Source organism: Blennius ocellaris (genome assembly GCF_963422515.1).
Source record: "Blennius ocellaris genome assembly, chromosome: 21".
NCBI classification, from domain to species: Eukaryota; Metazoa; Chordata; class Actinopteri; order Blenniiformes; family Blenniidae; genus Blennius; species Blennius ocellaris.
Genome location: NC_137670.1, coordinates 13,933,479 through 14,221,836, shown reverse-complemented (window position 1 = coordinate 14,221,836; position 288,358 = coordinate 13,933,479). Strand labels below are relative to the sequence as shown.

At 43.1% G+C, this 288,358-nt stretch overlaps 12 protein-coding genes across 25 annotated transcripts; 7 read left to right on the top strand and 5 right to left on the bottom strand.

Moving 5' to 3' along the window:
- Nucleotides 1-39,397: 39,397 nt before the first annotated feature.
- Nucleotides 39,398-41,905, top strand: LOC308145846 (zinc finger protein 503-like). The gene is made up of 2 exons (XM_080517426.1): nucleotides 39,398-39,815; nucleotides 40,350-41,905. The coding sequence occupies exons 1-2, from the start codon at nucleotides 39,561-39,563 to the stop codon at nucleotides 41,781-41,783; spliced, it is 1,689 nt and encodes a 562-aa protein (XP_080373552.1). The 5' UTR covers nucleotides 39,398-39,560; the 3' UTR covers nucleotides 41,784-41,905.
- A 28,294-nt stretch (nucleotides 41,906-70,199) lies between these two features.
- LOC308145707 (catechol O-methyltransferase domain-containing protein 1-like) lies at nucleotides 70,200-74,422 on the top strand. Of its 2 annotated transcripts, none has more exons than XM_080517225.1 (7): nucleotides 70,200-70,337; nucleotides 71,817-71,941; nucleotides 72,027-72,132; nucleotides 73,472-73,590; nucleotides 73,679-73,733; nucleotides 73,815-73,948; nucleotides 74,043-74,422. In XM_080517225.1, the coding sequence occupies exons 1-7, from the start codon at nucleotides 70,235-70,237 to the stop codon at nucleotides 74,193-74,195; spliced, it is 795 nt and encodes a 264-aa protein (XP_080373351.1). In that variant the 5' UTR covers nucleotides 70,200-70,234; the 3' UTR covers nucleotides 74,196-74,422. The 2 variants fall into 2 exon arrangements, with proteins under 2 accessions (XP_080373351.1, XP_080373352.1); XM_080517226.1 differs by lacking the exon at nucleotides 70,200-70,337 and adding an exon at nucleotides 70,355-70,663.
- Nucleotides 74,423-74,424: 2 nt separating this feature from the next.
- LOC308145706 (non-selective voltage-gated ion channel VDAC2-like) lies at nucleotides 74,425-78,156 on the bottom strand. Its single transcript, XM_080517224.1, has 9 exons — nucleotides 78,025-78,156; nucleotides 77,276-77,347; nucleotides 77,103-77,152; nucleotides 76,692-76,844; nucleotides 76,548-76,600; nucleotides 76,234-76,461; nucleotides 75,970-76,120; nucleotides 75,492-75,549; nucleotides 74,425-75,386 (listed from the first exon to the last, which is right to left on the bottom strand). The coding sequence occupies exons 2-9, from the start codon at nucleotides 77,340-77,342 to the stop codon at nucleotides 75,295-75,297; spliced, it is 852 nt and encodes a 283-aa protein (XP_080373350.1). The 5' UTR covers nucleotides 77,343-77,347; nucleotides 78,025-78,156; the 3' UTR covers nucleotides 74,425-75,294.
- Nucleotides 78,157-78,990: 834 nt separating this feature from the next.
- Nucleotides 78,991-90,254, bottom strand: samd8 (sterile alpha motif domain containing 8). 3 transcript variants are annotated; one of them, XM_080517221.1, is made up of 6 exons: nucleotides 90,194-90,254; nucleotides 83,091-83,666; nucleotides 81,669-81,764; nucleotides 81,468-81,585; nucleotides 81,245-81,395; nucleotides 78,991-80,567 (listed from the first exon to the last, which is right to left on the bottom strand). In XM_080517221.1, exons 2-6 carry the CDS (start codon nucleotides 83,645-83,647, stop codon nucleotides 80,263-80,265), a joined length of 1,227 nt encoding a protein of 408 aa, XP_080373347.1. In that variant the 5' UTR covers nucleotides 83,648-83,666; nucleotides 90,194-90,254; the 3' UTR covers nucleotides 78,991-80,262. The 3 variants fall into 3 exon arrangements, with proteins under 3 accessions (XP_080373347.1, XP_080373348.1, XP_080373349.1); XM_080517222.1 differs by lacking the exon at nucleotides 90,194-90,254 and adding an exon at nucleotides 85,379-85,510; XM_080517223.1 differs by lacking the exon at nucleotides 90,194-90,254 and adding an exon at nucleotides 83,751-83,931.
- On the top strand, nucleotides 85,959-87,482 carry LOC308145879 (dual specificity protein phosphatase 13A-like; the record flags this gene model as incomplete). The annotated part of the gene is made up of 3 exons (XM_080517470.1): nucleotides 85,959-86,092; nucleotides 86,185-86,402; nucleotides 86,476-87,482. 3 exons carry the CDS (start codon nucleotides 85,959-85,961, stop codon nucleotides 86,679-86,681), a joined length of 558 nt encoding a protein of 185 aa, XP_080373596.1. The 3' UTR covers nucleotides 86,682-87,482.
- On the top strand, nucleotides 89,333-92,462 carry LOC308145709 (dual specificity protein phosphatase 13A-like). Of its 3 annotated transcripts, none has more exons than XM_080517231.1 (4): nucleotides 89,333-89,584; nucleotides 89,787-89,824; nucleotides 89,924-90,004; nucleotides 90,483-92,462. In XM_080517231.1, exons 1-4 carry the CDS (start codon nucleotides 89,457-89,459, stop codon nucleotides 90,698-90,700), a joined length of 465 nt encoding a protein of 154 aa, XP_080373357.1. In that variant the 5' UTR covers nucleotides 89,333-89,456; the 3' UTR covers nucleotides 90,701-92,462. The 3 variants fall into 3 exon arrangements, with proteins under 3 accessions (XP_080373357.1, XP_080373356.1, XP_080373355.1); XM_080517230.1 differs by having other exon boundaries at nucleotides 89,921-90,004; XM_080517229.1 differs by having other exon boundaries at nucleotides 89,787-90,004.
- Nucleotides 90,718-98,644, top strand: LOC308145708 (dual specificity phosphatase 29). 2 transcript variants are annotated; one of them, XM_080517228.1, is made up of 4 exons: nucleotides 90,718-90,779; nucleotides 94,608-94,793; nucleotides 95,602-95,822; nucleotides 96,577-98,644. In XM_080517228.1, the coding sequence occupies exons 2-4, from the start codon at nucleotides 94,639-94,641 to the stop codon at nucleotides 96,801-96,803; spliced, it is 603 nt and encodes a 200-aa protein (XP_080373354.1). In that variant the 5' UTR covers nucleotides 90,718-90,779; nucleotides 94,608-94,638; the 3' UTR covers nucleotides 96,804-98,644. The 2 variants fall into 2 exon arrangements, with proteins under 2 accessions (XP_080373354.1, XP_080373353.1); XM_080517227.1 differs by lacking the exon at nucleotides 90,718-90,779 and adding an exon at nucleotides 92,891-93,010.
- A 248-nt stretch (nucleotides 98,645-98,892) lies between these two features.
- LOC308145710 (dual specificity phosphatase 29-like) lies at nucleotides 98,893-100,456 on the top strand (the record flags this gene model as incomplete). Its single annotated transcript, XM_080517232.1, has 3 exons — nucleotides 98,893-99,088; nucleotides 99,358-99,575; nucleotides 100,257-100,456. The coding sequence occupies exons 1-3, from the start codon at nucleotides 98,961-98,963 to the stop codon at nucleotides 100,454-100,456; spliced, it is 546 nt and encodes a 181-aa protein (XP_080373358.1). The 5' UTR covers nucleotides 98,893-98,960.
- Nucleotides 100,457-102,873: 2,417 nt separating this feature from the next.
- dusp29 (dual specificity phosphatase 29) lies at nucleotides 102,874-104,677 on the top strand. Of its 2 annotated transcripts, none has more exons than XM_080517669.1 (4): nucleotides 102,874-102,983; nucleotides 103,141-103,360; nucleotides 103,444-103,667; nucleotides 103,748-104,677. In XM_080517669.1, exons 2-4 carry the CDS (start codon nucleotides 103,179-103,181, stop codon nucleotides 103,960-103,962), a joined length of 621 nt encoding a protein of 206 aa, XP_080373795.1. In that variant the 5' UTR covers nucleotides 102,874-102,983; nucleotides 103,141-103,178; the 3' UTR covers nucleotides 103,963-104,677. The 2 variants fall into 2 exon arrangements, with proteins under 2 accessions (XP_080373795.1, XP_080373796.1); XM_080517670.1 differs by having other exon boundaries at nucleotides 102,948-102,983; nucleotides 103,162-103,360.
- Nucleotides 104,678-104,910: 233 nt separating this feature from the next.
- On the bottom strand, nucleotides 104,911-129,935 carry kat6b (K(lysine) acetyltransferase 6B). 6 transcript variants are annotated; one of them, XM_080517431.1, is made up of 17 exons: nucleotides 129,859-129,935; nucleotides 126,834-127,697; nucleotides 123,004-123,112; nucleotides 120,423-120,538; nucleotides 120,115-120,196; nucleotides 119,469-119,598; nucleotides 116,907-117,868; nucleotides 115,611-115,732; nucleotides 114,377-114,489; nucleotides 114,106-114,247; nucleotides 113,790-113,951; nucleotides 113,215-113,308; nucleotides 111,431-111,662; nucleotides 110,984-111,143; nucleotides 110,257-110,559; nucleotides 109,159-109,447; nucleotides 104,911-109,037 (listed from the first exon to the last, which is right to left on the bottom strand). In XM_080517431.1, exons 2-17 carry the CDS (start codon nucleotides 127,449-127,451, stop codon nucleotides 106,213-106,215), a joined length of 6,459 nt encoding a protein of 2,152 aa, XP_080373557.1. In that variant the 5' UTR covers nucleotides 127,452-127,697; nucleotides 129,859-129,935; the 3' UTR covers nucleotides 104,911-106,212. The 6 variants fall into 6 exon arrangements, with proteins under 6 accessions (XP_080373557.1, XP_080373556.1, XP_080373559.1 ...); XM_080517430.1 differs by lacking the exon at nucleotides 129,859-129,935 and adding an exon at nucleotides 128,329-128,494; XM_080517433.1 differs by lacking the exon at nucleotides 129,859-129,935 and adding an exon at nucleotides 128,329-128,492 and having other exon boundaries at nucleotides 117,813-117,868.
- A 3,688-nt stretch (nucleotides 129,936-133,623) lies between these two features.
- On the bottom strand, nucleotides 133,624-254,320 carry adkb (adenosine kinase b). Its single transcript, XM_080517864.1, has 11 exons — nucleotides 254,209-254,320; nucleotides 253,479-253,553; nucleotides 253,334-253,387; nucleotides 238,944-239,022; nucleotides 204,314-204,486; nucleotides 200,804-200,912; nucleotides 168,993-169,163; nucleotides 150,619-150,654; nucleotides 145,188-145,302; nucleotides 134,975-135,061; nucleotides 133,624-134,650 (listed from the first exon to the last, which is right to left on the bottom strand). The coding sequence occupies exons 1-11, from the start codon at nucleotides 254,220-254,222 to the stop codon at nucleotides 134,526-134,528; spliced, it is 1,038 nt and encodes a 345-aa protein (XP_080373990.1). The 5' UTR covers nucleotides 254,223-254,320; the 3' UTR covers nucleotides 133,624-134,525.
- Nucleotides 254,321-257,095: 2,775 nt separating this feature from the next.
- LOC308146139 (vinculin) lies at nucleotides 257,096-283,093 on the bottom strand. Of its 2 annotated transcripts, none has more exons than XM_080517810.1 (21): nucleotides 282,756-283,093; nucleotides 271,550-271,620; nucleotides 269,550-269,700; nucleotides 268,636-268,744; nucleotides 268,403-268,525; nucleotides 267,941-268,101; nucleotides 264,950-265,043; nucleotides 264,717-264,864; nucleotides 263,993-264,146; nucleotides 263,710-263,885; nucleotides 262,921-263,111; nucleotides 262,169-262,368; nucleotides 261,500-261,628; nucleotides 261,255-261,404; nucleotides 261,007-261,115; nucleotides 260,614-260,916; nucleotides 260,406-260,530; nucleotides 260,124-260,309; nucleotides 258,880-259,083; nucleotides 258,688-258,792; nucleotides 257,096-258,576 (listed from the first exon to the last, which is right to left on the bottom strand). In XM_080517810.1, the coding sequence occupies exons 1-21, from the start codon at nucleotides 282,921-282,923 to the stop codon at nucleotides 258,430-258,432; spliced, it is 3,204 nt and encodes a 1,067-aa protein (XP_080373936.1). In that variant the 5' UTR covers nucleotides 282,924-283,093; the 3' UTR covers nucleotides 257,096-258,429. The 2 variants fall into 2 exon arrangements, with proteins under 2 accessions (XP_080373936.1, XP_080373935.1); XM_080517809.1 differs by having other exon boundaries at nucleotides 264,950-265,040.
- Nucleotides 283,094-288,358: the final 5,265 nt, after the last annotated feature.

Below are 288,358 nucleotides of genomic sequence, written 5' to 3'. Positions count from 1 at the left end.
ATAATATTAATCAAGACTTTGCTGGAAGTAAACACTGAACACAGTTGGACCAATGCAAAGAACACACTTACTCTACAAAGTTACTGTTCATTACTGTTGTGAACAGCAGTAATAGTCCCACACCTCTAAGCTCACACCTCGAGCTACATGTGGAATATGTTTGCTCCTCTTTACTTCTATTTATATAGTATACATTTTCAAAATGACAATGGATTGTAATGCGCTTAAATACGTTTGGACCAGGTGGAATGTTTTGGTTTTTTTTTAACATGAACTGGAAAACCTTCAATTGAGAAGCTCGTACTGTCTTCCCAAACTTATCGCTCAATAGTTATTCCTTTTTCATGACGATGTCTTGTACAAGCTCAGGAAATATGACATGCAGAGAAATAAAAAAAAAAAACAGAAAACATGCATAAAACTCACCCACGCAGTGTATTTTTTGGAAAAGCGAGATTTGAACCAAACAATGAGTCAAAAATCTAGGTTGCGGGAAAAAAAAGTCTCATTTATTACAAGACGATTGAAATGTGAAATTGAGACTTATCAAGGCTCGTACAAACTTAAAATAAATGTGATACAAGTCTTAATTGGCAAAATCTGATGATTTGTCTGTGATCACATTAATTAGAAATGAGGATATAAAGGGTGCCTGGCCTTCACATGCCCTTGGCGTCATAATAAAAAGAAAGCAAACGCGAGTGCATCGCCCCTTCTCGGTGACGGGGTGTTGCCCTGCCCCTTGCTCGGAGTGGACCGGGCCTTTAAATTGCTTCCATCTCTGAGACTCTGATTAATGAGAATAGTTCTAATCGGAGTTCCTGAGGCCAACAGCATTAGTCTTAATCTTCCAGGCCCCATCCAGCAGCAACACTGACATTTAATGTAGTGCTAGTGCAATGGTAATGAGAATTCATTCCCCAACAAGGGAGCAAACTCCTCTACCCCCCACGCAGGTCTTGGATTTGGGAAGGTTATTGGCCCTGAGTTTCAGGGGTTATTAGTTCTCTTCAGGCCATGAGGTACCTAAAATATCTTGTGTTTTACAGTCCACTTTGATGCAGGACAAATTAAACTGTGCTTGAGCACACAGATGATTTAAAGCTCCTGTACACAACCTCCATGCAGTCTGGGACAGTGCTGAAATGAAGAAATCCACAATAGTTTTGATAATTGATTGATGTGAATCATTTTCAAATTTGCGTTAAGCTTCAAAAAGCTGATTTTTCTCTGTTTTGTTGGGGGGGGGGGGGGGGGGGGGGGAGTCCAACACAAAAGATCAAATCATCCTCTGACCATTTGTTACAATTTTCAAAATGTTGACACACATTGATTAATGATAAAATTGAAAAGGAATAGTGACTTTGTGGCCTCGTGCATGCGTATTTGAGTTTGGGCATTCACATATGTGCCCACTGGCAGTGGAGAAATGTGTGCTTGCACTCACTGTGTGCATAAATTTGACTATATGTGAAAAGCAGGCAATCATAAAACAATAGTGTGAAACCAGGCAACCTCTATCAGCTGAATAAAAGCCATTCCCACTGCCGGCGGTACTTGTACCGATGCAAACAGTCCTCCTGTGCTCAGTTAGCAGTAAGTAAATTGCTCTGGGATTTGTGTTGCCGGAATGCTTTAGCAGGTAATTCCTCTCTGTCTTTCATTTTGTTTGTCTGTGTTAAGTTCCCACTCTGGCCCCATCCATTCTCACATCCAGTTCCCGGCTTTGTCCATCCATCAATGGGCGCACTTTGTCAGTGCTGACTTCATCCTGGCGGCTGCAATCACATCCGAGCAGAGCCCGACTGCCACCGGGGAGCTTTTTCACCTCCCATCTGCATCTCCCCGATCTGCTGACGGGGCCCCTGACGTGCAGTGTTTTCTATTGCACAGGCAAGCAAAAAAACACTAATGCTGCACCTCATTTCTCCAGACCACTCTTGGCCTCGCATGGTAAGGAGAGAGAGAGAGAGAGAGAGAGAGAGAGAGAGAGAGAGAGAGAGAGAGAGAGAGAGAGAGAATGAGGTGAGATTGAGAGAGGCAGGGAGGTAAAGAAGGGGTTGATTTCATGAAGGATTGGGTCTCAGGTCAGGCTACAGCTTAATTTACCTCCTCTTCTAAAATACATCAATAAACATCAGGAGGAGAAAATGTATCACTAATTGAGGCTTGATAAGCTGCAAGTCAACTGTACTTTGGAGCGGTGGAGATCGGAGAGGGAAACGGGGAGAGAAAGTCCTCGGCTCCTCCCTGGTTTCTGAACTGTGGACATTCATTATAGCTGGACACTGAGCTGAACTGTGATTTATGTTATCTGGATGAAGTAAAAATCCTGTGACTTTTAGCAATTTAAAAACATATATATATGTGTAATATTTTCAATATTACATATTCTCCTGGTTTTAGTGGGATCTTTAATGTAGTTATTTCAACAATGATGTGAAGGAGAACAAAGTCGAAGCAGAGGCACCGTGGCTCAAAAGGATGTGCTTTAACTATTAATAGGTGTTGAAAATGCAGCAGCATGGTTATTAAACAGGGCTTGCACTGATTAACGGTGATCCATAAAAATGTGGGTAATAGGTCTGTGACTTCTAATGTAACATGAAAACACTGCACATACTGCAGAGCAGAGGAGGGTTTAGTAATACTGGAAAAGATTCAATGCCATTCAGAAGGAGAATTATTGAAATAACCAGTCGTGCTCTACATCCAGATTTGGTCTAACTACGTCACACACACATTCAAGTAAGTCGAAACGCTATTGAACAAGGAACAGATGCCCTCTTCATCTATAAACTTAAATTCAGGCTTGGGAACGCATTAAATGCATGTTACTACATTCCTGGTCGAGCACCGTTGATGTACAAGATCCCGCTGACAGATTTTGAGGAAGCAAAATAAACATGGCAAATGAAAGACATGGAACCACTGCCAGAGTGAAAGAGGAAGGAAAACTTCTCAATAAAGGTGAAGGATAAAATGTTAGCATCGTTATAGCAAAAAACATAATATCCATTAATTATCCTACTGAGCAATGGTGATTAGATGTCACAACCACATTTCAAGTGTGTCTGGCTGATTTGAGATGAACAGAATTGAAATTGCAAAGTTTTCTTGACATTGTGTGTGTTTCATATTAAACCGTTATCAATACAAGATAACTAACTGCATCGCTGTGCCCGCAATTGTGTGCTCTTGAATTACCGGTAAAGGACCACACTATTTTGTCAGTCTCGTTTGTTATTCCATCTATGTGTCTTCTATAGGGTTTTACCAAACTGTCCATACCTGGGCAGGTCACCATCACCATCACATCACACTCCCAAGACTCCCAAAGCCAGACTGGGACCCGAGACATGAGACAAGAGTGCTAACCATTGTTGATTTATGTTAACTTCACCACAATGCACTAAAAAAAAATTTAGATTTTTTTTTTTTAGGGGGGGGGGGGGGCAGTCCAAATCATAATGTTTTCTTGTGAAGTTTCAAGTGTAGCAAAATGGAAGACACCAACAATGGTCTTCTTTACTGGGAAAATTCACACACTCCATGATTCAGGCTCGTTTACACGAGAGCCCCCTAATTAGACCGCAATGGAGGGTTATTAATAGGCTGGACTTTCCAGAATGATCTTGTTATAAATGGGCCCTGTCAAGACTTTCCTCAACCTCCAAATGAGTATTCTCACTTCAGTGCCCCCATCCCGAGCACCAGCACCAGCGCCGAATAACAAATGATTGCTATTAACTGCATTGTCAGTAATGATGCCCGAGAACAAACAAAAGTCCATAAATAACAATTTGCCGAGGAAAAGCGAGTGCCTAAATAAGACAGATATGAAGTTGAGTCGAGGCAAATGACGTCTGAGCGTCTGGAGAGACAAAGTCGTGGATGTAGTTTGGAAAGAAGAAACAAAATCCAGGGAATATTTATTTGACCGTTCGGGCCTGCCAGGTGCTTCCCATGCAGGGTTGTAATGTTATTCACAGATTATAGCTTACACACACACACACACACACACACACACACACACACACACACACACACACACACACACACACACACACACACACACACACACACACACACACACGCACTAACATAGACCAAAAGAAAAATCCCCCAACAAACACTCAGCTGAGTGAGCTTAAACAACAAAGCGGCTCCTGCTCAAGTCGTTTACCCGGACACAAAGGCAATTCCTCATATTAATTAAGCCCTGTCACCGACATGCTCGCTCCCTCTCGCCAAGCACATGTCCGCAGCTCTGATATGTGGGCTAAGTGTTTTCCCTGATGCCTCACTCTCAGCCTGCTTTTCACATAAAGCCTCTAGTGGGAGCCGCTGTTTACAGAGTCAGTTCCACTTACGCAAATCCCTCTGCCGTGTAAACAATATCCACGGCGACTAAACAGAACGCTGCGCCGAGTGTTTACGCCATGAAAAATGTTTATCCAATTAAGTGACATTTCAATAACATAATCCTAAAACCATGAAGGCTTTTAACAAGATTACATGACCTACAGAGAGGCAAAAGAGTCACCCGCTCTGTGACACGTGGCTCAATAACATTAAAAGCAGCAGCAGAATATGACCATAATCACTCGGAGTACGACCCTTCCAGTGGCTGGTGTCAACACGCGCTGCCTGCATAGCTGAAACTAACACATGTGAGTCATTGCAAAGTTCATTATTGAGACAAAAGTAGGCATATTTCTGAAATCGAGAATATTTTGACGTGATAAACACTTCAATTGTATTGCTCCGAATGTAAAAACAACTCTGAAATGTGAACAGAAACAGCTTTGACTGTGTTTATGTTGAAGTCAATGAAAATGTCAATGGTTTCCCAATAACTCCAAGGTGCAGCGCTCAAGCTACTGCATCAAAATAATGGGACACATAAAACCGAGGCCCCCTACGCTACTCGCAGAAAACAAATAGGGAGAAGAAGGTATCAAAATAATGAAAGATTGTTTATGTATTGTGGCATGAAATGGGAGGGTGTGTGAGAGAGGCTGCGGCGGGGAGCTGTGATGGTGACGGATGGACAGAACTGACAGTGCGGTATTCATCCTGCACGCTAGAGCGCACGTCCTGCTAGCGGCGGTCGACAGAGCAATAAATCACGGGCCCTCCATCCTGTATCTACAGCTTATTACATCCACCATGACAAATAAATAATAATCCCTGTCAGCACAGCCCTTTGCTCAAGGATTGAGTCTGAAAGCGTTTGCTCATCACTCCTATCGCTGAGTGAAAAACACCAAAGCAGGGGAATTGAAAGGCATGGTTTACTGGCCCCCTCCGAAACTATGAAAGACACATGGTTTCCCATAAAATCGAGGCAAACAACAGTCAAAAATCTAAGAAATATGAGAGGATGCAATGCAGCGCAGAAATCACAATGATTCGAATGATTAGCTGGATTTATTGTTCCTTCATCATGAATATCAGATCCACTTCTTAAGGGGAAAATATCATCACCGCATAGACTTCCAGGACAAGTACAAATGATCAGCCAAACATACATGCGTAATCACTAAAATACTTGTGTTTTTGGAATCTAACTAATTAAAATGCAGAGTGGCCTCTTTCATAAAGCTGTATTTTTGCTTAATTATGTTGATAGATGAGTGGACATGTAGACTCAATAATTTAACTGCATTATACAACTGAAATGACTCATTCATCACCAAAACTAAGGTTTATGTTTCCAACCAAACAAAAAAATCCTGTTGTGTGTGTCTCAAAATTGTTTTTTTTAGATTGGATGACTGTTTTCGGGATCAGTTAATAAAATAATAAATTGAAAAGAGAGAGGGGATTTTTCTCTGCAGCTGCAGTGACGGCAATAAAAACAAGTAATTTGGACATCTGCATGTGTAACTTGGCTTTTACCCCTGGAAGCCTGGTGGAATCAACTTTAAAAGGGACCCAGGGGCAAATGTTGGCCACGTTTGACCCACAAACACAGATTTGTTTAGGAAATCTGACATCATAGCACAAATATAGAAAACGTTTGAATACAGATCTCTAAAGCCCCCCCCCCCCCCCCCCCAAACAAAACAGAGAAGTAGTCTCAGCTTTGACTTGTTGTCAGTAGCACACAGTTGCCGTCAGCAGATCATACAGTGGAGTGAAAAGCGCAACAAGAAAATAGCCCACAATGCAAATTTTCTTGGCTCTGCACAATATGAGCATAAATAAATAATGATCGGATGGACAGATTGGTGAAATGCAAATGTACAAAGTACAATTACCTCAAAGCTGTACCTGTAAATATAACGTGTTACACCCCACCACTACGAACGTCATGAATGACAAATAATCCTTAAATCTCATCAAAAGGTTTAAGGGCAAAAAGACATCAAAGTATGAACACACACGACTGTCAGGTTTTAGCAACATCAAATATAATTTTCCATTTGGATGGATCCAGCAGCTATCTAATTGTTTAATCAATGAATGTGCAGAGCTGCTGGCTGTATTGTTGGGATCAATACAAATTGATTTACATGTGTCTGCAGAGAAACACATCCTCCCCACCGCTCGCCTCCCTCTGCGCCTGCTCCTCCCTTCACATTATTTAGAGGACATGTGCTGTAAAGCTTGTCTCGGGCCTTTGTCCCTCATGCCCTCGTGTTTCTGTAAATTGTATAAGACCATTTAATCTTCCTTAGATGAGGAACCATTTACTTTGCACCGTCCTTCAATAAAAATTAAAGGCTCTCATAAAAACAGGAACGCGAGTGGAGCTCCAGCATCTAAATCACACGCTGTTGTTCGCTGAGGAGACAAGCCCGAACACTACACGGGCCTGTTTTATTCTGACATTTGAAGATGACTTGAAGTGTTAAAACGAAAATAAAATGCAGATGAGTGCATGCCGTCATAAAGGTTAGTGAACTGTAAATGGAGCCCTCCATCTTCCGTTGTAATAGGTGCGAAAATTGTAAACATGCTGAGATGTGAGTCCTGCAGCTTCTTTAGGGATTGCATAAACATTAATCATATAATCATTCAGCCATGATTAATCATGAGCACTTGATCACACTGATCTTTGAGAGGAAATGAGGAAGTCATTATTGCTGTCTCATAACACTGGAAATCCCAGAGCAACACAGCTGACAAGCGCACACACAATTTTATTCTGAAGACATGAGGACTTAAGAGTTTAAAGTTACTCTACCAGAAAAAATATGGTAAATCACTTTTGCACAGAGACCAAACCAATATACGAAAACAAGACCATTCCCACTCGTTTCCACTCATTTACAAACCGTAGTTGCCTAAATCGATCACACCAAAGTCGATATGTTTACAAACAAACAGGAATCAAACTGGAGTTTTTGTTTCACTAACTGACTTCGGAAACCTGCCGCCAGGATTTCTCGGATATCCAAGATGGCATCGCAGCAGCTCCAGTGAAAATACGAACATTTGACCGATTTAGCCCGAAGAAAACATTTTTTTTTATTAATTGTTGATGGCAACACATTTTTTTTCCTCTGTTGACTAAAATAAAACGTAATCATTTGGCAAAAAGAATGAAATTGCACAGTGAACAATCATCATTCCGCACAATTTACATTTAAGTAATTTAGGCACTGCATGTAAATACATGGAAATAATTTATATATTTAAAAGTCCTTTGAACACTTACAATCTTCCTCATATTTGAAACGACCAACAAGGTGTCATTTACATCCAGGAAGGTCTTACATGCCATGCAATATCATTGTAACGAATAGCACAATCTTCTCAGAATGGGCAGGAAACCAACAACAGCAGATTTCATCAACTTGGCAACAGTGTGGCGAACACCACTTGTACCAACAGTCAGTGTTCCATGCAGGTTAATATCCAAATACTTAATTTAAATATGATTATACATTCCTCCATCTGTAATTATATGCCACTTTATCCTGAGACAAGCGATGTTGTATTCATGGAGTCACACATGAGTTGTAGTGGAAATCCCCAATAGAAATGATGCTTAAGGATCCCAGGAAAACGGCCATGGGCTTTGAATGCTGGAAATGTAAATAAAACATTAAATTATAAGTCTGGCATTCTTTGGGATTTCTTCAACCTTGCCTCTTCTGAAAGCGGTCTTGTTACTTTACAGCATGTTATTCACAATAATGCTCTGCTATCTATTATTTGTGTCACTCCGAACAGCTGTTTGGACTATTTCATTGTTCTCATGTCATTAAAAAAGGACGGCTTTTCGATTCAAGTGAGTGATTAGTTCAAGCAGAAACTTTTGTTTTTCTGACGATCTTCTTCTCCGTAGTGACAAACGCCCCTGCTAAGTTGTGTTTACTGTCAAAGTGAACTAAACCCTGAACAACAGTGACGACCTGACGACCCTCGAATGTGTGACAGTATATCAGCCAGAAAAAGACAGGAGCCCAATTAACACGTTTTTGGGAAGCAGTAAATCTTTGCCGGGCAAACACTGAATCTGAACTCACGGGAAAGGCCCAAATTCCACACAGCCCGAGAGTGAACGCTTAAACCAGTAAACCACAGGTCGAGCCTTTAGCTCACACTCGACAGCTGCTGTCAGTTCATCATATTACTCAAATCAGAGGGGATTACGAACTCCTAAATCATCAGGTACCTCCATGGTAATTTGCCAGAATAACAGGATTTCCATTCATTTTTCCTGTCATGCGATGAACAGAGCCGAGAGGCACTTGGGTGGGAGACGCCTGATAAGACCTGGTTTTACACTGTCAGCCCTGTTACATTAAGAAGGTCGGGAGTTCATGCCCCTCTCTTCAACTCTTCAGGCTGGGCTGTGAACTCCTGACCCAGTGGGAAAGGGGGGGGGGGGGGGGGGGGGGGGACCCTCCATGCACAGTAGCTGCATTTACAAATGCTTGCTGACTCTCTGCCAGCAAAGTGGAATGGAGAGGAATCTGATAACATCTCGCCTTGGAAGGCGCTACTCAGCCAACCCTTTGTATTTATGGGCAAGTCTCATGCTTACCCCCCCCCCCCCCCCCCCCAACCATAAATCATGTTAATTGGCTTACTGATAAAACGTCTGTCAAATCCCATTCACATAGTGCAGTGGCAACCCCAGTTACTGTTTAATCTCTGTCCTGCAATAGTTCATCTGTTTAACCAACTGGAGGTGAAGAGGAGTGGAAAAGGGAGTCGTCCTCCATGTCGCAGTTCAGTGTGATGCAAATGCCTGCTGCAGCTGTTTGGACGACTCCAATGATGACAAGACTTTCACCTTTGCAGGTCGTCACGTGTGGTATTGCAAATAAAATTCAACTTTCGAAACGGCAACCTGCTCATTTCTATTTGTCATTCAAGCCTCCTGAGCTGAAGCGCTGATCTGTTCAAAGATGGCAATATCTCATTCTTCAGACTGGTGGTAATAAGTACAAAAAATGTCTTAAAAGATGTCTGGTGTAAGACTTCTCGGTAAATGGTATTGACTTTCTGGCAAGGACACTGAAGCCCACAGGACTCGACTGTCCCTCGTCAACAGATAGACCACACACAGGCGTTCATTTACCTGTCAGATTAACATTAGGAGTGACTCTGCTCCAGGGCATATGGCACCAAACCAGGAACAGCACTTGGAAAAAGAACTATTTGTCTTCGAAATGTCAGCGATCATCAATTCACAAAACACGAGACGCATTAAAAGGGAAGGCTTACAAAGACAACTCCGGTTTATTTTACAGAGCGGTAAACAGTAAACAATTTACTTTATGCGGTGAAACTTTTCTCAACTTCACTATTTTAAATGCGAGTTGCAAAAAGGAAAAACCAGCTGTGCTGATACTTCGTTGTTGCAGATAATTACACATAAGTTTCTTTCTAAGTGGACCATGTGCTTCCATGAGTAGCTGAGGCAATGCGATGCAATCTACTCCTATTTGGCTGGCGTTGATCTTTGCATGATTAATGGTTTGAAAGGATCCAGAAAAAAGGTCAAACACTGAGTTGGGGATGGAGCAGCTATACGGGGTAATTAAGACAAACATGATTAATAACCCCAAGCTGCCACTGTGTTCTGTAAACAAGATGCAGCCAGATGGGATGCATATTTTGAATATCGTACGTTAGTTTTCCAAAGCATAAGGGCTCAAAGCTATTGGATGCATTTTTAAATACGCTTAATATTAATGTTGTTAAAACATAGCGCCAACTTTACAACTCATTGAAGCTTCCCAGTCATTTTAAAAGTAGCGTCACATCACAACTGGAATGGAAAAGAAATTTCATTTGACATAATTACTCTTTGGATATTGTGTCCAGAAATGAGAAGCAGATAACGTTGGTACAGTATAATCGTTCCATCACGGACACTTTTAAGACAAGTTGTGATTACAGCGCAGACTGAAGGAGGGGGGGGGGGGTCTGGCACTCTTATTTAATCCATTATCTCGTGTTCTCTTGTCTCCCTCTGCCCACCAGTGTGACTGGCAGTATAGAGGGATCAGGTCCAGCTTCCAGGCAAAGCAGGGAGACAGGTGTCAAAATGGTCCAGCAAGCAAATCTAACCCTCACTAATCAGCCCTGTTGTTCCTCTACAATCCATGTCTAGTCCGCAGCTCTCATTCCGTATGAAAAACAATTACGCTGGTTTGAAGTTGAGCGCACACTAACTCACCTGTCTCTTCTGATAAGTGCAAAGATTGAGGAAGGGCGGGGAGAAGGGGATGGGGAGAGAAAACTACAGAGAGGGAGAGGTAAGCGAAGCAGGATAGGGGTGCACGTGATGAGTGTGACGTAAAATGTGTTTGGATTTATCGTTTCTCAGGCATCCCAAAACAGCAGGGCCACATCTGAAGATATGTCAGACACATGATTAACAGCTCAAGTGAAGAAAGTCGACTGGAAGACACAACAGCCTGCGACGATACACCAGAGAGGAGAGGAAATGAACAACATCAGAGGGATGTTCTGATGAGGATTTATTTTTCATTGTATGCTTAGATATGTATTTATTATATATTTATATTCATGCCATGGTGATCTGCTCATGCTCAACACCATGTGACCCCGAATTAGATACAGGGATATCAAATATGGGTTTTAACCAAACATTAAGCCATATCAATTTAGTTGAGGCTGACAGCTTACCATTTGTAAAAATGTGAATGAGTACATTTGGAGTAGTTCAGGAGACTTACACAGAACAGTGTTTAAGCATTCTGTAAGTTTAACATGGATTTCCTAAAAAAGCAAATTTTTCAACATAGATTCAAACTAATTTATACCTCCATGTCTCTGGTATCCTTTCATCTAGAAACCCTGACATCAGTTCCCATCTGGCTGATTATGTAGCTCCTTGTATTATAATGCAGACATAGATCAGTTATCTATTATTAAACAGTATTGAGGGAGTCGTGCGCCCGGCAAGAAAACAAACACCGTAAAACCTCCCCATGTTGGTAAAAGTGAACAAGGTGAGCTTAATTAACTATCAATATCCATGAGATTATTCACTTACTTCAAAGTGAAATCGGTCCAATTGGAGGAGAAGGATGTGAGAACGTCAAAGAAACTGGGATGGACAAGGCACCACACACTCATGTATTGAAATAATAGCTGACAAAGATCCTCAGCCCTTGTGTCAGTGTAATGCTCAGTGGCACCAAAAGCAGCGCCACTACCGGAGCCTCCGGTTTAATTCGTGGTGATGGGCCTGGGACACTCTGCGGGCCGAGGAGGCCCACTGATGCGGTCGGCAGTCGGCCCTAATGCACAGGCTTGATGGGAGATGAGTGGGGGGGCGGCGGTAGCAGCCAATGGGCACTTGCTGAAGTAAGACCACAGTGACAGTAAGCAGCTGTGAGAACTTTCATTCTCACTCAACAAGAGTCAGAGCTAAGTAGGAGCGTTTGAGAGGTTTGACAGAAGAGTGTTGCGGCGCTGTGATTAAATGGCAACTATGTGGAAAACCTCTGCACGCGGCTGCAGGTGGACGGCAGAGGTGAAACAGTCAGGAGGACGGTGAAGTCATTCACGAGGCACTTTGATCCAACATCCATACCAACTGGTTTCTATCAGCGAGGACTTTTCCGACTGATTTCGATGGTTCAAGATAATAAAAAAATGTGACCCATTACTGAGGTAAATCTTCCATTAACAATAATTTTCATGGCTGACTTTGTCTATTATAGCTGAGTAAATTAAGCTGTAGGTTTGCATGCACTACCTCATCAACTACGAATCGCACAATATTCAAGGGCATTAAAGTGAGAACATTTAAAAGATGATCACATCTGAAAAGTTGGATCCAGAAAATTTTTGTTTTTTTATTTATTAAATTTTTTGCAGGAAGACCACAAAGGAGTGAGTCATATAAACATGACCGCACCAGCGAAAGTGGACTGGCTTCAATATAAAAGCAATTATTACAAACAAGAAAATGTACTATGACAAAAAAAAAAAAACAAGTTTGAAAATGGCAGAAACAATGAAAACGATCTAGTTTCCATGCTGGGCCACTGGTTGCTGCTGCTGTTTATATTTGTAATGAAACCATACCCACATGCGCAGAGAACAATACATATAAAACTACCAAGTTCTAGGAGAATATGGAATGAGACCCATGATACCGCCATTGTTGTTATGGTTCATCTCTTCGCACATGTGCCGAAAAACCATTTACTACAGTACATGAGCAGTAGCAGCATTTCCACCATCGAGAGCAGAGGTGTCAAACTCAGGAGATGAAGCCTGAGGGTTCTCAAAAAGTTGCATTTTCTGTGGCTCTGACCGTCGTCGTCGTGTAAACAGTCGACCAAAATGCTTAAAAAGTTTTCTGTTTTCACTTGAAAACGTAGCCTCAGTGCAACACTCCCTTTGTCAATGCTAAATTGAATGATGAAGTAATTGACTAAAAAAAAAGAATAAAGAATAAAAGTGGTTTGTGATTCATCATATATCATGCAATTCTTCATCTATGCTGAAGAAAACCTTTTGTGATCCATTTGAATTCTACATTTTAACACATAAAATCGTAGGACTGCCTGCAGAAAGTCTATAGAAACTTAATTCAGTTTTACCAACTTCAAACTATTACAGCTTTGGAACAAAGTTGCAGTTGTCTACAATTCAATGTGTGTAAACGACCCCCCCCCCCCCCCAAAAAAAAAGAGCAAGTGCAGTAAAAAGAGCCACAGCTCCCTGCGTGGGATGGCTTCACTTTCAGGGTCAGTAGACTTTCCGAAGTAACAAGCCGAGCATATGCCGCAGTGGTTCCCCTTATGTCCCAAGAAAGACCCAATTAATTCATCAATCTGCACACCTCTGTCACTGCCGAGTGCATTATAACCCCTTGCCAGCAGAGCTCCATCCATTACCGGCCAGGTTGTTCAGTCCCCCCCCCCCCCCCCACCCCCCAGCCTGCCTGCCAAACAGCCAGCCAGGGTGGCTGCTGGGTAATTACACATTGCCTTGACAACGCGCATGATTGTTTTCCTAGCAGTATATTACTTCATTAGCACTTCCCAATACGTTGGTTTTTTTTTTTTAAATGTCACATTTTTTTCAACCAACTCAGTCCAATCCTCGACTCGTCTGTATATCATAACTATCATTAATAACTGTCAGTTGGCGGCATCAGTTCAGCACGCGGGCTGCCTCATTAGCATGGCCCAGCATTTGTTCTGCGGAGAGGCTGATTATTTTCTACAACAGGCCAGGCCAATTACTTTAGTAAAATGGTATCACATAAATCAAAACTTAACAAGGTGGCAAATTTCAAGTTATCAGATTCCAGGAGACACTGTAACTAATATGTCACTGTCACAAGTGCTCTCTGCAGGTATGCCTCCGCCACACCAAATATATCATCCCACAGGATCTCCGAGGCTTTCTGGAGGAAATTACCATATTCACAAAAGCAGGAGTAAGAGTTGTATGAAAATGTAAAATGGGCTAGTTCAAGCAGGCTGGCTTTAGACGGCGATGGAGGTGAAGTGGAAGGAAAGAGACGGATCCTGTTGTAATGTCGTTTTAGGCCGTCCTGGGCAATATAACATGTCGGCTTCCTGCTGCAGCTCAGACCTCTCCTTTTACTCTCCACATGATGATATTCATCCATCACATCATGACAGCTACTTCAAACCAACAACCAACATGCAAACCCAGCAATCTAAAATATGCTGACACCACGTGCAGACACATAAATACAGAGCACTTTAGCTCCGCTCTGAGAGGCTTTTTTTTGTCCTTTTAAACTAGATTTTCCATCTACAGGGACTCCCCACGACCCAGGATGTGTGATAAAGTACACTTCCGTCTGTTAGCCGCTGACACCGGAGTGATTGCAGGAGTTGTGTGAATGGGTTTCTGTTTGTTTGCCCTTGTTTCTTCTGCCGGCACTCACAGAAGCTGCAATATGTGCTGCACAATGACTCGTCTTCACTCGCTGTTAGTTAAAGAGGGATTACCTCTCACTAAAACATTCACCTCATCTTGATGTCATTTGCCCCATTTGTTTTCCACTGTCTGCAGCACTGCCTCCGCTCATTTCTCATTTTTAAGTGAGGATTGAGGACAGATGGATGCGAACTCAAAGTTTCTGATCTTTAGCAGAAGTTATGGAGGGTTATCTTTGGCTGTATATCTCTGCTCTGGCAGCGCTCCCCTGGTGATGAAGGATTAACCACCGCAGCTGTCTCTTCCCCGGGATGATGCAGTGCACTGCTCTCCGACACGACAGCATCACTTAATCTTAATGTCCGCTTCTCTAGAGCGGCCGCACAGGACAAAGCCAATCAGCATCACATGCCATGGGGATGGACCTACAGCTTGGCCCTGGAGTTTCTCACCCTTGCAGGCCTATTCATCAACTTCAGCCACACCAATCCCAGAGTTCTCCCCTCGCAAACCACAGCTGAGCCGGCCAGTGATGTATAGGACGACAAAGGGGCGGGTGGGTGACGGTAGGCTTGGGGCTTGGGGGGGGGGTGGGTTGTTGAGGTGGCTGGCGCGCGCTGGAGAACACTTATCAGATTGCACATTATGCACTGCTTTGTGTTCCCCAAGAAAAAAAAAAAGAGGGAAGAGAAGTAATGAATGTACTCAGCCTTCCTTCAGCCCGGACCACCTATTTGGTGTGTTTAAAGAGATATCTGCTCAATAGCGCTCCGGCATTAAGGATGGGGTAGATCTAGAATAATGATCACTGTTCATTTAGATAAATTGCACTGAGGGAATCCATTTGTAAAGATCTGAATTCAGCTGGAAGCTGAGAGAACTGAGATACTTTGTTTGCTCAGCATCGTCTCAGTAAGCAGTAGTGGGATGCGTAGCTATATGGGGGGAGAGCGATCTCATAATCCCCTGCAGACTGCAGCTTTTATGATATGATAACACACACAAAGGCCATACGCAGGACACATGTTACTCATTGACTTGAAAGCAAGAACATGCTCTTTTTCTGGCCATATGATGTTTAACATGTGGGGGGTGGGGGGGGGGGGAGTGGGTGGGTAGGTGTAATGGGTGCATGCAAAGTGAAGCAGATGTAAACCATTCAGAGCCAGTCAATGACACGACGAGCTGCATTCATGTAATATCAAAGAACAAAGTGAGGATAGATACAGCTAATCCCTTAAAGTCAAAGAAGTTTGATGAGGGGAAGATATTAAAGAAAATATCTCTGCCATATCGTGACCCAACCTTGTAATGTGAAATTATGCTAAACAATACCATGATGATAGCCTTCCCGTAGCAATGCGAGTACTTTGCCAACACCAGCCATCAACCCCCATTGTGAACCTGATAATAAAGAGATGACACTTTTATGATACCATAATTAACAGTGCTCCAGGATGAAATTAAATCAATATGCCCATCTAATATCATTTTCTCTAGTTATGCAAATCAAACATTCAAAGCCCTTGGAAAGTGATATGAATTGCTTTCACATTTCACTTCACACATATTATCATATCAGACCTCTTGGGTTTGATGACATGGAGGATGAGGGGGGGGGGGGGGTACTTAACGATGTGAATACTGTGCTGGAGAGAAGAGAGCGACTCTGACTGCTGATTAGCTCGCAGAGACAACAGGACGATAATGTGAGTGCTCAGATTAAAACAAATCGACTTATTTCTAAGATAAAACGGCGAACCACACCAGAAAGAAATCTGGAGAATGCTAAACCGCCAGAATTAAGCACCTCTGCGGCGGAGCAGCAAAACGCCGACCATGCCATAATGAGATAAATTATAACTTTTAATTCCCTGGAACACGTGTTAGCACCCCCCTTTTTTTTTCTTTCAGCAACCCCTATACCCCTGCAACGGGAAGTGAGGTGAAAGTATATGGCCTTTCCCTTTATGGATATGAGACAAAAGGGAGGCTGCGATGGCTGGGCGCAGACAACGCGAGCGGCGGTGGAGGGGGAGCCTAATGGCCGTGATTAATGACAATGGGCCAGAGGAGAGCTGGGACACGGGCGCTACATATATCATCCCTTCTCATCAGTCTCTGCACCTCTGTGGCCTCTTCCCTGCAAACCAGCAAACTACAGTAAGGAAGAAAAAAAAACAGAAAAAAAAAAAAAAACACCTCATCTGCTCCCAGTCAGCACACCACGGAGAAGCTCCTCACACGGTTCTTTATGGGCCTCGTAGATGATAGCTAAGCAGGGAAATGACATGTAGAATAAGATATAATGAGTAAAGGGGCGATGGCTGTGTGTGTGATCACTCATGTTTTTCATGAACTGAATACTTCCTGTGCTTCAGTCACATTTCCAAGGTCTAATCTTCCATATGGAGAGAGATGAGTTATTGGCTATTTATGAATAGAAGTGATGATGAATGGTGCTGCATTTATCTGCATAAGTAACTCCAAGGGCTGGCACAGAGGTTCAGGCAGCTATAATAAACATAGTTTGCACTCAGGGGCAGCTCTTTATTTATGAGGCCCTGCGAATAGATATTATGTGGCCATCATCAGTTCCTCTCGTTCCCTTGAGGAGAGGACAGGAAATAGCTCCTATATATGCAATAGTTTTGGAGTTTAAACTGCTCAGACCAGGCTCGCTGCCATCACTGTAATCAACTCTGCTCGGGGTTTAGTTATGACCAATTAATGAACTACATTCTTATGGGAATTATAACGCACTCAGGGACTTGCGGTTTTAATTAGGAGGCACCTTGTTGGCTCCAAGTTAATGCCTCCAACTTGCTGAAAACATGGCAAATTAATCCCCAATTAATACTACAGGCAGATTTAGTCATTACGAAAGCACTTTCCGCATAAAGGGATGAAAATATTCCATACGTTAATGGTTTAATCTTCATTATGTGATTTTTCAAAGCCTGTATTCCACCACTGAAAACAAGTTGAGCTCACCCTGACCTCCACTTCTCTCCTTAGTTAGAGGAAGTTTAAAGAAAACTAATCCGTTTTTACCCTACAATCTGCACTCTAGCTTTACCACCTGCAAATCGGAGAAACTTTTTTGTACAAATGGAAAATAGCTAAGTCCAAAGAAAGAGTTTATGAGCATTTATACTGCTGCTTAACTTCTACCATATTTCATAGTAAGAAATTGCACTATTTATCACAAAAAAAATTATTACTTTATAATAATAATAATAATAGTTTACTTTATATGACACACAAGTATTGTCAAGTTCAGGAATAAACATTTCATTAAGCTTGCACTCTTCAGTCGTCTCTGTTTAATTCGTTTAAAAAATTGTCTTTATGAATTTAAATTGAAAAAACCCATTTAATCCAGTGAGATTATGAGATAAAGAAATTCATTGTAAGATTAGGCATGTGTGCATATTAAGTGTATTAAACCACATAGCAGATAAAAGGTTTATATTTCGGCAAAGATTGTTCTGGTATCTGTTAATGTATTTTATTGGTTTGTCAAATAGGATGAGTTCAACCTCAGCAGATGGATGGATGGATGGATGGATGGATGGATGGATTTTTTTTTACAAAACAAAATAAATGTTTTGGTGCACAACGATATGTATAATTAAAAACAAAACATGGTGTATAGTGTTAGTAACACGTTTTCATCCAGCATTCATTCTGTAGGTCTAAAAGTTTAGGAAGATAATGATCAAACATCAGCTTGTTTTCTAAAGTCTTCCGGGACACATTTGTCTATCCAGCTCCTCTATTTCCCGAGGTCAAACTGTTTATAAGGAGAAGAAGAAAAGAAAAAAAAAACCTGCCGTTGAACACTCCCTTCAGGAATCTTTTCTCAATCTCAAAGCAAATTCTTGTTTAGTTTTAGAAAACAAGCAGATAGGTAATTAGTCATTACTCCAGTCAGCCGTGTTTCCAAACTGTTTGCTACTGGCAGCAGTAAGAATTTAGCTCTTCCCTCCCTCCTGTTTATTGCTTATTAAACGCACAAACAAGGCATGTTGTGAGAAAACAAGGCGTCTTTTGTCTTACCAACTGTTTTCGCCTATTTTCCATGGGTGCTGCGCATAATTAATATCTCAGCAGTGCCGGGGGTTGTCATTTTTCAAATGGTTTCCCTGGAAATGTTCTACACCTCTTAATGGCCCTGCTAATGCTGTAGCTGTCATGTCTTGGACAGCTGCACTTTTACAAGACAAACTCAGCTGTGCCACGGGCTTCTCTGTGGACTTACTCACTCAGAGGCTTAGAGGCTGGTGCTGCCAGCTGGTGATACGACACATAACATTTGATTAATCTTTAGCTTGCGCTCACGACTGGCGAGTCACCTTCCAAAAGTGTCCCCGCTGTGCTGGATATTTTTTTGCTCTTTTCTGATGCGTGACAGATTGGACAAATAGCCACAACTACAATGGGAGCAATTACAGATCACAAGATCTGGTCTACATCATTCAGGCCTTTTCCGACGAGAAACAACATAACTAAACCATATCTGGGGGTTTTAACATTGCATTTTTGAAAATTAGGCAGCTATAGATGGAAAGGTAATTGATTTTCACTTAGACATGAGTACAACAAAAATATTGTAAATTTTTTATGGTTGAATTTTGTCTTCGTCAGGTAATGATAATATTTCCGAAGGTAAGAGAGAAAAAGCAACGATACAAAATTGTATAATGTATTACATTTCATTATCAAAGTGTTGGGTTGTTGTACCAAAAATGTTGTGTTGTTTCTGCATTTAGGAGTTACTTTCACTCTTTTAAACATCAACTCAACCAATGGAAATTGAGTCTCCACAATGGCTGTCCTTCATTGTCCTGACCGGTGACACTTAAATGGTAAATGGTACATGAATTAACCTGCAGAGATGGATTGAAACCGTGAATATTGGGATTAGAGGATGATGGTAAATCATTTCATCTAGGTTTTGGTTTTGTTTGTCTTTTAAACTAATTCCTTATTGCTTTGTTTTAAAAGCCAATCTCTATGTGGATGACGCTGCAGACCAGTTGGTGACAGTAATGCACAACCTTTGTTTTTTGTTGGTGACCACTAATACATCACAGAGAGGAAGCGGGTGGCGGGTGTGCTTTTGATACTGATATAGAAAGTGCGATTTCCTTGGGGGAGAAACCCCCCCCCCCCCCCCCACACACACACACACACACCCTAGTCTATATAAACTTCTGAATAATGTTTTACAGCTTTAGAATAAACTTTTCTATAGTGATTTAGGATACTCCACACGAAGACCAGACTGAAGGTCATTCATTTACTGTCAAGCAGCATGGTCACCTCTCACACACTGAGTTAAAGTCACACTCACATTCATCTCCATAACAAGTACTGCATGATGGTTAGAAAGTCTATATCGTTTATTAAGGGTTGACCCATAAATTACATTTGTTGATGGGTGACAATGGAGAAAGTCAAGTAAATAATGAAATATTAAAATATTAAATAAGCAATCATTTAAAAAGCAAATATTATTACATCCAAGTCTTAACAGTGAATAAATGTGATACAATATGAACAACTCTCTTTAAAAGAGGAGATATGAAGTCTGTATTAAAGTAAACTTGTCTTTCAATAAAATATTTTTGTCACTATTTTATGCTTTCATTACAAAAGGTAATCTGTTAATGTGCAAATACAAATACATCTAATTTATCTTAAATATGAAGGGCTTTCGTTGTTTTTTTTTACATTAAAACATGCCAACAGAAGCACAATTATGACCAAAGAGTCAGCAAACTGCAGAAATATGACCAGTTTGCAGCAGCAAAAGGAGGAGCATCAGTTAAAAACAAAAATAAAATGGTTCATTCTGTGGACAAAAGTATTTCAGTGGCATTTTGGTTTTTGTTTGGCCTCCAAAACAGATTTAAATTTGAATATCATGGTCCAAACACATGTAGAATACAGAAATAATAAGTAATAATAAATAACAATATAGTACGACTTGTGATAATTGGCATTTTCTTTGTCTAATATGCGTAAACTGCAGTACAAAGCCAGATTGTTGCTGTGCTTCCTCTGGGGTGGTAACTGCTTGGTTGTGATGTTACTCGCCAAAAGCATTTGTTAAAGTAAGACAGACACTGCTGCATGCGGTCCATATCCTGTAGCTATAGCTTATTGTTCAAAGAAGACACATTGGAATCCACTGAGCTCCTTGAAAGTCTTCACACAATCTGAAAGAACTGGGAGGATCAGTTTCGAATTACAATTCTCAATCTTTGTTTGCCTCAGTGTGGGTCCGAACAACATATCCTCAGCTTACGAGAAACAGACCCAATAAATGTCAATGCATAGCGAAACACTCACAACAACTCCACGTACACGCAGCACAAGCAGGAAAACAACAAGGAGTTTAACATTGATTCATGATCATAACATCCTTTGTGAGACTGTTTGCTTTGTAGCGGTCCACTTTGAAATCTGTTTTAACTGATATACTTGGCCTTTCCGCATGAAACCTCAAGACAAGAAAAAAAAAAATCAACTGAAAGCTCAGTTAACATTTTTCCATCACAAAACCAAAAAACAAAAGATCCACTGAAGTCAAGATATGCCATTCGTGATAAGTAAATCACCATGATGTGTGATATAATCACTGGGTAAGCACAAGTGCTGCTGTTTTCTTCATTTCAAACACTATCTCTCTCTATTCCTTTCCTGAAAGCAGATATTGTTGACTGTGAGATGGTTATCATAATTCCTGAGAGTTCAGCGCGAGTTCAGGACAAACACTTCATATGCTTGTTAGCTCTTAATAAGATGACACAACGCAGATAAAAACCGCCGTTTGGACATGTGGATCACGCATCAGTTTAGGGTTAATGGAAAATAAAGAATGCATTGTGACGTTCTGTACTCGCCTGAGGTCAGAGGACCGTGTAATAGAGTTTATCATAAAGCAGGGAGAGTGTGGTCACGGGACATAAGACACTGAACTCGAAAACAAGTTTGCATAAAGGCCAAAATAGAAAAACAGAGAATGTCCCTCTTGACGTTGGAACGATTACAAACTGCGAGCCGGAGCTGGTTTACATCTCTATCTTTGTTTGAAGCACAGCATGATGGTGGCCCTTCAACCCCCATTTTCCAGAAGCTTAGACCTGGTTGTTTGATGAGGGCTTATCCCTCAGCTGACATATTATCGTTGGACAGGCCTCTGGCTGCGCCAAAAGAACAAGCTACGCAAAGGATTAGCCTCCACACTCGTGCTAATGCAGTCAAACTGTCAGGGAGATCAAAGCCACTCACTCCAGATAAAGACCAATTAAAGTAGGTGGCCCTACACAAATTAATAGCTGGAGCGCTCACCTGTTAAAAGCAGGAAAAACAGCGAGAGGCTTTGTTCTCCCAGCTGAAGTGAGAAAGTGCCAAGCCTTCCTGTTGTCAGTCTGATGCGTGTTATGGCAGGCAGTCGGTAAACAAAATCATTTGTTTCATGGATTTATGAAAGTCCGTGTGTGTTTGTTACATTGCATTCGCGCCCAAATGAACAGAAAACCGCACAGAGGTGTGCGGCTACGTCGCAATGCTAACATGACAGTTGTGATTGCTGCTTTTAATGGAGCAATTTAAAATAATTGGCACTTTGCTGGAAGGCCACCTTCTCTTTATCCGACTTTGATTTGGGCTTTTTACAGGACTGTATGTTCTGTGACTGCTGCTGGAGCTGTTAATCCTGCCTTCTTGTATTCTCTTTAAAGGGTCTGTTCACTTAAAGTCCCACATATGACACCTTGTCACTTGTCTAAAATGATATGCCGCCCTTATTGGACCAAAAAATGTGAGAAGAGAGGTTTGTTTTTGGTTCGTTATTGAGAATAAATGTAAAGGTCAAGCCTAGAGGTGAAATATTGACAACCATGCCAAAATGTTGGTACCGGTAAATTTTTTTGAAGGATAGTTGTATCTTGGAGGTTTCTACTTTGTTTGTAATATTTTGCAACAAGTTTGTGAGAAGTTTTGTATTGTATATACACGCACACTTTTCATACAAGTGTTTAATATAGCTGATCAGCCTCTTAAGTTTCAGACACTGCAAAAATACAAATTAATTTAAGTTTCTAATTCAAGTGATACTAGTTCAAAAATAAAGAGCTAAAAACCCAAAAGCCACATCTTTTTTCCAAAACACTGAACAAGACAACTCAAAGCACATTGAAAAAATAAAACACTAAAGTGCAGCAACAGGCAAAATATAATGGTCATGGGGACGCCATGTGTTCAGGTGAAGATGTGTGTTTTTATTGTTTCTAGAGCAATACAGCCATTCATAATAATAATAATAATAATAATAATAATAATAATAATAATAATATCTTGTATCATCAAAAAATAGGTAGTCTGGCATTCAACAGTAAATCACCACTTGAACTGAGATAAAGCATGTGCGACATGAAAGTCTGAGAAGGAGACTCATCTTCCCTTTGATAACATCTGATCCTGATGATCTAATTTAACCCGCCTCGTAACAGTAACATTAGCTCCATAAGTTCCGTGTAGGCCTCCAGGTATGACACAATATCCAAAGGATCATTCCAGAGATCTGAATCTGAAAGGCATTTCCTGAAGTGAAACAGTCACACCGAGTTGAATTCTTGCCAGGGCTTTTCCCGCACCAACAGGGTTAATGGTCTCAGTTATTACAGAAATGTGAACATCTGAGACTGAGGCATCTGAACCACAGCTGGTCAGATAGGCTGCGGGTCATCCGAGGGCCACTGGAGGCTCTGCTGATCAAGGCCTCTGCTCCTGACAGGGGGATGAATGATGACCGCGGAGCAAATGCCAAAACTATAAATTTCATCCCACACTGACCCAAAGCTCCTCTAAAGTTTATTTACATTTTCACATAGTGTCTACCCTCGAACGTCAGTGTCAAAGGATCTCGAGGCGGGATGAATTAGTGATCGCGGTGCACGCGCTGTAAAGCACACATTGCGGGGAAAGTTCATTTCGCTTCGACGTGTCCGTTGCGAGCGCCGCTGAGGAGCAGACTGAAAGAATCTTTCATTAACTTGTCTTTTCTCGTTACTCGCTCTGAGCTCGTGCTTTTTTCGACTCGATCCAGCCAAGCCGGAGTAAAGACGGGTGCCGCGTCAAAACTGCTCTTGAAGTACAGCTTTGTCCCGTCAATTACAAACACTAATGAGTGAATTTTGCCTCCCCCCCCACAAATAACTGAAAAGAATCTGTAGCCAGACACATTTTTATATGTGGAAAATAAATAAATAAGCCCAGCGCCCCGTGGTCAACTTTCCAATGGGCTTCGCAGAGAGCTCTGTTTGATGTGGATGCCTAGAGTCGACTGTGTTTGGACAGTCATGGGGTGGAGCTGCCAGGCTTTTAACTGCTCCAGAGAACACAGCCCACCACAGAGCAGCACATAGGAGTCCCTCTGTCCTGAGGCTGGACACAAACTATCAACTGAGAGAATGAGAGAGAGAGAGAGAGAGAGAGAGAGAGAGAGAGAGAGAGAGAGAGAGAGCCACAGTGAGATTTATTCCTGCACTGGGCCCGCAGGCTAACACAGCAGAGCGGCTACAACAGCAAAAACACCCCGAAGAGATGTGGAGCGTGATTCTGGCGAAGCATTTCATTAGGTCGACGCGGTAAACCTAAAGGAGATTAATATTGCAGATTTTATTCAGAGCGTTTCTTCTCCCAACACTTGTCAAACGCAAGTGAGGCGAAGGAGCCAACAAAAGCAGATTTTATGAATCAAAAACTGATTTCAACTCAGATCTGTCAAAGCAAGAAAATATATAATGCGATGCATAACCAGAGGAGGTGGAAAGAAGTCATTGCTCCTGTTCTGTGGCGTGGGAGGCATGCAATGCCTAATTTGAGAGAACGAACGTGCTTAAGTTATTACTCCGGGAAGGCAATCTGTCAAAGGAAGGCTGTTTTGGCATGTTGCATACCGCTGCTGAGATCATAGTCAGATTCTGCTTGCAATTACTGCTGAAGGACCTTGGATGTATGCAGGCGAGCCATTAATCCTGCTTCTGGCCCTGCAGACTCCGACATATCAAAATTCCTAGTGTCCTTTGCGCCACATCGCAAGGAAAATATGCACCGGCGAAGCCAAACCACACCAGCAGAGTAATTGATGCCATCATTAATGTAATTAGGTTCACTTAAGTCAAGCAGTATGTTACGACTTACCTTGTACTGTAAAGGATGGTCATTTACTAGGCAGGGGAGACCACTGAAATGTACCAGTCAGTAAGTTACCCGAGGTGAGGATGAAAAATGACTTGCAATTTCCAACAGTGGGATCATCCAGTATCCGTGCAGAAGTAGCATTCACTGCCCACCATGAGAAAGACAAAACCGACAAACACAATCTTCATTTTGACCAATTTAAAGGTTGTTTTCTCAGGTATTTGGTGACTTGAAGTCATTTAAAGCCACATCAAAAGGTACAGAAGGGGGTAATCACAACAATTTTACTGAAAATTATCATTAGGTCCTGTAATACCACTTTCTACCACAAGTTTATGTATTTACTGTACCTACTTTACCAGACAATCTGTTCCATTTCAAAAGGAGAAGAAGAGGCAGCGACGCCTGAATTTACTGAAAAAAACTCTTAAGAGTTGCAGTGATCGATCCACAATAGTGACATTACTGAAACCTACATACTGAACATTGAGGTATACGTAATAAAACCAAAGAGTTTAAATAATTGAATATTAGTTAAGGTAAATATTTACAGCTTAACTTGAGTCAAAATACAGAGTATTTATCAATAGAATGTATTGGTGTATACATCATATATATTAATTCAAAGTTATTCACTTAGACCTTATTCATCTAGGTTGTTGTAGAATCATCTGTTCCCTGCCGAAATGTATTTGTTGAATGAATTGTGTAAATTGTGTATTCATAAGCTAAATCTACAAAGAGACTAAAATGTCAAAATAAACATGTTTGAGGTCACTTCAAAGCTGTCTGAAAACACAGTAATTGCAGTCCTGAGTTGAATGTGAAGTCGCAGTCGAAGCACAAAATACTTAAGTGGAATATACATTATGTTTTGTTTTTTTCCTGCAGTAAACCAGATTACACAAGTATGTAAGAACATGAGACCGCTGTGTATATTCCATATGTAAGCTAACAATAGGCTTCCTTAAAAACCGCTGCTGACTCTTTGTTCCCGTCACAAAAAAACTGTCCTGTTTGTTACACAAAGAATGCGGTTTCATCCGAGTGAAAGCAACACAGGCACGCCGAGAAGAAAAGGGCTTCAAAGGAAGAGATTCATCATGGTGTGTCCGCCCCCCCACCCCCCACTACACCTACACATCGCTGTGATCAGGTCATTTAGCTGTTTAATGTGGTATGACATTTTATCCCCACCTTAAGCATCTTAAGGCAGTGTGTTATGCATGGAGTAATTTGAGCATCAGCAAATGCCTGAGTTTCCTTAACCCTCTGATAGGTTTAGCGGAAGAAGAAAAAAAGGGGGAGGGGGGAGGAGGGAGGGGGGAGGAGGGGGGCGGGAGTAAATGTCCTCATCACAAGAAAATGTTGACACTGCCAGAACCTATAGCTGCAGATGGCTTAAAAATCAAGAAGTCTGCCGAGGATGGAGTTAATTTAACTGAAGATGGAAACCCTGCGAGTGCACACTGACAAATTTAAAGTTGTAAAAAGAGGATAAAGTGAATTTCGCAAAAAGAGGAGCTTACATTGAAAGAGAAAAGAAAGAGTCTTCAGTGAAGAAATCAAACAAACCAGAAAACGCCGGCATGTCATAATCAGGTTGACATCCCGTGAACCGTGGCACTAAACACTTTGTCACGCATCCAAATATCTGCATAGAGTGTCATGTTATGCCCGAGCATCTGCGTGCGATCTGAATAACTAGCATGACTCCAGTGCAGATGGTCACAGGATGTGACCACCTCGTATCGCCTGTTCCCATCCATCTACCGCTAAATAGCTCCTTTGACATCCCGTGCACGCTTCCCCGTCCCAGGCGCCTTCACATGATCGCCACCATTTTGGAAAAATAAACACAAAGAAAGAGACGTCTGCCGAGACGCCGCCACGCCGCTCGGTACGCTCCGCGGCAACTTTCGACCGGTTTGTGGCCGACTGCAAGTCACAAGTTAGTCCTCTTGATATCACTCCTTTGAAATCTTAATGTCCGACTGCCCTTCTTCATGGCCCCTGCTCAACAGCTAAATCAGATTTATAACCACTGTCAGAGGCGGAGATGACAGACAAATTAATCTTCCCTTCACGAGTTTACATCTTGGGCATCTGCACTGCTGATCTTGCCCTAACAAGCGCAGAGGTCTTGGTGAGCTGTCTTTTAATGTTGATGTGTTCATGGCTGGAGATGAATGGCTCTGTCACAGGAATCTATTTATACAGCAGTTATATGGCAGTGCCACCAGATCCAGGACATTGCACTTCCCCGAGACGAGCACCAGCATCTGTTAGAGGAAGTCAGCAAATGACACTTTGCTCTGCTCAGTGTTACAGGTCTCTGTGGCTGTCCGCTTAAAAATCTGAGGAAAAACTTGATTAACAAATCTTGAATAAGAAATTGATGAAAATGATTGGTTTACTTCTGAGTCGATTAAAAAAAAAAACACCCCAAATTTTGGGATACAAAACTACAATAATATATAACTATAAAACCATAAAACTCAGCGCATCATGTTTTTAAAAAAATGCAAGTTATTGAGAGTCACATTAGCATTTCTTTACATATACAGTACCATTTTGTAAAGTGCAATGTTTGTCATGCAGTACTTGCATGTATGCATGACATGCAATCAGTTTTGTCTTTGTGTTTTTGTGTGTTGTCATATTGATAACTTCCTGTTCACAACTTCTCATCTGCATTAGACTGCTGATACACAGTGGATGATTTATTCAGGTCAACTCAAAGATGATATTGGCAGCAGAGCAAAATAGTCCAGTTGTCCAGTTAATTTATGAACCATAATTGATAAAGTTTGTTTAATGTTAATATTAACAAATGTCCCAGGAAAAAAATATTATGGAAATTCTGTTTTTGTTCTCACATTTAAAGATTCGGATTCAGAACAATTAAATCTGACATTATTCATGAGTAACAACAAATTCCACATTAACTTTTAGATGGCTTGAGCTTTGATTACAGAAAATACATTTTAGTTGATTAATTTACTTAAAAACACATGTGTACACATTTGTACATTTGATGTGATCATTCTATATCTTTGCTTCACCCCATTTATAGTTTTGTTCATTTATTCTTTCTGTATTATTCTTTAACATGTTGTACCAACTACTACTAGAGTAATTGTATGCTTTAGTCTCGATAATAGCATTCACACCACTTCATTTGGTTCATTCTTATTTATCTTGCCTTAACTTTCGGTACAAAATTTATTCAGATACAAACTATTTTGGTACAAAATCACAGTGATCTGGATAGGAATTAAACAGCAACAATTTGTTAAAATGAAAAGAACTACCAAATAAACTAAAGAACTACTTGAAATTTATTTTGAGGGCTAAAACAAAAAGCTATTTCTTTCCCAATTCATGCAGCGCAATATGTGTTTTATTCACGCCAAACACTTTAGTCTCGAAGACGCCAACAGTTCAATCAAGTGACCAAAGTAAAATCACCGGTGCCGTCCACGCTCTGCTGCAGAGCCACATGGAAACAAGGAAAACTGGAGTCTGGAAACGCGGTGGTAAAACAAGGAAAATTAATGAAATGCCAAACAGGCGCCGTGGCTGATTTGGCGTTCGGGACAGCTTAAAAGCAGATATCCAACACATTCCCGTCCTAAAAATACACGTAGAAACGGCTCACTGGACCCCAGATGAACATGTTGCGACCAAACACTTTGCAATGTGAAGTTATTACAAGAACAGCTGAAAGACAGGACCACCAGGACTGCAGAACTCAGGCCTGTCATTGTCAGCCCACCCTCCCCAGTACCTACCACACCTCCTCACCCCATCACATGAATCCCAGTCACCACCCTCCACTGCCTCGGCAACAAAAGATGCTTTGAGGTCATGCTCCTCTTCTTTGTGCCCACCGCAGCGCGTGAACAGGCCCACTTGAGACAAGGACGACTTAAGAGGAGCTTCATAAATGAAAGGATGTCCATCGTGAAAGAAAAGACGCGCCGATATTGAAGGCCCGTTAAAGTGATGTCCAAATAAATCAGCTTTTGAAGCGTGTAATATTGTTTGTAGCTCTCCCAGGTCTTAAACCGTTAACTTGTTTGACTTTTTATTTTTCTCATCAAAGTGCGTAACCGACTTCATTGATGATAATGTGGCTGAGCTTTAAGCTGCACCCCTTTTTTATATTCATCGCCGCAAGAATCCTCTGTGGGGGTTTAAAACTTCAAACAGTTCCTCATGAAAAAGTCAGAAGGTGTCAGACATGTGTTCCCCCTCCTCGCCCCCTACCCCCGCCGGCTTTCCAACACCAAAGGCCAGAATTGATTTTGTGTGAAGCAGGACCAGCTCCACCCCCACCGGGGATCACCTGCCTCGCCCCCGACTGTGCCTCCTACAGAACGCTCACAATTAGTGGGAAAACAGGCCGACGTTGGAAATGCGTCCGTGCCGTTCTGTGGGTAAACGCTGCTAATCGGGTGCGCTATCGCGTACAGCAGATCGTGTTTTTGTATGATGTGATTTCCTGTCAGAACATCTGAAGGAAGTTAAATTGTCACGGTTAATTTCTTTTCACTCTAATTCCACGTGGATGATCCTCGTGTATGAGCTAATAAAGAGAGGTTTACGGAAGACTCAGGACAGATTACGTGAGGTAAAAAGACTGTCCTGCGACTCAAGGGGGGCTTTAACGTTAGTCTGGCTGTAAATAAAAAATACAGTATAAAAGGTCAGACAAGAGCCAACAGAGATAAAAGTCTGAGGTGGCTTTCTTGTACCGTGATCTGTTTACGATCCTCTTTAAATTAAACATTCCTTCCTGTTTGTCTGCATGTGCCCGTCTTGCCAAGCAGCAGCAGCATCGAATGAAGTCGAGTTCTGATATTTATCTTCTAACTTGGTGGTTCTTTACTTTTGGAACGATCTATAATTTGCTGTGATCGATAGGCAGTGTGATCTTTGCTGTGATCTCTTAAAAGGGAAAGCAAAAACTGGGCTAATATAATTTGCTCAATACTGAAGAGTATCAATAAAGGAATTATTCCCTTAAATGTACCAGAAAGTCATGTCAACAAGGCAACACAAGTTGCAAACTACTGCTCCTTAACAGAATGAATCGTTCAACCACTTACACCTCCACTGAGGAAAGAAGGCCTACAATGTTGTGCACTGTATATAAACTACACACACATTTTCAGAAAGGGAATAATACAAAACTATACCAGGGCTCCTGTCATGCTAAAAGTGAACCAGCATGGCAAACTATCACACGCTATCCAAGCAGAATGTCAAAATCATTTTCATGACTTTTCATGCATTACTCCGCAACAACTACTACTTCCTAGTTTATGTGTAGTTTTGGAAGCTGATCCGCATCGCTCATGCATTTCATTGTGTACCAGTTGTACAAAGAGTCCATGAAAGAAAACAGCTATTTGAGCACTTTGTGAGATGGGTAATGAAAGACTGATCCAATGATGCAGGTTTTTTTCTGAATCTGTACAGCATCCAATAGTCATTTGACAGACTGCAAATTTTGCATTTGTCTTTTGGTAAAGCAATGCAGTTTTATTTTGTATGTTTAAAGAGGTCTATCTTAAAAACTGTACTGCTTAATGTACAGAGGCACTTGTTATTTCGCTGCAAATACTCTTCAGATGAGCTTATTTGGAGTCTAGGAGCAAAAAAATACATCCACACGAGGTACTTAAGTAGTTAACATTAACAGAGTTTAGCCACATTATCAATCTACATTATCCTCCATTCCACATGAATATGGACTGATGACAAAAAAAACAAAAAAATCAGTCAGAGTTGAGCAACAAGGTTGTTTTTTAAACTGCAGTAGATGTTGAAAATGGATTCTTTGGACTTACTTAACTCAGCTATATAGCTTTTTTGTTGGCTAATTAGGGAAATTGCCAAAATCTGATCACGAACCAGTCTGGTGGTCCTGCGGTTACACTGACCGTGTCATTTCATGTGTCCATCAGTGAAAACCTGCAGGGGAACTCTGTTGCATGTCATCCACGTCTCCGTTCCTCCGTCAGCCTCGTTTCAGCTCCATGACTAATAAAACTCTAAATCAAATATATTTGTTGGAAAGGCATTTTTATTACATATGATTCAAACATCGGCCAAAACTATAAAACTTGAAACAAACCAGTGTGCTGGCCAAATTCAGCAACGCCAGCAACAGTAATCTTGGACTATGAATGGATGAGTCATACGATACTTTAATAAAAGGATACCACCCAATCCATAAACACAGCATGGAAATCAAAGCTGAGAGTCAAATCCAAATAGCAAACTAATATTTAATGATGTGTCTAAGTACTAGGACAACAAGTTTATGTCCTATTATAAAAAAATCCATAAAAACAGTTTAATGCAGCTGATTTCACACATTAAGTGTTAATGCATGTTAATGGATTTGACAGACTTTTATTTTCTTGCTGCAGACGTGTGTCACTTATGTCACTTAATGACTTAATAAAAGCATCTGCAAAGCAAGGGGGGGGGGGGGGGGGGCATACGAAAACTCAAAAACACGTCGGAACATAAGAAGCTGTGAAATGCGCTGTGGAGATTTTAGCAGGCTGCCATCGATGAGTGAGACTCCGCTTCCTTGCTTTTAACAATGGGCACACCAACCACTGGCGAGATGTCAACCTCCCGTTCTTAATGGACAGCCACAAAGCTGACAGGCTGTAAATCAGACGAACTATAGAAAGCCATTAGTCCAGGGATACACAATAAAAAGCGGTAATGGTCTCATAAAGCCTGCAACACCACGGCACACATTCTGATTCTGTCTATTAGAGGCTGCACAGAGCCTCCGATGAGTGAAAATAAGGGAGCCATTTTTCTTTTGTGCATTGTTGCCTGGGGTCTCGTGCTTGTGATCAATGTACAGTACGATGCACTGTGCCGAGAGCTATTTATTTACACTGTACTGCAGCTGAGTGAATATTAGCAGAGAACATTGTGATTATGAAGTGGTTCTATCGAGCTCGGCGTTACAGACATCTCATTGATTTACTGGGAGCCGGTTATAAATGCCAGATGTGCTCAGAGTGCTGGTTATAGTATCAAGAACAATTGTTTACACTGGCTGTTGTGACACGTGCAATCTGGCCCTTAAATTACAGACAAAAACTCACTTACATCCAGCAGCATGTAGGAAGATAATTCAACAAATCGGATTTAAAGATCGTCGCTTTCTACTTCCACTTCTTTATAATTGACGAGAGTGAAACTGAAATTACAGAAATCAAATGTTCACAGTGACCCTGCAAGTGCCAACGATAGAGTTCACAAAGGCAAGTAAATACTTTGAACTTCAACAAAACTAAGTACCAAAATTACACTGACAAGCCACTTTTAAGCTGTTGTAACATTTACCACATTTTGCTTTTGGCTTTAGCATATCAGCAAACTCTGTTTTCATCATGATTACACAACACAATTTACAACTAATAAAATGAGGAACTTTTTTTCCTGCAAACATTATATGCATGATGATGTTTTGGATGTTCATCCAGTAACGTTGCTTTCAGCTTTGTTCCCATTAAAAAAAAGGTTTCAAGTGAAACTAGTATTTTAATTGATAAACAGAAGTTCTACCAGTCCATTTATGTTTTAAAAGGGTCATATTATACAGCTTTTCAACACTTTCCCATGGTCTCGTTGATTCAAAAACATTGTATTCAAAATTTGAATTCTTGATTTCCCTCCATTTGAACATTGGATCATAGGAGCTGCATTCAGAATCTGCTGTCTGTGTGAGCTGGACTGGCTCCGCCCACACATGCCCATCTTGGGAAGAGGAGGAAGTACTTCTTCTCGTGGTGCCATGTGCCAGAGCAGAGCTGCCTAATTGTGGGAGGAGACATAGGGAGGGCCTCCCTTGATTGTGATTGGCTTAACCCCCAATGACACTATATAGGGTTTGATTTCTGATTGGCTGCTTGGAGCAACACACTTTTTAAAAACTGAAACAAGCCAGGTAGAGAGAGGACACACTTTCTTCACTTCTGGGGTGTAATTTCAAGTGTGGGGACACATATTTGTGTTGGACAACCTTTAGAAAGGGATTTTTGAATAATATCACCCATTTAAGATGTTTGTGATAAAAAAAAATTAATGAATAAACACAAGCGATCAGCATTGTCGCTTCTATTATTGTAGCGTAACTTCTTTTCCAAAACAATTGGTTGATGTGCATGTATGATGTGTGCATGTTAAGAAAAATCCACCTTGTTCCCGAAGAAAAGTAAATTACATATCGCCAATCAGTTTTTTGAAAAACGTTACAATGTATCTTCTGGGGACTGTTGTAGAGTTGGAGACGATTGGCAGCAGCAGCCATTAGTGAAGAAAACCTAACATACAAGGCAAAACTGTAACTCCAACAATCTTATTTATGCTGCATTCATGTTGCTGATCACTGGAAAATATCCCAATTTTAATAATCTCAATTCCCAGTTTGGACATCGAGCTAACGGCAACACTCAAAATGTCAGCTGTTCCGCTCACACATCAGCTTCTTTAACGTCTCTGAAAACAGGGGAGTTATTGCTTTCTCAGTTATTCATGTAGCATCCCTAACAATGACATTTTATTCTTTATTGAATAGATTTGACTGGGAATACTCTCAAATAAGGACAAATATATCTGCTCAGCTTGGACGTCACAATGGTGCCACCTCATCAGTAACTTCAGGTCAGGTCCTCATAATTGTGATAATTATATCATTTGTCTATATTTTCTCACGTTTCTCAAGTTTTTAAACACCAAAAAGCCTTTAAAAGCGCACTGCTTACAAGCAGAATCACACGAATGAGTCCTTGGGCTGCATATTTCTTTACAGCATTTATTTCTACCTAATGCTATAATCATCTTTCAGTGAATTTTCAGATAAATACAATGTTAAATAAACAACGCAGCAAATTTGGGTCTCCAGATCTTGAATATGCTGCATATGAATGCTGGGGGCTGATGATAGCGTTCTATGTTCCACTAAACAAATCTAATTTACCAGCAAGAATATTCTTGAACACATGCCAACCTCTTTTTGGTTTTCACAAACCAGATGCCAGACGTCTAAATAATTTCTCCAGATCAACCCAAATTTCTCTCTGAAAAGATAAGAAAGTGTGCTGAGTGACATTTCAACAGGCTGTTCCGAACTTACAGAGAGATTGAACTCGCCTGAGGACAATGACAAGCTCCTCTCTGTCTGATGTCACTTCCCATTTCCAGGCGGACTGCTATCTGCTACTGGCTTCTGCCAATAATAGCTCATCAAAACAACACAACCCTTCTTGGCACCAAAATAAAGGCTGCGGTCCACGTCTGTGCCACTCAGTTGTCAATTAAGACTCCTCTTCACACTGACACTTGTGACTTAAAAGAAACAGTCGAGAATGTGATGAATTTGAGCCGACAGATGAGAAGGCAGTACGCTGCGTTGCACTACCATAATGCGCTTGAGATATGGATAACAACTGACACCACTGGCAGGTCTTATGAAGTTTGATTTCATTTGTCAGGCCTCTTCTACTTTGTCTTTTAGCTCGCTTGCTCTCTCACTTTTCAATCATCACGGTAATAGCTCTTTCTGATAGCCCGAAGACACTCATACTCTCTCCCATTTAAAATGCAGATATAAAAATAGTAGGTGCCGCTACGGGCTGCACATCAAGATGGTATTTGTAGCATCTGATATACTGCGAATTCAAATGTATAATTGCATGTAATATGAGTGTAAAAAGAAGGGAAATGAACCTGGTTGTGGATGCCCACAGGGTGTCCCGATACTCCATATTCACACAATCTCACAACATGGAAATATACACACAGATGAGCACATATCACATAAACCACGAATGACAGAGAAATAACCATCAGCTTCAGTATTTGATCACTAAGTAGACAAATGGAGCAGTAAGTGTCCAAGCCTGTCTCGGCGAATACCTTGCATGCTTGTCTCCAGCCGACCACATGACGCTAATTCCTGACTGAAGCGCTCCTCCTGTGTATCCCTAATCCTGCCTGTGAAATGTGACAAGATCATTCTTTAGGCCTACTTTAGTCTGAATAATCTGCCCATCACAGACATTCATCCCCACCTGCACAGTGCTTCCAGCATCATAACACGCTACCTGTGTACGTTTTTTGCCCGACTTAGGCCCCATAAATTAAATCTCGACGAATAAATGTGAGGTTTCAGTGTCGCGTGCCGGATGCGTGTCCATGAAGAGAATGGCGATTTTACACCGACTGCTGCACAAACAAATGCAGTGTGGGACACACTAAACACAGTAAAACAGCAGCTTAATTATTAAATGAGAATATAAATGTTCGGTTTTTAAGGTTTTTTTGTGTTTTTCATGTATTAATATGAATATCTTAAGGTTTGGCGTTTCAAGTGATTAGGCAGAGATGAACTCAAATGGAGCTTTGTGGACAGTTGCCACTATTTCATGGCGACTAATCAATTAATTGCAGGAATAATCAACAGATTCATCAACATAATTGCAGTTTGCAACCCTGATGGTAATTGAAATGAGCAAAATCAAGTCACAAACTAATTCCGCTCCTTCTTTTGCTCACGCTCGGAGACGAGTGCAACACCGCAGCGTCCTGAAGTTCTCACAAAGTTGTGCGCCGGTAATATGGCAGCTGTCAGCTTGAATTGAGCGACTGGTTCCAGTGCTAACAGGGAGGTTAGGTGAAGTTAACTCTTCTCTACAGCATGACTACAACCCGCCAGGATCCTCACCTACCTGATGGCAAATGGACGACAGCACATAATCTCCATGGGCTTTACTTTCTACTCCTGACCAGCTTTAACTAATTGAGGAGACAAAGTGAAAAAGACCCTTCACCGCTCGCGATCTTGGCTGCACCTCAACTTTTCTAACTCCCTCCGTCATGCTGCACTCCCGTCGTCTGACTTCCGGCGAGATAGTGTAAGTTCTTGGTGTCGGCTCCGACTTGAGCTCTTGCAAATGAAGTCAACGCTCCAGTATTTGACACAGATGTGGGGGGGGAGGAAAATATCTTGGGTGTAGTCAAGGGGAATGGGTATGACTTCTAAGTATCTGAAATGTCCTGTCTTAAACACATAATATCCGTAATACTTCCTGACACATTCGCCTATAACCTCTTATTCTGTGCCAGCTTCTGTGGGGCCTTTTTTTTCCCTCTCTGGGCGTAGAAGAAAAGCAGTCTATTTTCTTGTCATATTTGGTTGAAAGGGGACTCTCAACTTGGAGTCTAATTTCCTGCACTTTAAAGACAGTCCACATGCAAGGTGCATTACCATGCTATCAAGGTGATGGGAGCAATTTTAAACTGTCAGTCAGTCATGGAAATATCCGACAGACTTAATGTCTAGTGCAACCTGTCAAAGGCTCCTGTGAAGTGCTGCAGAGCATAATCTGAGTTTTATTCACTCAGCACCACTTACTTGTCAGTGCAGCTCTCTGTTTCACTCTGGATGGTAGTTCATAATGAGATGGGGTTATAATATAGCCATATATTTATGTACTGCTACCTAAATGAAGAGGTCAAACTGTGACATGCTTCTGAAATGTATAGGAGGAAAGAAAAACCCAATGCACAGTCCAGCCACCACACATAAAAAGAAAGCTCTTGTATTAAAAAAATACCACAGTTTCATTATTAAAAACAAGAACTGCTGCATCTCATATGATCCTGTAGTCCCGGCCTCATAGACATCAGTTAGTTAAGGCTGTTAATTTCCCGATAGACACACCACTCTGGGTGACACACTGGGCCTGTACTTAACCATTATTAATGTGACAGGCCTCAGTGCAAGGCAAATCAATTAAACAGGAGCAATCACCATAGTCTGGATAACGGCCTTTTAAGACTGTTTTCATGTGACAAGGAGGTCCTCGATCCAGGCCTCTGAGTCGGGACCTGACAGGTCAAGAAAGTGGCACGAAACAATAGCACCTTCTAACCATCATCTCCCCTTTTTACCTGTCAGATCCAGTCGGCCTGTCTGGCTGCTGACGTGGCGCGCCCTGTGCCTGCTGCCACAAGGTGAATTTTCATGTCATGTTGAGGGAATTTCTTATTCCATTTGCTCGACATTATAATTCTGCATTTATCAACTATACCTTTTTTTCCCCCTGAAAGCTATATGTCAAGAGCTTTGGTGACTGACTTTTTGTCATTTTCTATTAATTTAAGTTACAGGTGCCTTTGTGATGCCTTCAATGTACATTGCAGGTATAACAACGGTACAATATTAAGGCTGGGGGAGGCGCTTACCTTGCTGTTATATGACTTGTGCCCTCAAATGTATCTGGAAGAGTGAACGAAAAGCACATTTTACTGAAATATCATTTCAAACTTCATCCTGATGTAAGTTATCATTCCATAAAACAAATGCATGGAATATTTAATACAGAGACACTTTGAAATACAATATCATATGCATATATCTGTCTAATCAACCCTGAAGTGCGCACAAACCACTGCCCTGAAGAGCTGAATTATACAATGCACATTATAGTTATGCATTATACAGTACAGTCATAATAGAATCTCCTTTCACATTGACTTTAATTGCCATTTATTTCAATATTTAATCAACACCAATGATACTTTGTGGGGTTGTCTCTAATACACTCTTAAGACACACCCTCAGCAGAGAGAGCCAGCATCACGATCAAGCATAAAAGGTAAAGTAAGTCAGGCACAACTGAGAAGAAAATCTCACCAGCACTTCAATTAATTTTGCTTTAACTCAAAGAAAACTTGTGAAAGCAAGAAAATATGACTTTGTCCTTTCAAGAAGTAAATTAAAATTCTGGAAATGATTTATAGGGTTTTGCTAGCCTACATGGAGTTCACTGTTTCGCCAGGGTCTTATTTATCACTTTGTATTTCCCCCGGCCAAGGACAAAGGTAGAGATAAGGACATATAGAGGCAAAAAGTAAAACTGAGCAAATAAAGTTTTTAAGGATCATTACTGGGGGGGGGGACAGTTTGGGGGATTTTTTTTTAAATTATCATCTGGCTACAGATCATGAATATATTCCATTTTTGTAATAGATTATGTAGGTACTCTAATATAGAAATCTTATAACCTGCAATATTTTATATTTGTCAAAGTTGGAGTGAGTACAGAAAGTCGTTTTTTGTAGGAAAAAATACATCAATCCTTTAAATCATTAATATTTGATCGGAATGCGCAGAAAGATGCCTTCTTTTTTTTTTTTTACAGCCATTTATGTTCACCGACTTTCGTGCTGCTTGTTAACGCGTGTTATTTGCATGGACGTGGGTGATCCATAAACGTGTCCTTGTATGAAACACTAGCGGGAGATTTCAAGCTCACTGTTTAAAAGTAATGAATTGCGGCGATGGGGAGTTAAAAAAAAAAAAGTGCAGCCATTTAAGGATAAAGCCGAGAATTTGGTGTCTGCCGCTGCGAGCCATCCATCACGTCCACAATAAAGGAGTTTTTGCCTGACGGTCGAAATTTATGGTCGCCCTTCTCTGCCCTAATAACTCAAAGCGCTGTGTCAGAGCCTGACAGCCGTTGCCGAAAACAGCACCCCTGTTATCAATCAAAAAACACTTGCATATGTTTAACTTTCGCCTGATCAGCAAGACATTTATAGGCTATTGAGTAATAAGATAAGTGGGTCTATTTCGATGGGAAGAAATGTGGAAGCTTTAATGATTAATGGCAGCCAAAAAAGCGCTCTTGGAATAAAAAAAGAAACAGTTTTGGCATGAATGTGGCGGAAATGTGGAGGTATATTTTTAATTTTCATGAAAAAAAAAAAGAAGCCCAGGACTAAATCTTTTTTTATTTTCTGAAGCCCAGTGCAAAAATACGTAAGAAAAGCTTATCAAAGCAAATGGCTTGTTTAGAGATTTTTGACAGACCATTAAGAGGAGAGGGGGGGGGGGGGGGGGAGGCCTGAAGTGTGATGGAAGGAGAGAGAAACATCCACCTTTTCTTACTCAGTCCTCGTGGATTCACTTTACAGTACAGCTGACCTGAATCTGACTGAGAAGAGGCACGAAAAAAAGTGCAGACAGCTGACAGATAGCTGGCGTGCAGGACAGGGAACTGACAGATGACAGGCTGCGTGACTGAGGGGGGAAAGTTGCAGAAAATGTGAAACATGGCAATAGATATCCATGCACCCTGGAGGGAATGTGACCACTGAAGCCCACCACACGTTTACTTTCTTTTTATTTTTTCTCTTTTTTTTTTTTTTTTTCAAAATCAACACTTATTTACGTGTGAAGTTCTTTCTAAAACTGTCAGATAGGGAGGTCAGATTTAAGTTGTCTTTTTCATAATGCAAAAATATTTTTGAAGGAAAATGAACGCAAAACGCACAAATTCACCTTCTCGTGAAGCAATCATTCGAGACAAACGTATTCATAAGTCCGACTAATGAAATGTATTTTGCATGTATTTTGTTGTGGTCATGTGTTCCACTATCCCAAAACTGAACTGCACCCAAACGCAGCGCATGCGTCAAAGCGCAAATGACAGAAAGAGGCATGGTATTAAAAACTGTGATATTTAAAACATCGGGGGTGCGTAAAATATGAAACGTGGGAAACGTCACATTACCCGGACTCATATCAAGACCTCTTTTTGATTGCGAGGCTGCAAAGGCAGCGATCTGCGGACTAGTTGAGATGCCGGCGGAGAGGAGGCGGAGTGATCCCTCCTGCCCACCATCCACGTAAACCGAGTCCGCTCTCGGACCTAGAGCCACACTGTCACAGCGACGCCGGGGATGAAGCAACGCGGCTGCGAAGCGCACGGATTTTGCTCTCACACTCTGCGTCTTTAAGGATTTAACACTGTTTTTTTCCCCCCTTTCATTTCTGGCTTTTATCGTCTTTTGTTGCAGCGACTGCTGGCTCTATTTACCTTCCACATGTATTTTCCGACCATTTATACGAGAATTGGGTCATGATCACATCGCCCACGAGCTCTGTCCTGAGAAATAGCACGAATCCAGCGTGGGAGAGCGGCTCATCGTGGGAGAAGGGAGCAGTGAAGATCAGCCGACTGTCCGTCCACAACTCCGTCTCGCCCGCAGACCCTTCTCGCCAAGCCAGTCGTCTCCCCATAAAGGTTTTGAAAATGCTCACGGCACGGGCAGGACACATTTTACACCCGGAGTACCTCCAACCTCTGCCGTCCACCCCTGTCAGTCCGATCGAGGTGAGTGGATTTAGTCAAAACGTTTGCGCACACTGCTACGGGCTTTGGAGGAACACATCCAGCCCGTTTGCGCGCACGGACTGGATCTGTTACTACAAAGTCTGTTTGAAATGAGCGGACAGCAAATCTTTGACTTCTGTGGACAAATTGTGGTCTAGATCTTATTGAAATCAGGAAGTAAATATTCGACAAAGTGCAGGACAGCAATGAATGCTCTTCTGCTGATATTTTAATCCTTATTAGTGAGTTCATTATTATTTCCTCACATTGGAGCCAACCGTTTTTTCAGCAAATTGACGTCAATGTTTCGTGGTTGCAATCTTGTCGTTTTCCCTCTTGTTTAAATCAGGTGCTTGTGTGTTCATGCCGTATTCATTTGAGTTATTTTGAGTTTCATCCTACGAGAACTTTATGCGCAGTGCGTAAAATACGCGCAAGGTTCATATGTGCGTATCTTCGACTGCATCTTTGTGTCCATGCGAGTGCGTTTGATCGTTTCATTAACTTTGTGTTTTTTGTTTTGTATTTCCTCAGCTGGATGCCAAAAAGAGTCCGCTGGCCCTTCTGGCCCAAACGTGTTCTCAGATCGGCAAACCGGACCCGCCGTCCTCCTCAAAGCTGTCCTCCGTGACCTCCAATGGATCTAGTGACAAGGAGGCCAAGTCCGGGCCGCTGAAAATGAGCGACATCGGAGCTGACGACAAATCGAGCTTCAAACCTTACTCCAAATCTGAGAAGAAGGACTCGAGCAGCAGCCTCAGTGGAGATAAAAACAGTTTCCGAGTGCCTAGCGCCACCTGCCAGCCGTTCACGCCCAGGACAGGCAGCCCCAGCTCCATCACCTCTGTGTCTCCACTGCCGTCTGATGGCAAAGCGGGGGACAAGGAGGAGAAGAAGGAGTCCGACAGCAATAAGAGCAGCACGACAGAGAGCAACGGCAGCCATAGGATAAGTGGAATTACCTCTGACGGCAACCAGCACCAAGACAACACATCTGGATCCAAGACTGTTACATCAGACTCAACATCTGTGACCTCCTCCTCCTCCGTCCTCGGCTCTGGACTCGTGGCCCCCGTCTCTCCCTATAAGCCCGGCCATACAGTTTTTCCTTTGCCCCCAGCAGGTATTTCCTATCCTGGAAGTTTAGCGGGTGCTTATGCCGGTTACCCGCAGCCCTTCCTCCCGCACGGAATGACCCTTGACCCCACCAAGTCCAGCAGCCAGCTCCTGAGCGCGCAGTTCGCTGCTGCCAACTCGCTGGGCTGCAGTAAAGCGGGCAGTAGCCCGCTGGCCGGCGCGTCCCCGCCGACTCTAATGTCCGCCAGTCTGTGTCGAGACCCGTACTGCCTGAGCTACCACTGCTCGAGCCACTTGTCCGGCGCGTCCAGCGCGAACTGCGCGCACGACTCCGCGGCGGCGGCCGCGGCCGCCTCCGCGCTCAAGTCCGGATACCCGCTCATGTACCCGACGCACCCGCTGCACGGCGTGCACCCCTCGGCCCCGTCGTTCAGCGGACACCCCCTGTACCCTTACGGCTTTATGCTTCCCAACGACCCGCTGCCGCACGTGTGCAACTGGGTCTCCGCGAACGGACCGTGCGACAAGCGCTTCTCCTCCTCCGAGGAGCTGCTGGGCCACCTGCGGACTCACACGGCCTTCGCCAGCACGGAGAAGTTGATATCCGGGTACCCGGGCTCGACGTCTCTCGCGAACGCCGCCGCGGCCGCTGCCATGGCGTGTCACATGCACATGCCTCCGAACGGCAGCCCCGGCGGCACGGGCACGCTGACCCTCCGGGGCCCGCACCACCCGCTCGGACTCAGCAGCCGCTACCACCCGTATTCAAAGAGCCCGCTCCCCGCGCCCGGGGCCCCGGTGCCTGTGCCCGCGGCCACCGGGCCGTATTACTCCCCGTACGCCTTGTATGGACAGAGACTGACGACAGCCTCAGCCTTAGGATACCAGTAGACACAAAGAATTATACATTTATAAAGGATATTTAGGCCCAATGAGTTTTATAATGTACTTCATGCAGGGACTGGGTCCGAGTGGGGATCAGTGTATTTATTTGCGATAGCTTCAAGCGTGACTGAAATAAAAAATAATTATAATATAAAATGCCAACAGCCTCGATGTGCATTATTTTGTTTGTTGTTTTAAACAGAACATGAAATATGGGTTGTGTTGACTGGCTGCATCAAAAACCGAAAAAAGAAAAAGAAAAAAAAAGATGGGATTTTTCTTCAGTGGATTTAATTCTTTTTAAATGTTGAATCCATTTTGGGTTTCTGACTGTAAACTGAAGCTTATTGTAATTCTCAGAGGGATGAAGGGGCCTTATGTGATGAGTGTTTTGACAGGGTTGGACTTGAAAAATCAATTGGAGTGATTCCTTCAGAACTGGCAGTGATTTATTTTTTATTAGGAGTTTAATGTTTGTACTTGCATGGTGTTTTGAAAAGCTTTAGGCAGCTCAGCAGCAGAGCAATGAAGAATGATTCAAATGTAGGTGTTTACTTGAGCTACATAAATAGCTGTGTTGAATCACTTCATTTGTATAACTTGAAGTTGTCACCTGCATTTTTTTTCCCACTTTGTTTTATGATATATGTCTGGGTACAAGAAATGGGGGGATTCAAATTATGTTTTCCAAAGAAATATTCAATAGAAAATTATTAAATTGCTACATATTTTGCTCTGGCAAGCATAAATGCAAATAGTAAAATATGTTATATTACTTTGAGTAATTGTGATGAATTCAAGCTTCATTCATTTATCTTTCATAACAATGGTTCTCTGTTTTGTTGGCGTTTTGACTGTGAAAATGGGATTAGAAAGGCCTACGGAAGGATAGCTAATAAGCGTAACCTTTTCACCAGGGCTTCTGTGAGCGTGCATGCTTTTGTTTTTATTGAGTTATGGTGACAAGAGGATATAAGCTTCGGTGCTGTGTGCAGTGTGTGTGTCTACATGTCATCAAAACACCGTGCGTCCCCTCAATCACCAGGTCAGGGATTATTGTATCATTAACAAAGACAAACGAGCCACTGATATCAGCAAGGGGCTCGCGAAACACAGATTTACGATGACACCAGATGTGGGACGTTTCCACAGCTTTTGTGATCGCTGTAATGAAGCCACGACGCAGAGAGCATGAAATAAAGCGAGGCCTAACTAGTTAATCAGCCCCTTAAAACAAATCAACTAAATCAAGCCAACAGTGTCATTATCCGTCCTCAGTAAATCAGGCTGTTCTCCAGCAATAAAATCACCATCATTAATGGTCAGATGTCATATCCATCACATCCAGGCATCCCTCATGTAGATGAGTCCTAAACATAGCTCAGTGATAGATGGTAATAAAGCTGCTAACCCACAATTCAGCACAGCGACCAGTCGTCCATGAAGCCGGCGTGGATCATATGTGAAGCATCTCTTTTCATTTACAAACAGCACATTAATAGGAAGTGAACAAATGGGAACAACATCTCTGAACGCTTTTCTCACGTGTTGAACTGATGTGTGACGCGGCAGTTGAAATTCACACATCCCCACATGTAAGGGCAGAGAAACCAGCCAATTAATTACTCAGCACATTCTCTCTTTCTCAATCAGTTAATGGCTTGATTGTAAGTGTGTGTGTGTGTGTGTGTGTGTGTGTGTGTGTGTGTGTGTGTGTGTGTGTGTGTGTGTGTGTAAATGCATGAAAATATGGATATTAACTCGGTATAATTTACTGAGATACTTAAACTACTCCAGGAACTTTTAACACTTTTTTACTCTAACTGTTAAAAGCATATTTCAATTTAATTTTAAAAGGTTGTTATGAGTGTTTATTTTGACATTTAAAACCCTAAATTTACAATTTAGCCAAATAAACAATTTTGCAACTACTACAAATGAATTGTAGAAATTACATTTCTGGAACATGTCAAGATTATAGCATTTGCCATCAATATTAATAAACTTTTTGAAACACACTGCAACTACTACAAAGATGAAAATGTCAATAAATATATTTCCAGATGACAAGGCAGTGTGAAAATACGTGCTCAGAAGACAAATAATAGTAGACAAATCTTGTAAATTGGCATGCAATATAGAAGTTCTTTTAAGAAAACACAATAACTTCTTGAGTTTAATCCATTTATTGCTATTTGAGGCTGTAAAAAATCAACAGGCTGAATGGGGCGTTAAAGGGAAGCTGCTTCAGAGGGTAAGATGTGGTCATACTCCTCTTTCTTTAGCAAAATTACAAATTAGTTTCTAGAAAGGTCATGGACTTCATTTGAATTTCACTTTTAAAATGTAACTTTTTATGTATTTGTTTAACAGAAAGTCCTTCAATGCTTGAAAACTAACACAAATGGCCTCAGATGACGACCAAGCTCTAAAAATAATTTTATTTAATATAAACTATACAAACATCTTTTGTGTTTCAAGAAGAAACATAGATTTTCATCAGATTATTTTCTGCTTTCCTCCAAGGGTTTCCATTTCCACCCGACATTTTCCCCTTAAGTTCAGAACGCTTTAATTCAAAGGAGCTGTTGAGGTCACTGAGGGCAGAAGCAGCATCATATGGACAAAGGTAATTCATGCATCTCTGTTTATTACATCAACCGGCTCAGTGGGTTTCACATATATCTGTCTTACCATGATAAAGCCTATCCGTCTTCCTCCCTGTGACACGGGATCTCTTTCCCACATGTTTGAATGTGAAAGCGCTGTCATGAGATGAGACACCGCAGGTTCGCGAGTCCATGCTGAATCACAGGCGCGGCCCCACTTGCTCGGCTTTGAACCGACCCGCAGCCTTCCACCTGAGGAGGAACACGTCAGCGCGGCGCCGCTCGATGCCGACACATGTTGATGTAGAAAACGCCCGCTGCCGCACAGCTGCGCGCCATGTGCCTCGCTGTTTCACGGTCGGTTCTGGTTGAAGGCCGTGGACATCATCACCGCCAGGCTGAAATGATGTTTTTATTCCTGAAAGAACGCCCACAGCCATATATGAAAAATGGACTTTTCCAGAACGAGTTCATGCGTTAGACACATACATCAAACAGGTTCCAAACACTTGTTACACGTGTTGGAGTCTTGTAATGAATTTAACACCCTTTTGTCGACCACGTTCGCGCTCCAATCAGGGGATTTCCTTCGCCGTTACATAAACATTTGCTGCTTTGAATAAACCTTCGTCAATGCTTGTGTGTTCAGGAAAAGCCAAGCCGATCTGTGTTTATAGACACAAAAGGAAAAGCCGACGACCTCTTGCGTGTTCAATCAGCTGAGAAGCGTGTCTTCCATCATCCAACGAAACACAGTGGTTTATTTTTGCAGGAGAAAGGCATTGGCTTCTTCAAACAAGCTCCATATTTATCATCACTCCATCATTTCCTTCCTTTGACAAGCAAAGTAAACGGTAGGAATACAAAGTTAGCGCAGGGTTTTACTGAGCCGCTGACCTTTGGAGCTTGTCTTCTTCTATTAGCCCCGGCACGGCATCGTAAAATGAAGGAAATAAGCTTGGTACACTGCGATTTTCTTTATGTGGAAGACTTGGTGCGCGCTTGTATGAAGTGCGTCTTTTTGAGTTATAAGCCAGCTGATGGGTAACGGGGAAAAGGGGGGAATTTTCTCTTGAGGAGAGCCTGTCAACACACAAAGCAAAGCAAAGAGCAACAGAGAGTTAAACAGTGGGCCCTTGTCTTTCAGCACTCAACATGCCCTATAATTTACACACCACTGACAGGGGCCATTTTGAAGTCTGTCATACCACGGAAAAGTTTTTGTCTCCAAACGTCTTGCTCACAGCGAGTCGACTTCTGCTCGGGTCCGGGTGATTAATGACTTATGGCCTTATTGTGTGGAGGTGGCTAATTAACTACAGGCTGACTGAGGAGACACGCTATAAAAACCAGCTCTGATAACCCCAACTTTTTCTCCCCTCCTCATCTTGGCATGTGGAAGCTCTTACTGACAAATTTGCAAGAAGCCGAACAACGTTGAGTAAGATGAATGGCCCCTGCGAACAGTAAACAGCCTTTAATTTAACTGTGTTTAAATGTATGACACACTGGCATTGTGCTTCCTTTGCTGTTCGTGCTCTCCGGTTGGGGAAAGCAGCCAAATTCCCCCACTGTTGGTTTAAAATTAGGCTTGGCATATTCATGGAAGGAGTTTCTGGGTGCACAAGCTGGCAAACATGTGTTTGTTGCCTATTTAAGAGTTCAGCAGGATCCTGAACGCTGACATCCCGAGACAAAGACAATCAGTTTCTTAAAGGAAAGAGGCCTGAAGAGACGGATCAGGAAGCCATTATGAGGGAGATTTGGTCCAGGAGCACCATTCTTCCAGCTAAGAAAGAAGACAAAGAGATGCTATACTTTGACACTTGCACATTAACAAAAAAAAAAACCCAAAACACAGAAGCTTGTCCTTCAGGTCACCATATCAGACACGTCCCCTGCACTCTGCCTCCCCCTTTCCTATTATTAGGTTTGTTAACATACTGTATTGCCGTGTTTGCAGTCATGTCGACAGGCTAACTTAATCAACTTACTATCGAACTGGTGTGCTTCGCCCAGCTTGACAGTTTTAGTGCCAGAATTATTGCCTTGACCTATGAGAGGAAATTAGCTGTGGACACAAGTTAGAGACTTTTCTTCCTGGTGAAAGAAAATTATATATATATATATATATATATATATATATATATATATATATATTTACCACAGCAGTGACAATGATGGAAAATCGGGAACAAAAATGCTCCTTCAATAACGCTGGAAATGAAAAATGCCAAGTGGACCCAAAGTGTTGCAAAATGCATAATGCCAGCTGGCAGACTATTACAGGTGATGGACATTTCACTTACCTAAGTCAAATATAACAGACTGCTGTTCATTAATATACAGGAGGGCCTGCAGAATCGAGCCTGCCATCTGGTTAAATCGACAGAGTAATCTACAGCTCGTAATTAGGGCTGAGGAGCGGAGTTTCTCTTTAATCTTTTTTCAGCTTTCAAAAAAATTTCCATCTGCACCATGTGGCACATCATTTTTCTTTAAGACGAATGGCTTGTTTTTGTATGATCCAAAATTAGATCAGCAGAAAACAATCAATCTTGTAAAGGGTTGTGGGGAGAAGAATTCAGATTTGGATTGTGTTGTTTTTTGTGGGTTTTTTTCCCTCGTCTTGTCTTGAGCAGCTCACCTCTCACTTTTTCTTTGCATGACTGGCTTTGCAGCCATCAGCATTCCTCCCATGATGCTCTCTGCCCGGCGCCGTCACATGGCGTACACTGGGCCCTGGACTAATGATGAATATGAAAATGTGCCCTAATATAGTGATCTGTCCGCGGCGTTGTTCCCCGTGGCGTTCCACAACAGATGGTGACCTGTAAGAGTCTGTGACACCAGAACCAAAACCCACACTGAAGACAAAATACTTTGTGTCATCCTGTCAGCAAATTAGTGAGATGACACAACTGTCAGTTGCCAGCCTCCTGTGGCAATCACCCCCCCCCCCCCCCCCCCCCCCAATCCCCCCTCCATTACAGAAGCAGTGATGCTTTCACTGCACGACAAAAGGGAAATGGGTGCATGTTTTTTTATAGGAGACCTGTCTGTCAGCTGGCTCTCAAGTCATAACAAATCACCAGCACTCAGCTGAGGCTGAACATTCGGGGCGTCAGGAGGAAGACGGATGACCTGCAGGCCTTTGAAGTGCTCTGGCAGTTCAGATGGCTCAGCGGCGCTGACAGAGAAATATACACAACAGAGCAACCAATAATGAGAACATTAAACATTCCAGCCACCTGACAGACTGACAAAAACAGCCTGGCCCCGCATCAATCATCCACCGAGTCATAACCTTGACAATTAGTCCCCTCTGATACTGCCTGTAACCCCTGGGCCCGCACGGCAGAGTGCGACTCCACTTAAGAAGGAGAAAACCAAAGGGCTCGGTCTAATTCCTTAATTCTGATTGATAAAGACACGGTAGTGACAGAGACTGCAATACATCGGTTCAGCAAGTGATGGATTCGGAATCAGTTGGCACAAGCTCTTTCTGAAGTAATGACTCTCCCAGGATGGATGTGAGAATAGAAAAATGCACATGCTGTAGTTCAATTATTTTCCTGGCTGCCTCTGAAGATGTTTCGGCGAGGAAACACAAAAATGTATCCAGCATATGTTTATGGCCCTGCCTGCTCAAATATGTGTTTTAATGACACCCTGCAGGCATTTGGAAACGATACAAATACTTGAACAGAGCCAGCGCTTATGCTTCAATATATCTGAAGGCATAGATCGGCGACATAAGAAGTTCTTTAATGTGTGTCTAACGAGGTCACATATCCTACATCTGTATCTGTGCCAACACATGCCAAACGTCAAGTCTGCTCTTAAAAAAAGCCCCATAAATTTGTTTCAGTATGAGACTTAATATCATTAACGTTCTAAAAAAAAAAATAAAAAAAAAAGACAGTCTGCCATTTCTGCTTGTGAGCACAACCCCCATTAGTCATTTAAGTCTTCAGACTTAAGTCTACACTGTGAATGTGAGGTTGTTGACCCTCTGAAAAAAGCAGGGGGTGCATGTTGTCATCACTCTATTCACCGCAGCTATGTAGTTACCATATGACAAATGAGCCGTGTGAAACGACGTTTCCCTTTTGCCTTCGCACCTGTAGAGGATAAGCAACGGCCGCGACAGAGGGATTGACGGGCAGGACTTCGTAAACTACTGTATCGCCTCCTCATTCGCTGAAATGTAAGAGAGCCGGGGCCAACGAGTTGTTTACCAAAAAAAAAAAGCTACCTGAGACGGCGCTGCAGAGCTCCAAGTCCCAAGGATGATAAATGGCTTCGCTAACCCTGTGGGACTGCAGACCCAAATGAGGACGGAGCTAATTGCCGTGCGAAATACTTTGGCATGAATGGAAAGTAAATGCAGGCGAGCCGCAGCCAAAAAGGGCCCAGTCGCTGCTCTGAACTCCGAGCCGGCTTTTGCTTACAAGAGTTCACTCGGTGTCCATAAATCATGGAGTGCTTACAGCTGAAACTGCCCTGAGTCATCAACATGCAATAGACTGAGTGACAGATTCCATCCTGACTACATTAGCCCCCAGTTCAAACGAGGCTCCTTTTTTTCTTTTTCTTTTGTTTTTTTTTTAAATATCCTACCATCTTGAACCTCACAGGAAATGAAAACCAGATGACTGAGGATCACTGTGTATAACATAAAGCTGAACTCATACAGTATGAGAGCAAAAGACACGAAAGCCAAAAAAAAAGTTGAAGAAAAAAAAAAACTAAGCGTATACATCGTTGAGGAAATGACAGGGGTCAATTTGAGGTGTCCTGGGTTTTTTGATATCCTTCAAGCAGTGCTTTAGATATGCCTTTATCCCGAGGCTGTGATCTGCAGCACATTACTCATTTTTCCACTGACAGCAGAATTGAAATGTGGTTTCAGTCTGTGTTACACCCACACAGGTGAGCCCCAGTGCAGACTGCACAGCCATTCTCAGCTATGTTTATGATTTCTTAACCTTACTGTGAGCTTGACAGAAGTTACAGAGGGTCCAAAAAAAGTAATATTTCAATGAATAATAATAAGGATTTTGACTGGTAAAATCACTGTGACAAGTAATAATGAGATACATGTGCTAGATTTATGTTTCAAGTGTGTGCTGTAGGTAAGGGGGAAAGTTTAGATTTTCATAAATAAACCTCAACTACGACCATAGAAACTCACCTTGACTACCCGAGGGCCAAAATGTGACAGGACACTTATAGCGCAGACATTACAGTAAATGATTTAATACGAAGAACGAACTTTATATATTTGAATAAAACGTCTTTGTAATTGTTCAATGCCGTACAGCAATAACAAGAGTATTTGCAGATTATATCAGCTTCACATGTCGTTAAAAAGAGCCTATGAAAGCAGTTGTTTATGCATTTTCTTATAAATTGGCTTGGAGTGCTGTATGTGGCTCTTGTTTGCCTTTTAGTTATTATGACTGAATCGTGACCAAACTTGACATGAATTTGGCTAAAGTCAGTGGTGTGTTCTTTCACGTTTGAGGGGTAATCGTTATTTTATTAATAAAACCCTGAAGCATATAGCTGGTGACAGTCTTTTTTTTCTTATTATTATTATTATTGGCCATAAATATTTGGGAAAGTCCAAAACTAACATTGAGTTATTCACTCAAAGGTTGCTTGTCGGTGGTGATCATGATCAAGACCCAAAAACTCAAAATGTAAATGCAACAAATACAACTTAAAGAAGTGAGCATAGTGCCTTTGGAAAGTATTTTTAGCCTGAGCTATGAGATTTAGGGCACTATTGGGGTTTTTTTTGGCAGAGAGACTTTATGTGTGGGGTTTTACTCAAATCACACGACAATGTGTTCAAAATAATGTAGGAACGTTTACCCAATGCTACAGTTGGGATCAAAATTGGCTTGTTAAAAGTCTGAGGGCGTCAATGGAGGTCTAAGAAATGACCCAAAACAATGATCCATCACAGACTGGGGTTGCATATGAAACACTTTTAGTTTTTACGAGGAAAAATATCAGAAATACCCTTCCAATGGCCAAATACCAAAACCAAGCAAACAAAAGTCTCTATTTCGTCCGGTGTAAAAAAAAAGTGCTGTTGGTCACTCATGACTGGAAAGTGTGTTTTTGTTTAACCCAAAACACACGTTGTTGTTATTTTAACAAGTAATCAGCCAGTATTAAAACTGTTTCTGGTGCAAATGTGTTCAATCTAAAATGATCTTGCTCTGTACTCGGTTCACCACTGTCACCTCGTGATTATTCATTTCGACTTTTCAATGAAACAAAAAACAACCTCCTCAAGCATATTACTCTGGTTTCAAGCTGAAATATCTTGCCACACATAGTAATAAGATTTTAGTGAATTTGTAGGACCTTGTTTTTTGATCTTTCAGCAACAAACATGTAAACAGGGATTTTTATTATTAGCAAACTTTTGTTTACAAGTTACAAGCAAATCATAACTAATACAACGAGGGATTTTTCCAACCTCAGGTAGGCTGGACCAGTAAATAATAACTTTATCGCCTATGAATGACTAAAACTGGAAATCCATGTCTTTGTTTAGTGCAAAAAAGTATTCATACATTATTAAGTTACAACACATGACAAACCTGAAAATTGAATAAAATAACTGCAAATGCAACAATATTGTGCCACTAATGAGTCAGTTATTTACAGACTTCCAGATCACAGTGGATTTTTTATTACATTATTTACATCTTTCAAGGCACGAAACATTTGGCCACATGTAGCGGGAACTCAGAAATACAGAAGGCTATTTCATATTATGATCAGAGCAACTTGTCAAAAATGTTAGTAGCCATATATCTTTATATCTATATCTTTTATATTAGTTTCAGAGCCTGTAGCCCAAAGTTAAAGCACAACAGATTCCAGAAGCCAAGAATGTCAGAAGACATCTTGGACAGATGACCAATTTGAAGTTTCGACACTGCAAACCACTGAATCCAGAGGTTGTGCAATGCTTGATTGTTGTGTTAACAGACTTGCCGCAAAATACCTGCTATCCCTAATCTAAGCCATCAAAATGGAAAGCTGATTAACAGACTTGCCTGTATTATGCACTGATATAATATATTTGATTAACGCAACCATGAGCTTTACCGCCCAGTCTAAATAATCTAAATATAATTGTGACAATCATCAGAATGAAAACCAGAAAAGCAAACTTAAGATTTCCATGAGATTGAAACACAACTACAGGCTATATGAATATACAACATGAAGGAAATGATGGAATATGACCAATAACAAGCACACATCATATTCAATAATAGAAGACGGATAATGTTTGTGCAATGATCAAACTATTCTCTCAGAGGATTCCTCTACAGCCCCCAGCTCAGTGTTTAAGCCTTAATCAGCAGACTGATTCTCAACATCGCAGCACTTATTCATCACATGTTTCGTAATCACCTCGGTTAAAGTTCCCTCCTTGGGTAGCCTTTCAATAAATTTTTAATGCCTTTGAGTTGATAATAGGTGCACCTTAAAGCTCTAAATATTTGCTGATAAGTGTCTGCCTGTAATCCTGAGCAACAGCAGGATTGGACCTGTGCAGTGTGTTGTTTGTAAATAATCAGCAATGCAACGGCCACGGAGCCCATCACGCTCAGACGGTTAACTAAACATCAAAGCAGCGGCTCAAAGAGCCTCATGTGGACACCGAAAGCTGCACAGCAGGAACAAATGGCTGCAATATACTGTGCAGCAATTCGTAGTGTAAAATAGGCCTTTGTTTTTAATAACAGTGATTTATATATTTATCAGAGGGATCTTTACCCCATAATGGTTTCCTCATGCCAGCTGCAGTCCATTATATTTCCCAGCTTTCCTGCCACCATCCAGCAGACCTATGAAATATTCCCACCTGCACTCCATGCCACAACATTATTTGTGTTTTCACTTTATGGGAAGAGCTGGTTGTGACTCATTTTAATTCAACTGCGTGAACCGGAGGCACAATCTGGTTTCCATGTTCCCTGGCTGAAAACACCTGCCCTGTTCTAACAGCTAATATATTAAGTAGTAAGTGCCTGAGCAGATGTTGTGAGGTCAGCGGGGAGTCCGGGGCACACAGAGCACTCAGTATTTATTGGACTGGATCAGAAGGCAATGACATGATCCGCCGTTCCTCTTGATAAATCATGTTTTGCATACAGGTAGAAGCCACGGCGCTCTCTGGCTTCCTGGAAACACCGTTCCCAATTTGTCTGACGTTAAATTGTTGCAGAGGCTCGTTGAGGTCTGGTTGAGAAACCTCTTGGAAAAAACATTTGAGAAAAAAAAAAAAACAGTGAAAGTTTCTCGGTGGAAACTGAAACGCACTGGAATCTTTTATTTGTGTTTGCTTTACGATCAGTCATAGAGATCAAAGCCGGTGCTTAGGGCCTCAGTGTCAGCTCAAGACATCAATGACATATCCCATTCACACCGCATCTTCTCCTCACATCTCACATGCACTCAGTCGTCACATCCCACAACAAAGAGAGACGCCCCGAGTTATCATCCATCAAGCACAAGCCTTTTATGGCCCATCAAAAGACAATGAACTGCCAGAGTGAAAGGAGTGTTTGCAACATGAAGTGACAGCGAATACTCCAGACACAGATTAAACAGTGTTGAAAATGAGAGAACTACATAATGTTTGGGTAATTTGCGCGAATTAGACATTATGATTCATCTTTATGAAGAGAGGGGAGGCTGAGATATAAGCACAACACGGGGCCTCGTTCTGATAGTTCAGGCGTCTCAGTTTACTTTGGTTTTGAAGTGTGGGCTTCGTACGGCTGCAGAGCGCTGCACTTTGTTCTCAAACGTCGTCACGTCTTTAACGCCTTGCATGTAAGGTATGAGCTACATGTTCCGATATAAAACAGACCTTCCAGGCTTATTTCTCCCTCAAAGACGTGCTTTTACTCCGTCGACTATCAGGCCAAGGGAGGTTGAGGGATAAAGGGAGCTACTGGCAGCGCAATACGTCACTGTGTGCAATAAAAGACTTGCAACGTAAACCATCAACAGCTCTTTGTATGTTATCTCCCGTGGATTATTCCTCTCCAGTCAACCATCAAGCACTGCGGGCATGTGCATAGCTGTGGTGTAACGTGCACTGTAGAGTTTGCCGAAGTGCTCGAGAGAGAGAGAGAGAGAGAGAGAGAGAGAGAGAGAGAGAGAGAGAGAGAGAGAGAGAGAGAGAGAGAGAGAGGCCAAGTGAAACGGGACACCGGCGTGATTATACTGTATCCTGTCTGTATCTGATTTATTGTGACAGCAGTAACTCCCTGCAGAACCATGTCGTCAGGTGCTCGGACTGGTGCTGCCCAGGATACTTGATAGGCTTCGGGCTTTCAGTAAAGACCTTGTGAGAAGGTCTCCAGAGGCGCTACTGAGAACACTCAAAATCTGCACTGCTAAATATATATAACTGTGCATCGGCTCACGTTGAACGGCAACAAGCCGCTCACCTTCGGCTTGCAAAGTAACAGCTGCGGTCTAATGCGTGAGACTCTAATTTTGTTATTTAATGAGATATTCCACCAACTGAGCAGCAAGTTTCATTAAAATCTGCTGAAAATATTTGAGTGGCTGTTGCTCCAGTGTGTTTGCTCAACTTATCTTTTGTCTTGACACTGCTGGTGGAGACACAGAGGGTCTTTCGGTCTATCTACCCCCTTCAAAACGTACAAGTTGAAGTTTGAGCCCAAGAAACTGAATCCTGTTGAATGTGGTGCCGAGGCATCTGATAATGACATTACAGTGAAATCGGGAAATGGTAGACAGCTACAAGCTACCCATCCAGGAAATGTACATATTTCAATTTAATATGTCAGTTTGTTTTTAGTCTATCACCAAAAGATACCTTCAAGTTATAGAAAAATCATTCTGTGCTAAAAAACTATATATACTCTTTTCCAGTCATTCTTCTATTTAGAGGTTGTTTTTTTTGTTGTTGTTTTTTTTTCAAAACAAAATGACTGACAGATATCGGTAGAGCGCTCAGCTTCGCCAAGGCCACGTTTGTGTGCAGAGCCAAGTTAGCATCGCCAGTATGTTTGCCATTAGCCTGCCTGCATGCCTACATAACATCCCTCTCTGCCAACTTCGTTGGTAAAAATAACAGGTGAATAGGTTTTACTGAGTTAATGTATAATCATTATCACTGCTGCAGCACATTCAACGTGTCCTACATGATCAGTTACATTTCCTTATTCTCAAAGAGAGTAAGGTGTTGCTTGACCACGGTTGTGAGCCACATTCCCCAAGGACACTTCCACACATTGACAGGAAGAGACGAGAATACGACCGACGACTCTCCAGCCGCCCATTGAAATGCCGCTGCTAATTAAAGCGCACAATGTTAAAGATTTCTTTCAATAATTCCTTTGTAAATTCCCAGGACTGTTTCATGACCACCCGTGTGTCACCAGTACGTCGCCTCCCCGTTAATAATCCATATTGCATGACTGAAAGAATGATGAACACAGCAGCCAGCATGTATAGCAAACACAGGCCAGAAAACAGACTCTTCATATCCACAGAGAAGTTCATGCATGACTGTCAGCAGCTCTACTGCTCAGTGTTTCAGTCAGTCCCCCCCCCCCCTCAGTCAGATACTGGGATGTTACTGACGGGGCCTCCTGTACGACTCGGCGCGTGTGGACACTGACCAGGAGCTTCCCGGGGTGGAGGGGCGGCGAGGTCAGGTGGGGTCGGGGCCACTCTGGGTCCCGGCATTTCCGATCATATCTCAAGAGGCTCTTTAGCTCCCCGAGGTGCAGGTGCACGGCTGACAGAGCCACTTCAGGAGTCTGGACCGGGGGGGGATTATGTTCCACAGCGACTGCATGTGATCCTCCCTCGTGTTATACACTGGAACATCTTAATCACTGCTTATCGCTCCATTGTCTCACATCGCATGACATCATGCGCAGGCCTGTAAACTATTCCAGAGACACCAGGAGACCTTCCTGCATGTGTTGTGCCTCTTGTTTAGAAGTTCTCTGCTCTCCGATGTAAGCATTGCATGGAAAAAAAAAACCCTAATTAGACACTGCAGTAAATTATTCACGATAATATCTTGTTTTATGATCCCCTTAAGAAATAATTGAAAATATACTTAATTAACACTTTCATTAAAGGCTTTCGTGAATAATATGCAATTGTTACTGTTCTTCTGTCAGCCCTCATGTATAATTGTGTGATATATGTTTGTCTCGAGGGGGGAAAAGACTAAAAAAGATTGTGAATGCCGTTTATAGCGGTATCACCTGAACGCAGCACTTTGAGCATGAAGGGAGGCATTATTCAGAATAAATGGATTATCGGGGAAACCAGCATAAATGACTCAATAAAACTGTTAAGCAGCCAGCCAGCAGTGGCCAACATGATTAATCGCAGGCGTTCCAAGATTGGATTTATTTTGTCTTTTATTTCTCCTTTAATGACTAGCTGCGAACACCACTCTTAATATATCGCCCATGTTTCCAGATTACCGGTGACTAATGAGGATTCAGAATGGCTGTTATCTACATTAATGTCTTTTTATTTGAAAAGTCAATACTGCCCATGTGTGTGTGAGGAATATTTTAGCGCGGGCGACTTGCACCGATTCGCTATAAGCCTCCCAATTAGAGGGATTTTTTTTGAAGGCGTTAAAAGGTACACTGGCATTTATATGTGTGCACAGGTGCATCATTACATTTACAGTTTTCTACTGGTCTTGATATACTCGTTCAAATAACAAGATTGTGCTCGTTCACTTATAAGTATATTTACAACGTCTTGTATGCATGTGAATTATTAAAAGGCTCCTTGAGAATGTTGTCAGCGACTTTCTCGACTGAGGATCAATGGCGGGCATTGGTGGGATAAATGAAGCTATACGTTACATTTTGCTGTTTTTCAATGCCCATAGAGGTACGCTACATCTTTAGCAGACTGCTCTTAGAAACCCTTGTGTTTAAGCAGGAGGCATAGCTCAATTTAATGAAAGAGTCCAGCTCAGTAATGACCTTCAGTGATTCATATATTCATAAAAGAAATCAATCCCACATCAGCTAAGTGCACAAACAGGATCTTCAGGAGCCTTAAATCTCGGCATTGTGCAACACGCAGTAAACTGCGACTCTAAAGCGGAGCATTTCATTGATGTGCGGGATAAGACGAATGAAGTTCATTACAGAGCTGAAAACAGGTATGAAGACAAAACACTGACTCCAATAACAGGCTTTGAAGAGAATGTAAAACGCAGGCCCAGGGCGGTGCTTTGTCAGGCCGGACCGCTGTGCCACCAGACTGTTGTTCTTTCCATCTATGATTTAACGCAGCTGAGCACAGCTCGATGGCACCCGGGAGAGGACTTGATTTTCATGTTTGCCAATCTTCCTTTATACCTGCCCGTGGTGACCATAAATACACTTTTATGCCTCCCGGAGAAATGCTTAAAGAAGCAGTTTGTCCAAGTCCTGTATGGACTCGCATGGTAATATCAGTGATTGATGAGAGCAGCAAAGTTTAGAAGACACCCCGGAGACTCTCCCAATCTCATTTGTTTGGGAGTTTTAAATTTGAGCTGAATTCCTGCCTGGTAATATTGTTGTAGACTTTGAAATCTTTTTGTTTTCACTGTTGACTGATAGGTGAGAGCATGGTCGTCTTCAACTGTGGAACTGTATGTGGTACGCTGCCATGTACAACGTTTTGAATATCATTTGATTTACAGTCTTTGTTCAATTATAGGAAGTTGAAATGAAAAAAACAACTAGCTGTAAATAATTTGTTGCGTTTGCATGGCAATAATGTACAAAGACTTTCAATATTGTTTGGCATTAAAATTCTAACTTTGGTAAATTATGTGGTCAGCTTAACACAAATATTCCAGCTGTCTCAATATGGTATTATTTATTTTAAAAAAACAACCTCCAACTATATTAAACAACAACATACGGTACTTCTATAACAGGAATGAGCTGTCAAAATTAACCAATATGATTTTATTAACCAGAAACTTCTGGTAATGGAATCTAAAAACACCCTAAAGTGATGTTTACAGATACTTTTTTATTCATGCTCGTTAATTCAGGAGTGTCAAACTCATTTTCTTTACTCTCAGAGGGTCGGGCGTAACAGAAAGACCGCATATCGAAAACTACTCATTATCAAGCTGTTAAATATCTGTCACTGGATCTGATAATTATTTTTTCAAGCGCATGTGATGATTATATATTCATACATTGTAATACATGTAATACATGTAGACATGCGGCTGTAATCACAATTACCATTTTATCTTCTTTTCAAAGTTTTTACATCAATTTGGGGTGTTTTACCTTCTATGGCAACAACATGCAACACTGACTGGCAGGTCTCCCTTCATGTCTCTCACTGTATCTGCGCTTTGATCTGCAGATCATTTATAAGTGAGGAAACGGTGCATTTCTTCAGTTAGCTGTACCGTTGGATGATCTGCTTCTTCACTCTGAGTAACATGGTGTTCTTTCATAAGCTGACGTTGTTAAAAAGTTTGCAACCTGCTGATAAACATAGAGCATTGTTAAGATTAGCATAGTATGTGTTTACCATGATAAATAAAAGTTTTACTGCGGTTTAAACTCAGTGAGACTGTGTGACAGCTGTTTCAAGGAATATTTTAATGACAGAGCAAAGTTCACTGTGAGTGCTGCTGCCATGTTGCCACCTGTTATGGACTCCGGATGCTATATCGGACGGACAAACTGGGAGGTCTGTGCACAAAATGAACCAAAATAAAACCTGACCAGGCTAAACATAGGGAAGTGGTCTTTTAGGTTTGCCTGGAGGTGATATATGACAGCAGTATGACACCCACCCGGCAGCTCCAAACCATCATAAATAACTTCCATCACACATGTCAGTGTGGGACTGCGTGGTGTCAGTTTTAAACCAAAAGGTTTTATCTGATCGCAGCGAAAAAATTGTTTTTCAAAGTTTATTTCTATTGCCAATGAAATACTTGACAAGGGTAGATTTCAACTCTACTCTCAACACTTTTCTGACGTTGAGGCAAAAATAATGAAACTTAAGAACATCTGTCCATCCATTTCATATACACTTTATTCACCTCGTGCAGCAACCAAGCCGATCCCAGCTGATTATGGGTGAAGGCAAAACAAAGTTCATTCTGAACAGTCCATCACCAGCAACCAAGGAGAGACACACACACTCATATTCACACTGATGGGGCAATTTAGATGCCTTAATTAACCTCAAATAAAATTATCTGGAACATAATCCAGTGAAAAACACTCAAGCCCAACTCAACCTCGAAGCGGGGGACATTCTCACAATCAGATGAGCGCTAACAACTGCATCACTGTGTCAAGCAATAAGGACAAGGCAGTGCGACTGAATGCAAATTGAGATGAATATAGGAGAGCATGCTCTTCGTTAAAATATAATCCAACTAGTACTTGATGATTAGTAAAGAAGGGATGGGATTGTCTTGCTCACATTTCAAGAATGTAAGTCATTGAAAACAGGATGTGCACTATGTGCAATAATGTGCAAAAGTTTAAAATGAAAAAAGTCTGCAACTAATATGACATTTTATTTAATATTCTTCCACATACTGTATGTTTTGAGTTCAGTTTTTTTAGTGTTCCTCCTTTTTCATATCTGCCTAAAACAGAATAATCATGCATTAACCCATCTTTGACATTCCTGCTTTCTTAATAATGTCTGTTTCCTGTCTCATGTGATTAAATTTAAGAATTGTGATGATCAGTCTATTTTCTTATTGATTCTGCCTTTTATATGGATAAGAACAACATTGGGACTGTATAATATAAATATAGAATACACATTTTTTTTTTTTTTATTATGTTCATTTCTGATGTGTGTTGTTGTATATCACGTATGTCCAAGGACTTAATTATCTTAATGTATATCAATAAAAACCTGCCAGAACATCTAATGTAAAGCTGAACAGTCCATTGAAGTCTATATTGCTGGACTGGATCACATTAAACTGTACAAAAAGCCATAATTAAGTTGTAGATGAGTGTATAATAATAAGGTTGAGCCCATCTGTTAATCTATTTTAATGCTTTATCCATTTCGGGGTCATGGGGCGGGAGGGTGTTTGGAGACTGTCCCATCCGACAATGAGCAAACTTACACCCTGGAGAGGTGGCCAGTCCGTCACAGTTCATGTAGAGTTCATAGAGAGACACTAACACTCAACATTTATGAACAATTTACAGTCACCAATGACTCTAAAGGCATGTTTTTGGACTGTAAGTGGAAACCGAAGTACCTAAATAAAACCTTCACAAACACAGGAGAACATGAAAACTCCACAGAAAAAGGCCAAATCAAGCTGGAACCGTGAGGCAAGAGCACTGAGCACAACACCAGCACGTCCGGTTCACACCATAAATGAGACATATATGAATATGTGCAGCCAATAATGGGAAACCTCCAGTGTAACATATAGAATCAGACATAAAAAGGCTGAAAATGCCCTCTATAGCCTGAGCTTCACAACTCAATTGAGCTGTTCCCTCCACAGTGACATTTGTATGATTAATAGCAGTATTGACACACAGTCAGATAAGTGCCTTAAGTGCCTGTTGTGTGATCTGGAGTAGAAACACACGGCGCCCTGAGCAAAATGAACCCGACTGAATCACACCGAGCAACTGGCGCACATGGTTACACAGATAAATACGCCGTAACGTAGCATTTAGAGTCACATTACAGCTTGTCCAGTCAATAACAAGATGATTGGTTGGCAGTGGCATGTCTAGTTAGCGGGATATTGTTGCGCTTGACATTTATCATCGCTCCGGGGTCGCGAACTTGAAGCGAAACAGCAACTGAATCATTAAATGTGAGTGGCTGTAGCTTTGCCGTCTCGGAGGCACTGACATAAGTGTTTTCATGCTGAAATGAGTGACTAACTTCCGCTAAGCTAAACACGTCTTTGTTCAAACTGGGACATTATGCGCTAAGAGGGACATATACTCCAGGCTTAGGGAAACAATGGGCTCTTTAACAAGCAGATTATTTGCTGCATTTGATATTAATACCAATTACTGTTGAAGATGGACGTCTTCCTGTAAATCCAACCATGTGCTTTGTCTGGGGCAGCTGGAAACAAACGATCATTTCGGGTTAGTAGAAGAATGTAAAAGAGCACGATAATCATAGCTTACGTAAAACAAAAACAAATGGCAAGAGAAACAAACTGGCCCTGACAATACATAACGATTGCTTTCAATGGCCTTCCGAGGAGCTCATTTATCGCTGCCCGGCCTCAACCACGCAATGGTTTGTGACTCTATACATTTAAGAACGACAACACGAAGGCTCAGTTATTAGATGAATTAATTCGGTGCAGATCCTGTAGTTCAATAAAACAAAGCAAATAGCTCCATTTCCACTCCTAAGCTAAAAGCAAATAGGATGCTCAATAAAAACATTGCACCGGCCCTCTCGGTTAAAAAAAAAAATCAATAGCTAGAGGACAAAGAACCTATAGCCATCACTTAATTCTCTTATCAGGGTGATTTAGGGGACATGGATGATGTTAAATAACTGTAAATCCTTATCTTTGACTTTGTGGGTGGTTTATGGCAGTTTCAACAGCAGTTCAGAGACAGAATGTCCATACGTTCTGCTGGATACACGATTTATAGCTTTATTACTCTTTGTCTAAAAGAGCAGAGAAACATATAATTGAAACGAAGAGATAGCGGCGAGCGAGTGGAGGAGGCAGAGAGGGGGCATGCAGGAACTGAGGATCATCACTGCTCGAGACATATCACAGCGACAGTTTTATGGCTGAGGAGCCGCTCCCTCCTTCCGTATTTTTTTTGTTTTTTTGGTGGGGGGGGGCTCGTTTTTATGAAAAGAACAAGATCCAATTTTCTGATTCAACTGAAAGGGGGTCAAAATTAAGTTTGGTATTCTGATGCCGAGCCTCCGACTGGCCTACAAGAGCGCGGAGGTCACCGGGAGGACTCGGGGAGTTGAAGTCATGAGTTTGCACTCACACTGTCACAGGCCCGCTCATATTTTTTGCCCTCAGTGACAACGAGCCTATTGTTCTCCCTGATAAGGCTTCAGTGTGCACAGTAATGGGAATTAAGCAGGGCATAAGTCACGGAGAAATTGGGTGACAGTAGATCAATAGATAGTGGCGAGGCCTCAGGGACCATTAGTGAAGAGGACCCCTTTGTTTGTTGAGTGGTGGGGAGAGTTGGTGCGTGCTTGCTGGTTGCAGATGTAAATACACTGAGCTTATGATCGAAGATTAAAAAGTTCACTCGCCTGACCGCTGTGTTGTTGTTTTTAAATAAGGGGTCGTTGTTAAGTCATGCAAATGTCTTTTTTTTGAAGTGTAAATAGAAGAAATGCCCAACTGACACCGGTGGGAATGCTGCTCAGCTATTCTGAGCTGTAACTATATTTATTCCGTTAATCGATTAATCTCAAGTCATAATTTCACATATTTACCCCGCTTTGAAGATTCCTTCCGCCATCCCAATTTGGAGATTGACATTTAGTTTGAGAAAAGCCAACAGCAACAACACTTTCTAGAAAACAGACTTCTAGTTACTAAGTGAGTCCCAAGAAAATAATTAGCTCCGTGCTATATGGATCACTCAGTGACAAAGACAACTGCTGTGAGTACAAGTGCAGGGATGATGAAGCGGAACTGGGACGGAAACTCTCGAGCGAGGCATTACTGGTAATGCCATTTTTCAATAATCAGGCAACTCTGAATAAAGCTACTATAAATTAACTGTGTTGTTATCAGAGGCAGAAGCCTATAGATTCATTTCACAAAATCTGGACACGTTTCCTGTAAGAAGAGGTAAACTAAACTCTAAATGTGGAGACAATCTGAACCTGGATGTTCACGCGGCTTGAATTAAAGATGTAATATCTTCTCCCTGTGTTGCGTCATTAACATCGTCTCCTGCATGGACCAGTTCTACTCTCATCAGCCATTTTCCTCAAAGCAGCGTGTGTGATGTTCTGATCGGATCACAAGCAGGGATCCACTGCCTCCTCCGATCCAGTCAAATTTAATCTGATAGAGGCGTTTACATGGCTTGAATTGGATTACTTATGGACCATGTAACCGCAGCTGTTGGCCGCACCCACACGACTCATGGGAAGATTTCGAACAACCTAATGATATCTGTGAATGTAGATCCTGATATGCAGTCATGGATTGAGAATCGATTATTAACAGTTTCATCACCATGTGTGGGCACCCTCCAGAAGACAATTCATTCCAACAGAACATTTCAGCATTAAAAACCAATTCATTACATTAAATAATCACAAAATAGCCATCAGCGATGTGGCTTTTCGGTTGTGTGTATTTACGGCATGAAGTATAATACTGAGAGTGTGCACGGGGTCCAGTAAGAGAGTGTGCACTGTGGTGAAAATGTCTGTACTGCCCGGTTAAAGGCGCCGTGCAGTCGTACTGTGGTGGGGGCTGGGGGATGAAAAGCATTCGCTGTGATCTTTACAGTGTTGGAAATGATGAGGCAGAACATGTGACAACTCTGATCAAACTGATTCCCCTTTAAGTTCTTAAGGCAAATGCATATTGTGGCCATCACTCCGGGACATTCGCACTTAAATGCACAGATAATTTGTTGTTGCAGTGCATTATTCCTGCCCCGTAACCAGACGCCAGCCCAGTGAGCAATGTGTCAACGATAAGTAAAGATATTAATTAGTATATCGCGATCGCGGCACATGCACTTTCACTATTAATAAATTCCAAGCCATCGGGTCGTGATTTAATTATAAATTATGTAAATGGTTGCCATGAATCATTTAGGTCTATGCATTTTATTAGCTAAATGGGAGAGCAGAATGTAGGCATATCACAATAATGAGGATTTACACACTCCAGTGGTGACGGCACAAGTACAAGAATATTTATGGTGACGAGATCACAACTTCACGAAGGACCCCTGCTAATGGGGGGAAAACATTGCAGATAGATAAATAATTGACTCAAAAATGTCCTTTAGTGGCTATTAAAGGGTCATGTTTACCCATAGGTCTTTGGGTTTAAAAGTTTGTGTGAACATTAGGATACGAGCGCTACATTAGCAATCACCTTAACAAAATCACTCGCATCACTTGTTCTATGGGGTTAAATTCTATGCGGTTGAATTGAACACTGTTTCAGAGAATAAGAAGTTGTGTTGCACAATATTCCATTATAGCACTGCTCCAATCCTGAGATAACTTCTAGGGTTGGACTAATGCGCAAACACCTCTAATGAGTTATTTTGGTATATCACTGGGGGATTGTTGGGAAATAAAGTATGTCTCTATCATTCCTGACCAAAACTAAAGACAAAAATACCCATTTGAAGCAAAACAGGTTTGCTATGTTTGCTATTTTAATCACACGTTTTAATATTTATAGCTTAAAATGTTTCTGAATGAGACAAACTCAACATGGATACATACAATCCAATAAAATGTGACACAGTCCTGTTGATAAATGCAGACACTGAAAAGAAAAAGAAAAAAAATAACTGAGGCTTACTGGGTAGATTCGCCATGTATTTCAAAATGAACTCACACTACATGCAGTAACATATTACAATATGGGGGGATTATTAATCTAATTCTTTCAAACTGCTTCTGCCAAAACTTTAGATATTCTGATATCCTCACAACCTATGGAAGTCGCCGCTCTAATTTGCTGAAATTATGAACATTTTTTTTTCAAAAAAGATTGAAATATTCTGGATTTTGTGGAAGTTACGTTGATTGAGATCTTTTTTTTTTATTGTATTCAGTTTTTGGGAGATTCGCCTCTATAGTCAGGTTCTTGTTTCGAGAGAAAAACTGGAGAACCTCTTCTTCTCTGAGAATAATTAGAAATAAGAACGTACAGCCAGAGTAAGAACCGAGATCATAAAACTGATCAATCTGTGCAGTTGAATGGATTGACAGCAGTTGTTGACATATTTTGTCATGAGATTGCATGAAGTTAACGGGTCCTGTGGGATCACCTCCACTGCTTCTGTGTTGACCGAGAACGACGGCGGGAGAACTGATATGATACCAGTTATTGATTGGCCGGGGCAGAGCAAACTGACCTCCTCTCCCACACCATCCAGACACGATATCCGGCTGTATGAAGCAAAGCTGAAATGGCATTTCATTCTGACGGCCTTTTATTTTCTATATTTCTATAAATCTCTCGTCTCGCTGGCCCATGTAACGACAGGATAGGAGCTTAATGGGAACATAATATTAATACTTTTCCACCGTTTTTACTTTGAAAATTATATCAGAGCATGGATAGCTCAATCTTTTTTCTTTTCTTTTTTTTTTTTTTTTAGCCACTCTTCATCTTGTCAAGTTGATGTAGTGCCAGGAACAAGGAGTATATTTGGTCTGAAGAGGGCTGTCAAATCAGACTGTCAGCCAGCACTTTTTGATGGAGTTGTATGGCTCGCTCATCTGTCAGTCAAACAGAAAGACTGCTGCCAAAGTCAAATTCTGGAGTCGAGACGGGTGGACTTACATGACATTTCATTGTCTGGGAGGGAAGAGGAATCTGAGGAGCAGAGTTCGGCGCTCTGGTTTGAAATTTGTGAGCCGTATTTGCCCGGGTGATGAAGTGTGGAGGCGAGTAACGAGGTGGACGGTTGGTACAGGATGTCATTTAAATCTTGAAGAGCCATGAAATGCTATGTAGAGAAAAGATAATTGACTCATAAAGTTTCCCAGTAATCGGTGATAAAAGGAAAAAGAAAAAAAAACCCAGAGCATTGCCTCATCACAGTGACAAAGAAGGCCCACATATTTCAGAGAGCATCATTCATCCCGGCATGTGACACCATAAAAACACTTCTTCTCAAAGGCAAGACTCCAGTCGTGGCCGGACAATAAAATTCAATCATCCCAACAGTGTGGCTCGTTGTTCTGGCACGGCAGAAAAAAATCCCCCCGACCCGGGAAGCGTGTCGTCCTGCCTGATTGTTATGGTGTTTATTCACACAAGAGGCCTGACCCCGGGCGAGCTCCTCACCTCAGCAGCCCGGCTGGAAGTCTCCTCCTGCTCCTCCTGCTCCTCCTCCTCCTCCTCCTCCGTCCAGACGACAGGCTGGAGAGCCGCCAAGATGCTGCAGAGCAGAGAGAGCATCAGATAACTCATCAGGTGGATCAATGGGACAAAAGCCATCTTTTTTTTCTTTTTTTTTAATTGAACGGCCACTGCACACTGTCACCAAGCAGGACTGTGAGTTTATATTTCATCCAGCTTCTCTGTCAGAATAATGTGACTGTGTGGAGGAAAGCATGACCCAGAAAACACAAAACCCCTCTAGTGGACACATCACTATCTGCTATTCCCTTTGTTTCTTAAAAAAAAAGAAAGAAAAAAAACAAGTGAACATGGCAGAGCCATAACTATGTGTACTGGGTGTTATCAAAGTATTTAACCCACACCGCAGAATTAAACAAACTAGATGATTACGTCTCCAAGTTGATTTTAATTTAGTTTTGGGTATCTTTAAGAGGACAGATTGTTAATTGTGAAGTATTGTGTAGTTATAGGAAATTAATTAAAAACAATCAAACACAAGTTTATCTAAATGAAAGTTTCTATCTCGTATACGTGAAATCAATTATTGTGAGCAACAGATGATTCTGTTTGTCATTTGTTTAATGAGGAGCTCTTTTATTCGTGTTCTCGAAAGATGACATTTCTCAAACTGAAAAACTTAAGTTTCAAATTGTTCAAAAGGAAACAAACTTCCGTCACTTCTTATCAGTGTAATTGTTGGTGTGTGTGTCACTGGTAAAACAGTTAAAAGAGCTGACCTCCTTCAGGACAACTTTAAAAGCACAGAAACGATCCCTGGCTTCAGACAAAGATGTGAATCTTTACATCTCAGGGCGATTCGGTGGAGTAGTGGTTCGAGCTCCAGCATCACAGGTAGATAATCCCCAGTTTGAGTCCAGGCTTGTTTATCTCTCTCTGCATGTCTGAGGTTTATCAGTGTGTGTTTCTGATGAATTGCTGACTTGTCCAGGATGTATCAATAAATCATCTGCACTTAAATACCAAACATTTCAATTAAAAAAGACTTGGGTTGAGGGTTACTGCTGGATTTCACAGTCAAGAGAACACTGCCCCTTTGTGGTGCAAGGCCTGTATTACATATTCTCACTTTATACAGGAAGTCAAACATATAATTATATCTAAACATGTAACTTTGGCAAAAAAAAATATTTGACTGTGTTATTTCATCCTTTTCCTGTACGAAGTTCTCAATTCAATAAAGGAGATAAAATAAATACACATACTTTCAACAGTTTCAAGTGAAAAGAAAAATGATGCTTTCCTAAGAAGTATCATTTTTCCTCTTTGACATTTATTTGAAAGAAAGGTTTTCAATTTACAAGAAATCTATGAAGAGGCAATGGAGAACAGTTTCACTTTCCTTGAAGAGCTTGAACTTAACTGCTCTCCACTCACCTTCCCATCACATCAATCTTCATGTTTCCATCCATCTTCTGTACAGCTTCGTCCAGCCTGGCATCACAGGGCTGAAGGCAGAGAACACACATTCACACTTAATGGCAACGTAGCATCTCAAATGCATGTTGTGGTTTGTTTTATTACATTCATCACAAATGCAATAGCCACTCTAAACAAAATGACATAAGAAACTGGACTGTACATATATTCATCTTTTTTTTTTTAATTGGCTACTGTTTCCTGTTTCCGTTTAACATTTCCTTTATGATGGTACTTGTGTCTTATTTGTGTTTTAAATATGTATATTTTATTGTTTGGGGCCTTAAAGATACATTTCTGTCACTGCTTGGGGCCGACAATAAAGTCTATCTATCTATCTATCTAACATTTAACTGTATCCACAGTTCCAAATATCTCTGAGGACAAAGGTTATGAAAACTTTCCTTCTGTCAACATGTTGGTCGTTTTTTCAGCTGCTCATTGGGAAATGTTTTCTGTTGTTACCAGTCAAATGCATTTTTTTTTTCAAGAGAAAGACTGTTTGCCTTCCACCACAGGTTTCAGGAACACCAGTGATTAGCCAGTGATTCATTGATTGACAGGGTGAGCTGAGGTCAGTGTTTAACACTGAGCAGCTCAGCCTGGTGGTTTTAGTACGATTTAGCCACATTTAGCATTCAGTGAATCATCATTTTGTTAACTGTTTAGAAAATAAAACAATCAGTCACCTACTCATAGAGAGGAGTGAACAATAATAGTAAAGCTTAACATAAATAGATGTATTTTCACTGAGGATACTTTAATGATCAAAGTCGTTGTAGTTCTGAGGAAAATGTGGCTGGATCAATAAATTATCATTCCTAAATAGTCAGACTTTTTTTTTTTTCAGGGCAAAAAAAAATTCAGCTACATCCTGGAAATGTTCAGATGTTTTTGTTCCAATTTCGTTATAAAACATGAAACATTTGCTGCTTCTCAGAACACAGGATTTCTGAGAAATTCTCATTGATATTTTAACACAATGCGCAATATTTTTGTCGGTTTATTCACCCACTTGCAGGCCAGACTTGTCCCACCAGCCACATGTTTGGTACCCCTGATTGTTTTACCGACAGTCATAACTTCACATAGTCAGACTTAAACCCCATGTGGTAACCACAACCAGTCTGCCTTGGTATTCGAACCAGCAAACTTTTTAGGCACAAAGTCACATCTCTAACCTCTGAGCCTGTCAAACTTAGTTTAGTCAGTAAGAATGACGAGTAGTTTGTTAAGAAAAAATTATATTTAAGGCTACACAACTTCCTTTTATGTCTAAAAGCTATTTAAATTAATAAATTTAAAACTGGACACTTTCTTTTTTTTAAATGACAAGAAAATGTAAACAAACACTCATGTTTTCAACTGTTTCCATCCATCAACATAACATGCAATTATCAAATATAACAGCTGATACATTTCCTAGTACAGTTTATGTAATATTTACCAATAATGTGGTTTGGGTTGTAATTGAAGGCCAACTTGTTAAAATAGGTTAACAAAAATAGATAAAAGCTCATGTTAATCAGACATTCAAGATAAGAGCCACTTTGACAGACGGTTGGCTAACAAACAAGTTAAATATAACTTTTAATTATGTGTCAAGAGGTTGGGGAGCTGCATGACGCTGCAGACCGCTGACTGTCAAAGGTTGGCTAAACCTGGACAGGTCACCAGTTCATCACAGGAAAAAAACTCAAATGTTTCTTTATTCAAGCTCTGTGGACAGATCTAAAGTACATGTTAATTACTCATTAAGGCCAATACAAACAGTGTTACTGTAAATAAATGGATTGACATAATCTAGACCACAGTTTAGTCTGTTGAGGCAGTTTAACAAACGATGACATGTATATTTATAATAAATACAGTGATGACAGTGGGGCACTACACAGTGGTGTAGTGGTTGGCACATTAGCCTCACAGTGAGAAGGAACTGTGTTTGAAACTGGAGTTTATGTGTTCACTCTAATGTGTGGTTTACTCTGGCTTTTTCCTACAATTGGAAGGATAAATGAGGCTAATTGGTGGTTTGGTTACCAATGAACCTCAAATAAATGCTTTGGACTGTTGGAGGAAACCAAGCGCATGTAGGAAAAGGGTGTCAAATATATTTTAGTTCAACGGCCAGAAACAGCCCGATAAGAACTTTCAAATTTAAACTTTAAAGTTTTCTTTGTTGTGGCGCAGAGTATATGTGATGAAAACCAAACAACTGGGACCAAAGCCAATCTTAGTAAAACCTTCTGGGCAAAACAGTGAAAATACATCATGTGCATTATTTCAAACTCACCCTGACAGCAGGACATTGAGGTTAGTTTGATAGCAACAAGGTCGCTGGATTTCATGCTGTCATCACTGATATCTCAGCTCAGTTCTCAGGGTTGTGTTGTGTCTGCATACTCTTCAAGGGGTCATATTATGCTAAATCCACTTTCTAATGGTTTTCCAAAAGTAATATGTGTTCCCAAACCTAGGAATGACACCCCAGAAGTTAATCTCTTTTAATAATTGCTTATTTAATTATTTAAAAGGCGTGTTAACGAATCAGAACTCAAACCCTACAAAGTGTCATTGGGTTCAGCCAATCCCAATCAAGGTAGGCCTTCCTTATGACCCCTCCCACTATTAGGCTGCTCTGCTCTGGCGCATGGCACCACGAGAGGAAGTACTTCCTCCTCTTCCCAAGATGGGCATGTGTGGGCGGAGCCAGTCCACCTCACACAGACACAGCAGAGTCTGAATGCAGCTCCTATGATCCAATATTCAAATGGATGAAAAATTGTATAATATGGCTTCTTTAAGAATTTTTTTTAAAGAACTCAGACCCTCTTAAAAAAATGAAGAAAATCCATTTAAATCTACATGTGAGACTATTTTAAATACATGCAATGAATCCATTCAAGCTGAACATTTTCCAAAAGAGGCACTTCCGAGTGTAAAACTTTAAAACTTTGTGATGTTTTGGGTTGTTGTTTTTTTACTTTAACTTGTGGAGAATATTAAGAATATTGCTTATCTTTTGTATGGATGTTCAGTTACATTGTTGTTGTTCTTCCCTGCTGATACATTTAAGTGTGTGTGTGTGTGTGTGTGTGTGTGTGTGTGTGTGTGTGTGTGTGTGTGTGTGTGTGTGTGTGTGTGTGTGTGTGTGTGTGTGTGTGTGTGTGTGTGTGTGTGTGTGTGTGTGTGTGTGTGTGTCACAGTCCTATCGTGGGAGGGCAGCTGGTCAGATGACTGTTACTTAAGTCTACATGACTGCGCACCTTTTGATAGCTCGGCTCGCGCAGGGCTCGAGTCTCTTCCTCCTCGTGCGGGTCTGCAGAGCTCGGAGCTCCAGGACGCTCATTGGCGGCGGTGAGTGAAGTACCGTACTTCCCTGCAGGCGGGCGGCACGGACATCCTCCTCGTCCCCACCTGTTTTCTCCTCCTGGTGTCCGGGTTTACCGGATCCTCGGATTAGTCGCGTCTTGTAAAGCCGTTTCCCTCCGCGTGAGGTTCTCCTCTCTTCGCGGCATTACGGTAACGGTCATGGGCGACGCGGAAGCGCCACAAATGCGCTCAATTTAATCGCTTTGTAGTCTGATGACTCCACAAACCGATGTCTTATCGTCACGTTTCCCGGGAGCTCCTGGCAGGCACCGTCAGTATCGGGGTGGTTTTTGTCGTGGGATACTGGTTCGGTAAGATCGAAAGTGTTTAATGTCTCTGATTTTCTGGGATTGATGCTTCCTGCAGGCATGTGTGCATGTGTGTGTGTGTGTAGCGTTTTGTTTTCAACTGTGTAAATGTCCAGTGTTTTGTTTTTAAATGTTGATCTGGATCTGCACAAAAACATGACAAGCATGTGACAGGAGTAGAATAAAAGTTGCCGTTTTGAAATTAAATGTGAATCTGGTTTGAATGTGGCTCAATGTGAACTAAACAGAAAGAAAAACCTGTGTTTTGATCTAATTCCTGTCAGTCTGGCCATTGTGCACGGATGATCATGAATAAATGACCCAGATTGGGTTTTATTATGACCCAATAATATGCGAGACTATTATAGAAACAAAGCACAACATATCTTTAGAAAATATTGGTATTTTATAAGCCTATTCAGTGTGTGAGTCCTATATTAAGTTTGTATATTAAGACAAAGATCGATCAAACCAATTTGTTTACTCAGGGTATGTGCACACATTCAAAGTCCAGGGGAGTACAAATAAATACATGTACAAGGAGAACAAGGAGAAAAGTACATACAGGAATGCTTCAAATCCACTGAACTTGAAGCAAGGAGATTATCAGATTGTAATCATTGTGAAAATATAGGTTTGACATATATAGAATTAATCTGTGTTGTGGAATTATTGATTTAAGAAAGGGATAAAAAAAATACACATTATTACAATTGAACATGTGCTTAATAATCAATTCTCAAACTATGAAGTGGCTTATGAATCGATTATTACACGATCTCAGCAATCACAATGGTTTTCTACACTTGGAATAAATATGTAATGTGCTAGTTGGTAGAAAGATCTAAAGACAAGAGTACCTGAAGTGACCTCTTCTGAGGTGAAACCATCTGCTGCACAAGGTCACGTTAATATGTTGTGTAAATCATTATCTTGGGACACCAGCCTTTGTTGCCTTTACGATTTCCAGCATGCACGTCGTCATCTGCTGCTGCTGGATCTATGATCCCATTACCCCACTGATATTGGTTAAGTTTGATGTGCTTTAAATCTAATAACTCCTGAACAGTAAGTCCAGCTTCCCGAGAGATGGTTGGTCGTCCCACTGACATCACTGTGCTCTTAATATTATCTCATGGTTCGTGTTTTTCCTCAGGAAAAAGGAAAGCTTCCAGAATGAGCATCTCCAAAAGTCACTGCGGTGGGAAGGACAACCCCCTGATGCAATATGTCCTCAGCCACTCCATGAGGGAACACCCGGCACTGAAAAAACTCAGACTGGTGAGGCGGTGGCGTCTGGAGCGTCTCATCACTCCGTGTCCGTTTGTGGATTTTGGAAAAGTAATGCAGCTGCTTTCTCTTTCAGAGGACGATGGAGGACTCCTGGAACGTGATGATGGTCGCACAGGAACAGTCGCAGTTGATGGCCAATCTCGCAAAACTCATTCAGGCCAAGAAGGCCATAGAGATCGGTAAGGGCGGCGCGTTACAGGAATAAATGAATCCAGCTGCACGTCGAACATCACGTACATCTCCAGGTAGAAAATAAACCCAAGTCACTGGGATGGGTCATGTTGGACAGGCAGAGGCGTCGACAAAATCAATGCTGTTAAGACTTGAAGCAATTTTTCAATTTTTCATCAAGACAGGCTTCAGTAATGAGTTTGTTTGTACTTGTCAATCAAATCTGCCACTTTGTTGGAGTTTTTACTCAAGAATACACCCATACGCAGTGTCAAAACATCACTGACATTGCTTTCACAGTGCCTTTAAGGGCTTTGGCGCAAGTTGATGTTGCTCTTTTATATGATAAATATGTTTAAGTGCCTGCTGTATTAAAAAAAAAAAATATATATGTATAATGTATATTCTTTTTTTAAAAGCATTGGATACATAAAAAAACAGTAATAAATTAGGTTTTTCTCTGGAACCATTTCTCCTCCAGAAGAGATCGTGTAGTGGAAAGACGACCAGCGTTGATAAATGAACAATTATTGATGTGTTTAAACTTCATGTGCACTCAGCATGCTGGTGGTCGTCGTCATGTGATTATCATCCGATTTCTTCAAAGTAACACGTTTCCATTGAGCCTGTGTTTACCATGTCTGCCGAGGACATGCATGATTCATTACAAATGTTTTTACAGAGATGGTAATGTTTATTTTCTTTTCCTGTCATTATCGGAGAGCTTTGAACGTAACCTAATGGTGAATTGATTTGAGACTATAACATTCATCCATTCATCCATTCATGCACACAACTCCCAAGCAAACTGCTCGACTTCTACTGGGGGCAGCAGTGTTACGAAAGGTTGTAGTATTACAAGAACAGAAAATGTTATTAAAAATAAAGGTAATATGTTTACTTATTTAATATGTTATCGGCTGAAACAATACCTTTGTATTCTGACCTGGTATATGAATTAAAGTGTCCTTGAATAAGACACTTAATTAAAAATGGCGGTCGCGCTTCTTGCATGTGTGTTTGAATTACAATGAAGTTAAATGCATTTACCATTTAACTTTTGTATATAACGAATTGAAGCAGTCTAGAATCACTTTAGGCTGTACATGTTTACTTAATATATTGGATGCTGGGCATTTGATCTTTTTGACACGTCACTGAGGATGCATCCCGCTGCGGCACTATACGATAGTATATTGAGGAGAAATGTTTTCTCTTGGACGTTAAAAGCGGCCCGTCGAAGTGGCGCTTTATTCAAATGAGTGCAGAACATGTCGTCTCTTTAATGACAAACTACAAAACTCGAGTGGTATTTTATGAAGTCTTTCAATCTCTCTGCCTTTGCAGGAGTCTACACGGGCTACAACACCCTGAGCATGGCTCTGGCTCTACCTGACGACGGAGTTATCGTGGCATGTGATATTCGGGAAGAGTACCCCAAAATTGGCGTGCCGTTCTGGAAGGAGGTGCGGCTCACATGGGTTTATTCAGCTGGACCCTGAACTGCACTCTTTAAAATGTCCTTGTGGGTTTTGGGGGTTTTTTTGTTCGCAGGCTGGAGTCGAGAGCAAAATCGATCTCCGCATACAACCGGCGCTGCAAACTCTCGGTAGAGGAAGACCTGTTATTAACTCTCGTTACTTCCCGCAGTGCAAAAACATGGACTTGAAGTTTATGAATTGAATTTCAGACGATCTCCTGTCTTCGGGTCAAGCCGAGACGTTCGACTTCGTGTTCATCGACGCCGACAAAACCAGCTACGACAGCTACTACGAAAAGTCTCTGCAGCTGCTGAGGAAAGGAGGCGTCATTGCCATCGACAACGTAAGGACCCCCCCCACACACACACACACACACACTGAAGTGCAGATTTGTACCCTTCGAGCTGTTGCACTGAATCCTGGAAATGATGCTGCAGGTGCTGTGGGGCGGGAAGGTGCTGAACCCCTCGCCTGACGACGCCGACACCGTGGCCATCGACAAGCTGAACAAGAAGCTGCACCGAGACGTGAGAATCAACCTGAGCATGATGACCGTGGGAGACGGCCTGACGCTGGCCATCAAAATATGAAACTTTGTTTTTGTCACTCCTACAGATGGTTTAAAGCGAAAGCAGGAGATATGTGACACTAGTTATTCACTGAACTGAAGTCTGTACACAAAATGTCGAGATTAATATGTAAAGGAGATTTTTTTCCCCCTACTTTTTGGTGCCAGTTTTCTACACTGAAACACATAAGGAACTTATATTTATTTTACAGTAACTATGCATTCACTGAATAAAATTATTTATCTCCACGGGTAGTTTGTATTTTATTAAATGATATTTTCAGATCGCGAAAAGCACATTGAGATGGCAGTTTGGGCAAAATTACAAGTGCGATAGAAGGGTTTTGTTTTCATTCCAGGGCTTTATTGTAAAGGTAGACAGACGCCAACACACAAACTGCTCCCTGATTAGTGTCACAGTCCATGACGGGGAAGAAAGGTGGACGAGTCACTCGGTCATTCACTCAAGTCACGTAGAGGGGGAAAAAGAAAAAAAAAAATACAAATTGCATTTAGCATCGTCTTGCAGTTCAAAAGCAGGTGCTCGATGTCGCGGTGCTCTAAAACTCATCACACAGTACGATTAAGCTTCTAGGGAAGAAAAGAAGAAGTGAAGAGCAGCCAAGTGATTGGCTTTAATCCTAACACATCCTTGCAGGAGGAACTCCCAACAGGCAGTACAACACTAAATAAAAGAGTAAATGTGCAAATGAAACAAAAGGAGCTTTAAATAAAGGTTTTCTACTGTGCAAAAAGAAGCTCAAAGTGAACAGTCTACATCATCACACTTCAGCAAAAGATATCATCACTTTCCTTTTGGGGACAAACTCCTGACGGGTCAAACTAAAGAAGCCCACTTTTCAACACCGAGCAGGAGCGTTTCTTATATCATTACTGAGGAGAAATTGGCAAAAGGAGGAATACGTGCGATTGTAACGCGACTGGGTGTTGTAACCACGATGGAAGGAAGTCGGTGGGAAGGTCGTCCCTCTCGTCTGGTGCCTGTCGACGTGGACTCTTGCCTCGGGTTTTGGCTTCGTCACTGAAATATCTGTTGCGGGTCCACGCGCCACATTCTGCCCGCATTCCTCCTGTTTTCCTAAACATCGGCGAGGAGAAGCTCACGCCTCCAGCTCCAGGCCTAGACCAAGTTTATGACCGCCGGCGTTGATATTCTTCCCGTCCACTAATGCCGAGAGGATGAGTTTCATACCTGAAATCAAGTTAGGGCCCATGCATTACGTTTCTGGTTGGGTTTTTTTTTTTTTTTTTAATCGTGTCTTATATTCATGCTTAGTACTGTAGATGTTACTCTTACCAGGTCGCAGAGTCTGCGTGTATCCAACTCCTACCAAGCTTGAATTATTCACTTTAGCCTGCAGAAAAAGCAATAAGGAGTAAGACCTCCTGCTGTGCTGCTTCATTTCACATCCTTTGAAATTGAGGAATCATGTGAATACATTTCAGTGACTTCAGACCAAAGTTGAGAAGCTGCCTGTTAAAATTTGAGAGCTCTGAATAATTAAACTGTTCCTCACACAAGAATTAATATTAAAAATACAATATTTTTCATTTGATTCTCAAGATATCATTTGTAACTTTCAAATTTTTAAGGTGAAGTTTTATACTATTTTGATCATCTTTCAAGACTCATTGAAAACGATATCAGACTTTCTTCCATGTACTACTGGTGGTTCTCCTTCCACAGTTTGAGAATCGATGATGTACAAGAAGCAGGTTTTTTGGGGGGGGGGGAATGACAACCTTCTTAAGCCGTTTGTTCGTCATGTGCTTACCGATATGGAGGCGCTGGAGTCCAGCTGGTATTTAGCAGCGATCCCAAAGCGAGTGCCGTTGCTGCCTGCAGACCAGGCCAGGTTCACGGCCGTCTCAAGTTGGTCGTTCACTTTCTGATAAATGGATCCACCGAACTCTGAGCCGTCGTTTCTGGGGGGGTGGGGGGGGGGACGAAGGGACAAAACATCAAGAAATGCCCGTTTCCCCGACAACAGTTCTCACCTGGTTCATTTGAAACACTTGTCATCGTGCTGAATACGTACATGTTGGTGTGGAGCTGGAAGTCACCGGTCTTGTAACCGACAGAAAAGTTGCTCTGGCTCATTTTGGATTTGGCCGAGTCAAACGTCATCTGGTAGCCGGCCAGCCAGCCTTCGTAGCCCGCCACCGCGGCACCATGGATAGTCGGACCGGCAAAGTCTAAATCGACGTCGACGCCGACGTTAAGGTACTCCCTCTTATAGGCCGTCTTCACCTTTCCACTCTTTTTGCTGTGAAATGAGAAAAGAATGTACAAAAAATATGACATCAATGACAGAAAATGGGGACATTTGGTGAGTTGGAGTTTGGTTCTTACCCAGTGTTTGGTGAAAACGTGGTGTCAAAGGTGAGTTTCAGTCCTTTGGTGATCTTAAAAACAAAATCCCCCCCATCAGTCAGATCAAGCAGTTTCATTCACAGAACGATGGGAGGGCGTAGAAAGAATTTTCTGGGAATCTACCTGATCCTCGATGCAAACGTTTGTGCCCAGCGTGTTTTCTGTGGTCCACTTCTCAGTGAACGTCAGCCCGTATTCGGCCCATTTGTACTTGGTTTCCAGAGCACCGGTGACTTTGCTGGTGTCTACGTTGGACGAGCCGGAGGTTTTAAATTCCTGATGGGAATGAAGCGACGGCAAGCAAAGTCTTTCACAACACGCAAAACGCACTTTTTTATTGCTCATAAATACATAGTAACGATATGTCCAAGCTTATTTTTGACATAAACAGATGAGGAAGTTGTGTACCATGTTTACTATTTGAAAAAAGTATATTACATTACATATTATCATTGGTAATGGTTTGACATTCAGGTACAGCATGTACGTACTAGTACAACAAGCAGACCACAACGGTGTGTACACAAAACTCACCACTCCACTGGAAGACTTTGTCGTTACGTCAAGCTTCACCAGCCCAAAGCCTGTGGTGAAAAACACCTCAATGGGTTTCAGAATTCATTACAAGCTGCAGATCTGTCCTCTGCAGGTCACCAAGTACACACTTATTTTAAAAAAAGGCTTTTTTTTTATCTTGATTCAGTTACCGTATCCCTTATTGAAGATGTCCTTCGCTGATTTTCCCAGGTCTGCATATGGTGGAGGGACTGCCATTGTGCCTAACAGGAAACATGGAGGAGAGGCTGGTTAATGTTGTGACAAAAAACAACAGTAAATAGCAGGATATAGCAAGAAAGCACTTCATGAAACTACCTGCTACTCATTGCCGACTGTTTGTATACATCGAGGACCGATCAAGACGATTTTGTATAATAAATATAATGCATTATTATTATAAATAAAGGCAGTTATCTATCCAAAGCTACAAACAAAAAAAGTGTCTGAGTATATCAGATCACATGCAGAATAAACTTAAACAGATTAAACATCTCGTCTCATCAGATGTCGTGTTTTCGAGGTTATTGTAAAGACATTTTTACATGGATAAGTCCATATCCTCAGTATCTCTGTGTGTCCAGGGTCAGGTGGTGCACTGTGCGTGCAGAGAGTAGTCACGCCTTCTCGTGGTCAAGGTTAAACCGGAGGCTGAGAGGCTTCAGTGTCCGCCTCCATCTGTCCTTTATGCCAAAGCTAAGAAGCACCTGACGCAAACACTGAAGAAACATTCAGCCAGGAGAGTAAATATCTCAGTGTGGTCTGAAAGAGTTGACGCGCACGAGCGTGGTTGTGGGTGGCGGCGTTTATCAGCTAGCAAAAAAGCTAAATTACAAAACTCTTAATTTCCAACAGAAATACAGCTAAAGCAACCTGAGTTTTGATAAAGCCGCAGACTCACCGACAGTTACTGCTTTTGGTTCACACTTTAGTGAATTGTGAGGCCTGAAAAGCAGTAGGTTAAGGCGCCGTGCCGGTGTAGGACGAGGAGGAGATCTGGAGGAGAGCGACACCGCAACAACGCCGTCCTGACCTCGGCTCGGCAGGACCCCGTCCGCCCTGCCTGACCGAAAAGCGACACATACTTTAGAGATTTAAGACACCAACATGTCATCGAGCCAAGTTTATTCAATTTTCATTATAAAAAATGTTTTTGTCGTCAAAAACGTGTATTTATTTGACAATTTCATCCTCACTCGGATACAGGCAACACGAAAGACCGCTAAATCACCATGGAAACCAATACGCTAATGTAGTGACGTACATGCGTTCTTTCTTGACTGCTTGCGTTTTGTTTGTTTAAAACTCGTTTTTTGTCTTCATGTATTTAAAAAGAATGACTTTTAATTATTTTCCTTTTTAATGTAAATCCAATTTTTTCTATTTGTCTCATTGTACTTTGTTTTTATATTTATCTTTATCTTTTGTTCTGCTGTGTGCTTAAATATAATTGTATTAAAGTTAAGCCTCACTCATTAAAATGGTTTACTTCGTTTTATACACTAAATACCTCAGTGTGTGTAAAAATGAACTATCTCTATTTATTCTTATGAGTAAAGGATATATTGAACTATGCAATATGTATGATTTAAATGAGATTACAAGTTAGATCATTATTGATAACTACTTACAATCAACTATTTCTAAACATATTACTAAATAAAAAGCATAATTATTTCACAACATACAATAAAGCTGTCATTTCATTGCAAAACCTCATCTAAACCCCTATTTAGAGATGAAAGGTACAGCAAATAATTCCTTTCAGTAATATAAAAAAGTATATTCTATTTGTGAAACAAGTGGGTTGGAAAAAAATCAGAAATCAGCCTGCTTTCAGTTCTTTATTAACATAAATGATCAGCAGAACAAGAAACAATTATTGTGGCTTTGCGGTAGCACATGAACACATCGTCCCCTCCTTAGAACGGGTCAGGCAGTTAACACAAGTTAGAGTAATCATGATTCTGACATGATGCATCGATCCAGTCAACAATCCCTTCCTCCTGTGGCAGCTTTCAGTCAATGAAATGTACAGGACAATCTGAAATCAACGTTACACTTAAATAGCACATTGTGTTTCAAACAAGTACATAGTTCAAAGCAACTGTAAACATATTTCCTTCTGTGCATGTTGCTGTAACTTCGTATACAGAATATAAAAATACCTGTTGACATTTATAAAATGAAATAAATTAATATAAACAAATACATAAAAAGGGCTCTGTTACTACAGAATAATGTCAAAGGGTTTTTATCAGGGAAATGTCATAGTACTTGGTCTTTAATTTACATTTTATATATATAAAAAAACAAAACAAGTATCATCCATATTTTCAATGGTAAACAAACGTTTCGGGACATTTCCACACAAATGAACCGATAACACTCAAGGTAATTGGCAAATGGAATTATATTTAAGACAGCTGGAAAAGTCCTTTTGGCTAATGTGACATTTTCTTCAATCAAATAACGAACTCTGAAATTTGGTGTTAGTGTTAAGTAGTAGAAGTGTGAAACTTGAGGAATGCAGAAGGTTTTCATGATATCTGTTCTTGAGAAGTTACATCGGCTCCACAGTGAGCTCAACATATTGCTTTAACGGTAATGTGGGGTTTTTTTGTGTATTTTTTGATAAATTACTAAATCCAGAATTGAATCTGGGACCAAATCTCTAAAACGATCGGGTATTTTAATTGCACAGAAATTGGCAGGCTGCTTTAAAGAGTTTGGTGTGGCACCACCTGAGAGGCTTTCTAAAACTGTGAGGAATCCGCATACTTGACGATGATTGTGACTCAAGTTGAAAGGTACTAAAAATTAAATAAACGCTACATAACACGGTCTTTACTCAGAGTAATAATTAAGCAACCACAGACTGTGTTCACTGGACAATAATCGGAGGCTAAACAAACTAAATGGTTTCGTGGTTTTCCTATAATCAGCCTGATAGCGGACAAGGGTTAGCGGCTGCGTCCCAAACTATTTGAGACTGTGGCTCTGTGTTTCCTGACAGGGTCACAGCGGGCGTCTTTGTGGCTTGAGGCTGTCACACAACTCCTCAGTTGGCAACTTGACGGAACAGGACGAAACGGCACAGGCTAAACACACGTCTGTCTCTACCGCTACCGCAGGGCGTTTAGCCAATCAGCCTCCTCATCACGGCGGGTCTCGAGAAGGGCCAGCAGTACTCGTTTGGGACGGGCCCGTTGACGTTGCACTCGAAGAAGGAGAACATGGGGAACCAGATGCGGGCCCGCCGGCTCTGCTGGTAAGCCCGGGTGTTGGCCAGCGTGTGGTAGTACAGGAAGAGTCTGGTGGTGATGTAGAAGGCGATGAACACGTCGATGGAGTAGTGTTCGTGAGCGGCCAGGATGAAGAAGATGCCGAAGAGATTCAGGACCCAGGACAAGGTGTGAATGAAGTTCCAGCTTCGAGGAGTGTCTGAAGGAAAGGAGGGGGAAAAAACAAGGATGAAATGATGATGAGTGGATATTTGTCTCTCTGATGGGACTGGTGACCCGCCATAGTGGGATGGATCAAAGCTCCATCCAGCAATGTGGCACATTTATCAAGGACAGACTCCTCTCCAGCCAGAGAAACATTTCCTTGCAGTACCAGTGAAGGACACTGGGTGGCAATATAGGGACAATGTCTTGAAGTGTCTCCACCATCTCCCTTCTGATTTACAGCTTTACCCTCTGATGTCATACTTTTTAATAACAGCTCATAATTTCTTTTCATGATGTTAACACAGACGAAATCTGGCAGCCACTTCAACATTTTAAAAGGTTATTCCAGCTTTTATAAGGCTCATATTTAATCTTTAGTATCCATTTAGGGGCGTATAGCTTTAAGTTGACCAGAAATTATTATTGAAATATTTCAACCATGAGACACTGCAAAGTACACAGCAGTAAACTTTTGCACAAAATAATGAATTCTGACTAGTGAGCACATCAACTCTTCCAATGACATACACTGTTTCCCCCCCCCCCCTTATATTTATCAGCATAAATAAAGTTTTTGATTTTTAAGTTATTCCAAAAGTTATTTACCCTCAGCTTATGATGCAATAAGATGCTTTGTATGATAGAAAGTTAAACTGAGGAGCAACTTACACTCTGTGACGAAGAAGTTGAGCATGGTCAGGACCACCGTGTGGCCGCTGAACATGTAGTCACCACACGTGTGCACTCCCGTCAGCGTCATCCCGAAGCCGCTCCAGATGGCCACGGCTCGCTGCAGTTTGGCCCACATGTCACCGTAAATCTACCAAGAACAGAAACGGTTAAAAAAAAAACACCTTTTCGTCAAAATTTGGAAAAGCTGGTCGCGCATCACCTTTCCTGAGCACTGCAGGTGCTGCCCCGGCACGGACAGCGACGTGACGAACATGGTGATGCAGCGCAGCATGAACACCGTCCCCATGAGGCTGCACAAGCGCCGCAGCAGGATGGACCTGCGCCGCGTGGACGGAAAGTGCCGTTTGAGTGAAAACCTCGACACGGGGATGCGTGGAAGAAGAAAAGCCGGGCCAAATACCTGTGTCTGTGCAGCAGCAGAACCAGCACCCATATGTTACAGAGGATCACTCCGCAGGCCTCGGCCATGGCGAAGGCCCACGGTATTCTAGGCACGCTGCGGAAAAGGAAGACAGCCGTGCTCAAAACAACAAAGAAATACTCAAAAACACTATTAAGTGCATTTTTCATCATGTAGTCGTCAATAATCTAACACACCAACTTCCACAATGGGAGCATTCAATGCTTTACCTTCTGACTTCAATAGCAAAATCTAACATAAATATACGTTTACAATTATTAACCAATTAACTGATCTTAAAAAATTTTCATATTCATGTGGGAGACCCCCTGCTGGCCTCAGGGCACGGGTCATCACGCCTCTAAAAAGACCCAATGCAACCTACATGACAAAGCACACAAATTAGAATTAACCCAAAAAATTGAACATTGATGTTTCAGGTCTACTTAGTAGCTCTGTTATTGATTGCATCAACACACAGGGAGGGTGAATGTTGTCAAAACACACATACGGAAAGCTGAAGTTGTCAGGCTTTTACCAACGTTAACCCTTCGAGAGACACTGTTGCAGAGATGATTTCACACGTTTTTCCAGGTGAAGTAGTCAGAAATGAGAAACTGATCCATTTTAGTTTCGACTAAAATTAAAAAGAAAATAGAAAAAGCTCTGCAAAATAGAAGACATCCTTTTTTGTCATTTCTCTGTATTTTGCAGCAGGTGTCACTGTTACAGAGGGAATAAGACTGAAACTTTCAAGTCAACTTTCCAATATTTGGAGTTGTGGCTATTTAAAGATTATTATGCTGACATTTTACTGGTCCAGTCTGTTCCAGATCAAATTAGGTTCTGAACTAAAATTAGTTTGAGACTCCTTGTCTGTGCAGCAGAACTCAAGTGTGTTGGATCTCTCCACTGTCAGCCACAAACAAGAGAAACTTCCTGAATTATTGATTGTGTGTGGTAAGAGATTAACCTGAGCTGTGCGCCATGCCATTAGATTGAGCAGAAATGACGATTAGTGACTCGCCTAAACAGCCTGGCTCAGCATATCCCACCACTCCAAATACACAAAGGCATTTCACTGAAATCAGCTCCCCCAACAAGCCGAGGCATTCCGTACAAAGCTCAACACTGCACACAAACAAACCGGTCTCACTTCAAAGTAGGTCAGTGAAAAAAAAACCTCTCAAGGATCTCTTTGAATCACAGCGAGCCCATCAGGGGTACGTGAGGACAATTATAGAAACACGCAAGGAGGAAGTAGGCCAGTTATAATGTCCACCATCTGGTGTTATAGTCTGACAGTCCATAAAAAAAATATCTCACTTTGTTTCCCTAAGTCTGAGGCATTTCACTGCTGATCGACGCCGTCACTGTGGCGGGACGGGACTTAACAAATGTCCCTCGAGTGTCCACACCCACCTGTCGAGGAAGATGTCTGGCAGTGGGGGGTATGTACGCATGTCAGGGACCCTCTCGTGGACGATGACCATCACGAAGGACGTGAACCCGAACACGAACACCACGTAGACGGAGCTCAGCACGGTTTTCCAGTACTCGGGATCGAGGCGCCTCATCTGCTGCTTGAATTTCCCGTTGGTGTACTGGTGGTAATCCTCGCCCACCGGGGCCGTGTCCGTGCTGTCGCAGTCTCTGCCCGGGTCTCCGTTGCAAAGCCAGTCCAGAGTGCCTCCGGAGCCGGTGGGAGAGAGGCCGTCGAACGGGAGGCCGAGCTCCTCCAGCACGTCAATGTTCTGCTTCTGGAGCTTGCGGATGGACACCATCAGCCGCTTGATGTCCCCGAGCACCTTGAGCTCCAGAGGGGGCGAGCGGAGGTCGTACTCGCTGAGGGCGAGCAGGCTGGTGCCGTCCAGCCGGTGCTTGTTGCACAGCAGGTCCACATAGTCGCAGAAGCCCTCTTCCCGCAGCCACTTGGCGACGTGTTTGGGCGTCCAGCGGCGGACACTCAGCTGGGTCATTTCGTCCTCACTCTGAAGGCTGGGGAGAGGAAAATCTTCATTTTTAAGTGTAATTTAAACTAAGCGAGCTTTACGATTACTGACAACATAACGACTTCCTCACCAGCAGTAATCTTAAAGAGAAGTGGGTACTTCATTTCTACCGAGTCAGCACTCCAAATAATCCTAGCAAGACTGCAACGTAGTCAGAAAAGGAACTCACTTTGTGGCAAATTATAGGCGATTGAGATAATGCCTGAGCAAACGGGGAAAGCTGAACATGTTGAGCAATTGGATGAGGCAAGAATGTTGATAAGTCAAGTTTGCACAATGAACACCACAATGAACACCACACCCTTAATCTGTGAACATTCATTCTCATTCAAGAAAAATTTTAATTCAATAATTTTATATATATGTATGTATATGTATATATGCGTTTGTTAATTTGAGGCAGTTATCTCATGATAGCTAAGTACAAACAACCCATTATTAAAGTTAATCTTTTTTGGCCCAAGCTACGGGGAAAATGGACATGCAGATTTGGGAAAAACCAAGCTTTCTGGGTCATCATTAACTTACAACATCAAAACATTGTGATAATACTGAACTTCATTCATGGCGCAATTTGAACAGACCAGGATTGCAAAACACATGTACTGAGCTTCATAAGCACATTTGAATGAAATGACTCCCTAAATGAAGAATACTCTCATGACATCCATGAACTTTGAACATGACAAAGCATTAACCTGCTGTTTATTCTACAATATTGATAACTCAGTTTATTTGGAGAACTGCTGCATATATTCTAACATATTTTTCTCGACATATGACTTTTTAATACTGGTTGAAATGAAGTATTGAGAACAAAGTTGACTTTGTTATCGAATAGAAGGATGAGCGAGTTGGATTGCAGTTTGTTTTCTATAGACCATGAAGAAAACTTTGAAACCACAAATTAATATGTGATTTCAATTAGGAAACAAAAGCCAGCATTCAAACGTGTAATAAATCAGGATTTTATTGTCTTGTGTATTTGAAAACGTGGTTATATTTTTGAGACGAACTTAAATGTTTGCTTTGTTTTCGTGTAGGCACATTAGTTTAGAAATTCCATAACATTTAAACATATTTAAGATATTAGACTGACAATCCAGCAACATTTTGCATGACTAAAACGACATCCCCACACTGGATTGCTTATACGCTTTATTATACTCAATAAGGTTAAACGTTGCTTTGTTAATTACAGGTCAGTGTCACAAGATAAATTCTTGTTTAGGTTTACAGGGACAGGAGGAATGGGTCATTTAACATGTTTAACTCTCGTTTACATCGCCACACAAATGTTTAACGGATATAAACCCTGACTTTGTCTGCCTCGGGAGGTTTAAGCGATTCAGAGAAGCGCTCCAGATCTACAGTAAAACCTGCACCTGAAGCAAATCCTCCAGAACTGGCTGACTAGCAAACGTGTAGGGGTCAAGAGCTGCTAATTCAACGACTCAGCCAATAAGCCCAACTTTTTTGTTGAGATCAGGTCTATTTTTATTTAAAAGTAAAAAGAAACAAACAAACAAATAAAAAAAAAAACCGCCTCGAGCCCCTGACAAACGTAATAGCAAAACAAATGCATCGATTACAACAGACCCCAGCAGGCTAATTCAGTCTGAGCGCTAGTTAGCCTGTTAGCAAGCTGTTAGCCCGCTGTGCGAGCTCCGTCTCTGCGCGTGCTCTGCGCTCACTTACCGCGCACCGAGAGGCAACAGGATGGTTGTTTTACTCGGCTAACTTACGAAGTGACATATCGCAAGAAGGAGCGGGGACCGCAAAGGCGTTATCTGCATTAGTAAGGCGGGCTCGCAGGCAGGCTCCGTGTTGGTTAGCATGACTGTTGACAACACGGAGCGGTAACGCTCAGAGAAGCGGCGCACGAGGAATAAAGAAATCCAGTTACAGAGGCGCCAGCCAACAGCGGCACCCGCTGGTGGAACACGGGTGCTGCAACATGTTTATTGCTATTTGGAGTCTTATGCCTGAAAACAATTTTATTTCTAGGTTATACAAATGTAAGGCCACACTGCCACAAAATGAGCGCAGAGATAAAAATAAATTAAAAAAAAAGCATTTGCGCTATAGATGTTAAAGGGGTTTAACTGGCCGACATTTTAAATATGGGTCACACAGTTTTAATTTTAGACCAGGAACACCTGCCCCTGTCAATTCCATCACGGTTGTATTAAAACCTCAACAGAGGTTGAAAATAAGTGTTGAGACTCGAAATTCGAAAGATTTCTTTTTAACATAGCATTTTGTGGTTAAAAAAAAAATGAGTATTTTGCAGGAAAGCGGCGCTGTCTCGAAGCTCACTCCGATAAAAGAGCTGGTGAAGGTTTTGTATGGAGGGAAACGGTTTGGTAATCATGTGGATGAAGTTTGGCCTAACCTGTACATTGGGGACATGTAAGTCTGCACCAATGCTCTCGATAGCAGCAAGATCATCAGCTCATTTTGTTTCCTTTCTTCCGAGAGTGGCTGTTTTCTTCTGTCCACAGGTCAGTGGCGAATGATCGCTACAGCCTGTGGAAGCTGGGAATCACTCATGTTGTGAATGCAGCTCATGGGAGGATGTACTGTCAGGGGAGTCATGACTTCTATGGATCCACAGTGGATCATTATGGAGTGCCTGCTGATGACTCACCGTCTTTTGACCTGTCTCGCTATTTCTTTCCCTCTGCTGAGTACATCCAGAAGGCACTCGACTCAACTGCTGGTAAATACACATCATGATGTTTGAATGTCCCAGCATATCCCTCAGCGCTGTGTGTGATTGCTTGCTTTTTCAGCCCGTGTGTTAGTCCACTGTGCAGTAGGAGTGAGCAGGTCGGCCTCCCTCGTCCTGGCCTACCTAATGATCCACCATCATTACGCCCTGCTGGACGCCATCAATAAGGTCAAAGAGCACAGGTGGATTTTCCCAAACAGAGGATTCCTTAAACAACTTTGTTCCTTGGAGATTAAACTGCACAACACAACACAACCTCACAGGTAATTTTGTGTCGTAATTTGGAGGGCGAGAAACCTATTTTCGCCACAAAGTGCTTTGACTTTAATCAGCTTGCTTCAGAAATGGTATTTGACTCAGGCGCTCTGTTTGATGTGAGTCAGCCCGCCTGTTCACACGATATTGATCCTCATTTTAATAAGCGATCAGTATAGTCGACTCGGCCGCAGGCAGGATCGATTTTTAGAGACTGAATATAAGACAGAATTACCTATTTAAGCCTTTGTGTTATGATGAGGAAGGAACCCCATTCATTATGTTGTGGGTTGAATTAATGTGCCAGTCAGCCAGCTCTCCCAGTCTCAGGAATAATGAGCTCCCTCTGTTCATGTTCGTGTGGTCCAAGCCTACACTGTAAAAAATATCCTTAAATACCAATCTGTCAACTGGCAATGGTACAACACAGTTGTGTCTCTCTGTGTTTGTCCTGTGAGGGAGTGCTGTCCTGTCCAGAGTGATCCATCACCCGTGATTCTGAGCTGAATGAAGCTGTGCAGAAGATGAATGGTGGATTTACTAGGAAGCAAATCCTGTAAACTGCATCGCTCTGTTTGCATTACTGAGTTTCCTGATGTGTGCTTTGGAATTTATTACTTCACAAGCTTACATATTTTTTCCTTTTGTGGACAAAAAGGTTGGATTATTGAAGAATGTTAATTTCGAAAAAAAAAGTTTCTTGTTTTTTTTGTCAAACATGATTCACCGTCACTTAATATAACGTATCTGTCCCTTTACCCTGTTAATATCTCAGTAGTTCTCTTGTGTTTGCAAGAAAAGTCCAACTTCTCAAACAAGCACACCTATTTTTTGTTTTTGACAAAAGCTCAGACAAATTGATATGAGACTATTTTCACTAGTAGAACACTAATGTTCTGTTCAGAAGAAAATAACGAGGTAACTTCAATTTCTACAGAAATGCCTTTTAAAACACATTACAATTTTCCCATAAAAATGTTTACAAAGGCAAGTTTTGTTTGTATTTGACGTCACTGAGAAATAATGACACGAGCAAGTAATTGTGTTGTATACAATTGTGTTTCTACAGTAACAGGACATTAAAATATAATACAACTGATATGAAGTTTTAATAGTTTTAACCTGAGTAATATTGATATTCCATCATACATTCTTAGTTTTTGGGGTGTTTGTTGCAAAGTCAGTTCCTGATATTTTACACGAGGTTGTGTGTTTTATTGTCTACTTATTTTTAACAGTGCAGTCTGCTCCAGATCTTTTAAGATACAAAAAAAGTACTTTCATTTCTGCTGGAATAATATTTAAATATATAATTGTAATTTTCCTGAGAAAAAAAAAGAACAAATTGTAAACTTTTCTTGAAGTTAGAGCAGAACGTTATAAGCTTGTATTTCCAATAAATAAAATAGTATTTCCAGAGAAATTGGATGTTAAAAAAAACATGGAATCAGTTTGCTGAATAATAAAAATTGATTTCAAGGTTAAAAAGCAAATGTGTCTAAATATAATTACACTGCTGTTGCTCTGTGATTGTATTTTGGATGTTTTTGAGGAGCCTGCCGTGGATGTTTTTCATCTCTTCTGTTTGGTAAATCAAACTCACATTAATAAATATTCTCCATTTTTTACCTTGACTTTTTATTAAGTGTAAAGCATCTCTCCAATAACTGCCCCTCTCCTGCACAACATCCAGCTCTTATTGCAGATGAATTGCATGTCCTTGCCTTTAAGAGAAACACTTTTTAAAAAATGTTTAAAAGGCGGTTTTATTAACTTGAAAGGTTTTTTTGTTTGTTTGATTTCTTTTTTAAAAACACTCTTTCACCCACATAAAAACTTCAGCAGCAGTTATGGATCGTGAACTCATCAGTTTCATGAACACATCAGGGAGGCTGTTGTCCCGTTTCACACACATGTTCACACACACACACACACGCACGCACACACACACACACACACACACACACACACACACACACTCTGGGGTTGTAGAATCATCGATAAACAGAATCTGCACTTTAAATAATCAATCAATAACTGTCTCCAGGTCAAAAACCACCCGGAGACATGTATTGAGCGGTTTTGTATGCAACAACAGTACTCACACTTCACAACACATCGTTGCACTCGCATTTTACATACACAATCATGACCCTGAATGAAGAGAAGTCATTACATTTCATGGCATAAAAGAGAAGTTAATTGGGTTTTCTTCTCCCATTTAAAAGCTAAAATGGGTGAAATTGACCTGCAACATAATAGGAGAGTTAAAAGAGACATTTGCTCAGTGTGAGGGCTGTTTAACATCATGTGCAGCCAACAGCACAGCTTCATATTTCCAATTTCTTTTTTCTTTTTTTTAACACATCCTCTCACAGGATATTCATGTCAGAGCAGTAAACTAACCGCATGCAACTATTAGAGTATAAAATGCTGAATTACAGTGGACTTCCTGTCATCCAGTGTAAGCAACACACTTAAACATTTTGTCCGTAATTACGTCCAATTATCACTGCTTTATGGAATGATTCGTCACTGTTTGAGGCTTATTAAATTAGAGTCCTGCAGCGGTGTGAAAAGCAGAGCTCGGGCTGCACTGCTTGTTGTTCTGCCCTCTGCTCCAGTAAGACTACACGCTAGGTTAAGCACTAAATTGGGTAACTGTCCGGTGACACAGATAAACACCTGCTTGTACGGATCATCTTGAGCAGGAGGAAGACGGGAACAGCTTTAATACTACAAACATTTGGAGCGGCGATCGATCCAAGGCGGGGATTTGGACTCAAAATGTCAGCCCTGAAAGCCAAGAGAAAAGAGTATCTGACGGTGAAGGATCTGCAGAAGCTTTTGGACTCGTGCAAGCTGCACTTAAATCAAATTGATGAAGTGTGGCCAAACATATTCATAGGCAACGTGTAAGTATTCATTCTAATTCGAGCTTAAAGCAGACCTGATGACGGTTCTTTGCAAAGAAACCGAGATGCTTTAAGTGCTTTTTCCCCCCCCTGAACTCATTCTGTTCTCATAACTTCTGCCACATATTGTGTCAATGTCATGTTACCTCTCCGTGCTGTGCTGCTTAGGCTTGAACCTTTTTCTGTCTCTTTGTCTTGCTAGGGCAGTAGCCCAAAACAAGGCTGCCTTGCTGAAATTAGGTATAACTCATGTATTAAACGCTGCTCACTCCAAGCGAGGCAGCGTAGGGAACCAAAGCTTTTATGGCAACGACTTTGTGTATTGTGGCATTCCAGCAGATGACTCCACACACTTTGATCTGGATGTTTACTTCAAGCCCGCAGCCGATTTCATCCGCAAAGCGCTGAAGTCACCTGATGGTAAGACTCCTGAAGGATTCCAACAGAAATGAAATGTCTCTTTATTCCTGCATGTGATGCCCTTGACAAAGCAAACCTGTTCCCCCCCAATCATGTCGTCCTTTCAAAGTCACCCGTCTCCACAGTGTAACACAGCTTGTAATGGTATGTCAGTGGACTTTCAGCCAGTAGTAATTATAGGAGTCTTACCTTGCAGAATGTGAGCCTATAACGTGGCCATGGCTCCTTTCAAAGAGGCGATCAAGCGGAGGACCAGTTGGGATTAAAGAGACAGTCGGGGCCCGCTCTGCAAAGGGACCTTAAATGAACAAAGACAATGAATTGTAGGAGCTATTTTTAGCACGCAGCAGGGAAAAAGACAGGCCGCAGTGTGAGACAGGCAGTCATGTATGATATTAATAAGACTGAGGCCCCCCTCACTAATCCTGCCTTCACTTCCCTCTCCTGCCTTCATCTTCTCTTTTATTTTTACTTTCAGGGAAAGTCCTGGTGCACTGCATTATGGGAATGAGCCGGTCGTCGACCTTGGTGCTGGCGTACCTCATGATCCACCGCCACCTCCCGCTCAAACACGCTCTGCAGAAGCTGATCCAGAAGAGAGCGATCTACCCCAACAGGAATTTCCTGGCTCTGCTGTTGGATCTGGACCTTCAGCTGATGAAGATGAAGAAAAAGAAAACGTGTCAGATCCTGTAAATCATGACGGGATTACTCCGGAGCATCCCCGTCCGACTGCCGGTGCAGCAGCACAGACTGAAACATTAATGGGATAACGGTATGAAAACTGCATGAAGCGGTATAGAAGAAGGATGGTTATCAACGTTGGCAGTGGAGGGCTCCAGCCTCCTGCGACCCTGGGCCGGGTGAACAATTAGAAGATTAATAAATGAATTGAGAGTGTTTGACACGAAAATCACGATAGGCCCACAAGCAGGTGAAGTGTCGTCACCTCATCATGACACGTACAAGGTTTTCAAGTACGCAGAAACGCTGCTACGCAATACTGTGATCGGCCAAACGTGACCTCTAATTGAATGGTGCTTCTTTTTCCTGGTTGGTTATGTTAATGTAGAACTCCACTATGGTGAAGCTGTGACTGGGAGTCATTACATTCATTGCTCAGGACCGTGGTCGGCTCATTAAAGAGCTTGAGTAATGATCATTGGTTGGGGTTATTGAAGGAATTGGGATATGGCGTCTCTTGTACACATGCATGGAACAACTCGGCTTTCAATACTGAGTTTTGCCCTTCTTTACCTCTGATTGGCTGGTGCTTCTAGTTGTTTTTGTCACCTTAAATAAACAAACAAACAAACAAAAGAAGCTGTAAAGCAAGTTTAACCTCGAAATGAGGAAATAAAGTCATATAGAAGTTATGCTATTCGCGCAAAAAAATACAATGGGATGCTTTTTTAAGGATTCATAATTATAGATGAGAATGTTTGACATTGTTTTAGCTTCATTTACTTGTTTTAACATGTTTAGCCTTTATTTGTTATTTCTTGTTGTTTCTTTCCATTTACCTCTCATACTTTAAACACTTTTTGATGTTTTATAGCTTTTGAGCAAATTGAGCTTTCTTAATCATTTTAGTTTAGCTTTTTATTTTTTTTTAAAGTTCCACCTTGGGAGACATTTTTAAAAAGTTGAATTTTTGGGGGCTCAGACCACCGTTGCCATATAAACAGAGCCTTCGTTGTTTCGATCTTTTTTATCTGTTTTAACTCTTTCAGTCCTGTCGTCATTTTTTGATTTGGTTTCGCGACACCCTGACGCGAAACCAGATATTTTTTCACCCCTCATATGTAGGAACAGATTCATTTGTTAACATTTCATTGCTTGTCATCAACAAAGAGTTTGATGTTTTCATTTTTAAGACAGTAAGAAATGTCTTCAAACAGTTTGGGAGCAGAACAAATCCACACTGAATCCATAAGAGCTGAGCAATGAAAACTAATCATACTGATTTTATGATAGTTTCTCTCTTTTTTTCCTTTTAGCCGCTCACTTTTTATTGCTTCACGATGGACCAAAAATGTCTAATGGAACATTTTATTTTTTTTCTTTTCAAAATTCCATATTTTAATAAACTCCTGAGATGCCCCAGAAATAAATGGGACTCAATCGACAGCAGCTGTCCGACACATCGCAGATCACAGTGAGAAACTCTTTTCCTCGTATTTGTCCAAACAGTGGAATCAATCACTGCTGTGCATTGCAGGGTTTCACGTCTTTTCACTGTCAAAGAGCTCGTTTGTGGAAACAATTAGAAGTGTCAGTCACGCACACGCATCTGCTCGGCAGAATGGCTCGCCAGCAACAGCTTCTACTGTTTCATTATCCTGCCTGGGAATGTCTGTGTCATACCAACCAACTGCACAGTTTATTGTGAGTCTCTTCTGAAACACGATGAGTCAGCAGTATGTGAAAGATGAGCTGCGTGAATGTAATATTTTGAGAAAATAAAATGAAAGATACAAAACATTTTGTACATTATGCAGAAATCTTTTTTCTTTGTATGCATTTTTTACTTTTATGGAATGCTGTTATGTCAATGTGTCAACGTCAATGCCTATCATCGTCTTTACTTCTTATAAAACTGAGGCATCATCATTTAAAATACACACAGAACATAAAAAGATGAAAAGCAAATCTTGACCAAAAGACTGAGGTGTTGATTTATGCAGCTTTTATTAAAGGGAAAACTCTTAATGAAAGAGTGTGTTAGATTCAAACTCAACTACAGCAGCACTGATCTCATTTTCTCGCTATTGAAAAAAGAAAAGAAAAAAAAACCTGCCTCCTATCCTCCCCTCCTGTGTTGGCAGCTCGGGTAACCTTTAAGGAATGCAGAAGATGATGCCAGAATTATTTTGGGCTGAGATTCAGATGTTAAAATAGCAAAAAAGGTTGCAGGGTAGATTACCAAGGAGAAGGCAGACAGTTGTGCTGTCGACCTACATGTGAGCTCTTGTACTGAGAGAGCATGAAAAGCAACGTTTCCAGGCAAGTGTCTACTAACACTGTGTTCTTACAAATATATAACACATTTTCCATGTTGGGAATATCTAACCGTATGTACAGTGCAAATATTCTTGGACGTGTGGATTTATTGTGCCGCGTGACGTTACTTGCAAGGTGAACATGTTTGCAAAGCACTTTGTTTTAATTGAGTCTGTGTTTTGTGATGAGACTGCAGCGCCTGATTGATTACGTTGCTTTCTTCTTTTATTAATTTGCCCACAAATCCAGATGAACCGCGATGTGAAAACTTAAAGAGGGAGGTGTAAATCATAAAACCACCAAGAAGAGGCCCCGAGGAGGTTAAAAAAAAAGAAAAGAAAAAAAAAGAAGCCATTTTTATTTGCCCTCCATGTTAACCGTGGGCACTTTCCCATACATAGCATCTTTAATTACACAGAAGTGGAGCAGGAAGGACAGGTTAGCCTGAGGGGGGGAGGCTATGAAAGCGGCGCTGCAGCTCAACATGTGCACCAGGGAAATCAGTTCTCTGCCCCTCACTGTGGGAGGGAGGGAAGGGTTGTACTTATAGATCAATGAGGAGAAAGAAGAGCCTCCAGGTACTCCGGGCACATGTTGTACTGCTGCGAAGAAGACTTTACTCTACCTCGAAGATGCACACACTCACATATGCATGTAGCACATGCAGTGGGTCAGGTGCAGAATTCTTGTTGTTTTTTGTTGAATTCACTTGCTCCGAGTGGGGGGCGCGTGTACCAACGCTCATGCAGAGATGGATAAAGCCATCAGGATGTTTGAGTGCATCTCCATATGCCACGGCAGCTTAACAAAAGGTCACTGAAACAGATTTGGTCTCAATGAATCATCCCAGCGGACACAACAGTGAGTCTTCAAACCCTCAGAGCCACATTGTGCCTCTGCAACATGAAGAATGCAAATAAAAAACTGAGCTGCCACCGGTTTCTTTACTATAACAGTGCACACACACACACACACACATGGTCCATAACATCCTCAGCCTGCAGCACAATCACACACCTGTCTAAATGGATGCTAATGTATACAGGACGCATAGAATAGGTCTCTCTCTAAAGCCCAGTGTGTAAATTGTAAATGCACAGGTTAGACTTGCCTGCCGGAAATGAAAAGCTGTTTATAGCTGTTTACAGTCCTTGAATATCAATTTTGTGCATCTCTGGAGATAAACACATCCAGCAAGAGCTACAGAGCTGGAAATAAAATAATGAGAGCATCAAAAGGTCAGCTTACAATTATGTGATCTTGTGGCTCTTCACCACCGCAGAGTGCATTTATTGGCATAATTACGGTCTATATATAAAGGCTAGAGTCCGTATACTGGATGTTCTAATTGGCGATCCTCCCTGTAATCCCACTCTGCATTTATCTCTCGGCATTACCAAAGACCAATTATGTTTATTAGTCCTTCTCACATGCGTTATTTAGCATGCGACACGAAAAACAGATGGTGACAGAAACTGCATGTCCTTTCCGAAACAGGAAGTGGGCGACGTAAAGATGTCGCGCGTCCCCGAGAAGGACTTCCCGGGAATCGCTGCGGTCCAAACTTCTCCACAATGACCAATGCTAATCTTGGCCACAGGTTGTGAAAAGCAAACGTGGAGGATCCAGACATGCCCAGAGGCCTCGGCTGCCTGGCGTCGCCTGAGGGGGCAGACGGCAGGTATGAGACCCCTCCAGCTTCAGAGCTCCAGAGGCTGACGTGGACAAAGAAAGGGACCAGTAACCATCTGGATGAAGTTCAGCCCAGGATCTACATCGGAGACATGTGAGGCTGGAACTTCCTCTTTTTAATTTAACTGTTCGCGGCGGCACGAACAGTACCGAGTATAATTTAACCCCACTGGACTGCGCTAGTGTTTCCAGGTTGTCGAACTTCACAGCCGTAGCTTCCTCTCAATCTCGCATTAAGTCTCAGGCTGGAATTTGACACCAGCCTCATCCCTCATCCATCTAATCACTCGGTTGATATTGTAGCCTGGATTTTGCCTCGGAGGAGTTAACGCATCATCATATGAATCTAGAAAACTACTCCACCTCTTTTAAACTTTGAATTACTGACTTGTGAATTCACATTTAAGTGAGATATCCTTCTAGGCTGTTCTTCTTATCTAACTAATGTGGTTCTGGTGTCGATACCCACTAAAGATGACTACAGAGTCCACTGTGACTCACTGTCTGACTCTCACAGCTTTTCGCCGAGCACACTGTTTTATCTCTTCAGACGACAGTGTGAAGGTAAATATTTTTATGTTTGCGGAGTAAAGCCTTTACATTAACTTTTTGCTTCAACAGCAGCTTATCTGTGCAGTCCTTTTACTCTCAGGTTTTTTTTTTTTAATTCACTGGGGACAAGTTGTTCCAGAGAAATAACAAATACCTGTCGTTGTTGTTTTTTTGCAAGGTCATACGAGAATTGGCTGATAAGCAGTTCCAATTAGTTTTACTCATCAAGTTAAGAAAAGACAAACGAAGTACTTGAAAACTGGTTAAATGTGTATTGTTGAAGTCATAATTTCTCAATACCATTTGAGACATTAATCCGCCAAATGACATTGTCTATTTTGTTCCTTCAGGTATGCAGCCAAAGACAAGAGGACGCTCCAGGCTCACCACATCACCCATGTGCTCAACGCCGCTGACGGAAAGTTCAACGTGAACACGGGGCCCAGCTTCTACCGAGACACCAAAATCACTTATCACGGAGTGGAAGCTTTTGACATGCCATCCTTTAACTTGAGTCCCTTCTTTTACCCGGCGGCCAATTTCATCAAGACGGCTCTGAGCTCGCCCACAGGTAACACCCCACCCCCCACCCCACCCACCCCACCCCCTTGCTCATCACTTCTACACACTGACTTGTGGAAGACAAGGCGAGCTACAGGAACATTTGTCAGTCAATTCCCATTACAGCAGCCCCCAGTTGTATTAGTCATTAAAATGCAAATCAAACACTAAACATAATATCAAGCTAATATCTCTCCCTACGGTAATCTTCTCATAAGCTCAGACCTCAGCCAGGAAAATTGGTTTTAAATGGATTGCCCTGGTAATTTGTAAGCAACACTTTTATTGGACATGGAAATTACACAATTATGTTTGTGGCCTGTGCCTGCCTGGCCTGTTATGCAAAGTGAAGTCGGTATCTGACATGACAGTAATAAGATGAGGCCCCCTTCTTCACATGCCGGCTGATCGGGGGCTCCAGTGTGTGGCGGGGCCTACAGTAATCCTCAGCAGAAATACACAGAAGCCAAGACAGTTCAATTACGCGCTCCTCTGCGCCCTAATCCTCGGCCCCGATAAGGAACCAGGGATTACCGTGTGTAGAAACATTTGTTGCAATATTGTTGAAAACTTTTAGTCGGAAGTCAGAAGAACAGCCCTCTGTGATGTGCACGGGTTTTAATCCACACAAGAGTAACAAATTAGACGTTTGGAAGAAAGTTTACCGCGATTATCCGTTGATTGCGTGGTTGTGAATGCAGACGTTGGAGGCGACCGAGCTCCGAAATGAAAGTGAGGAGTTTGTGTCTCTCTTGGCTCTGCAGGTAAAGTGTTTGTCCACTGCGCGATGGGCCTCAGCCGCTCGTCCACCCTGGTGCTGGCCTACCTGATGATCCATGAGAACATGACACTGGTGGACGCCATCAAAGCGGTCGGCGCCAACAGGAACATTTCGCCAAACAACGGCTTCTTGGAGCAGCTCAGGGAGCTCGACAAAAAGCTGCATTACCAGGGATCATCAGTGAGCCGGAGCGTCAACGGACGGACTTAAAGAATAAAATCCATCAGCCCATATGTTTTCATTACAGTGTGACTCCGAGTCACTTCCTGCAGTGAACAAGGCCAATATGTGACTTATTTCTTGGCCTGAAGCTGCGACTGCCTCTGGACAGAGCCTGGGTAGCTCACTTAACTGCACTCAGTGTTTAGGAAAATCTAATTGCCCCCCCAGCTGCAGTTAAAACGCAAATATTAACTCTGTGAGAGTGTTTCTCCATGAACCACTCCTCAGCTACAACTGCAGCTTCACACTTGTTTTCCTTGGTCTTGAATTATACTGTTGAGACGTGTATGAAAGCTTATACAACTGTATGACATTATAACAGTCACTAAAATCGAGATCACTACACATTTTGACAACATAAATCTGACAAGATCATGTGCATTAACAATAGCATGCAGATATAAACTCCTTTCCCCAGGAATATAAGGCAACTTTGCAGAAAAGATGACCTTCAGTCCTCAAAATTAAAATGTAAGTGCACCATGTGATTAAGGAAATTATACAATGGACAAAGTGTAAAAACAGATATTAATAAATAGAGGCTACTAGGAGTAAGTGAACATTTTGGGGGCTTTAAAATCAATTTTTCTTATTTTCCTATTCCTATTTTCATATATTAAAGTATTCTACTCGACTTTGAGCTGCACAGCTGAAAAGGGGGACCTGGTGGCAGAGTGGTCAAGTCAATGGACTGTGAACTGGCGGTTCAAATCGACGAAACGACAACACTCATTATTCTTGCATTGCATAGATTTGCTTTGCATTAAAGAGTTTACTGAAGGAAACTGGAGCTACGCTACAATAGGAACGCAACGCAGTCCTTCACCCACAATGACTTCCAGAATGCTCAGTCGTTATTTCATACAGAAAAGAGCATCCATTTCTTCAGCAATATACCATCGAACAAATATAAGTAGCCACACTGTTATTGAAACACTGTTTATCAGTTTGTACCTTCGAGCCACTTGTGATATAAACATTATTACAAGGCCACCACTTTGTAAAATGTGGCCATGACTTTTTTTAATTGTGCGATTGCGTGTTGTGGCCACGAGTTACTAAGGCAACGGGATACTTGCGTTATGAAAACATCTCCACGAGTCCCGGCCATCAGTGAGTAATGCATGGATTCATGATCAGTGAGTCTGTGGCTTAATACACCGTGGGAATCAGATAATAAGTCACAGCCACACTTTTATTATTGCTTTGGCCACAATTTCCACAGCTGGAGACGGCATGAGGAGAGAAAGTGTTCACATTTTAATTGATTGGTTTGATATTTATGGCCAAAAGTTAATGCAGCACATTGTTATTGAAAAAAGAAATAATACAATTTAAAATGTTACATAATGGAAACTTGTGAAATAACAACTAATCCCTTTATCTGAAACATGAAGCTTGTTGCATGACAGCATTTTAAATAGTGTCCTCAAATGAAAGTCTTTTAACATTTCATATTGCTTCAGTTAGATCATCTGTCCTTTATTATCTGACTTTTTTATTTTTATTTTCTGACAACGCAGATTTAGATCAATGGTTTTATTTTAAGTCATTTGACAGTGTCGTTATTAATCATTGCTTTTCTATATTTTGCTAATTGCTGTCCATCATTATCTCATTTGTGGTTGTGAATTATAAAGTTTTTTTTTCTGAAAGTGAGCCCATGAAACAGCATCAATCCTTATTGTGTACAAATTGACCCGATTGAACTCACAGTGCTTCTCCATGTTTTCAATCGCTTGTGCTCTCGCAACCGCTAAAACTGTGGCGACTCCGTGGTTTGGTTTGTCACAACACAAGCAGCCTGGCTTCTATCACAGTCATCTGAGCAATAAATAGTCCACATTGCTTCTGCCCAGTCTCTGGTATGTTCAGCTGTCTCGTTCCAGAGGGGTTCAGCCTCCCACCAACACTCATATCCAGCTCAGATGGAAAACAGAGGGAGCTGCACCACCAAGGTTAGGGTTTACTGTCCTCTCCATACGCTTGCCGGCTCGAAAACTAGCCGAGGATAGACGCTCGGATTTTACCCCCCCCCTCCTTTGTGCAATATAAAGTGTTGGGGGAAGTTAGCCGTCCGTGACATGTCGAGATGAATATAAATGGTGTTAATTATACAAAAACAGTGAGGTGAGAGCTGCAGCTATGAGCTCAGAGGAGGAGCCGACGTATCAGACACCGCCCACCTGCGATCTGCTCGGCCTTCTGCTGAGGAACAGACGCCCCACTGGAGCTGTCAATGAGGTTTGGCCCAACCTCTACATCGGAGACGCGTAAGTGGCATTCTCACTTTGGGGCCCCGCTGCAATATGGTGATCTGATTGTGAAACTGTTGCTGCAAACAAGTCGTGTATTTGGCCAACTGACGGGACATTATATATTTATAAAAAAAAACCAATAAAAAAAAAAAAAAAACAACAAATCTGTACATTTGAGTCACCACTGATGCATTTGCAAGCATATGCCTCCCCAGAGCGGTCCGCAGGCGAGATAAATCGCTGAAGAGCACACTCCTTGTCATCTCCTCTCGTGTCATTTGCAGGGCTACAGCTCGGGATAAAGCCCTGCTACTGAGTCTGGAAATAACACATGTGGTGAATGCCGCAGATGGCCCCCAGCATATTGACACCGGGCCATGTTTCTACAAAGACACTGACATACTGTATCGCGGAGTCGAGGCAGCAGACTGCAAAGACTTTGACTTGAGCCCGTTCTTCACCGAGACAGCCGACTTCATCCAAGGCGCTCTGAGTCGGGAAGGTACGAGTCCATCCGAGGGCGCGGATAATGAAAGAAACACATCATGAGTCGAGGCGTGGAGCAACATCACTGTCCAAGACATCATGGCAAAGAAGCCCTGAAGCTGTCGAGAGGCAGGGAAATTGAAAACACAGTCAAATAAATCAAAACATCACAACCCCAGTAGAGAGATTTTCTGTTCCGTCTGCATGAATCTAGTGCAAAAGAGAGAATATATTATCCACTGAAACTAAACTGTCAAGTGGCCTCTGCTGACGGCTGCTGTTTGGAGGCTTCAAGTACATTCATACTGCAAATTAAGCATTTTCAGTTTTTACTGCACTTTTAAGCATATTAAAGCTGTGTTTAATTTCATATTTGGCCCCTCTTTATATCAAAGAAAATATAAAGAAATAAATACAGCCCTAATGATGGACAAATTACATTTAGCTGCTTTGCTTGTAATAGTTCTGGGAGTGTGTACACCGACTTCCTGTCACACTGTTATGGATCACACACATTCAGCATTTTTACTTTTGCAATAACAATCCATGTGTCCTGCAGTGAAAAGGGCCTGATGACCTGAAGTCAAACTATTCACAATTATTACCATTCATGCTACAATTTTACATAATGAGCGCTGATATTCACAACCTTTTCAAGCTACTTTTGTTGGGTTTTTTGTGTGTGTTGTTTTTGCAGGTAAGGTTCTGGTTCACTGCGCTCGAGGCATCAGCCGCTCGGCCACGCTCGTCCTGGCCTTCCTCATGATTAAAGAGGGACTCACCCTGGTGGAGGCTCTGCAGGCGGTTCGCAGGCACAGAAACATCCTGCCAAACGCTGGATTCCTCAATCAGCTCTGTCATTTGGACTCAAACTTAATCCTGCAGAGGAGGACATGAATCCAAGAAGGGAGGGACATTATGGGGACACATTTCTTCTGAATGGATGCTTTCGTATACATATAACAATGGTTTGGGTTTTTTTTTTTAACCTTGCCAGTAACTCAATGATAGGTGTGTATTAATACACATATGACACTATAATGTACTGACACAGAATGAGAATGGGGATACATTTATTAATTCAGGGTCTTTTTTTTTTTTAAATAAAAAAGCTACTGTCTGTAATTTTAATTGACATGTATTTGAATTTTTTTCCATTTCAAAGTAAAGGGAAACAACTAACAAGTACTTTCTACTGATAGATACCCAGTTTTCGAGTGTTGAAAATGACCATCATTCATCCAACCATTACCTGTGGAACAAATCATTTAGAGACAAAATGAAAACACAGATATGTGGTTTCAATAGTCAGTGGCCAGTCGATGTAGATATAGAGCTGCTAGAAAGGCCCGCCTCCCTCCACGAGTCAGGTTCATTTTTTGACCACAAATATACTTATCAAATGATTTAAACAACTTACTACTTGTCTGTTGGCAGCATATCTCCTCCATCTGTCACAGTAACATGAAGTACTGCAATATAAGTGCAGAGAGGAACTGTATTATTATCACCATTAACATGTGATACAGCAGTAAACTTTGCACTTCTGCCTCTTTATAGTCCTTCTATACTAATTTACGTGGCCACCTGTCATTAAATCTTCCTCTTCTGTGCTATTAGGTATTTGTTTTCCATAAATAACTGATGAAGTCAACAATGGGCAGCATGGTCAGAGGGCAGGACTGGTGTCCGATGGTGAAAAGGTTGCTGACGGGAGGTTTTCCTCTGTATAGTTTGCATGTTCTCTGGGTCTGCATTGCTATATTGGTTGTAGATGTGACTGTTTAGCTGAGCTACTGAGCAATCAGAGAAGCAAACTGCATTGGTTTCGAACAAATTCCAGATTCTCATCACCCAAGGCTGTAAAGCACGAAAGCAGGTATAAATTGTGTTTACCTATTTAAATTGGTGCATTATTGAAATGCACAAAAACTAACATGAAAAATTTGACTAACAAAGAAATTGTCCCAATCTTAAGAACATTTGCACAGTTGTTTTTTTTCCGCCAGTGAAATCGTGAAGAGGGTAAACAAACCTGAGGCAGTTAAAACATCCACACAGCTTGATCGTGTACTCATTCTTGAAAAGAGTCTGACTCGTGTGCATTAAACATCTTCAGACCTGATTTAGACTTTGCTGCTTGACAATCTATGTACCAAAAACATTTCAAACAGTCAGCAGAAAATAAAAAAATAAAAAAATAAAAAATACAAGTGTTACGTATGCAAAGAGCTACAACATCCGAAAACACCGCATTTGTCCTCTAAATTCGGATATACAACACATCCCAATCTGTATCAACTGCCAGGACCCCTGCTGCACTCGAACAACACAAAGACTCGTATGCCTATAAATAAACAATGCTCCACTTACGTATTCACATTTCTCAAAATACTCTGTCTTAACTGCTGCAATCCAGACGCGAAGAGTTAAAACTGTGATGTGTCTAAAGAGGCTTGATACAAGATGACAAAAATATGCCGGCGTGGTTCTGAGAGTGTATACAGATTCAGGTCAGACTTTGAAAAGAGATGAAACACTGAAGCCATCTTAATAAGAGATGCTCTCCAGAGCTCACTGGGAGAGAGAGATGCTGTCAAAATAAAAGGAATTGGATATCACAGGTTTAATGATTTCACTGTCAGAATGAATGATGGCAGAGTATGAAGATATGAGGGAAAAATAAAGGAGGCTGATGGTGTGAAAACTCCATCTGACATGTTAGCAGCTTCATCCAGCCATTCCGCAATACAGTCATCATCACACTCTCACTTTGGGGCCTTGCTTTTAGATCACTGAATGGACCGTGCATATCATATAATGGCGAATCAAAGACACGCGCCATACTGTGAAAAACCTCATCTGTCTAACAGTCTGACACATTTCACTTCTCTTTTGGCCTCGAGAGGCTCCAGAAGATGCAGAACATCTTTAACGGGTGTTGCGAGGCTGCGCTTACACGAGTCCTCCCCGCGTCTGAAGATATGCAGAAAGGCTAAGAGAGACTGACACAATTTCAAGGAGTCGCTCATATGGCTGAGCAAAAGCTCAGAGTGCCCCGTTCACTCCAGTGAATGTGGGTATCCTTTGGCAAGTGCAAAGTTTGGATAAGCATAGTTTCCTGGCAGCAGCGGAGATTAAAGTTGCGCGTTTAGAAGTGGATGGCGGGGACTGGCTGGGCGGAAGTTTTCCCCACAGGCACCGAACATGGCAGCTAAGGTCAGGGGCCCGCCACATCACAGCCCTAAAAATATCCTCCGCATTTGATGCCCGTCACAGAGCAGTTATACAATCTGTGCCCTGACTTCAGCCTGCCAGAACTAAACCTTACCACGTTCTGCCTTGAAGTGCCGCTTGACAACAAGCTGCCAGAGCGATGAGAACCCAAATCTCGAGTAGGAAAAGGAAGGACTTCAATCTCTCGGTGAGCGCTGCTGCTGGAGGTGCATGTAAAGAAACAGAACAAACAAAAAAAACCAACCTAAAACAGTACCCTTTTCATGGCTACAGAGGGAAAAATGGAAGAGAGGGGGTAAAAAAAAAAAAAAAAGGCAAGTGTGGTTTTTCTTTTTCTCCTTAAGCAAATAAATCATGTGTGAAAGGAAGCCACAGTGAGAAAATGGCTTCTCGCAAGTCGAAGACTGGCAACAAGATAAATGTTCCAAAGGCAGCGGAGGAATCCGGTCCAGTGGATGATTATGTCACACCTGGGGGCTATGAGCTGGAGAAAATCCTCAACCGTGGGAGTGTAGCTTACACTCACGTCAACGAGGTCTGGCCTAATGTCTACGTTGGGGACGAGTAAGTAAAAAAAAAAAGCATCAAATTACTAAACAGAGTGAAAAAAAATAGGGGATTACGGTGATATTCTGGTTTCTGTTCAGGGAGACTGCAAAGGACCGGTACAAACTGAAGAGGATGGGGATTACGCACATCTTGAATGCAGCAGAGGGGACGTGGAACAATGTGGACACTGGAGCCGATTACTACGGCGACATGGACGTGGTGTACTACGGCGTGGTCGCAGAAGACGTCCCAAGTTTTGACCTCAGCCAGTATTTCTACTCTGCTGCCGAATTCATTCGGACGACGCTGAGCAACCCTCAGAGTGAGACGATTGGAGGACAGCGAGAGCTCAGCGGCGCTCTGCTTCAAAACGATCTTGACGTGTTCCTTTTACGTTTCCAGATATACTGCTGGTGCACTGCGTGATGGGGAGGAGCAGGTCCGCCACGCTCTTCCTCGCGTACCTCATGATCTACGAGGACATGACGGTGGTCGACGCCATCGAGCGAGTCAAGACGCGCAGGCGGATCATCCCCAACTGGGGCTTCCTGAAACAGCTGCGAGAGCTGGACCAGGACCTCCAGGGGAAAAGGAAGGGCTGTGCAGACGGGAGATGACGGGACCATTGTGTCACGAGAAGCAACTTCACGCAGAGTCCAGAAAACCACGAGGCAAGATTGAAGCCCTTTGACGTCAGCCCAAGTCATTTGGGTGAAGTTCGAGTGTTTAGACAAGACTCGGTTCTCACGTAAGGCAGGAAAAAAAAAACGCGAGGCAAAAAACGTCAAATTGTTCAAAAGTGAATGAGTCAATTCATCGGAGTGACGGCGTAACAAGCCCCCCCCGAGTCAATAAACACCAGTCTATCCCAACACCAGGTGTTGAGTCAAGCTTTCCCTCTGCCAACGCAGGTCTCAAGGCAAGTAGGTGATGAATGGACTTTACTAATGCCACACATTTTCATCGCTTCAACGGTCTCCGAGTGCTTGACAGGAGCAGACACACACACACACACACTCATTCAGTGGCGAAGGCTTCCAAACAAGGTGCTCTTATTGGGTCCAGTGGTTTGACCCTCGGCCCGGTGAGAGATTGAGCTTGAGCCACCAAACGTCTGATCGAAAGACACAAAGACCCACCCCTTGTCACCGAAAACTTCACGTTGACTCATTTGTTCTTGTGACAGTTTGGGTTTTAAGTCAAAACACAAGTTTCCAAGAAGATGCAGCAACATTTGAACACCACAAAGGCGAAAAACGATTAACTATTGACTGCTGACCTGTTGGATCGAGTCGAGTTTCCGGTGGGTGAAAAATCTCATCGTAGTTTCAGAACAACCAACTTGAATTAAAGTTTCTTTTTGATGAACTGTTTTTTAATTTTTTTTATTATTATTATTATTTGAAAATATAATATATTTATTTTCATCTGCAGACAAAATGCAGACAGTTCACCACAAGCTCTCGTCATCAAGTGCAGCGTCCTGCCGCGGGCTGGCGAAGGTTTCGAATTAAAAGGAGAACAATCAAGTACATGGTCAATCATAATTTATTCTTATGCTAAAATGTACAGCATTTTAAGTGACTGACAAAAGGAGAAAAGTCATAAATACAAGAATGTCATTCTGTCCCGATTTGTGTGCACATAGCCAGGTATTTCCCCCCCCCTGTTCTTACCAGCAACTCTGTACAAGTACAAAGGCTACAAAAGAGCAATATAAACAAAAACACAAGTACAAGTTGCGTTTTACATGCAATCCATTAGCTTAGTTTGGTCTATTCACAGGCTCTATTCTTCTACACTTCGGTAAAATATAAATCCAACATTTTATAAAGATAGAAAACAAATCTACAGATGGAATGAAAACGTAGCTTTAAAGGCATTATGTAAAATATCAACTTTGGACTAAATTTATATTCTTCTTTATTGTTATTTATCATTATAATCATTTAAATTCTTCCACACTTCTGGACATTTTTGAAATGTTTTAGAATTTCTTCAGGGTACAAACACTGAGATATGCTTTGTTATTTTTGACAGAAATCAGTCTGCTTTATTAAACAGAAAGCTGCCTCAAGGAGATCTGTTACAAAAGACTTCAGAATTATACATACATAGCAATAAAACCTCTCAAACCAAACAGAAAACAGGACTAAGTTTACATTTTTTTTTTTTTTTTTTTTTTTTTTTACATTATTAGAATTAACAAAATATAGTTTCATCTTTCTCCCCCGGTAAGGGAAACCTAATAAAGGCCAGATACTTTTAAAATGGCTTGCTATTAAGCACAACACTTGTACAGTACTACTCAATGCACTGTCACTAACAGAGACTGAAGCATGCTAGTTGTCACTTTACAAAATAAGTACAATAATTTAAATATACAAAGGCATGAGTATAGTACAAACTAATCGTCAGCACTGTTAGACAGGTACACTGAACAGGTTCATACAGCCACTATTTTCCACTTGTAGCAGGCACATTAAATGGCTTCATTTGAGGCTGCTACACGACTGCAAGACCACCGATGAAATCTCTACCTCTGAGCTCTGAACCCCCCCGGCCTAAAGACACGTCAGAGACACTAACACTAATTAAATAGATTTTCATCGTAACGATGTAAGGCTTCCCATCTGGAGGAACAAAAATACTTCTTCTTTTTTTTTTTTTTTTTTTTTTTTTTTTTTTTAACATTAGCTTTAAAGTTTAGTCACTGATGAAAATTTTTGCATTCTTTCCAAGTGCTGCTGCTGGTTTTTAGGTAATAAAACAATAAAAAAATAAAATAAAAGGAAAACAAGGCCCGATCAGTGCATCTTTGAACAGCAAAATGCACGTGAGAAGAACCAGCTCAGTCCTACGGAGAGTTACCGTCTGATAAAAGGCCCCTTCAGGGACTGCTTGGACATGCCTGTGTTCATGTAACCATGGTGACCAGCTGGAGTGTACACCATGTTGCCATGTGGTGGAGCCTGCATGGGCTGCTGGGGGTATGGCTGTGTTCCCATCATGCCCATCTGCATAGAGTACTGGGGTGACTGGTTCATATAGGCATGGTTGCCATGGTAGCTGCTGTTCATCATGGGCTGGCTCATGCTGTAGCCGTTCATGGCGTTGAGGGAGGACATGTTCATGGAGTTGACGTTGTAGGCTGGTGCCGGCATGATGTTCATGCTCATGTTCATGCGCGGCATGGCGGCCAGCGTCCTGGACGGCGCCTGCATGGTGACAGTCTGCGGCGGCCGGGCGTACATCTGCTGCTGGTGGTGCGACAGCGGGGCCGATTTGGAGCGCGCCGAGATGTGATTCTTGGAGGCCATTTGGGGCTGGATCCGCTGCGAGGGCGGGATGCCCATGTTGCGCTGCAGCATCATGGCGGGTGGCGAGCTGAGGTTCGGGGGCGGGGTCATGGTGGCCTGCACCTGTGGGTTGGGGACCCGGTGAGACGTCTGGGCCAGGGACACCAGGCTGGAGTGCTGCGACGACAGAGACGGGGTGTTTGCATATGACGTGATGGGGTGCGAGGCCGAGTGGTTGAAAGGCAGCGAGTGAGGGTGGTCGATGAACGTGTTGGTGAACTGCTGTAATTTGGCCAGACTGAGGCCCGACGACTGGGAGTAATGTCCGCTGCCGTACTCCCCCTGGTGGTTGATCCTCTCGTAGAGGGCGAAGTTGGGGTTGCCCGACTCGGGGATGTCGGCCAGCTGCATGGTGGTGGTGAAGTTGGTGGGGATGGCGCACTGGGCCATGGGCTGCTGCTGGCCGTGCTGACTGTGTTGATTGTGAAGGCTATGCTGGGCGTGCTGATTGTGCTGGCTGAGCTGATTGTGCTGCAGGTGGTGATTGTGATGGTGACTATGCTGGTTGTGGGGATTGTGTTGACTGTGCTGGGTAAGCTGATTGTGAGGGCCGTGCTGATTGTGTTGGCCGTGCTGATTGTGGGGCCCGTGCCTGCTGTGGGAGCTGTGTTGACTATGTTGGCTGTGCTGGCTGCGCTGGCTGTGTTGACTGTGCTGGTTGTGCTGGCTGTTGCTGGGGGGCCGCTCCACCACCACGCAGCCCTGCGGCGACTTGACGTTGCAGTGCGGCGGGGAGCTCAGGCTGTTCTGCTGAATCATCCCGCAGCTGCCGGGGTTCACGGCAGCCATTTGTTGGCTCACGGCACAGCTGCTCTGGGGCAAACCGCTGGAGGGGAGGCTGCCATAGGAGCAGCTGTTCTGGGAAGGGCCCGCCCCGCAGATGCTGCCCCCCATGGTCGAGTCGTAGCTGCTCGGGTTCTCGTAGTTCTCGGTGGTGCTCTCGATGCTGCCGAGGTCGCTGAAGCCACTGTCCACCACCTGCTGGGAGTGATCGGACACCGACGGCACGTCCATCATGGGGCTCGTCTCCATGTTGTGGAGCGAGGGCACCGAGATGGCGCTGTGGTCGGGGCTGATCTGAGTGTAGCCGCTGTCCAGGATGGAGACGGCCGGGCTGCTGACGGACCGCACCGACTGGCTGGGATGGGACTGCGCCGAGGAGAGGGGACTGCTGTGGTCCGACTGGGGGCAGTCGTCCAGCGAGGTGAGCTGGGGACTCTGGGCCACGTGGGTGTAGGTCTGCAGGCTCCTGCAGGGCTCCTGGCTCTCTACACAGTCCTGGTAAACATTCTCCCGCTCCGTCTCCTGTGTGAGCGACTGAACAGCTTGGGCTGTCTCTGAGTCAATCTCTGCACAGACTGGGGGATCCTCCCTCAGCAGGGGACTGAGCGCCCGCCTCTCCGCAGGTGGAGGCGGCGGTTGATCTGGACGAGGGCTGCTGGGGTTTTCTTCTTCCGAGTCGGAGTCTGCAGGGTTATCAGAGTCTGCAGCTGCTATTGAAGCGACGGCCGCTTCCTCAGGTTGAGACGTAATCACTGTTGTTTTCGTAGCGGCCTCCTCGGTGCTCTCTGTCGCAGGAGGTTCTTCTTCGCGATCCAACTCTGTGGAAACCTGCTGACTCAACTCGGAGTCATTGTCTTCTTGAGGCTCTAAAAAAGGTGGCGGGGCTTTGGGCGCGTCTTTGCAGCCCTGCTCCAACTGCTCCGTGCTGCTTTCAGGACCCACTGGCTTACTGTGACTGTCGTCTTCGTCGTCCGCATCCTGATCCTCCAACTGTGCCCTTTGCTCGTCCTCGTCCTCCTCGTTGTCGTTATCGTTCTCCAGCGACACGGCCCCCTCCGTGCTGTGCTCGGCCTCTTTCTCCGGGGAGTCCTCCTCGTGGTCGCTCTCCTGCACGTCGTCCTCGGGTGGTTCTGGGGAGTCCTCTCGCTCAGCGGGCTGAGGGGACACGGCAGCAGGAGAGGCGGCGGGCGAGCACACCGGCGAGGCCTCGGGAGAGCTGGACTTCTGCGAGCCGGCGTCGGCGGGACTCGGAGGCTCCGAGGGGAGCCTCGCCGGCGTGGCTGGACTCACCGAGCCCCTGTCCGCCTTGCAGCCCTCGTCCGCGCTGACAATGTCCTCGTCCGGCTCGTCTTTCGCTTCCTCAGTTTGAATGTGATGCTGCTCCGCCTCCATGGGAGTCTCAGGGGGCGTGTAGAGGTTCAGCTTGAAGCCCATCTTTCGCTCGTTCTTTAGCCTCCATTTAGGCGGGCCACGCTTCACGCCCTTGGGCCAGCCTTTCTTCCGTTTTACCGGGCGAGGTTTGCTCGGCCTCTTTGAGAGAACGTCAGCTCCTGCATTTCAAAAGAAAAGAAACGTTTTGCGGTTTTCAGATGCATATAGAACAACACCGTCAATGATCTGGTGAGAGAAAACGCGTGTTGCAGAGAGTAAAAGAGTTCAAGCAGCAAATACCTTCATCCCAGTGTTCAAGATTGTCTTTGTGTGCATTTTTCTCCAGCCTTGGGCGACCTCGCCGCCGCTTTACTGGTGTAGTAGGTGTTTTGTCCTTGTGTGCCTCCTCCTCTTCTTCCTCAAGCTCACCCACTCTGCAGGTGCGCTCGAGTAGGGGCATCGGACGCTCATCCTCCGAGTGGTCGAACGGCTCGTTCAGCACCTCCGTTGTCTCCGAGATGGTTTCTGTTGTGACGCTGCTGTTGATTCGTTTTCTTTTGCGGCCTCTCTTCTTGAGAATGATATTTCTCTGAAAACCAATAAAAACAGGCTTTAATGTCTTCGGAGAGGAGCAGTTTTGTTCCGAGCCTGAAAACTAGGCCACTCGGTGAATGACCTCCGTGAAGCTTCTGTGCCGAACAAAAAAAAATTGTTCAAACCGCACTGGAAGACTAAATGTTTGAGCAATGCAGCCTAGTGTGGAAAACCACAAATGTGAAAGGCAGAGTAAGCATACACCACAGTCTATATTTTACATTCTCCAGTTGTTTCCCACTGGCTGCCGACGACTTAACTGCTCTCCTCTCCCAAATCCTTCATAAGAAGAATGTGAAATCAATACTACAACGAATGCACTAAATAAACTGCGGCGGCCACTGTCATTCTTTTTCTGGGTTCCAGGCGGTTTTCGCTGAAGAAGGTCTCCATAACGTGATGTTGCCAGCTGTAATATTATCTCCAGCACAAGGGGGCAGTGCCATATAGACAGAACAGATGTGGGAGGCACAGAGAAGGGCAGTAAATTAACCATGACCATTGACAATAGTACAAGGTTTAGCCTGCACTGTCTCAACACCAACAGAGAAGACACAATCTATTATCTCCAGCTGCAGGCACACAGGGAGGCTCCGGATGACAGGAGAAAACCACCGAAACCTACAACTCAACTTCATGAATATTTATCAAACCTCTCCCATCTCATCCGAGTACACAACATGGTCCTTAACGAAGGAAAACATCTCGATATAGATTCAACTCCACTCGGTTCTAAAATAAAACTGCACACAAGAGACGTACGGCGAGGGAACATGATTCACATTAACCAACACGAAAAGTCACCTTTCTCTTGGCCGCGAGCATCGCATGGGCTTTTGTCAGGATTGGTGGTGAGCCGTCGGAGCCGTCAGAGGCGTCGGAGTCCTCGTCGTCGTCGTCGTCGTCATCATCATCGGCCTCGTCATCACTCGCCTCCTCCAACTGCTGGATGCGCCTGGTCCAGGAAGGTGCGTGGCGGCGCTCGTACGTCCTGTAGGGCACTTTGCAGTGGACCTTCGTGAGAGGTTGCCGGCTGCCGTGAGTCATCATGTAGCCCTCTCTCTCCTCCTTCTCCCAGCAACTGGCCTGCTCCTTCAGCCGCTCAGCCTGGTAATTAAACAGACAAGACGCATTATCTCTGGGAAAGGCGCGCGCTCGGATTCAGCGTCTGAGCAATGAGGCTAATGGGAAAACAAGAGATTGGAATTAACATCATGACAAATGAATCACCGCAGGTTTCTCCCGATAATAAAAGCGCCATCCTGATTGGATGTCTGCCCGTCATGAAGAAAACATTTCTGTTAAGCAACCGTGGAAAGATTGCATTTCATGGAATATTCAGCACTATCAATTATGTAGTGAACTGATTTAGGGCAATTTTGCACAACATTAGATGCCTGCTGACAGGGAGAATGCAGTTCCCATTAACGGCATCTATTTGAACTCCCCGGCTAATCAAACAAATATTCACTAACAGCATTGCAGGCAAGTGTAAACAAACAGCCGGTGTCTCTTCAACAAAGAAACCTACATCCATCTCCGCCTCTCTCTCCTCCTCAGACAGGACGGCGTTCAGGGTCGTGGAGGGCGTCCAGCGCAGTGCATCTGGGTCCACCTCGTTGTGACGAGGGTTCGTCCTCAGCCTCTCCATGTGCCTCTGAATCAATCGCTCTCTTCTGATCAGCACAATCCTGGGTCAAAGCAGGGGGGGAAAAAAAGAAAAGAAGCACAGCACTTGAGAGGGAAGCAGCACACTATGCAGACGGGAGGTGACGGGTGGTTAAATATGAGCACAAAGACGAGCTCTTTGGGACAGCAGGTGCTCCATGTCCTTGGGGGTGCTTAACCTGACTTACTTCTGTCAATATTCAGCGGCATTAATGGATATGCTGTTAAAAATACCCGCTGGCCTGGATAAGTCAGACAGCACACCGAAGCGACGGCACGGGCTGAAGGAGACCGCGGCTCTGAAACTGACCTGCCATCCTGTCTGTCAATCATGCCGAGCTGCTGGAGAGTAGCGGCGATGTCGTGCGGACACATCCCAGTGGCCCTGCTTATTCCTTTAACACTGATGTGTTTATCTGGGTGCTTATAAAGGTGCTCCAGTATGACACTTTTCCAATATGCCAGGTAGGATAAGCGACCCAGATCTGACAGAGGCTTCTCCGGGGAGCCGGCTTGTCCTTCTTGCCTGGTGAGAAGGTAACCTAAAAAGACACAATTCAAACACAAAAACAAAATACGTTAGTCAAGCCGGAGGCTGCCGCTGGGTTATTTTAGATTTCAATTCAATGCCCTCCCTTATGGATTATATATTCATGTAAGGATGTGACACCGAACCGTGGCTGGGATTCACCTTCAAATAGCATAAAGGGAGGAAAAAGGCAATCAGCTTTCCACTCCTTCAACCTCTGTCAGAAGCTATGATACATGCTGGCAAGGGCAACAGAGGAGGTTGAAAGAGGGGAGTAAAGACGAAACAAAGCGACAGAGCGAAACAAGAGAAGCAGCTGGATGTCATTGCTCACAGGAGACTGCACTTAGGAGAGATAACGCACACAAAAAAGAAAAAAGAAAAAAGGAAAAAAAAATACTAATATGTATCTGTGTATAATTAGTTTTATAGCAGCCCTGTCAAGGGTCATCCATTATGAGCGGCATGAAATTAATTAATGTCTTTTAATGTGCACCCACTACCGAGAACCAAACAAGCAAATCTAATCACCAAACAGTGAACGCATAATATTCCAGTAATCATGACAATATTCATTACTAAAGCTAAGAAAAGGGGCCTGTGATAACAAACACTCAGGGATAAATATTCAAACAAATTAATTGAAAATGTAATTTTTCACTCTGTGTCACTATACAAGTATATTATCATTAATAAAAACAAAACAAAGCAGCGACAATGAGAGCTTTGAATCGTGATGCTCACACAGAGACACAAACGCTCTGCTCTTAGAGCTACCTGAGACAAAGTGTTCCTCTAATACAATCCAATATAACAGAAAATCTTAATCTAAACAACTTCCAGCTCCAAAGCTACATTTTCCAATAAAGCCTTCAAAGAGCTTCCAACTCAGCTGTGTTCAATCTCCCTTAATCCCTGTCTTTGTTATCAGCACACTCTCAATATCACAGATCCTCTCGCATCTCTGTGTCTCAATGGTTCCCAAAGTGAACAGGAAATCAAATGCTCCATTACCGCCCGCCTCCCTGCACTCACTTCTCCTCCTTCTCTTCCTCGCACACAAAGTCGGCAAAGAGACAACTCTTGAAAATAATAAAAACGCATATAATGACTAAAAAACTGGCTGCCTAAACACAGAAATCCACTCTAGGCAGCAACTGTTTTCATAAGTGGACCACAAGGCTTTAAATATTGTATGTGGTGCATTTACAAGACAAAAACATGAAAGCAGCATCAATGCCTCTCTCAAGTCGAGAACAGAGAGTACTGAGGTATTTTCAATGGAAAAAGCTCCTTAGCGAGTGCCTGGGTGAAATACCAGTGGCCATCTAGTAATGTATGCCGCCACAATGGTATGTGTCTCACTCCTAATCTTCTGTGATTGCCTAAGCACTGTACATGAATGCTCTTGATTAGGCTCCTTCAAAGTCCTAACAAAATAACAGCACCTTGCCACGAGCAGCAAATTCACCCTTTAATCTGAAATTGCATGTAATGACCGATAGGAAAAGAAAAAAGAAAAAAAAACTGAGTTAGGTGGTCTGGAAAGGCATTAAGGAACTTACTGAAATCAATAAGGAACCTTCCAAATCCTTGCCTTTGGTACTGAGGCATGATCATTATGCAGGAGACATTGTACTTCTGCTGGCAAAGCTTTTCCTGAGGGAAGGAGAAACAGATCAAGTATGTCAGAGCTCTGCTGAAGCTGGCAATTTACTGCACCTGCCATTGTCCTTGTCTAAAGCGGCGCACGTGCACACGCACGCCACATACACATGGGCTAATAGCTCGCAATACAAAGTATCACTGTGAAAATTAGACGCTGCAAAATAGGATTACTTCTATTACCCGTTAATATCTCAGTTATTGCTTTTGATAATTCCATTTGTTGTTTCGTTTGTCACAAAATCATGTTTGTCAAATCCCAAAGATGATCAGTTTTGAAGAGGAAAACACATATTTGGCATTCTTGTGACTAATGAGAACAATCAGATCATCATTTCAGCACTACTGTGAATAAGCTAATATGTCACGACAAAAATGGACAAATTACAGCATGAACTTTCTGTATCAGTATCGCCATTCAGAAATGATTTGTGGTATTCTTTCATTTCCCATAAAATCACTCTGTAATTCTTACCTTGGAGAAATAGCCCACAAGATGACAGCCTTTCTCATCATTCTTTGTAAGTATGTAGAAGAGGAAAGGCTCCACATCATAATACAAGGTCTTGTGATCCAGGAAAAGCTTGGCTAACAGGCAGAGGTTTTGGCAGAATAGTTTGCTGACATTTCCATCAACCTAAACACGGAATAAAAAGAGCAAGAGGACACTGTTCAAACAGTTCTCATTTTTCTCTCTCTCTCTCTCTCTCTCTCTCCTCCCACCCAGGCCCATTCAGTGGGATCTCATGCAGCATAGAGTTATTGCTTTATTGCTGTAAAGGGAAGCTGACCTCAAATACGGAAAGGTTGTCCTTTCTGTAGATTTCATTGGCTGGCGGGTGGAACCAGCCACACTTCTTTGTGTGTCTCTGGAGAATGTTTTTGCTTCTCATGTACTTCAGACAGAACTCGCACAGATAAAGCTTTTGTAATCTGATGAAGACAAAAGGGAGAGTGGCGGTTTGTACCTCGGCATGAAAGGCTTCATAATAGGACGCTGAAATAAATGCAACTCCGCTAACAAAGAAGCGAGCGTTACTAGTCACAATAAATCAGCATTACCTTGAATATTCAGGCGGGTAAGGTGACGAGTACCAGGTTTGAATCTCGTACTTCCCAAATTCAATGACAGCGGGGCACCGCATGGAGTCTGTGTTCATCAGAGATCCAGTTCTCTGTGAAAAGATTTCACAAAGGCAAATTGATAAATATAGTGACCCAGATAATTCAATGTGACTCATTGAGTCTCTCAACAAAAGTCTGAATAGTTCTATTTGCACAATTCAGAAGAGAATTGAGCTTCACTGGTCTCCCATTAAAAAACAAACAAACAAAAAAAACAAAAAAAAAATCGATCACATAAGTAACAATCCAGTTCCTTGCAACATGTGGGTAACTGTCTGGCTTTCAGTATTCTAGGACTTTGCATCTCTTTGAGAAAATATCTAGTCGTATTGTAGCCGTTTTAAATATTGAACTGTTAAAAAAGTCACAATGTGACATGGGAAATTATATCAATAGTTTTGTAATTCGTTTTTTCTTATACACTGGTAAAGAAACATCCATTTACATGAATAAAACCCAAATACAACTGTTAATTAATGATATAGTAATACTAGAGGTATTTCAAAGATCAATGTCGGTTTGAATATTGATAAAAGAAATCCCATGTGGGGAAATATCAAATCTGAAACTATTAAAACACAAGACATTTTGAAGAATAGGAAGATTTAACCTAGATGAATAATTTCTTAACTTGCTCGGTCATTCTAAAAAAATGACACGGATGTCTACTCGTGGAAACGGGAGAGCAAATCGGGCCTGGAGAGAAGTGAAGATAACAGACGATAAGGAGAGACTGGAATAATATCTTGGAATGTCAGACTGAAACAACAAATGCGTGGCCCTGCTGGTGAGCGTTGTGCTGGAAGGAAGGACATAGTATGGTAATGTGAGGCTCTCGAGATTAAACTTTTATTATAAAGTCCTCAGGAAAATAAATAAATGCTGGAGACCGTGTGATTTATTTAGTATAAACAAAGCTGGGTTTTTTTTTTTTTTCCTATTTACCGGACTCGCTCTTTAATTTTTTATTAAGTCAAGTAATTAGATATTGAGGATATTTGGACTCGAAGCTGTCTGAAACTGCAACATGGTACATGTTGAGATAACCTGCTGAAGTCACAGCACATGCACTTACACTGTTTGTCTATGGTTCTTGTGGTCATCGTGTCAATCTGAGAGCTTATCACGTATCTATATATAAGCGTCTGTTTTTGTCCCCATTGTTTTTCACCTGAGTTGCGATTTCCTGAACGCGTGCGAACGTGTCAAAGTCCTCCTCCGTGACGTGGTCTCGAGACATGGCCACAAAGTTGGTTTGGGCCTCCTGCTTCACATGCAGCTCGCCGCTGTTGTCTGTTACAGGCACAATAACACAACATCAACACATCAGACAAGGCCATCAACACCGGCCTGTTTCACTCAGCCGTGGCTGAATAATCTCATAAATGCATTCTATGCAAATGTGCTTATACTGTGAGTACTGCTGCTGAGCCTGTTTGAGGCTGTGTCTCTGAGGAATTTCATAATGTATCATCTTTGCATGTTTATATGAAAATCCCTAATGTAATGAAGTGAAACTAAATCACTCTAATTGCGTAACCGCTTTCATGTGCTTAGTCATCCACCAAGACAGTTTCCCATGAATTAAGAAGCAGATGCAGTGAAGGGAGCGAGTGTCGACATGAAAAGCAACTGATGTTGGAAAGCAGGCAGTAATTTTATGAAAGACATCAACACCATGACTTAACCACCAATACAAAAACCCATTACAAGTGGAAGTGATGTGTCATTAACATATTTATGGAAATGTGCTGCTGGAGAGAGTGGTGTTTGTGCAGGATATTGTTTGGAACTTCTCGAAACATATATCCGTTTGTTTGTACATGTTGTTTTTTGTTTGTTTGTTTTTTTTTTAAACTGCGACTTCACTCCTGAAGACAGTGAAATGTAAGGGTTACTGCACTTCTGGCTATAATCATCATGTCAGCTCTGAGTCAACTTGGGTGGGTGAATCACTGGGTTGTATGTGTCTAATGACCGCTGGAAGTGAGGCTGAGTGGAGACAGTGGTTTCAAGGGTGAGGGTGGGATGAGGAAGAGGCGCAATGTGACTACAGTTTCTACGAGGTAGCGATCACAACGTGTACACTACTGCAAAGGGGTCAAGGACAGAGCAAAAGGAGCAACATGAGGGAGTTAGTGGGCCATGCACTATGACAAAAGCCGACGGGCGAGAGGATGGAAGCCACGTGAAACTTCGCAGCCAAGTCAAAAAAAAAAACGCAACCAAACTGTGTTAATAAAACACAAAAGAATTCAAATTAGGAAGGAGATTAGCAGTCTGTTAGGATGCTGAAGCTGTTGTCTCAAAGAAAAGATTAGCTCTAGTCTGGAAAATACAACAACAACAACAACAACAAAAAAAAGCTAAGTTAAGCTTTAAAAAAAAAACAACAAAAACAAAGAAGAAGAAGAAGCTTATAGGTGTGGAGACGCAGGTCTTGGCTGGAATTTCGAGCCTTGCTTACCATGATTATTCTCAGGCTTAATTCTTCCGTCTGTCAAGTCTCCCTTGCCTGGTGAAGGGGCTCCCTTCTGAGGGCTCACTTTATACCTCAGCCTGCCTAGTGTCCTGTGCTTTTTAAGGAAAGGGTTACGTTTGAAATGGCTGACCATCTTAAACGGGTGTCCCCAGGGTCGGCCCGGCCCGGCAGATGTGGAGTGTAACCTATTTTTATTAAACTCGTTCTTTCCCAGTCGCTGAGGTCCCCATTTGGACACGTGGGGAGAATCCTGCTTATGGGGCATGCGCGTGGGCGGAGCGTAGCAAGGTAGTCTCTTTTTCCGCGACTGTCCCTGAGTAGTAAAAATGTGAGAGAGTCCGTCAAAAAGTCCCTTAAGTTGGCTGCTATTGCAGAGGCTACTCAGGGAGGGCACACTAGACTGGCTGGATGAGCTCTGGGGCGAGTTAGCGGAGGTGGAGCTGGTGGACACCTGCAGGGGGGGGCTAAGTCCCGGCAAAGTGGAAGCGGGAGGAAGTGCAGAGGGCGAGGGGGTTATCGTTTGTGAAGTGTCAGCAGCGAAGGCAAACGGCTCTGGTGGCTTGGAAATTTGGGGCGGACCCTTGTCCCTAGAGCTTAACGGTTTGGCGGGCGAGTCTACGGATACGGCTCGCGAGCGGCGGCCCACAGGGGAGGGAGTAAAGAATTTGGAAAGCCCGTCGATAAGCCCTTTGGTTTTCTTGTTAACAGTGAGTGTGGCTGGGGTGGGGGTGGGCGTGGGAGGGGGAGGGGTGGTGGGAGTGGAAGTGGTGAATTGGGTGGCGTCGGCCGCACAACAAGGGCCTGCAACGGCCAATCTGTCTCTGGAGTCCTTCACAGATGCAGCATGACCAGATGAAGGTGTGGAACAGACGGTAATCTTTTGACCCCTACCAGGTGACCCCCTTCCTGCAAGTGCTACCATGGAGCCGTCACCACTGGTTACAGACCTGCCGGGGCGAGAACAGCAGAGTTAAGCACAGCACGTCGGCGTTCTCCCGACGCCACGACGACGAGACGATCACATCCAGCAGCAATTATCATCAGGGATTTTATGTTGTGCAGGGATGACAAGCTCAATTCTCAGATATAACAGGTTTAGCACAGTGAGTAATCTTCACAAATTCACGCAAGTTGTTGATTTTTTTTTTTTTTAGGTCAAATCCAAGGCGTGCGTTCAAAAAAAACAACTCACTGAATTCAACAAGGCTTCAATCAATATTAGCATCCACCGAATAATTTGATTTTCTCTGCAATCTTTCTCAACAAAGTTTTTTTCTCTTAACATGACCTTGATGAATCTACACGGGTGTTACTTCGGGCGTGTAATAAAATGAAGTAAAATATTGACATGAGCACATTAACATCAGGATCACAGAACCAGAAGATGCAAACTTATGTTTCAGTTTTAAGATGAATTTATCTGGCATCTATTCTTTCTAACAATTCAGAAAGATATTCCCAGTATAGATAGAATAACATATCCAAAGGCAAATATACATTATATATTGTGTTACTTTAGCAAACTATAAAGCTTAAGAGCAATATATATATATATATATAAAGAATATGAATCCACAAAAACATAAAACTTTCTTACATTTATTCAGTTTTTGTTCAAAGTTGGGTTTTTTTCTTTCTGGAAAGTCTACTTCCATTACTTTTATAACCGCTGTATTTTGCAGACTATAAATCACACTTTTTTTTCAGTTGTTTGGTCAGTCATGTGGCTGCGCCTCCGTTGGGGGTTTGATCCCCGATTTCACACTGTCGATATGCTGAAGTCCTTGAGCAAGACACTGAACTCTAAATTGCTCCCAATGGAGGCTGAGCTCCTGCGACTGCAGCCGTACTGAGTGTGTGTGTGTGTCTTAACGGAGTAAAATGCTTTGAGGCTCCTCAAACTATGGACAAAAAGAACGACATAAGCAAAGTCCACATGAGTAGAATGCGGGTCATGTGACTTTCCAGGAAGTCGTCAATGAAATATGGACTTCGGTGACGACAATTGTGTTGGAATTCAGAAAAAAACTACTTTGTAAAAAGGTGTTGCTTCGCAGGAAAAGATATTTAAACAGTGTCCTCGAGGGTAATGTGGAGTCTTTCCAGATTAAGAAAAAAAGCCAGTGGATGAGATTGTACTGAGATTGAGAACTTTTTAAAAGAGTCTTGTTATCTATCCCAGGCGGGTTTTTTAACAGGTTAGTCTTTTCACAGATTACAAAACGAAGTGGACCCTGCACACGTGTGATTTTTATAAATGTTTTCATGACATATAAATATGGGACTAATGCTTATATAGTCTGAAACAACAAAGTCATTGTTGAGTCAGACAACCGGCTTCTGTTAGCTGTGATGTACATTTGCATTGACCAACAAAGCTACAAACATTTTACTGTTCAGATAAAAGTGCAAACAAGTGTGTCAGCATCGCTCCTGTGTTCTCAAGTCTTTACAGCTAACCCAATAAATTATCTCAAATAGACGCTCCACTTTAATAAAAAAAAAAAAAAAAGGCGAATGCCGATATTCAGCTAAAAGTGCACTTACATTCTTTGTTTGAGCTTATTTCTGGGCCTTCCGATTGGCTTTGCATATCGACGTTTGATCTGATCGGCTTTCTTGTGCAGCAGTTTCTTCCCATTCTCCTTTGGCCTGCAGACTTGGCAGATCCAGGTTCCTGGAGGGTGTCCAAAAACACAGAGAGAGTAGCGTTTGGGTGGGTTCATCAATTCAGAGGACATACAGTACATTCATTTGAAACATTTCCTTTAATACCGAGAGCTGGCAAGATTCCCTCCAGCTCACAATGACAATCAATTACTCAGCACAAAAGCGAAAATCCATAAGAAAAACATTGGGTCAATTCTCAGCCCAGCGAAATAGACTTCGTGTCAGCTTGTTGAGCTAAGCTATGTGACTTGTATGAATTGCCTGCCAAATATCCTACTACAGTACGTGCACCATCATTACAAGCCTTGCTGTAGGGTCAGTACTGTAATCCAGAGATAGCAAATCTCCCCGGGGATGCTGGGATAATTTGATATGCATGCAAAGCTCCTAATAAGCCACCGCTGCTTCTCAGTGTGCTGAGTGACAGCCCCAAACGGCCGTATGTGAGGAAAAGGCTTTGAATTGACAGCAGAAGGGGGGGGGGGGGGGGGAACGGAGACACCAGACACTGTAAACACCTCACCTTTTGGCATTCTTGAAAGCGGCGGATCGCAGCATTCCATGTGAAAACCCCGATCACATGAATCACAGAATAGCATCTCATCCTGAAAGGGAACAGCAGGCATGAGTGAGGGATGTCCCAGTTGCATACATGTAACCCCCCCATCAATGAAAGTCTTTAAGAAAGAAAAAAAAAGAAAATAAGCCCAATTATGCCCAAGAGAGGCTTTACAAATCTTGACTAATCCCCTGGGATGTACAAAATGGGATCTACCTTCAAGCCAACAACACTCAAAATGGTGTGTGTTAAGATGTATGCATTATACTCACAGCATTTTTCCCCTGTATTCGACAGGAGCTGCAGGTTTTGCATTCAATACACTGCCACCGTAATCTCTTCACATTTGAGGTTAATTCGGGGGAAAACTTCAGACATGATGGATGGCCTTCAAAAATAATCAAAAATGCAAATTAGCATTGCGCTTTGTTTTTCCCGACTGTTGACTTTGTCACTGAGCTACAGACAAGGTTTGCTATTATTTGAGACAGCCAAGTTAAACATTAACATATTACATCATTAAAAACAATGGCGGGCCTTGTATGTCCACAACACTCCCCCCCCCCCCCTCCCAGCCGCCACAAGTCATGTCTAAAAACAGTATGATCAAACATCTGAGCCGCTAATTACAGATAATTTGATCTTAATGAGGCAGAAACAGAAGCAGCACTCATTCTAATGGAGGCCGATCCATGAAAGTCATGTAAAAGCTCGCCGTCGCTCTCACCAGCCACCCTCTCATGGTTGTAAAACAGCTGTTTTACAGTGAGAGCACAATTTGTGTACACTATGAGTGGTTAATGAAAACCACCTCGACGCTACTTAGTCAAATTTAAGCTATAAAAATGTCACCAGGAGAACAATTCCTTACGGCATTTAAAATAATTGTTCGAACATAAATGACTCCTTGGCAGGGGTAATTTTATAGGAGGGGGGGGGGGGGGGGGGTTAGCAGTTTTCTGTGGAACAAAAGAACACTAAAAGAAATGCCAACAATCTGCAGCCGGAAAAGGGTTTTGATCTGCCATCAAGTGAGAGTGCTCTATAAACCAAACCCGGGAGAGCAGAAATAACTTGCTTTCAGATTCTAATGGTCACTCGACGCATCTGCACCTCCGAAGGTTGTCCGCAATTTGGACCGCCTCATTCACTCAATCTGAACAATTGTACTTTCAAATAGGTCACTAAAAGGGAAGTGAAAATATAAATGGCAGGATGTGACATCTGCCTAACCAACGTGGAGAACTGCTGGTTCCCAGGCTGGACGATTGGATAATATATTGTAAAACAGAAGGTTGCTTTTCTTTTCCCACCAACATTCCTTTAACTCTTATTCTGTTGCAGCATTTCCTACCATGAAACAGATTAAACACCAGACAGCTTTTTTCGTAATCTCACCATTAAGATTAGCCTGCTAATCAGCATGTGCCGTGTTTTAATTCTACTGCAGCAAGGTAAAGGCAGACGCTACTCAAAACACTCTTCTCAAGTTATTTTTCCTGCGATGTAACGTTATCCTCTGATCCGGTGGGAAGATTTTTTGAAATTTGTATGTAACGGACGTGCGACTTCAGCCCAAACTGTTTATGACAAAGCTTCCTCTGATCGGAGTATACCCCCACACACACACTCCCACAGCCTATTTATATCTCTGTACTCCCGGTACAGAAATTCTAGCGCATGAGTACCACCCAGACTTTTGTGACCCTGCACCAGTTGTTGTATATCAGGTAAAACCAGTGAGCAGGGTGAACCTTTATAAGGACTGAGAGAACATGTTTTGACCAAGACGTCCTCCACAGCCAGAGGTTACAAATCAGACTAAGGGGGGTAAATCAACAAGCCGCAATAATTAACTTGAGCTAAACTACACAATCAGCCCAATCGGTGGCACTTCAGGTCAGTGTCTTCAGAAAGAGTCAACCTTACATTCAGATTATACCATTTACAATTGAGTGAATTCACTGCTGCGCTAACAATCTCACCAGACAGACACAGCTGAATGTTTACATGTTATGCTTTGGCAGTTTCGATTGTGTTCTCTGCTGCACAGAAGACAAACTGGCCTGTGATTCAAGAAGCAAGGCACCAAAAGAACTACGAGTTGTGCTCGTTATTGTACAAATTACAAACATATTTTAAAATATCATGATTACGTTTTGATCATTTATGAGAATCTTAATATTATTACAGTCAACACGGTGTTTCCTATTTTGGATAATATTGAATACCATAGAAAAAGACGCATGATGGCATAATGCTGCAGTGGTTCACCACGTTTCACTTCTGAAAGATCTCGCTATCCCAGTGATGTTTACATGTTCGACCTGCTCCTGTGTGGGATTTCAGTAGTAACTGTAACTTTTTGATACAATACGAAGCCAAGCTCAATGAATACATTGATGACTCCCACTTGACAAACAGATCTGAAAATGTTTGAAGGTGATTGTTTGTGTGCGGCTGGGCTCGGGAACCTTACTACATGGGGTTTGTGGGTTCTCTCTGTGGATGCCTGGGTTTTCTTCAGAAACTCCAGCTTCCTCAAACAGTCCAAAAACACCCGTTTGCGGCTAATCAAATTGTGTGAATGTTAGCGTCGGTGACCTGTCAGCTAGGATAAGCTCACATTGTTTTTAGAATGAGGTATACAGGTATGAATAGCTGGCGAGTCATAAAAAATAGATAACCGTTCCAACGCTTCAATAGTTTTAGGAATATATGCAACCAAATATTCTCCATGTATGTTGATGTTTCTGAGCTTTTGCGTGACATTGTAACGGTGCAGTCTTGTTTGCAGAATGTTATGGCCTGTGGAAATGTCCAACAACTCAAATGCTACACGGGGTGACTTACCACTGCTCCCACAGTCTGCACAGGACAGAAGCTGCTCTGGCCGTTTGTCCCGATTTGACTCTTTCGTTCCAAGACAGAAACTGCATATTGGGATGGGGTCGACCCGGAGCTGGGTGGGAAAACAGAGACAAACTGTTTAAAAAACAGAAATGGGCACAGGCTGCGTATGTTAGTGGCTGAAAGCCTGTTTGTTTTTGGTCATTTAATCTTGTCGGGATTTCTTGAGATCACTGGAGCCGTACTGCCGGTTGAGGCGAGGACATGAAAACCAGCGTGTGGATTTAATGAAACAGCCACAAAAAATATCAGCTGGAAGTAAAAGCACAGAGAATGAGTTCGCACAGACTAGAAATGAATAATAAATGAATCTCATGCTCAGAGATATGCTGCATTTGAGATCCACCTCCTTTATCCATTACATCTGAATGAGTAAGTGATCTTAGTAATCGTAGTTTAAGGGCTTAATCCAATTCTTGAAGCTTGCACTCCAGTCTGAAAGGATTAACCAGCATGTAATCAAATTACCAGAATAATAAAACATCCTCTCATTGTTACTGCTATGATCCACTGTAAATGTTGCAAGTCTCAGAACAAACACTCATTTAAAGGCTTACGGTTAAGTTCAGAAGAAGTAAAATATGAGCTCAAGGTTTAAGAGGATTTCCACATTGATCACTCAGAATGAAGAGAGGCTGACTTCACAGACAGAGCAGAAGAGGAAGAGTCTGCGTCATCATTTATGTGCAGCAACTAGTCAAAAAGCTACAAAATCTGAGCCCGCAATCAAGTCCAGACCAAACTCAGACAGTCGCAGTATGGCTTCAATAAACGTGTCCCATTTAAACATGAGATCATATTCAAAAGCCAGTGGAGGAGCAACCAAAAAAGCCTCAGCTTCCTCTTCTGCTTCATCGGTTCTTAATAGGGAAAAAAACAAAGAAACATGAGGGGTCTCATGACAAGTGACCCACCTCATCATCGGTTTACACAACTAAAGCCTCGCCGATCGACTCGGGAACGCGAGCATGTAGTTCCTGTTTCCTGTGAAACGCGTCGGCATCGCAACCTCGAACAAAATTTGCATCTTCCAAATCTCACCCCCAGTTCTCACATCACCCCGACCTGTATCTCAATCCAACGAGACTCAATTTTCTATATTTATTTTTCTTAAAAGGGTTTTTCAGTCATCAACCCACACGAGACGGGAGCATCCTTTCCAACCTGTCGCATCATCCAAAACTGAGCCCCGGGGAGAAGAGCGGCAAGGATTTAGTAGCAGTTTGGTCTTTGTCTGTGGCTGTTCGGGGCTGTATCAATTAGTTGTTACGGTGAGGGGAGGTGGTTTACTGCCACATCAATGATTACTCTATTTTCCAACCTGCCAGGTCAATATTTGAAAGTGGGCACTGGCATTAGAAGCCGACTGCTGCTTACAATGATGTGATTATGGACATAAAAACACGGGAAACGCTAGTAAATGGCGAGGTGACACTTGTAGGATTTGCCAGTGGCTCAAAGGTAATCTATATCATGTCTCTGGTCTGGGTTTTTTTTACAACTTTAACTTGAATATCTTTGGATGTCTGAGCTGCACATTGCTGATCTGCGAGAAATGAGCATTATGAGACATTCTGTGATCATTTAGTCTCTTAATTTGATCTGAAAATGTTCCGTCTCGCATATAAACTCACTAGTTTTCTTCCCAGTCTGCACCAAGTTGGTGAGGTAAAATCTTTTAATACAAGAAAAAAAGTGTTGATTAAAAGCTGTGTGACTTTATCACCACTAAAAGATGCAGCTGACAAAAACGCCCAAGTGCTGTGAACATTTCAGTTATTACTTCCTGTTTATGCAGAAGGGTTTGTTTTACTGCTCAAGAAAAAAAAAAATTTAGTTCTTGAGAACTATATATGTATCTGAAGTGAATGTAAAGCCTGAAACTGTTCATCAGTGCTAATGTGCAGTTTGTGTATCCTCCTGAGTAATGCAGATTTATTTTTTTTTCTATGTAAAAGTCTTAATAAGACTTCATGATGCATTCTCCACTGACTGAGCAATAAAGTCTGATTCAGGAAGTGGATTAATTTCCATTAGGAATATTCTTAGGTCTGGTGATTAAAACCAACAGTAATCTGCAATCTGTGCGGCACAAAGAAATGTGAAAATAGAGAAACAAACACAGCTGAAGAGACGCTGATGATTTACTTGGGGATTCTAAATTAAGTACATTACAGGAAATTATGCTGCTTCAAAAGAGCAGGCTGTCCTGAGTGAGGGGGTGGGGTCCTATTAGAACACTGCTGAGAGAGAGAGGGAGAGAGAGAGAGAGAGAGAGAGCTCAAGTGGTTGCATAACACAGCAGGGAAAAAAAACTCTCATTCCTTGCCTTTGTTCCTGCCAGAGTCTCTTCAGAATCTAATAAACTCTAAACCAAGACTGCTCTTTTTTACCTCAAAGTATCTCTTTCTCTCAACACACACATGCATGCACGCACGCACGCACACACACTCCTTCTCGTTGTGCTTCAACAACACAGCAGACAGAGATGTCTCATCCTTTGAAGTGAACGGTAAACCTGGACTTGGCGAGGTGATGTCATCAGGCCGGGAGCAATAGGTTGAAATGTTCCAAATGGAAAACAGCAGGCCTTCCTTGGCTATGAGAACCGTCGCAGGACACTGTGTCTCTAAACAGTTCTCAGTTTCACTCTTGGCCTGACCACAGACACAGTCACAGTTGTGGCTGCAGTATCAAGGTGTCGTTTCCTGATTATTCACTGTGAAACTGGTGGGGAGAGCGGTGACGTCTCTATAGCCCGATTGCCGCTCGCCGCTTCGGCTGCACATTTTGTGCAGACCGCACTTTTTGTCTTCAGGAGCCTCGGCAAACCGTATCCAAAGAAGTCGTTCACAACAAACTCTTTCGATGACTGCATGCTGCACTTTGGGCTACACAATGAAAACTATTTTCCATCGGGCTCTCCGCTGCACTTGACAGTGTCTTAAAATCGCAAAGCAAGTGCAAAATTGCTGTCATTTTATAGACGTTTGTCTGCAGCATGCATTAGTGCTAAGCACCAGTAAAAGTGCAAAATCTCCACAAACTATAACCCGCACCCGGAGGTGCCAGAAGCAGTGGGAACAATGCAACCTGGAAGTTTGTTTATATGCTTTTATTTCCTCTCTGGATATTCCCAGTTGGCACAAAGGTCACGACAGCGGCACGCATTCTTCTCCACTTGGTGAAATTTTCTCAACCCCGTTGCAAATCACCAATAAAATATCACAATTCTCCCCACTAATGCTTTGAAACTCACAAGACAGCCAGCCACATCCTTTAAGGTCATTAGGCTCGAGTTACATAACCTGTGGGAAGCCTACAGCAGACTGCCTACCACACACTGTCAGCATGACTTTCTGATTATCCCAGCTCTCTTATTATGGAGACCAACAGAAACACAACCCCCAAAGGGACACACTCTAGATGGCGGTGTTTCTGACCTGCCAAGCCCGAGTCTCAAAGATTAAGACCGCAAATCGTAAAATTTCTATTGAGCAAATTCCCCTCAGTGGAGGCCAAACTTTCACCCTTCCTCCGCGGTGAGATCATATAAATGCTATCATTAAAGTTCCAAGAGGCTCCAACTTCACCCAAAACAAAGCTGTGGTAGGAGTTAGAGCTCGGGTTACACATCACCGGCACTGTCAACGCAAATATTTCTGAACACATGGGTCACAGGGATGTTGGGTGGCAACAGGCAGGAAAGCTACATGGGATGGAGGTGAAGGTGTGAGAGTGCGGGGGGGGGGGGGGGGCAGAGTTGAGGATACCTGGTCTCGCTCATGAGGGAGGAGAGTCACCGACGACAGGACCAAGGGGGAAGCACTTGGGCACCTGGAGCTCCGTCCCTCCACGCCGCCGTGGCTGAGCTTGTAGCGCGGGCCGTTTTTTAACAGCCTGCCGTTGTTAACCGACCGCTTGGCGGCCAGCCGCAACCTCTGCCGGAAGGCGGGGTTGACGATAATGTTTGCGAGGTCATTCTGGTTCCTCAGATACCTCTCGATGTTCTTCAGCGAGGAGCCGTGGGTATCATCCAGGCCTTCGATGGCCCTCTTAAGTATTTTATTCCAATCGATATGGCGCAGATCGGTTGAATTCCATATAGATTCCTTTGATGGCACAGATGTGTTTGCAGGCAAGATTGATCCAACTCTTCCGAGATTTCCTGGGTCCTTGTAGGAAGCGCTCCCCTTATTAGTAACCTTGAGGATAGAGCCATCGTGAACACTTAATTCCAACTGCTCAAGGACTGTTTTCTTGTCCAGTCCATGTGACGTGGCCACCGCATGACAGATTCTCTCCTCGGAGGGCCTCTGCTTCTGCCTTTTGATTTTCTGTATTGCTTCAAGAATCCACTCCGTGTACAGAGGGTTTGCAAGTTTTACCATGGTTGAACAATTAGCCTCACAAAAATGTGATCCATACAGATTCCCCTTTTCTGCTGCTGAAAAATCGGTACATCCACATCCTTAACAAGGTCAAAAAAAAAGTTAAGTTCCCCGACAGCATCCACACATTTCCTCAATCCTGGGTGTCTTGACGGTGAACTTGAGGAAAAGTTGGCACTAGTAAATCCCACAATGGTTGTTTACCAGCTGACCTTGAGCTGGATTTATTGAGATCCCAGAGTAAATCTAAAAGGGAAGCATACAGACACACACACACACACAAAAAATACAAATTGGTCAAGATCATTTGCTGGTTGCAAAGTTGCATGCAACTTTCATCTTTTTTTTTTTTTTTCCACATCATATAAACATGTCATGGGCACATTGGATATAAAAGGGTGAGCCAAAGGAATGCAGGACTTTTAAGATGTGCTAAAACATGAGAAACAGATGGATCAAAACAGATGTAGGCGCTGTCATGGCTGCTAAAGAAATCAGAGTGACTTAATCCATAGTCTGACACCATAATCCACACAGCAGAGCAGATGTCCGTTTTCAGAAGGGACTGGGGAGTTTTCAGGCCATGACAGGTAGCTCGAAACTTCTGGAGGGGGAAGTAGAAACAATCTCTGCAAACCTTTTCGACATTAAAACAATATGTACACACACACATATATATATATATACATATATTTTTTTTTCTTCTAAAGAATATATCACAAGTTGGCATGTATTCCCGCGGCACGTCGTGTTCCCGAAACACCTCCGTGAACGTTTCGTTATCTAACGCAGGAGCACGAAAGAGAGAAGGAAAACAACAGAGAGAGGAAAAAGGGGGCTCACACGTAAAGTTTTAACCGTTAGTTGTCACACGTACAGTCGAACGTTCACTTCCTGACAGCTGCCGTTAACGTCCGAGCCGCGTCCGCCGCCGCCGCCGCCGCCGAGCCGCGAGGAGCGGAGCCGGTGACGAGCGCGTAACGAACCTGGAAGCGTCGCTCCGCCGGAGTTGAGCGGATAAATGACAGCGCTGCCAGCATTACTGATGTCACCTAAACAGTCGCCATTTTGTTACAATGTTGTAGTTTACATGAATCCGACATGACGCTGATTACAATCCAATGGAGTCTCATTAAACCTCACCTACACTAATGTGCCCTCCCCAGCAACTTCAATATTGGCTGCGGAGACGAGATCCGATTTCTGGTTTGATAAAGCACATGTCAATCTCTATGTATGAGCGGAGCGCGAGCGGCGCGGCACTGGCTGTGTGATCTGTCACTTCCCTCCATTGACCCGCCTCTTAAGGTGCCTCCGCCGATCAACCGATATCATTCACCCGCAACACTCCCAATAACTCCGCTTACAGCCCGAAACCGGGCGACGGGACACTATCGAGTGATAAACGCACGATCACGCGCGTGAAAGTGGCCGTGGGACGGTTGAACGGGATGAATATTTAACCCCGCTCGCGGGCGTTTAGCGCCGGCCCACCTTTACTCGGATTCCTCCTTGAAACAGTTGGTTACACTTGAAAGTGATTTGGATCGTTTTAGACTTTAATTGGCTGTTTGTTAAATCTATCATTTGTTTGCATAAAACCCGCAAAGTCTCACTCGCTCATTTAAAGTGGAACACGTTGCATTATCATTACATATCATGTATTTATTATTATTATATTAATAATTCCAGGTAGCATATTCAAGACTCCTGCAAGGCAAAAAAAAAAGAAAAAAAGAAAAGAGAGAGCTGTCGCCTTTTTCCTCTCCCTCTTTATCTGTCTCCTTTTCATTATTTTCCCCGAGAGAGGAGTCGCAATCCTCCTGATATTTAACATCCAAACTCCGTGAAACACACAGCGATAAATACACGTTATGTTAAGATGTTTAAGGAATAAAAAAAGTGTGGGTTTTCTCCCCCCCCCCCAGAGTCCGCGAGAGGAATTATGAACGTCCCGTGTTGCGCCGCACAATGATGGCATGACCTCTTTTATCACCATTAACTATCAAATATCTCCAATGAAGACAAATAGTGAGCCCTGGAGGGGTAAAAAAGAGAAGAGACGTCCAGGAGGGGGGGGGGGGGATACAAGTTAAACACGGCAGCTGGGAGAGAGGAGCCCCCTTCATCATGTATCGCTCCGCTCTCGTTTTCTACATTATATTAGGAAATGATACACAGCCTCCTCGCGGTTTTTTCGTATCTCTTTGCACCGTTTTGTCAGATGTTAAACACAACGATCGCAACGCAGAACAAATTAACTTCCATGCAAGGATGAACATATAACTAGTAGGTAAAAAAGAGAGGTTAAAAAGAAAAAACAGAGAGGGGGGGGGGGGCACACAGGCTACCGTAAATATTTGCTGGTAGTTTTTTTTTTCTTTTCTATTTTTTTTTTTTTTTTTACCTCTTCAAGTTTTCCCCCCCTCGGATATTCCTCTTCATTAGCGGGGAGACGTCGATGGATAAAGCGACATATCCGAGCGATTTGGTGGGATTTGATCTCTTAAAACGAAGGCTGAAAAGCTCGCGCCGAGACATGGAGAGGACCTGATAACAACTAATTGAAAGGTTAATCTACATAGCAGCCTGTGACAAAGTGGTACCCTCCCCCTTCTTCTTCCTCCAGTGTAGACATCCTACTTCAGTGTAGTGGAGCGGACCGTCGCCCCTTTAGTGCGCTCCTACAATGATATTGTCAATTTCACTTTTCCCCCCTCCATCAACACATCCAGTGATGAGCCTGGAGGAACTGTTTTCTTTCCCTTTTTTCTTTTTTTCTTCCTCCCCACACTTCATGTTTTCAGTGGAACAGCCTCGGCAGGCTACATAACATTTTTATGTCGTAACACCCTATTAACATCAATACCCTATGGGCATTTTAAACTTCATTCATATGACGCGCTATCCTCAAATATGATTGATTCTGACTGAGTGTCATGAATCAACACTTATACGTTATATTATATATGTTATTTCATTTTAAATGAGCTTCTTTGGTCAATATTCCCCACAGCCATAAGGGATATTATACACCAAGACCCTAATCTGTTAATTAACTTCCCCCAAGCCCAAGGAAAAGCAATAGTTGTTAGCAATAATGTAGATCATTAAATTTTCAGTTTTTAGATTTGCACTCCCCTCGCTCATTCACCAACTCTTTAGCAGCATTAGAAATGCCAGAAAGCTCATTTTTCATGCAGTAACACGGATGTAATTAGAGAGATAATTGGTAACTTCCCATCAGATTATAAACACATACAGTACAGTGCAAAAGGCTTTTTAAAAGATCTGAAATGAAAACATTTAACCCTTGTAAAAAGACACGTTGAATGAGTAATTTGATTTGGATTCATTTATTAATCGTCTTGTCACTTTGCCATTATGCTGCTTCTTCATCAAACACTTCTCATTACCTTGATGACCTTGATGTTTTCTATTGACCTGCATGCGTTTGCCCCATTTGTAGGATTAATATCATTCAGCATCTTCCTGCCTTTTCAGCCCTCGCCATTTATTCTAATCTACTTACTGATGATTAGTGCTAAATATGTGAAAGCAAAATGATATTCAAGTGCGGATGAAAGGGGGAAAAAAAACAAAACAAAAAAACCAGCCTGCTAAAGCAGGTGAGACGTGAATAAAGGGCATTGAGATTTGACGGCTGTCGTCGGACTGGTGTCGGGATGAAGGCACTGACCAAAACCTGTCTGTGTCTGGTTGTAATGAATGCCACCCTGGGCCCCAGCAGGTCCTCCACTGCTGCATGGGTCCAGGGATAATTTGAATTGGAGCATGTGCCATTGCAATCTGCCCATCCCCCTCCTCAATCCCTGCCAACTGCCACACTGGTGTTCACAAACACTGCTGCCCATCTGCGGGGCAAAACACTGGCCAGGGCCCCAGTTACTCCTTTGGCTGGATTAAAAACAAAAAATAAACAAAACAAAAAGAAAAAGATTATATCCATGAACCCACTTTTTAGAGGCAAAATGTCGCAAAGTCAAGTTTCCCCTCTTGGTGTCTGCAAAGTTGTTTACAGTGTATTTAACTCAAACCTGCAGAGGAAAAAGACGTTTTGTTGATTGCTGCCACACATCGAAAAACCGGCATTAAACGGCTTTTTAAAAATGCAAACGACTCAGTCGCTCACAACACAGACGACATCGTATTGTAAAATGTAAATTAAATGCAAAGCTTTTATGTTTGTTTTCCACCTTTTCGCATCCATTGAGCAAGGCAAAAGTTTACAGAGAAAAGTGAGAAAAGTATGTTTAGTAGTTTCCTTATTGTGGCAGGCTTTCTCATTACTTAATCATGGCTCCCTCTTTTTGTGTTTGTGTTTTGCCATCTGTCATCTTGAGAAGCAAATGAACCAGCTGCCATGGAGTGTGATCTTGCCCAATCAGAAATGTGGTCCTTTTCAAAGCGCATCTGTGTGAAACCTTAAAAAATGCTGATGAAAAAAAAAAAAAGTGTCTCAAAGTTGTTAATAACATTTTGGCTGGAGAATGTTTTCACCTAGATGGCCCCAATTAGCATAAATGCATAAACTCTGCCTCATTACAGGAAACAGAGCTCTTGTGTTGGATGTGTAAATACTGGATCCCTACTGATACGCTCAAAGAGAAATAAAAGACAATATGATGTAACAGGTTGTCAGAAGAGAACAATGAAAATGTTATTCCTAATCACACTTCCTTGCAGAACACACGAGTGCTGTATTATTTTCCACTAAACACTTGAGACACCGTCCAACATATCTGCTGGCCCCACAGTGGGTGGGAGAGGATGGGAGGGGCTTTTTCTTCTCATCCACCCCTCCCTCTCCTCCTCCTCCTCTCCAACCCTCAGCGACAGCACAGCTGGGTACGAAGGATCAGCCTAATTTTCAAGTCCTTCTAATGATCGCAGCGAAGAGCAACCACTAATCCCTTAAACTGAGAAAAATGATCTCCTGTAACCCCGCAGCGCAGCTCTGCACCCCGAGAGTCCAGTTAGAGGCCGGGCTGGTGGGCCGGTGGGCGGGTGGGGGGGCAAGGGGTGGGGGCCTAAGTGGAGCCAGGACACCAGGCCCATAATGGAGAACGCTGAGCTGTCCAAAACTAATTAGCACGAGGGAGCCTCTGGCTCATTCAGTAATTGGGGAAGTTCACAAACTCTCTTTTGGGGATGCACCTCAAATAAACGTCACCTGTTGAATTAACAACAGTCTAATAAAGTAACCGGGGGTCCAACTTCCAAGGAGGGGAAAAATACATCAAACTCTTAATGCTGCTCGCCTCAGGAGCTGGGAAATCTGAGCCGTTTTTGTTGTTGCGGAGCTGAAGTAATGAAAAGACTCGCTCCCTTCAGGTCGGTATCTGAGGGTGAGCTCAGGACTGCGTTGAGGACCCAGTTTGTTTGTGTGCGATACGTTAGCATAAATACACGTGAACTGTAAGTGATTAAAAACAAACAGATCCAATTAATGTCGCATGTAAACGTGACCACCTGACTACATTGCTTCCCACCGTCATGACTCAACACGTGATGCTGCACACGCAGTTAAAACAGAATGTTTACAGTCTAAAATTACAGTATCTAAAGCAATGCAATGAGTTGGACCCGGAGCCACAGTGCAAAGCATTATGGGATTGATCCACTGACCGAGATGACATTCCTGGTGCGCATAAACCTGTAAATCAATGTGACCACTTGTGATCTGGCACAAGACGAGCTCAAGAACACGTTTGTGCTGCAACGTTGTGAGTTATGGAACGCTGAAACAGAGTTTTTCCAAATGTGCAATTTAAAGTTAGGGATTCGAAAACCCGAGGAAAATGAAAAGTGGCATAACACCAGGAAGGGATTAGGTGTTGTTCACCTCAAAGAAGTTTGTGCGTCTACATTAGAAATGGGATTTCTCAGGCACTTTGTAAAAAAAACAAAAACAAAAAAAAAATAGAACCTGAAAAAAAACCACAACCTTGCTATTGTTAAAGAAAAAGAAAATAAAAAGGGTCAACTTGAGAAGTCCAGCTTGCATGGATACAACCCTGCAAGAAACTCAAATTGTGTGTTGTGTAGCAGCATCATAATAGGAAGGGTTTGATATTTGTTTATTTGCATACCAATGACAAAAAAAACAATGTCTTTTCTCTGAATCTTTAGGAAAACAAAAGGCCTTTTTTTTTCACAACTCCTCATGCAGGATGTCTCGTATCACAAAACTCACTCCCTGCAGGCTGGAAAGACGGCTCCACATGGCTCGTAGCTCGTTGGCTTCCACTTCTAGTTTTACAGAGTTTGACTTGTGAGTTGTTGTTGTTGTGTTATGACTAAGGAGCTCCACAAGAAGAAGTGCAATAAGTAATTTACTGAACTGAGTATTTGGAGCGCAGCGATCAACAATATAGAGAAGTGGGACTACGCAGCAGGAACGGTCTGAGAACTTTCTGCAGACATTTAAAAGTATATATATATTTATATATTTGGAGAAGACTCCGGGTCACCACCAGAATCGATTTCAACTCTTCCATGAATCAAACTTTTCAGAGCCACATGTATCCGGAGAAAACTTTTCACACCAGTCCTGCAGGATAATGCACTTCTCGACCATTGATCAGTTTCTGTGGTATTTTCCAAATAAATCACTAAATGGACGACCTCCAGCGATGCAGTGAGGAGGTGAAACTGGGACATACACACACACACACACACACACACACTTCAGCGTTGAAGCTTTGCGGCGGAGAAAACTGATCGTTTTCACGTGGGAGACAATATGAATTGGAGAGAAGTTCAGATTCGGAGAGGGTATTCACATGTGTTGAGACTTTCCCACCATCTTTTCAGCGCATTAGGCAGCGAGTTTGTGATACTAAAAAGATTTCTGCGAATTACTTAACATTAGTTCTTTGTTTAAACTGTAGTAAAACATCTGTGTTGCTTGAAACAGGCTTGCTCTCGTAGTCAAGCTGCAGCAATTAGTCCCATGCAGTCTGTCAACTGTAAATAAAAAACAAAAAACAAACAAAAAATGTACATAACATCCTGAAGGAGACATATACAGGTATCTTGTGCTCGGTTGCATCAGTGGTAGTCCGGCTTCTCCGGGAAGGTGCATCCGACCCGTCTGATGATGACGTTGGCGGCGTAGTGGCCGGCCCGGATGCACTCCTCCAACGCCTGCTCCTGGACCAAGGCCGACAGGAACCCTGGGTGGACAAAAAATGGGCAGAGGTCAACCTCCATCCAGTAAGCGTGGGGAGCGGTTGAGATGAAAATGAGTCGGGTACTGATTGCGGGGGGGGGGGGGGGGGGGGGGGGGGGGGGAAAGAAAAGTGGATTCACCCTCAACAGGGTCCAAATGACGGCTGTTTTATGTGGTGCTCTGATCAGGCCGTACAGAGTAAAAACAGCGGGGTAAATGTCACGCTCATATAATCTGGAGACATGACTACCCGGCGTAGTCGGCCGGTATCAAAGGTTAATTGGGAATGTACACAGAAAGCAAGCTGTGTCGATGGTAATGGCCTCACCTCCGACAAAGGCGTCTCCCGCTCCGTTCGTGTCCACAATATCGTTCTGGTCGATGTCCAAAACAGGAAACATGGTCACCCTCTCACCTGTGGCCGGGACACAAGAAGACTGTTAATTAAAGTTTACCACCAGTATTTGCGGTCCTCCCTTTTGTGTTCCAAGTTGTAGCTTATTATTTCTTTGACTCCGACTTGATATTACATTATTCAAGGGTCATTTCACACCACAGGGTTTTGTTATAATTGAAGATAATTGGCCCTTTGAAATAAGCACTTGAGCATGGATGCTTTTTGGCTAATTATTAGTATACATAAGATTATGTACAGTGAAATGTTCTGCAGTAATAAGGCAGGGAATTTCACCTAACATAATTATGGTTAACAAGACACTTGAAGTTTGGGGATTTCTGAACCAGGGATGTTAAACATCCCGGCCACGAGGCGAACAGCGGTCCGCCAGAGGCTTCAATCTGACTCGTGGGACGACATTCCAATGAGTAAACATGACAAGAAGGCTTTAGGCACAATTTCTCAATTAAAAAAAAAGAAGTCCCCCTTCTCTGATTTGTCTACTGGGATTGCACTGAAAAAACAATTGTAGCAAGATGCTGCAATGAAAGGTAAAATAAGTTGGTCACAGATAAAAGTTTTCATTTTCTATTGGTACATAATGCCAAGTCTTTACTAATATGGCCAAGTTGAGATCTAATATGACTGTATATTTCTGACTCAGTCAAGACAAAAAATAAATAAATACTACTACTACTGTTAATAATAATAATCTGTTGGGAGCATTTTTATCTTAACTGTATTATAAAATAGCTACATTGAGGAAATGTGGGTATTTTTGTTTGAAAATTGTTTTGGTTTATATTTATTTATGTTTTCATCATATTTAATGTGTGGTGGTTGTTTTTTAAATGTAGTATTTCCTTCAATGCCCAGAGGGAATTTTCCCATTGAGCCGAGAGAGTAAAATATATTGTATCGTTTCATGTGTCAGCATCAGAAAATATTGAATCACATCTCTGCGCATTGCACTGATCATACTGACATTTCCTTATTTGCAGCTTCACCTGCAAGTTTATACAACTTAAAATCTCAATATTGACTTTATATATTGTGGCGCGGAAACTTGATCCAGACATTCCCGTCCCTCCCAGGATGAATTTTAAAGCAGTAGTTTTATTTCTGTTGTCAACTGTTGCAATCTTACTCATTTTGTATGTGGAAGCAGGCGTTTACCACCTCCCTGTGTGCGCTTTTTATATTCATGCTTTGCATGTTTCAATTACGGTCTCATAACACAGTGCAGTGTTTTATTTACTCCACATTTCTTTGAATATTTGTATTTACCTAATTGCTCTAAACTTCATATATTATGTACTTCTGTATCGTTTCTTTGAAAAGAGCCAGAGAACATGCTAAAACAGTGTCTTGTATAATATGCTTGCTGCTATTATTAGTTATTTTTTCTAGTGTAGCAATACAGACTCATTAAATATCTACATTTCTGCAAGTATAAGTTAGTTCTTGTGAATAATAGTAAAAGCAAGCACCAAAACATGGTGAATCTTAATTGATGAAGATAGTGATGCTTCTCATCACTTCAAACCAGATGCCTTTATGTACATTTTCTTCTCAAAATCGATGAAAAATAAACATTTCAACGAGATAAATTACACTATTATGAAAAAATGATCACATCTGTAAGCGAGCAAATCAAATATTCTGCCTGTGCTTCATTGTTAATCAGATAATTATATAATTTAAGAAGCTACGCTGAAGCGATCATCTGCCGTCGCTGTGAATAAAGGCTCCCAGAGGTAATAGAACCCAATAAAACCTTCCCTACCAGCTTTGGGTGGGTGCTCAGATAAAACAAAAACAATGCACGAATGGTTAGTGTCAGTGGTTCCAGTTCAAAACGGAATCCATTCAAATGAGGGCCTCTTTATTATCTTCAGCGGATTATATTGGTTCAATTATCAGTAGCATGTGTGCTTCAAAGAGCGCTCCAGTTTAAAGGAGAAGGAGGGGAAGAAACAAAAATCTACCAGATGACAAAGTCTTGAGGTGTAGAGTGACATTAAATCAGCAACTTATGTCAGAGCAATCCAAACCACACACACAATCTTCAAACGGGCCGAGGGCTCTGGAGCCGACGTGAACCTTCAAAAAGGTGCAGGAGACAAAAGACTGACATGTGGATAAAAGGAACACGAGGGGGCTGACAGACCTCTTATTGAGAAAAAAAGGCTGGGAGTTTAAGGAGAACACAAGCAGGTCGTGAAAGAAAGAAACTACAAAATGTTGTTTAATGAGGCTCCCTGCTAATCTAACAATCGCTCTGTGAATATCTGAGCTGCAGATAAGACTCGCAACCTTATCAATCTTTGAATACATTTCTGTTGTCGTACTACGGGTGCAAAAGACACGCAACCTGCCGCGGAACGCATGTTCAACGCCTGACGCCGACGAAATTGCCGCATCGCGCCGACGGCGGCTGTGTTACAGGTCAGGTGAGCGAACGTGTCAAATCAGGAGTTGTGGCGCGTTTTCACACCAGGAGAGTTTCTGGAGGCAGCCGATTGTCACTTTGACGATAAATCACAATACGACGTGAATCCTTTATGGACCGGCCAATTAGCAGCACGACGACTTTGCTCAATTAATGCCACAGACGAAGTTGGAGGATCCGCCTCCCTCTCTCAATGAATAACCGCACATTGAAAAAAATAAAAATAAATAAAAGTGCTAATAATGAATTACAGTTACTCCATAGTTCAGAAACTGGAGTTGTTCGACGTGGTCGTGCTTTACACCGATGGAAGAACGAAAAAATAAATAAAAAATATAAAAAAAACTGGATGCTGGGAAATTTGAAGCGGCTGCACTTGTTCTGCTGGTGTTCATTAGATCAGAAATAAGTGGGTGTAAATATGTTGACTGCAGTTAAAACAAATGGCGAGGGCACTGCAGAGGGATCCAGGTCTTATTAGAGACAAAGTTCAAGACGAGGCAACCTCCCACATGAAGCAATGCTCATGTTTGTGATAACGCCGCATCCTGAGGTGTCAGAATTCATTAAACAAACAGACTCTTGGAGCAATTAACAGTTTCTGCTTCTGGGTTCTTATTAGACTCTAGAAATTGGATTGCAGCTCTCGCCCGTATACATCAGGCTGTTGTTTTATTTGTTGTGTCCCATTAGCTCCTTCTACGATGTTGTCATTTCTTTCGCCTATTTAACTGAACTACTTCCTCCAGAAATTCTTTATCCGGTGATCAAGACTGAATCCAAATTGAATCCATCACGCAATATTTGTGTGTTATTTGCCAAACTCCTTTTTTTTTTTAACGAGAGAGAAAAAAGGTGGGTTTGCAGTTTTCACCTTTGACAACTCTAGTTATAAAAAAGGACCAAAATTTAGAAATACTTATTGTATAATCACACAAAAATGGAGCTGTGATGCCATTAATCTGCTTTACCCAGTCCTGGGACAGAGAGAACATGCAAACTCCACGCTTTCATCCTGGACTAGAACCAATGAACTTCTCCCTGTGCTCACTATTAAACCATGGCAGACGTCGGCCCCGTTTATATGTCAACTCATGTCAAGTAAGGTCAGACGGCGAAGGTGGATTGTTGTTCTTCTCACCTGTAAAGCTACCAAGTCCCAAGAGAACATGGACCGGGAGTCGCCACACTCTGGACGCCGCCGTTGTTGTTATTGTCCAACTACTTGCACATATGCAGAAGAACCATTTACCATGGCTGTGGTTCGCATGCACAGCAGCCGTGTTTCAGAAAAGTTGCGTTTTCCTCGGAGCATTTTCAAAGAGTTGAGTGAGTTTTCTGCTGAGTTTCAAAATTATGTGTAGCTTGCTTGTTGTTTTTTTTTATGTTGGCATTATGCTAACAATCGTGCATGAGATATGTTACTACCACATGAACAAAGAGGCACACATTTTCCAAAATAGTGTTAATTTCTTGACAATAATTATTAGCAGAAGTCAAAGGTCAGTTAGCCAGCAATGCTGACCAAGATGCTAACCAACTAGAGAACATTTAAAAACTGGGGTTTTTATACTTTACTATTATTTGATAGAACTTTTTGAAAAACACAGTGATCCTCACTGTAAAAGTTGCTTCCTAAATATCGTAGATATACACTTATTATTAGCATGCTTGTAGCATTGAGTCCATTTGATTCAAATTCACAAAGTTATCTAAAAAAAACCAAAACAACTTCCATATTTAAACATCCTGAATCAAAATCTCAATGAAAAAGACATCAAAAGAGAACATCAATCAGTGTTTTTGTGATTCTTTTTCTGTTTTCCTTCTGTTCACTACAATAAATAGTACGCTGTTAACAGAAATCCTTCAGCACAGTGTAAAGTCTATGAACGTGAACATTGTGGATTTTGATTTCAGCACCTAGAAGTGGAGTCTTTTCACATCTCTGACAGATCAGGTCACCGAGGGCAGCACACCGCCGCTGATGACATTTGCAGAAGTCTTTCTGCGCACTCTTTCTAGACACATGGCACATTAGACATCCAACATTCCTCTTTATTCATGGCCGGGGTTTGTATTCTGCTGCTCGGGGAAAGTTCACATCACCCCATTGATGCAAATTATTAAATTTGACTGACATGTTAACTCAAGTTACAGTCCAGAAACTCCCCAGCCGTCTGTAACAGAGATCTTATTGGCTGAAATCCGTCATGGAAATGGCAATAAAAGAAAGAGGAGAGAGAGCGAGAGAAAAAAAAGCCTCCTGCCAAAATACTTTGTTTTTTCTGGCTTGTTGGACATCTGAAAACATCACTTTGCCGAACTCATTTCACATTTTGCTGTAATGAGATCGGGAACTTTATTTTTCAATCAATAAAACTATAGCACCTATTTTTACATGCGAACATATTCTTGTTCCCGGAGTGCGGTCTGACTAAATGAGTGGAGCAGCAGATTGATGGTGAATACGTGGGAGTGAAGTATAGCTGCACTTTAACAGGTAACTCGCACCGGCGAGAGAGCGAGAGAGAGAGAGAGCGAGAGAGAGAGACAGAGAGAGGAAAGAAAGAAACGAATTCAAAGGAATTCAGATACTTAATTCCAGTATACAATAATTGTGCGCTTTTGTTAATTCACTCATAATTCCCTCATTAAAACTCTTGAATGGCGGTGATTAAACTTGAGAAATTCTTTCAACAGACATCTCTTTGAAACAAGTATCAAGTAAGCTCTTTATTATTGGCTATTCTCTAATAACAATGGCAACTCGTAGCACAACAGCGACTGAGAAAATGCTCTGCTTTAAAATGACTGACTGTACATGCAAATAAGACGACCTTGGATTTGGTGGGAAAACGAGCATATGGCGCGTTGTTTTGACTCGGAAATTCTTACATGCTATGCTTGGTAATGCTCCAGCGCTCAATATTGCTCCTTTGACAGAAAGCAGGTAGATCAATTAGTCGACGGGTCATAAAAATTAACTCTGATCCTGTCGCACTTCATCATCTGCACACGTGAAACAATTAATACATCATTTTAAATCTGGAGCCGCCGGGGGGACTGGGGATTACGCATGAATATTTAGCTGAAAATTCATGAGCTAAAGCGCTCGGCAGAGTTTAAGTACAGCATCTTTAAGTGAGAAACTTCCCAGCGAAATACTTCTCCTGGAACGATTCCGGCTGCGCTTCGGCCAAAATCCGAGCCTCGGAGAGGAAAACAACGTTACCGCTTTCTTGGCAAATGTGACAGGTTAGAAAGGGAGTTGACATTCAATCTGTTTCCCTATCATAACCAGCATCTTTGTTCACAATTGAGTTATGAAAAAAAAAAAAAAAGAAAGTACATATGCCTGTAATTACTGTAACCGCAGGCAAAAGATCATCGCCAACCAATACCCTTTCAGGGAATCATGAAAGAAAACACTTGAACGCATGATGCCAAAAAAATAGAGGAGGTCTTTCTCGTTGCTCGTAATTGATTTTTCCTCTTATGAAGCATGTGGCATAAACATCCTGCTTTTGAAACACACTGCGGAGACCTATCCAAGTAAAGCTCGAAATAATTCTTCAAAGTTTTATTTGGAGACGTTGGTGACAAAGACAAATTACCCCTCTTTGACTAGATGAACGAAATAAAAAGACCCTTTTCCCCTTTGCAGCTTGGATTACCTTCCTCCTCTACTTCATGTGATTAACATGTATAGATTGGGTTTTTTTCCCCCCGCCTAACTTGAAATCTGCCCGGTTTGCCCCCTGGAGGGCTCTAAAACTCGCAGAGGAGCCGAGTCAGGCTTTATCAAGTCCTTATCAGCGATTAGAGCGGCAACCCCTGCTGAATGATCGTTTATTAGATCTCCTCACCGTTAAGGTTCAGGGCACAATGATCTTAATTACTGCTATAATGGGCGTATAAGCAAAAGCCCAGTGTAGTTCAGCAGTGTCAGTGGCAGCTAAATAAAGGGCCATTTCCCCCGTGCGACCAGCTTTTTAAAAGGCACGTTTGAAGCGGCGGTGTGATGAAAGGCTCCAAATGAAGGGCAGGGAGAAAAAGAACAATAACAATTTGACATCTCTTTTTGGAGAATTATACCACGGGGGAAGGCATTCTCCCATCCTTAATCACTATAAAATGGTTTAACATGACATGCAGAGGCTGGCAAATGATCAAATCCTGACAGGAGGACAAATTGCAAACAAAATGAGAGATCAAGTTTATTAGAGCTCCGCCTCTGGGAAATGAAAATCTTTAATTCTCTTTTTACATTGACATTTATTTGGCTGGCATGAAAAGCTACGAACACACACGCACACGCACGCACGCACACACACACACACACACACACACACACACACACACACACACACACACACACACACACACACACACACACACACACACACACACACACACACACACACACACACACACACACACACACACACACACACACACACACACACACACACACACACACACACACACACACACACACACACACACACACACACACACACACACGAGTTCTGCAGCACCTCCTACTGTAACTGCTCCAGTGCAATGATAGCACAGTCAATGACATTTATCATGTTTGCCTTTGTAGATGACATCTGAAACACATTGTCTTTCATCCAGCCGGCATTCATCATGTATTTTATATAAAGTTCACAGCAGCGCACGGCTGTGTCTTCATGCAGGAGCAATGAGAGAAGCAGGCGGGAATTATCCATCACCTCCAGCACAATGGATGGATTCCCCCCCCCCCCCCCCCCCCCCAACAGTCGAGCTTCTCCTTAAAAAGATTTCTTTTCAAATTCTCATAAAAGGGAAACTCACTTCCAGGAATTTTCCGCTTCAATAACAAAAATTCAAATGAGCTGTTTTAATTTAAATATATGCTATTAATTAAGGCGAGGGAATAGCTCAGCATTATCTGTCGCCGTCTTGAATTGCAGTCATATTTGTGATAATATTGCCACATCACGCTGTTAATTTGAGAAGCTATGTGATTAAAACAAATTAATAATGTCAAGCCAGCGTTGGGAGTCTTTGCTTTAGAAGCTTCAAGAGTCTGTCTGATGTAAAGACGGAGACACTGTTGACGAGACCATAAAAAGTGAAGGAAAATCTTCCAACATCAAGACTGACTTCAAATAATAATCATTCAAATGCACCACTTCAAGAAATGTGGCTTCTGTTTTATTTGAAGATTTCTTTCCCCATGAAATCAGATTGACTCCAGACCCCCTCTGCAGACCAAGGTTGGATAAAGTGGCTAAAAGGCAGATAAATTATTTGATGGATGTTTTGTCTGCAGCAATGGTTTCTACTGCTTTTCTATCGGTGCAATGAAATGCCAAGTCACACCTTGCAAGGAACTCTGGGAAATGACCACAGACTTGTGACGCTATTAGCATTCAGCCAGTAACACTCCTGAAAAGTTTGGTTAGTTTTCATCACTTATTTATAACCCCTCACACACCGGTAGCATATTTAAAGTCCACGCCTGCACCTATTGTTTTCATTCTCAGTCTCAGCACCGGCGGCCTCAAGACAGCTGACGAGTGTTTGAGCATCAACATACACCACTGACTTTTTCTCTTGCTTTGCATATTCCACCAAGTACACTGCGACTTCTTCAGCGTGTGTGTGTGTGTGTAGTGCTAAAAATACTGAATGACATAGCCTTAAACAATGTGGCCAGTACAAGTTTTTCCTAAAATATTAAATACAGGAGCAACGTCATTTCATATTTCCTGTCAGTATCGGGAATAAGTTTTCATTAGGTGGCTTTGAGTATAAAAGAAAAAACAAACATTGAGCTGAATGCTGAGGTGTGAGTTAACAAGATGAACTGTGTCACTAATGGCTTTATAAATTCTGACTTTTCTATCAACTTGAACAACTTTGACTTTGGCTATTTGTGATAAATGTTGACTGCTCGTGTCTACCACTCGCCTCAATATGCTCAGTTGTAATCTCGATTCTTCAGCGTGGAGTTTGCATGTTCGAAATGAAAAAAATTCTCCTTTTGTTTACGTTTGCTCTCTTCTTCAATTCTACCTCAGGGGTCTTTGTCTTTTGGTTCCTAATAAACAACAAAAAAACTCCCCACGCAAAATCGGAACAAGTAAAATGGCCTCTATTTCTAGATTCAGAGTTTAAATGAAGTCCCTGGAGCTCAGTCAGATCTCCCTTGTTCGGTGATCGTTTCATATTGATCCATCTGTATTTCTTCAACTCATCAGTCCTTCGCAGGGCAAACACACACTCACACTCACTTCTAAGGGCAATTTAGGGTCACCAGTGAGTCTAAAACGCATGTTTTTGGACTGTGGGAGGAAACGAACATGCACCCACAGGTAGAATATGCAAACTCCACACAGAAGTGTTTCTCAGCCCAGACATCATGTCATGTATTACGTGCCTCACACAATTTGACAAAAAAAATGTAATAAACATACTTTGCACTCAGGCTGGGTAAGACTTGGACTATTCTGAGATTGATCCAAAAACCAATAAAGTCGCAGGGCATACAATCATAACAGTGAGTTAAGAGGCCTCCATTAAACCCCTCCGATGAAGTTAAGGAGAAATACAGCTGAATAATGCGTCTTTACGATGAGCGAGCCTGTTCGAATAAAAGATAGTTAATTTATCCAGTGTTAATATAAAAATATTGATTACTGCATCTTTAGCCTTTATTGCGACCAGGGAGAGTGTCGGCCCAAATGGCACCACAGTTTACACGCAATCAATAATAATAAAAAAAAATAATATGAAGGAAACAGACAAGACACTGATGATTACCAACCGATTACAAATGCCATGGATGACACACTGGACTAGACTATCAGCTCGTATACTGTGGTGGCAGTGGTGTGGAGTTGAGGACAGTGGACACGCGTGAGGACGGCGTCCTGCAGTGTTCACAGTCTCTGCAGTCCCCAGTGATGAGTGATACGTCGGCGTCTTTACCTGAGGCCATCTCTCCCCATGCACGGCGAGTCTGAGCGGAACTTGCAAGGGCAATGAGGAGAGACACCCTGTGGCTCCAAACAAAAGGCAAAGGCTGCCAGCGGTAATCGGAAGCTATCGTCTCTCCTCGCACTGCTTCGACCCGCAGCCCCTGCTCGGTTATGATGACGCTGCCTTTTAATGTCCCGCTTACAAATATGGCCCGAATCAAAGGAAACGGGATTGATTTGTAAAGGGGGGGCAGCTCTGTCAACCTCTCCCCCAAGGTCACACTGTGAGCTTTTTGCAAAAAAAAAACAAAAAAAGAAGAAGAAGAAGGGGGTGGGCAGGATGTAAAGAGTCGAAGCATTAAAAATTGCTGAGGACTGGCCTGGAGTCTGTCCAAGACAAAGTTAGAAGTACTTCACAAATCAATGCCTGCTCTCTGCATCCCCCACACTTCTTTTTATGCTCTGAAATGACAGAATGTAGTGCAAGCATTTTTTTTTTTTTTTTTTTTAACATCTGGTGTCAATATTGGAGCTTTACTTCAAAGAAATTACCGATAGCATTCTGCTCTCTCAGGTCAGCGATCAAGCATCTATTTAATGCGCCGTTCTCTGCGGTTTTGAGCTATGAGGCTTAAATGAGGGGCGAAGATGTCCAAAAGGTAGACGGGAGTTGGAAAACATGTGCCGTTAAGAAGGAGACAGCCAAAGAAGGGCCTACCGACGGTTGCCACGGAGTCGTCCCTGCCCTGGGTGAAGACCACCACTCGCTGCCTCTTCGTGTTCACCTTGGGGAGGTTTTGGGTTTTCTCCGCAATCTCTGCGATGTCATCCGTCTGTTTAAAACAAAAAAAAAAAACACAAAGAACAACCACAGTGTCGGGTGAATATGTTCAGCGGAGTAATGGCATCATGAAGAGCAATTTCTGAGAAGTTAATCAAAGATCACAAGTGTGTCTGAGTGGGGTCAGGTTCTCCCAACGCTGGCAGACAGATCAAGTGATAATGAAACCAGATGGGGTGTATGGAACCGTTTCGAAATGGATCAATAGGAGCGCTCAATGATGCTTCCATGCAGTTACAGGGGAGCTGGAAAATATTAGAATGTCATATTCCCTAAGTGAGATGAAAATAAGCGTGTGAAGATATGCTGTTGTCAGATAAAGCTCCCTCTCATTGCTGAAGGGATAGGCGGTGCGTGTACTGTATCATTCTCTCCCCGAAACAGGCCATCTCTGCTCAGCATCTGCACAGAATGGATATTCTCGCCTGGAGACGACAGAACTCTCCGGAGTGCTTGCCTTTGATCATGAGAGGGATAAAAAAAAAAAAAAAAACCCCACACCTGTCAGTGCTACTTTATTATTAACTCATCATGATGTACTATGAGCAGGTAGAATGTCTTTATCGCCGTCTCGCAGTGGGGTGGACTGCTTTGCCGTAATACGGCACGCTGTGGAGCTAGCATTAGGGATCGCGGATGCCTCTAGCATCTGTATCAAAGCTAACACTTGAGCACCTTCAGGGTGAGCAAATACTGTGATTATGGGAGTAATCAGAGAGATAGGCTCCAGCCCAATACCACTAGCCACACCGGCTCACTCGATCCAATGAGCTTTTACACCTCTAAATGCTTCCCAAACGTCCTTTAATCAGCCCTGAGAGGTCCAGGGAGACCCAGCGCCCAGGAAAAATGGGTGTAACACTCTAAGTAAGTGCTAATGGTGAGGTTAATACAGAGGCTGTTAGCAGGCGATGGTGGAAAAAAAAAAAAAGGAAAAAAAGAGCAATTTGTCACTGTGACTGGATGTAACCACAAGCACTCCTCCAGACACTGAATGCTAAACCACACGAGGCTTCGGCACATTGTCACCCTCGGGTTTTATGTTCGCCGACATAAAAAAGCCGCTCGACTCAGGTTTAGGAGCTAAAAGGTTCTAAGGGCCAGAGGTGGTAGGGTAAGCATGGTGGCTATTGAATAGGGCACACACACACACACACACACACACACACACACACACACACACACACACACACACACACACACACACACACACACACACACACACACACACACACACACACACACACACACACACACACACACACACACACACACACACACAAAGACGACTTCCTCCTCTTTGCCTGGCAGGAACACTTTACCTGATAAAATCCTGGGGCAAAAGGATGCGGAAAAATAACGTTCAGCGCGAGTGCAAAACAAATGAATTGACAAATGATATGGCCAATTTGGTTTACTGCTGACAAATGGCAATATTTATGATCGCGAGGCAATTGATCAGACATAAATCAACAAACCGTGAAATATGAAAGCTTTACAAGGGCGGTAAATTGTGCTTCTGTGTTGCAGTCGGCGAGAAACTGATCATCTCCACTGCAGGCTGCTGTTACAAACACTGCAAGGGAGAGATTCAATTAAAGCTGTGATGCAGACAGTTCTTTGAGCATTTAAAGGAAACAGATCACAATCAGGCAACTGTGTTCAGATCTGCTGATTGCTGTTTTGGAGAGGACGAGCCTTTTATCTTGTATTTAGACTGGAGAAGCGCCGCTGTCAGGTTTGTTAGTCATCCATAATGCGATGATAACACTGTTTTGGAATACATTAAAAGTACTTCTGAAAGTGCTTTTGGGTCAGACACTGACAATATGCAATTACAGCTTCCCTCAAAAGAGCCACACAGGCCAAATAAGTGGACTTTTACTGAACTTAAATTAACCCTGCTGGCCTTAAAGACACAAAGTGCATATAGAGACACACTTGTGTACAACACTTCCTCAGAGCAATTAGTACATCTTGCTCACTTTTAGTTAAAACATGTCAGAATAATCCTAAATCGGGCTTTATTGGCTAACAAGGCAGTCACATGGTGATATGATTAAATTGTCTTAATGTCTCAATGTGAATTACTTTGTCAAAAACAATTTGAACACTTGCCAAATTTGATTCTGCTTGATGCAATGCATACCAGCGGAGCACAGATCATTGCGTTTATTGAATGATGAATGAATTATTTATGAATTTGGTGAAAGAGAAATCCCTAAGAGTATGGAGTTTTCACTGTTGTCACTGCAGGTGGCTGTGAATGACTCAAGAAACTGACATGAAATTACCTCAATCCAACGTGAGCTCACGTCTGACAAAGGCCAGGAGTTATCGCTGAAAAAGCGCCTGAAAGCTTTCAGCAAATGTAGTCAAATATTTGTTGGAACTGAGGCCATTCAGCAGTGGAGTGGTTGGCACTCTCGTCTCGGGTTGGTTCTGAGGGTCCGTGTGGTGTTTCCATGTTCTTCCTGCACCTTTTGGGGCTTTCTCTTGCTACTCCGGCTTCCTACCGCAGTCCTAAAACGTGTTCTTCAGGCTAACTAGTTCATGTAAACAACCCACTAAGTCTGAGTGTAGGGTTCCTCTGTATTTCCATTGTAATGCACCTTCCTATTTACTCTGTAGTCATGTGGGATTGGTTGAGTTGTACTGGGCAGTATATATTAAAAATGTTGATAAATGGACTCTCTCTTAACCCATCAATGGGTATAAAATGTCATCAGCACTTGAAATACTAGTTGCCATTTTCTTTTTGCTTGTTTGTGTTATTCATACCATGTTTGCAACCATATCAGGTTTGTTTGCGATGATATTTCAGCTTTTTCAACTGTTCTGGTCAACTTCCAATTCATGTATCGGATTCTGCTCATATTTTGCTGCACCCACTATCACACTACTCCATAATATTTATTCCAATTGTATGCTTCAGGCAACATTATGAGTTCTCGCAGGAGGAATTAGCTGTGCTAAACACTGGAAATTTGACATTTGTGAGAGTTCTAGAGTTTTTGAGGATCCTAGAACGTCTTCAGGTCTTGTTAAACAAAACCAGAAGGTCGATATACTTTTTTTTTTTTTACTGTTGGTCAAAGATTAAAGAAAGAAAGAAAGATTTCAGTCCAAAAATATTTTTAATTGTATTTTCTTTGTATGATGCGCCCTAATAACCTAGAGAAAAAATACTTTTTTTCTTGAGGCATGTGATGTCTTAAAACACGAGGGAAAGATAATCCATATGACCAGTTTCAGTCTTTAGTGAAGCATCAAGTACTCAGAAACAAATGACACAAACATTGTCAGTGTATATAATTAGCCAAGGTTTACTTCAGGCAGATATGGATATAATGTTTTCAAGACCAGCCGTGAAACAAAGGTGAGTGGTACTTCTGCTTTATATATTTCTGATAAAAACACTTCAGAGTCCAGGGTTTCCTCTCCAGAACTGGTCGTCATTTTCAGTAGCTAATCACGCTGAATGTGCCCCTCGACCAGATCGAACCAATATCTGGATCCAGTAATGCCGTTAGTGTGGAGGAGACGCACATCAAGCTGAATATGTGCGTCTATTAGAGGCAGAATAGAGGATTTGGCGTCAAGTGCATGAGTCATCAGTGATTTCACAGCGTTTCACACAGGAAAAGGAGGAAATTTTGATGTGAAGAAAATCCAGTAATTTCTTCAAGGAATTATTTGATAGAGATCAGGAGATGGATTACACTGAGGACTCAATGTAAAAACTGAGAGTGTATTTTTTTATTTCATTGCATCTTTAAAAGCCCATCCTACAGCGCCTCCATTCTTCGTTGTGTAAATTCTCTTCTGAAGCTATATGGGTTATCTAATCTTATTTGATAACACTGCTAAAATGTGTTTTATAAATAAAGTTTGATTATTATTATCAAATTATAAATAGATTGAGTGTATGTGGCCAGCCCTATATAATACAACTGTTACGATGTATCTGTTATTTCCTGCTATAATCAAATCTCCTGAGGCAACAATATAATGTGCATATTGATTTTTTTTTTTTTTTTTTTGAAGACTTGTCAGTGTATAACTGCAGAATGGGGGCCGGCTTGTGTGAGGAAAGTAAAAATTGCCATCAGAAAGTGACAAGAGGAAGGAAAAAAAAAAGAGAGAGAGAGACAACTGTGAAGAAAACATCTTTGAACTACAACCGTCAAGAAATGTGGCGAGTACAGTACACACCACTGATGTTATCTGAGACATCACATTCATTCAATGCAATTTCGCAGAGTGTTCTGCCAAATCACGTTGACATGGAAAATGTCAAAGAATTGTAACTACTAGAAGAGTCTTCACTTTGCCCTTTGTGTTTCTTCTTCTTCTTCTTTTTTTTTTCTATGCGAGGCCCCTCTATTACCCCCCCCCCCTACCACCCCTCCACCCCATCTTCCCAGCCCGCTCCGTCGCCACCTCCCCCGCCACTCCTGCCTTCATCCCTTCTCCTCTCTTAAACCTGTCACTGCCATCAGGATTGCATTTCTATTCCAGTCACGTTGATCACACCGTTAGTGATTCTGGATGACAATTATTCACACAGAGCAGAGCCATATTCAAGGCAGCTCTACCTCTGAAAGAGAGAAGGCACTTAAAATACCTGAGCCCATGTGGAAAAAAAAACTCGCAGGCTAGCTATTTGTGTGTGGGTTTTTTTCTTTTTTTTTTTTAATCATTTTGCATTTAAAAAGCAATGCGAGAAATATGTAAAATACCAGGAGGGAAAAGAAATAGACTAAAGGAACATTCATTTTATACTTACAGCCCCACTTTAAAACACACAGTGTAAAAATCTATGGGGTAACAAGCTCTATAATCTTCATTTCCATAATCTTAAAACCACAGGTGGCTGTAATTTGGTTATTAAAAGACTACAGTGTGTTTCAGTGTGCTGTAATGCTATGGCGGCGAGGAGAAGACATACAGTATCATCCCCGAGTGCAAAGAAGATAATGAGGAGGCTTTTTAACCAGGCAACCTGATGAGCCCCAAGCCTGCAGAGAAAGGCTTGAAACCATGCCCAACTTCTCAGCTTCCCAAGAGGCTTTTCAAAATTCAATAAATAACATCTGTAGGCGATGTTGGGTGCAGACCTAGCAGAGTGCGTCATAACAGAGAGCTGGCTGAACAAAGAAACCATGACGACTGCCAGGTTTCCATAGCAACTGCTGCAAGGCCTGGAGAGTATAATAGCACATCAATCACTGTCCAAAAAGAACTTCATTATCAGCAAAAATAAACCTTTAGGATCTTTTTACTGTGCAATTGCTGGTCAACTCACCTCAAAACCCAGCTCTTTAGCAAATGTGGCCGCCTCCTGGAAAAAGATAAAGCACACACAAATGAGCAGTTAATTACGGAGGCACAAATAAGAGCACAGTGTCACACTCCAGACGTGTAAAGTAAAGACATCTCGCTTCCCTCTGCCCCTCACATGTGCGCCGGTGTCACTTGAGAATCGGTAACCCGAGTTAGTGTTGCTTTTGCCAACTCCTGATTTAATAGGCGTGCAGCCCACCCATTTAAACTATTGCCCGAGATCATCTCGTCTTACCACGGCAGCCTGAGATAACGCCACCTCAGCCTCCAGCCGTGAAACCAGCACTGAAACCATGAATATGTGCTGGTATGCGGGAATCCCCCCGCACTGCAGGCGTTCACAGCCTGCTATACATTGAGCTAATCTCAGAACAGGTGCACTTTATACACCCATACCAATGTACATGCAAGCTGTTTCTTTTTAATCGTGTCACCTTCACACTGATGCTGACATTTCACAGATATGAATGCCATATGAATACCATATCTTTAGGGTTTCTATATATATCGATGTTAACCACGATGTCAGGCAGCGCAACAAGATAGTCAGTTTAATATACATTTATGCAGTATAACTGTAGTTATTTGAAGATTTATTTATTTTTTTTAGCTGTTCTAGTCACACATTTATATTTAGATCCAAAATGCAAAAAATCTACTCAGTTAAACAGTGACGGAAATGGAAATCTACGCAGAATGTGACAATTTCTCACATAAGTGACATTATTGCGGCAGTGGTTCATTAGAACAGTGGTTTGAGTGTTAACCTCATGAAAGAATTACATCGTCTGAAGAGAAAACGTGGTTACAAATAATTTGAGCTCGTCACCGATTTCTTCACATATTCATCAGTTTCAGGCACAGCAGCAGGCAAGGCGACGAGGCTGGTGTCAAACTACGCTCACAACTCGCTGCCCGAGAAACTTGCTCCAGTCAGAGAATGAATGAAAGTATATGTGGTTTTCAACTCAAAAAATGAGGACATCCTATAGTGGAGCTCAAGAACGTGAAACATTTTGAAATAAACAAGATGGGTAGAGTCCCAAGAAGCAACAAGGAACATAAAAATAAACAATTCACACAAATTCCATGTTGCAACAACTGAGTTTTTAAGAGTCTGTCACTCCATTCTTATTCCTGCCAGAGAGAAGGTGTTAAAAAAAAATAAAAAATCCATCTGAAAATCTAAAATTGTACAGGAAAAAGTGTAAATTGGCAGCAAAATCATGAATGTGATTTGTAGATAAGAGGATTTACACTCGTAATTGATTTTAATGGAAACCAGCGAGTGTCCGCACCTTTCTCGTCTGAGCATTGTATGTTTCACAATACACTAGATGAATGGAAACGAGTGGAATCCATCCAACATTGAGAACAGAAAAACTAAACTATAGATTTATGCACTTGATCACGTTAATTGCATTTGCGCCGACAATAGCAATGTTCTGGGTGAGTGGGCTGCTAACTGATCTGCGATTTCTGCGTGGAATTACAGGGGAACAAACACGCCGAATTGTGTGGAAAATACTTTCACAAAGTAACTCAGGCTCGTTATTTACAACGTAGGTGGCCGATGTAGTAAATAGGCAATGATATGGTCCTGCTGCCGGTGACAGAAGCCGTTGCTTGTCAGCTCGGAGCGATGGGGCAAATCGTCCAAGACAACCTTGTGCACTAAAATTCACTTCTGACCCCAGACTGGGCCGTAAGTTGATGCTCTGATTCTAAATAATCCAATTATCTGCAGATGAAGGGCGAGTGTTTGCGTGACCTTGGGGGAGAGCTTGACAACCTGGTCCTCAAACAGAAGGGGAGGAGATGACATGGAACAATAAGGTTACTGGTCTCTGGGGGGGGGGGGGGGGGAGCCCCGTTGGCGCTCTGCGTTGGATCAACATCGCGGCAACATGTCAATTCATCACCCTGCGCCCGTCCGCACCCACGGCAACAGGCCAGACAATTAGCTGCTGCAAGTCAAGAAGCCGTTTTTCTAATCCTAAAAAGGTAGAGTAGTCGTCTCTTTTCGCCCTCCCCCCCCTCGCCTTTTCAATCTACTGAGGGCTTAGGTCTCACATTTGTTTTCTTTTATTTACAACCACGTATTGACTTTTCTCCTCAGGAACGTTCAATCACCGATGAGAATGAGGGATCTCGCGGGGACGAGAGCAGCTCGGAAAATGTCTTGTCAAAACAGCAATATTTCATATCAAAGGATTTAAAAGAGACACATGAATGAAGGCTGGAACAAGGACGGTGCTGTTGAGCAGCACGCGGCTCTGCCTCACCCGCCGTCTCTTTCTAGTTAGCAGCTATAATATTTGTGAGAAAAGCCTTTCGAGAGAGAGTGGGTGTTAGAAGAAAAGATAATTGAAGCAATGTCTATGAGCCACATGTGTACAGTGTAATCCCTTTTCGGAATTTATTAATTTCTTTGAGTTGCTATGAATGCCAACATCAAAAATATTTTGTTCTATAAGCTCGGCTAAACCTAATATATTGCTAGGATAAATATTGTACGGCTGTAAATATGCAATTACTGAGCCTATACATGCAAGCCAATAAAACTGAAACGATTTGCAATTAAAGTCACGTTTCCTTAAGGGGCTTATAGTGTTAATATTCAAAAAATCTTGCGTTTGGGGCTGCGTACGCTTCGCATTTGACGTGTGCTGTTTTGGTATGTTGTGGTAGACATTTTTTTTTTTTTTTTTTTTCTCCAAACGATGGCCCATGTGCTTCTACAGCTGTTGCCACAATGACAAGTGCTTCGAGTGACATCTGGGCAGAATCCTCTTGTGCTCAAAAAAGCATCTCATTTGTTCGGAGATTGCTGTGATTGCGTGCTCGTCTTTTGATGATCTGCTCCGAGTTGGATTCCAAAAGTGAGCGAGAGAGAGAGAGGACTGTTGTGGATTTCAGGGCCCTGCAAGTTCTCCTCCTTCTCCTCTTCGGGCAAACAAGGTAAAAGATAACAAGGCGGGCTGAGTGCATGAGCCCTCTGCAGCCATAGTTAGTATAAAGCTATCAGAATGTGAGAGATGTTGCTGCTGTCAGAGGCTTAAACAGTCAAAGGGATATTTTTAGAGAGCTTAAGCTAATAATCCAGAGCCCAGTCGTTGGGGGGGGGGTTCTACAATTTCTTTCCGAGCAAAATGAAAGAGGAAATACACACTTCATGCAAAGGCCAGTTTTCAAAGCTTCACGCTTTGTTTTCTTTGACACCGTGAGTGACAGGAGTCTGCGGAAGCGGCGGGACGATTGCTCTCCGGGCTTCCATTTGTCTTAAACTGAAATGTTCCCCATCTTTTTTCAATTAAGCTCGATTCACAAATTTTCTTTCAAGTCACATGCAAACATGTTGACCGTTACACTTCCAAAAAGCGAAAAAAGCTGCATTCACTCCGAGTGACACTTCTGGTCACCAAGATGTTTTAACCTCAAGCTGTATCGACACCCAATGAAAACATCTGGCGTTTGAGCCGCTCAATTCTCCATGGTGTTCACGAGCATGCTGCCAATTGTAAATTTGGTGTAATGGAGTGTTTTTTTTTTTTTTACCTTCACTAACAACATCTGCCCTTTTTGACAAAAATGTTACATGAGGTGATTTTAGATGCAAATTGCACAATAATTGGCAATGATTTTTTTTTATTATATATCGTTATATAAAGGTGGACCAGCCATTTTCACAGCTTGATCATAATGTTGAAAGAAGCGTGTAAGGTTTTATGGATTGCCCTGGTGACGTGGTTATCACGGTCACTGGGGGTTTTGCATCTTGTCCCTGGGCCTGCGTGAGCTTATCCCTCAGGTACAGCAGCTTTCTCCCATTCTCAAAAAAAAAAAAAGAGAGACTCCTCTAACGCTTCCTTTTCAAGCATCAATTGAAGCCAGGCAACTAGTAAAAATGTTAATTCCTCCTTTGGAGTCTGTTTAGTTGGTGTTCTGAGCCACATGGTATGCTTAATAGAAGACAACCTGCTCTCTAAGCAGCTATGAGTAGTTCAGTCTATGATGGCAAAAACACAATGGCTCTTAAGGAGGTTTAAATAATCCCATAGTATGTTCTATTTTACTAAAATCTTACACACTGACTGTTTGCTTTTCAAGGGTCTCGCTTTTCTTCTCCTCTCTTGTTATACGTTCATATAGATTCATACACTGCTGCATGTAAGAGTCCCCTTAAGAAAAGGAATAAGAAAACTGGAGACATTATTGGCTTGCAGGATAACATATTCTGAGAAACAAACCTAAGCAAGCATTTAGTTTTTCCTCCTCTGTGTAACAAGTTGTCGAGCATATGTCACAGCAGGAGAGAGTCAGAGAAGAAGAAGAAAAAAAAAATCCAATTTCAGTGTTTCCCAAAGAATCTAAATCAAAGAGCAAACCTTAGTGCTAAGGTTAATAAAACTTGATAAGCTGAAAAGCGTAACTCCCTCAGGCCATTCAGAAAATAAGCATTTGCTTGACCGTGTTAGCCCGGGCTGATGCAGAGGCAGAAATTGAATTGTGTTTGACATTGTATGTGTGGAGAGGGAACGACGCCGAGGAGGGTATAGCACTGACAAGTTCTTCACAACAACGCCCCATGTTTCCCCCCTTCCTTTCTGGGCATTTCAATAAGGGCTCATTCCAAAGACATCAGGGTTTTAAAGCGCTATTGTAAGGGGTCGGAACTGATAACTGCTATTGTGGAAGCCATGCCTCGGAAAACGGGGCAAAACCAGGGGAGAAGAAATTTATCAGGTCTCGACAAATCAAATGAAAATGACAAATCACTTAATGCAGAAACCTTTTAAAGCAAATGGAGCACGACGGGGTCATGGCTTACCAAATAACTCAGCCAATTATCACTACTTACAGATATATATATATATAAAAATATATATAAAAATATATAGTGACATATGACACATTTACCTCCTTCTCTGCATGCAGGCGTAAGACTTCACTGAAGCGAGTCAGACAGCTTTCATAAATGCCCAGTAAAAACAACATCTGGCATTCAACTCAAGTGTTTCCAGTCAGGTTGTTACAGCATATACAGCCGGCTGACAATGGCGACGGTGGTGGAGGGGCATGGGGGGGGGGGGGGGGGGGGGGGCACTGAAGAATGACTAATGAACGGAGCATCGGCGGGGCTCGGCGGTGCCCTTGACTTGGCCCCGGGGTCACGAACACGACTCCCCCTAGATGTCGGGACGTCAGACCCCGGCGGGGGGTCCGGGCGCCGCCGAACAGGAAGCTGCCACCTCAAAGATCCGCGGGCCGATAACAAACCGCGGGTGATTATTAATATCATCTCGCGAGCTGATAGCGCGCCTCGCTCACGCTGGGTGGAGGGAAGGCGGCCGCCTGCTACTGTGCGGGACAGATTAGGAGGAATAAATCACCTGTACCGAGCCCTCCCGAGACTCCCCGGAGAATGCAGCAATCCCGCTGAAGCATGACATGCCACCAACATGAGGGTAAACACACGCAGGAACAACACACTCCAGAGAGGCAGGAGTCGCTTTTACTGCCTCGGGGAATTTGCTCAACAACAGCTGATGGTATTTCACTTTGGGTTTTTACTGGGCCATTAAGAGGCATGTTTCATTTCTACCTGGTTATTTCGCCGCATTTCAATGCCATCTCGCAGGTTTAATCTGCGACTCGGTTTTTGTGCACCGACAGGTTTACATCTGCCACTTCAATCGGAATCCATGCCAGAGCGTTCTCTTACTCCCAAATGCATTGGTTCCAAGTGTCTTCTGTCCAGTGTCTGGTAAAAAAAGCACCGTGTTAACTTATTTCCCATTTATTTCATAAAAGTCTGCCCACAGTTCACCAAGTCGTGCTGTTACTGGGAGACGATCCATTTACATTTGCATCACCGTCTGCAGTACATAAAAAGATATTAATTTGCAACTTCTGTCAAATCTCTCTGCTCGCCTCAGGCTACATTCACTATTTAAATGCACTGAAATGTCACAACTGCCGAGAAACAGCGCTGTGCTGATTGCAAATATTTGTGTCCAGTAAATTTCAGTGATTCCAATCCTACTTTTGAGACGTTGTTTTGTTGCAGAAGGACCGATCATTACAATGAACCTTATTTAAATACTGTTTTACCCAACATTCAACAGAACCACCGGGTAGGCTTTCATGACTCAGTTTGAAAAACACATTTTATATATTCCGCAGTAAATCTTTATTGAAACAGTGAAGTAAAGTTGAGAAGAACACTGGTTTGTAAGTTATGATCAAGAAAAAGCAGCAAATGTGTGTGTATGCTCAGCTCAATGCGTCATTTAAGCTGGTTTCACAAGAGTATCGGGTTTAGTGAGCCAAGATGCAGCATCAACTGCTTGGAATTTGACACCAGCCTCTCTGTGGTGAGTGTGTGTGTAAACTCAACATGAACAGTCATGTGAAGCTGAACTTGCGTAATGTCTCAACATCTGTAATATGACTGAATAACTTCAGAATTATTCATCGATAATTATATAACGTCAAGATCTGTTGTGATCATTACAACAACTTTCTTTCAGGTCTGTCTGACTGAAACACTTCAAATTAAAAAAAAGAAAAGGCTGAGGCATTTTTCCAGAGCTGGGGAAAGCACAAAGACATCAGAAGTAAAAAGCTGCGATCAGCTTCTGTCCTGCTTACATATAGTTCAAATCTGCTACACAATTCATTTCATACACAAGGAATAATTACTACATGTTGACTCATATCACTCAAATCAACAGCATATGTGGTTTCTGACACATCAGACCGCAGCTAAAAATAAACATTCTATAAAGGAAAAGAGAAAACGGGATGCTAATGAACCCCCCGAAAATAGTTCATGTGAGATTTGTTCAAATTTAAAAGGAAGTGCAAGTTTGACCTGAGCGTTCATGTGACGAATTTCAAACACTGCCCTTGGCTGCCAGTGCATTACGCACCTGGAGTAACAGCTTCTGCTATCTATCTCAGCTTGCCTACAAGGGCAGCGGAGAGGTCTCGTTCCCAGCCTGCGGGGACGGCAGCAGCACCTACAGCACGGGTCCAAAGGTTAAACAATCGGAAACATGTGCACGACATAAATATCTGAGCTATCTGAGAAATCTCAGCATGTGAAAGCAGGCTTTGCATATAAGCGGCTCCGGACAGAGGATGTAACCTCAGATGGAGCAGGAGGGACCAGGCAGCCGTTCGCTCAGTCCATCGGGGCTAATGGAAGCTGTGGCAGCGGCGGCTGCAGCTTTGTGCAGCGGGGGTGGGGGGGTGGGGTGGGGGTGTAGTTATCAGACTGATGGCCTTATCAGTACTGAGGGGCTCTATCACACATCTCACCTCTGGGCTCTAACAAGGGGTCAGCCCACAGCGTCGGACTACCACAAACCTGCTATCTCTAAAGGAAGTGCACGAAAGGGGAAACAGTGGAAGAGCTGGTTCGCTCAACAAGCACCAATAATGGAGCAGATTTGAGACCGTTCTCATGGCCGCCGCGTCTCAGATCTGATCAGATTATCAGATGATTTATTCTTCCTACACTCTCGGGGTTCTTTTGTGCTGGACCGTCGGCCATCCCGTGACTTCTCCCTCTTCCATGAAGACTTGTTCCAGATGTTTTGGATCTGGATCTTTTTCCTCGGTTAATTCGCTGCCTCTTTTGTCTGACTTTCCCCCCGCTTGTTCGAGTGCATGTTTTTCTTTCCCTCCGAGTGTTGGTATTACTTTGGCCATAAGTCTTTATGAGCTCCAGTTTTGCCTCCCGTGTCTTTTTGCCTCGTCTTTCTGTGCGGGACTTTGCAGTAGAAAGTCGTCTCAGTTATTTGGCAACGCTTACAAGTTCAATCATCTTCTCAGATTGCCCCTTTATATGTACAAAAGAAAATCTGTCTAATGTAATTATACTGATCGTCTACAGGGCTGTACTCTTGGCTCATGGTGAGAACATCCCTGATTCTAGTCCAGGTTTGGCTTGGGGATTGTTTTTTTTAATTAAATCTTTTATTTTTATGGAGTTTGCATGTTTTACCTGTGTGTGAGAGGGTTTTCCAGAGTACTCTAGTTTTCACTCAGAGTCCAAAATATGGATTTGGAGCCATTTGGTGACTCTTGCAGGTGTGATAGTGTGTGGTTGTCTGTCTCTCTGCGTTCTGTCTGGTGTTTTGTTTCCAATGTTAATATACCGTTATTCTACAGATTCCCATGTTCAACCATGGTTGACCAACTTTCAATGTCCTCAGTGTTTGCTGCCATTGGCAGCAGATGTGAAAAAATGTGCAGTATACACAATTGTGTTATTACCTCATGAATTGTCAGAAAGTTGAAGGTTGATTGTTGAGTTTGCGTGAATAAAACATCTGCGCGACACAAGGAGCGAGAAAGTTGATAAACATTAAATCTAGTTGTTGTGTAGTTGTGAACTCAAGTGTTATTTCAATAGAAATTAGTCAAAAATCTTCAAAAGCATTCATAGATTATGAATAATTGCAGCAGAATCTTTCCGCACTAGTCTTTTTTTTTATTAGTTTGCAATTTGAAAACCTGTGGCAGCCCTGGTCTATATTATAAAACCATCCAAAACTCCAAAGTTGAGATATTGAGCGATGGAAGACAAGCAAAACAAATTGATGGGGCAAGCAGAACAACCTGCACTTGCCAATATAACTTTTAAAAAGTACAATCTTCTCAACAAACTGAGAACTCATGGTTTCTTTTTTGTTTTGTTTTGTTTATTTTCCAATGAAGTTTTACTTTTGCGTAAGAGAGTTTTAATCAATATCTGGAAGTTTCTTTGGTTAAGGTCTAATTGATTGAATTCTTCAGCATCTCCAGCTCGTGTAAATGCCGAGCATAGCTCATGTATAATAAAGGAAACTGAAATACAATCTTAATACAACCTCTTTGGGCCATATTTTCAAGGCCATTACATAAATTTATCCTGCAGTTTAAGTACTAAAAATAATCTGTTGTGGAAGCAACAGCCAGTTTGGAAATGATTAGCATTTGTTGAGTTAAAGTTTCCCTCAAGCCTTTGAGTGAAAAAGCAGCGGCTTGAGGCCTTGAGAGCGTATTTTCTTAGCGATGAGATCCTCCATAAATACACATTTTACAAAGCTGAAACAATACTGATCGCTTTAGGAGAGATTAATCTGCTTGTGTTTTGCCTTCACGTCTCTCTAAACTTCTAAATGTGCAAAAAGTGAATGTGTGTGTGTGTGTGTGTGTGTGTGTGTGTGTGTGTGTGTGTGTGTGTGTGTGTGTGTGTGTGTGTGTGTGTTTGCTTGCAGAATGTATAAATCTGACAAGTTGTTTGCTTATGAAGCAAGTGAATCAAAACAAAACCCAAACACACAGTTATTGCTGGTTGTCAACTTAAAACTGCACACTGTCCTTCCAATACTTAGTTTTAATTCAAGTGTTATCAAAAACTTGGAATACACTTCGTTTTATATTTCTTTACATTTTCCAATAACTGCCTCTGTCATGTTGCAAATGTTCCAGCTTGTTTGTGCGGTTCGGTTTACTTATTCTCTAATTTTACTCCACTTTTGTATGAAGGAACACATACTTTCTTAATAGCTTTGTTTTGTTCTGCATGCACTTCCTTTTAACCAATAAACTCTTCAACTGTGATTATTTCCCCAACATTTATTTTTCAGTCTGGTGAAAAACAGCCTTTTATTAATGTGTGCTAAAAACTTCCTCGGAGTCCATCGGTTTCTCACAGCTTATTATCTGGTAAATTCAACAGGCGTTTGGTTGCAGGCGCTTCAGACAAAGGTCGAAAAAGCAAACAGCTTTTTTTTTCCCTGTAGGGAACCGTTGAGAACAGTGACCATACCCTCCTGTGTATAATAAACATGTGAGCATTTGGCCTGCTCTATTTACCTCCTAATGAGAAACAAAGATCTGCTCTGGAGGGAGTTGCATGCCTCAGACAATGAAAACCCAGGGAGGGGGAAAAAAAAAAAATAATTCAAACCATTTGTGTGCTTAGGGGACATGAGAGCTTTGTCAGAATAAATTGGCCAAACAAAAATTGACATGATGTTCAATGTGTCATCTGTTGATGTGGCCTGAGATGGCCGCGCGCCAGATGAAAACCTGCGTGAAGGGAAGGCGCCTTTCAACAAGGAGACGACATAATTTCGCATGTACGCGTAGAAGAACGTGATTAATGTCGCAGGGAGAGCGACACAAACCACGAGGCTGCATCGGAGGGGCTTTCTTGGCACCGAACGACGACAATAAATGAGTGAAAACAATGATTTCGTTTAGTTGAAGGAGGAGCAACGGGCAGCTTAAACTATGTGACATTTCTAAAATAATCCCACAGGTTCCATGCGACAGTCAATCTACCGCTTATGCGGCTTTGCTAGATTATAAATGTTGATTTGTCGTCCTCCTATTGGGAGTTTTTCCTGACCAATCGGAGAGTGGGAAGTCCTCCACTGGAAAACATGACTGTATACGCTGCACTGTGGGAATACAATCATGAGAAGACAAAGGCCAAGCCTCCCGCCAACTTTTCTGTGGATAAGAGGATTGAAGAAGGGGGAAGCAGCCGTGCAAACTCCAAGCAGCAGTGATTTGGGAGGGCGACAGTCATCAGGCCTGCGAGGGTATCCGCAGAAGCCCGCTGGTATTCAAACTTCTGTGAGACCCTGGAGCAACAAGCTGATATCCTGCGCCGTCTCCCGCTGTCATAGAAATATACTGGCCTCAGCACCGGCTGAACGTGGGCACTATTGATCTGCTCACAGCGCAATATCTCCTCTTACATCCATAATTATTCTCCTTCAGAGGACTCCGCTGCGTGCCCTGGCTGCCCGGCCAGCTCTCGATCTGCCTCCTTGTTATAAAGATGCTCTGTGGTCTCACATTTCCTTCGCTCTGCCAACGAACCCCCCCCCCCCTCTCTCTCTCTCTTAACCCCGGCATTTTCAAATATTTCATGGTTCAATCCCAGGGTTGGGGAAGGTGGCTTCTGCACGGCACAATTACAGTGGTTAGCCGGACTCCTCTGGTGGAGCCATGCTGGCTCCCAAAGTACCATGACTCGCAAACAGACAGCCAGGAAAAACAGAGGAATGTCAGAGAGAGACCACTCTCCTGCACTGAATCCTTCGCCGGCCTGTATACACATATCAAAAGACTGATGGGTTAATTGTAGCCACGCTTGATGTGATCAAGTTAAGTAGTTCCCAACCTTTTTGGCTGAGAGCCTCTTGAAAAGACGCAATACACTCTCTCTTCCTCTGACAAGCTAAACTCATAAGCAACTGGAAAACCGCTTGGTGAACCCCATCAAGGCTCAGAGACGGGTTTTCTATGATGTGCTAATTTGCAGCTGCAACCACGATATAGTATATGTCGAGATGCATTCCAAAACTGTCAAGAGTCTCACTTAGATCTTTGCATACCCTGTAAAAGTCGTCCTGAAAGTTCATTCTGCAAGAATGGTCGATATTTTCTGTACTACATATCTCAAATACAAATAAATGGGATTATCAGATGCGTATGGGAATTAGATAAATTTCCTAAGCTGCCATATTGATGTAACCAGAATAAAATTCTTTATTATAGCCCACGAGTTGGATCAGCTGTCACAGTCATTTTACTTTAGATGCTAAAAACAGCCTGATTGGATCACAATTGGGTCAGACCAGTAGAGTAATAGAATAATAACATACAATTACCACCTGCATTTTTTCCCCCTCTGTTTTACTGCAGAGAAGTAAAAGTAGATGTTAAATGCTGAAATTTAATGCACTTTTCTCAAAATGTATTATGTGCACTAAGGCCACAGCTATGGCCTTAAGAGTTCTTCCATGTTTTGAAAAAAATGGGACCAGTACTTTTAATGTCCTGCTGAAAAACCATCTAAACCAATGGCTCCAAATGCATTACGTCCATTATAATGAAAATACAGGAAGTAAAATCTACTTGTCCTCTATTCGACACACTTTTTCCACTTCAGCCTCACCTACAGAGACTGCCAGTAGCTTGCAGTGTACCAGTGTGAGCAGCTCTATCGAACTTCATGTAATGATTCCTGAAAACTCAACTCATGGCTGAATTCAACAGAATGTCTCTGTAGTGATTTTCCACATATTGCTGGTTGTACAATTTGCAATACAATGATTACATGTGTCAGGCACCGTTGTGTAGTGGAAAAGAAAACTATCCTCGGTAAAGGGTTTGGGCATGGGAGGGCCTTTCATATGCGGTTTGCATGTCCTTCATGTTCAAAAACACAGAACAGGATGAGTCTGCTGATATAACCTTTAGTTTATCACGCGATTCTTGGTACATTTGCAATCCATTTTATTTCAATATAATTCCAATTTAAATATATAAATGCCAATATAAAGTATTGAGTACAGAGTGGGTCGTCTCTCAAGCGTGAGGTTGCTTGTTCAATCCCCCAACCTCCCTCTGTCTATACGTTGAAGTGCCCTTGAGCAAGACACCGAACTCCAAATTGGTCCTGGTGGATTGGTCGCCTTTGGTGGCAGCCGCCTGCATTTTATGTGCCAGTATATGGCTGAATCTGATTAAGAGTGTAAAGCACTTTAGGGGCCGCTAAAGCATTGGGAAAGCACTGTACAAGTGAAATCCATTTACCAGTGGTGCCATAGATGGCTTTACTAACAAGTGCTTTATGACGATAATCATATACGAGTGGTTCAGAACTGATGCACCAAAAGTGAACCACTTGCCCATTGTGAATTAAAATGGACATTGTGGGTGAACTTTGCAAGAATTGAATTACAAAGCAGACTTGATGAAAATATACATTCATAAAACGTGTTGTTTGACCAATTGAGAATTGCTGGTGCAATGAAAGCAAAAACTATAACAAAAACCTGACATTTCAGTTAATTGATTCATCTCATGTTAATGCTAAGAATCTATAATGGGTTTTTCTTGCGACCAGCTGTATGACAAAAGTGATTAGAAAGCAATTAGGACATTCTCAATATGACTCATTTGTCTTTGATAATATTCAGGGGAGAAAAAAAAACCCCCACTGATTTGATTTTCAACAGAGAAAGAAAAAGGAACAGGAATAAAAAGAAAGTGGCTTTTCCATTTAGCAAATCATCACAGCTAATGCGCGCCATGACTCATCATACAACTCGGTGACTGTACGTCACACTGAAGGTCAGCGTACTCTGGCACCGAACTGCAGGCATGTGACTCATCGCAGAAATAGCACGTTCAATTAAAATTCAGTTGTGAAAGACACAAAGGAGAGCAGCAGCTAATACTTCATGTCTTTTCCTCCAATGACACATTGTGATTGTTCCGCCTCGCCGGCTTTAGAGATGGTTCTGTGTTCGCCCTCCCAGTTGGCCTGTGGGGCCTCGTGAATAAACACATAGAGGTTAATGTCTCATGTTCTCCCCTGTTCTCTGCAGACAGCTCTGACAGGAGGAGAGAGACGAGCCTAAAAGGAAAGCTGTTTCAGTAACACGCTAATCTGGCTCCAGCATCTCATTGTTTTAGGCAGCGAGACGGGTTATTTTCCTCAAGCTGCCGTTGAGGAGCACATCTCCAGTCCGCTGTGGGTGAGCCGTCAAGGGGAAATAAGAACACCCCTCTTGCCCTAAGGGGTCTTTAGTGAACTTGCCATCACCCACACATCCTGACAGCAGAGAGCACGTACCTCCACAGTCCCGCACACGTCACTGAGGTGATAAACAGCCACGGGCCCTGCCACAGAGATAAGCCTTCCAAGCAGTCTATCAAACAAACAAAGCCAGATGACGAATCTGGTGAGATGTTAAGAAATGACGCCATATTGCCCGTGTATCTCCTCTGCCTGCCTTTCTTTTTTCTTTTTCTTTTTTTCCATCTCCACAGACACACACACACACACGTGTATATATACACTTGTACACCCACTTCAGCCTGTCCTGGAAAAATCATTAGAGCCCCCACCAACACCACTAGCCCCCCCCCCCCCCCAACACACATACGCTGCATGCAGATGGAGAAAAATAGGGCTGAGAGCCAAAAGGCCTCAGGGGCTTTTCATGACAATAACCTTCTGTAGAGCTGCTTGTATCCCTCCACCTAGATCATGGAAAAGGTATCGAGGGATGGATGGGAAAATAAGCAAGATAACCAGACAAAATACAAGACGAGGGAACATTCACACAAAGCGCAGAGGAGGAAGAAATCTGTGTCATTTTGTTCTAATGGCCTGGAGAGATGGCAGACTAAATGCTGTTTTAAAACAGCTTGAACATTGAAATGATGATGGCTCCTTTTGCCTCAGCAAAAGGCATTAATACATAGCCGAATGCCATTTCCACTTTTGTTAAATGGCTCACCTATTGGGTATTCAATTACAAAGGCTGTCTCTGGTATGGAAGACAGGGCTGGGACCCATATAAATAAGCTCCCTCTGCGTGTGGAGCCGCACAATGCATCGGACAGCAATGGGAAGCATGTGGAGCTCCTGTATGGGGGTGGCACATCATGTTAATGGACAAGGAGTGTGGAGATTGTTGAGTGTTGGATGTGGGGGGAAAAAAACTAAGCTCCTCATGGTAAAAAAAAAAAAAAAAAAAACCTTTTTCCATGATAAGGAAAAGAAAAAGCCCTGAAATAATCTAAATTGAGAAAGCCGTGAATCCTGGCTAAAGAAAAACATCAGTCAGGGTGATTAATCCCGTCTTGATTAATCGTTTCATTTGTCTATGATATGTCTAAAATTCCATCACACAAATCCACCAGTAATGATCCAACCCCCCCCCCCCCCAATTGTGTGGTTTATCTCTTATGCTCAAATAGCAAAAGCAAATTGTGGCTAATTTTATCGTCGAATCCACTGGCATGTGGTTTTTCCAGCGGTAATGATTCCCTCATTCGGGCCTAATTAACTGCGGCCATTAAATGGAGGGAAATGTAATGCCCTGGGTTCCATGTCAGGTAGTCAGAGGAGGACAGCACAGGAGGACTCAATTAGGCCTGCGCTGTTCCCAGGTTATCACACGACATGTTTGCCAATTAAGTGAAGTAGCGTCTGATGTCTATGCACCTCCGTCGGCACCGTCTCAGAGGCCCTGGCAACACAGAGACGACACTCCTCTCCACCCCCCTACCAGCCAACGAAACAGACACTACACTATGCCCCAAAAAGGCAGTAATTACAGAATGGATGGGAGACTATTATATAAGCACGAGGCTGCCGGTAGGCCAGGCAGGGTCTGCTGATGCCAGGTTTCAAACAAGTACCAGCAGGATCGAGTTAGAGCAGAATTACCGAGGGTAGACTCCGTCAGAAACACAGACACATTTCAACATCAGAAGCGGGCGAAAACAGGAGAAGGAACAGGGGCTATTGACATTTTTTTTTGGACATCTGCGGGGCTGCGAGACTTGTTTTTAGAATTTCAAACAATCACAAGTGAGCTGTAACCTGGTGGAAATAAGTTTGACGTCATGTCATATAAGTCTTGATTGTCAAAAAAGAAAAGCTCAAATTTAGCACTAGTCACTTTGTAACCCTGAAAGCTTGCAGCTGCTTTAAACATATTTCACCCCCCCCACTGAGGGCAGCTCTGTATCGTGACTCAGTAAGTGTGGGAGAGGAAGCCAGAGACAGGCAGACACATTAGCCTTCCCTCATGGCACATTCTGCGAGGCTATAGGAGTCAGTCCACATGATCTCCACTGTCACTGACTTGTTATGAAAGCATCGGGGGCTGAGGCTTATCCATCACGTCGGGGGGTGGATGTTGAGGTGAGAGGACGGCCTGGGGGGGGGGGGGGGGGGATGGAGGGGGCGAGGCAGCACTGTTGCCCGTCACTCACCATGCACCACTGCATGACCGCCAACCTTGTCTGGCTTGTGCACAATGGGAGGTCTGGGGCCTGACTGTATGAGCAGTCATTCCCCGCTCCCTCCTCCCAGAGAGGAAGGCCAAAAGGAGTCAAAACACTCTGGACAGACATTAGTTCTATATAGACCTTTGAAGACCTCACTGCTTGAGGCAGCTGAGCAGTGAATATCTGCTGTTGCTTTTTTTTTTTTCCTTTCTTTCTTCTTCTTCCCAAACTCTTAGTTTGACGCTCTTAGCCGGGTTCAGTTCCTGAGAGCAAGCTCAGACAGAGACTCCAAAAGATAATCTCCTTCAACAAACATACATTGCAATTATCCAGAGTCATTAAACTGTAATGACTGGAGGTGTGAGCAAACTTCTTAAGCAAACAGTTACAGTACCACCCACCTGAAAATACATAACGCTTGCAAAATCTACGCCAAGCTTTAGGAGACAGAATCGTTCCTCACAGCAATTAGGGAGCAAGAGAGAGAGAGAGAGAGAGAGAGGGGTGCATATGTAAAAGGGAGGTCTTATGTTGGGAGTGGAAAGAACAGAAAAAAAAAATATGGGGAAAAGCTGAAGTCAGCAAGAGCAATAAATCCTCAGATGCTGAGCAGTTTCTTCCAGTTCTGTCCTGCTCTGTGGACCCCATCTCTAACCTGGAGACAGGGCTCTGTTTAGTAGCTTTAGCAGCGGGGAGGCCAGTTCAGTCCAGTGAACCACTTCCTCCTCCTTCCCCCCCACGAAGGTGCAGTTTGTCCGGGCGCTGCCTCGGAGTCCAGCTCGTCCGGCCCGCCGGCGGACGAGCCGCGTCGCCGTCTGTGACCACAGCTTGACCTCCAGCACAGCCACTCGCTCACACAAAGCTGGGGGGGAATCAATACATCAACCAGCGTGAAGCGGTGGACGTGACTGACATGAATGATTGCCAGGCTAATTTTTATTCATCTCTTTATGAGGCAGAGATAAGTGAGAAGTTTAATGAATACTGAGCGGAACCGAGAGCTGAATCAAACAGAAGACGGGGCATTAGGATTTAGTCTGAAACAAGGTGAGAGAATTAAGTGTCAGCTTACCGTATAAAGCACTTAAAGAGCTGACGCTTCTGCCAAGTATAGGCACTCTGTTTAATCTAATATCTGTTGACATTTTTTTTTTTTTTTTTTTTTTTTTTACAAAACAGTGAGAGTGAAGTTCATGAGGGCACATAAAAATCGGCGAATCAATAAAATTCATAATTCTAAGAATCACGGATGTCTGTGAAAAACAATCATCTACTCAACAGCTACTGAAGCATTTCACTGTCGACCACCAGCCACACAGTCGGATGGGATGTGGGGCATTTCTGTGGAAAACTTGCATATTCTCCCTTTGGGTGAATGTATTTTCTCTGGGTATTCTGGTTCTTTTCACGGTCCAAAAACATGCACTTGAGGCAGATTTTGACTCTAAATTGCCCAAAAGTTTGTGAATGTGAGTGTTTGTCTGCCTGTGTGTGCTCTGTTTGGACTGGTAACCCATCCAGGGTGTAAACATCCTTCACTCGGTCAGCTGGGATCAGCTCCAGTCATTCTCCAAGGTGGTGAAAGTAGAATACAGGGTGGACGGATAGATGAACGGATCATCATTTCGGGAAAAAAAATACGTCAAGAGGAAAGGACTCGTTCTGGCATGTCTTCAAAGAAGCTTCATGGATGTGATAACAAAATAACACCAAAGTGTCTCATTGAGAGCCTGACCACCCCGGAGAAACTACTGACCTGCCTATTGATCCACCATCAACCACTTCGTAGTGAAAGGTTCTGAAAAGTTCATCCGAGATGACCATCTTGAGGATAAAATATGATGCGAGTTTCTGATATTTTTATGCGTCAAAATGCAACGTTTTTTGTATAGCTGTAGTTTTAGTCTCAAAGAGAACCGTCTCAGGACACTGAATCAATTTCATAGTACATGGAAAATGAAGTTGAACTGCATCACATGCTGCCCTGCCACATGATATCCCATTATCGTGCTTTCTCAGGGCAACTCGGTAATTGTTATTTTAAAAATAAAGTCAGTGTGGGTGGATGATGCAGGAGGGTTGGCGGTGTCCCATCACTGTCATCGTTTAGAAATATTCGCGTGAGAAGCAGGTGGGCAAATATCGTTTTGCAATAATGGATGGCTCATCACTTTCACAAGTATAACTGTCTGTATTGTGTCATACTACCTTGGATTCAATCAAAGCCTACAGTATCATAATGTACCATATCAAAATGTATTTTAATATATAGCATCTTCTTTTGCGTAATGTTAAACCATTTGTAAAGCACTGGAAAGGTTTTTTTTCCCAGTAGAGGTGAAGCACGGCTGGTGTGTGTGTGTGTGTGTGTGTGTGGTTCCCAGTGAAAACATGCTGCACAACGTATAAACAACAAACTGCGTGATCACGGCTGTTACGTAGTTACAGGTGGGTAAACACAGGAAGACAAACAAAAACACAGGCTGAAACACGGCTCCCGTCACTTACCGTCTCGTTGCCGAACAAGATGTCGACGTAAGGCATAACCTTCATCAGAGGCTCTTTGAAGAACTGGCTGATGAACGGCGCTGAGAGGTTCAAGCAGAAGAGTTTGTTCTTATCTGAAGCGTGCTTTGCCACTTTGAGGATGGACTCCGGGGACACAGTCAGGAAAAAGCCCTAGAACAAAAAGTCAGGAGACAATCATGTTTACTACGGTTGTGTTTTGAGCAGTGTGACTGACTTTAACTGAACCAAATGCGTTTATGGGCACAGGCAGTATTATCTGTGTTTTGACAGCAAGAACCGGGGCCAGAAAAGACTAAGTATGACTGGCTCATATGAACTGAAACACTTAAACTGCTAATTTGCGGGTTTTGGTATTCTGTCAAAGCAGTTTTAAGGAGTCGTGGCTTGATATTATTGAGAAAACAGGGGAGCCAGGAGCGGTTGGGGAAAAGAAAGAAAAAAAAAAGCAATGGCAGCACTGAAACGTTTATCTGAAACGGTTTCTTAGAACATACACAGAGCAACAAAGAAAAGGAAAAAGGGTAGGGAAAAAAAAAAAAAATCCATCCAGGACAAAGCCTGTGGCAAGGCTCCAAAGCTCGTACTGGAGGAAGCAACATGCACGTATCCGATGATAGGGCGAACAAAAGTCTTGTCTGGACTCTCCTTACTTGGAAACAAGAGAGGCAGGCCCACTCATTGTGTGAATGAATACAAATCAGGTAAGAAAACACCTTTGTGTTTCAGGTGGAAACCTGAAGCGAGACTCTCCTGCAAGCCACACAAAAACACTCCTCCTTTGATACCGATCTTCTTAACCTTGTTTTTCAGCAACAAGCTGCTCTGTAAAACCACCGTGTCACAATAGGGGCAAAGGGGAGGAGGAGAGGAAAGGAAAGTTTCAGCACAGTGATACATTTAATCTGGCTGAAAAGCTTTCATTGTGGACTACAGTGCGGGTCTCATTAAAGCACTATGACATTTGCAGCAACAGAGGAGCGACCTCCACGAGAAAGAAAAGGGTATAATACCGATGAATAGAGGGTGACTGTGTAGTCAATCAAAAGTACAAGGCATTACAATACAGCAGGTGAATTCTTTATTACACATTTATGGTGTCATTCATTCTCTGGGCAGACAATTCGCCTTCCTCCGGTGGGCTTGTATGTCCTATGGCGTTTTGGAAGTGTCTTTAAGTTAAAACCCAGGTCGGCCTGTGGTTGCTGTGTCACGGCACCATCTGTTCAAGCCTAAAAAGGTGTTTTCAATGGGTCTGGGAGCACAAAAGGAACTCACTCTGGGCTAATGGCCCATCACTGACCCTGACATTTTTCTTTTGCGGTGTGCCAACGTGTCAGAGGAAGGGAAGATTGTTTTCTGACACAAATGGGCTTCTTTTTTTTTTTTGTTCCCCCCCTTTCTGGTAGTTGAAAATAAACTGTCATGGTTACCGTAATGTTAAGACTGATCAAAGGCTGGTGGCTCGATCAAATATCCTGAGGGGTGGTGAACTTTAAAAGCCGTGCCGCAGCTTCTCTAATCACACGCTGGCTCTGTGTAATTTACTTCTAACCTCGGTACCACTGCCAATGCCATCGCACTAAGTCGCTCTGAACACGTAACCGATTTCTAAAAGGATTATATCCATGCAATACGAAATCTTACAGGTTTAATTCCTTTTTAAGCGTGTTTTGGGCGTCTCCAAAAAAAAACTCTCTGCGAGCTAGTCCAAAGGATAACACGTTTTAGGGAGAATGGCTTCAAAATGCTGGAATAAAACGAGGCACGCTTTTACGCTAAACCGCGATCTTTGCGATTCGACTGCCTCTTTGAAAACGTGCAGCCGAGTTAGAAAGTCACTCCAATGTCGAGCATTTCGAGACTTAATCAATTAGGAGACGTGCTCATGTAGCATCTTCAAAAATTCCATTAATCTCTGTTATTTGGTTTAAGAGGACTAAAAAAAACAAACTATTTTAAGCCCAAAAAGTGGTTTGAATCAATGTAAAGTAAGCAAACGGTCATCTGCCAAAAATCAGCTACGATGTGAACATGGAAAATAAATAAATAAATAAATTATCCACTTTTACAAAGTTTATGGTGTGTTTCTGGGTTGAAAGTCACTGTAGTTCTGCAGGAATCTCGTTCATAAAAGTCTCACGGGCCATTCTTTCCACCAGACTCCCAAAAAGCTGCGACTCCAGTGGCTTGTGGGAGAAAAAAAAAAAAAAAAAAAAGCCAAAAGTCTGAGCCACGTGAAATTCCAGTTAGCATCAGTGGTCTCCGCTGACTACGAAACAGGAGAAGTTAAGTCTTTAGTCCTGCGGTGGAGATCACGTATCAAGAATAGCAGATCCAGTTTCCCAGGTGTCAGGGAGCCCTGTGAAGTGGGGAGACGATCACATTTCCAGGTCAAGACGATCAAAGTGCTGGGTACACTTCGTACAATTTCCAGCCAGCCAAAACATCCAATAAAGCGTTCAGAGATGCTCTTTCTTCCTGGCAGACAATAATGTGCAGCGATGTTTGGCTGTGCTAAGTGGTAATTTGAGGGAAGACTTGGAAAGGCAGGGCATCCATTTTCAATGTTTACCCCCCCAGAAAAGGAGGTGGGAGGGGGTGGGGGGGGGGGGGGGGGTCGACTTCCACTTTACTGAGACAAAGAAAATGTCTAAATGCTACTCTGAGATGAAATTAGTGGTAATCTAACCATAGGAGTCAGAAGGAGACGGCGGCAGCACGCCATCACACTTCGCCTGCATTGTATCAGTGTTTTCGCCCCCCGAGGCTGCTCACGTCTGAAAAGCCGGGCGTGATGGATGACATGGTGTCACCGTGCTTAAAATAAAAGTGGACATCTGAAGGGTAAAAATGATCTATTTTGGGAAGGGCATTTTCATTTGCACCAGCAGCAGAGGTGGTCATGGAAAAGGAAAAGTCCCCCCCCCCCCCCGCTCTCCTCCCAGGTCTATTTTAATTCAGCAGGGATAAGGGGGAGTGTTCAAAGCACTGTGTCATGAAGGTTTTATTTGACACTTCCTATTACTCAGGAATGATGGAGGGAATTTAAACCATCACCACCTCAGTGAAAAGAGTAATTATGTCCACTGCACTAAATTTAATCAAATCCCAAGATTTTTGCTCTGGTTTATTTATGCAACTACAAATCACCGGTGTCTCTCAGCGGGATTATCAACCTTTTTGATATTAGCAACAGATGAAATGACTACATTTAATGTGAAAGACGTCAAGACACTTAGAGCTCCCTTCATGATCTAAAGTGTTTTTTTGTCTTCTTTTTTTTTTTTTTTTATCTCATCTCAACAGTTAAGTTTGTGCATTAATCTATGTTATGCGACGCAGCAGGCAGATGTTGAAATCACCTGACAGCACGCTATCTGTCCAGACAGCACCAAACAGACTCGGCGACTCGCCGCTGATCACAGCGCAGTAATTAGCAGCTGAAGAGCCGCATATTTCCCTCGAGAGCTGCTGGATTAAAACAAAGGAAAGGTGGGTATTGTAAAAGAAATATATATATATATAAATTTATATAACTGTAAGTCAACTGCTGCTGCTGGATGTACACTTCAATAGATGTGTATAATAGCTCAGATCAGTTTGGCCCAAAAGCTTTTAAATTAAGTGGAGCACACACTGCTTCGCCATTATATTGTATCTTCACTTCTTTCACAGACGAAACGGCCCCCGACCCTGAGGGGCATGAACTCCACGAGACCCCCTGCAGGTGAGCTTTGGTAACTGGTGTGATCTGGTGGACGTTAGCAGCAGGTCTTTTGTGTCCCGTCGGTGATGCAGTGGGACTTTTCCCTTCCTTTGCTCGATACCGACCATCACAGACCACAAACACCCCACGAGAACTGCGGCTTCCAGACGCTCCGACAAAGTCCATCAAACACCTTCACAAACAATTCCCGCTTCCATCACATTAACTTTAAATACAAAATGTTCAACAGGTCAAGTGAAAATGGATGATATTGTCCACTGATAAGTGTGTATATATGGGTGGACCAAAGGTCAACCTCCTGAAATAAGTGACTTTACAGGGAGGGATGTCTTTTTGATCACAATTGCATGAGATGTCATGTGCTATTACACTATTACTACTGGATGTGGTTGGCCTGTAGATTTACCAAACTAAGCAAACAGGGTCACTTTACTAAACGCAGCGCTGGAAGATCAATAAAAATGAAAACTTTTTTTTTTTTATAGTTTGTACTTATTTATTCATGCAGGCACATATTTCATTTGGTTTTCATTTTGCACTACCAATTCCGAGTCTTGTCGCTTCTTTGACACTGTGATTATAAATTTTCAATTGACATGGATGTAAGTTACTTTTTGAAATAAGCAGCCATACTTCTCATATATTCTTGTAGTAGAAACGCTCAGTTACAATTTGCTCCTCTGGCAGTGAGAACGACATTTTCAACTATAATCAAAGTTGTCCACCCTTGAACTCCATGTTTATTTTTATGTTTACAAGCATGCCAAACTGGGCCGCATTACGCCGAGAGGTGGATCAACATAATATACACGGCAGAGCTAAATTTAAACTCCCAGATGCATTTTTATTAGTACCTTTGTGCAGGCAGAATTTATTTCCATTACCGTCGTACTGAATCATAATAGATTGTGCAGCTGTAGCGAATCAAGTGACCGTTGAGTGCGCGCAGCCACTTGTTTGCAAACAAGTTCACCATGTCAACTCTTATCAATATGGTTTCTATTACGACTCCGCCGGCCAATAGAAGCACTTGTGCGCTGTTTGAAAACAGGAATCATTATTCGAGCCGTGCGCCTTCATCCTGTTTAGCACAATGTCACGCTAGCAGACCACAAACCACATCATGGCTCTGATTCACTGCTCACAGTTTGTGATCTCGCAGCTCAATATCCATCTATTACCCGAACTAGAGCAGCGGTGTCACGTATTTGTTTTCATGAAGGTTCGATGGCGGGAAGGCTAATGTAGCTTCAGGTCTTCGATTCAAGTTGAAAGGGAAAAAGCTTCAGTTGCAGAAAAAATGACTGCCAAGGTGCGGAAGAATGTCAAGTAGAGCACTGACAAAAGGATTCCTTCACGACGACGAAGAGGCAGAGGATAGTTGCCAATTGTAAGCAGCAGGCAAGAATGGGAATTGCACAGTTACAATGGAGAGAAGTGGGAATACAGACTCCAGCCAAAAACAGCACCAAGAACACACTCATGAACACGGCATTCAACAAAGAAGTGCATTGTATTAGAGCGAGTCACAGGATTTTAATATTTTTTACAGCTTTTGAATTAGTTCTAGTAGAGAACTTTTTTTTTTTTGTCAGGGAAGCCCTGCGAGCCACCCGGCAGTGGTTCAAAGCTTCTTTTTTTTTTTTTTTTTAACCGCCCCGGCCATGCTATCCCTGTCATTACCATAGACAGCCCCCCCATCACGCTCTCTGGTGCACAGGGTTCATTACACAGAATTAGATGTCACACAGATCAGAGCGCGCGTGATGCCACACACTGCTCCACTCCTCAGTTATCTCTGTGAAGCACCGTTGCGAGGTGGATCGATAGCCGCGGTTTGGAGCTTCATTAGCTCAGTATGACTCCATCTCCATCAAGACACCTCTGGCATGCCACGCTAGTGTTGCGAGGTATATTTTACTCTCTGATCCTGAAGGTCCTGCTGTTTTACACACAAACACTCAGGGACAAACAAGACCTTCACACATGACGTGGGGAGGGTGGGGAGGAGGGGAGGAGGGGGGGGTTCAGTGTTACTCTCTGGCTCGATGCACAGGAGAAAGAAAGAGGACAAATAAACAGAGGTAAGTGATTAATGGTGTCACAAAGTGCCTTGAGTGGAGGGGAAAAATTACAAGGATGAAAAGAACTCATTTAAGGCTTTTCATTTCAAAGGAAAACAAGTGTGTGTGTGTGGGGGGGGGGGGGTTCACAATGCTAATGATGTTTTGTTTGCATTGAAACGGCCAGTTGGTTTCATTTGGAAACAAGTTCAATTAAACCAACAGAGGAAGATAAATGTGTAACAGCCCCGCGACATGATTCAGCATTCGCCGCACTTTTAGGATGTTTGATCTGGCTGCGAGGCAATTCAAGCACACTGATAGCATCTGCCTCTTCTTCTCCTCTCTTCCATTAAGAATCATGTTCTGGTGAAGCTTATCAGACATCTAGGAATTCATCCACTTCTTCTGAGCTGGAGGGATTCCAACTGTACTGGGAACAGAAGGGAGGGCCATGCTTTTAAAAAAGCCGCTTGGAGATGAGGCAAAGGGGGCTATCATGTCGGCGGGAATCTCCAGGGCACGAACACTGGTTTTAACAACCGGGCAGAGTTATCACTTAACTAACTGCTGCACAATTTATTCACAAAACATTTTCCCTTGGATTAAAAACCACCCATTTTTTATTTTCTATATATTTTTTTTAACCGGGGATATACTTCACCCGTGCTGTAACGGCGTACCGCGGCACGTGTGGGATACAGAGATGTGGAAAAACTCGAATACACCTGGCCGAAGTTAATCAGCATGGCTAAAACAAGACATTAGAAACAGCTATGGCAACACTGGAGGGGAGGGTGTGTCACACTGCCAGCCTGCAATTTGTACCACCATCAGAGACCGTAATTACATTAACTTCAGACGCCTCCACGCTGCAAAGTAATGGCGGGCGCTACTTCAAAACGGAGGAGAAAAACAAGGTTTTTGACCCCATTTTGAGGTTAAGATTTGGTTGGCATCACAACATTGAAGGGACTGGGGTTTTTTTTTTTTGGAGGGGGGGGTTTGAGTGGTACCTCACTAAAAGTAATTCAAGATCAGCTTCAGGGTTTTTTGTTTTTTTCCAATGGCTGCCTTTTGCTCCCTTGTTAAGCTCTACAGTTTCAAAAATGTGTTGGCCGGGGGAAGAGGCCAGCCTGAGCAGGAGAGCGGGATGCCAAGGAATGTACTTAAGATCTAAAACAGACAAGATTTAAAGCCAAGAGCATTTAAATGCCAATACTAATCCGCAAAATAATTCACTGCATAGCACCAACCGACTCTCTCTTACAGATACCATATGTTACCTCTGTGAAGAGATGAAATGAAAAAGAAAAAAGCAAAAAAAAAAAAAAAAAAAGCCAGAAGAGATGCTTTCTTCTCCTAAAACTGTGTTATCTTGATAATGAAAAAGAAAACCATGCTCTCCTTTATCGCTCGCTTCAAAGTTCTAAAGCCCGTCTATATTTCTACTCTCTCTGGTTCCCACTGTTGTTCTTGCCTCCCATCATTGGGAGATTAGCCCAGAACAAACTGTTTGGTTTGCAGGGAGTTAAAATTTACTAATGCACACACTCTCAAGTGTCCTTGTCTGCCACACTGCACTTAATTAGCATTTTAGTGCGAGCAGTTCTCTCTCCTTCAGTACCTCTGAAGGGGAAACATCAGTCTGGTTCGTACAAACACGCGCTTCTAAAGTTGAGCTCCTGTTGTGGTGTACACGGTTCACGCAGAGGATGGGGACTGGGAAAGGGGAGTTTTGTGGGGGTCGATGGAAAAACGGGATGAAAGTCCTCCGTGTGGAAACAGATGTCAAGGTTTCGGAGTCGTGTCTCCTGAACCGCCTTGAAAGAACATATTAATATACGGGTAAGATGTAGAAAGCAGAGGTTCAGCGTGGGGAGCGCGCCACGCCGCCGCGCGGTTTCCAGTTTCAGGGACTCGGGAGGCCAGAAACCGAACCGGCGCGGACATTCCCGCTGCTGGGAAGTGAACATTTCCAAACGTGCCACTCTATGGATGTAAATGAATTATAGCACTTAACTTAACACTAAAACGAGGGACCGAGGAGACAATCTTTCACTGTTTGGAGCGGCTCCGGTGAAAGCTCGTGCACCAGGTTGGAAAATTACAGGTAATTGCTGAAGCCATTGAATCCAGTTTGGGTTTTGGTTGAAAGGCTAAAATAACAAAGCTCTGATTGCTGAAAAGACAAGGGCAGGGAGCTCGGAGGCCCTGTTGCTAAGAGTTAATTTGATACATATTTCTCCCCCTTGAAATGTCTGAGGTACTGGCAAGAGACGACGAGAGAGAAGGGAAAAAAAAAAAAAAGAGAGTGAGAGGGAGGGTGAGACCCCCGCTCTCCCTGCAAATACTATCCATCTGCCATATTACATTTAACCAGCATGAGAAGCTAAGGGAGCGCCCTTGCACAATATTGTGTGAAGGCTGTCAAACTCAATGCAGGAGCTCGGTGCCCACCGCTCAGAGCGGAGGACACGGGGCCGCTTCAATTCAGTCTAATAATAACTCTCACTGTGCGCGCAAAATAGGAGGAAGGAACTTTTAATCATTTGTGACTGTTTGAAAAAAACAACAAAAAAAACCCCAAAAAACACCAATCATGTAACTGAAGCTGTAACATAATGGCGCCCCAATAAAAACACTCCTAACAGGTTTGATTACGGAATCAAAGTTAACAACAGGACAGGATAAGATGGAAAGTTGCAGAACGCGCAAACATGTGAAAAGTACATTGTTTTTTTTAGACAATTCCTTTAAAATGTGACATTTCGTGGTTTATTGACTAGGCATGGTGTGATTAATATATTTTGACTTACGCGTGCTTCTTATTTTAAATATTATAAGTTAGTAACAGTCACAGAACAAACTACTTTTCGGAAAAAAAACACTTTTTTTCACCATGTAGTGCAGGGGTGTCAGACTTATTTTAGCTCAGGGGCCACATACAGACCAGTTTGGTCTCAGTTGGGTAGAAAAAGGAAAACTCCTCAGATGAAGTATAAATACAGCCAACTCCCACAGTTTACTTAAATAATACAACTTCCTACCTGCCACAGTGTTATTATAACTTGCACAGCCGAGTTAGTGAGTTGCTGTCCTTGATGCCTTTCAAACCCGGACTGACAACACAGATCAAGATAAATCATGTTTGAGGGACATTTCAAAATAGCAAACTCATCAGCTGGTGGTTTGCTGCTACATTATGTAAACGTACGAGAATCACAACCAAATTGGCGTAAACAGTGATTCATTCATTCATTAGTGAAAAGCCAATCACTGAAAAATATCACATTAAGGACTATAACAAGTCGTGAATGAGCCCATTTACCAAGGAACAACTGTGTGCAATCAGATTACTATAATGCTGTGATGTGTTTATATGTGCATCAGAAATGTGAAAATTGAAAAATCCTTGTGTAGGTTTTCACTGACTGGATTGTTTTGGTGTACATAAGAACATAGCAAGATAAAAGTCTTTGAGTCTTTAGTTGACTTTCCACCATTGCATGAAAAAATAATAAAGATATGTAAAAGATATATATATATATATATACATACATACACACACACACATTCAATCATGAAGGCATAGTATTGAAATTTAGGTGAGTTGATGGTTTTAAGTGTGCAGGTCACACTTAAATACATAACTTTGACAAAACTGTGAATAGTTTTTCGATTCATCGTCTCCGCACTAAATCGTCTCCCTTTCCATGTAATCTTCTGTACTGGCAAACTTTGAAATTATTTCCTCACGGAGCTCACATCAGGGTTTGGGCATCTTCGGACCTCTGTGACACAACAGCGTGCCAACACTCAGTACGGGCATTGCTACAGCACTCAAATCAAGCTCGGTAGAAATCAATTGCCTGGAGGCAAGAAGTGTGAACTTTCATACCCTGAGCCCAATTTCCTTGAAAGTGGAGGTCCTAAATCAAATCAAGCCCAGGCAAGGCACCATGGAATTATGCAAAAAATGACACGGCTATATAAAATGACAAGCGGTGAGAAATATTGCCAAGGCTGAGAAACTTCTGAGCTTGTTTATTCATTCCACATGCTTTTACCTGCCAGGTACTGTGATGATGCTACGAGCCAACTGCGATTGTTTTTATTCAGGCCGAGAGGCAGAAATATTGAGCGCTCGCAGGTAATGTCAACATGCTCGGGAGGAAGAGAAGAAACAGGGCAGAAAGTTTACCCGCCTCGGAAAATGCAAGAATAGTTTCTTTAAAGCGTCTGGCTGCTGCGGTGTTTGGATTGTTCAGAGACCGGGTCAGTGTCTGCTGGAAACTGAACAGGAGAGTTCTTCACTATCTGTGCACGCCTAATCACAGACAGCAGAGAGGGGGGGGGAACCACCCACTGATCAAAAGAAAGAAATGACGGAGACGGAAAGACAGTGAAGGAGCTTTCAACTATTTTTTTTTTTTTTTAAGTAAATGCATGATAATACCATTAAAAAGTTGGCTGCCGTTCCCGCGCTCATATCCCGTCTGTGATTATTGTGAAAGTGATTGCTTTCCACTGACCCAAACAGACACTTTCTCCCTCAAAGCGTTGAAATATTAGGAGAGTGCTGTACTAAGTGCTTCTCCCACATAAGAATATCGTCTCCGGCTAAGATGGATATAATGACGGGCAGAAAAATGAGTCTTTCTAAAGCCTCAAACAAAAAAACCCTTAAAAATCCCAAAAAATTCAGATGCTGCTGGTAGGCGTCGGCGTCGTCTGCCAACAGTAACAGGGTGAGGAAACGTGTTAGATGTTAAATTAAAATTGTCCAGAGGCATTCGCATGCTGCTTGCCTTTGATAATACTGACTGCAAGACTTATTAGCTGCAGTGTGTGTGTGTAATATTACCACTCTGTGGGATCAGGGACTTGTTTTCACGAGGATGTATTCTACCAGTCCTGTTTCAACCTTGGATGTCTCCGTAGTCACTTCCACGTAAACTCGGGCCGACGAATTGAAGTTTAAAAAGGTAGCTGCCGGGGCTTGAGGCCGATAAGGACAATGAGACATCGCTCCATGGTTCTCAATGCCTCAGGAATGGTGTAAAATAGTCATTTTTATGTTGGATTTTCATTCTTCTTTGCTATTTGAATATTTAAATGACTATATTATTTATGGTTTCTTCCAAACTAACAAGGCTAAATTAATAAGAAACACTAAAATATAGAGAAACGGAGCTGTGCTAATTATTCTGATTGTTTTTTTTTGTAGTATTTCCGATAAAAGCATCAGAAACAGTGTTTGGCCAATTTGCTTTAGGAAAGATTAAAATATATTAAAAAAATAATCTAAAAAGGAGTACTGTACAAAAACATACATCTACTAAAACTAGTAAGTCAGATTTAGTGTGTTTCATCAATAATACACTGATTTGGAAAAGTAGTACTTAATAATATATCTGTGATCTTAAGATTTAGAGAATCTTTTTATCTAGAAATGCTCATGTAAGTTTGGTTTTGGTCAGTATTACAACACTTTGCAAGAGATAGGAGTGTATCTAGTTTACACATAACAGAGTATTTGTATACAGACGTTATTAAAATAATACATCATGGTTAAAGTTTTAAACACATATTTGAGGGAGTGCCTTGTTAGGAGCCAATTTAGGGTGTTGTTCGACTATTTTCAGACTTATTGCAATGTTTGATAACGTTTAATTAACAGCCGATATCGTTTCCTACTGAAAGGAATGAACATTGCATTATGGCGTAGTGTTTGATGCTCTCGCCTCACAGTGAGAAAAATCCCCGTTAGAGTCTGAGGGTCTCTCCAAGTGGACTGTGCAAGTCCACCCACAGTCCCAAAAACACGTGTTCAAAGATGATCAGTGACTCTGAATTAGAATTTTTAACTCAAATCTTTCACAAATTAAGCAATTCTGTGCCTCAACCTCATGGAGTCCAGCAGAGGCACCACATTTCCAGTTGGATGTCATCAAAGAGAGTGTGAAAGCATGACAATGAGCAAGAAAACACAATGAAAGTGCGGTGTTCTTTTTGTTTCATATGCCAAGAAAAAAAATGGAAAAGTAGTGGGCAAGGTGTGTTGGACTATTCACATTTTCTTACTGGAAATTTGGTGTAAATTTGGTGGAAGGCTTCTCTATAAATGCGACGATTTTAACCCGCCACAATTTCTCACTTCTCCACCTGAGCGGCAGCTTCAGTTTATGCTAACGCCACATGTTTCATGTGATAATTTATTCCCCGAGTCGTCCTTCCATGTTCCTTTCTCATTTTGCGGCGGCTTTTTATTAATACACCAACTTTTTCCACTTTTCCGTGCAAAATGAAAAACTTTCTCTCTCTTTCTCTCAATATTTTTCAATTACTGGAGCTTCTCCCCGGTCCATCACGGACGGCGGATATTCAACAGGATTTTACACTTTTATCTCAAAGTAAAAACATCAGACTGGTGAGGTTTAACAAAAGGAGGCTGGAGTCTACATGCTTGGTGATTTTGTTTTTTTTTTAGTCTGCACAGTGCTGTAGTGGTTGGAGCTCTCGTCTCATAGTGAGAAATGTATTGATTTGAGTCCAGGCGAGGCCAGAGGGGCATTTCTCTGTTGAGTTTGCATGTTCTCACTAAGTGCGAGTACTTTTATTCCCTCAATAAGGCCATAAACATTCACGTGACCTTAAAATGACCGGTATGTGTGGGCTATTTAGGCGAGAAGTAGAAAAAAAACTCCCAACTTATTTTGTTTCACAGTGTGTTTTTTTGTTTCTTTTTTTTTTTTTATCACAAAGTTTATTAATGTGATTTTATTGCTCCTCTTTAAATGATTAGTTCACTCACCGTCGATGCTGGTAAATTAGTTACAAGTTATTCCTCCAAAAGTAGCCGGGTTGCTTTGCTTGTTAGTGAAAAACAACCCCGGCGTCACTTTTATCGAGGATGTCTGAGGAGCGAGCGAACGGGTTGTGTTGCTGTCACACATTAGCTGAGCTGTCAGCGCCGTGTGTGGGTCGGTCTTATGACTGATTCACTCATTAGTTCGGTACAAGTTACATCAGTTACTTGGAAGTCGTTTCGCATGCACAGTATTTCCGTCTGTTTGAGCGAGGAGTCATTATTAAAGTTTGCATTTTTCAACTGCGAGTGCTCCCGCAAAGGGGGAACAAGTTTCGGCAGCCATGCCGAACTTGGTATAACACCTATTATTGAAAGAAGCGGTTTAATGACTGCTGAACCAATAACTCTAGTGTGTGATCACCATAACACCAATACAGTGAAATGTTTATATGATTATAAACCTCAGAAGGGAAGGCGCAGTCGCTCTGCTACTTGATTTATTATAGCAGAGTTGTAAAGTTTAACAGGTAGATTGGAGCACTTATCACTGTGAATAGTACTTATAGCGCAGGAGGCAGAAATACAGATAGCAAAAGTCAAGAATGTATAAGGATAGTAATTAGTAACATATGAAACTGTTACGTAAACAATTTGAATGGTGAGTATGTCAACTCGGTGCTCATCACATTGAAAGAGACAGCTTCAGACAGCTTCATATGTACTTTGATTCACTGCCCCAGTAACTCCTATGTCTGATCCCAATATTAGCAATGAAGTAAAATATGTGTTATTATGATCCTCTTTAGTGAAGACCGGAGACCCGATGCTGCCCGATTCATTATGACGAGGGCCTCTTAGGCAGACAGGAGCCTCAGCTTCAACCACCACATCCATTTTTCTAAAATTTCAGAGTGCTTGAGATTTGTAAGTGGAGCAACCTAAATAAAACAGGAGAGACGGTGGAGAGCTATACAGGAAACGTGTGAATCCCCTCACAGTAATGCACCGATACGACAGTACCTGCCGGTGTTTGGCGACGGGAGATTTCTTCTCTTCAAAGACAAAGGAACATCAATGAATATTTGGTATCTAAAGTGTCAGTCCGGTTGAAGAATATCCATTACTTAATGTACACCCACTTCTTGGAGCTTCGCCTCAACATGAAAAATTACCACTTAAGGGAAAAATAAACGTATAAAGCCAGTCTGAGGAGCAGGAGGTGGAAGGTTGCCTTCTAATTGCTGGAGGGGAGAGAAACCATGTTAGAGTAAACAAAGTCTGATCGATGGTGGGGATTATATCAGAAAGAGCCTTTGGCCTTTGGCCAAGATGAGCAAACACACTGGTCTCTGTCTGTGCTACAGATGGGAAAAAAAAAACCCAGCCAGGGCAAAAAAGCTGGTGAGTTAAAAGCATTATATTTCACAGGAGGAGGGGGGAATACGGAGTGTGTGTGTGTGTGTGTGTGTGTGTGTGTGTGTGTGTGTGTGTGTGTGTGTGTGTGTGTGTGTGTGTGTGTGTGTGTGTGTGTGTGTGTGTGTGTGTGGGGGGGGGGGGGGGGGCAGATAGAGCGTAGTACAATGCCAGATATGACATGTAGCCAACTATATCGTGTCTTGGCTATTTGTATCAGACAGAAATGCCAGTAGATAAGAGAGCAGTGTTGTGAGTGTGATGGAAGGCTGTTCCGGCTGGAGGCTTAGCTTTAGGTCAGGCTACACTCCCATGGCGCTGCGGTGCCGTGTGTGAAACCTCTCCATCGCCACACGCCCAAGTTCAACGCGCTGTTAGCTGGCCACGGCCGGGGAGAAATGTATTCTATACTCCCGGCTTCAATGTGGCAATTGCAATTCACATAAGCCACTTAAGGAAATCTGCAGAGGGGGAGAAAAAAAAAAAAAAAAAAAAAAGGTATAGAACCGAGATGAGCTTACGAGCCGCTGGAGCCTTTTAAACACGCAGACTCGTCACCAGACAGGGTTTCCTTCTTTTTTCTTTCCATCCGAATCGTGCAAATGAGTTCACTCCATTGCCTTTAAACCCCCTATAAAAGTATTAAGTCTGAAAATAACATAATTCATTACTTCGGTCTGAAACATGTTTAAGTTGAAGACGTAATGCTTTGGTTCTGACTGCGAGGGAAATGAGAGCAGGTAGGCATGTGTACGATGTGAGCCACTCTGTCTGGGATGTCATTATGCAAGAAAAGAACACTAATGACTTTTGAAATCCATTCAGTGACTCACTCCAATTTGTGATTTATATTAATGGCCCGTGTATTGCTCTCCCCACGTCCAATGGGGCGGCGTTCGGCTAATTCTCGCCGTAATATTCATGTCGATAAACAGGTGACGACTTGGAGAAAGGACTGATTATATTTGCTAATCCCCAAAGAAATTAGGCGGGATTGATGAATGCGTGCATATACTCCACACAAAGCCTTGGGAGTCTCTAAAAGCTGTTACCATGGTGGTATCCCATTAGAATAACAAACATTTCCCCTGGATGTTTAACATCGCTTCCCAGTGAGCACACCCCCACCCCCCCCCTTCCCTCTCGAGCACCTGCCTTCACATTTTCCACTTCTAAAATTCCACCAGCCGCCTGGAAAAAAAAAAAAAAAAGGAAGGGTGAAATATGAAATGTAGTTACGAGAAAACTTGAGTGCCAAAAAAAGGACTTTTCTTCAAACCCGTAATAACTTTCCATGGGAATAGGGAGAAACTTAAAAAGAATAACACTTCCCCTTGATTTTCTACTCCTACCACTTTTTTAAGCAGGCAGTGAATTTCCTGGAGTGATAAGGGCTTAGCCAATGTAATCCTCAGAGGACCCTTCTCTGGCATGCCAGGAATCAAGAAACCTTTCCCTCTCAAAAAAAAAAAAAAAAAAGAAAGAAAGAAAAAAAAGAAAAAGTAGAAAAAGACAGAGCGAGGGAGGCAACAGTAGGGTTGGGAAGAAGGTGGAGAGGCAGCCAGCATGCCATCTCCCACACATGCTGGCGAATGCAAATTAGCATGTGTGGAAAGAGCAGCCGGACTCGCCTCAGCTGGAGATCAACAGAGGAATATTGATATGACAATGCAAAGGGGGCTTCCCTGACTCAGACAGCAGGGGCCACTGAGGAGGCTCTAATTGGCCTCGCGCAAAGGGGAGGGTGGCGCTATGGGGGGTGTGTGCGCGGAGGGGGCCGGCGGTGTCATAAATGTTTCACCGAGATTGATTCATTATCAGTTTGCTCGACAGGCTGGGTGGGCCTCGTAAAAGTGTACCATCTTGAACTGGTAGCATGTAAGTCACTGGCACCACGACAGGACGGAATATATCATCCCGACCTTTCACTTCAGATATTGAAATGAGAGCCTGAAACATGACTTGCCACGCTGCAGGACTACTACGCCTCGCATCTCAAAATGCGGCACTGGAAAGGATAGTGCAGCGATAGGTGACAGTGCAAGAGAAAACATTAATAATGTACGAACGTCTCCCCTGTCAGGATATGACGTGCCGCCTTTTCCTACCGAACGCCAGACGTTAGAAGCCGGCTGGAAGGCTGCGAGGAGAGACAGCCTTTTCATTAAGGAGCGCCCACGTGTGTGAAATATGTTGGGATCACATTTGTATTGTTGTGAACTATCGCAACGAAACTTGCACTCGTAAATCTAGTCGCCGAACTCCTGGAACTTCTGGTTCGCGTTAGCGGGCCAATTAATGACTTCCATATCATTATCAACACTTACATGGACTATCCCCTATCGTAGCGCGAGTGCTCGTAAAGTTTTACAGTCAGACTCTCCTCCGTCCTTGAGTGTGGTTAAACGGGACGTCTTTTTTTTTTTTTTTTTTTTTTGATGAATGTGCGCGGATTATTCGATTTTCCCACAAAAACTAATCTGTCTGTTTAAAAAAAAAAAAATAAGAACTGCGGGCTTCACAGACACGCAGAGCTGCTGAAGATCACTGGCAGCCATTTAAGAGCCGTGAGAAAGGCAGTTGAGCATCTCGGCTTCTCGCTGGGTGGTTGGTTACATGTGGTTGACACATTTGCATCTTCAAAGATGCTCACAGACAAACTCAATATGTGTGAGAATGTCTGGGCGGCATGTGGAAAGCCCCAGTCCTTCCTCTGAAGAGGTTTCCTTCCCCCCCTCCACCTCATCTCTCAAAGACGATACAGCGTTTCAAGGTCCTTTATCTGTCAGGCAGTCGCTTCAACAGCGACTTGTAAACAAGTTGCTTGGACTGGATGCACAGAGAACAGTTTGCCGTGTGCGGCGGGCGGCGGCGGCTGCTGCTCTGCACCAGAACCGAAAAAGCCTCTGCAGGAAACTACAAATCAGGAACCATTACACAGCAACAAATATGACAGGAACAGTGCTGCACATTATTTGAGCTCCAAGACTCATTCACTCAGTGTCTCTTCCAATGAGCGTGAACAATGCAAGCAGAGTGTGCATTGTGCTGCGGAGCAGGAGACTGTTCCTCTGAATTGGGGGTGAATTACAAAAGAGGCCTGTGCAAATTAGACGTGATGGCTTCATAATACGTCTGAAGTGTCAGCTTCTCTGGAAAACCTATCCCCAGGCTACGCTCACGGATCGACGCTTTGAACTTCCAATTATTCCTGCCAAACCGCAGCAATCAGCATGCTGTAAAAACAATAATTCTAGCATTACAAAACACGCGAGATCAATGGTGAGTCAGATGCTGGCAGCGACAAGGTTACAAACTTGGAGTGTGCTTTTTATCGCGCGACGCAGTTCATCGAGGCAGACAAAGACCGCGGATACGCACTTCACATTAAAAGAACTGCGCGTTAAATGCAACTTTTGGAGCAGGGAGGAGGGTGGTCACGGAGGAAGATTAATATCGCTGAAGTGTTTGTAGTGGTTTTCGATCCTGAGAGAGCGTTTGCTACAGAGGGAAGAGGAGGACCGGAGGGACACGGCCGTATTTCAAGAGGAACCATCCCTCCTGATGTTCATTTGGCGAGGAAACGTACTCAAGTGCACATCACAGTTCCATAAGATTACGGCACGGCGAGGACTCGTAAACAGAAACGCTAAAAAAAAACCCTGAACGGGATTTGACATGTGCGCAACGGCTGAGCAATTTCCTATTGCAATATGACCTCTTACTCATGTATAATTCTGCTCGCAAAGAAATAAATTACCTTTGCAATTTGGGACACCTCCAAAGGTGCTACTGGGTGCCATTTGTCTGCAATATGCTGAGAGATTGTGAGCTGGCAGACAAAAAAAAAAAAAAGAAGGGGAAGAAAAAAGAAAAAGAGAGGAGGATAGAACCCAGGCGGTATGACCGGGGTCGAACACCTCAGCTGAACCGGAAAAAGTGACCAGGAGGGTTGAATAGAGTGAGACTCGGAGTAAAATGGAGCCCCGGGGGGGAGAAGCAGATATAAAAGACAGCTTCCTGTAAACACAGACTCCAAATTATTTACGCACAAGGCCAAACTCGAGCCTTTCCTCATACTTAATTAAGCCTTGTTTATATTTCCTCAACCGCGAGTGATATACATAGGATGTCTCGTTGAGACGCATCAATATTGTCTCCTCAACTGCGCCTGCTACATAATTAATACACACACTGACATGACATGGATATGATATGACATGAGTATCAGAGGCAAAGAGTTAGAAAAAGAGCCGAGCGAATGCATTTTTCATGAACTGCAGAGCTCCCCAGCCAAAGTTCCAGACATGATGTTTCAGTTTCAGAGACGAAAAAAAAAAAGGGGGGGCAGGCGAGCCAAACGTTGTGGTTGTGGAAACAAACCTGGGATTTCATATGCAATCGCAGTAACGCGGATAAGTCCGCCACTTTGATCACACATCCAGAGGTTGACTTTGATTGGGCTTGTTTCAAACATTTTGGCAATCAAATCAGGGTCTGCTAAAGAAAAAAAACCAAAAAAAAAACCTGGAAATATGAAACAACCCCCCCCCCTTCTCATCTTTTTACTTCCACTGATGTCTCAACATCTGATGGGCTGTGGCGTTACTACAGCTGCTGAGCAGAAACTGGATTTTCTTCTTCTTCTTCTTTTTTTTTTAAAGCTAACATTTTCCACTTTCTCTCACTATTTCTCCTCAGATTGGTGAAGCTATAAATAGCTTTGATTTCAAGTTCTATGAAGAGAGAGGAGTGGGGGAATAAGAAGAAGAAAGAAAGGGGGAAAAAAAAAAACACCACCCTAACACAGGTGTAGAGAAGAATTCATTTTGCAGTGTGTTTGGACAGAGCTGCTGTGCTCCGCCGCTGGGAGGGGCGGGAGCCTTACAGGGGCCATTCCTCCTCATTCGGAGCCATTACCACCCCACTGTCACTGTCAGTCTGCCCCCTCACACATCACAGGGCCCAGAGTGAGCTCAAACCTCACAACTAAATCACATTCTGCGCACAAACGGCCGGGGCCGTGCAGCATCTACTGTATCTAATCTAATCTGTCCATCTCCTGTGTCCCTTCACACACACACACACACACACACACACATGCACACAGGGCACGTAAGGCTCTGGCAAGGCAGGCCGGCATCTCAGCACCTCAATCATGTACATTTCCGCCGTGTGTGGTGAAACACGAGTCGGTAATGCAAATCAGAAATCAGGATTTGCCTCGATAATTGGGGCTTTATCAGCTCATTAAGAAACAGGCAGGCATTGGTGAAATGAGCATGCAATATTCCCATTAAACCCGCCAAAGGAGGAGGCACTTACAACATATCAACACGAGTCCTTGGGTGAGAGAGGGAAGCCGCTTTGATTGATAAGGGTACTATCTTGTCATCGAACAAAAAAAGGAAAAAAAAAAAGAAAAAGAAAAATGAAATTGAAGAGAAGCTGCAATTTATTAGAAAGAACGGAGCGAATGTTCTCAGGTGGCCCTGATGGCCACTTGTCTGCCCCTCAGTGTTATAATGCCCGGGACAAAACAGCACATCATATTAGAAATTTGACAGATTTATTATTACAGTTGTTTAACCTCTTGATAATCAAATCATGTTAGGGGTTCAAGGAGACCCTCTCCCACAGACTTACAATCGTTTTTGAGCTCGATTTAAATTCTCGCTGTGTGCCTGGGTCCTGTTGCCCCACGCTGGCACATTTCCTGTCTACATCCAGCCTCATTTAACGCTCAAGTGTACAGGAGGGAGTTTAAAAGAATAAAAGCATGAATCATGCCACTTTTTGTACTTCAGATCCTGTGTTTAGAAAGAGAAAAAAAAGAAAAGAAAGAAAAGAAAAGAAAACACACTCGCACACAATAGAAAACTGCTTTTCACAGCTATTACATTGTGCCTTAGGGAAATGATAGGGTACAAAGTTGGTATTCCAGCCTCCTCCGGTCCAGTGAAATGGCCGTAGCCTTTGTGGTACAAACTGTACCGCTAAAGCCCACAAAGCTGACTGGCAGGATACAAATTTATCACTATTAACGTGAGCGGGCAAAGCCACATTAATCCCACAGTCTCCGTGTGACGGACAGGAAGGGTGACACGCTAGCATATTGTGTTTCATGTACAGTAATTGCTGCAGCTCAAAGTGCTCAGAGGTGAAATCGTGGCATTGCAGTACGACGATGAACGAAGCATGTCATTGGGCCCGCGGGGAGAGGACTGTCATTAGCCACAGGACGCTGATGATTGAGTAACACTTTCATACTGCTGCAGAGGAAAAACAACCCAACGCCTTCAGCACAATCAATACCATTTGAGCCGCCGGAATGCAAATAGCGACTATTCTGGCTGCATGACATGGGATGATGCGCCATTACTTATTCTGGATCCATTCAATGTCATCATTAGCCTTTACAGTGTCAGATCCGCTCAATAAAGGGCATTATTTCCAAAAGGATAAGCGCTGCATTAATCCTTTTATGCTGCTTTCAGCAGGATAGACTCTCCCATAGCTAATATTAATGTGCTGGGTGTCAAGAGTGAGATGGCTAAGCCTGATAACTCAGGATGTACAGTCAACTTTGCAGATGGCTATCTGCCCTGCACTCGCACTCCTAATAGGCACGGGAACAGGATGTGCTTTTAGCGCCGCACTTCCCGAATGTCGTCTTCAAAGAAAACGATAATTTTCAACGGAGCTTTCTGAGCTGAGAAGATAAGCCGGCGAACGGGGGAGGACAAAATAAAAATGATGCTCGCCTCAGAGAGGAAAAATAGCTTCCTGATATAGTCCTAGCTCCCTCTTTAAAGCTGACACCTAGAACATACAGTTTATCAATTATACATGAAGCCAGAATCCATCTTCTGTTGGCAGCTTGTTTGGATCCGGCCCGAGCCCTCTGAGTGGTGAAATGTGTCTGGGAGCCCCCATCCCTCCTGTCGCCTTTTTCCACTCGCAGCCTGTCCTTAAATCAATCCCTTTTTAGGCCTGAATTTATTTTTCCTGTAACAAATCTGTCTTGGCAAATGATGTCACATAAGCGGGGAGAATGACAGCCTGATGTCTGTGTGGGGAACATCAACCTTGCTCCAGCAGCCTCCTCCCAAGGTGAGTAATCATGCTGAGGAGCGGTGCAGTGTGTGGATGCCAGCCAGAGTCCAAACAAACCCAGAGTCTGTTGCTCAAGATAAACAAACCAATTAGGGGGAAGGCATGTTATTCCTCAGTTGGTGGGATATTTGCTAGATGGAAAATAATCAATGCATTCTTATTTCCACAGGGTGAAGCCGAAAAAAAGTCCTGAGCAGAATAAAATCTAGGCAAGAGAGGGGGAGTAAAATTATTCATTAGAAAAAATAAATAATGGGACTAAACTAGCTACTAGTCATGTAATTAATCCATGCAGGCTCAGTGGAGAGAGGCGAGCACAGAGGGGAAGATTCATCATAGTTTTTGCCCCTCGCTCCCAGGGATACATGCCCTTCTTGTGTGGATGAGTCAGCTTACATCTTCTGACAACTGTGAGCCAAGGGCTTTGTCAAAAGGAGCCACAGTTATTGTTTTGATTGGTCCCCCCCCCCCCTCTTGTTATGTTGGGAGCGTAAAATGCTTTTCAAATGTGATTGCGCCACAGCATCTGAAAATAAAGCATGCACATATAGAGCATCAGAAAGGAAGATGTCTGCTTTTTATTTGCCGAGGACAATCGCTTGGCACTTTGCGCGCTCTCTCTGGCCTCCCCTCAACACTGGAGCGGGGAGCCCTATCAGTAATTGCAGGGAGCGGGCCCATTGGCCGGCCAAGGCATTAGACGACTGGGCTCACGGTGCATGACATTCAAGCTGGCCAATAACGACAGACATGCTAATCAAAGAGTCTCTGGCCTCCCCATGACTGCGCGACTGGAGGAGTTTGCCCGGTCGGGGTGACGTGCAGCTGCTCTGGCAGCTTTTTAACACCCCCCCCCCCCCCCCCCCCCCTCGGGGTCTGGGCATCAGGCTAACCACTGGCACAAGAATTTAGATCCCAAAGAAATAAACAAAAAAAAAAAAAACATGGCGGACGCTAGCGATGCCACACATGAAAAATAAATCACAGCCAGCTTGTTAGCATGGCAGTGAGAGAGGGAAAGAGGAAGAAAGAGAGGGACAGCAAGAGGAACGGGAGGGGGAAAAAAAAAAATAAGAACTGGGTTAAGAGATTTAATGTGCTGCTGAAAATCTGACACTTGCCAGAGGTCCAAATGTTCCACCAGAGCAACGGCAGCCCTGCCGGCTAAGACTCTATAAAGCCTGCAAAGCTGCTTACAATATACACTTGAGAAACAATAGATAAGGTCAGAGTACTAGCCTATGTCTGAGTGGGACCATGTATGAAAAATAAACACTCTTCCAGTGCACGAGCTAACCCCAGGCATGCTAAGTGAAACCCCCGGAAACAAGCACTTTGGGAAAGAAGCTGCTGGGACTGCTAACTGATTGACTGTGTACGCAATCATAATCAAATTAATTACGCAAAATAAAATAATTTGAGACAAAACAAAATACATTTAGCCTCCGCTGATTCCGGCTTTGGAAATTAAAAAGAACAATTTGGGTGATTTGCTCAGTTCTAAATCAAGAGTTGGTTTTCCGAGTCGGATGGAAAACACAACATGGTTCTGTGAATTAAATTGTCACTACAAATAGACAAATTATGCAGTCAAATCATTTGTTTTGGGTTTACCTACTCCATGGCATAAGAAGAAAAGAAAATGCTGATTGGAAATGGAGCAAAATCCTGACCCCAAATTTATAAATAAAGCTCTCTACTCTATACGTGATCACTGAATATAAAGTTACAGTGAATCACCAGGGGCTGGAGACTGGTGTAGTGGATCGCACTTACACTGCACTGTAAGAGTCCCATTGTTTGAGTCTGAGTTCAGTGTCTCTATGGAGTTTGCATGTTCTACTGGTGTGTGGGTTTTCTCCCACAGTCCAGAAACATCTATTTGAGGCTAATCAATGACTCTTAAGTTGAGCCTCAGCTGTGACTATCTGCAGCTTCCATCATCTCTCTTGTTTACAACAGTTAGTAATAAAGTCCCAGTCAAATGTCATTTTAACATGCACTTTCTCTCTAATGTGTAGCCAAGCGTTAATGTGAAGCTGAACATTTACCTCCCAAACCATAATTGGCAAAAAGTAGTGCATTGTTAGGGTATAGTTGCTATTTCTCATTTCTTCGTGCCATCCTTTATTTACCAGAGGCTTTATTTCTGTATACACTAAAAACTTGACATGAGAAAGAAGCTCACCTAACTTGGATAGGTCTACTAACTGATAATGTGCTACTTGGTTAATCATTAAGAAAACAGAAGCGATAAAACCCCCAGTTGGTGTGGGATTATTTGTTGGACAGAAACGATGCCACTCAAATGCCATATCCAAGATGATTTCTCCGAAAGTCTTCTCTTTACGTGAGAAATGACCTTCATGGACGCACATACAGCACAAACCTATAATCTAAAGTGTTCACACTGTGTTTCACAAGCAATGTTTGAAAGAAAAACTCAACCCACTTCAAACACGAACAAAGCTAACAGTGTAGAATATTGACGAGAACTGCCAATAAACCAGTACTAAGCTCACAATAAAGTATATTGCGAAATGCAAAAATCCATTATGTTGCATGTCGAATGCAAAATTTACGATCAGCAGCTTGTGTGTCCGTGGCTACGCTAGATCAATAGAAAACTGTGAAATTTATACTTACAGTAATGAAACACTGAACAAGAGGAGCTCTTGAACAAGCTTCTAAGTTGGTTTTGCTTTGACAGAATAATTTTTTTAATGATGGAAATGGGTGGATGAGAAGCATTCTCACCCCACCGGGGTGAGCACAACAATAAAGGAATATAAAAATCCATATATGTTCAAAAAAAAGAAAGAAATGCTTCTAGAAACACAAGAGAAATGGTGTAAAATATATACTTTTTTAAGTTTATACGTTTAATTAATGAATTATGAGATATTAAATATTAATTAATGTTCAAAAGTCATTACTCGTCTTTGAAAAAGGGAGAGAAGAAAATTACTGGCAGTTCACAATGGGCCAAGGCCAAACTGGCAGAAGGCAGCTATGTGCTGGCTTATTACAGACCATAAACAAATTACAGCAACATAAAAGGGAAAAATGAAACCTTGCAGAAGGAAACAATTCTCAAAGAACGGTGTCCAGCATCTGCCTGACAGAGACGAACATCTGTGGAGATTTTTTTTTTTTTTCCCTTTCCTGCTCTGGGAAACTGTCAGGCTGACCCGAGAGCTGCGACCGGTTGGTGGTGGGGAGAATACTCCAGCAATATTTATTCAGTCGAGGCTTTATGCTCCAGCGTGATAATGTAACACCGTCTGACACTTAACTCTACTCACTATCTTTGCCCAGGAGACACGCTATCCTAAAGCGTCTGCGGTTCCATCATGTGAATCTTAATCAGATACTTAGCCAGTAGAGCAGGTTTTTACTCTCCCTGGTGAGAGTATCAACACATGGCCATCAGGCACAATTCACAGCCGCAAAGTGGCTATTTATTTTCTGCTCAGCATTACTTGACAAATAATTACTCAGTCTATTCAATTAAGCCGTGGAACTCACACAAACGGCCACACCATCCCAGTGTAGCACTGAAACATTATCCGAGGTTTTTTTTTGGTTTTTTTGTGTTTTTTTTTTTTTTCACTACTTGGTCTCATGAATAAAAAGGCGCACGCATGCCAGGTGCTTTGATGCAGAGGGAACGAGGGGAGAAGGTGACGGCGAGCAGAAATATCATTAAGTCCCACCTATTTCATCCAGAGGAAAACAGACTTGTTGCCGGTGGAGCAGATGCACACAGTAATCTGGGGGTGAAAGGACATGGCGCTTTTCCTGCTGCAGAAGAAAAACGCTTTCTTACAAGGTAACGTGGGTGTAGAAAGAGAAAAATCATTGCATGCTGGTAGAGTAATGTGAACTACAGCCTGGAAGACTATGTCCTCAAAAGAAATGTGCTATTTTCCCTCCCAACACCACAACCCACCCCCCCCGGACAAACCCCCCCCCCAAAAAAACAAGGCAATTACTGAAGATACATGGGGTTAAAGTTATTATTTCTATGGCTGCAGGAAAAATTAATTAAAAAATAAAGACTCCCAAAATAAATCTGGCTCAGCTCTTGAAGTACTTCCACACACAACTGTGGCGAAAAATAAACACAAATAAATGATAAACTCGGAACCAAAATAGACACCGTTCAGTGTGAGAACGACAACATGAGGTCTACTCATGTAAACTTTTTCACACGTTTCTTTTTTTTTTTTTTTTTTAAGTGTTTTTCTAAAGTAATAAATAAATGAAGCCATTAACAGTAATGATTTAGTGAAAACAGTGGCTACCACTGACTGATGCTTGCATGTTCTTCCTGACACGCATGTTAACTGATGACTGAAAAAATGACATTGGTGTGATTGTTTACATGTGATTACGAGAGGTTTTTTTTTGCACTCGGCACGGTAAATTTGTCAATCAGCCATTTCTGGAGCGAAATGGAGAGACACTTTAAAGTTATATGAAATAAAAACCCTGAACATCCATTAACTCCCACACAGACAATTAATGCAATGAATTCATGAGGTGCAATGTTCTACAATTCTGTATGACAATACGACAGAGATGCAATATTGGACAAAATGTTTTAGAGAAATGTGATTGTCACATTTCTGAAGTGTATAGAAACATGTCAGATCCAATTATCACAATTATCTCTTTCCAGTTACTGGATTATGGTCATGTTGAGCAGACAGGATGTTCACCGGGATGGGTGAACACCCACAAAATGCATTGCAGTTACATTACAGTGCACTTTTGAGATACAGATGGAAAGTCGACGCACACATTTTACTGTTGCATAACAACACAATGTCTTTCATAATAGTAAACTATTTCAGGCCTCTGTTGAGCATAGTAAGTGTTTATTCTGCTGCTCCAGTTTATCTGTAGACTTGGGGATTTTACACCACATGCTGTTTTTGCAACAGCCGGGATTCGAACCAGAGTCCCTCACAATCAAAGATATATTATATATATATATAGAGAGAGAGTGTCTAAATGCTTTTAAAACAGACTTCAGAATAAATGGCAAAAAGCAGTGATTCATTCTAATTTTGGATCATCATTGACAGGTGACACAAGTTATTAAACCTTCAAGTTTAGCGTGACATGTCGGCCCAATGTCCTTTTTTGATAGGCTGGAGGAAAAGTTACTTTAAACCACAAAGCACATGTTTCAGATAACGCAAAGGTTTTGATTGGATCTCTTTGTTGGATCGTCCAAAAACAGGGAAGTCAATATTTTAACTGATCTACTGAGGAAACACATTATTGTGTTGTGAAACTTGGTTTTAAATTCTTTAATTTGGAACGATGGCTTTTGTATGTTAACTGTTAAAAACATTTGGCTTTTTATTGATGAAACTTTGATCACTCGCTCACTCGTGACAGTATTCGTCATCGTCACACAACTGCTTTGTTCTTTGGACAACAACTCGGCATCACATTGAGGGAATTATTTCTTTAAAAAGCAACAGCTGTGGGAAATCTTTATCTCAGACTTTTACGGTTCAACTTTGCAGGTCCACGTGTTTGTTGTGCTACAGGTACAGATCGTAGGTGTAATTCTTTACCCATAGATTATATATAGTGCCATATAGTTACAAGTCAGGATTGTCTCATTTTTCAGGAACCAGAACATTTGCGGATTTGAATTACTGGAAAGCAGAGTTGATCACATTTTCATATGGCGTCCACGAGTTCCAAAAAGAAAATCCAAAGCAGAACTTTTATGGAGCAGTCGGCGGCGCTACTTTTACTGAACATCTAAATTTGCCTCCAAACTCTGACATGAAGTTGTAAAAGCAGATCAAGAAGAAGGATGATTGTAAACAACCTAAATAAATCCCACAGTTGAGTGAAAGCCACAGGATGTCTCCGCAGCCAGCGTCTTTGGCCTCTCCACCCTAATTTACTACACTCCGCCCACTCGGGCCCGCAGGGCTGCGGAGCTGGCTGATCCTCCAGCAGGGCCGGGCCAGCCCATACGTCCCACTGGCACAGGACGCCCCGCCAAGAGCCAATCACCAAGCCCGCACTCCTGACAGCTCATTACCACTCAATTAGGCAGGTGCACCTCCACACACAGCCTTCTGACAAATGCAGCCCTCCCAGATGCATGTTTAACATTCGGGAGAATTATATAGTGACAGCAAACACTAAACGCCTCACCCTTATCACTTGATTGCCTCAAGATTGAAATCCTATAATTGGCCCAGGCCAGCGGGAGAAAAAAAATAAATAAGCCAATAAATATGATGCAGTCAACTTGTAATTGAACAATTATGAATTCATATTCATAAGATGTTTGCTGGCAATTAGAAAATGCCATCTGATTAGGCGTGATTTGAAATGACATTGTTCCATGCTAGAGACACTGTGGTGTCAGCCTAATAAAGAGAGCGGACATCATAGCCGTTGCTTGGCCACCGACATGACCTCCAGAGATGAGAGACATGCTGACACGGTGGCTTGGCCGGTGACGGACGGGACTTGGCACCCATCGCTCTTTGTCCCCTAAATCTACTGCTTATAGTCCCTCGCCCCGAAAAATAACACCACCGAGGGTTGACTTTCAAAATAATTTTTTTTTTTTTAACACCAGTGGGCACAGATTGTACACATAGCAAAACACAAGCAAGGCGGAAAAAAAAAAATGTTGATCCCTTGAGAACAGATTCTAATCAAGATGAAATGATTTACAAATCTATTTAATAAGGCTTGCCAGAAGTCAAACTTGGCATGTAAATGCGGTGGGGATTAAATTTCATCGGCAACCAAGACTGTAACTGATCGCCTGCAGACAAAGGGGGAGCCTGCCAGTATTTCTCCCACCCCCCCCCCCCCCTCCACTTCTCTTTTCTCCCTCCCTCCTTTCCTCCGCTGCCTGCATTTTGCCTCGTGATCCCTCCCTGGCTATGTGGAAGGACAGGGGCAGTGCAAGAGTGGTGCAGTACAGAGTGGGGAGGAAAGGGAGAAAAGACAGAAAAGGAGAGAGACAGAGAGAGAGAGAGAGGAAGGAGGGAGGAGGATGGAGACAGAGGAAGAGATAAAGAGCAGCAGCGAGAGGGAGAGCAGGAGGAGGAGGGAGGAGGGAGGAGGATGGAAAGGAGGACGAGAGGGAGAGGAATCTCAAGGTCAGCGTGAGGACAGCGTGGTCCTCCGAGTTGGACAGAGACACAGCCGCAGTCACCTCTGTGCTAATCAGCCCTTCGGCTGGCTGATGAGGTGTCGGTTAGATGTGTGTGTGTGTGGAAAAACCTTTCCCTTTGCTTTTTTGAAAATTGAAGGGGGCTGGTTGGGCGGAGAAGCAGTGTGTGTGTGTGTGTGTGTGTGTGTGTGTGTGTGTGTGTGTGTGTGTGTGTGTGTGTGTGTGTGTGTGTGTGTGTGTGTGTGTGTGTGTGTGTGTGTGTGTGTGTGTGTGTGTGTGTGTGTGTGTGTGTGTGTGTGTGTGTGTGTGTGTGTGTGTGTGTGTGTGTGTGTGTGTGTGTGTGTGTGTGTGTGTGTGTGTGTGCCACTCTAGGGTGTAAGCAGGCTGACGTGCTGCTTGTGGTGCCAGTACTGCGCTTTTTATTTTTTTTTCCCTCCCTCTTCCTGCTTTCGCCTCCTTTTCTTGCATATTATGCTACAGTGACTGAAGCTGAACTCAGCTTTCCCCTGCAGTGAGGGGCAAGAACACAACTGCCAATTAATGCTATATGCATAACGTGCCAGCGTTAAACGGTGGGAGTCTTTCTGCTTCAACTTGCTGTGCCGTTTCACGTAAAAAAAAAAAAAAGGAAAAAAAAGAAGGTGGGCTCGCCGTTTTCCTCGGGCGTGGCTAACCCCTCGCCGGCGAAGGGATTGTGCTCCTAGCACAGGGCGCGAGCTAACAGCGTTCCCCAGCTGTGATCGGGTTTGTGACCTAACAGCTATGCAGCTTGTGTCTCATTGGGTGAGTTTTGTGTATCAGGCCAGTTGGCAGAGGCGAATGTCTCCTCCGCCTATCCTTGGGTTATTTCTGACCATCTGTGCCCAGTCATTAACAGGCCTTTTCACAGTCAATTGTCTTGTTCGTCTCCCCTCTTCTCCAGCTTTTTGTTAAACCTCACAGCACATGACCACCGCAAGATGGACCGAGCACTACTACTTGTTTTTAATTTGAATCTTTTTTTCTTCTGAATGCAATCAGCATAGCTTAGGAAGAGGCCATATTATTAGCCGTGGCTAAGGAGAGCTGTGCAGACATAGGTTAATTCAAAGTGGCATCATGGAGGACGCATCAAGCAGGGAAGATCAAATTACAGGGCAAAGCGCTCAGTGGTAAGAAAAACAAGCCAGTGGTATGCTGCAGAATGTGTGCGTGCAAGCTGTGTGTGCTTAACAGCAAATGTATGTGTGTGTGTGAGAGTGAGAGAGAGAGAGACGAAAGAGAGAAGGGGGGAGGCAAATAAGACAGCAAAGGGAGAAGGAGGAAAGGGGGGGGGGGGGGGGGGGGTGTCCATAGAGGGCCAACGGGGGGATGGGGATGGAAGGAACGGGGGAGCAAAAAAAAAAAAAAAAAAAAAAAGGAGGGGGGCGCTAACTGGGCCAACATGCACACATCACCCCCACCAATTAGAGTCACTCATCTGCCCTTCCCACAAAACATCACCCTCCATTTCTGATGTTTACAATCGGGGGAAGAAAATAACTGTCCACATCACTGCAGCGGTGACGGCATTCAACTCCCCCCCCCCCCCCTCTTCTAAAAGGAAAAAAAAAAAAAAAGGGAGAAGAAGAGATATCCTCTGCCTGAAATGCGTTTAGCCATTCCTTCTTCCCCCTCACGCCTTTGTTATTGGTCTTTGTGCAACGATTTGCCTAAGGACCCAGATTTCCTAGCAACAGCCTGCCACCAAACATTTGGCAGGAGTTCAACACTCTCTCTCTTTGTGAGAAATGGCAGTGCTGCCTCCCTGCTTTGCGTCTGCCACCAGCCCTGCTGCTGCCGCCACGGCCGCCGCTGTTGCTGGATGAGCCAGACTGCCTGCGAGAGCCCTCTAATAATTCCGTTTTCATCCAATCACACCACATAGTTGCAGGCACCTTGAGAGCCTCTGCCAGGAATCATCAATCACCTCTTTAACACACATGCTCCGGCAAACACCGACGTATTTGCGAGCAAATAACATGCTAACATACACACACGTGCACTTTTCGGTAATTAAATTTACAGATTAGGGGCGTACAAGGCCGCGCGCGCCACCCAGCAGTGTGTTTAATGAAAATCAACAAAGCACATTAATGCACAGCGAAAGGTTAGTACAGTGAAGAGTGAGAAAATGTACAATCTGGCCGTAAATTGGGTAAATACATCTGAGTGCTCTCGACAAGGTTAATGGAGAGAGGAGGCCTTAGTGAACACCGGTCTAGACACGCCGCACTGTATTAAGTGGGAATAGCTGTGGCAGTGTATCTGGCTAAGTACTTTAGAAGTGCGAATGGGACTCTAATAAAGCGAATGATCCCCCTGTTTTGACAAAGAGGCCCGGGAGGGACGCTGAACACCACGTTTTAGATTCCAAGCACTGACAAACACCCATTTTGTGGCCCTTCTATCCCCCCTCAAATCCCACGGAAGCTTTTCCCTGCGCGCAAGACTGTCGGATGTGGGCAAAACCCAACTGCCAATTTGCAGAGGATGTGCCATGTTTGCTAATGCAAAGCAGAGGCGAAAAATGAGACCACACAAACTCTGGAGGATGGACTGACTGATCTGCTTTCTGGCACAAGCACTAACGGCTTTTATTCTTCCCTCGTTTTTTTTTTTTCTTCTTCCCTCCCCGTGTTTGTTTCTGCGACTGGGCGGCTAATTATGAAACCTCCGTCATTATTGCACTACAGTGCGCTTGTGTTTGGAGGGCTTGTGGGCATCGGGGAGGGGGGGGGGGGGGGGGGGGGGGGGGGAGTGGGTGGGAGTTGTGGATTTCACTTGGGAAGATACGCCAAGGAGCATGTCGATGGCGAAGACCACAACGGTGATTTGTGCCGATAATGAACTGCTTAAAGACGAGGAATGCAGAGCAATTTCAGGGCTATCATCTTGACTGGAGATCAGAGGAAATGTTGATCTGCCGGAATCAAACCTAATCCCAAACAGTGAAACACGAGCATGGCAGGCCATCCTACTCCAGAAGCCGCGAGTGAAGACATTACCTCAGCGGTGGAGGCTCAAGTGTGTGTGAACGTATAAGCGCACATCTGTCCTCCTCAATCTGCGTGCGTGTTTTGTCTGCGAGGGGGAGATAATGTGGGAGGAGAGGGGGGGGGGGGGGTAAAGCCGAGTGAACTTGCATAATCAATTTTCACACTTTCACAGCACCTGTTGGCTTGTCTTCACGTTAAAAGAAATGAGTGAATGCATTACATGTTGAACAATTTCACACCGCGCCGCAGCTTGGCGCACAAAGGCGAGGGGGGAAAAAATAGGGAAAAATGGAGCTGTATTGTCTCAATAGGTAACATAGCTCATTTCACTCCACAAAGGATGAATGGGGATATTGACAATGCAGAAGGCGTGCAGAGGCATTTCCTGAATAAAGCCTCTTAACATTTTGTCCTCCTCTGGCAATGGAGTTGGGGAACAGTCATTTCGAATGGAGAGGGTCTCACTTACCGCAATATAATAGACCTTGGCTTTCTCCACCAGCTCCCAGTTGCTGTCCAAGTCCAGGTGTTTTTCCTTTTTGTAGCAGTTTGCCGCTGCCAGGTTAGCAACAAGGGACCTGCCGAGACAGACCCCATAAATCTTCCGCCTCGCTTATCATCCATCTTAATTTCATCTCAAAAACATCCTTTAAAAAAGAAAACAAAAAAACAAACTCCAAGAGTTTCTTTTGTTGTTGGCTGATATAAAAAGATGAGAATAGTTTCTTAGAATGTCAGAGCGGGAGAACAATGAAGTCATCTTAACACATATATATTTTAGTTATCGCAAAACACGCCCAAAAAGGACCGATTGGAAACGAGGCGAGGGGATTTTAAGGCCGGCGAGAGCCAGCTCATAATTATTCATATTATCATATCACCTGGGAAAAGTGGTCCACTGTTAACAAGGGTGGCAAAACAACAAAAATGCATTACTAAATGAACCCTCGAGTCGAGCAGTGAGTGGTGGGAGCCGGAAAGTGAAGCAGGTGGCATTATCTTAACATAGCTCATTAGCCAGTCCTCGTGTGCTGTCTCTTTATGAGCGGGCCATCAAAATGAGTGCAACCATCATCGCTACTTAGGGGAAAACTGTTAGGCGACCATATGACGGGAGGGTGTTGCTGCAGGAAGGGGGTCTGTTCTCACATGGCGAGAAAAAGCTGCTCGCCATGGTTAGTGTCAAAGGAAAGAGTAGCAGCGCGCTAACTTGATCAGAGTGCGGTGACGGAGGCTCCGATGTGACAGCAGGATTGGGACTGTGTTTGACCTGAGTCGCCGTAATGGACTCGGGGGGTCGGAACGAGCATGACAGACAAAATGAGTGTCATTACTGAGGAAGTCCAGCAGACATGAGCACAGCAGAGCGCTATCAGACAACAGATAGACCTAATGATGGTATACATTCAGGAGGTAAAACCAGAATGCCACAGTAAACGGGTCCACGGCACTCAGACGTCCTGCAATATTTACGAGAGCTTGCAAATTCTTTCAGAAAACCTGTTACTATTGGAATAACGAGTTCCAGTTTTACCAAATTCTAGTTTTTAGTTTCAGAACGACAAACACTGAAGCGACTGAATATCAGTGAAAAGGACATTAATAACCAAACACCTTTCTTTAACAAGCATCGTTTCCCTGACTCATACTAGACGGGGCTATTATAATAGCAAGAGGCCTTATAATTGGATTTCTGGATGTGTATATGTACATGTGCATATAGATATTTGTATGTCTGTAAGAAGATTTGTTTGCGCATGCTTAGATTTATGAATATCAGAATGTATGCATGTGTATTTGTACACATGTAGTGCAATTTGTTTGTGTGTAATGTTTGTTGTGCGCCTACAAAGTAGTGGAAATGCCCCTGTGTTCTCCTCCACCACAGATACGCCTCTCGCCTGGCAGGATTTTTGAAAGTAGACTTTGTTACTCTCCTGCCGTTACAGAAATGTCTGGGAAAAAGGGTTCTCACAGGCTCACATATTGTAACGTTATGTTTTAATCACTGTCCTATATTACAGTGCTATTCAGTGTTTTAAAGGTTGTATAGCAAAGGAGACAAAACACAGTCAGTGCCTTGCAGTCTGTATCAAGGGCAAACAAAACCCACGTTAAGGACAAACCTCTATTAAGACAGGACCGGAGCAAAATCTACTTCTATAATGACAGTCAACTGAAAAGCCATCCTGAAATGGAGGCGAGGACATTTACAGGTCCTTATAGGCCCATACACTACATATCACACCTGTATATCACACACATATTAATTTGTGCATGTACAAATAAGATATATAAATTCAACCACATACATCAGTCAAGAAATGAACAACTCTCCACATGAATGCATAATTAATTGTGCTACTATTTTAGCCATATAGATGAGCAAAACAAATCCATATATATTTTAATCTCTTTGACATTCTGCACCATGATAAACAACAACAGTTAAGGTTTGAGCCAACAGTAGTGACATCACATTAACTACAGGAAACCAGTACATCGATTGTGTTTTGACCTTCTTGGATGAAATTTTAGCATCTAAAATTGTTCCATAAACATCCTAATAAATATTCAACTACAGCTCTCTTTTTTTTCCCTGTCACAAATAATGCACATACAATCTCTTAAATGTAATAAATTCTGTAATTTTTGGTGGGGGAAAGAACGACCAGGTGCAAAGAGATTTAAATGTTTTCAAATATTACTCAGATTCACATCACAGCTGGTATGCAGCGGTCCAACGATGAGAATCCACTTGAGATTTTGGGGTCATATTTAATCACACTAAGTGTGTAGAAGCCTCAACACCTAAACTATTTGGTGTATGGAGCTGGTTGACTGTGGTAAATGGTGCTAAATGTCATGCTCGGTTTACACTTGGCTAGACTTGGATGTGGGAAAAAAAGCAAGTGATTGAAAACCATCTTGTAAAACAAACACTGCAAATTAGCTCAACTTGGAAAGTGTTACAGATAAAACTGAACTATTTCAAATATCTAAACATGAGCAAAAATCAATACAACTGCATGGGACCACATATTGAGTTTTACTAAGATTACACACGGATCACACAGTGAATACTGCGTGAAAAAAAAAAATCTGTATGATGATTTAATCTATGGGATCTTGGCAGAGTGGAGCTCTCACTGCCAGAAGAGAGCGAGGGAGGTGGATTTTTTTTTTTTTCTTCTTCTTTGAAGAGTTGCACTAATCAAAGCCTGGGGCCTGTGACATACTGGCTCCAAATCCTTCAAAGCCATCACCCCTCCAATCTGGCCCTGCCGGCGACCTTTCCTTTGGCCTCCTGAGCTGTCTGTTAAACACCTGTAAGAAATATTACAGAGCTTCTCTCTCTGAGCACGGCACCTGACCTTTTCAGGTGTCAGAGCCCGCATCAAACAAGCCCACGAAGAACATTCAGCAGGACTGGCTCCCGGGGCGGTCAGGGTCCAGTCGCTGACTGACTGACAACTCCAGTAGCTGCAGAGGAGGGGAGTGTTTAGAGAAGGAGGTTATTGATCCACACCTGGTCCATCATGAACTGGAGCCCTTCCTGTTAGTGATATTTGTGCCTCGGCACGGGTTTTGACCTCTGCTGTCTGAGGCGCGCTGATGATAATGCAAGCGTGAGCGTCGCCAGAGATGCTAAAGCCCCTTTGATTTTTTTTTTACAGTCGGAGAGGCTGACAGGTGAGAGCTGGGATAGCCCAGGCATCCCTAACACATTGCTACTGTCAGCCTATAGATGGATGACAACCCACTGGGGCAGCGGAGACTGAGTGGGGGCCTGGAAAAACACGATCAAGCTGTTCTCACTGCTTTTGATGTGGGAGCTGAGCTATGATTCCCTGTTATGACTCCCAGCCCAGAGAATTCAACTGCCTGCCTGAGGAAGCAAAACATGAACCAAAATGACTCCTTCACACCAGAGTGACAGGCTCGCCTCCCGGTCGGGGGTGACGGAAAGGTCGCTAACCTATTGTCTCCGGTGATGCACGCCGCGCACGTGCCGGTGGGCTCCTCGTTTTGCTCGTAATAATGGGCGTCGACGTGGGCTTCCGCGGCCTTCTTCTTCAGGATCTCTCCGAAATGGTCTGTGCCGATGCACCCGAAGAAGGTGGCCACCTCATGGGGATCCTGGACCATCCACTGAGGAAGAGCAAATAAAAGCCGGTTACAAGAGAGGCTCAGTTTACAAAATATAAGTCTGTTTGAAGGGTCAAGTTCAGCCAAGGCAGATGGCACACAAACTGTAGCTTCGCAGCAAACATACTGCCTGTGATATATGAGGGCTGTGAGCTGTCGTAAACAACCCGAGACCAATTCCACTCCACACAGAGGCACTATTCTCATCCAAGCACTCCTTCCTCCCTGTGTGCTAAAAACAGTCTCATCTCCTTATTTACACAAACCCCATAATTCAAGGCTTCATCCTTCTTATGCAAACACAGACTGTGTGTGCATGTGTGACAGAGTGTGTACCCGCTACCACAGGACACTCCCCCGAACTGCTCGTTGGCCTTTTTTTTTTTTTTAGTTTCGACAGTCTTGATGTACTCAGTGACTTTTACCTGATGGGGAGGTGGAGGGATGGCGGGGGGGGGGTGCTCAAATTCTACAGTGCTCAGGTTTAACCTACAAAGATTTATTGACGCACACTACATGCTGCTGTTTGCTTATTTTATTGCAGCCTCCTGTTTTGTTGCTGACGGGGGCCCCTTGTGAATGAGATGTTGCTGCTTTTGGGGATGACCTGTATATGTGTGAAATTAATCATTTCACACGACCAAATAGCATCTTGGTAGGGGAAGAAAAATGCATTTTCATCACCAGTCCTGAGATGCTCCCCCCCCACTGTTATTTCGCAACCCACCTGCCACCAATCCCCCTTTTTAAGTCTAAAGGAGACACCTTCAGATGGGTAAAGGAAATAAATAATCAGTAGAGAAATAAAACTACCCGGGAGAAGATTAGTAACTTTGAGCTCAAGTTGAACCTGTTGTCAGTCCAAGGCTGTCAGTTTAGATTATTTTGATAGCTTGTGAAATTCTTATTAAAATGTGTTTCATAGTTATTTCTTGAACGCAATCATCCATTCATCAATCCATGTTCTATATGTCTGAGGGTCATGCTGGGCCGGTCACCAGTCCTCAGTTCAATCAAACCCTTGTATATATGCATTAGTGCCGTCTGGTTGTATTAAAACTTCACAGAAGTTAAGCATTCCAAAAACCTTCTGAGAAACAACTTATCTGCTAAGAAAATTGGAAGATATTATTTTGACCTCCAGTATCACTGTAAGGAACCAAGGAGTTGTTTGTTACCAAAACGTATCCTTCCACTCCCACGAGACGAGTGTGCAGGACCGCTTTCTTTCACCTGCGTTGTTTCTCTAAAGTCAGGAACACGTCGACTCTGAACACTGAAAAATTAACCCATAAGCTAAAATACTGTAATACCGCCTCTATCATCAGGGTGTTTCAATAACCTCTTAAGAGGACCTCAGTTGATTCAAAATGATAGTGAGAGATCACATCGCTCAAATTTAGTTTATTTATTAGTTTCTAAGTGTTATTAGGCTCCTCGCTTGTAGAACAAGTTCCCAGAATCAGGTAGGGAGGCGACCTGAACCTGTTGGGTTTCTCTCTTAAAAGCCCCTAGAAATGACTGTGTTGTATATGGTTTAATATTTTCTTATTTAATAATGCTTCCATTTAGGGACGGTACTACTATACCATGTACTATTTTCTAGTCAAGTTGCAGTAGGTTTAGACTGCTGGGAGACTTCCAATGCACCAAGCTTCTTCGCTCTCCGTTGATACAGCCATTTTTCAGCTTTGCACATCACTAAAATTGTCTTTCTTGAAGTCGGTCCCCTCTTTCTCTCTCTGTACCAGGATCTCTTGACGGTGAAAGTAAAACTTGTGGATTATCTTGACGATAATCTGTTGTTTGTTGCTCTCTGTCCTCTTCCTCTCCGTTTTCTTTCCTCCTGTCCCCTAAAACCCTAACTGGAACCGCAGAAAGCCGCCACTTCTGGTTCTGCAGATTTCTTCCCGTTAAGAGTTTCTTGCTTTCCACCTTGTCTATGCTTGCTCATGCGGAATAGTTGGGTATTTTTTTTGCCTCTGTGAAAGCGATTTGAGAGGACTATGTTGTCATATAAATAAAACTGAATTGAAGTGTGAATGCAGCCATCTGTACCAAACAAGTGGACGGAATCTTGCTCAGAAAGTAGGGGACAGGGACGCTTCCAAACCAACGCTGGGGCAGGTAAACTGAAGACTGACTGAAGTGTGAGTGGATTGCAGAGCAAACAGATGTAGAGATACCAAACAGGATCTAACAGGCTTTGGAATCACTGTATTCTGGCAGTTTATCACGACTGATGTGTAATCCGCAGCAGAAGTTCTTCAATTATGCACATTTTACAAGCTGTTGATGATTTCCAAGCTGGTAAAATTGTACCGCAAAAAAATTACTTTTAGAGAGAGGTTTTGCTGCAGAATCTGTTTTTCTTGTGGTCAGATGTAAAAAATATTGGTTAGTTTGTTGTTGTTTTTTTACTATGGTTCAAACTGGGAATCTGCCCCCACAACTATAACACAATAAACAAGCAGGTATGTCAGTTGAGAGCGAGAGAGAGAGAGAGAGAGAGAGAGCGAGAGAGAGAGAGAGAGAGAGAGAGAGAGGAATACCTGGAGAAAAATAAAAGCTGCACACAGAGAGAATATGCAAACTACATTTAAATTGGTCCATAAAATTCGTAGAGTATGTAGTCTAGTATCGAACCAAGATGAGACAAATGTGATGCACCACTGTGCTGCCTCCTCTTAAAGATACAAGTCCTCATGTTTTCTAGTGGCTGTGCAGGTAAAACCTTTTTTTATAATAAAGTGGCTTCTTCATCCTATAGTGCAAAAGATTCAAGTGTAAATACATTTATATTTTCCTACATTTTACACACACAGCTTTGCTGCCGAAGCTTGGGATATTGTTGGGCTAATTGTAGATCTAACAAGTTTTACGAGTGATTTCAACCCACATGAACCGAGCAATAACACAAAAAGATGATGAATGAATGATAAGTTACAGGAAAAAAAAACATTTTTAAAAGGTATAAATGAACTGAACAAACCCATTATGAGCTGGGATTGATCCATGACCTTAAGATGGATAAAGCAGTACAAAATAAAACTGATGATGAAGCAGATTTGGGTGAATCTTTTACTTTTTGTTTCCAAATGTGTCCTTGTGTTTTTTAAATGTGCTCATACTAAAGTGGTGATTCCGCTGTTGATGGGGTGAGGGTGAGGCTGCTCATTTCCAGGGTCGCCACAGATGATTACGTGATCCACACATTTGATTTGGCACATGTTTTACACTGGACACGCTTCTTGGCTCAAACCTGGGCAGTTTGAGGCGAAAGGCCTTGTTCAGGGACCCACATCTCGACGGTACAATTCAAACCAGCCCCCACCTCTCGGTTATAGATCAGTAACAACCCCCCCCCAATCTAAATTCACCTCGAGTTCACGTTTATACCCCTCAAATGCACCAGGTACATTTTAAACCGATTTTCAGTCAAAATAAATCATAAAGGATTGATTCTCTGTTGAAATGCAAACGAACTCATCGACTATTCTAATCAGCACTGTGCCTTGTAAAGTGAACAGTCCTAATGGCTCATATGTCTGCTGTATCGCCGCCCTTCCACGTGTCATCTTGAGTCATAGTCCAGCCATTCAGCGATGCCACACACACACACACACACACACACACATACTACCCCAACCTGGTCGAAAAGCACAAACACACAAACAACACACGTACGCACAAATCCGAGCTCTTCTTCCCCAACCTCTTGCTGCAGGCACCTCGCACTTATCAAGGTCACTGGCTCGGGTACACGTCAAGTCCAATCTGATTTTCCCCGCGCTGTGATGAGCTCCGAATCCAAGGTTAGGAGCTGCGGGCTGTAAATAATGACAGCGCGGCCCCTCCATTTGCAGGCCTCTCAGGTGGGAATATAGAGGGCCACTCAGGGGCCTCGGTCCCTCTGATGACAGCATGGTGAATCACAGCAACCACCCACCTCACAACCATGTCCCCCTCTCTCTCTCCCTTTTTTTTTTTTTAAATTTTCCTCCTGCCCTCCTTCCCCACACCTCCATCTGAACTCTCCTACCTCCTCCACCTCATCTCTCTCGCTTTCTCTCTCTGACCGTCGGCTGTACTCTCACTGCCAGCTCAGCTTGTCATTTTACAGGGTCATTAACAGACACACATACACACTAACATGTGAGTACACAGTGCACCCACACAGGGAAAAGGCTGAGATATACACACACACACAGAGACAGAAATCCTCTCTCCTGCGACAGCATCAAAACCTCCCTCCCCTTCGTGAAAAAAAAAAACCCACACCAGCGTTTGCCAGAAGCTGCTCTCCTACTCCAATAAACACAAAGAGGCAATAGATAAGAAGAAAATGTCTTCATTATGATCATGTAGAAAAATGTATCTTGCACTCTTTATCCCCCTCCGCTGTGCTGCACAGGAGCAAGGAGTTATATCAATTCATTTCCATCCCTGGCACCCTGCAGACAATCCCTCTCCATTCCCAGATTATGTGAGATAATACCTCCATTATGACAAAAGCGCGACTCGCGGGGTCACCGAGAGGTCAACCAACCCTGTGCTGGGTATTCATGCTTAGTCACATCCCAATTATATCGCAGTGGCAGAGGCAGAAATTGGCAAATGTACATCAAGGCGCTTCATTACTGAGGGCCGCTCCAGTGAAATTAAGCAGCAGATGAGACAGAGTGAGATTTGCCCCCAGGCGGCATGTTAGAGAGAGAAAGAGCAAAAGAGAGAGAGGGAGGGAGGGAGACAGGAAGAGAGAGCGGGGAGCTGAAGTAACAGATTTTCATGAAGGTGCTGGGAGCTTGTAACTCGCACAGCAGCTCATGTATATTTACTTAACTAGGGAGAACGCTAGTCCCCAAAGATTAATAGGTTCCCATGATACACCAGCAACATATCTCCAGGTACGACGAGATGCAGGCAGAGAAACGAAATACAAACAAGGGGAAAACATCCCTGAAAAGCAAGAGTGTGAGGGGGGGGTTGACATGCTACACTTACTCGCTACAGGCAAAGTGATGATAAGTATACATTATGTTAAGTGCAGAATAAATCCAGCATTTTGGCTTCCAATTTAGCCAAATAATCCCATCCAGCCCCACACACCTTAAAAGGCGGTGCCCCGGGGTGCCCGGATAGCTATTAATTATGACATCTCGTGGTTGCGAGGAGCCCCACTTGGGGAGCTGACCCCAGCCTGCTCCTCAACATCCAGCAGCTGCCACTCTTCACTACGGAGGCAGCCGCCTCGCGTGGCAGCTTCCAGGAGGGCAATTACACAGCCCAGATGAGATGAGGCGGCTGAATGTTTGGGACTTGAGTGCTCAGACTGCCATTAGCACTATAAGCCATTACATTCCCTCGCCTTTTTTTTTTTTTGTCCCCCACCTCCTCTTCCTCCCTCCTCCCGTCTTCTCTCCCACTTGCTGCTGTATATTGATGAAGTGGTAATGGGACCTCTAGTTAGATATTCCTCCTGTAAAAACATTGTCTTGTTTCTAGTCTCCCTCAGGGGTCAATGTATTCTCCCGGAGTTGCTGGGAATCATTTCAGCTCTATTAATGATGCAATTCCAATGCAATCCAGATCTACTGAAGACGTGGCACAGCGGGCTTTTGCGGGGAGTTGATAGATGGCGCCGTGCGTTATCCTGCTGGTTGACAACAAAGTGGCGCCTCCTGCATGTCACGGGGGGGGGGGGGGGGGGGGGGAACTGGCCGGCCGTCACTTCTTTTCAACTTCTCACGCCGCTCCTTCACAACAGAGGAGAAGTCTCCTCGACTCACCTCACCAGCGGAACAAGACCACGTCTAATGATGGTCACATTAATTACAGGCTCATCAACCTCGGCAAAAATCCAATCGGCGTATTTATAGACGCCCAAAACAGGAGAGGGGCGGCTGCACGCCGGCGAGGCGGCCAACAGCCTCTCCTCGCTCCACAGCCTCTTTTCGAGAGTCAGAGGTGGAGGCCGATGTCAGTGTTTCTTTTTACTGTGCAGTTAAAACAACTAGCAAACATGTGTCCATCAGGACCTGTCATAGCGAGCGATTTCATATGAAGCACTGCTGGAGCCGAGGGTCCTCACCGCCAGCGCTGACATTGATGAGGTCTGGCAGCTTCCATTAAATCACTCTTTCCTGTAAAGTGCCTGGCATCAAAGCAACCGGCCGAGGATTTTTCACTCAATCAGGTAACACTCGAGCCGCCCGCCCCCACCCGCCCCACCGCCCGCCACCCTCCCCCCCTCCCTCCACCCGTCCTCCGAGGGGCTGGAGCCTTCTGGTCAATAACTCCAATCAGTTCAATTTCATGCACAGTTAGCCATGTTGGGGTGCGAGGGCACGGCTCGCGTCGCGGGGTTGCATATGTTGTTGTCGCTGTTGTTGTTTTTTCTTTAAATTTTTTCTCCCCCCCCCTCCACCCCACCCCACCTTCCCTGGGAGAGTTGATAAGTGGGGTGGGGACCTGCACTGTGTAAAAGTGGAGACTAGCCAGGGCTAGCGTGGTTGTTTTAACTCTGCCTCAGCACGGCGGGCTCCATGCCAAGCCATTAAAAGTCTCTGTGCTCTGCTTCAGTGACACAGCTAAAAGAATAGAGAGCGGGCGAGAGGGAGAGCTGTAAATGATCAACACGATAATGAGCTGATTATCAGTCAAAGGCATGGGATAAGCTCTCTCTCCAGTAATTTCCTTTCAGATCAGTCAACCACATTCTCCTGTCTGCAATCAACACTCAAAGGGGGGAGGCATAGCATGTAGCCCGACGGGAAACCGGCCCAATATCAGCTTCAAATACCCAGATCCTGGCCGTCTTTGTTCGCAGCCTGCCTTGTCCCTCGCTGACACACCAGCGTGGTGGGAGGCTTGGTGTATCACTACTCAAGTCTGCCTTTGTAATGGATGTTTCACAGTTGTCACGCGGCTTTCGGCTCTGGCTGCAGGACAACATAAAGCTGACTGATGTTCTGCTGATGCTCAAATGTGCTTTTGCAATCTGCGAGTGTTTGGACAATGAATCATTTTCTATTGTTTTGACACTATTCAGCAACAACCGAGGGTTACGGAACACCGTCTCAACCTTTAAAAACCTCACGGAATCAGAGTTTAGTTATGTTTACCTCTATAAATCATCCTAAGTGATGACGACATTTTTTTTTTTTAGGAGTTGAGCCAATCGCACTTTCAACATTAATAATCCTACTGCCGATTTATCAATCAAATTCAGTATTGATGTCCCATTTGTTCACGCTACGATCTTTAAATCTGCTATGTGCCGCCTCAACAACCTGTTTTTGTGGGAACTAAAGCATAACGGTGAAACATTTTCCTCATTAGACACTTTGCTTTAAAATATTGTGCGAATGCAAATCAATTTGCATCAGCCACTGTTTCCGACTTGCACTCGAGGCCACAACAGGATTACATAATTAATCAAGGAACAGTCATTTCATGGCTGATTCCCACCTAAGACGCCACGTGTTTTATTTTTTAAGGGCACAAAACAAAGATCTTTGAATGATAATGTAGCCTCGTATTTTTATTTTAAAAACATCTTGGATGAGTGCTGCCGGAAGAAAAGATTCAGGAGTTTTATCCAGATAGTATGTTACTGGTTCAATAATGGACTACTAATGATAGCACTACTTCTTCAACTTGGACTTCATAAAAATCTTCTGCTCTTTTCAGAAAATGTATGTAGATTTACTAAGCTAGTGTTGGCTATTGTATTATTTCCCCTACATTATAACATTTTTTATTCAACTTTAGCCTGCCTTGTCCCTCGCTGACACACCAGCGTGGTGGGAGGCTTGGTGTATCACTACTCAAGTCTGCCTTTGTAATGGATGTTTCACAGTTGTCACGCGGCTTTCGGCTCTGGCTGCAGGACAACATAAAGCTGACTGATGTTCTGCTGATGCTCAAATGTGCTTTTGCAATCTGCGAGTGTTTGGACAATGAATCATTTTCTATTGTTTTGACACTATTCAGCAACAACCGAGGGTTACGGAACACCGTCTCAACCTTTAAAAACCTCACGGAATCAGAGTTTAGTTATGTTTACCTCTATAAATCATCCTAAGTGATGACGACATTTTTTTTTTTTAGGAGTTGAGCCAATCGCACTTTCAACATTAATAATCCTACTGCCGATTTATCAATCAAATTCAGTATTGATGTCCCATTTGTTCACGCTACGATCTTTAAATCTGCTATGTGCCGCCTCAACAACCTGTTTTTGTGGGAACTAAAGCATAACGGTGAAACATTTTCCTCATTAGACACTTTGCTTTAAAATATTGTGCGAATGCAAATCAATTTGCATCAGCCACTGTTTCCGACTTGCACTCGAGGCCACAACAGGATTACATAATTAATCAAGGAACAGTCATTTCATGGCTGATTCCCACCTAAGACGCCACGTGTTTTATTTTTTAAGGGCACAAAACAAAGATCTTTGAATGATAATGTAGCCTCGTATTTTTATTTTAAAAACATCTTGGATGAGTGCTGCCGGAAGAAAAGATTCAGGAGTTTTATCCAGATAGTATGTTACTGGTTCAATAATGGACTACTAATGATAGCACTACTTCTTCAACTTGGACTTCATAAAAATCTTCTGCTCTTTTCAGAAAATGTATGTAGATTTACTAAGCTAGTGTTGGCTATTGTATTATTTCCCCTACATTATAACATTTTTTATTCAACTTTAACATTTTTCAGGATCATCTTAACTGTGTCTGGCATTTTTGATACGTTCTAAGGGTTTATTATGGGTTTTGTACCACAGACTTCTGGTGTAACCTCAATGACCCCCAACCCCTCAAACTAAAGTCGAAAATATTATTCTTGTGTGCAATTTTTCAACAGCAAACTTCATAAAGTTTTGGAAAATACCCAAACAAAGAGAATCCTTTATGCAAACCAATGTGAACTGGTTTTGCGTACTTCGTTTTAACCTCTCGTCAGAGCAGTTCATTAAAGTTGTAATAAATGCTCCTGTGTTCTAATTTTTTTTTTTTTTTTGTCCTTTCATCGTAAAAATATGGGCAGTTTTTAAATCCTCTATGATTATCATGCATTTTTTTTTAACAACAGTTCATGTTATATGATCAAAACTGGCATCTGCAGGGTGAAATTTTAATTATAGCGCAAAACCACTCTTTCATGAAAAAGATTAAAAACATTGGTCTTTGGTAATTCCATTGGAGATAGAAGCTCAAAATACAGATTTTATGAGAACCAACCAAACTTTTTTCTTTTTTTTTATAACTTTACAGGTCTAAAGTGTGAAAATGGGTTTGAATGAGGATCGTTACCCGTCTGCCGAACAAGCTCAAAGGAAATTGCTTTAAAAAAGCAACACTTCTGCTCCAGCAGCTCACAGTTAATATAGCAAACTCTTTCGACTGCACCCATACCATCAGTGGTTTCCTCTTCAATCTGTATTTCTTTATCCAAGATATATTGCCATAAACACCTGTAGGAGGTTGATTCTAATGACTTTGTACATGATGGAAAACAATGTTATCATTTGCATACAGTAAGTCAATAGTGAAGGGGATGGCGAAGGAATTAACTTAAAAAGTTTCAAGCATTTCTTCTATTTTAATTTGGATAATTATGTGATTTGGTTAAATTAAAACAAAAAAAAATCTCCAAACCTTAAATAATTCCATATAATTTTGAGCTACAATCATACAGAATCAAAAATATATTTGAATCGTAGGGAAAATGAACCTCTTCAATGTATTTCTTTGAGATGTACCAGTATAAAGTAATACTCAGTCTAATTTGAGAACATTCACAGTTGAATTTGACAACGCTATGATCCTACTGATCACACTGATCATTTTAATCACATTAACCGTAATGCACAATTTTGCTGCCAAGGCAAGCAGCAGTGGAGACAGCTGCAACAATGTCATTACACTTTTCAGAAGAAAATTATTTGCATTCTCTTCTCTCTCGCTCTGTAATATTTGATTGCAATCGCTCCTGCTTCAGCCAAGTGATTTTCTGCTGTTTTCTAGCATTTCTGGTGTGATTGTCTCATTTTCCTTTATGAACCAAGTGAATTATAACAAATGGATTAAAAGTGTTGGTCTGCAACGACGACGAAGGAGGGGGGGGGGGGGTTAAACAGTCTGTCTTTTGTAGACACTGGTACACTACCCCTGGGGGTGGGGGGGGGGGGATGCTAGACAACACAAAACATCCAAACAAACGAAGGCATCTCGCATGTCCACGCGCGCACACACACACACACACACACACATAGCACGCGGTGTCACGGAGAGGGGAGGCGACGGCTCCCAGGAAACAGCCCCTGATGATGAGCATCAAACCGGATGACGCGCCGACACACTCCATAGGTTCTGATGTTAAACGCGACAAGAATGTCCCCCAACAGTATCGCTGCACCCTCTTCAGAGAGCTATCAAAGGGCAAGTTCAGTGAGCACACAAAATTTAAAAAAAAAACCCTCCACACCTCTCCTCCCTCCCCTCCATCCCCACACACACCTCACACATCTCACTGCAGCATCTTCGCGCTGCATAGGAATCAGGGATGTGTCGCTGTCTCCAGGCGCCAAGTTTATCTAAAAAGGAAACACCTGATTTTTTCCCTCTTCCCTGGCTCCTCTCATTCCTCGCCTCCCTTGTTAAACACACAACCTTGATTTTGTTTCTGTTGCCCGGAAGGGGTGAATTATTTACAGGATAAACAAGGTGATGTTGTTTCAGTCAGTCGGCGCCAAACTCCCCTATCGCGGCAACAGAGAGGCAGACGGGTTTACCTGGCAGGCATGAGGGGCTGCGCTGGGATACAGAAGCCAGGGAGCAGCATCACAATGGCGGGCTGTTCAGTGATACTAATCTGAGGATGGGGATTTTTTTTTTTTTTTTTTGAGGGGGTGGGGTGGCAAGAAAAATAAAAAATAAATAAATAAATGCCTCCACACCAGATTCATGGGCTGGGAGTCCCAGACTGCTGGGTTGTCCTCTTTATCTGCAGAGACAATAGCGGCTATAAAAGCACATGAGCTGATTTACGGAGTGTGAGCGCGCGCGTGAAGCGAGGATGAGGCCGTTATTAAGCGATCATAAAATGGCATTTGTGTTTGCAGGGAGTTGTTGCCACACGAGGTTCCGGGGGCAGAGAGATGATGAGGGACCTTTGCAGCTAAAGCCTCTAATCCTATCGGTGGTCCGGGGGCTCCGGCTGGTAGGAGCGCGGCTGTGGGCGGGCCCCTGCACAGGTGAATCAGTTCTGGCCTCCTCCGTCCACCACTCCCCACTTCTCTACGCAGTGTGGTGGATTTTCACGGTGCTTTGATCTCACGGAGGTGGCAGCGCCCCCATCGGATTCGGTGACAGTGCGGGTGATCCATGTTCCCGAAGAGATTTGCCTCTCTCTCCCTCTTTTTTTTATCCCACAAACATACGCCAAATGACAGCACCGGTTGAAGGCTCCACACAGGTCAGGCCCGGCTAAATTCAATGTGGCACTGCAGAAAATCCACTTCAAAACATCGCTGCAGGGAGGCAGTGGGCTCTAATGAGCGCTATGACTACGTTTTGTGTCACAGTTTATCATCTCCAGAGCGACGAGCAAGGATCACTCAACAGAAGCAGTCCATCTCAGACACAATTATTCTTAAGTCTTGAAAATTGATGCACCGTTGGATCGCGCTTTAGCGCGGTTTAACGGTTACTTAAACATATTTGATGCTGCTCTGCGAACGCAAGACAGTCAGTGACCTTAGCGGTGGTCCTGCTCCATTATGCCGGATGAGCCTGTGTTGTCGAGGAAATCGCTCCCCCGAACAGCTGACGCTTCGCATTCATCATTAAAAAACAAGAAGCAGCAGAAAACGAAACAGCTGTGCTCCCAGTCCGACCTCTGACCCAGTCTGCACGTTCGGCCAGCAAAACGATTCACATTGAGCACGGAGGTTTACTTTGACAGGGACACAATGGGAGGATACGATTCGGCCCCTGGCGCGGATCGACCAAAAAAAACCCAACAACATTCCAAATGTCTTTACGCACCGTAGCAAGATCTCACTTATCATATTACTCATGCCTTTGTGTCCTTTTCTGCAGGCGCAGAGGTTTCTCTTTATGTTACCAGCTGGAAATATCAGTGATGAGCTTCTCCGCTTACTAAGCCCGCCCGTGGAAAGGCAGTTTGTGTGCAGATTCTGTGGCCGGCTGGCTGCACAGGTAAGCAGAAAATAGCTCTTAGCTCGGGCCTGACCTTGAGAAGGATGCCATTCAATCAGTGAGCTCACCGCAGTAAAGGCTCTATCATTGCACTAATTGACTGAATCTTCCTCTCTGCCCGGATCATGGACAATGCATGGATGGCTTCCTCCTGCTTGACAAGTTAAAGGGGCAATTTATTCAATAAATTAAACAGAGAAAATAAGCCGCGGCGAAAGAAAGGGGTGGCGCCGGGAGGGTATGGATTGAACTTGTGTAACAATCTGCACACCTAATTTAATTTTCACTTTATAGACATAACGGAATTGGATGACGGCAATTGACAAAACAGTTAAAACGCGAGGCTGAACAGACAGTGCTCGCGTTCTCGTTGCCAAGAACGAACATCAGAGGTGGGGAGTGTGCGCCACGCTCCTTATCTGCACCCCATCATCCGGCTGGAAGCAGACACAGTCAAAGTAATAAGGATGAGATTTGGAAAGAAGAAGGAGAAAAAGAAAAAGAAGGAAAAAAAAAAAAAAAACAGTTGCTCGCTTTGAACTTTGAGGTTTTGCGATCAAATTCCACCTTATCAACTGGCAGCTTGAACAAGTCGTGTTATTTTCCTGACGGCTTACGGAGCGGGGAGAGCTGGAACCATCATAACTACTGGCTGCTGCAGTGCATCGTGACAAACAACGGAGAAAAACTTGGGATTTATTGCTCTGATAACCTTCCAGATTCCTTCGGCTGGTGCTGTACGCCAGACAACTCCAACGGAGTTATGCATCATTAATCCCCATGAACACTGCCAGTGATAAATAATGCTCTGCGTCCCCATGAAAAATAAGGCAGTTATTACCAAACCATAAAGAATGGTATTTGTATCATCATTTCAAGCAGATAATAATGCAAAGATACAATGTTCCGAGGATTCAAAAGCACACTGGCAGTGACAGTGAGCAGTATATTTCTGTGCTGCTGGAGGAAGATCTCTCAATAAATAACCACACTTGAGCTGAACAAATCAAAGATCTTTATATCCATGCTATAGTCCTCGCAATACTGCGCAGACATCCGAGCCATCAAATACAATTCAGAACACAATAAACCAAGGTAAATAATGACTTAGCTCCATCGCCACAATCATGACGAGCACGGCAGCAAATAGCAGGTAATCAGTTTGAGCGCAACAAAAAAATAAAGTGTGCGGGGGAAGCCTGTTGCTCAACGTCTCCCCACAAAGAGCAGCTTATTTCACTCGTCTGATAATTTCTCAAGGCTCAGACTTGAATCCAGTCCAATAAACACAGTAATACTATATCCCCCTACAGGTGTAAATTCTTGGTGGTTAAGCAGTGCAAAGAGAGAACGAGAAGAAACTCCGTTTGATACAGAGATGTTTCCAGCACCAGATGCTGTGGGCCCCTCTCCGGCGAGGAGCCGGGCGAAGATCACTTACTTTCCTATTGAGGGTTGGAACATAAATTCAAACCCTGCTATAAATCAAATATAAATTTTCAGCTCCCCGCACTTTCCCGGGAACGGCTGCAATAACAATGTCATTCGACTCTGCCTGGTTACCATTAATGCTCTGGATTCCATCCATGCTAATGATTTGGTTCTGTGTCCTGCACGCTTTCACAAACCCCACAGAAGAAGAAAAAAAAAAGGAAAGAGGGGAAATATTACTGACCTATTTAATGCTTTGCAGGTCAGGAGAAGAAACTAAGGTCTGGGGCAGATTGGCGTTACGTACACGGTACTACCAAACGCTCCCAGAAAATGGATTCTCCTCGCCAGATAGAACAGCCGGCGCACCGATAACTTTAAAACAATGAAACTGAGCAGCAACGACTTCAACATTTTTAGACGGCAAAGTTTCCGAGCCAGAAAGGAGGACAGTGTACTCCAGCTAAATCTAACTTGAGTGAAAAATGTGATTTCTATTTAGATACTGTCTTGTGTGCCAACAAGCCTTGCCTTCTGCCAAGAAAACTGAATTCGATCTCATTCAGGCTATTTTCTCCTTGAAATCACAGTCGCATAATAATCTTTAAAAACTGAGCATCAGCCAAGCCTGATTCACCTAACTTCTCCTCCCACACACACACACACGTTTACTGGAATGGCCACATATCACAGTCTGAGCAGTTTTCATAACCCAAATATATACAGTCTAGTATCAAAATCCAATTCACATATTTGTTTCGCGCAGTGTAAACAGACTTCTTAATTCCAGGGAAACCATAACCCCAAAGTGAAGCGCAGCTCGCAGACTCTGGTTACAGAGCCTGTTTGGAGAGGGAGCCATTCTGGGTGAGGCGCACTTTACTTTTTAAGCAGAAAGCAAACCAATTTCAGTGCAACACCTGCACCCTTCTGCCCTGTTGGCTTTGGCGGAGCAGACTCAATGAGTTTTCCGCCAACACTACAGGGCTGTGTGCCTGTAAGAATCTGCACCGACAGAAGGCTTTTAGAGAAGAACCAAGGTCACCACTACAATAACACGGCGCACAGGATCTGCTCGGGGGCATGGGGAAGTGCTCCGTCTCTCTCGCTCTCTCTCTTTCTCGCACCCTTGAAATTAAACCAATGAGCGCCGGAGTGATGCCAAGTTCAATAAACTTAACTTCACTTTGGAGCCTCTGCAGAAAGACAAAATACACAAAGAGATAACTTCAATTCTTCTAATAGCGTCTTACACAGAGCTATAAAACAATGACGGAAAAAAAAAGCCTGTCATACATATTATATCTTTAATTTAAGAGTTGTGTCCTTTAACATCAGCTTGGTTATTGCCATACATGTGAAAGGCCCCAAAGGCCTTTATAGGAGAAGGAAGCAAAGGCAGTTGGGAGGGGGAAAAAATAAAAATCTGTCAACAAATAACAACAACTGTCATCGAATTCATAGCTGCACTCCATCCATCTCTTCAGGTCCAGGCGGAGCTGGAGCCGATCCCGGCTGACATCGGGTGAAATATTTTGCGGTTATCCAATAATCTGCGCTGTTTTCGGATTGTGGGAGGAAGTCGGAGAAACCGCGAGAAATCCCATGCACAAGGAGAATATGCAAACTCCTTTTTAGTGCTTAACCCACTAAACCGGCATTAAGTTCTCATCGCTGCCAGCGGCTCCTCCAAAGAAACCCACATTTATGATGTGCAGCTCGATAACAAAATACTGACAGTAGCGATACCTTGTGTGTTTTTGGAAGGATTCCCTTGTTGAAATACCAACAGTCTCTCTGTACTCATTTTATAATGTGTGTAATTATTTCCTGCTGGTTGTCTGAACTGCTTCTTCTTCATATGATTAATGAAGTCAAAACGGCTGTATTAATGTCCCTCGAGATGAAGGCTGACCATTAACGGAGTTATGTTTGGAGCGAAGATGAAGAATAACAAGCGCCGTTTGCCTTGAGCTCTTTTCAATTGCTCATAATAGGAACGAAAAAAACAACAACTTTTAACTCGTTTCTCTCGCCACATAACCTTGACGTTACTCTCACTTCATTCAGCGTTTGCACAAAGTATTGGTATTGACTGAATTTTGAATTGATATTGGGAATACTTAGTATCACATTGGAGAGAAGAGTGGCGTTCCACATCACTAACCCAAATGTCCTTTACTTCAACAGAACTTTGTGTTCATTACCCTTTAATTGTGCATCTCCATCAATAGAACCTAGAATTCTCTTTTTTGTTTATTAATTCTATTAACAACATGCACGGCTCAGAACATACTTTTGTTTTTTTTTTGTTTTTTCTCACGGAAATCGGCATGAAAAACCTGGAGCCATCTTAAAGCCGAGGCCTCGGATTCAGCTCGTGGTGTGACGGAGGACCCGGATATCAGAGGAACATGTTAGTGATGGATGTGATCTACAGACACACCAATGAACCGGTCAAATGTCAGGTCTGTCCAGGTCATACTGGGGGGGGGGGGGGGGGGGACGGCGTTGATCATCATCGCTGTCTCAATAATGGGAGTACGTAGGAGCGGAGCAATTAAACATCTGTTTATATCGCCATGTCTTTATTTATGCCTTTATTTTGACAATCTGGTCTGAAAAACACCTTTGGTTGATTTAAACCACTTAATCAGAAGCCTGACAAATTAGGAAATCCCGTGATTGTGTTCACAGTTTCACAAGAAAAACTTCCCATGTTATTTTTTGTGAAACTTTCAACAGGGGAACTTTATTTTGGGCTTTTATGTTCCTTTTTCGCCGCAGATCAAAAGATAGTTTGCAATTCTTTTATGAAAATTTAAAACAAGGTCACGGGCCTTGAGGTCTGTTGTCGACTTTCCCCATTTTCGGTACTCTTCCATCGTTTTCTATCCCCCCCGACTCCGACCAGCCGAGTCTGAAGGTCTCGTCCTGCTGAAAGAGTTTTTCCTCTCCACTGTCATCCTTACCCGAGTGGCATTGCCATTTTATCCTCCGCCGTTACATTTCATTGCGATGGCCACATTGCATAAATAAACCTTCATACAAGCGCATAATTTTTTTTTTTTGGGGGGGGGGGTTGTTATGGTGAATTTTCACTAATAACTGCAGCAATTCTTCAGTATGTATTACTGATTGTTCTCGTTGCAGTCGAGCGCTAACCGTGTGACTCAATGCAGGAAAGGTGCAACACGGGCCCAGAGAAAGAAGTTATAAGAGGCTTTGCTTTGACAGACAATGCCAGGTAACAGGATCAATTCGTTGTTAATTGTGTGGGATTTGTTGACAGAAAGAGAAACACAGAGCATCTGCACACATTCCCTAATAGCTACACATGACATTTTCTCGTGAATTGCTGCGGTGGAATTAAATCGAACACATAGTGCATATGCCACGATTGTCTTGTCTATTTTGATCCTGGACCCGCAGATGTAGATTTCTATTATTAACGTGAGACACATTTCACCACGTATTACTCAAACCACACTTAACAATGATGATGTTCTGTGGATTAGAGGATTACGCGCCGCCTGATCTGACTGCTTTCCAAGCTTTCAAGTGTTTCTCGGTGCGGAGTTGATGCTTTGAGGACGCAACGTGTGCTTCTGCGTTGGACTTTATTACTTCTGCCTGGAGTCAAAAGACAATGTGCCAAGAGAGAGAGAGAAAAAAAAAAGAAAAGATCAAAAATCAAATATCAAACCACAAACCTCTGTTGTACCTGACGATCATGTGAGGGTTTAAATTTTTTTTTTTTTTCGTACAGTCATTTTAAATACTTGTTAATAATGGGAAAACCCCAGCAGTCGTCTTTAAAAGGCTGTCAAGAGAAATCGTGAGGAGCTGCCAGCCGCAGGAATTCAGAAATGCCAAACCAGCACTTTGTGATTGGCACGAGGAAGTTACACCCACTTTGTAATAATATGTTTCTCTTTGGTGAGGTGCCAAATGGGCCGCCGCCAACAGAGACATGACAGTGTGATCCGATCATTTTGTACGAAAACATCAAGCCAAGGAAAACTGTAATTATTTGCCTGAGGTCGAGGGAAGGTGACCGTGGAACTCATAAATACAAATGAGATGTAACTTATAGAGTAAATCTAATAATAGTGACTCAAGTCATTCAAAGAGTCAATCGGATGAATATGTCTTAATTGCAGCAATTTGCTCCTCTTTTACACATTTGGTAGCAGATTCCATCAATTCATAATGACGAGTAGAAATCTCTTACAGTGTTACCTTATCTAAAGTGAAAAATAACTGATTTTGGTGGAGATATGCAGTATAAAACAGATCTAAAGTGTTGTTTGGATGAAGACGGATAAAGAAAATAAACTGAATAAACCAAGTGAAAGCCTTTCAGAGACAATTACCTCAATAGAGCGACTTTAATAGAGCGGCTTCACCAAACTGGCTCACATTAAAGGAAACGTTTAACTCTTTAATACATGCAGCCCCATTTGACCTGAAGTGGGCGCCACTAATAATAGATGACACATTGACCATTAAATACCAACAACTGCATACTTAAAGTGCTTTTCATAAAAGTTGAATTTTACAAATAATTGGAAATTTCACGTCATGCCATTTTAACACTGCCTTCGTCTGCAAAAAAATAAAAAATCCATCCATAAATGCAACAAATTGGTCGTTTCCTTAATTCTTGAAATCTGTTAGAAGATCTGAAATTAGTTTTGCCGCACCGTTTTGTCTTCATGGCTCGCTAAAGATCCTTAATGCACAAAATATGCATCATAGGATTACTTTAGCTCAAGAAGTTTCCCGGCATTGACTTGCACCTGTGTCACTGCAGTCATTTTGAAAATTTATGTCATAAATTAAAATACTTTGACTAAAGTGACTTCTGCTTTAATCACAACATTCCCCCCTGCTGATCTCTACATCGTATCATATTACTAATCTTACTGAAATAGTGCAATCTGCAGTGAAAGAAAATGGAGAGAACAATTTTGCTTATTTTCCCCCCAATTAAAACAGTTTTCTTTGGAATTTTTCCGCAGTATTCTTGTGAACGACAGCTGCCTCTCCAACAGGCCGGTTGTGGCTGGCGGGCCATATTCTGGACGTGTGTAAACCATAATAACCTGCTCTATCTGCTCTCCGGGAGCTGTCCACGTATTTACTCCAGACCCATTAACCACAAAACACACGCTACTGTTGGTTTCGGTCCTCAAGCAGCCTCTATTTCTTCTTCTGTCACCTCACCCTCCAACACTGTCAATCCACCGACCCCCCGCGGTTCAGGTCTGAGCCTTGATGACACATTTACTTTCCATAAATCAATTTCTGAAACTCAGCAATTACCCCACAGCACGGGGAGTCAGAGGAAATCTATAAGTCAGAGGTGCTGAAGATGCTCAATAGTCAGTCCTGTCACTTCCTGTCTGACTGCTTCAAAACAAAGCAATAAAGCGCAGAGGTAAAGATAACATGGGTCAATAACGTCCATCTGACGAGGCACCAGTGCACATTAGGAGCTGAGTGCAAAGAGAAAAAAAAAAATCTGCGTATACATTTCTTATTGATGTTTCACCACAATCTAATGCATGCACACACTCGGGGAACTCTCTTAGACCATTTATCCTAATATATATATATAAGTTATTCCACATGTAAGATAAACATTCATTAAAACGATGTTCGTATGTGCCTTATTTCATTCTCAGTCATAATATTAAAAACTCTCAGTGGGCTCTCATAATACACTTTACACCATAGGCTGTTGTACAGCAACTAATTATGACTCTTAATTATAAGCTACCAACTGCTGCACCCATAACTGGGCCCACTTTAAATTGCATATTAATAAAAACACAGCAAGAACAATTGTATAAATTTGCATCATTTGCTGTATTTGTGCATTGTATACATCCAATTAATGTTCTTCTCTGTAACAAAAGGAAATAATACTTGCAGCAACAGGCGTCTAGAAAACTGCAACTTCGGAATTCCAATGGAAGCCAATTTAGATTTGCGAAAATATATAAAACGGGCTCCACAATGGGCTCATCTGTGAGACAAAAAAAAAAGAAGAAAAACTGTGACTGAGGGACCGTCTCTTCAGTGTTGTAACAGCGTAACGTCTTTTGAATAAGTCGTCAGCCGTATTTATGCTGCACGACATGCACACAAGTTTCTGATTGACCCTTGGGGTGGGGGGGGGGCGCACACAAAGTGTTCCGTGATATTCTGCAGCCACTTTAGCAGCACCATGCAAGTGCAGAGACTTGGATTTCTTTACATGTTTACCTTTGCTCCATCCCTACCTCGCCTTCCCCTGCAGCTCGCTTCCTTCCCCCCCCTCCGGAGACAAAGCAGGCAGACAGCTCTAATAAACAGTGGCATGAAGCCTCACGGTGGAGGCGTGTGCCGAGGCAACCGACGTGATCAATTATCGAGTGGACGATTCTCTTTAATTAGAGGGTTTAAGTATTGAGTTAGCCTGGGTGGGAAGCTGAGAAGCAGCATGTAAACCAACCTCATTACACTGCAGTGATTCACCTCCCAGGAGCTGTGATCCACGCAGTGTTTACACCATACATTTGTTTCTGTGGTAACATATCGAGTGGAGGAATGGCTTGGTGACAGACCCAGTTTTTTTTTTCCTCTCCTCCCCTCCTCCTCCTCCTCCTCCTCCACTCTCTCCATTTTCTTTCTTTCACTCTCCCTCCCACTCACTGCTGAAGAGGCTGTCACACTGGTTTGCCTTTTGTTGTGGAGAGTCTGGAGAGGTAGCACAATGTGTCCTAGTTAAAGCAGTGCCCCATCTGCCCGGCATAATTAGACAATTATGCTGGAAGGATCCGTCATTAATTCCTTTGTGGTGGCCAATTTCGCACCACAAAGAGGTCTCAGGTTTAGTTTTTCTTTGCAGATCTCTGTTCATTTACCCTGGACCCTGTTATCGTCCTCGAGTATTGATACTGTGGCAACTTGGGGCAGGAAAATATTCTCCTGCCAATATTGACTGGTTTGTACTGTTGTGGTGAAAAGGCCAAGGGGAATATTGGCTGCCGTCTGATGCTGAATAAAAAACAAGCGGCGAGGAAACAGCAATGTGAAAACACGGGCAGACACACAACAAACAAGGATAGTTGTATAATGCACTGAGGTCGGCTATAATGATGAAATATGCATTATGTGGAATGAGCCTCGTGCTGCACTGTGGGGCGCGGGGACTAATCCGAGTGGGAAAACCTTATTTTAATTCTTGAACGTCTGTTTCATCAACTAAAAGGCAAAAAAAAAAAGAAAGCATCTGAAATGGATTCAGCACATTTAAATTTGACAGACGAGACACAGAAACTAAACTAGAGTCATTCAATTTCGTCATTTTCCATAAATGTTAATTAAGCGGTTACAATATTTTGAGGATCAGTCAGTGAGTATAGCTGCATAGCAGGTGTCTATAATGGATAACTACAGTTGTAAACAGACCTACATTGCCGTTTTTTCCCCCCATCCAGAAGTATACAATGAGAAAAAGATAGCATTTAAGTCCAGGTCCCTTTGAGTTTACGTCGTCTTTTTCAGCACTGCAACAGAAATATGTCACCAGGCAGCACACTTACCAGCTTTACAGAGCATGTTAGGTGAAGAAAAGTTCCATAACTTCCCCATAAAAGCTGTGCCAAGCGAAATATGCTTGCGGGATTATTACGGTGTTGCTTTCACCACCTGTGAGCGAACGATTACATATCAGATTTATATAAAGGAGTCCAAACAAACAAGAAGACTTGCTGTGAGGAAACTGTGGTTCTGACATCTGTCATCCTCTGTGTTTGGTGGGTTTAAGCGTCTTATGATCCCAATGTGTAAATGACTCAACCAAACCGTGGGGCCCAGTGGAATCCGTTTTATCTTTTGTCAAATTCAGTTTTTGTAGTATTTATTTTGAGTGGGGTTCCCCCCACACCAATTATATTGAATAAAAGTCATCTATACACATGAATCGTTTTTCATCCTGGTATTTTTCCAGTCACGATGTTTTGTAACTTCTGAGACATAGGATTTACCAGAGGCTGTGCGTTTGGCGTTATTGCCTTCTAATGCGTCGAGTTGGTTGACGCAGCTTCTTAAACCTTTTCCCACCTGAGAAGACTTGGGCAGGTAGGACATTATCCTGAGGCTTACCCACTTAGCCATGGGAAGTTCACAGAAGGGACGCATTTAATGCTAATATGAGGAGAAGGCCGCTGCCGCCACAACCACACTGTGGAATTTATAAACCAGGCACTTAAACTCAACCCTAACAAGGTGTTGCTCCTCTTCACCGCTCATAAACACAACAAGCCAGAACATGGCCAGTACAAGCAGTTTTCCCATCAAAGATAACACTTATTTGAAATATGAATTCATCTTTTATTATGTTTTTTAATCTGAGGTTTGTACTCTGCTTAGTTGGCAACAAACTTCACAACAATATGCCAATAACCAACAGAATCTGTAGTGATGGAAATAATTCTACCACAGATGGTATCAGAGAATTCATTGAGGTGAATTCTTAACTGTCATTTGTTTACAAGTCATTACTGGCTTGTTCATCACTCTTCAATTGATCACTGTTCGATGGGAAAAAGAGACAGGGGGCATGTCGGGCCACAAGTTGGCGCTGTTGGTTGTTTTTGGAATTAAACCACACACACATGCGTGCAGAGAACAATGCGCTATAAACATGAACGATGCTGAGCACAGAGACATTTGTATGGACAAAAAGAAGTTGTATTGCTATTACAGGTGACCAAACTATAAAACTACCACGTCCCAGGAGAATATGGACTGGGAGTCATGACACTGGAGGAAACATTGTTATTGAGCATCTACTTCCATTTTCTGAAGAAGTGTTTGATACATAATTTCAGTAAAATGTCGTTTTCTGAGCACCCCGAGATCAGACTCGTCAAACACAAGTTTTCTGTTTTCACTTGAATCGCTTGGGCAGTTTGACTGCGGAGTCCTCGTGGTCAAAAGTCTGCAGCTATGCCTGCTGGGAGGGAGTTATCTGGACAATCGCAAAGTGTGGAAAACATTCATCGGTTTAAAATATTAACACTAAATACACACATTCCTCATGATTCTACTTTTGCAAGTCAATATTAACTCCCTGCATCAATTCTATCTGCAGTTACCCCAGTATGAACATCACAGAGGCCTAGAAATACACTAAACTTGGTTTGAAAATGAGCCTCAACTCGCTCCGCTTGCTCCCCAGCGAGGTCCACTCCTGGTCCTCACTTCAGCTCACCGACCCAATTATAATGATCAGCTCATTATCAATCTTTCTGCATTCTTCATGATTACATATTGATCATTTTCAAGTGTGCTGAAGCAGGAACACTTTGAATGCAAGCAGCGCTATTGTCCATCTCTGGTAGTAAGTATCAAACGAGCACAAATGAACTGGACTGGGGAAAAAGAAAAAAAAAAAGAAAAGTGTATTGATAATCATAGAAATGAGCTACTTATGCCGCTAAACATCTGAAACTGATGTTTGTCATTTGTTCTTGCGGCATCGTTTATGAGCTGAAGACGTCGGTGAAAACAAGCTCTTCAACCTTAATCGTTGTCCGTCAATCCATTCGATACTTCAGACCAGTCAGTCTGACAAGAGGGCCATTACTATTCCGGAATCCATACTGCTGCACTCCCGAAAGGTCACCGCTTCTTCCGTCTGTGGCTCAGAAAAAGACACGTTGCAACGAAAAAATGTGTTCCTGAGACACAATGAAAGATCAATGATTCACTCAAAATCATTTCATTGCTGTCACGACTGTTTGCCTGGGAAAAAAAAATAAAAAATCGACTTTTTGGTAAGCGAACGTTGGAGGAAAAGAAAATATGTAAGCAAGCGCACAGCTGTCATGACACAGCGTAGATGAAATGTCCCACATACCCATTTCGTTCTGTGAAGAAGTGCAGGAGTGACTGATTTCAGACAACCCTGTACTCAACTAACCAGTCTTTAACCTAATTACACAGGACCGACAGGATGAAGTTCCACCTCGGCTTCCCCATCTGAACTCGTGAAGCGACATGTCGCCTACACAAATTGTGAACGACCGAACATACGAGTTGCCACGTTCGGCGCTTCACCGTTACGGCGAGTAACTCAGCCCGGCAGAAACATGTGGGGAGATATTTTACATTGTAACTCAAATCTGATTAGAGCACCGATCTAATCAGCCATGAATTCATCTGTGAAGACAAGCAGGCAAAGAGAAAATCACCGCAGAGAATTCTGTATAATTATCAAAAATCTCACAGCGGTACATTAAAATTCTAATTACGACATATTATCTTAATTGCTAAGGAGATGCAAATCAAAACAAGGTTAACACTGCTCCCTTAACATGCAGGAGAACATGTGGTGGGAACCTCTTCAATATTCACTGAATCAGCTTGACTTGTTCGACATGAGAGGCTGTCATTTTGTAATGCTTCCCCCTCTTAGGGGCGATAATCCTAGCTGAGAGCACAAGCAGCGGTGGCGCAGTCGTGCAACAATAACACAGAACAAATATCTAATTGCTGTGCATTCACTTCCCTTTATCGGAGCAAACAAAGCCAGTGACGGCTCGTCGCAAGCCAACTGATGTCATTGTCCAGAGGAGAAAAACCGTGGATGTCCAATTTGTCAGCGCTTGAGGAGCAAAGAAAAAAAACAAAAAATAATAAAAATCGCTTTGCTTTGAAAGTTGAGACAATGCCTTACTCATAATCTGATCAACTTTGTCGTCTGACCATACGAGTGGCCGCGTGCTCGCCGTTTCTTATAGTTATTGCTTATTCTTCTCTGTGTGTGTGTGGGGTTTCATTACAAAAATCACCAACAGCGCCCCCTCGTGGCCTGGCATGTTTATGTTTTTCACCGTTTCTGGAGCTTCCATGTAAACGGACAGGATTATCAAAATGTCCCCATGTAAAACAGCAAAAACTTTTCCGACGCCTACAAGAACGATGCCTTTTCACTTGAGACGGAGCCTAAGGCAAGTAGAGAAGCTGGATATTTGGAGTGACGGCTGCCATTAGCTTTTTTTTCTGCGGGTCTCGTACAACAGTGGCTTTACCACGCCAGCAGGTGGAAGCTCAAGTTTGTTTAACTGAAGTGTTCTACAAACTGCTGCGGCTCACAATATAGTATGTAAATAATGTTATTCAATATCACTGATCTTTCTTATATCGCCTGAAAAAGCACATATTTGCTTTTTGCTTGCTGAACATATTTAATAGAGCTTCTTGGAAGAAAGGAATGACATATTTTAGTTTCTAACATAATAAATGTTATGTTGAAGAGACATAAATTTGGAGTTACGATCCACTTTATTTTATTTTGAATTTTTTAATCTTTTTCAAATAAAAAGATGGGACATTAAATACCCAGCTATATCATCAGCAATCAGTCAATCAAAGACGGAGTTTAAGTTGAAAGTATCTCATAAGATAGGGGGGAGGGGGGGGGACAACCAAATCATACATCCTTAGTACAAATTGCATCAAATGTAAGAAAAGGAGAAAAAAAAAAGTTCTTAAGAAACTGGAACTCCCATGGTACACAACAAACTGCATGCCATAAATTGTATGTGACAGGTGCACACTGTAACTCTGCAGACATTAGACAGCTGGATGACAGCAGGCACAAGGGGTAATGGTGACAGGAGAAGAACATGCCATTGAACATGGATTTATGAGAGGGCTCAGACTAAGGCGATCCATCAGTGGAGTCACATGGCATCAGACGTGGCCACGTTTAGGACATGTTTAAATGAGACTTTAAAAGGGTTCCAAAAGGTGGAAATGGAAAAGAAAAAATATACACATACACACACACACAAAAAAAACAAAACAAAATGAAAAACCCATGAGGGATGTGTTCGGAAATGAGCACTTCGATGCTTTTCAGCAAGAGGGAGAAAGTCTGTTGCCACCCACAAAGGTGATTTTCAATCCAGTGCAGTCTTTTAATTGGAGTAGTTATGCTTTGATAGAGAGCTCACATTTCTCCGGAGGTTCTCGCAGTAAGGTAATTACAGTATGTGGCGGCTTTAAACTAACTACAGTCATTTCTGAAACATCAGATTCCTGACAGAAAAAAATAAACCAGAGGTACCCCGTGTTTTTTTTTTTTTTTTTTTCTTTTACTAAAAGATATTGCAGTTCCTCTACCAATTGGCTCTGGGATGGCGGTTACCCGCACACTGTAAATTGAGTTTCTCCTTTCTCACTTTCTCCCGCAAACACACACACACACACACACACACAGCACAAACACTTTCACAGATTTGCAGTCTTTCCCTCGCCGGGCAGAAATAAATGGAGACCCCAGGAGTTCCCCTTGGCCCTGGCCCTAGCAGTCTATAACAGAACCGACAGCTCTGATCACTCCTGAGAAAGCAAAAGCTGCTCCGGGATCACTTTACAATTCTCAGGGGCTCGAATAACCTGATCTTGAACTGATCCCGTGCACTGATCCTTTGGTATTGGGTTAGGAACGTGTGAAGGGGCCTGTTGAATGAGCTCGCTGGATATCAACATCCCCGCTCTGTGTTGCTCCGGCCCGCCAGATTGTTTGACTTGATTAGTCTCTGCCCAAGTGTTAGACTACCCAACGCAGAGCCCTCCAGACACCGGTATCAGTGTGTCAGAGGGAAAAAAGTGTTCTCCCAAGTCTCAAGGTGGAGCCCATTACCCTGAGTGAGAGCACTGTAAGTTAATAGGATTTGCTCCCGATCAAGAGACTGAGCTATTTCCTGAGGCTGTTACAGGCTGAAGCACAAAAATAAATGTTCCTTTATTCAACACTATTAAGCGTCTCCGATCCAAAAAACTCACCCCCGCCCACCACAAACCACAGTGACCCCCATCCCTCCTTTTTCTCCTTGTTGGGATATCTGTTATTGCTGCATTAGGTTGTGTGCCACCCCCCCCACCCACCACCCCCCTTGTTTTTTTCCTTTTTCTACCTCCCTTCCCAAGAAGCCAGTAAAAGTAAAAGGTTGGCACTTTTTGTCTAAAGGAGCCATTTGTTCAGGTGAAAATGAAACTTGCATGGTAAGCAGAGCCAGGTCTGCAGTTGGACAGGGGAGGGGGGGGGGGGGGGGGGGGGGCAGAGGGTATTCCAGATTAATCATATGGACTATACACCATGAAGATATTCATTGAGGAGTAATTGCCAAGGGGCTTTATGTAATGTATTCTCCCCATGAGGTAAAACCTTGTAGCAGTGCGAAAGGATAATAGAGTAAGAGGATCATATAAAAATGTTTGCTGCCCCAACCTTTAACTCCGAGCTTAACCTCCACCCCAGATAGTAATTACACAGTTAATTGCCAACTGATCTGAGGACGAGGCTTCATCCAGCTTTGCTGCTGATGTCAACTGCGCTTAGGGGCCACTTTCTGAGGTGCGACGGATCACAGATTGTCTTATATCACTTGGGGCAATTAACAGGAAAGGCTCAAGTCGCATTTGGTGTACGGAAAATGACTTCAGCTGTGAGCTCATTATATTACTTTCATTAATGTTTCCCTGAAATCCCAAGATAGCGTCCTCAATGTGCATGTAGAGGAACCAACTGACTAAACACGCAACAATTCTCTGGGCAATGATGTAAAAAAAAAAAGAAGAAGAAGAAAAGTCAAGCAGATATGAATAATGCTCACATTATGTAAAACAACTCTACTTAAAACTAGAATTAAAGTTTGAGTTACTCAGAAGCTGTACATGTGAAGATCTTGGTGAATACACCTTTTTTTTCTTTTTCTTTAATAAAGTAATCCAAAGAGGATCAACAAGGCAGAATATCGTCAAGTGAATACAGAGATATAATTGCATGAATGTGTAGCAGTGTTTCATTGAAGATCTTCTCAACCAAGAAGTTTGTTTTGTTTTTTCGTTGTTTTTTTTAAAAAATTGGACATCAGTTAAATTTTTGATAGCAGCCAAATTAAGGAAAAACAAAAATTAAAACTATAAAGCATTTTGTGACTACAATGAAGCACTTACTTTCAATGAAGGTTAGCGTTCATGTGTATTGACCATGCATCCACACACAAAAACTTTTAAGGACCTTTTTCAATATCAAAGAAAAGTTTCCCACTATACAGAGATCATGCTGGATTATTTATCAACAATTCCTAGAAACATGACAATTAATTCCGTGATACCGATTTCAATCACGTCGCTCATTTTCACCACGTAGCATCGATAGTAACCACAACCCTCCTGCACGACAACAGACGACTCAAGTTTTGACAAGTCGAGGCAGAAAGATAAGGCACATTAGACTATATATTAAGCCGCTGTGAGCGAAAAGAAACCGACAAGATTTCCTCTGGATTGTGTTTAAACCCTTCAGAGAGAATGGGACGGGCGTTTTTTTTTTTTTTTCCTTCTTCTCCACGGCAGATCTAAGCACAGCTCACCGAGGAAAACCTGAATGTCTTCAGTGAGTCGAACAGTTAAGTTGAGCCGGTTGCTGCCATAAACCCGGTGGGAGAGCTTGGAATAATCTAGGCGATGTTAATGATGCAATTTATATGTGAGGGGACCGGTGTTTGGCAGGCTCTTTCCGTCTGAGCGGGCTGCACAACCCAGCGAGCGCCCAACACCCCCTGCGAGATGGAGGGGGTGGAGTAGGAGGAGGATGTCAGAGCCCATGTGAAAAGAGGGAGCGAGCGAGGCACTGATAAGAGCCATTACTATTAGTGTCTGTCTGTCACCTGCTGTGCGTCATCCAGCCTTCTCTCTCTCCACACGCGCCCCCATCCCCGTCGCTCCATCCCCATCCGCTTTTCCTGAGGCACATCACTTCAAATTTGCACTCACCTACACATTTTCCATCCTGTCAAAGATATACTCGGCTGGCTTGGAAAAAAAAAAAAAAAAAAAAAAAAAAAAAATGGAGCCGGGCTGCACTCCACGAAAACTACCGCGAGCTTTGTTTCAAAACAGTTGTGAATTAGCGAAGGTGCAGACAGCTGCCAGCGTTTACGCGATAAACAAAACAGCTATAGATGAAGAACTGAATTGGCACGAGAGGACAAAGTATTCGAGACATACCGTTTGTCAGTTTTTCCGAGCCAACACAAAGCCTAATTTGGTATTTCATTTATTACTTGGCACAATAGAACGGGCTCCTTAAACTTATGAACTCGGGAGAAATGAACAGTAATTGCAGGCTGTTCTTTATTTTCTTAAAACCTTTTTAACCAAAATATTTAAAGCTGTTTTTCCTCAGTTGCTATGCAACACTTCAACCGCAAGAGTGGGAGCACGCCGAGAATGTGCCAAATAAAAACTACTGCCACAGACACTCTGTGGGGAAATATGAGAGAGGGGCATTGCTCAAGAGTCGTATGAAAATGTAGCGCAGTTGTGTAAAATGCACAATCATTCTTTCATTCACCAGTTACTTGACCTGTGTCAGCAGATGACTCCAACAATAGTTTTGTTTAATGAACCATTGTTTACAGTCTGAAAAGCTCTCAGACTGCTCCACAGCCATGCGAGCACCACTTTACCCCCCCCCCTCCCCTGCTCTGTCTCTGCCCTAAACACACAGATGCCTGCTTTTAAATGCAGTGCCCAGCGACGTGGCAGGCGTACCAAGTGCCCTGTGCAAAATATCATTCTGTAATTTGACATAAAGGGACGCTGCCAGATATGTAGACTACTGTCTGTTGCGCGAGTCCTTTCAGATTTCACTCAGAGCTCGCCTCGAGCCCGGGCAACTGTGCGGCGGCCAAGCAGGACGCAGGCGAGCCAATGGTGCCGCCTTTCTTCCTGAGCCTGGAACCAAGGACTTAAAGCAAGGACACGTTATGCAAGATATCACATTCAATTCCACTGCCAGCCTCTGAGGCCAGATGATACACGTTGAGTGCGTCTGTCTCTCGAGCCCTCAATGTTAATCAACACTCTTTCCAATGCATACTTATGAGTTACAATCTACTCCCCACGTCTTCCCTTTGGCAGCTTAAATTAAGTCGCACATTTGACGGCAAATTAACTTCAACGGGGGATAGTAATATGTCACCTATATGGCAATCTGTGCAATTTCTTGCCCGGGCAACAAGCTCCCTGCACATCTGAGGAGAAAATTAAATCAAACATCATCTTCATTTTCTCCTGTGAAAGTCAAATTTGGGGAAACACAAGACGGAAGGCGCCGCAGCGCGAAAAGGGCCATCAGCTGTTAAATCCCTGTGATGACAAAGTCGTGCATAATCACCCAGTCAGTCTTTTATGATTGTGATCACAGGGCTGGAGATTTAATGCACGCTGGCATTAGCCGTGGCGCACAGTCACAGTGCCGTGGAGGTGGGAGGAACACATGCTCGGGCGAGGAGGGGGTGTACGTACACGCGTGGAGCGGGGCGGTGAATGTGGAGCCCGACGGCGATCTCCCCACTTCATCATTGAGTAAATGGCACCGCCGACATGAGCCGCGACTTCACAGCTGCCTCATGGCGGGTGACATTGAAGCCCACGCATGAACACGTCGCTCATCAAAGCGAATGAGGCGTTCGTTGCTTCCACTGCTTACGCTGAGGAAAACAATATATCCTTACCCCCCCCACGCACACACACACACACACACCTGAAGTGCACACTTGCACACCTGGAATGTCTAGAATGAGCGGGAGATGGGAACGAGAGAGCGAGGAAAGGGGGTAGAAAGAGAAAAATTCCACTCGGTTTCATGCATCTCTCACAAGAAGCTTAACAGACTGTGACCTTTCACTGCTTCGTAATGGGAAGGAAACGACAAGACCCCGGTGCCATAAAACTGCTCCGAGCCAGTGCTAACCGTGGTTTCGCAATTAACCTGTCTTAAAACAAACAAGAGGCTTTTGCTTTAACAACAGGCGCATACTTGAGAGGGCTGATTTCTGTGGCGTGAAACTCAAAGGCCCACCAGGGTTCGGGTTTTAATCGGTCATTAGCGTGCTCATTTCGGCACAGCTGCGCCGCCATCTATGCGACTGCGAGCTCACTCAACGTGATCAAAAGACAAAGGAAATGCACAGAAATCTCCAGCAGCTTGAGAGTGGACAAATACTGAAAGTCTCAAAAGCTCCGAGAGCACATTCATACATAAAGGACATTTGTTTTAATGCTGATCACCAAGCACGCAGGGAAAAAGTAGAGAAATGGAGGCTTTTTCTGAACATTCGCTTACAGAGTTTCAACACAAAAGCTCCACTATTTCTCCTCAACTGTCCCGTTTCCCTTAAGTGGTACCAGACGTAGGCATTTCTTCATTTAGCCCTTTCAAATGGGAGGCAAGTTGCTGCTATTCTTTATTTATTTAACAAAACGAGCTGCAAAAGCCAAACATTAGGTCATGGAATATTTCTGCCCTGAGAAATAAGTCACAGCCTTCAATGAGACATCAAGACGGGTTTAAGTGTTCTCCTACAAAATATGAGCTGGTGAGGACCATTTTCAAGCTCAAGTAGTGCTGTGGGATTTTCCTGTTTTTTAAATACAACTTCTCTGCACATGCGTTTTCAATTAGGAGCTCCGAGCCAACAAACTGTGGCTGGGCCCCATTCACCCCTTCAACGATTGACCAAGTCTGAGGAAATGTTAAACAGGCATCACGACCATGACAGAAACGGCAGATTTTTCAAAAGCCTTTATTTGCTAAACAATAGTTCAGGCATCTCAGTGAAATTGATGATGCGGAGTTCCAGAAATGGCGCAAGATCTAAATAAAAAAGGAGCGCGAACACGCTCAATCGTAACTTTTTGCGACGCATTTACTGCTCGGGCACTTAGACGAAGCAATTTGTTCCTTTGGTGAGCACGTACAAAGCCTGCTTACACTGCAGAGAAACACAGTATGTCAATGGCGTTGATTTGTGAGGATCATAATGAGAATGCACGGTTTACACGAGGCACTCAGAGTGGGATCTACTTCCCTGGCAGCGGCAATAACTCCCCATGAGCCTGTCTCTGCTCAGACTTCAATCTCTGGGCCCTAAGGAGCTGTTGGAGGACTTTGATGTTCTGTCTAAATGAATTGACTGTGCTTCTTGATACAGCCCTGCAGTCAGCCCCCACTCCCCCACCCCCCCCACCGGTTCTGTCACCTGTGATAAACATGCTTCAGTGGCACCCAATTCTGGATCACGTGTTCAAGAAAAGGCCACGACTCCCCCCGCCAATCCTTCAACTTTGTAAATAACTGGGAAAAAAAAAAAAAAAAAGAAAGAAAAAAAAAAGTGTATATATAAGATTGTTGTTTCCCGCCGTGTCCGATCTGAGCAGCAGCCCTTTGATGTGTGAAGGCTGTATGTGAGCAGGCAACACTGGGCAGGTTTTTGTTACCTTACAGCCCTGCAACATCCAGTAGGTAAGCCTTTATGTTGGACGCCCCTTCAGGGCATGGTGTTTGTTAGCGCCTGGGCAAAGGCAACAACCTCCAACCCACTTCTATCGTTGCTTTTTCTTTTTTCCCTTTTCTCCTCAAGTATCAGAGCCGGAGAGCTCTGCATACAAGCTTGTAACCCTCGCTGACTAGATCCAGACAAGATCTGAGGCTTATTGAGAAGCACTGGTGCAAAGCTAAGGAAGTACAAATGTGATGATACATCAACTGTGGGACTTGTAGTTTGTCACAACGTGTGATTTGAATATGGATAAGCAGAGACAGAAGCTATAATGCGTGGAGAAAAAGAAAAAAAAATGAAGTCAGGTCTCAGACTTACAGACGGCAGTTGAGGTACGGATGCTAAGAGCTAAAACGGGCGATTTCAATCAAACGGTGGGGCGGAGATGGCCGTTAGAGGAAAACAATACTTATCCATCTAAGCTTCGGCTCAGTCAATTCTCATTTGACTAAATCCAATTAACATCGATTCTGCATCTTCTTAAAGCCGAGGTTTAGGTTTTCCTTGATAGTGCAGAAATCCCAGCCCGTGCGAAGCGCCGGCGTTTAACCTATTAGAGACTCCGATGAGGCGGCTGGGTTTTTGGAGGGAAGTACGAGTTCCACTGGCGAAAGCATTGATCCTCCCACACCCTGGGTTTTCCCAGCGTGTGCTGCGATTCCCGCGCAAAAGCCTCTGAACACTCCTCTCTCTCCTCCAGCGGCGATGGGGCTCCTGAGCAAACCTGCCCTGGATCGAGCATCTCATTTAGTCACTGGGCCCCTTTGATGTGGATTCAGTGCTGCAGTGCATATCATTCGTGTTTGAAGGTTCAGCTTCCACAATACAGCCGGGTTTGAAGTTTCACATATTGCAGGTGCTACAATGTGATAATCTGGGAGCCGGTTATGCATTATACATTTTTCATAAAAGAACACCATCACCTGAAAGTGAAATGTGGAAAAGTCAGTGCTTCAAGGTATATATTGACAGAAACTGTTTCTGAGACTTCTGGGTGTGGGACAAAAATACTCTTGTTATCTTGAGCATTTCAGAATCAGCTCGACATCTTCCCTCTGAAGGGGGTAAATATCCAAATAAACAGAGGAGAATAGCATTTTGACTGGGGCCTGCCACGCCATTATGAGAGCAATTTAGTAGACTGAACGCTTCTCAGAGGGCACATGGGCCATGACGGCTCTTTCTCCAGCAACGGCCAGCAGTGAAAATCTCCTTCTCCATCTGATTTCACGAGAGCGCCGATGTGCAGCTCGGGGTCAATTCCTTCAGTGTCTTCTTAAGTAAAACATGAAAAAAAATCACTGTGGAGGGCTGGCGATATCTTAACTGGGGCCGGCTGAAATGAAGCTATGGCTTTAGCTCAAGAGGAGGTGAGCTCAGGTGAATTTTGTTTTCATTTAAATACACCAAACATATAAGACTAAAAACAACAACAAAAAAGAGTGGAGAAAACACAATGAAGTTGACAGTGAATGTCTGTGAGTGACTGAGGTATATGCAAACGCTTCTGATCTGGATAATTAAAGAGTGTTTGTACGGCGGTGCACAGCTCCGCGTCGCCTTTTTAAAGGATGTTTACCGTCTCCAAAGCATGGAGATGGTGGCAGCCCGAGGGCCTGCCTGCCTGCTTTCTTGTTCCCTCATTGGCATCTATCTTGTGCTAAACACACAGAAAAAATGCACACACGGAAACGCGCGCACGTGCTACACACCGCGCTGGTACATACAAACAACAACAACAACAAAAACCCACACACACACACACACAGGAAAGAGTGCACTTTCACAGACATCAGCCTCTCAATTAGCTTCTGCACTCATTTCTCCTCCTTGGAAGAGAATTATTTTTCAGCTGGGTGCTTTTTCTTTGTTTATTGTGAGCAGACCAAAGCCTTATCAGCAGCTAATCACTGCATGTCAAATTCTGAGTCGTACTGCACTCACTTAAAAAAAAAAAAAAACAGTGAATAATCTTCTAAAGTTCAGATTGCCATTTCAGATTTGGACAATCACCAATTTCTTTCAGATGCTCGAATCTGTCTAGCAGTCGGGGAGAAGATCAGCATTTGTTTGATATAATTTGTTGTGACATATTAATTGCATCTACTTGTAATTCTCTCTAATTGATGTTTGATATGTCTCAGGAAATTAGGCCAACTAGATAACACTGCAAACATTATTAATCCTCCCCGCCTTTCTCCCCTTCCACGGCAGGTCTGATGAATTCACAACAGCTCAAACTGTAATGCGTCAACGTGGCGTGCAGCTATGCTCCGTATTCCCAGAGCTGCCAGCCTGACAAATCTAAGGTTACAAGCATACCACAGTATATTCAAAACACACGAAGACACACAGCGGAGGGCCAGGGAGGACTAACCTGAGCAATTTTCACCGAGTTCTGGGTAGAGCCACCGGCGTGGTATTCAACTTTGGTCCTCTTGACGATTTCATCAAACCTGAAAGAAACAGGTGGAGGAGAGAAGAAGAAGAAGAAGAAGAAGAAGAAGAAAAAAAAGAGTTGTTAAGTGAGTGACACCAAATTCCACTGTAACTTTGCCTTTCGCAAACATAGCATGCTGAAAGGCAAACGTAAGTGAGACAACTTAAAAATGTAACACATGTTCAAAAGAATTGCTGCATCAGGATTATTACCAGACTCTATTATAACAATGTCTGCTTCCTGGAGGCAACATCCTAATCAATCCGATTAGAGAAGAAATATCTCATTCACAGAATATACATAAGGTGTTCCTCCATTGTAAAAGGCAATGGACACCCTGGACAGGTGACCTGTTCATCACAGGAGAATCCCAGACACACATATTCACACCAACATACAATTTAGGGTCACTGATTAACCTCAAATGCATGTTTTTGAACTGTGGAAGGAAATTGGATTATTCCGAGAATGAACCCATACATGCAAAAACATGTAAAAGCCAAAAAAAAAAAAAAAAAAAAGGATGGTGGATCAAAACTATTTTTTCATCTTTCCAGCTAATAACCGATGCAAAACCAGTGATGGAATTTATTTTTTCGATAGATTATTAATTAAAACATTTCATGACAAACCAAGGCCAATATATAATTTGCTAATTTCGCTTTAAAAATCGGGCCACGTTTGAAAGAAACATGCATCTGTGGGATGAGCAGCCGAGCAACGTATGTGGATGTCAGGGGTGTTATTGAGTTTGGATTGGCTTCAAGGTCTGTAAAGTGGCTGTTTCAGTTTAGTCTCACATCAATTATTTGAAGTTGCTGTGGTTACAAAGCTTTTTTCAGCTTCAGGGTGGAAAAAAAGAAAAAAAAAACAGAACAGAAGTATTTGAATTTCAGTAGTGTGTTAACAAGCTCTAAAATCACACAGACAAATATAGCAACTAACCATTGAACTGAAATGAGCATTTAGCAGCTGAAAGTACAAACAATTATCTGTGTTGCTGATGAAAACAATAACAAAGTCAAAGGAAAAATGAAAAGACACTGTAGGATTTTAACTGTCGCAACCTTCATTAACATATTAGCATTATAATCCACCAGAACAGGACCGAGAAAACTGGTTGGTTTACAACCGCTGGGGTGACGGCTTTGAGAATAATCTGGACCGGGTGGAATGAGACTCTGGAGGTCCATGTCCTCGTGCATGAGCACAATAACTATTTACTATGGTCGTGGTGGGCATGTACAGCAGCAGGAGCAGAATAGTTGCATTTTGCGCCGTCTACACAGTGATGGTGTCGGAGCGTTTTCAAAAAGTTGTATTTCGGTGGCTCTGGGCATCGAATGTCGTGTAAACTGATTGCAAAACCAGAAAGTTGTTTTTTGTTTTCACTTGAATTCACGTATATTCAATCGTTCTGCTGCTACTTTAGCCAATACGAGCCGCAAGCTAGTTTTTCCATTTTAATCACCTTCTGCAATCACAAATTTTTAAAAACGTTTAGGTCAGTCTGTACTACTAATGCTGCTTTCATACAGGCTGGGAACTGGGATAGTTCCAACTTGCAAACATCGCACTTCCAAGTTTCTAATTTTAACATGACAACAAACAACATGGCCGCCGCCAGCGGCGCTGCTCTACTGCTGCTTTGAGAAGAGAGACAAACAAGCTCGTAATCACATAAATCAGGCAAGAGAGGGAAGAAATAAAGCTCAGGATGTATAATTTATGGTCCCACTACATTTATTGTACGCAGACTAGTCTGTTTTCCGTTATTCAAAATATCCACCATAAAATTTTATGGTTACAAACATCAAGCCGATTCCACTCAGGTCGTCTTGTCCTAATTGAAGCTTTGGAGCGGAAGGTAAAATAAGATGGGAATCATTTATTTATGCGTGGAAGCCAGTACACGTCTCAACTTTCACCAAAATTGCTGCCATTTCAACACAAACGCTACTTTTAATCACTTATTTCGATTGGCTTTAAACATTTCTGCATCACTTCAAGCGAACAACACATTCCTCTCCGCTCACTAGGAAACTAATTTCCCCACAGTCTCAATTGTTGGATAACAAAACAAATACATTTCCCTTTTTTTTTTATAGGTTTGTTTGATTGCTTGTCTGGGATGCCTGTCAACAGGATGCTTTCTTTCCGTCTTTCCCGGCAGTAAATGAGACAACAGTGCGTAATCATAGAAATATGATCGACTTAAATGTGGCACGCATCTTTGCCCTCCTTCAGCTGTGACACTCCAGGTGCAAGTTGTTTATTTGAACTGGCATGAAAGAAAGAGAGGATGAAAACACACGCACACACACACACACACACACATCAAGCCAATGCTGGATTTTGTTAAGTAGGATACTTGACCACAAATGTTGCTCGAGTTGAAAAGACGCAGTTGGGGTCTAAATGTCAGCTTGATAAAAGCAAAAGAGGAACATTGTTCACAGATGGTTGTAGTTAGCTGTGCAGTATTAAAGCAAGATGAGCAGTGAGAGTTATTTCTGAGGAACTTGAACTCCTTCCTCAAAGAGATGCATGCAATGAAAGAAACTATTCATCTTATACTTGGCAGAGATAGGCAGGGACTTTGTGTTTTTTTTGTTTTTTGTTTTTTTTTTCCTTAGGTGATGTTTTCAGAGCAATTAGAAAAACAGGTTTTACAATTTTCCCCATGTAGAAAACCTGATTCGCATATAACTTGCTGAGGGAGAGACCACATCTGATTAAATGTTTGATGTCTGAATTGTACAGCGAAGTTTAGAAACGGCTCGAACAGACTAAACACAATGAGTCAAGAAAACAGACATTACTTTGGGGAGCGGGGAGTAAACAATCGCTGCATTTTCAAACATAAACCACGGGAACACCCTTGGGTCTACAGCGCTATACTGAAAGCAGTTCTATCATTTTTTTTTTTTTTTGTATCCCCCCCCCCCAATCATATTGCCATTTCAAAACATCAATAGCTTCGATGCCGAGGCGTAACATGATGCAAAGCCGGGGCTTCGCTGCGAGATAGAGCCTTTATCTGGGTAGCTGAGAACATGAATAATGTGTATTCTCCACATCGTTCACGCAAACAGCCTCCCAGGAGGCCGACTATATAAACGTGTCCACCCCGCTAAGGTAATTGACCCAACTGTAGTCAAGATGATACGCTATATTAAGAGGTCTTTGGCTCTCTACCCCCCTCTCAGCCGTACATTGAAGACTGTCCATTTGCAAGTGTATTTACATTGGGGGGGGGGGGGGGGGGGGGGGGGGGGGGGGGAATCCAATGACATGCTAAATAGTTCAAGGTGCACCACACCAGTCTGACTAATGCAAGTAATTTCACCTCAAATTAACCGAGTGCGAGGAATTGCAGGGGAAAGAAAAGGCTTGGGAGTGATCCCAAGGGACGTTTGTTATGTAAAGACTCTGGTATGCAGATTTAATTCTTTTTAAGGTTGGAAACAAGAATACACAGGGGAAGTCAAAGGCTGTTTTATGGAGGGGGGGGGGGGTCTAGTTTGAATTTCAGGGTTGAACACAAAGTTTTTATCTGTATTGTCTGTAGTCGCCACTCGGGATGCACAATACATCACAGTTATACCATTATAACAATATCATAGCTAGTATAAATTACGGGCGAGAAAAACGACACTTGTTTGAAACGGAAAAAATCTCGACGCCGAGAGACGTCGACGTTGTCTGCATAAGTGTTTGTATTCATCACCGAATCGTATCGTCATTGCAATACTTATCGCGCGTTTGCCTCACATCGTCGAGCCCCAGTCGCCACAGACGGGAGAGGCATCTGCATGCAAAGCACATCGCGGCTTACCAACATATGTCTCCCAGAGGTGCTCAATGCTTGAGCACAACCTGGTGTAACTAGGCATGGCCGAATTTTGAGCGAGTGTGAAAGTAACCTTTACTGCTTCAAAGAAAGTCTGCATATCATGTCTCAAGGCGAGGGGGTCTACCCAGGGCAGAATGTTCCTAATAAAGAGGGGGGTAAAAAAAAAACTAAAAAAAAAACTTTCCATGCAAGTGGAAAATATGCTAACCGGGGGAAAAAAAAAAAAAAATCTTTCCTGAGACACCTGTTATGACTCCTTGACAAAAGAAGAATTTGAGCACTGTGGGTGTTTATAACATGAAGGCAGCCGAGGGACTCCAGAACCCATTTCAAATAGACACATAGCTTCTGAGGATTTCAGCAGGTTTTTTTTTTTTTCTCCCCCCCCCCCCCTCCTCCTCCACCCCCATGCCAGAAGTATTTGCTCCACCTTTCAGTGCAGACAGCATGGGGCCCTGCTCTTGGACGCCTCGAAAATCCCATCCGAAAAGGAGCAGCTGCCTCGAGACCTTTACACCCTCAAACATCATGTGATCCCATAGTAGTGACACCGTAAACGGCCCCCATGGCCATTTAGGGGGAGAAAAAAATCCCTTTCCGTCTACTGCAGCCGGAGCTCACTCTGCGACGGGAGGGGAGCGGAGAAAAAGAAATTGTTTTGAACAAAATGTCCGCAGCCGGTAACCTCCGCTTTTTTAAAACCCGCGAGTGTTGTTCAATGGAAGAGCGATGCAATTCCAGCTATGCCATGCATTCCACAGACGTATGGTCAGCCGGCGTTATATAACATGCGCTTTATATCAGGCCGCCGCTGAAACGCCGGTTAAATACCACTCTTAACGAAAAGGCGCTGTGCAATTTTTCAATTTCATACCTCCCATTCCGAGACTAATAGCAGCACTTATTTATTCAGCTTGAATCAAATCGCATTCGAATTAAAGAAAGTAGGCCACCCAATACAATATTTGCGACCTAAGAATACGGAGGAGTCCTTCTTGTAGTCCCAAACAGCTCCCAGCTCAGCGCGTTCAAACTGTTGGGGCAGATCAAACAAGCCGGGGACGTCGTCTTGTTTACATTCCTGGGGACGGAGCCCCCACCGTTGTTTCCCCCATCAAGGGAAATATGAGAGCTTCAAAAGTACTTGGAGTGTTCTCCACACCAAGTGACTCATGAGTTCCCCTCTCACCTCCCCAAAAAAAAAAAAACATGCCGAGTAGATTATTTACATGAGGCAATAATTCAAGATTTGCTCCTCTAAGTCTCTTACACGGAGGGCAAGGCGAGCCCATTTACCCAATCCCTCTTCATGCGCCTTTGATGTTAGCCTATCTCGATAAGACCGGATGAGTGCCCTAAAATCCCCGTCGAGTGATTTCGCAGGAAGAACAAGTCTCTGTTAATCAATGGCTAGATTGGATCTGGATCCTCGGGAGTGGTCTGCCTTGAAAGTCCTCCCGAGCGTTTGAGTGCACACCAGGGTAATTCATCGTTAATGATCACCGCGGCACCCACTCTCCTACGCGCCGTTCGTCCTTATTTAATTGCCTCGTTCACGTTTAAACAGCTTACAAATCACAAGGACAGGCAGGGAAACATGATCAAACGGCCCCTATCGCTAATCAGGGGAGGGCGAGGGAAGGAGTGAGAGGACTGGGGCTTCTTTGCCGCTCTCCTTGGGGATTAGGAAGGAGGAGGGTCGCACAGGAACAGTAAATTATCCCTGCTTTAACTCTGGCGGGCAGGTACGTTTAAACAGGCGGATCCATCTTTCCTCTCTTGTGTGACAGAAGCGGGGAACGGGGCGACGCAGCTAAAAGGCTCCGGTAATCCCACGTTCGAACGCCGGCATCTGGAAAGGAGACAGGTTCCACCATTGATTGGATTCCCCAATCAGTGTGTGCATCCTACACCAGCCTTCCTTGGTAGTCTGGAGGCAGTACAAGGCCTGATGCACAGTAATTGTTTCCATAGGTCAGGCGGAGGAAAAACAGCTCGGGGACGTGATGAAAGGGAGATGGAAATGGTGAGGAATATTGTTGGGTTTCTCCCCCCCCCCAATTAAATTGTTTGTCAAACCCTTCACAAAGGGTTACGCAGTTTATCTGTTTAAAATCAATACGCTCGTCTCAGTGTGAAAGCTTGTCCCGACACAAGACAGGCCCATTAATTATTCTGTTCTGTGTGCTATCACCGGGCTGCTCAAGGTTGAGCCTTATCTTTTCTTATTTCAAATCAATAATTATCTTCTACCATGCTCGCGCTCCCTCTCAGAAATAGATGTGCTTTTCATTCAATGCCTGTAGAGTCTCTCGCTCGCTCTCTCCCTTCGCCTCTCTGTGGCAACCGGTGAGGAACGCAGAATGAATAGGACATTCTTATCAGTGGAACATTAGGGCAGGATGGGAATAGATGGCGAAGAATGAGGCGCATAAAAGTACTGAACACAAATGAGTCATGATTCAAACAGCGAGCGAGGCCTTGTTCTCGTCCTCTGACATCTTCTAATAGACTACAGTGAGGGATGAATGTTGATTCGCTCAAAAGCATTACGATATCGCCGCTGTTCAGGTATCTCAATCCATTTGGGCAAATCCCTACGCGGCTGAGAAATACTGCCTGTGTGAAACAAATGCCACGATTTCAACCACAATGCCCCCACCGCCCCCCCTCCCCTTTTTTTTCCTTTCCCTTTTGCATTATAGACCGTATGCGCAATTAATGACTGCACGATTACATGGTCATAATGGGTGAGTAATTGCATCAGAATGCGGAAACGACAAATGTGTGCATCCCTTTAATAATCGGCCGATGCAGAAGCCACCGCAGGAGCAGCAGCCCGTTTGTTGGCATCAGCTGAGGACTGCTGTTTGTACTTAATTAGGCTGCACTCAAGGATTAGGTGGTGGGGGCAAAATCTGGTCATGGAGGATGAGTTCATATTATTTCCCTCGAAAATGTCACAGGTTTTTGGCTTCACGCTGCTGAGGGTGGCGTTGTTTGTCACACTGTACTGTGTGGATGTGGGAAACGGGAGTGTGAGTGTGTGTGTGTGTGTGGATATGAGAGAGAGAGAGAGAGCGAGCGAGAGAGAGTGGGAAGAGGGAGTGTGTAAGCAAGGGATGGGGCTTCTGGTGTTCTCTTGAGGATTGAGATTTGAAGCCCGAGCACAAAGCCTTTGAGACATTCCCCTTATCTTGGAGGTTGATACCAGGATCTTGGCGATTCCGCGTGCTCCGTGTGAATAATTCCACCAACACCCCCTGCTGTGGGGACCATATGGCCCAGTGTGAACTTTAAACACACGGGGAGCAGTGCGACTCACCAGTCGGGCCTCCCATCTCTGCCCCCGCGCGAGGCAAGGTGCAAGAAAAACGATCGGCTCAGAGGGTACACTAACTAGCCGACATGCAGAAGGGCTGCTGCCATCAGTGGCTTTTTCCTGTGTGGCTGCTGGGGATCAAAGATGACTAAAAATAGCCCTGAGCATGCTTTTCTGAACTGAACATGCTGTATGTACTGGCTGAGACGCCCACATTTTAATTATAAAATGCTCTTTAAAAGGGGGAGTTGGAGGGAGAGGAAGGGAAGAAAGCGAGTGGGGGGGGGGGGGGGGGGGGGGGGTTACATACACATGCAGAGATACATAGATGTAGATTATGTTTGTTACACCCCCTTTGACTTGTGATGTTTCCTTCTGGCACCACCTGCTGGCAGCTGCCATCAACAAGAGGGAGGCATTTGCAGCTCTGGAGAGGCTTAATTATGATTGCATCAGCCATCTCTCATGATGCAGCATGTGTGTGTGTGTGTGTGTGTGCTTTTGAAACACAGACGAATGGGCCGGCGCCGCAGGCACGTTCACCTCTCCCGTCAAAAGACAAGAGGAACGGATGCCTCCTGTTCAACGATTTGAGTTAAAAAAAAAAAATAAAGAAAGTTTTCTTGTTTTATAATTCACAAGGTCTAGATCCACATTTCTTACAGTCGAGTACCGGCTCTGGCGAGCGCGCCGGATATATGCAAGCGCCCCAAATCGTCAGATTCATGCTTATCAATAAAACATCAAGAGCGGCACGGCTGGCGGCTGAACGCGTTTCTGATGTCTCAATTACCAGTTGAGTGCCATTAATCTCTGCTCTCTCTCTTTGGCTGGGAGGTTAGCTGATGGATGCAGGCCCGTGACCTTTGTCCTGAGCAGCAGGAGGGAGACCGACGTACTGACCCCCCCTCCCTCCCCCCTCACCGCCGCCGCCCTCTTCTCTCCTCCTCCTTCCTCTAGCGGCCCGCAAAGGTGAGTTTAAGTACTGTAGTACAGCACTCAGCCTTAGCAACAGACAAGGGAGCTGGGAAATAAAACGAATGGAGGGGAGGGAGGGTGTAATGTGTCTACACACTCAGTCAAGCATGAGTACATCCAGTGAAGTGGCACCATGGCAAGCACATGCAGCTTCTGCACGCATTCTTGCATGTGAACACACACAGACACACACACACACACACACACAGGAGTGTTTCTCTTCATGACACACTTGGATAGCTCCACTGGGGCTTTCTAGCACTTGATATTTGCTTCATTACAAAATTAAATTATAAAAAACACACAAAAAAAAGCGAGAGAGAGAGAGATATATAATGAAAGAAGATGGGGAGAGTCAAGTGTGTGTACAGAGCGGGATCTACCACACACACACACGCACACACACCCAGGGGCCAGAGTGTTTAGCATGTACTCGGTGAGAGAGGCCTTTGTTGTTTTTCTTTTCAGTAAGCAGATTGAGCTGCATGGCAGCAGCAGGGGTGTGTAAGATGTACACAGACAGCAGGGTGTGCGAGTGGAGAGGCACCTCCACTGATCTCCTGTGTCGTGCGATGATGTGTGTGTGATGTGTGTCTCAATCCAGCGCTGATCCCCCTGAGTCAGCCCTGTCAGTGATATGAGCCTCCCACCCTCCCTCTCTCGCTCTCTCTCTCTCTTACCCTCTCTCTCTCACCCTCTCTCCCTCTCTCTCGAATGCTAATAGCAGCCAGCCACTAACACTGCAGCCCTGAATTATTCATGCAGCAGAGGGTCACACGGCATAATGAGGAGTTTACTCTCATTCTGGATGCGATTGTGACGCTGCTAATCTGCATTTAGCACAGAGAAACAGAGAAAAGGAGGGAGACATGGTGGGGAGAACACAGAGGGAGGAGGAGCGGGGATGAGCGCTGATGAACTTAATTGCTGTGAGCAAACAACCTCTGAAAAGAGTCACGCCATCATCCCGAGATGAGAAAGTAAACAATTAATTATCATTGGACAGTGGGAGTCATAAAACAAATGTTTGAACGACACTAATATTCGGGATCCAGCTGATGTTTTGTTATCCACCTCTGAGGTGACGACGCACTCACTGCAACACTGACTAATAATTACCACCTTTAATATGACATAGTTAGCAATTCTAGGAGGGCGGATGGCGAATTATGAACAAGCTGTGCCTTTTGAAGCACTTGTAATGCCTAGTTATCCAGAAATAAAATGTCTATTTGCCCACATTATAATCTCCTGCAGAAAGAGGCGTGTTTTCATTATGTTGACATGTTGTTTCCTACTGAGACTCCTTGGGGTAGAAACAGCAGGCCATTGTTGCCCCCTGCTGGACATGGAGGGGGTCTGCCCCCTTCTCTGCAAAGCAATGTTAAGAAAAACACAACTGAGGAGAAGGTGACATCGTTGGGACCGAGCACGCCAGCAAGGAAACCAGATAAAGGGAAATGTGTACGACGAGAAACATGAAATAAAGGCGGTGAACAAGAGCTGTGAATTTGCTCAAAGGAAACGTCAGTGAGAAAGACAGAATGTGCCTCGAGGGTGAGATGCATCAGTAAAGTCCATATGAAAGATGCCCCGGCTGGCGGCGATCAAAGTCTCGGTTCCGACCACATGATGGCAGCAGCAACAACCAGAAGAGAGACTTTATCACGTCTTAAAGGAGCAGGAAGTCGCAGAGAGACACTATGGTTTGTTGGTTTCTCTCCACCTGAGAAAGCAGAATGTGCTGGAGACCACGCTTGCAACTGCGCCCACCCAAACCACTGTGGAAATACCGTGTGAAGTGGAGCCGCTACAGTACAAGAGCCCCCACATCGACCACACCAGCAGGAAATACTGCTGAATGACAAGAATAACTGTCAGCGTTTCCTCCGTCAACTGACATTTGTATCAATTCCTGATATGAAGGGAAAGTGACAGGATGTCGCGAGTTCAGAATTCCAATTAGATGTTGTATTTTTTGCATCAGTACTTAACATGATGACTTAATCTCTATACTGTTGTTATTGAATTGTGCGTACTTCCCTAGCTGGTGGGAAAATATGCTTTTCCTTGTAGAGTGCGTTTCATAGAACTGATTGATGTACTTGTTTGCCTGCCGGCTGCATGACGACCAACTTCAATATGAATCGTGGGACACGAACGCGACGAAAAGATCTCCGTGTGTCAAGTACAGGAAAGAGTGGTGGATTTCTTCACAGAAGATAAAATGGGATATCTCCAACCAGAACCAATGAATGTGATCTGATGATTCAACATTCACTGGTGTTTACGAGAGATGTTCTATTAATCTAGCAAACTTGCATGAAGGCGTTTAACGAGTATTTCTTATGTTTATATATGGATAATTGTAGCCATGTAAAGACTGAACTTCACACAGTGAAGCAATCATAAATAACGGTCTGATAACGTCAACAATAACCCCTGAGGGTACATTAGTTTAAGTCTTGGCTCAGTGTGTGGGAACTGGTTTCAATTCAATTGCAGCAGAATGAGGATGAGGCACAATGAAAAGGAGAAAAAAAAAAAAAAAGAGTTGCCAAGTCCTCATTCTGAATATCTAATTAATTGCAGAGGAAGAAAATCTATTTTATTTCACACATTTCACATTTTCTACGGATTTATCCTTCTCATTTTTAGTTCGTTAAATTCTATGCGACAACATATACATATGTTTCGATGAGCCACGTAATACTTTCAATAGATTGTTGAGATCAGAGCCATTATACATTTACGGTTTATATCAAAGGCGAAATATGAAATAACTTACTATCCGTCTTCTATACTGCTTGAGCCAGTTGTGGAAACTGAAGACGAAAAAGTAAAAGTACATTTAGATGGGCGATTTATAGCTACCAACTAACCTCAAACCAATATGTTTGGACTGAGGGAAAGTTCGGACACACACACACACACACACACACACACACACACACACACACACACACACACACACACACACACACACACACACACACACACACACACACACACACACACACACACACACACACACACACACACACACACACACACACACACACACACACACACACACACACACACACACACACACACACACACACACACACACAGAGAGAAAACCTGCATTCAAACCGGGGATTTTCTTGCAGTGAGGCAGGAGTGCATGCCACCGCTCCACCGAGACGCCCTCAAATGATCATTTCAGCTCTATATCGCATTTAAAAACACAATTTAAGACTCGTGAGGAGTCGCGGCTGTGACTCACTGTGCGAAGAAACAAACCCGAGGTCTCCAGGGAGCACTAACAGGGATGTAGATGGTTTCTACTGTACAGCAGGCAATTTCTCAGCCACAACAGGATTATATGGACTCTGCTGTGACTAGATAATTGAATTCAGGCATGGCCACAGTGCGCTGCATCCAATGATCTCTCTCCCACCAGGGCGATGGAGGAAAAAAAAGAAAAAAGAAATGAATTGCGTTCCACTCTGTAGATTCAGCAGCACAACAATAGTGTTAGTTGACGGAACTCCCAAGTCTATCGGGGCCTTTTTTTTTTTATTTTTTAGTAATGAAGTTATTTGTCACCACACCTCGGCCGCGTCGTTCATCTTTCTCTATTAGACCGCCGACTTTGTGAATGACCTTTTGTTGCACAACACATCTTGTTGTGTTTCACTCACCGAGCAGAGTTTTAAAAAGGCTCATATCGCCATCGAAACCACACACATTTGTCAAGATACAAACTGACCTGCGCGATGGTGAACATATATGTGTGTGTGTGTGGGTGGGTGGGGTGGGGGGGTGGCATTGAAGGGGACATGCATTGAAATGCATTGTGGCGGGAATTAACCAACAAAGCCGCATGCTAATCCTGCCCTGACCTTGTGCAGAATGTGGAGAGAACAGTGTCTGCGGGGCTAAAGATAACACCGCTGCCTTTGTGCTGAAGGAGAACAACAGTGCTGATGATGCTGCTTTGTGCCGCCGCTGCCGCCCAAGGTCACGTGTGTCCTTTTGTCAAGAAACAAGACCTGACAAGGTGCGCTATTGTGAGGTACAGGCGATCTCATGTACCGATCTGTGCCTATAATGTATAGGCAATAGCCACAGTCATTTTTTTTTTTTTTTATGTTTCTTCACAAATACACACAAGACACTCCCTCACAAGAACAAAACTGTATAATTCCTACTCTTTTACTTTTAAGCCATCAGATAAAAATCTAAAATATGACTGCCATTCCGCCCGTCATGCATTCTCTCGTCTGGTTTATGCAGAGACAGATTCCAACAACTTTCCTCACATATTTCCAGTTTAAAAGAAAAGCCCCACGCTGTAAAATCATGCGGCTCAAGGTGAGGATGGACAGTGGCCTCCAGTCACTTTGTGATCATCTGAAAACTATTTGTGATGCAAACGTGGAAATAGTATAATGAATCCATCCGATTTGGTCGAGTCAGCACTTTAAGCGTGGGGGGGGGGACCATTTCTAAAGCCGGGTTAGTGGAGTGGAAATAAATGAGTGCTCAGAAGAGACAATATACACTCATAGGACTCCCATCAGTTTCGAATAAATGAATTAAGGCTCATTTGATGCGTACAGGGAAGTTACTGCAGGCTCAGAAAACACTCCACTACCATTTTAGCGGAAGGCTGTTGAGCTGAGCAGCCATCAGAGAAACGTGGGAATTTAAAAAGAAATGAACCGAGCAGGAACATAATCTGCGATGCGGCCGTAACTAAAAGCACAGCAAACGTTACGTCCTCAGAATACTTACTTACAATAACCGATGACTTGTGTTGATCAAATGACCAACCATAAAGGCCAACACTGCTTTAACACTAAACGGTTGGCGAGCAGCCGCTCAGAGGCCGGGACGATAAGAGCACGGTTATCACCTCCAGCAGATATGAGCGGACAGCTTGAAGGTGCGGATGTGTCCGAGTGTGAAGCAATGAACCCCTCGGCAAGAGCGTATCGGCTCCAACAACCGACCTCGGTTAAGTGGAAGCATAAACTGTTTGAAAACAGTGGAGCTGGTGCTGAACAGCGGATTGAATAGAGTATAATCTATATCTAATCATTAGAGAGAACGGTTTATTTCTAGAATCTGCCATAAATCATTGTTTTCAGTGCTTTTCATTCAAATAGTACGAGATATCTGTCATTTGTCAGAAGTATTAAAAGACTGAATGCAGTTCAGTTTCGCTCCTTTGCTTTGGCAAAACGGCTTTTATTTCAAGTCAGTTCTGCGAAAACAGCACATCAACGCTCGAGGCCATGAAGGATTGTATGATGATTGAGATGATTTAAAGAGATTGTAAAGTAATCACCCAAACCCAGAGGGAAATGAATTCCATGTACAGGATATGCTCAGTCATAAATTGTGAAATATGTCAGACAGAATAAAGGAAAACTTTGAGAAACCTCCCAATTAACACTGTCAAGTTAAAATCTCCGTTCCTTCTAAGTGTTTCAATGATTCCCCGATTCTGAAGATCAATTGTGGGAAAATTAATAACTATCAACGTTATCTAAAGCTTTGGCAGATTTGCGGTCCGATAAGACATAATGCTACCAAGAGAATGATCAAAATATCATTTAATCCCTAATTTTAACAAACTAATTAGTGCTTTCTGGAGTTTACTAACAAATGATTGGAAATATTGACATCATATCGTAAATATGGAACAGGTGACGAAAAATAGGATAAAAGGTTAGACAGCAATTCAAAATATCTTTTCTAATTAACCATGCCGTTTATCTTCTGCTTTTAAAAAAAGCTATGGGTGGTATACAGGGACAGCTGGAGGAAAGATAGAGTATTACTGTGGGAGCTGTGTGTTCAGCTGTTAATAATAATAAAAAAAACATGTGGATTTACTATTAATTCAGATGATACAGTAGTAAATAAAGTGGGTGTTTTGCTGCATCTTGGCCCAGATTCATTATTAATAACAAATGTTGGTGTTTCAGGTCCTGGGGCTCCCACTCACTCTGGCTGATTCGTGATGGGGTTATTTTGGGCGCAGCTTACACCGCCGAGATGGTAGTAGTGTGATACAAATAGCCAGAGCATTCCCTAATTGGCTCGAGGTGAATCTCAACACTTTGTGGTGAATAAGTGACTGAAGTGTGATTTTCCCCCAGTGAGGTTTTCACTCACAAGGCTTTGTGTTTGTCCTCAGCCAGGATCTGGTCATTGGGCTTCAGTCCAAACCTGTTCAGGAAGAATAAAACAGATTCACTTAAAATAAAACCCCAAAAAAACCCATAATGTTTGGACATATAAGTAATATTTTGGGGCTTACTTGTCAAGGAAATCTTTGTCCACGACAGCTGAAATGTCGAGCAAGGGATTTCCCATCCCGAACAGCATGTTTTTACTGCGGTGAGACAAAAACATATTGTATTCAGCCACAAACTCCCACTGACCAGGAAACAAACAGCCCGTTGTGACAAAAATCATCTGCTTCGCATTCGCTGAATTAAATAGTTTGTAAACTATTAGAGGCTCAGTCACATCTCACAGTCTGATTTTTATTTGGTTTTTTAACCTGAGCATCTCTCAACAGGGGTTGAGAAAATAAACAAGAGGTTCCATGTGAGCCATATGTGGCAAGCTCTTGACAGAATAATGAATGGAATTTTATGACTGGCAGAAAAAAAAGGGGAGCGGGGTCTTTTTTTGGGGGGTTGTCACTGCATTCAAATGAAACGATGATTTTATTGATATACTTTATAGTGATTTGTGTGGCTTATGTGTCATCAAAAACAAAAGTCAAAGAAATGTTATTCCACTTCCTTTGAGTTATTCATTACACTTTGCTTATATCATATACGATTATCTAAACCAAAGTCTACCCCAGACAACAGTCACATGTACAACTTTCGTAAGATAAAATACATAAGGGAAGAAAAACTTCCCCGCAGCAGCCTGGAATCGCGAATCAATACATTCCTCTGTCAGTAATGCGAGTACACGCCGTACAAAGTCAACAGCGAAATTCGTCACGACGGGATATTTGAGCTGGATCTCACCTCGGACTTGGCATGTTGTCAGGAAAAAGCCAGCGGCAGCTCAGAGTGAAAGTTACAAGTTAAAAGCTCTTCAGCTTCCTCCCTTCTGTCAAAGCAACGTGCTTTCCTCACTACAGGAAGTGTCGCTGCCCTTTGACCAACCCCAGCTCGGCGGAGCAGGAAGTAGGCGGGACTTGGCGTCTTCGAGAGACATGATTGGCTGCGTGAGCACCAGTTACAGTGAAGCGTTCTATGCTGCCTTTAAGGCCAATCGGAAGAACCAACTGTGACAGACTAATAGAGAGCGCGTGCATTCATCACGTGTGATATACATTGTCATTGGAAATAATGTGATTTTGTAGTCCTATGCAATGTTTCTCTTTGTTCATATATAATGAAGTCCACTTAAGATACATGCCAGTCGTGTTTTTATTCATTTAACAAATACCTTCAGTATTTTTTAATGACGTTCTTTGGCTGTTTTTTGAGGTTGTTGGTTTTATTAATACAGAACAAATAAACAAAAATTCTCAAACGTGCAACACAAACAACAATTATAACTTATATATTGCACATTTTCGATTATGTGTGTCTATATCACAGGAGTGCAAGCGAGATGTAATTTTTCATTCCACTGTGTGTCTTGTGTATTTACAGCAGAATTGACAATAAAGATAAATTTGACTTGATTTTGACATTTGCTGCTGGATTATCTATTTATCAGTAAACGAGTAGGAACTATTAAAATGTTTGTTTGTTTCAAATGACAAACTAAAGTAATCTAAATATGCACACACTGAATAGGTGCGACAATATAAATCTTATATTGGGATGCTTGTGTCTGTTTGGTCTAAACCTTTAACGTGTCAAAAGTTATCGTCAGTTTGAAAACACACTCATATTTAAAGGAAGTCTCCACATGAACATAATAATTATCCACATCAACTTTGGGAAAGTAGGTGACATCATAGCTGGGATACTGCCTTACTTACTCATGCAATTTGTGTTTCAGTTTTTAATGAAGGTGAAAGTGTTTAATATGTTCATTTGAGGTCTCAAGATGCTGACTTGTCATTTTGCAGCACAATCAGTGAGCACGTGTTACTCTGTCACCCGAGAGTCCCATCAAGCATGATAGTGGTAGTAATTTCTCTGAAAGATCTTTCCTGTCTCTGATGTCATTGAAATAGTCAGTTCATGTTGTCATAATTTACATGTCCTTGTTTTATTTGTACTATGTAAGAAATTGTCAAAAAGTGAAGACATTTAATTTATAGCCATTTAGTTACTTATACAAGCTGTGATTCTCATGCATCACTAAATAATTACTGTACAATTTGACCCTCTTGCAGAGAGAGAGTATGTTATTCTTCATTAAGATCAAGATATAGCGTCAATCTATCTTTACGAACATGAGTCATGTTGTTTGCAGTTGGCTGAACTGCATTATATTGGAAAAACGTCCCTGATATTTTGCGGTGCTCGGGGGTGTACTGTGAGAGCTCATTGCTGGTGTATGTGTTTTACCTGACTCACCTGAACGCCTCACAGTTTCATGCTGGGATGTTAATGTCAACAAGAGTCACATCTTAAGAGTCCGTGCAGCGCTGCAAATCTTAAAATACATTATATGGATTCACCTGGGATGAAGACTGTAAATGCACAAATAAAAAAAAAAGTAATCTTTGTGCCTCAAGACATTTTAACAGCTTTTCTGCCAGTGGTGCACGGTTCGTTTGCTATTCAATCTAATTAACATTTCATGTTATGACACCTGAAATCAATTTCTTTTTTTTTTTAAGAAAATGGCAATCTGCGGTCGTGTAGGATTAATCTATTACCATGCCACGTTCAATTGTAGACAATCATCGTTGAAACCGACCCTTTTCTACTATCTAAACGCCAGCAAACGCGATTTTATAACGATGAGTGAAGAGGTGTAACGGCGGTGTTCGTGTCCCAGTCATGTGATGGACCTTAAGCCTGCAGCTCGAGGCGATTCGTGTCGGTGTCGAACCGAGCGATCTGTGTAATAAACGGAGTTAAAAGGCGGTTTTTAGCTGCCGTGTGAGGGCTGCAGCCCCTCTTTCCCCCGCTGACAGTTCACCTCCGTGGCATGGATCCGGTGCTAGCCGTTAGTTAGCTCCCCCCCCCCCGGAGCTCCGCTCACCATCGCCGGTAAACGCAGACATGACAGCCCCCGGTACCTTAACGCCGTCGTCCTCGCAGCGGACGCTTCCTGGTCAGACATCGTCGTCTTGTCACGACACGCTGGGTCCAGGGAAGCCACCCCCTTCGTGGGGTGTTTCAGGGAGGAGAGGCTGCAGCTTCCGTCCCGGTCGGACTCGGGCTGGTGGAGGAGACCGTCCTCGAGCACGCACACCCGGGGAGAAATGAGCGATTTATGTTCATGGATGGAGATCAATTCACACGGATACTTTGTCCCGGCCCAGGCAACGTGCACCAGAGATGGTTCTCTCTCCAGCCGGGAAAAAAACAACACATTTAATGTCCACAGGTCATGAATATATACAACCACATAATGACTTTAGCTGTAATCAAACATGGAAAAGAAGCGAGGTATTGTAAAGATATTATCTGTCCACATCACACACAGCAGGTATCATAAACTGAACTGGTATAACCTTGAATAAATGCCTTCTGAACTTGAGAAAATCCGAGTAATCACGATTTAGTCTGGTATGATTATTTGGATTCAGATTCTCGTATGGATTTTCAAACCCCAGTAAGTTCATGCTTTCAAGAGAGAAACTATTGGCTTGAACACACAAAGCAACCAGATTGTGAAGCGTGGTTTAATTGTTTTGCTGAGGATTGTGCTTTGATCGCAGTTTACGGAGGCAAGTTAAATTAAAAGCGAGAGAAGAAAACACACAGCAAACACACCTGCAAGTGCTATAAAATGCTTTATTACAAAATTGTGAACAATGCCCAAGCAAAACGATGTTCAGGCCCCATCTTTTAGCCCAACTAAATTGCATAATTTTTCAGATATTCAAAATAAAACAACGTTTTCATAGTTTGCATAGAGCAGAATTTGACTACAAGGAAAAGGCATGGATAGGGTGGGGCGTTAAAGAAGAACCATGTACACCGACAGATCCAACGGCATGCCATCTGGTAGAAATGATACAAAACATCCCGAAAGGAAAAAAACAAAAGCAACTATCAGTTACAGATAAAAGTTTAGTTCACAAGGCACGCCAGTTGGTACACGGAAACATTTACAGCGAGACTTCAGGTATTCCAAAGTCACTTCAGAGAGTCGCCACACGACAGTGGCCGTTTATTTTTAGTGTATCGTGACATGTGGAGACAAACCAGAGACTGTAAAAGGCGACTCGGCAGCCGTACGCACCGCGATTCATTCCCTTGACTACCGAGGAGACGAGTGCAATTCATACATTACCAACGGATAAAAGAAACCGTCAAAAACAGAGAAGAAATAACAGCGGGCGGGACGAGCCTGGTCACATAATCTCAATGCAACACGTTAGACGTATCAAGAGCGAGTCAAACGCAGGAACTTGAAGGCTTCGCTGGCTGTAGACAGAACGTTTCAGTAGGTTTTTAATTATTATACAACTAAAAACTAGCCCTTTAACTCAAATAATGACAGAAGACAGACGCTTTAAGGTTAAAAGTCTTTGGCAGATAAGCGTAAAAAAGATAAACGCTTCTCCTTCGTTCCTCACAATACAGAGTAGTGTAAACAGATATTATATCACTGAATAGATGACGCCTATAATGTACTTGTAACACCTTCTCACGTTCCTGTGCTTATCTTAGTGAAAGTGAATCATAAAGTTATCAGTACGGAGACAGAAAAGTCTCGGGGGAGGGGGTTTCAGTTCAACTTAACCGTGTCGAGCAGGAACCAAAAAATCATCAATAATCATACCCGACGGCAATATATATATAATCCTGGGACTTGAGACGTATTTTGTACACAGTTTAGAAAAAAAGAAGTTCTTTCCCAGTAATACTCTCGACCATAAAGCGCACCGACAGTCCCGCCGTTTACATTCGACCAGAACAGCAACTGTTACAGACAGGACGTGGGACTAATGGAGGGGACTCTGCCCGGATTTAGGATGAGGGGCTCTGACATGACGGCTCTCGTAAAGCACCTGTCCATCGGCCGTCCTCCTGGACGGCAGGACAGAACCAGCATTGAAGCGAGGGGGGTGGGGGGGGGGGGGCGGTCGGACCCGTCCCCTTTTACTGGTACCAGGGGGTCTTCCTGACCCAGTGGAGGGTGAACCCTGCGTCTGTCCGGATCTTGATGGAGGCGGCCTCCGCCTCTCGGACCGTCTCCTTCACCGACTGCATCAGGTTCTGAGCGTTGTGCACCAGCATCTCGGTCGCCTGTCGCAGAGGAGGGGGGAGGGGGGAGGGGGGTGAGAGGAAGGTGATGAGGGAGGCTGAAAACGAGGCGCTGCTGAAGACCCCGGACACGTGAAAAGAAGCGGTGCTCACCTGCTCCGACTCTTCTTCACTGATGTTGGTGCGACCCAACATGGTGGCTTTGACCGTGGACAGGATTTTCAACTGAGTGCTGATGGTGGGGATGCGCTCGCACACCTTAAAGGGAAGCAAAGGGAAAAAGTCAGAAGATGGACGAAATGATGACATAAAAAAATATATAAAGGAGGCCCCGGCAGGACCGACCTGGAGCAGGTTGGTCCGGATACGCTTGTCGGTGCACTGCTTGGCCACCTCCTTTGCCAGCCGGGTGACCTCATCAGAGGCCTTGGCGATGTCCTTGGCGCACTGGATGAGGGCGCGCTTGTTCCCACTGCCGCCGCGCACCAGGCGGGACATCTCCGCCATGAGCAGGGCCATTCGCTTGGCAGCACCGATGATATCGTTTCCCTACGAGGGGCAAGAAAAACAAAAACAAAAAAAACAATTTGCAGTATTTAGCAAGTTGATTAAATGGATGAAATCTAAATTCAAACTGATTTTTCTTTGTACATTTAAACTTGTTCAGGTTCCGTAAAGAAATATTTCATCAAGTCCAGGCCAGAGGTCTGCAACCTTTATGACCAAGAGACATTTCTGTCACTTTCTACGGAATAAAATCCACGCGGAGCCACAAGACATGTTCAACGTTGAAGATAATACAGTGGAGTTTTGCCCTATTTACAAAAACTGACTTGTGTTGCGTTGACGTTTCAACAGTACAACACAAAGATTTTCTTTAATCTTCAACTGTTTCTTTTAGCAGTTTCACTCCTTTTTAAAAACACAGACAGATTTCATTTATCCATTTTGATTTTTTTTGTCTTTTCTTAATAATTTTCAATTTTTTTGTGTTTCAATGTGTTTTCGATGGGCCGATGGCACAAAATGGCAGCTGTGGAGACCTATGTAGTTTACCACCATAGAGTATGGAATGAATGAATAATGCAATGTAAAGCGACTTTGAGTGCCGAGAAAAGCACTATATAAAACCAATGCATTATTATTATTATTATAATAAAAAGATAACATGCTCTCGTACACATATTAGTCTAAATGTAATCCAGAAATGCTGTAGTTTGCTCTAAGGAGGTCATTTTATTTTAAAGCACCTTATGCCGTTCAATACTTTTTAATGTACTTAAAGCCAAAAATAACATTATAATGCACAAGACATTGAGAACTTGACCACAAAATGGGTTTTTACTGACAATCCTCCTATTCATGGTTTTCTCTGCTCCCTGCAGGGGGTCGCCACAGACCATCATGTGAGCCGCATGTTGTCTGGAAGACTGAGCGCCTGAAGAGGATCAGTGAGGCAACAACGTTGAAGACGTGTGAAATTAATTAGGGACTCTAAATTATGTAGAGGTTGGTTTTGATGTTGCCCCTGAACTGGAACAGTTTGATACTACTGGTGTAGAAAAAGTGTGTTTTCAGCGCAGACTTACCTTGCTGGACCATTTGCGAGCTTCGTCGTGAAGCTGCCGGGCGGCCACCATCATGGGCTCGTTGACCATGTCACCGGCCTTCTGCTCGGGGAACTCCTCGTCCTTCTCCTCCGGCGGGGGAGGCCTGGGGGGAGGAACCTCGCCCTCTGGAAGAGGGGGCTTCGGGGGCGCCGCCTCGTCGTTCAGCTGGAGGGACATGACGCAGTGGTTTTAGGTTGGCGGCGACGACGACGCAATGACCAGTCTGGAAACGCCGCCAAAGGAGGCGGAAGAGTTGCTCACGTTCAGCTGATCCAGATCGGGAGGAGGTGGGGGGAAGTCTGGCTCTTGAGGCTGGAAGGCCTCCCTGACCTTTGCCACTGCACTGAGGATCTTAAAGCCTGAATCCAGGAAGCCTTTGTGGAGACCTGGGAATCGAAAACAACTCGTCAGTGAGGTTCCATACGCACGCCGAACCAATCGCCTGAGCCGCCAGCAGAGTGAACCTTACTCTGATCGTGGATATTCCCAGCCACGGCCTTGGCGTCCATTACCATCGGGGAGATCGTCTGGCTCAGTTCGTCGGACGCTGCCTTCACCATCTCTCTGAATTTGGGGTCCTCGGAATTCTCCACCTCCCGCTTTGCCACCAGCAGGATGCGGTTGGCTCGCCGGGCGATGCTGGTGGCGCCGGCGACCAGCATCTGAGGCTGGTGATTGTCCATCGCCACTCGGCACTTGTCCAGGTCCTTCTTTATGGCCTCCTCTGAGGCGTCCAGCAGAGATTTGGTGTCGATGGCTTCGTCCACCAGCCCTAAACAAGCAGAGCGAACACTGGAATATCACCGAGGGAAGCCGTAGTCATTGTTGACCCGTAATCAGATCTTTCACAGCCTCTTCTCACCCGTCATCTTCTCCACATTATCGATCCACTGGTTCTTCATTGTTTCAAAGTGCTCGTACGCAGCTTGGTTTCCGGGGTTTCTTAGCAGAATACGGGCTGCAGACACCACCTAAAAAAAAATAATCGAAGCAATTAATTGCGGTCCACCGACAATTACTAAACCTTTGGCTCAAGAAACGAGAAATATTGAAGCTCCCAATGCAGAGTTGGAGGGGAGACACAAACACAAACACTCAGCCATGACATACTTGTGGTGTTAAGTCTCTTGTTGACTTGACGGCAGCCTGGATTCCCTCCACCGTGCTCTTGTTCGCCGTGCCAACTGCAGCAGCCTTCTCGGCGGTGGTGCCAAGCTTATTGGCGTGGTTCTCAAAGTTGGCAGCTCGATCCTCAAAGACCTACACATGATCAAATACAACAATTATCCAGTGGAGGCTTTTTTTTTGTTTTTTGTTGGACGTGTCACAACAGCAGTGGAGGAGGCTCGCTCGACCTCGTCTCTGTTGGGGACGTCGAGCGGGGCGGTGGCGGCCACCGCCAGCAGCTTGATGGGGGTGGTCGTATCGCTGAAGATGTCGGACACTTCCTGAGTCATCGCTTCTTGCATCTTCCCCTTCAGCTCCTGGGAGGAGGGTGGAAAGGGGTTACGACCAACAGACTTACTGAGGTTATAGAATCTAGACGTTCATTCCATAACGTACAGATCAGAATACGATCACAGCTGCAGGAAGTGTCGCAAATTTTAAAATGGTTGCTACTTTGACTATTTTGGTGTTGAGAACTTAGAAAGTAGCGTGAAAATCTGAAGTTTAGAAACATGAAGGCTGCGTCCAATCAGATGAGACAATCAGTTATTAGAGCTAACAAACTAGAACATTTTAATTGGTTACATTTCAGGGGTGTGATGATGATACATTTGAGTTTTTTGTTTGAGAGTGATACAATCATTATTACGTAGTTTTAAGTAGTTTGCTATTATAATGTAATCTCAAGTGCTGTATGTTGATCATTGTTGCTGCTGAGCTCAGGATTCCAACCAAAGAGCCTACAGATTGCTGGATATGTTGCACCACTGCTGACCAGCAGAGGGGGGTGTTTGTCTCCACATCTGAACCGCGACCATCCACTGTGAAGCTGAGTGAGGATGATTGAGCCGTCTTACTTTCAAGGCCTCCTGGAGCTGCTGAGCCACGGCACGTGCCTGAGGGGAGTCCCCTTCACCGCGGGCCGCCAGGTCGGCCAGCTGGGCCATGAGCTGCTCCACCCGCTCGCACCGACCCAGCAGCTCCTGCCTGCCTGGGCCTGGCAGAGCGTTGGCCAGCCGCCGGCCCTCTGCCACCAGGCCACGGATGGCGGCCTGGCCTGAAAGACACACACACACACAAATGTCACAATTCATCAGTTCACTGCTCTTCTCCATGTATTCCTCCAGTGGACGTCTAAAAACTGTGAAAAATAAGCACAACAACCAACTAGGAAATGCTGCCGAACACTTTACATATCACAACTCCAGTTGTACCTTTAGCTTGATGCAAAATCAGCTCGTCAAAGGGAATGTTGAATTTGGTCGCCTTGTGTAGAGACTAGCCCACTGAAGCCTTGCTATGTTGTTTTAGGATTTTACTGGTTGCTTTTTTATCAGCAATAGCGGGAGAAGGAGGTCTTTCTGGAGTTAATTTTCACTCTTGCTACTAAGAGAACTGATTGTAAGGCTGTCAGCTCCAGCTCTATTGTACAAAAGCACAACAAGGCTGCGAGATTGCCGAGGAATGCTGCGTGCTTTATAAAGGGACGTGTCCCCAAAGTGCACGGTCTGCAATTACACCGCAGGAGCGGAGGAAGGAATGCGGAGGAGTGTGGGAGAAACACAATAACGGAGACAATAAAGATGGGGAGGATGGGAGCTAGACTCACCCACACCACTGTCATCCATGGTGGGATTGTCGATCCAGCGCTGGGCCTGTTCGATCTTCCCTTCCAGGTGGACGGCGGCCTTCGCCGGCCTGCTGTTGGCCACGGCTTTGTTGGTCTTGGACTGCAGGTTCTGCAGAGCTGTGGCGATCTGTTTGGCCAAAGCTCTGGCCTCCGGCGTGTCACCTTTACCCCTAAAAAGGAAATAAAAAAACAGAAACTTTATTCAACAGAAACATTTGGAAGGTGCAGGTTAAGTCAATTCCACTAGGTGCATATTCACACTCCAAACCTGAAACAGTTCTCCAACATGGCCAGTTTAGCTTTTTTTTCTTCTTCTTTCAATTCCAGGCAAAGACCCAAAAATCCATCATGTCCTCTCTATATGATGGAATTTTCTGTCACTACTCCAGTTTCCTACCACAGTCCAAAAACACCATGTGTTTAATATTAAATTGCGACTCATAGAGGGTGTTTGTACAAGTGTGATTGTCTCAACAGTTGGGATTGGCTCCAGCACATGATGTGGATAAAGCGAATGTATGGATGAAAGGAAGGATGCAGATACGGACTGACTCTGATGTCTAAACTGTTTCAATTTCTCCTGCAAACATCAGTACGGTTTTCCATCAACGGAGCTCAACCGAAGGGACGGGGGATGACGACTGAAGAGTAATAATTCAAGCATCGAATTAAAAGCAGCTGGGTTCAGGAGACCGTCCGCCTCCAGCTTGAACGGAGGGAACGAGTTCAGCACAAATGGGCTTCATCTTTCAGGAGGTGACTACTTACTGTCTTCTGAGATCAGACAGTTTGGCAGTCATGGCGGCGAGCTCGCCAATGGAGCGCAATATGTCATCTCTCTCTTTGGGATCCTCGCACATGTCGGCGATCTTTTTGGCCTCGGTGAGCAGGGCCTTGATGTTCTCCTCTCCCTCCGGGCCGCCGTTGGGGTCTGCCAGCCAGTTCTGTGGAAAGAAAAAAAACAAAAACAAAAAAAAACACAACCGCATCACATCATCGAGTTTAACGCCATGGTTTTGGAAGGTTTCATTCCATTGTCTGCATGACTCACCTGCGCCGCGTCGATCCTTTTGGCGATGACCTGCTTGGAGTTGGTCATGGCCTCCAGTTTACGAGCGGCATTTCCCACCTTGCCCGTGAGCACATCCAGCCCCTGAGAAACCTGCTGCGCCTTCTGCATGGCAGCTGGGGCTGCTCCTTGACCTCTGGGGTGGGGGGGGGGGAGCAAACACATGGATGCCATTAACTGCTGCATTGCTATTCCTTTAAAGGCCACACACACCGGTTCTGTAATGAACATGTTTATTTCCACCAAAGCTCCGGCCTTATGGCACCCCCCTCCCCTTCCAGTTAAGAATAGCACTTCCCAACTTTAAAGCCTCTATTTTCAGACATGGCTCAGAGGCATTTCTCACTTTTCAGAGGAGTAACAGTACGAGGAGTTTAAGTAGATTATGGATTAATACCAGACAGCTGCTTTTAATCTAGCATGACTCTGGGTCTCTGGTGACAATCAGATTTCCTATGAGAGGGATATCGCTTCCACTCTTACGCACCATAATCCTCTGGAAAATGCTTACCGACTTACACAAGCCATCCTTTAGGGGAGGAAAAACGATTGTATGAAAAAGGTGCAGAAAATATCAACCCAATATCCCTACCAAGGGAGACTAATGTCTATTTGAAAAACATGGACGGTGCGATCTCGAACAGGAGTCCTTCTGTTGCGCAGAAGCACAAAGCAGTGTTTATTTTGAATGGCATTATTAATATACCTGGCCCTCATCTCAGACACCTGGTCAGTCATCTGACCCAGAGTCTTGGCCGTGCCCAGGATATCTCTTCGCTCCTTCCCCGCACAGAGTTCACCGACTTTGCCGGCCTCGTCGAGGATCTGCCGGATGGCCTGCTCGCCTGGATCGCCTGGGAACATGAACAATTGAATTAGGACACCGGCAGTGTCCATGTGTGCAGAATAGCGACGTTAGAGGAGATGGATGTCGATTACCTGGTTGAGCATTTGGATCCCTCAGCCAGTTCTTGGCCTGAGCCATCTTGGAATCGATGAGCCCCAGAGCCCTCTTCATGGCCTCGGTGTCCTTTGGGTTTCAAACAACAGTAATACTGAATATCTTAAAGGAAATCCATAAAACTAAGAAAACTGAGGATGAGATCAATGCTTTTAATCATCCTACATACACATCTTCTCTGTATCAACCCTTTATAGGGCACTCATTGAATCCCTTGAATAGAAACCCCAGAGTGTGATTAAAGGATATTCTAATTTTAACACATTCACCTGCCATTTGTATAAAACGGAGTCTTTTGAATACTAAATTGACAAAAAACTAAAATCCCACTTCTATTTGATAGATTTCCTAAATTGGAAAATGTTTCACTGGTCTTAAAGAAAGATTGGCTTTATACTTTGAATGCCTTTTTGTCCTAATACTTGTCATTTATAGACATAAAAAAAAGTCACATTGGGCATATTGCCAATATATATGCAAAACATTATTTCAGTAATTATTTTACAAAAGAAAAAAAATTAAAGAAGTTAACAAATATAGTAGCACACCTTATGAAGGGTTGAATGGAAAATTATTTATAGAGAAATTCAGTTTTCATCTGTACAAGATATTAATAAAAATACGATGATCTGTATAAATGATACATACAGAAATCAAGTCATGAAAACTTAAACTGAGAATGAAGCCTCACGCTTTCCTGGACTGAAAACTCCTTCAGCTGTGGTCACTTCCATGATTGAACCCCCATTATTATTTGTATTATCTCAAAACAAACACTCAGCACAATCTATATGCATCAATGGCTATAATCCGTCAGCCACAACCATGTAAAGCATGCGGGTTCCATCCATTTGTTTCATTGTCAATAAAGGGCACGTCACACTATGAAAGCCAAACGATTCTTCATTGTATCCCAATCGGAGTGGATGGAAATACAACAGTCTGTCCAACAGTGACTTAACTCAACAATGAGCCGTCTCATTGCTGCAGTTTGGGAAACAAAGCAGCCCTGTGGGACACAGCGAAGCAGGGGGAGCATATCAGATGAAAGATGGCCAGATGAGCGGTGGGATTCACTTTATTTTATTCTTTTTTTTAATAAAACTATAGAATCAGGAGCTTCACTATTAAAGAAAGAAAAAAGTTTTCAATCAAACCACTGCCGCTTCTCGTGAAATATGACCAAGGCCTCACAAAAATGGCCTAGTTGAATCGAAAGCGAGGGAACATGTTTGCGTAGCTGGGAGCGTGGAGCGAACAGAGTGGAGGGGGTGGGGTGTGTGTGTGTTTGTATGTGTGTGTGGTGGGGAGGCGGCTATAGGAAGTACCGAGGTGTTAAGTGAAGTCGTGGAAGTATTAGTTTACTCTTCAAACATGTTCAACATGCAGCTGCTGTTATGGAGTTACCGTCTGTGTGTGTCGGAGTGTGTGGTTTGATGTCTATAGGAAACACGTTTATTACGGATTCTAACCCTCACGCTGGGTCGCAATGGTTGGAAATAGAGGCGGCACAGTTTGAGATGTTAGTATGATAGAAATGAGAGTGCATCTGTTATGTTCCATGAAAACAAAGGGTGCGTCGTTAAAGCACGAAAACAAAACTCAAGTGTCCACATCACATTTTCTGTGTGTGCTCCTCCTGCAGGAGAAACCGGACGTTCATGGCAAGAGATGAACACTCGTGGGAATTCTCCTTCGTGACAACAGAATCCATACAGCACGAGGCAGGTCAATCGATAAGTCGGCCAGCTAAAGGATGTACCAAGGTTGAGGCGGCGTGGGGGAAGGAGGACACACACACAGAAAGCTGCTACGATGCCATGTTATGAAACGAGAGAGATCCAAAAAGTTAAGATCAACCTGCAAAAACGCAGCTTCATCGGTAGGATTGAAACAACTGACGAGTTCTTCCGAGTGAACCTCTGAGCTGCCTCTCTACCGAGGATCACACGACTGCACCGCAAGAGCACAAGACGGCACACTCATCTGTCAGACATGCTGCCGGGGGCGACAGAGGCAAGGCTTACCTTCTACAGGGGGTGAAGGGAGAAAGAAATGGTGAAAAGAAAAAGGAAGAATGACATAAATACAAAACATCCAGCGGAGACATGCCAACTGAGAGCAACAGAAAGGTCCCGTGGCGGAGGACAGACGCCGCGCGGGGGAAGAGACATTGTCTGGAGTCGCAGGGAAGGGAGAGCGTGCAGAGATGGGGAAACAGAAATCGGCTGTTTTGAAAGTGGAGGAGGATGAGCACCACCTGGCAGAGTCTCAACACCCCGAACATGGCACCCAGTAGTCACTTCCTGTTGAATGCCAGGCTTCCTGATGTGATTCACATTTAAAGGAATTACTGTGAACAACTGTGTGAGGCAAGCATTAATTAGAAATATCTGGTGTATTGAAATCGAAATCTGTCACAACTGCTACATTTCTAATTTAGCACTCAAGTTTAGTTCATTATCTTATTGTGAGATACAAAAAAAATCTCCTAAAAATGCATGTTTGATCAAAAATATATAATTTCACTCTCTACTTATTGATGTACAGGTTCAAATAAAGAAAAGCACACTGGCCAAAACCCAAATAAGGTCATTTAGATTAAATAAATCATATAGACCATTACAAAATAAATACAATGAAACACGAATGAAAATATGACTTTGTGGACTCGGCTTTGTATTCGCTGCTCAATTCCCACAGTCTCAGCAGTGTTAAGGGAAGAGTGAATACCATTTCAAAACTTCATATAAAACTTTTTCTTTTTTTTAAAATTTGGGCTACTTTGGGGTTTTTGACCGGGTAGACAAAAATAGAGTTTGGGCCCTTTAAGCAGTTTAAAGACCAACAAACTTGCAGCTCCCTCGTGGTTAATAACTGCAGAATAAAAGCATGGGCAAGCAAGATTTTATGGCCATAAACAAACTTGAGGGGGAAAAAAACTAAAACAAAAACAAAAACAAACCCACCTTGTTGGCCCACGCGTCCTCGTCCCAGGACGTGAGCTGCAGCACTCTAATGATCTCGTTTATCTCGGCGCTCATCTTCTCGAAGGTGAAGTTACGGTTCTTTAAGGCCTCTTCCACACCCTGGCTGCCAGACGTCTTCGTCGTCACAAAAATCTTGATGCCTGATGTGCATGACGGAGGCGACGGTAAACATCTGAACGCCATCATTTAAGTTACACGTGACGCGTTTATTCAGAATCTCCTCTCTGTGCAGGTCGTGTGTGTGTGTGTGTGTGTGTGTGTGTGTGTGTGTGTGTGTGTGTGTGTGTGTGTGTGTGTGTGTGTGTGTGTGTGTGTGTGTGTGTGTGTGTGTGTGTGTGTGTGTGTGTGTGTGTGTGTGTGTGTGTGTGTGTGTGTGTGTGTGTGTGTGTGTGTGTGTGTGTGTGTGTGTGTGTGTGTGTGTGTGTGTGTGTGTGTGAGTACCTGAGATGAGGATGGGCAGCAGCTCTTTGACGGTGTTCATGGAGTTGACCAGCATCACGCGGTGCTCCTGGTGTGTGAGCTCCTGCTGGCGCTCATCAATCATCTTCGCCATCTTGGTCATGCCTGAGCAGAAGCAGCAAAACAAGTGTGGAAAAAGACAAAACCTCGGTCAAGAAAAACGTATATATTAATATCTAACAGGAATAGATGGGAGCATATAAGCTCAGACTGACCTGGTCCCAGGTTCTTTGTGTAAGTGATCAAGTCTTCCATGGACTCCACCACTTCGGCCACGGTCAGATACTCCAGGATGCCTTTGCACACGCGGATGATTTTTCGGACCTGTGATCATGGTGCAATAAACACACAAGGGTTCATTTCAAAAACAGTGACGCAGTCCCAGAGGGAAGTCATTATGCAAACACAGCAAACCCCTCCCCCCCCCCATGAGATTCTCTCCAATTACACTCTGATATCGCTGCCTGCCGACATTCCGGCGTCTTTGTCTGCCTCGCTCCCAGCTTTATGTGGACCGCTGGGGTCACCACTACTCTATACATAGTAATCCCGGAGCTGCATTGGGGGGGGGGGGGGGGGGGGGGGGGGGGCATGACGGCACTGCAGACTGATGACTCCTGCAGACTGTGGCGGGCCGTGCTGTGTTGCCCGTCGTCCGCCTCCAGAATGCTGAGCAGCAACTTTTGTTATTCAACTCTCTGTCCCTGAGAGGAAAAGAGGGACGCGCTGGATTGAGGATTCTTCCACCTCGTGCAAGATGTGGAAGGTGTTTCTGTAAGAAACGTGGAGTTTCACAGACATCTCCCTCTCCGCCTTCTTCTGGGGTATTATAGCACCCAAAAGAATTCCAGGAAAAGACACTGCACTTATATCAAAAGAGTAAAAACGTACCATTTCCTCGTCATTCAAACTTTTTTTTTTTAAGCGATCATTAAGCCATCATGCAGCTCACATATGCTTCGGACATCTGGATTACAAGCACATCCTGTATACAGCAGGAAGCGGTCATGCAAATACTGTCCACTGGAATAAATCCAACGTACATCTGGCAGAGGGCGACGACGTTCAGTTCCCGCAGATGTCTGCTAACCAACCAGAAATAAGAAATGGATGAAGGACGGATGAATACCTCAGCCTCATCGAAGGTCAGGAGAAGGTCAGACGTCCCAGAGAGGATGCCCCGAGAGCCGTCGATGAGATAATCCCGGGCAGGAACGGAGTACGGGTCGGCTTTGAGCATGGAGGCAGCCTGCACCAGCTTGGTGCATGCATTCTCCACTCTGAGGAAAGCAGAAAAAAAAAAAATGACTGTGAGTATTTAAAATCTGGTATTTAACTCCAAAAAAAAAAGTCGTGCTGGTGACAAAAAAGCCTTCCAGAAGCCACAAAGACAATCAGAAGTGTAAACAGCAAATTGTCTGCAGCAGAAGCGAATGAAAGCGTCGAGATCCGGCGAGCCAGAACACAGTTACTGCTTGTGCTTGAGGAATTAACAACTTATATTTAAATGACAGGCCACGATTAGACAGCACTGCTGTTGGTTCTGATAGTATTTGACAGTGAGGAAGACAGATGAAGTGTGGGTACAACTCTGCTAAAAGGACGATAAAGTGAAACTATCTCTGATCATAATCAGTGTAACACAAACTGGTGGCTTCCTCTCTGAATTCCAATGCACGGTATGCAAAGTGGAACCCTCCAGAGTGCATAAAGCTTCAGCACGGCACACTCCAATGTAGTTCTTTTAAACGACACTCAGCAAATTAAAAAGGTGATTTATGTCGACAATTTCCCTCAAGAATCAGACGAAGCATGACAGTGTTGTTACTGGCCATGAAAATATTGAAAACAAACTCATAAACCGCAGCTGAAATTTAGGGAAGACGTCTAGTCGAGTTATTTTTAGATAAACAGCCATGTGATGGCGGACTACATAAAGCCAATTTATTTATATTTACGTCCTGACTCAAGAGGTTGGCTTGTTTGAACTGGATGCCTTGTGAGAGGTGAGCTGTGGCCCAAGTTAAACCCCCTACTTCCCCAGAAACTCAAAGACTGACAGTTGCCTCCTGGGTGTGATGCGCTCACTCAACTCCAGAGCAGCAAAAAAAACAAACAAACCACAGGCTCAGCCATTTGATCCAGCGTCACTCATGCCACCTGCACACTATCTCAACAGCCATTTTGCACATAGAAACAGGCAGCAAGCCAGAGGAACGACATGTGTTCCTATTCCCACAGTTTGCCGACTTCCTACCCTCGCCTCCAGGCCAAGTTCTGCACAATTTAGCTATTTTTCCACATTTTCAGATGCTGCGAGGAGGTCGAACAAAAGGAGCTCAGTTGCAGCCCGTGCGGAAGGATCAAGTCTCTTGAACGATAGCAGTCCAATATAAATGCGTGACGTCGAGGTTGACGTGCGCGTTCCTTCGGGGAGCGCGTCGGTAGTGTCCTTCAGCGTTGCGCTATAGAAAACCGGCCATGCATTAACCCCCCCCCCCCCGACAGACACTATATTTAGGGGAAGGGGATGCATTCCGGCACATGTGCTGATGGATGACGACAGGGTGACGATGTGACTTTGAGGCGCCAAATGTGTTGAGCCCGACGACCTGCACCCGCCAAAGTGTTTCATCCCTGACCTTGGGGTCATCCCCCCCTCCCCCTCCTGAGACTGTAACCTGTCATCTATTACAAATCAATAAAGGACCGCAACGGGCAGCGGCTCAGCACAAATGAAAGATTTAGGCGATCCAAGGTGGACCAAGAGCAAGAAACATGTCGGTTAAAACATTGATATTTCTGAACTAAAATTCTTTTTTAACGTAGCCACGAACAGAAAGCAGCAGCGAGCAACTTTAATGGATGTCTTATAAAAGTTTGTGGGCCTGCAACTCCTCTCAGATCACGAAGTATTTATGTTACACCAGGGCAAGACTTGGGAGGCACTTAACATGCCACGTCTGACCTTTGCCTGGGCCCAACCAGCCACGACTGCAACAGATAAAAGAGAGAAACAGAGCCAAAGAGAGGCCGGTGGGTTCCAAATACAGTACTGCGGCTAAACATAATACAGGCATATTGTCACGGGAAGAATTTGAAGCCTTCGATAGGTCTTCGGCTGCTCACTTGATGAAAGCCGGCGCCATGTCCCTCTTCATGATCTGGTCCTCGGTGGTTTGCACCGTCTCCTTTCCCACCTGGAAGAAAGAGAGCATTTTTTTTTTACGGTGCATTTTTCATATCTGGTCGTCATTCTAATGCACTTGACGAATCCAGGATGTTTGAAACCGAGTTTGAGGTCGAGACATTTAGTATTTTGTGATCAATATCAGGGTTACATGGGGCCGGCGCCTGTCCCGGTACGCACTGGAAAGAAATACAGATCGTCGGTCCTCTATAGTGTCGTCACAGAGGCTGCACAATCAGAGTCCTATTACAATATTTAGAGTCACAGAAGGACAGAGGCAGGAAAACCATTGGAGCCAACCAGGGTGAACACAGCGAGAATAGCAAGCGTTAGAATTACATTCTGAGTCACTGCCTCACTTGATGGAACACAATTCACATCACCATGTCAGCATCATATACAAGTAAGTGTTGTGGCAAAATATACATTTTTATTTCTAGCTTTATGTCACATTTGTTCAAACTTTTGCAGAAATATTCAACTAAATGTGACTTAGAATGACCATTTGTGGAAATGCTTCTTATTAATGATGGAAAATTGGACTTAATACAGCCAGAAAAATGGGTTTTTGGGGAAGAATAATCTCAGTCTCTTAGAATGAAGTCAGTTATTCAGCACAAAGCCAGAACAATAAATCAGTACGCTATGTGGCGTGCAGGAACGAGAGACTATACACGAGTGTTCCCCACCTGTTCTGCCCATTTTAAACCGTGAGTTAATTATATATTCCATCTCTCAAAGCATGTTCCACTTTCATTGTGTCATAGGAAAGGCTTAATATGTTGAGTCCTCACAAAATTCTGAATGAGACCACGTCACTCCAGTTTCCCACTTTAGGATCTTTAATTATCTTTAAAGCTCTACACCGTCCTGCAACCCCACAACTTCTTTGACTTCTACTCTTGAAGTATAAAAAAAAAATGTATCGTCAGATCTTTTTGAACCGGTCTGCTTAGCATGAAATAAATGAAATAGGAAAAAGTATGATGACATATTTTGTTTTAATGCTCTGTGGTTTGGAACCTAATTTTCAGTGCATGCAAGGAAGCACAGTTGTGTTTCTAAGATGTATTTTTATGGCCAGGCTTTCAATTAGCCCACTGGCTTTTATGCTTGACCTCAAATGCCATTGTATTTTAATTAGCTTTTAAAGCACTTTATGATTGAATTTTTAATGCCACCATGTGCTTTCAATCTTGAGCTTCATTGTGCGTTAAAGTTATCTTTTCAATTACCCTTTTAACAGTTATTTTAGCTTTTAATGTCTTCCGTTTTGCTTACTTATTCACTCAATTTTCTTTCCAATTTAAAATAAAAGCAATTTGGACGGCACTTTGTGAGATACGCTATAAAGACTTTTGGTATAAATACAGTATGGTGTCCAAATGTAAGTGTAACGCCAATTTTTATTTCTTCATACTGTGATCCTTGGTTTTTTTTAACGGGCGCAGAGATTGGTGCCTGTACAGTTACTGGCATAGATGTTCACAGCTAACAATTACATTTTCACAACACGTCAGTGGCTCTCATTTTTGAATTGCTCCAGATATGACTGTTAGATTAAAACAGGAGATAATTAGATAATAAGGTCACAAAGTTATTCCTTTGTTAAATACATGCCAGTTAAATCAAGAAGTGAGCCCCAGCCCTGATTCATCGTTCGACTGTACTTAGCCTCCGTCAGCATTTATTGCTCCACTACCAAGTTTCACAAGACGGTGAGATACTCGGCCAGCTCACTTACAGTCCAACTGGCGTTCTTCTCCTAAGTGTTTGTGTCATTTGAGCTTATTTCATACATCAACTGGATGTCAAATGACTTTCTGGCCACGGCTTTTTCCTGACTCAAGTTTTTCAGACAAAAATCGGTCAATTTATTTACCTCATGAAGCATTATTTGAAAGAGACAGCTGTGGAATTGAGAGGGGAGATGGGGGGGGGGGGGGGGGGGGGGGGTTACCAGACTTCTGAACAGTTATGATGTGTAAAGCAGCTGAACGCCTCTCCTTTCCTTTAAATGCCAAAATGACTCACCTCCCCCACCGTGACAACGGCTCTGGACTGGAGGCGACTCGCACTGAGCTGCAGTGGGTGGAAGAGCAACCACACTGACCCGGCGACACTTGCAGCTTCGCCACTCAGCGGCAAAGTATTAAATCCGACTGTTACATGAGTACAGCTCATATGGTCAAAATGTCATTCGCCGTTATTACCCCTCCGTTAAACATCATTTTTGCAACCGTCTCACATTTTCAGCATTTGTAACTGTGCCAAATGTCTCAGCTCTTATACCTGCGAGCTGGACATGATCAATGCTTCTGTTCACGTCGTTAAATAAATCAGGTTGAAGACCTACATTTTGAGTTTTGAAAGAATGTCCAATAGAATCGACGCAAGATGACATATTAGCTCAAATTCAATGGAATGACTGGTTGATTAAATATAGCAAAAAGCAGAACTACAAAGAAAACATGATCCTAATTGTGTTTGCTTTATTTGGGTGATGCTATAGCGTGTGTTTCCAGGGAGTTTGTAAAGGTGCCCGACTCCGGGCAGCAGCGGGAGCCATTCCACAAGGTTGACGTGGAGGCAGCAATGAAGCACAGCAGACATCCATCTCCTCGGTCTCTTTTCACCGGACCTGAGGGACTCTAAATTACAGAGGGAGGGCTATAAATTAGGGCCAAAGGTTGTGCCAGACTAAAAGTACAGCTTTAGCCCAGGAGGCCGTCCATCTCTTGAGCGAGGTGGCAGCGAACATGCCCACTGCTCGAAAATAAACCGGACTTACAAAAAAAAATTCACATCAAGCACTTGGAAGTTTACTTCAAACAGCTGCTTGGAAAACATTAGCAGCATCATTGGACAACTCCCAACTCCCCAGGAAGCAGATAATATCAGCTTTGAAATGTCTTTCGATCAACTATTGCTTGAGACTTGGGGGGGGGGGGGAATTGAAAAACCTGCCACACTTGTTTGTGTCAACCTTACAGAACTTTCCAGACACGACTGAGATTTATTTGCACAAGTCAAGTTTAAACATGACCGGAGCAGAAGACAGGAGCACAGGTCCAACATGGGTAACAATGTGGAGGCCATTTAACAAACCCCCGAGTAACAATCTGACTACAGCAAGTCCCACAAACCAAGATAATTCAGTCCTGCATTCAACAAGTCATTGTTGTTTTTCCCCATATTGCCCACTGAACTTATTGAGCCTCTCGTCTTTTGTCTGGGAAATCAAACCCGGCCTGCAGCAGCGATTCAACCTGCTGTAGGAATAGAACCGTGACTAAGGCTTATTACGGGTGTTGTCAAGCAGTCCGTGATGTGTGGCTTTGCTTCCTATTCTGAAACCTTGTCATGATTTACAAACACAGTCCCTCGAATGCCACCATTGACGGTTTCACACAAGAGTTATTTCCCCCTTAATTCACGTGTCTCTTTGGTTTCAGGGAAGAAAAAAAAAAGAAGAAGCTTTTATTACTGCCTCATGAAAGGAAGTGAAAATGCCCGTAGCTCCCACAGCTGGAAATGACAGCTTCAACTCTTGAACGACCAAGTCAGCCAAAGACGTTGGATCAGCGGCGAGACAAAACTGGTCAAAACTGTCAAAACCACCTTGCCGGTGTCCAGGGAGCGCATCGGTTTAAAACCCGTGCACTGCCTCCGCGTCATCTTCCCCCAAGCTGCTGGAGCAACTCTCCTGGAAGTCAGTTGTCATTGAGCATTTGGGTCTGGAGTGGAAACACTGGCGCTGCTCTCTGAACCCGTGAGCGCCGTGGAGGAACCCTCTGCTCTGTGAAGGAGCTTGATAAAGTGGCTGCTCCTTCGGAACAGACTCGTCTTTGTCGACGGCGGGCCATCGCTCTGCCGGGAGAAGAAAGGCCACTCTGAAGGCACTTCAAAGCCGCCAAGACACAGGCTGCCTTTCATATGGGAGGCAGTTTTACGCACAAAGCTGCGTTGGTCATGGGGACCAACCGATGTCTCCCACCGGTGGAATCCTGGTAACAACTGTCCTCAACGGCAGAAAATACTTTAAAATAAACTGCATTTTAATCTCAACGGGGGTTTATTTCCTCATTGTATAAGACGAGTCCAACTGAGTGACTTTGCACTGTAATCCGATGAGAATTTAATAGTGTAGCGCTCCATTAGCTTTGATCAATAGTCAGAGAACCAGCCAGTCCCGCATTCTTAGATATCAAGTGGCTGTTGACTAATAATGACTCAGAGGGGGAAGTAGAGAGGTTGCACTGAAGGTCAGGGTCAATACGATGCCTCCGTCAGGAAGAAATGCCTTCTTTTTTATTTTTTTTTAATTTACTCCAGGTCGTAGCTTCACATGGGGCATCAGAGGTGATGAAGGCCACAAATCAAATGTCCTGCGTGGCTGCGGGGAACCGGGCTCTGCAACCAGAGAGCGTGCACCACAACTGTCCGTCTCATGTTGCAGGACTCCAGCAGCTTGTGCAGGGGTTAGAGGGTTAGAGGGTTAGAGGGGAGCGGCACTCGTCCCGAGTGAATCCGCCGCTTAAAAAAAGAAGGGTGAGTCAATAAAGCGGGGCAGAAGTGAGCAGTCGTTTCCAGACGAGGGGCCCCCGAGGGACACATTATACCTTCATGCCGTCGAGCGGGAAATAGAAACAAATTACATTTTATGCAGTTCACAATTATTATGAAGAAGCCGTTGGGCAGCCGGCAAAGGGATTTGCATCATAAATTAAAAACCACAGCGGGAGGAGAGACTTTATGTTGTATTTTGTCTGTTAAGAGTTAGAAAACAACAGCATATTAGATATAATCAATTTGTTGTTGTTTATCGCGAGCTCTGATCCATTGTATGTTTCGCCCAGGCCTGTAGCTTTCAACGCCCCACTGACGAATGGAGAGGGGCTTCCCTCGCCTGGCCCGGACTCGTGCTCCGAGTGGAGCCGACAGCTGCCGGGTCTTCCTGACTTGGCTTCCTGCACTTCCTCTTCAACTTACTATTCCGTGACTTTTTATCCTGACAAACCCTAATGAGACTGGAAATATGCTACAGGTGCCTGCGTGGATTCAGGCCGCGACGATGCATATCACTGGGGACAAAGCACGCATAGGTTGCCAAGATGACAGAATCCGATCGTGAACAGCATTTCACTTAAGCCGCCCACTCGCTCAATAAATTAAAGGAAGCTTAACGACAAGGTAATAGGAAGTGCTTTGTTCTGTATGACTTTAAAGCACTTTTGCAAAACCAAGTATTTGTTTCCGATCTGAAAAAAGATTTCTGCAACAATCAGACACAGTTGAAACCAAAGGTCCTCAAATACTTTATGTTGCACCTGCTGTATTTCTCTCACCTTTAAAAAAACCCAAAACAAACCCAACAACACTGAGGAAGTTGTTCAAAAGAGTATAGAAGTGTACTGTCATCTTTTTCACACCACTGCCAAGAGCAACTTTGAGAAACCACAGTTTTTGGGGTGTTGCGTAAAGGACAGCGGTAATTGCTCAACCACAGCAATGTTGCAGAAAGTTCTCACACGTTTTCAAACAAAAGAGTATGAGGAACATAGTAATGGCTCCAGAAGTCAAATGACATCCAAACAGGAAGAGAGAGAGAGAGAAAAGAATCCCAATGACTTCCATCAGTTCCAGGACTCATCACTGGCCAGCAAATCTTTTTTTATCCTGTCCCTATAAAAAGCAGCTGCAAAAATAATGAAGTACAACAGGCCTGTAGAGGCCGAGCGCTCACACTAACAGGCTTGTGCAAGACAAATATTTAAGATCCAATATCATCACAGTTCTTCATGTCTAACTAACACAAACAGTTTTCCTCACAACGTTACATAAGTATATGGCCTTACTTTCAAACCGAAACCAAATACATGTGAAACAAAACCAGGAAAGAGGTTGGTTTTTTTTTGTTTCCCTTTCAATGTAGTTTGAACTTCATGGCATTGTGCAACAAACACCTGCGAGAAACAAGTCAAACTTATTGCTCAAACACTGACTTCAGTGTTGTAACCAGACAGTTCAGTACCGGTTTAGGCTTCATGGGTCAAAGACAGACACAATGCAGATCTTTCCTCTGGTCATAATAATCTTTATTTCTATAGCACTTTTTATACATTTAAGCAACACAAAGTGCTTCCACAAAAATTAAAAACAGTGCAAAGATAAAATAGATGAATAAAAAGCAGGTGAACACACACGCATACATGCAGACACACATCATAGGTGAAGACATGCCGAGTGATATGGAGACATGGCAGGACACTGAGGACTAAGGTGAGGAAAGGGACATATTTGGGCCGTCCACACTGGGGGCGGCACAACTTCCGACCACAGGGGGCGCCGCCCCACAGATCCCCCCCCAACCGGGCAGACAAGCCAATCCCACCGCATACGCGGGGGACCTGCCAGGTGCCCGGGCAGGGAAACCCATGGGACGGCTCCACCAGTGGCAAAAACCGGCCACCACCAGTGTAGCGCCCCCTAGAGGAACCACTGGAGATAAAAAAGAAAATTAGATAATTATCTGAAATAAATAAATAGAAGTAGATAAATACATTGATCAAATACATAACTATATACACACATACATGTATAAAATCAGTTAAAAGCCTGATTAAAAAGGTGAGTTTTTAACCCTTTTTTAAAAACCTCAATGGACTCTGCAGCCCTGAGGTTCCCCGGCAGGCTGTTCCACAAACGGGGGCCATAGGAGCTGAACGCAGCCTCCCCGTGAGTCTTGGTCCTCGTTTGAGGGACAATTAAAAGGCCGGTGCCGGAGGACCTCAGGGCCCGCGAGGGTTGATATGATAAAAGTAGTTCGGATAAATAAGAGGGTGCAAAACCATTAAGACACTTAAAAACTAGTAAAAGAACCTTAAAATCGATCCTGAAGCGAACGGGGAGCCAATGCAGCAATTTTAAAATAGGCGTGATGTGGGCCCGCCCTCTGGTCCTCGTCAGCACTCGTGCGGCAGAGTTTTGTAGGAGTTGTAGTGGTGCTAAAGTTTTCTTGGGGAGACCAGAGAGCAGGGCGTTACAATAGTCAATTCGACAAGAGATAAAAGCATGCATTAGCACCTCCGCGTTTGCCTGAGAGAGAAATGGGCGGACTCTGGCTATATTCTTCAGATGATAAAAACCAGTCTTTGTGACATTTTTGATGTGTGAGATAAAATTAAGCTCAGAGTCAAAAGTTACGCCCAGGTTCTTTATAAATGAAGATGAGTTAAAATCTAGCAGTTTTGGTAAAAGTTTCTCTCTCTGGTGTTCAGGACCTACAACTAAAATCTCTGTTTTGTCCTGGTTGAGCTGGAGGAAATTTGCTGCCATCCATGACTTGATATCTAAAATACAGTTAAAAAGGGCATCAATCGGCCTTGTGTCATCAGGAGACACGGCAAGTCATGTGAAGCTTCTCCCTGGGAAACAGAGTTCACTGATTCAATTCAATATCTGAGTAAAGTTGCACATTGAAGAGGACCCCCCCCCCCCCCAGAGAGCGGGGATACATTCCAGCCTCACATTCCTGACATTCATCGTTAATTGAGGTCTACCTCATTTTCCCGATGTGAAGTGACAAGTCAGATGTTCAACGTTACTGAACGGTCTGGTTAAATACACATATATGACCTACAATAATTTGTGGTTGTGCTACACTTACAGTGCGCGACCAAGATCCACTTTTATCTCCATGCATCTGGAATAATAGGATTAGGGCCCGTCTAATTAACAATTTAAAGGGGGACACATCTGCAGCGGATCTCCCAAGACTAATTTAATCATCCAAGAGCTTCCAGAAAGCTCCGTTTCCATTTTTGTCTTGGAAAAAAATGCTACAGGAGCAACTATGAGATGTCATGAAATAAAACACAACATTGGGCCTTAAAGGAAGACTATAATAAAGACAGCAGACCAAAAACTAATGGACTTCATGCTGAAGAAACTTGTGTCAAACATTCACTAAGTACAGGTTTTTACGACCGATTCTGATGATTTGGTAAAACCAGCAACCCACACAATATGCAGCTTGAAAGATGTAATGGCTTGTGATCCACTTTCTATCAGAATTTCAGGCTAATCCACCTTATGGCGGCTTCCTGAGAGAGAACACATAGAAGAGGAAGTGTGTGTAATGTGTTTTCCCTGGCAAACAGACAATGAGGTAAACAGATTCACGACCTCGCCCAGACAACATTGTCGAGAAACGTCCCTTTCCAGTGCAAGAGACTCCTTCACAATAATTCACCCCCAAAGCGATCACTTTAACAGATTCGTGTAAATTACCGGGTGCAAATATTATGAGTGCACAAAGGTTTTGTTGGTGAAAACAGATGGACGCTGTGACAGAACGTCAAACATACGAGACCACGCGGTGCTTTTCTTATTTAAGCTTTACAATGTATGACTCGCGGGACAGAAACCAGAAGATCTGATCTTTAACTTCTGTGATCTCATAACATTGTTGGTGTTGTAACGTCACTACAGCAACTGGAAATGATTGCAGATTACTCATGTATTCAATTAGGTCACTGCTGGAAACATCTGATCACAGTTCGGAAATGTGCAAAGAGGCTGAATCATGCAAGTCGGAGACAGTCGAGTTTGCATTTTATCATAGCATGAAGATGTCGGCCGCCTTAAAAAAAATAATTATTTTCAGACTTTATCAGAATTCGGATTCCCTTCAAATCAATAAGTCAATGTAGATTAGATATTCTAATGCGCTATATAAAACAGCTTTGTTTTGGAGAGATGAGACTTGCGTTTTTAACTTTAAACAAGTCTTAAGTACGTGCGCTATCCTTTACAGCTCTATTCCCCCTTTTCCCACATGCATCTCCTCAACACTCGTTGCTATCTTCGATTACGAACCCAAGACATAATTAGCTGGGGAATTTTCACACTCGTTTTAAGGTTTTATTAGGTGTTGGCAAAATGGTCTACGTGACAGCACATAAAAACTGTGATCCAGCTGTTTGGTATCGAGTGGCGTCTGTCAAGAATACAAGTAACACACGTCACCTAAACACCTCGCTCATGCCCCGCACAGGAAGGAAGCCTGGAGAGTGGAGACGTGTAAATAATGGACACAATGGGGGCGGAGCTGTCGTTTGAGTGGGCACTGAAAGAAAAACGGCCAACAAAAGAAGTCAACTTCAAGCGATTACGCAACAACTACCGTAATTAATCAATCGTGGGCAGCGGAGCCAATGTTGGCCAATCCCTCTAAATTAAAGATTATTCCAGTGTTGCACCAGTGCCAGTGGGTCGGGTCACACTGCCTGAATTCCACTTCTATCAGTTGCTCTCTTTACGAGACGCAGTATCTGACAGGCTCCTGGTATCTCCCAGTTTCCTTTGCGACGCTCTTCACCATGTGCATCTGTGCTCCAGGATAAAAGTTTGAGCCGGAAACGACACAGTGTGGTGGACGTGGTTCTGACGAGCACCACTGTGGCGACATCAGTTTTGATTCTAAAAATACTTGAAAACCACAGCTGAAACTGGACATGGGTGTGCACGGAATCAAAAAGGTTTTTCAAAGTCACTTTGAAAATGCATAATGAACAGGCTCAATGGCATTTTAATTGCCTTTGCGTGGCACCAAATACTTTTAGTAATTTGAGCACTTTGGGGGGGGGGATGAAAAGAGCAAGTGAAAACTAAGGATGCATTGATACCAATATGGTGCATACCTCGTCAGAACTATCACGAATTTAACTCTCGTATAAATATTAGCCTTTAACCGTGCTCACAATAAATAGAATTGTATCTATCCTTCATGCGTATTCGCTGGGGACGTCGAACCAATCAGATGTCTGCGAGTAAATGATGACATAAACACTTTAAAAGAGTTTGAGACCCTTCATTGCGAGTAAAGTCAGAAAGAGAACCTTCATTTGGTTTGGGTGACGTTCACATTCACTTTTTAGACCAGATCAAACCGCTTGAAAAATGTCACACAATTACATCAGTTCAGCTCGTTTGAGGGCGCCTTCGCCCAAACCAGACACGGACTAGAGAGGAAGTACCGAAGATGCACGGTCATTGATTGGTCCAGACCAAAACTTGAAGTCCCTGATGGCTCGGCTAATAATCTTGTGGCTAATCGGTAGCCACAAACAACCGCAATACATAGTCTACGGACCAGATATCAATGAGCGTCTTTCTCGCTACTCCACTTCTGATTCGTGTGGATACCTTTTGTTTGCTTGTTTACTACCCAGAATGCATTGTGCAGTACTGGGCACCAGAGATCACTTGTTAGATCTGGTTCAGAGTTGGTGGGAGATTTCATGTCGCCTGAACAGAAGGAGAATGTGAACACGCCCTGAAATTGCTGACCAGGTCACAAAATGTCAAGACTTGATAGCACCAGATTCCCTTTCGTCATGAATATGCATTTTCTTTATTTCCTTTTGTATAAAATAATGTTGTATAAACAAAATGACCTGTGAAGTAAATCACTTCCCTGCACTTCACAAAAACTATTCATAGTAACTACACATAATGGGAGTGGCACCGTGCAGCAGGCTGGGTCAAGGGCCTTGTTCAGGGATCCACTGTGGTACAATGTCACTGGAATTTTAAACCAGTCAACTTTGAATCTCGAGCTCCATTGTGTAATCTGGACACAACAATTCCTGTGACATCCCAACACTGAGGCAGCAATGCCCCTTTGGTTACAATGGTAACGCTTAATATCGAATATTACTGGTTATTTTCGGAGTAATAAGCACGGGGTTTTCTGGGATGGTGCAGCTGTGTGACAGGATCAAATCCCGAAGTGATTTTGTAGTTTCCTGCTTCAGTACCTGCTTCACTGCAGCCAGACCAGAGACTCCCGAGGAGGCAGGGCGGCGTTTCAAGGGGAAAAGGGCGTCACTGCCCTTTTGCCCCGAATGAATTAACTTTAGGAAAGTTTGATAAGCAGTGAGCACGGACTCTTTGTTACTGAACACGGGAAAAGAAACAGGCAATAAGGAGTTGAAGTTTCAAATACAGAAAAAATAAAACCGAGGTGGGACAAAGCGACAGGTAGCCTCCACCACCAGCCAGCCGCAGAGTTTCACCACAGTTTCCCCGACGAAGAGGGTGGAGGGTGGAGGAGGGAGGGTGGGGGTTTACTTTACTCACCCGGACCAGGTTGCTCACGGCCGCCTGCACGGCGGCGACCGGCGCCGTCAGATCCGGGATACCTTTCCCGTCAACTTCACCTTCCTCGTGCATTATCACCAGATGGGAGATCTGCTGAGCCACCGGCTCCAGGATACTTTCTATCGTCTTCGTGTGAAACACCGGCATGGTGGCAAACTTTCAGCTCACTATCCCGAGAAAATCTTTTACCACCTGGAGGCAGTTTTTTTTTTTGTTTTTCCCCCTCGAGTCCCGCAGCAGAAGCCTGAAACCGTCCCGACAGTCGTTTTTTTTTTTTCCTCTCCTCTCCCCAGGACAGTTTCTCCCTCCGGTTTCAAGACTACAAACTACTGCCGTCATACGCGACACACTCAAGCAACGTTCTCTGCCCCCTGGCACCAATCAGCACGCGGCAGGAACCCTTTTTCCCGGCCTCTGATTGGTCCACCGCGCTGCCGCTCCGCACGAAACCCCGCCCACTTCCACACAGGCGAGTTCGCCCGAGCCTCCCGAGTGCTCCCAAAATTACGTAATAGATCCTCATGTCCTAAAAAGGGAAATATGTGTCTACTGTTTGTGAGGAGAGGGATTCCAGGCTGCAGATTAGCAAGGTAGACACACGCTCAGTCCCGGGCCCTGACTGCTCAGAGAGTCACCTCTCTGCAGACAAATGGGCTAGTATGTCAGTTGTTTTATATATAAATATATGTATATATATTACTATATTATATATATATACTAGAAGCACTCCAAACATCATTGGAAATAGTAATGAGAGAAGAATCACTTCTCATGTCTGTATTTTAAGATGAAAGTGTTGTATTTGTTGTTAACTGGTGCCAAAATAAAGAACAAACAAACAAACAAACAAATCAGTAATGCGCACCACAGAGTCACTGACTCTAACCACTATCAATAAGGACAGCAAAAACATGAACCCAAAAAGATCACATGCAGACATAATACTGCCACAAAGACCTTGAGAATGACCACACAATGACACAGTGTGACTAGAAACTAACATAAACCATGATACCAACTGACACAAAATGTCCACAAAGAGATACAATTAGAAACTCATGTAACAACGCATGTAAAATAATCATAAAAAGACAAAAAGTCACCGTCAAAATAATGAAACTGATCACATATGGAGAAAAATGTTTTGCAAAAAAAAAAGAAGAAAAATATATGATCATAGAAAATAATCATACAATGATTGAAAAGAGAGAGAATCACCACAAAGAAACAAAAAATCAAACACTTGAAAGACTCACACAGCCACAATATGAAACTGAAAGCATAAGTGAACACAAAACTACAATAGAGAAGTCTAAATTGACCACTGAAACACACAGACCAAGGACAAAGAAGCTCGAAATGACCACTTAGAACACATTCAAAATGTCCACAGGAACACTATACTACAGTATATACTGTATATACGTATGTTACGACCAAAATACAAAAAAAAACTACAGAATGATACAAAACAACAAAGACAAACACAATGATCATACACAAACCTAAAACTACATCAAATACATACACAACTGTATAATGACAGAGAATACCCATACAGCAATGTTAACCAAGATGAGAAGAAATAAAACGTCCACAGACACATACACATAAGCAATGCAGAGGTGCAAAATGAATGGCAGAAACTGAACACAGAACAAATTCAAATAAAATACTACCTTGTTTAATGATCACTCGAAGCAAAAACCACTGAATGATATGAAATAACAACAAAGAGGTATGGAATGAATGCAGAGAAAACTGGAGAATAAAAAACTGAAATTAAAACGATCACAATGAAAGAAATGACCATAAAGAGACATAAAACAATGACAAACAGATGCACTCAATCTCCAAAAACAGATTACCAAAAATGCCAACAGACACAACCACGAAGAGGCCCTGTGTGACCACAAAGGAGAAGAAATAACCACAAATAGACACAAAACAATCAGACAGGCCCGTAATCCCACCATAAAGGACACACAACAAATGTTACACACAAAACATAAACAATTACACGGTGCTTTCTGTCCCTTGACGAACATGAGTGGGGTTTTCCGTGTGTGCAAACACAACACTTTATCTCATAATCTACCCTTGATTAATGAGTATTCTCTGAGCTGTTTTTTTCTTTTTTTTTAAATAATCCTGTCATTATTGAACAATCTGTCTCATCTCACTTTGGATCCATTGATGTACAATGGCACATGGTACCATCAGTGAAATTGCACAGCATCTTAGCGATTGCAGCGACCAAAATAATTGGCTCAGTGTGTCTCACACTCGTTATGCAGCATGTAAACCCTCAAGTGTTTACAAACCCAGCTGTCAGTGGCATATATGCTGCTTTTTCTTCTTCTTTTTTTTTTTTTTAATTCCTCCTCGGTCTCAATCTCACACCCTGAAAGAAACATCAATATTTAGGGCCTCTGAAACCAACTGCCAAGCAAACCAGCTCAGGAATTCCCACAGAATCCCAAGAGGGGCTCGGAGGCAGCGATCCATTGCCTAAAAAGGAAGACTCCCAAAAGAAAGAATCGAGGAAGTTGCTCCGTTTGAAGCCTTGTGTAAACAGACAAGGGGGTTGATATGCTTTCCTTTTATGTAAAAGGGTTATTATGCCAAAAGTCAACGCAGAGCTCAAAAATTCCAACTTCCAGCACATCTATCCCATTCATACTTTCTTTTTTTGTTGTTAATATTTCCACCCTGTTTTTGTGGAAATAAAAATCACATAAATTTCCTGTGTATAGGAGTCCACCCTGAATATAGACATCAAAGTTGACCTGCTGTTTGCTATAAGCCCTCCAGTTACTGACAAGGCCTTCCCCTGCGTCTCTACGCTGGAATGTGCAGAGCCGCTGGACATGGGTGGTCCAGTCCACACCTCGTCCTACTGTCCCACTCCTCATCTGATAAGACACGGAGGCACTACTCAAGTTGAATCAACAACTTAGTTTTATTCAAAGCAGCTGAATAGGATTCACAACGAGTATAAACTACTCAGGAGTATTTTCATTGCTGTTTTTGGGGAATGTGGCTCACTTCTAGTCTCCACAAGCATTTGGTGCCATCATGTGGTGTTAAGAAGAGATTACAGTTGAGTGGAATGACTGGTGATGGAAGTTGGCACGTTATCGTCAGGATCTCCTCATTCCATTCCCTCTGAATAGATTTTGTTTGAAGGTTTATTACCTATTATTATTTCTTTCGCCCCCTGGGAAACTGTGACTCACCAAGGCTCCAAGGAATCATAAAACCAAGGGATGGATTTCAATAAATTGAAGTGGCTCCAAACCTTTTTTTTTTTCAACTCGAGATTCTAGCGTCAAACATCGTATGCATTTTTTGTTAAAATGCACAAATCAAATTCCTGTTTCACAGATAGCGCTTTGACACATGATGCTTTTATCTTATTTTTTATCATAGCATACTGTCACCATTCATTGGGACAACAAAATTGTTTATAAGACTAACTCCATAATAATACACAGCCTTTTTTTTATTTATTAGTAGCATATGATTTTCCAACTTTGACAGCTACAGTTATGTTCCACATAAAATAAAAGTGACAACGCAACAAAAGCAAATACATAAATATATTCATTGTAAAACATGTTGAGGAATACATTTTGCATGTTTTCCCAAATGATTATATAAAACTTAAAGTGAAATTTGATTTAGTTTGTAGCTATCAATCAAAATTGTCGTTAAAAGTAAGAATTGAGTTGATAAAAGCTGGATTCTTAATCCGTCTCATGATTGTCAAGTTAATAAAAAGAGTCACCATCAAAGTGACTCCAGAAATGTGGCGACATTGCAAAAATACAATAAGACCGGACAGAGAAGACGAGGCTTTGAAATAAAAACTTAACTTTTCAAAACGTGCACTTATTTGATTTCTTTCTGTGAGTGAGACGACACTTCAAGCGTAAGATTGACTTGGCGTTGACATGTTTTCCACTTCTCTGAGGAGAAAGACTCAAAGCAAAGTGAAAAAGCTTCACTGGCTTTGTTTTAAAATCCAAACATCAGCTTTCCAAGGGGACACAATGGGACTTTGATACTATTTGTAAAGATCAGAGTGTGAGTTGACTGTTCAGTTCAATTTTTTTTAAAAGAGGTTGAATTGAGTAAATAATTTAATTTCTGACTATGCTGCTTATGTGTGGTGAGACAAGCTAAAAAGGATGAACAGGAGGGACAAATCATTACACAATAGGTCGTCTTGTTTTATTTTTGCCAGGACTATTTTTAAACTGGGTGAAGTTTTTCAGGTCGTGAACAGAAAACTAAATTACAAGTAAATAAATATTTTGGTGATGGAACACAATGAAGTTTAAACCAATTCACTTGAAGATGCGCAGCAATTATTGCATTTTAACGTAATTTCATGCCATTTTCTTTTTCGATGCTATTATAGAATTATGTTAGAATGTTACAGTTGGTATTCTGAGTGTTGGTGTTTACACATTATTTAGAGAAAGGCTTGTGCAGGTCAGGGCAAACAGGAAGCATGTTATGTTGTATGTTAGAAAACCACATGGGGGCACTAATGCATATAAATAGAAAAGTCATAGTAAAATGCCCCAGAGAGAAGGCCACAACGTCCTGCAGCTGATTGAACAGTTTAATTTTGAAGAATACAAACATATCAGACAGTATGTTACTATCAGGATTGCTATGGGCTACTTGAACAGAGAAGCTGTCATTTCTCCAGTATTTTATACTATTTTTTTATTTCTTTTACCATTTAAAATTGTTTTTAACTGCACCCCTTTTGCCTACATTTTTTTTTGTTCGCTCAAAATGTGCCTTTCCAGTATTTCAAATAGAATTCTTTGTCGGGTTTTTTCCCCCCCTCCCATGAAAATAAATGATTAAATACCTTTTCCATCACAGTGAGTATGCAGTCACGGCTTATGATTTACTTTATCGTGTCATCCGGCAGGACAGACTCAGCAAGAAAGCATTGCTGGAGGTGTCTGACTCAGTAGCATTGTCATCTCCTGTGACAACAGCTGCATCCAAAACACGTGGACTCAAAACTACTCGCTGCTTGTATGAAATTCTAATACCCCTTGATGACTCGTGTATTTTCAGACCTATTGCACCCACCTAATATTTAGTGCTTCATTGAAGCTGCAGCGCTCACATAACACAGGAACACGCTGTGCTTTTAATTCTTACATCTGTATCGCATTCCAAAAAAAAAAAAATCAATATGCTTCAGTGGGCCATTAACACAAATGCTCTTGTTTTTACAGCATGAATAGACGTAAAAATGTCACCAAGGTCAGAAGATGAGTATTCAGTGGATGTGAATGTTAGATTGCAGAAATCAAAGCAGCAAATGCCCCCCCATCCTCACTGCTTCAGACGCAAAGCTTAACACCCGCCGTTACGTAACCCAGTATTTAAGCACAGCAGCTTCTGCGTTAACGTGGAATAACGAGGCACAGTAAAACAAGTTGACACATAGTGTAAATCCTGTTCTCAGTGGACGGTGGTGCGTGTGACATCATTTAACTGCACACCGAGACATTATATTGTTCCTGTGTGTAGCTCAGAAATAAATA

What these genes read in the sequence shown, in the direction of transcription:
- LOC308146139 (XM_080517810.1), bottom strand. Translation starts at nt 282,923, where the DNA reads ATGCCGGTGTTTCACACGAAGACGATAGAAAGTATCCTGGAGCCGGTG. An exon ending in CAAGAGACTTAACACCACAA is followed by an intron (nt 261,116 to 261,254) that starts GTATGTCATGGC and finishes ATTTTTTTTTAG; the next exon opens with GTGGTGTCTGCAGCCCGTAT. An exon ending in CCGATCTGGATCAGCTGAAC is followed by an intron (nt 260,310 to 260,405) that starts GTGAGCAACTCT and finishes ATGTCCCTCCAG; the next exon opens with CTGAACGACGAGGCGGCGCC.
- LOC308145709 (XM_080517229.1), top strand. Translation starts at nt 89,457, where the DNA reads ATGTCAGCCCTGAAAGCCAAGAGAAAAGAGTATCTGACGGTGAAGGAT. An exon ending in AACATATTCATAGGCAACGT is followed by an intron (nt 89,585 to 89,786) that starts GTAAGTATTCAT and finishes TTGTCTTGCTAG; the next exon opens with GGCAGTAGCCCAAAACAAGG. An exon ending in AGCGCTGAAGTCACCTGATG is followed by an intron (nt 90,005 to 90,482) that starts GTAAGACTCCTG and finishes TTTTACTTTCAG; the next exon opens with GGAAAGTCCTGGTGCACTGC.
- LOC308145708 (XM_080517228.1), top strand. Translation starts at nt 94,639, where the DNA reads ATGCCCAGAGGCCTCGGCTGCCTGGCGTCGCCTGAGGGGGCAGACGGC. An exon ending in AGGATCTACATCGGAGACAT is followed by an intron (nt 94,794 to 95,601) that starts GTGAGGCTGGAA and finishes TTGTTCCTTCAG; the next exon opens with GTATGCAGCCAAAGACAAGA. An exon ending in GGCTCTGAGCTCGCCCACAG is followed by an intron (nt 95,823 to 96,576) that starts GTAACACCCCAC and finishes TTGGCTCTGCAG; the next exon opens with GTAAAGTGTTTGTCCACTGC.
- LOC308145707 (XM_080517225.1), top strand. Translation starts at nt 70,235, where the DNA reads ATGACTGCGCACCTTTTGATAGCTCGGCTCGCGCAGGGCTCGAGTCTC. An exon ending in CACTGAAAAAACTCAGACTG is followed by an intron (nt 71,942 to 72,026) that starts GTGAGGCGGTGG and finishes TTTCTCTTTCAG; the next exon opens with AGGACGATGGAGGACTCCTG. An exon ending in GCGTGCCGTTCTGGAAGGAG is followed by an intron (nt 73,591 to 73,678) that starts GTGCGGCTCACA and finishes TTTTGTTCGCAG; the next exon opens with GCTGGAGTCGAGAGCAAAAT.
- adkb (XM_080517864.1), bottom strand. An exon ending in TGCATCACCGGAGACAATAG is followed by an intron (nt 200,913 to 204,313) that starts GTTAGCGACCTT and finishes CTGTCTCGGCAG; the next exon opens with GTCCCTTGTTGCTAACCTGG. An exon ending in CGACTCCGTGGCAACCGTCG is followed by an intron (nt 135,062 to 145,187) that starts GTAGGCCCTTCT and finishes TCCCGGCCACAG; the next exon opens with GTGAGAGGGTGACCATGTTT.
- samd8 (XM_080517221.1), bottom strand. Translation starts at nt 83,647, where the DNA reads ATGACCCAGCTGAGTGTCCGCCGCTGGACGCCCAAACACGTCGCCAAG. An exon ending in CTGCTGCTGCACAGACACAG is followed by an intron (nt 81,586 to 81,668) that starts GTATTTGGCCCG and finishes CACGCGGCGCAG; the next exon opens with GTCCATCCTGCTGCGGCGCT. An exon ending in CAACTTCTTCGTCACAGAGT is followed by an intron (nt 80,568 to 81,244) that starts GTAAGTTGCTCC and finishes CCTTTCCTTCAG; the next exon opens with ACACTCCTCGAAGCTGGAAC.
- LOC308145846 (XM_080517426.1), top strand. Translation starts at nt 39,561, where the DNA reads ATGATCACATCGCCCACGAGCTCTGTCCTGAGAAATAGCACGAATCCA. An exon ending in CCCCTGTCAGTCCGATCGAG is followed by an intron (nt 39,816 to 40,349) that starts GTGAGTGGATTT and finishes GTATTTCCTCAG; the next exon opens with CTGGATGCCAAAAAGAGTCC.
- kat6b (XM_080517431.1), bottom strand. Translation starts at nt 127,451, where the DNA reads ATGGTAAAACTTGCAAACCCTCTGTACACGGAGTGGATTCTTGAAGCA. An exon ending in TCCCTCATGAGCGAGACCAG is followed by an intron (nt 123,113 to 126,833) that starts GTATCCTCAACT and finishes TTTCCCACCCAG; the next exon opens with CTCCGGGTCGACCCCATCCC. An exon ending in TCTTGAACACTGGGATGAAG is followed by an intron (nt 109,038 to 109,158) that starts GTATTTGCTGCT and finishes TTTGAAATGCAG; the next exon opens with GAGCTGACGTTCTCTCAAAG.
- LOC308145706 (XM_080517224.1), bottom strand. Translation starts at nt 77,342, where the DNA reads ATGGCAGTCCCTCCACCATATGCAGACCTGGGAAAATCAGCGAAGGAC. An exon ending in CAAAGTCTTCCAGTGGAGTG is followed by an intron (nt 76,845 to 77,102) that starts GTGAGTTTTGTG and finishes CATTCCCATCAG; the next exon opens with GAATTTAAAACCTCCGGCTC. An exon ending in CACGCAGACTCTGCGACCTG is followed by an intron (nt 75,387 to 75,491) that starts GTAAGAGTAACA and finishes ACTTGATTTCAG; the next exon opens with GTATGAAACTCATCCTCTCG.
- dusp29 (XM_080517669.1), top strand. Translation starts at nt 103,179, where the DNA reads ATGGCTTCTCGCAAGTCGAAGACTGGCAACAAGATAAATGTTCCAAAG. An exon ending in AATGTCTACGTTGGGGACGA is followed by an intron (nt 103,361 to 103,443) that starts GTAAGTAAAAAA and finishes GTTTCTGTTCAG; the next exon opens with GGAGACTGCAAAGGACCGGT. An exon ending in GACGCTGAGCAACCCTCAGA is followed by an intron (nt 103,668 to 103,747) that starts GTGAGACGATTG and finishes TTACGTTTCCAG; the next exon opens with ATATACTGCTGGTGCACTGC.